Source organism: Haliotis rufescens, unplaced genomic scaffold, assembly GCF_023055435.1.
Source record: "Haliotis rufescens isolate VD_foot unplaced genomic scaffold, xgHalRufe1.0.p SCAF_1, whole genome shotgun sequence".
Classification (NCBI taxonomy): Eukaryota; Metazoa; Mollusca; class Gastropoda; order Lepetellida; family Haliotidae; genus Haliotis; species Haliotis rufescens.
This window is the reverse complement of record NW_025963779.1, coordinates 82,561,106-82,771,083: the sequence shown is the minus strand read 5'-3', so window position 1 is coordinate 82,771,083 and position 209,978 is coordinate 82,561,106. Positions and strand designations below refer to the sequence as shown.

The window sequence follows — 209,978 nt, the reverse complement described above, 5'->3', positions numbered from 1 at the left end:
AATGGTTTCGAAGTAACGTAGTTCAGATATCTTTAAATTTCATTCACAACAGAACGAAAGTGTGAGTTTAGAATTTGAAACGTTTACATATCGAATCCAGTGATACAGGGGGTTTGCCGCGTAAGATATGTGTGCTGGTCGTTATAGGCTACTGATGGATCGGGTGGTCAAGCTCGGTGATTTGGTTGATTCCGTGTCATCGTACCCCGACGGCGTCGGAATATGCTCACAATATCAAATTTTGGTTTGTCTCGAATATTTACAGACCGCTATCATAAAGCTAGAATACTGCTTAGTGTGGCGTTAAACCACAAATACAAATAACATTCTACCATTCAAAAATGACAAATTGGCGTGTGCGATGTGGTATCGGTCGAGACTGATATATTTAGTCCGTTGAATGGACGAATTTAGATATCAGTGAAGTTCGTTTGTATCTGCATACATGTTTATGTTTTCAAACTCAAACAACTTCGAAAAGATACAATACAATCATCAAGCGTAGATATTAAGTACACAATTATAAACGGTCTACGCAAAAGACAATGAAACGATCCTTGGAATGATTAGTTCTAGAGGATATGCCACTATTATGACTTAATGTTTTTAGAGGGAAGGTAAAGTGAAAAATAGTATTATCAATTTTCGAATTTAGTAAATTTCCGAGAGAGAAACAAATCATAATATTCGTAGAGAGTATTTAAATGTCCAATTGAAGTGCTGAAATCACACGCATCGTAATCGGTTTCCAAAACAAACTAAATGATTTGCTATGAAGGGGCGTGGTTGTAGTGGTGGGGTGGGGAGCTTTCAATATTGGATACTTGTGATGAACTTCTTTAGTAACTAACGGGACTGGGTGCTCAGGCTCGCTGACTTGGCTGGTACATGTCATCGTATCTCAATTGCGTAGATCGATGCTCATGATGTCAATCACTGGTCCAGACACGATTATTTACAGACAGCCGTCATATAGCTGGAATATAGTGTTAAACAACAAACTACATCTATACGCAGGCTAGTAATGGGCACCAGGCCATAGTGCATCCACACTCCCTCTTTTACATTCCATTCATGAACACCATGTCTGAAAAGTCTCAAGTAGGCACCAATCAACACCCGACTCTTTACCCTTTCTTCCTATCCATCACCGCTATTTAAGGCCTATGGCATACAAATGACACATTAAGCAAAGACCACCAGTGCCATAAAGAAAATAAATATTTGAACTTTGCTTATACGATATCCTCATTTGCATCGACCTGTCTGATATGTTCTTGGACATCCTTTGGACAGTTCTGGTGTATAGTGAAAAAGAAGTCGATGCAGATAGGATTTCCTTTGAATCAAGAATATTATGGAAATAAAATGTGTGACAATGGGTTCTTCTAACTCCTATCACTATTCCCGTCCTTCCCTTTTCAATATTGTGGAATTAAATCTCATAGATAAATCTCTTTACCTCAGGACGAGATACTTCTAATCAGCCCTTGGTAATAAAACGGGACATAGACAAAATGATGCAACTATTGTGCTGTTGTCATTGACGTACCTGTGTGAATTGCATACATGAGGGATTGTCTGTACGTTTAGAAATCAAGAAAGTTGTAAGAAATTCTTCTTAAATGAAACATTGCAGCCTTTTCAACATATAAGGGGTAAACAATATAAACTGGTGGTTAACTGAGTATAAGGATTAATTATGATACCCAAAGCTACAAAAGTACTACAACCCTTTACAAACTCCAGTTACGTTGTCTGGACCAGACAATCCAGTGTGTGTGTGGGGGGGGGGGGGGGGGGGGGGAATAATATGAACGACATTGAGCCTGACAAACCGAACAAGGTTGGCCGCCTCTAACGACAAGAATTTAAAACTCAATGATTTTCCAGTCTCGATTATGCGCCGAAACAGATTCTATAGGGCGTAGACCCTGGCGTGGTGATCTGCCTTCAGTTGTTGGTGATCTACAGCCTGTTTTTATGTTGTGTTGTAAAATGTTAATAATTTTTTACATGCTCTCTGACTAGTTTTATGTGAATCTGTGATATTCTAGTTATTATACTGCCCTTCGTCGGCAGAATTGTATGCAGTTTAAAATATATTGTTCATGTCAACTTTTGTTTCGTCACGATATGGCTGAAATATTGCCGATGTGACGTTAAACTTTAACTCACTCACTCACTCACAGTCTTTAATCGTAGTATATATGTTATTTTAATATGGCTACATATGTTAATAATCGCCAACACCTGAAGGGATGATGTAAATCCGGCTTGGGTCCATGCAGGTAGCAAAAGTACTGTAAGTCCCCATGGACCCTAGCATGGTGATCTACCTTCAGCTGCTGGCGAACTATAGCCTTTTTTATATTGTACCGTAATTTATAGTGTTATCTTTTTTATAGTTGTATGCTAGTTTTAAATAATAAACTGTGATATTCCAGTAATTTTACTGTCCATCGATGACAGGTTTTAATTAAGTTAAAACTGTATGTATTAACATTTTTCGTCACGATATGGCTGAAATATTGCCGATGTGACGTAAAGCATTAACTCACTCACTCACTCACTATAGGGCGTAAAAGGCAAAATAGCTGTACCGGTAGCTTCCGACACAATTTGCATTAAAAAACTAAGTGCTTGACAATTGTCTGGCGCCGATCATAAGTGCTCCTGTCATGGGGCGACGCCTGTAAATAAACAAGACAATCAAGTGATGGACCAGAACATCCATAGACACAAATAGTACATTTATTGATTTTGTTGAAACCAAAAACGATATGTTAATTTTGAAAATTACATCTGCTGCGTACAAGTGCCGAGAATCTCTTTTATCTTTGAATGCCCATCCAGTCGTTTAAACATAAAAATATCATAACATAAGGCCCTTTGGAGCAAGGCGAGAAGCGTTCATTGGATTCAACTGATTGATAACTATCGCCTCACTAGTAGGCAAACTATGAACTTCAAGTACTAGTATGCATATCCAAATAGCACCACATAATGGCAATACAAATATACTTCTCATGTTCAAACAATCAGCTCGGCGACATTGTACTTGACAATGTTTGTTCGTTTAACAACTGACTAAGCGGCCTGTACACAGTCCAGTCTGGATCAGACCATCCTAGAGCATCGATCAAATCAGTCGGAATACGAAGGAGCGCAAAAGTAACCAAACGTAATCATTACCCGATCGATTAAATAGACTTGTGCAAAAAGCAAAATTTCCTGGGGACCTTTATGCAAACCCGGCATTCCTGTATGGACTATCTGACAATGTACCACAAATCTACATTGGTAACTAAGATGAATATTTTTTTATCTACATGCCTTTGTACATGATGGTCGATGCGATTCCATACTGAAGCTTACACGTCCTTACCCATCATGGCCGCCTCAGTGGTCTAGTGGTAGAGCGTCCGCCCGGAGAGCGGAAGGTACGGGGTTCGTTAAAGATGGTACTTGTTGTTACCCTGTCTTGCGCTCGGCATTAAGGAACTAAAACAAGGACTGGTCGGCTCGGAGTCAGTATACTGTGTCTGAGTGTGGTATTCATGTTAAACTGCGGCATGGTATCTCAGTGAGCTAGCACTAAAATCGACATCAGTACAAGCAGCCACACAAACACGTGCATGCACGTCGCTATATGAGTGCAAAAATCTTGGACGCGACGTAAAACCCCATTTCACCTCACCTCACCACACCTTACGCATTAGCATTTGTTTTTAATGAAAATTGTGTGCGTAGCGGGAGCTAAATGTTGAACCGGACATGCTTACCCTTTTTGCGAACACTTGGTGATACTCTTATCAATAAATATAAATTCCATTATTGTTTTGCCTATTACGCCCTATGGAATCTGACTGTAGATATTTGAGACTGATTATTCTCTTACGTTGACGCTTTGAAATTGCTTTCACTAATGTGTACGTCTTCGCTTTTTTTTGGATTGAAAATTATAACCTCTCTGTTAGCGTCGCAACCTTGGGAGTGTGTCTTGTAAGAGAAATGTGAGCATATGCTGACCCTTGAGATGCACATATATAACGTGATCTAAAACTATTATATTACGCCCCAGAAAAACTACGTGACACAAACTATCTTGACCCTTCTACTGAAATCTAAACTTGGAATTTGTAATCCTATTCCCGAGCAGGCAAATATGTTCTACTGTGGCGTTTATTTTCATCATTTCGACTTGTTCTCATTACTTCAACAAAAGATACATTAAACATGACCGCATTTTGAATAAAACATGATCGAGAAACCAGACAATGAAACTTAGACGTATCTGCGCCTGAAATGCTGCATTGGTGACTCTGGTACGCTACTTTCAAACAAGGAGACCCGATAGTCTATTCCTGACACTACTGGTACTAAATTGCTTTTAGTCTTGTCGTCTACGTTTCAAGGCAGTTATAGGCTTTATTACTGTGTTGACTAAAGTCTGTAAACGAAGAGCCGGTGTGATAGATCAGGTAGTTATAATGTTTCACTAAATTCATGTTCACATGTACACTATAAGTTGCAGCAGGATCACGAGGGGTACATGGGGTTTTATGCGTCGAGCCGGACGCATAAAACCCCATGTATCCCTAGTGATCCTGCTACAACGAATTTATCTTACCGCCATGTTTCAATGTGATGTTGTAAAAGAATTAACACAAATTCAAAATTGATAGAAAACAGCTGTTCGATTGAGCGGAGGTTAATGTGTGCTATGTCACGTGACTTGACTCGAAAAAACGTGCGGCCTTTTGCTTTGAAGCGGGGTATGAGGGATGTATTTTTCCTCACAGAAATCCTAGCGCAGCCTGTATGCTCGTGGCGGGGTATAAAACATTTATTCCCCCGCTTAGAATTTTTTTACCCACCAGTATTTTATCAAGATCACGTGGGCCAATCAGATATCATCATTCTGACATGGAGGTATGATAATGGAGGATATGGTTCATCATTCTCCGTTGATATTAAAGTGAATTAGGGCCCTCCTTTGACGTCATCTATTGTTTCGGAGAGATTCGTATTATATTCGTCTTATGACCACTGATAATCTTTATTACCTGGTCAATCTATGCTCGATGACGGAATGAAGTCCACGTCACCTCCGACAAACTTTATAAAAACCTTTACCTCTTCTGAAGTAGGATTGTATTAACTATATAATTACATATACACCCGACCCGTGAAGATCCGGGGTAGAATAGATCTTCAGCAACCCATGCTTGCCGTAAAAGGCGACTATGCTTGTCGTAAAAGGCGACTAATGGGATCGGGTGGTCGGGCTCGCTGACTTGGTTGATACATGTCATCGATCCCAATTGCGTGGATCGATGCTCATGATATTAATCACTGGATTGTCTGGTCCAGACTCGATTATTTACAGACCGCCGTCATATAGCTGGAACATTGCTGAGTGCGGCGTTAAACAACAAACCAACCAAACCAACCAAACCAACCAACATATACATCCACTGAAACAGTTCTTTTATAAGGACTTCGTACAGTAGGTTCAGTTTTAAGTAGATATTTCTTTTGATAATGAAAGGGTTTTGTCGTTTATTTACAGACAATGTAATTATCTGTTCCTTATCGGTTTAGTCTTAATGCATTTATCCTTCAATGCACTGTAAACTAGATCTCGATTCTTAGAACACGTATACGGCATCTCTTTTTGTTATTGATTCCCAGCTCGCCACCGATTCGGTCACTGAGGCCTTACACATACATGTCAAAGTCATGCTTTAAAAACATAATTTATTTCTTGGAATGTGTCAACTTCTGTAGAAGGGACATGTAGTTTTCCTTTCTCGGGAACAATGTAGGTTAAAAAATCTATGTAGGAGACAAAATCTATGTAGGTGACAAAATCTATGTAGGTGACAAAATCTATGTAGGAGACAAAATCTATGTAGGTGACAAAATCTATGTAGGAGACAAAATCTATGTAGGTGACAAAATCTATGTAGGAGACAAAATCTATGTAGGTGACAAAATCTGAACACCCTTAACCCAGGTGTAAGTAGGAAGGGCTCGTGTGTACACATCCAGTAGACATTAGACAGGTCGACGTGTGTGTGTGTGTCTGCTTGTACTATACTAGTTCGAACTAATACCGGTTTTATGGGGCTATCCCAATTACCATGCCACAGCTTAACATTTGATAGATACCCAACCCAGACGCAAACTGACTACGAGCCGACAAATGTTTGTTTTATCCCTTTAATGCCGAGTACCAGGCAGGGTAACATCAAGTACCATATTTTTCCGTCTTTTAGTATGACTTGGCAGTGAATCCAACCACCGACCTTCTGCTCTCAGGGCAGACGCTCTTTTCACTAGACCACGGAGCCGGTCAAAATGGAGAGCAGGCAAGCATTAACATAGAAGCAATGACTGTCTTCAGCGTAACACGCGGCAACACCTTGAATAAATAAAATATTACCCGATGCAAGAGATAAGAACACGTAAAATGCTCCTTCAAATTGTAGCTGACATAAAACATGATACGAACCGACTGCGCCAATTGGGAAAAGGTCTAAACATCTGAAATTCTTGCAAGTTGTAAAACACCCGTATGTGCATAAAAATGCTTTCATATTGGTTTGAGTCAAACTCGAGAAACCAATGCATGTTCTAATGAAAATATCATTTTTCATTTTAGACATATATGCTAATCTCGAGGGTTCAAAACAAGTATCAGAGTTTACAACCAACGACGGAGGACCCCATGACAACATCGTTCCTTGAAGAATGCCTCGACGAAACAGAAACAGAGCCCATAATAACCAATTTCGTAAATATATATCTCCCACAGGCAACTTTACCTATTGCTGAGAAAAGAAAATTGGTATCACCTTTAATGAAGAACTCCGAACCTGCCTTATGTCTTATATCATACTGGAGATAATTGTAGCATTACAGCTCACTGATCACCTCGCGAAAGGTAGATATGCTGGGTGGTACTGACATCGTCACATCAGGGAGACTGCTTCGTGTGCAAAATGATCATTTGCACGCATTTGGCTAAGATGGAGCGGCCATTTTGGTATTACGCGACCTGTAGCATACGAAACCATTGATCCCCCCCCCCCCTCCCTCCCCCTAACCCCCCCCCCCCCCCCCCCCCCCCGCCTCCCCCCTTACCTCCTCCCTCTTCCCTGGAACATCAAATGATGGATCCCCTTAATAGTATTTGACTTATCCCTCGGTGTCTGACATCAACAAAGTAAGCAAAACGGCATATCATGAAACCATAAAACCAGGAACATCAACCAAATACGAAGGTTTGTCAGCATCACTCCTGTGTTTTATCACACCTTGATTATTGTAATGCTGTAATCGTTGGTCTACTGCCGAAGACCTGATTGACAAACTACAGCGGTGCCAGAATACAACTGTCAGACTCCTCACAAAAGATAGAAACTGTCAGCAGATGTTCTAAAAAATCTTCACTGGCTTCAGTTCTCTGCCAGAATAAAATACGATATTCTTGTATTGGTTTTCAAGGCGATCAGGAACCAATCCAGAAGTACGAGGTATAATGAGTCTAAGATCAACACCAACTGTGTGTTCCTGCATTGCGGATGACAAGTTTAGGAGATCGTTGTTTTGCTAAATCAACTCTTGATTACTCTGCCACTCCACATCAGAAGCATCCAAGAACAGACTATTTTCCGATCAAAACTTACGATTCACTTTTTCACTGAGGCATATATTATGTAAACTAGTAAAGTGCTTTCTTTCAATTAATATATCTAATGTAAAGCAGGTTCCAACAACGCTTTCGATCAGTTAACTTTAACTTGATTCTAGCTTTATAGAATACAGTTGTTGGTACAATGTATGATACCTAATCGGTCCGTGGGGTAAACGGTCACACGATACATGATGTATAGTTTCAGGACAAAAGTAACTATATTATTTACCTGCTCCAAATACAATTAGCAGACATTGCACATGCAAATATAGGAACCACTTGACAGCCAGGGACAAGGTAACACAGTCATGAGACTGATGTATGGACTAAAAGTGTCAACACATATTGACTAATGTGCAACAAATTCAGTTAGTAAAGACATCGCCAGTAATGGCACGTAATAAGTCTTTCCATACTCAGCCAGCGACGTCTATATCAACGGAGGGCAAAAGTGACATGACGTCTACTGGAACCGCTCTGAAACCTTGATCCAAAAGAAACTTTAAACAGATAATCGCTAAATTGAAACAAATTCACTTCGTAGACACAGGTCAAGTTCGACAAACCCAATTCATTTGTGTTGAGGATGAAAATTGCAAACAGGCCAAATGTGAACACAGATCACGTTCAATAACATTCCAAAAGCCTAATGACAAAACCGAGCTTGATTCAGATTGTGAACACTACCCTAAAGCTACAGACAGAGACTCATGTGTTTGAACCAAATTCAATTTGGAATCATGCTATATTTATACGCATGTGAAGTTTTACAGCAAAACCAACCGATCAGCGTGAGAAAGATCAGACGTCACGTGAGGCTGTAATTGCTGTGAGACTTTGTCTCAGATTACTTTGACAAAATATTGATAGGTTTAGACACAATTCAGTTGGTCCCAAGTAATCTACTACTAATATGAATAGAGAGTTCAGACTCCGATTGATTGCGTGTCATCGAACCTCGATCGCATGGAACATTGCTGATGTAATAAAGCCCTGCTTTGTCCTGACAGGCCCCCATGATGTAGCTTTTATATCGCCGACTCTGACTTAAAACAATCAACAATCAAAATATACACGAAAAGTATAATATTATGACACACACACACACACACACACACACACACACACACACACACACACACACACAGAGAGAGAGAGAGAGAGAGAGAGAGAACGACGTAGCAGTCACACATGGCAATTCGACATCATCCATATAAAATGGCCAAATACCCTTTTCCTCAAATATATATCATCAGTACGGTAAGTCCTGCATTTCACATACTGATTCTCAGTAAACATCAGATGACATTTGCTTTCATTTTTTACAAATTGTCCTCAACCTATAAAGAAAGAGATGTAACTATTTCTGTTGAAATCACGTTTTGTGATAAATGCACCATTGACCAAGTTAGTGATGTGAGATAGTGGTGTACAAAGCTGAAAAAGTAAATGTTTTGACAGAACTGAACTTCATTCTGCAAAACTTCAAGGACATCATTTGAAGTTTTTGAAATTCTACATGGTATGAATTTCACTTGTCTCAAATACTTACCACGAATAGAAAGAAAGTCCTTCCTTGTTTGTATTAAGGATTATGGTAAATCTTTGAGGCGGGGATTTGGAGGTAAAATTGTTGGACCCAGCAATATATGTCAATAATTTGTAAAGATTTGTATGGAGCAGTGAAATCTGGTACAAAAATGTCTTCAAGTTTTTGATTCAAATCAAAAGTTATACTTCAGCTAAGATACTTGCCTAATAAAATGGAATTATATGATATGTCACTTATACCATTGCAAATAATTAATGTAATGAATCCTGCAAATAATGGTTATGTTCTTTGTGGCCTTGTCAGTGAAATAACTACAAACTATTCATGTACGACAGGCACGCAGCAGGCTGAGACAGAATGGGTTTATCACAATTTTGTTTCCTTTTTTTCAGTTTTTGCTTTCTTACCAGAGACAACATCACGGACTGACTAAACTCACCCTGAAAGACATTCAACAGGCTCGTTTTCTCTTTTGGCCTATTCGTCAGAATCCATAATGATTTTATTTTTGTGATCTTCATTGGCAGCAGGTTGCCCTCGACGAAAAGTTGTTTTTTGTCAACAATAGAGAAGTCATCTGTAATCATATGTCCAGCAGGTTGGTAGCAGTATGATCTGATCAGTCTTGGCAGCCACAAGTAGTGGGATTTACATCATGAGCTACCAACTCCACATTCTGCACATATATTTCCCTATAATTGATTGAGTGAGTGAATTGGGTTCAACGCCGCTATGAACAGTATTCCCGTTATATCGTGGCGTGTCATCTTAATCTTGGAAGAAAGCCCGAGGTGAGGTTTGCCGCTTTGGTGAAAGCCACGATGACGGGCATGGTGCTGACAAACCAAGAAACATAATCGGAACGAACCGGGATTCGAACCCACGATCATATGTTTCTGGCGTGCTTGAGGAAAACACATTCCTATGTAAGTACCGGCGGACTTAACTCAGTAACCTTCAGGCCATACAACTGTGGAACATATTTCTTCAGTCATAAATATAGTTCATGCTACACAGCTATTCCGATATGTGTCAATGATGAAGGAAACCTTTAAAACTGCTCTTCACGGTAAGCAGGATGTTTTGTAGTATTGCCTAGACGTATAGCCGGCGTGGGAAGCAGAGAACATATATCACACAGTAAGTAATGACAATTTATCATACAATGTAGGATTCTTTGAAGTCTTATATTGAGTTCTGTATAAGTACATCTGGAGGCTACCTCTGGTGAAATGACCTTGACATGTTGGAACATTTCAGTTTTGGAATAAAAGGATACACCCTCAGAGAAAAATTGACCTTGTTGTTGGAGTTAACATTAAGTCCTAAATATACATGATATGATCTGAAATGTCACATCCTATGTGTTCCATATAATCGATAATTTCTTCCCATGCTGGTGAAATGTTAGAAATTACTATTGGTTGTATTTTAAAATGTCTTTTTAACTCGTCAGGAACTGGCATGAACAATAACATCACAATTAATTTAAAGAACTGAATTTAAATTACTTATTGGCATCAGTGGTGTTGAAATATATAGCTCCGAGTTCGATGTTGGGATGAGAAACTTGTGCTTCAAGTGCTCATAATCTGAGGAATCATCAGAAATACCTGAATACTTAGGACCATAGCTCACTCTTAGCTCACTCTTATCTCACTCTTAGCTCACTCTTAGCTCGCCTTTAGCCCACCCCGGAATAATTTCCACTTAATAGCAAAACCTGTTTACAACTGGATCTTGAAAAAAAAATGCATGCCGAAAAGATGTGGGCTGAAGATATGTAAATATACAAACCTTCGCCAGTGCAATACGTAATCATGGACATACATGAATCGTACGCATCTGTTACTTTTTATTCAAAATTGTTCACAAACATATGACACTCACTCGCGTTCTAAATGTACTTAAACTTCATTTGCAGAAATATTTTGATCCACACTAACTTTTGTGTTGAGGGCCACGCCTGCAATTCACTGTTTGGAGTTGCCTTCCAATCCAATGATGGACGGATCGAAACGGCGCTTTCGTACATTTTCTTTAAAATGTTACCTAGGTTGGGACGTAAAACTCATTGTGTTCAATACTGGAGATATATAGACACTAATGCACGGCTAGTTCATTGATGCTAGTCGCCGTTTCATTAAGCATCACATTTCCTATAACCATGCGGTAAATGATACCTCTGAACAGTCGGATATACCATCATTGTTTCTTTTTAAAGCCGGCTTTGATAGAGAAATACACACAGCGGCTTTGTAGGAACACCATCTAACCGAACCCTTTTGTAGTGCGTAAGGTTAAACTATGGCAGCAAGTAATGAGGAATCCATGGGCTAAGAGGTAATGCAGGGTGGTATTTTTATACACCCATGGTGATGAATGGTATCGTTTTCAAAAGCAGTATTTTATTGCTATCATTGTCAAATGATGCTTTCCTGCATGCTGCAGACTAATGGAGAAATGTTGTTTCACATTTTGTTGTATCAGTCTTAAATCTTGGCCAAATAGATGCCATGATTCTGATAAACAAACAGTTGCTCCTCATGCATTTTGATGTTGTTCTTTTATCATAATATCACATCATACTTGTATCACAAACTTGTGTACATTTGCTTTTATTTTAAATCTTATAGACATCTTATCCGTTGAAGGCAGAGTGAGTGAGTGAGTGAGTTGGGTTTTACGCCGCTTTTAACAGTATTCCAGTTATATCGCGGCGTGTCAGCTTAATGTGGGAGGAAAGCCCGGAGTGATGCAAGTCTCAGACGTTTACCACTTCGGTGAAACCCACGAGCACGGGTATAGTACTGACAAACCTAGAAACATAATCGGGGCGAACCGGGATTCGAACCCACAATCATAGGTTTCTGGCGTGCCCAAGGGACGCAACTCTGCACAGTGAATCGCGGCGCCTTAGACGACTGGGCCACCCGTGCCCCCCGTTGAAGGCAGAAGAGAATACAACAGATTATCTCGGTGGAAGTTATGAAACAAATATACATAGATTTTAAACCAGTTCTCATTTGCATGCAAAATGCATAATTGTAATGCACACTGAATAAATATAACCGACAAAACCCTTTCTATATTCATAAGAAATATCTGTGGATTGTACGATTCCGACTATATCATGAGCATGACGTTATTGATCATTATCAAATAGTGATGATACCAGGTGTTTGCGAATAGGCGAGCGTATCCTGCCCCACCGGTGACACCCGACACAAATACATGACAAGGCAAGTCAAGTGTCAGTTGAAACAACAAAATAGGGAATTGCTTCGGACATTATTTGTGTCACTGATGCGTCAAATTTGAAAATATCCTTCACATGTCTACCATAAAACCTTTTGAAAGCTTTATTGAGGCCTTGAATATTGTAACCTTGCTCAAACAACTTCTGAACAAGAGCTGTATGACGGTCTTTGAAATTTTGGTAGAAAGAGCATGCTCAATTGCGGACTGGGCAAGCGGTCAGAAGCGCCAGGTGCTGAGATTGTATCTCGCAAGTGACCGGGTTGTTGTTTAGCCTTCACACCAACATGTTTGCATGTTCTTACAGTGTTGTCACTACCTATACTGTTCAGTACATACACCCTGTGTACATAAACGAACCTACTCGTCAGATGGTAGATGACCAGATGGTTTAAACACGAATACGTACATACACCCGAAACATAAGTGTCAAAATGTGTGGTGTCACCCTCGGTAAGTGACTTTGTTCAAATGGGTTCCAGATATGTGAGGTGGATGTAAATGCCTTCTAGCGTCCGTAGGCAGCTTGGGTTGTATACTCCCCTGGGAGTTGAGAATGATAACTGGAATGCAAAAGCATCCACTGGTCGGGGAAATAAAACCGCATTTGAGTTTATACTAGTGTCTGGATATTTCCGGTATATAAATGTATACTATAAACATGATAACCCCAGACGTTGTTAAATGTAGACACCAAGGGCTGGAGCTGCAGGAACTATTGCTCGACGTAAAGGTTAAGTTGACTATTGGAAAGTTTTTGAGAGATAATAACTTGTACGATACGTTATGATACCCAAACAAATTATAATGAGGATGTCATACTGTTATGATTTCATAACAACACTCAATGTAATTATGGGGTTTAACGTCGCGTCCAAGATTATTGCACTTATATAGCGACGTGCATGCACGTGTATGTATGTGTGAGGCTGCTTGTACTAGTCCGGACTAATGCCGATTTATAGTGCTAGCTCACTGAGATACCATGCCGCAGTTTAACATGAATACCCCACTCAGACACAGTATACTGACTCCGAGCCGACCAGTCCTTGTTTAAGCCCCTTAATGCCGAGCGCCAGACAGGGTAACAACAAGTACCAACGTGAATGTCATCCCCTGGCCGGTTCGCTCCCCTGATCTCTCACCAATCGAGCACATGTGGAATGAGATGGATCGGCGCCTTCGACGTCAATCACGTGTTCGACAGACACTCCAGGAACTTCGAAACATGCTCCAGCAGATATGGACAGATATCCCACAGGACTTTGTGCGTCGCCTGGTCCATTCCATGAGACGAAGATGTGTTGCTTGCATCGCAACCAGAGGTGGACACACACGCTATTGATTTGTAAATTGACATTTTGGCATGTTCATGGTTTTTTTTATGAAATCTGAAGTCATTATGGCAAATTAAACCATTTGAACACTTACAGGAGTCTTTTATCTGTTGCACACCGAAATTGTTTCAGATTTGGTAAAAAACATAACTTTGCATAAAGTCTTATTCAATGTCACAGGAATTTTTGTTGTTCAGTATATATGTTGTTATGGTTATCACATTCAAAGGAAACTTCAGTTCCAAGGTTTAATTCAACTCTAAAATCCATCTTCACTGAAAACTATCGATATTAATCGCAATAGTTGATTGCAATATCAATAGTTATCGCAGTAGTGATTTCCAAACCAAAAGTCGCCCCTAATAAAAACCCGATGGGAAGTGCTTTATCAAACTTAGAAACCGAAGAAAGAAACATTAAAAAAATGTTTAGCAACGTTTTTATCTTTCACACATGTTTTCCATGAACCTAGGGAAACGGGCGTAAAATAGCTGTTGCTGGCGTAGGGTACTTGAAAAAGACATTCTTAAAAGCATTACGAATTATTAGGTCCTCTGTAGCCTAGTGGTGCACTCACTGAGCTACAGATGAGAAGGTTGCCTGTTCGATCCTTGGGAATATGAAGGAAACGTTTCTCATTGACTTTTACATTTCATTACATTACATTGTGTTCTAAAGCAAAATAGATTTCTCGCGAAAAACATTCAGGTTACAATGTAAACGGAAGTTTGGTGATAAAAACCCTGGGATATTATATAAAATCCCAGACATAATATATAGCAAATAATCTCTGCATATTTTATAAAATCCCAGACATGTCATAACATCCGTGTTTGTGAGATTTAATCCTACTGGTCAACAATAGGATGACGTCACTGGAGGTTTAGAATTACAGTAAGAGAAGACATCTTGGTTGGCTGTCCTTTGAATTGGGAATGAAGAGGTAATAAAGAAGAGAATGTTAAGGGGTCAGTCTCACCCTTGTAACTATTCACGTCGTCCTCCTTTCATCTCGTGGAAAATAATTCTCAAAGACACTGTTTATTACATGAACAGGGCAGCACTAATTAACCAGTGGTAATAAAACGGCATAAAACCAAAGATAATGCAACTTCTGTATGCAACACTGGCTAAGCCGTCTCTGACACCTCGAACAGAATGCGATCATGTGCCACGAGGTGTAACAGGGGCAACTCAATACTGAATACTCGAGAATATTATCCTCGATTTGTTTAACTTCTTGAACAGATGGTAATGAGGTTATAGTGGTGCGGACTGCAAGGTGTATGGAATGTGTGTCAGTCGGCAAAAACAGGGCTATTATTTAATTCAAACAAGTGTTTGTTAGATATATATTAAACATTTATAGCTTTGCATGTTTTAACATTGTACCTATAGTTAATCATATTTATAATGCTGATAGAAAGCCCATTTCATATTAAAAATTTAGTTATTTTGTGCGTTTGGGATCCTTACATTTCACACACTGATGCGTTTGTAATTCATTCACTCTTAAAATGCAAGGCCAGAAAGATATCAGCTTCCAAAATAATGCACTCTTTACGCAGCCGGGAGAAGTACTACTTTTTTTTTACTATGCCCCGTGGTGTTCAGCAGTTGTTACACACAACTGATGTAGTGTGCGTGCTTGGAGTGAGGAATTACATTTGTCTTTGAACTTCAAAGAGGCGATAAATTGCAAGACATACCAGTTAGAACCTGAACCTGTTTTCTGAAGAAAGTAGAAATTATTTCTGTTATTAACTTCAACAAAGTCAGATTGTAGTTTTCACTGTAGAGTGTCATTTGAAATTTAATAAGTGTAATTGATACCCGTTCTTGTTGTGTAAATTATTCTTTACAGCTAATTGGGGAAGCATACTTGAAAACTTCATCTAAATGAGAGGAAAGCTTTACATTTTAACCGCATCCGTGGTCTAGTGGTAGAGGGCCCGCCCGGAGATCGGAAGGTCTGGGGTTCGACCCCCCTCCACGTCATACCGACATATATTAAAAGATGGTACTTGAACTTACCCTTTCTGGCGATCAGCATTAAGGACTGCTTGGAGTAAGTATACTGAATTTGAGTTGGGTATTCGTGTTAAACTGCGGCAAGGTTTTTCAGTGGGCGAGCAGTAAACAATCGACATGAGTCCGGAGCGTACAAGCACACACACACACACACGCACACGCACACGCACACGCACACGCGCACGCACGCACGCACACACACACACACACACACACACACGCACACCGCGCACACGCACACGCGCACGCGCACACACACACACACACACACACACACACACACACACACACACACACACCGCACACAGAGACGCTATGTAAGTGCAATAATCTTGAACGCGACGTTAAACCCCCTTTCACCTCACCTCATCCTTACTTTAAAAAAACCAAACTGTACACTGTTACACTATTTCAAGTCTTGTTCACACACTGTCCAGCTTTCTGGTTCACCGCCTCAATGGCACGCGTACATGCATCTCTACTTAGGACAAAGCTACACTTAAAGGGCGTCACGATATAAGGAATAAAAACCTATGTATTCGTAAAGCAACAGCCAGTCAAAACAACAGAAATTAAAGTGTACGCTCCAGATTGTCTAGTAGATTGATAAGACTATATGACACGTCAACGCCAGAGAATTTAGTCTGCTGAAACAAATTCTAAAACGCCAAACAGTGGTCAAAATTATATGAATGGGCCTCTAAAAACGAGTTATGACACAAAGTGTTCGCGAAAAGGGTAAGCATGTCCTGCCCAACCGGAAGCACCCGCCACACACACAGTTGTCTTGGCAGACAATACGGGGCGGTGGGGTAGCCTTGTGGTTAAAGCGTTCGCTCGTCACGCCGAAGACCCGGGTTCAATGTGTGAAGCCCATTTCTGGTGTCCCCCGCCGTGATATTGCTGGAATATTGCTAAAAGTGGCGTAAAACCATACTCACTCACTAACTTGGCAGACAATACATGTGCGTCATATCCAAGAGTTAGGTTTATTGCTTCTGATAATGTATACTAGTATACAGTGATTTTGAAAACATTGTTATGATTTTTTAAGCTTTTTATGAAATCAGTTTTAAGGATGTGAGGCAAATATTAGATTTGGTACAATAAGTGTTAAAAGGTGAAACAAAATATCTTAATTTGTAATTAAACAGCAATTGACATGTGGAAAATAAATTATGGTATCATCACTATTTGATAGTAATTCATAAACGCATACTTATGATAGTCGGGATCGTACAATGGACTCCGCTTTTCGTGCAAAGTGTGTGAATGGCGAGTGCTACAGGCAGGGCAGTAAATGCTTACCTTCTCCGAGAACACCTGGTGTCACCATTGATTTTCAGTGATCCAGTTTCACTGCTATTTTGACTTTAACGCCCAGTGGAATCAGTTTCGTGGGATAATCGAGACTGATTATTCTCGTTTTATGTTTAAATGATGGAGTTATGTTGCTTTTTGTGACTGAACAAAATTCAGCGTATTTTGAGAAAAGGTACCTAATATTCATGTTTGTGGAATGAATAAATCATGTCTTCTGTTTATGCGTTTACATTTAACCTTTATTATTCCTTGATGATTACACATAGTTGTGTACACCATGCACTTACCTAACCATACTTTAATATGATTAATAGAGTATCGAGATTTATGATACATTAAACATCAAACGAAAAGGGTGATTACTGAGATTATAAACACACAATCAATCTTTGCGTAATGAATATCCATAACAAAAAACAGTATTCAGTATTCTGTAATGGGTGCCGAATACAGATTATGTAGAGTCAATGTGTTTTCAAAGACAATAACAGATAGTTGAATGATTTACTTTGACTATGACACTTCATTGAATATGTTATATTGTGCAAGCTCATCACTCCAGATAGTAATGTTCCCAGTAACGATTCTCCAAAAATGGGCCCTGCAACCTATACTGGTGGTAAGAGGAGACTCAATGGATCTGGTGGCCAGGCTCGCTCAGTCCCTCCCTCGCTCAGTCCCTCCCCCACTCACTCATTCGCTCAGTCCCCCCCCCCCCCCCCCCCCCCCCCCCCCACTCCACACACACACACACATACACACTCCCACTCACTCACCCATTGTCCTTTTAAAGGCATGTATTATCCAAATAAATTCTGTCCAGACTGAAGAGGAGGTGTCACATTTTTGGTCAATACACAGTTTTCGTAATGGTCTGTATTCGCCTGATATGAAGACTATTTTATGTATCAATATTTCTCTTAGACTTCATCACGGTGTTTAACTGGATCAGTTTGTCCTTGCCACGTGAGTTGAGACATGCTGCAGTAGTAAATTATATCAGAAAGGTATACACGTTTTCATCTTATAAAAGAACAATAAAAGCAAAATAGCGTATCCAGCTCCAAAGTCTGTTATAAACATTATCCGATTTACCTGGAGATGAAGTCCGGCTGCTAAGATTATATACATCTACGTCAGTTGAAACACAGCTGAAAGCTGGATTTACAATAACCGACGGTCATGTACTGGTGAGCTCCTAATAAGTTTGGAACGTAATAAGATCAGAAAATCGTGCATCCTTTACATAACGTGATCTAATCTCATCGCCCTGATTCCATGTTATGGCTGCAACCACCAATTAGGCATATGTATTAAATATTGATCGAAAGGGTATGGATAGACACCTGTCCTACCATTCGCTATAGATTTCGTTCCACATGTTTTCGAAATATCTACTTTATAATTACGTCGTCATAATGGACGACGTGATTGTAAAGTATGATATTTCGAAAACGACGTGTACGACGTCAGAGGCGACTAACGGGATCGGGTAGTCACGCTTGCTCATATCATCGTGTTGCGTAGATCGAAGCTCATGATGTCAATAACTGCATTGTCTGATCAAAACTATTTACAGACGGTCATCATATGGTTGGAATATTCCTGAGTACGGCGTTAAACAACAAACAATGTACGAATGACCCTTTTTGTTGAAAAGCAAATATTCCCATGTCCACATACAATTCGTATCAGTATTTAAATGATGTATACATTTGTACAGTTTATCTTTGGACAGCACCCTCAGATTACCATGTGAGTGGGTGGTGTCAATCACATTAGGACTGTTATATGGTATACTACATTTCAGGGGTATCTGTTTATGAGCTTTATCTGCCCCATCTATCGTACAAGTATTTGAGTAGGGAAACAATTACACCAGTCCGACTTCTGCCGAGTTCTGTTATTGTTGTCGTAAATCAAGACGCTTGATCACAACAGGATAATTTAATAACGACACCAGTGTCTTGTCTATCGTACGTAATCCATTTCATACGATACAGGGGCTTTTATTATAAAATTAACAGGATATACATTTCGGTTTGGATTTTGAGTATAATGTAGCCTTATATATGACAACAAACACGGCTTATTGGAATGTAAAGGTTTGCAATCTTGTGTCTCAGGTGCATAAAATATATGTTTCTATATTTCACGTATCTCTAAAATACATGGGTTTCATTCTATGGGTTACTGTTCTGGAACCGAAACCAGCCCACTTTTGTTAAAATAATATTACCTTTTATCTGCGGGATCGGGTGGTCAGGCTCGCTGACTAGGTCCATGCATGTCATCGATCCCAATTGCGTGGATCGATGTTCATGATGTCAATCACTGGATTTTCTGGTCCAGACTCGATTATTTCAGACCGCCGTCCTATAGCTGGACTATTGCTGAGTGCGGCGTTAATCAACAAACAAACAAACCTTTTATCTGTAACATTGACCTCTCCACTTCAACGTCAACCGACAACGCACATTGGAAAGGTTGGTTTCCTTAAACGATGTGTGTCTACGAACTGAATGTGTTTCAACTCCATCGATTTTAGTTTGAAATCACCCTTAAACCATTTTCATATCATTTGCAGCAGACGTTTCTGACTTCCGTGAAATTAATTACCTCGTTAATACTGACTGGTCTAGTATCGGACTACAGATGTAATGACATTTGATGTGTCTACAAATTAAATTCGGTTAAGCGTTCATCAAATACAAGTCGAGAATATGGGCACCGATAACCCATCGAAACGATTTGTCAAGTCAGGAAACTATTGATCAAGTTGTGATCGTTTAGGTCTATGATGTACTTACTATTGCCCATTTGACTGATTATCTATTTTTTTCTTTTCAAAAGGAGCTATCCAAAACTAATTTATGTTGTTTTGGATTTTTTGGGGGGGTTGTGTATTTTGTTTGGGGTGGTGGTCAATGGTCTCATCCAATCAATAGTATTTTTAATTCAATATTTTATCCCCAGTAAATAAAACCATTTTCACAAAACTGCAAAAATGATATACTTTTCGTCCTTAATAAAAGCGACAAAATCCTTTCCATACTCATAACCGCTGTTAAATAAAGCTATTCTAAAAGTAAGGACGTTCTATCGCTTGTCAGGGTTGTGATTATGTCATGAAGTTTACCAACATGTCTACGCCATTAACAGTTTTGGGGAAGTGTTATTTTCCTGGTCGTGTTATGGCAATAAAATATCACTCAGAAACCACAGTCATTAATTACAAGAACAAGCATTATTTACGGAAGATGAGGTATAGATTTACGCCCAGTTGCCACTACACAATGGATTTGCTCCTACTCAGTCTGGGAAAGGGGAAACAGGAAAGACTAATGTTACCTTTCTATCAAAGATGTCTGTGTTTGGTTTCAAGTCAATTAAATTATATGGATAGTTTTAGCACTAACCATTCTAAAAATATAACGCAGTATAACAAACGACTGTAATTGACGGACGCGCAGAGCAAGGGGGTCATTTGGCTGCACAAAATGTGTTTCTCTGGTGTTAATGACTCGTTGGGGTGGTGTCTTCTTGATTTGTAATGGTGTACAGGGAGAACTGTCTTGTTCTTCATGTTTGCGTACTTCTCTTGTTCACAATACAACTTAAATCGAAAAGTGAGAGAGGTGTAACGTCGTTGTGAACAGTATTTCAGTTATATCATGGTGTTAAAGCTTTAGGTGAGGTGAAATTGGGTTTAACGTCGCGTCCAAGATTATTGCACTTATATAGCGACGTGCATGCACGTGTGTGTCTGTGGCTGCTTGTACTAGTCCGGACTGATGCCGATTTATAGTGCTAGCTCACTGAGATACCATGCCGCAGTTTAACATGAATACCACACTCAGACACAGTATACTGACTCCGAGCCGACCAGTCCTTGTTTTAGCCCCTTAACGTCGAGCGCCAGACAGGGTAACAAGTACCATCTTTTAACCTCTTTTTGTATGACGCGGCCGGGGATCGAAGCCCGGACCTTCCGCTCTCCGGGCGGACGCTCTACCACTAGACCACCGAGGCGGCTAAAGCTTTAGGGGAAAGCCCGGGTGATGCAGATCTTGGACGTTTACCACTTTGGTGAAACCCACGAGCGTGATAGAGCAAGAAACATAATACGGGCAAATCTGAGATTCGAACTCTTGATCGTAGGTTTCTGGGGCCCCCAAGGCACGCACCTATGCACAGCGCCACACTCGGGGCACGAAGATCTGTGAAATCTAGACAGTATCTTGATTCCACGACAAGTACTGGAGCCAATGCCTGGTCTGTCCAATTGACCTGATCTTCAACCTAATCCAAACCTGCCTGCCTGTGATGTCGGGTACGTGGGGTGGGAACGCATGTTTCCGCGACCGGCGACCAGCCTCACGGAAACGCACTGTCTGTCAGTAGAAACGTTAACGCCACTGGCGTTCCGCAGGTCATTTCTGAGAGTTCTGTCAGTTGCGAAGTGATTACGTCTTGCTACATGTATAATCAGGAAAAGCCTTCTTCCCGCTGTGTGATTGAACGCTGTCGACCACCTACATGTCGCTGGGTAGCTGATCCAAACGTCTGGTATCGATTCCATGCCCTGCTGATCACACTTTTGCTGACACCGAAGACGTTTGGAAAATGACGTTGTGTTGACCCAGTTTTAAGCATGCTTATGCATCTGCCCAATTCTTCGGTCGTCAAGCGACGACTTTGACGTAGAGGGGACATAAGAGCATTCAGTTGTTCAATCCTCAGTAGCAAATGTTGTTGTGCTGTCTGATAACGATGTGCAACGATTCGGTCACGATACATCCAAACACAGGTTTTCATGACTGTATGCCTCTGTCCGTTCATCATGAAACTTGCATATCTCATGATCAATCTTTATTCGTTGGTTGAATTTTTTATTTCATCACAATTTGATCCTTAACAAACTCTGACAAGTGTATAACATGAGGTACCTTTCAGGATTGTTTACAATATTGAAATCGACACAAATCAATAATTTTAAAACTTAAAGTACACGTTAATCCCTCGCGACCTGTGTACGTGTATCACATACAGACAACTACATCGTTGCCAGCACTATATGCTAAATATATTGCTTTAGTTGGTCTATATTGCGTTTTATTACCAAGGGTTGATTAGAGGTATCCCGTCATGTAATAAAGAGATTTATCTGTGAGATTTATTCCACCAGCGATGAAAAGATAAGGACATGAATAGTGATTGGGGTTAGAGGGAACCCTTTACACCATCGGCTTTATCACCACAACATTTCCAAATCACAGAAAATCCTATCTTCATTTTCTTCTTTCATACTTCAGGCCAGAATGCTTCAAACGGATGACCAACGAATTTGTCACACAGATCGACCGAAATGTGAATATCGTATTAGCTAATTAAAAATATTTGTTTGCTTTCCTGCATTAACTGAAATCAATAAAGATGACATTTATATGTTTAACTGCAATACATAAAATGTAACATATCTATCGCTGATAGTGATGAAAGGTTAAGAATCGGATGAAGGATTGATTGCTCGTAGTTGAGACTATCTTAGTTCCTTCAGACAAAGGGATGGGGAATGAGATTTAACGAGGTACTACGTATACTCAACTGCCTCTTGACCATTTCCAGTCCGTATATGGCGTTCAACACACTTCCAAGCACGTGTCTGAGACATTGCTGCTTTCGAATCAGAGTAAACATGAACCGTTGGATTGCTACTAGGAATTAGAGTTAGCAGACATACAAAGTGTTATTTGTTCGACTTGGACCTCGTTAACGCGCCCATTATCGCTATTTAATACGTGTAGCCATGTGTTTGGTGCATTGTTGATAACATGAAACAAATGCATTAATTCTATAAAATCCAACAGCTGAGCAAAATTATGTTCATTACGTGAGGAATAGCCTAATAGAGTTTGACTTTTGTCTTTACTATTATTTTATTTCTGAATACATAGCCGGATATACTATGGTTATCGGTGGGTCGCATCTCCATTTTGACAAATCGCTTTGCGCACCTGAACTGTAACATAATCTCCTGATCCTGACACTTTCATGAGGAACGTAAAAGAAACACGAATCTCAAGTGGCAGGACGCGAGACTGTAAGTTGTAAATGAGTTCCTGTCGTGTTTGTATAAAATTGGTTAAAATAGTTCAAATATATCGAGTCCCACATGGCACCACTTCAGTCGACCTCCGTGAGCCCCGCATAAAAATATTTAGTCCAGTGATGGCCATCAAACATTGAAAAACATTAAAAAATAATTTCTATTCTATTCAATAAAATAATCTGTGGTGAAGTAGTTGAAAGGAAAAGATACGCAGAAGCCTTCATTGTAGCAGATAGGATGAATATACCTTCATACTTCAATTAGTGTTATCTTAGCTGTTATATAATCAAATCTAATTTAATTTAATCACACTTTAACATGATTCGGGGGTAAAATAGATCTCTTGTACCTAATTCTTGCCGTCAGAGCCGACTTATCTGAATCAGATGGTTACAAGTAACCTCGCTGTTTGTGTGTCATCGTGTCGATGGCGTGGATTGTACGCTGTCAACCACTGGTGTGCCTAGCTAAATCTCGATAATACTAATATGTATGAATAGTTTGATAGGCATTTATTAGAAGTTGACGGATGGCAATGAAGGATATGGATAATATATATGGATATTTATGGATAACAACTTCTTTATTTTACTGTAAAGACGACGTTTCGGTATAGATCCTTTGGATAGGTGAAAACTGCCTCGGGTTGTTTTACACTGTCTTCAGCAATTTCATTTATTTTTTACTATCAGGTCAAAGCAAAACTACAATCTGGCGCCCATGTTTAGCCTAGGTCCAGATGTTGTAATTACTGCGGTGTGTGAAATGGAGGCACAGTTCCCTTTCATAAAAAAATAAATAACACATATTTAAGTTCAAGTCAAAGAGGGTTTATGAATACAGATGTTTCTAAGAAGTAAAAAGTAAGCATTGTATTGCGTGTATATATTTCAGTTCGCCTTCAATAGCTTTATGCTAGACAGGTGGAGGATATTTCCAAATTTGACGCATCATGATCATTGAAAAATATTTATGTCCGATGCAATTCCCTATTGTGACTATTTTAGACAGTACGTTTCAATTATATTAGAAGCACATTATGATCAATTAATTCATGTGCCAACAATCTTGTCTTCTGGACACACAGCCTGAAAATTTAATGAAAATAACCGTCAAGGGATGAATTGAAAAACAATATTGTTACTCCATGTTCAGCAAGGAAGACAATTGTTACAAGCTAGGCTTGTGTTCAAAGTCAATAAGTTCTCATTAATCTTTTTTTTAAACGAGTCGTAGTTATTTCCCCAATGGCAGAAGAAAACGTTTGTATGATTTGATAGTTCTTTTTTTCTTTCGTAGAAGAACAAACAGCCATCAGCCTTCACATAAACCTTTGGCGGGCGTCCATCAATGTAACCCGTGCTTTGAATAATTAACATCAGTAGAATATTACTAAACACATGGTGTTTGTTCAGAAAATACACTTGTGATGAAGGTACATTGCCTCAAGTCTCCAGTTTGGCCGATTCGTTTGGTGCAAGTTTGCTCTTCACTCTGAAGCTTGTCCACGATTCGGTAAGTAGGTAAAATATAAACACGTTAAATCAACCGGGAGTGTTCATGGTATCCACACAAAGATGTTTATTCACTACCACAGTTTATCATGGAAACACAAAGCTAATAAGATTTGAAGAGAGTATTCTCCCAATTGCGTGGATCGATGCTACGAGGGGTGTTCATTAAAGATTTCCACTGACCCACTTCCGATGGATCTAGTGGAATGAAACTTGGCATAGGTATTAGTTTTTCTCCACATAGGAACCACCAAGAGTTACACACTTCTCCCATCGTTTTATGCAACTATTGAGACCTCGCTTGTAAAAGCCCTCATTTTGCGTCTCAAACCAGGACTTGACTTCAGAAATCAGTGTTTCATCATCTGTGAAACGTTTTCCCTTCAAAAATGTCTTCATGGTTGGAAAGAGGTGGAAGTCAGATGGTGCAAGGTCAGGAGAGTAAGGAGGATGTGGAAGGATTTCATAGCCACAGGAACGCGCTTCTGTCTGGGCAACATGAGAGTTGTGTACTGGAGCATTGTATTGCAGGAGACGGACACTTAAGCTTGATAGCGTCCCGCAATTTCCGCAGCAGTGAAGCAAAATAAGCTCCTGTAATTGTGGTACCCTTTGCCAAGAAATCCATCATCACTACTCCGTGCTGGTCCCAAAACACCGTGAGCATGACCTTGCCTGCAGAGGGTTGGACACGTGCCTTCTTTGGGGTGGTGACTCCACATGCTTCCATTGCATCGACTGAACTTTAGTCTCAGGATCATAGTGATGGACCCATGTTTCATCCTGTGTGATAAGTCTGTTAAAAAAGTTTCCCTGTTTTTTTTGGCACATGTCCAAAAGATCCTTTGAGCAATTGACTCGTTCCTGCTTTTGCAACCTGGGAATCCATCGTGCAGACACCTTATGCATGTTCAAATTGTCATGGATGATTTTTTCCACAGACCCTACACTGATCATGACATCTTGTGCTAACTGGCGAACAGTTATACGTCGGTCTGCCAAAATGGCGGTCTCCACTTGATGGATAGTGTCCTCATCAATGGCTGAATGGGGGCGACCAGGAATGGCAGCTGTTTCCACAGATGTCCGACCACACTTGAACTGGCGATGCCAGTGTTTAACAACGTCATATGATGGGGCATCTGCCCCATAAGTTGCTTTTATTTCATCGAAAGTTTCTTTTGGTGTGCTACCTTTCAAATATAAAAACCTAATCACTGCTCGGTATTCTACTGGCTTCATTGTTACACCCTACTCGATCATAACACCTGTAAAAGTGGTAAGATTAATAGTTCGGTGCTGCAAATTCAGACATAACCCATAGATACATGTATCATTACACATGTGAAATTTCAACCAAATATGATAACCCTAAGTGGTTTAGGGGAAATCTTTAATGAACACCCCTCGTATATGATGTTAATCACTGGATTCTATGGTCCAGACTCGATAATTTACATACCCCCGTCATATTTCTGGAATATTTTTGAGTGCGGCGTTAAACAACAAAGAACAGAAAGAAAGAGTATCCCTCACTGAAAACGGCCAGCAATATATCCCACCACACACATACCGTTTTTACAATCAATAGTACTATCGTCTATTTGGTTTTGTAAATATTGGTGTTCTTCAGACAAGTACTTAACACATTCTACATTATTCTTACCATTAAAATCTTCAGACAAATACAAAATATATAGAACTTTATATCTTTACCTAGAATTTCTTCAGACTAGAACTAAACAGCTTCTGCTTTGAACTGACTTGTATCAAGACTGAATTAGTACTTCAAACTATTTAAGCCATGTTTTAATTGTTCTGTGCATAACCCATTGCCTGAATAATTAAATGCAGATACGTTTTCTTCAAGAACCTTTCAGAGCAAAGCAAAGAACCTTGCTCTGAGAAATCCCCATTAAACAGACGTTAAAAGAGAAATTCATCATTTTTTTTAATCCCTTCAAAAAGGAAAAAACCATGTGCGAGTTTGGTTTTTGACATATTTGGAGTATAAATACAGGTGATCACATTTACACAATTCTCTGTTCAACAAAAACACACAAAAAATGAATTAAATCTGAAAATAGAAGCATGAAATTCAAATACATCTCAAGATGATATCATTGTGAAAGGCTGACAGCAGGTTCTCGTAATGTCACAGGCATTAAACCATCCGGAATACGATCGCGAGTGTTGTTTACATACTGTTTTATGCAGTGACATTAGCTCGGTCATATGAGATGGCTGCATGCAGTTACATTTCTTGAAAAATGCATCAACTACACATTTCTTAGGTTTGATCAATATTGTCAAGTGGACACACAGTGAATACAAAAAGGGAAAGATTAATAAGAAAATTAAAAATCAATTTCCAATTATCTTATTGACAGATGTGTCCATGCAGCACAATGAAGCAACATACGCTTACCCTTTTATGCAAATTGTGTTAGGGGCGGGTGCTACCGGTATGGTAATACAAAATGTCATGCTTACCATTTTACCCTGGTGTCATCACTGATTATGCGTTCATTTAATTTTCACCATTACTTTGCCTTTTATGCCCAGGGAAATATGTTTCGTGGGATAATCAAGACTGGTATTCTCTGGCGTGGACGGTTTATATCATACTGGGACTCAAGGTACTGGCGATGACACGTGTGTAACACATTCACCAGAAAGTAGAGTTTTTAGGGTGTTAAAATGAACATAGCGTTCATAATAAGTGAGTAAGTGAGTGAGTATGGTTTTACGCCGCTTTTAGCAATATTCCAGCAATATCACGGCGGGGGACACCAGAAATGGGCTTCACACATTGTACCCATGTCGGGAATCGAACCCGGGTCTTCGGCGTGACGAGCGAACGCTGTAACCACAAGGCTACCCTACCGCCCTCATCATAAGTAGCGATGTAGACCCGTAAAGGCCATTGCACGATTTCGACTATATGATGAACTAGTGATGACACCAGGAGTTTGTGAAAAGGTAAGCTTATTCCGCCCCATCTGTTCCACCCGTCATAAACACATGCAAAAGCAAACCAATTGTTCACCTGAAAATAACACCTGCCCATTACGCTTTTCTTGAATGTCCTTGAATGTTGTAACTCTGATCAAACAGAGACAAGAGACATATGACGTTCTTTAAAATCAGAAAGATTGGAGCTGCTGGAATATTGTTCGACGTAATGTCCAACTTGAAGACTTAGTCATTCCTCTTGTAATACAGTTTTGTGGATAGTCACTCTAAATTTGTATGAATAGATCTATATATGAACAGATGATGCTAGTTAACTGGGTGTCGTTGTACAAAACAACCTTAGCACTACGACAGTCGTAAGTCTATGTTAAGCTATGGGAGTTACGATCACCTTAGCGCTAAGATCGCTTTGTACAACGGCATCCAGGTCTCTTTTATTCCTGTGTGGGGTGGGTAAATCAGTGAAAGGGAATGGGCCATTTGAATCACAAAGGCTAATTCATATACCCGAAGAATGACTCGTATGCATACAGTAACAGGTCATTAGGGAGACAAGCAAAGTTAATGTCCATGGGGATGCCTTCTTCCTGCCGAAATGTCACCATCACAACTATTGGCTCCAGTATGGTTTCTAGGAAGTACTGTCCAGTGACCCTTCCATAGACAATATGCATTGGTGTTCTGGCAATCATACTGATACCGCATCACATCATTACAGACCCACCAGCACATGTCTGGTTGCCTTATGTGGATGTTCCATGCCTATCTAGAAAGTCCAGGTTAAAAACAATACGCGAGACCTTCAGCGATTCCCCCAGTTTCTACACTCCAAATACCATTGGCGTCTGGCTGGAATGTGTCGATTTGTTGACGGTGGTACAACACGTGGTCGTCGAGCATGTACACTTAGCTGTATTTCTTAAGCCTGGTTTCTGATAACTCAACCATTGGCGTTCTTTGTTGGGGTCGATCATTAACATTTTGTTTCTGCAGGCACCTGTTCCAAAGTCTGCAAAGCCCAGAGTGCAAATAACATTCCAAGTCTGATCACAAATACTGCATTAAAGAGTAGACAGCTTAAGTGTTTCTATGAGTAATGAAAATCAACAAGACTAATTGCTTAGAGCGATTGGCGACCTACCACTGTAATGTCAAAATCAAGAATGACCTATTACTCACGTGCACGGAAGAATTGCATGGTGCACGTGCAATGTTTCGGGTGGGTTTTGGTTTTGGGTCCGGAACCGTTCTCTATTTGGCTGTCATTGTTCAAAGCTGTTCCTTCTTCTGAAGACCAATCATAACGTTTATATTTCATGATTCTCTACTTTTTTGGAAAGTTCATATCTGTGCTCACCACGTATAGTGATAAAACAATTCAAACGTTTAGTGCCCAATGGATCAAGGAACGAAGTTTTCCTCAAAATTTGTCATATAGTGGTGTACAAGTGAAAAATCAAATGTTTTGATAGGACTGAACTTGATTCATTTCTGAGATTGCAAGAATTCAGGAAACCCTTTGAGCTTTTCAGCACCCACGTGGTATGAATTCGATTGAATGAAAGACATTCAACAGGTTCATCTCTATTGGCCCATGTTTGAGCACATGCTTCGACAGCATCCATAATGATTTTGAAGTTGTGATCCCAATTGATCGCAGGCTATTCACAATATTTATGAAACCGACGAAGGTTGTTATTGTCAACAATAAAGAAATAACCTGTGACTATATGAGCAACAGGTTGGTTCCATAAAGACTCTTGGCAGTCACAATTAGCGGAATTTCAATCATTAGCTGTCAAGTCCACTCTCTGCAACGGTGCAATTCGTCCAAGCAACAACAAAAAGATTGTGGTTAGATACATGAAATACTTCACCATCTTTTTATATTTTCAACGTAAAAGCGAGCAGGGGGTATGCTATTCATAGCATTACCTACTAGGTCATGACTCTTGCTCAAAAGCGTTTGATCAAGGCCTAAGTAAAGCGTTCAAGACATTGATGGTAACCATATTACAGTGTTTGTTCAGGTGAACACTTAATGTTCACCTATTCGTGAACACCTGGTGTTATCACTATTTAATGGTGATTCATAAACACATGCTCACAACATAGTCGGAATCGTACAATGTATTGTAATGTGATGGCTTTTATTCACAAGTTATTCCTGTTGAGAAATGTCGTGTGTAATTCTCTTTCAACGCCTGCTTCGAGATCCAAGACAAAGTTCCGATCTACAATTTACCGCATGATAGATAATAGGATACGATGATAGAGTATAGGGACAGATGATACGTCATTCATCAAACGAAAGAGGTGATTACTGAGATGTCGACTCATTAATGGAACACTGGTTGTAAATCATCACTGTATAAGTTGCGTATGTATTGCCTCGACATCTGCTATTATGAATACATTAATGTAAGTTACAATTGTTAAATTATGTCGTTTAAGATGCATATTGTCATAACGCCCAAAAACGCTGCGGACCATTTACGGTCAAAAACATTTACCAACATCAAACAACTTTTAACAATTGAGTGTTTTCCATACCAGTTGTAAAATTGAAAATGCTTCTAGACATCGCCAACACCGTGTATCATCACTTTTTGATAGTGATAAGAATGTGAAATTGTCGGATTCGAACAATGGACTGTTTTTATTTCCTTTCATTATAGAAAGGGTTTTGTCGCTTTTATGTATTTCAATTGAATAGGGGAATTTGGGTAAAAATGAGAGTCGTGAAACGGGGTCCTCTAACCCGTATAATTATTCACGTCGCCCTCTTTTCATCTCATTCTCATGGGCATACATCTAAATGCCATTCAGTATATCACGTGAAGAGGGTACCTCAAAATCGGCGGTACCCCGTGATGGCTAGACTCGGCTAAATAAAAAGTTACACTGAAAGTGAGTCAAGTCTCATGAACAACTCTTTCTTGATCAGCTGGTTCACATTATAAGGTGTGAAAATTGTCTTCAGACAGTGGAGCATAGTCCCTATTATATTATTGGAAATTTAACAGAAGACATGAAAGCGATGCAGAGATGACCAAAACGTCCTTGACAAGGTGGAAAAACTCAGCATAGAAAATTGTCGATAACGTTGCCCAAACACTTTAACGTAATGGCTTAAACAGCTACCAATAAGGTTACGAGTTGAGTGATACGTGTGTGACATGATTGGACTCAACAACAAAAGTTCCCGTGACACCAATATTTAGTGTATTTTTCAAACAAGTAAAGTTTGGTTTTCAATATTTTAGTACATGCATGGAATCAAGTCACACTGAGTCAACGTGATGTTGCAAGACAATTTAACGTCCACAGAAACACCATTTGGTGTTTATGACATCCCTGGCCTTCGACGAATATCTTCACAAACCGTACGTCGCCGCCTCAGATGTGCAGGGGTTGTCACCAGAAGACCCGGCAGACGTCCCATTTTGACAGGAAATCACCGTCAAGCACGTCTACAGTGGTGCAGACAGCGCCTACGCTGGCCATGCAGTGTGGACAAGTTCTATTCACTGACGAGTCTCGTTTTTACCTCACCAACAGCGATGGACGGATTCGAGTGTACCGACGTCGAGGTGAACGTTACGTCAATCATTGTGTCATGGAAGAGGATAGGTTCGGGGGCGGCAGCGTTATGGTATGGGGTGAGATTACAGCAAGACAGATGACCCGTTTGATAGTGGTAGAGGGAAATCTCAATGGACAGCGCTACCGCGACGCGATCATCGGCCCTGTTGTTCTACCGTTTTTGCCTCGTCATGGCCCAGGCATTACCTTTCAACATGACAACGTCCGGCCTCATATTGCTCGTCTTCTTCAGGATTCCCTTCAACAAAACAACGTGAATGTCATCCCCTGGCCGGCTCGCTACACTGATCTCTCACCAATCAATCGCATGTGGGATGAGATGGATCGGCGCCTTCGACGTCAACCCCGTGTTCCACAGACACTCCAGGAATTTCGAAACATGCTCCAGCAGATATGGACAGATATCCCACAGGACTTTGTGCGACGCCTGGTCCATTCCATGAGACGAAGATGTGTTGCTTGCATTGCAACCAGAGGTGGACACACACGCTATTGATTTGTAAATTGACATTTTGGCATGTTCATGTTTTTTTTATGAAGTCACGCATTTTCTGAAGTCAGTATGGCAAATTAAACCATTTGAACACTTACAGGAGTCTTTTATCTGTTGCAAACCGAAATTGTTTCAGATTTGGTAAAAAACATAACTTTGCATTAAATCTTATTCAATGTCACAGTAACTTTTGTTGTTCAGTATATTTTACTGGGGCAAGTGTTTTTTTGTTGGATATACAGGAATGAAACATTCATATTCAGCAAATGCCTTTTGGAATTGTCATTTAAGGACACCAGGACTTGCTCTTGCCCAAGGCAACTGTAGCCCTTGCCCAAAACTAATGTACGCCTGTGTTGGAGTGTGGGAGTTATAGTGGTCTTAGCGCTAAGACCACTTTGCGCAAATGGGCCCTGCAGAAAATACATCAGACAAATAGGTTATTAAGATCACTTACCCTAAATCATATACAATGTACTGTATGTCAGTGACGTAACCTTTATTTTACATTAAAACATAGCAGAGGACGTCCATCATAAGCAAGGTCACTAGACAGCTGTAGCTAAATTGCTATAATGGTTTTAGTAGAGAATCAATTATGATACAGCAGTTTCGTAATAATCCATCACATATTGCCCAATTCAAAGTTATATTCAATAATCCGAGCGATAAACATGTCATACTGCACTCATCTCCATGTAACTGTCAAGGTTTGATGACGCACATATGTACTCACCGACAATACCATACATGTTGGTTATAATATGAAGAATTACTCAAGAGACATTAGATGGGTTCGATGTAAAAACGAACATACTGGGTTTTTTTTGTGTGAACCGACGCTCATTAACACGTCACATGTGACGTCATAGATCCATGACTGGAGTTGCACCATTTGTCTCGTGCAGGATTAGCGTGTAAAGTTTGGAAATCACGTGCAGCATATCGTGATAAGAATAAAGACACTCTGTGTTGACACTTGACTGACCGTTAGTTTTGTCATTAAGTGGTACACATTGGAAACATGTCTTCTTGACGTACACACTTCGCCATATGTCTCTGTGGTTCGAGTTTCCTTTGGCGGGGAGCATAAATATTGTATGAGTTTGCGCAGTATAATGATATCACCAATCATATTTCTTACTAAGTCGCCTCTGTGGTCTGGTGGATAGAGCGTCTTCATTAGGGGATGAAACAAGAACTGGTCGGCTTGGAGTTGGTATACTGTGTCTAAGTGGGGTATTCGTGTTAAACTTGGGGCATGGTACTACTGGTCAGGAGTAGTAAATTTGATCAATGTACGGTCCTCATTTTTTTCAATTTTCAAAAGATCACAGACCCCTACTTATTTCACTGACTTGCTGCAAATAGTTTGCTCAATTGACTCAAGATTGTGTGTGGTAATGCTTCTTTGTTCAAACAAAATACTTAACTATTACACTATTCCTTCTATGTGAGGGTAAGAACTGATCCATCAACTCTTGCATTAAACAAACCCGATATATGTAGCAACATAATATACACCACTGATGGTTTTATATGGATTTCATTAATTTGGACATGAAAACACTGACTGTAGATTAGCTTTTAGATAAACCAGTTTAATCAAAGCCGTTTTTTGTTGGCAAACTAAGTCAATCAATATACGAAGAGTTACTCTGTTGGTTCCATTACTGGAAACAATAACTCACATTGTAGATTGATAACTGATTGCTGACAATTTTAGTCTTACATTGTGTTGTTGTCTTTTGTGTATTTTGTCAGTAGAGCGTTACTAAGCCATCAATGTAATAGCGCTGATGTTTTCATGTTGGCCAGTCATTTAAAATGTTAACTATGAAACTAGTTTTACCTTTCTGGTCCTCTTCGCGTGTATGATAAATATAAATTCCTGCAACAAAACTATTTCAATAATTGCAAGAAATCTATGCTAAAAGCATTAGCATGTCTTTCTGAATTACTATCAAAATGATGATACCGGATATTTGCGAAAGGTTAGCGGGTCCTGTACAACCGATGCCACAAGTCACTTGAATAAAGTTGTGTTAAGTGCATGAATCCCACTCGCAATGTACATCTTTTCTAATTGGGCGTAAAACGATCTCTTTATTGGCGTCATTGATCTCTTTGGAATCGTACAATGGACACAAATTCTTCTTGAATTATCAATATCAAAAAAATCACATCAAAGGAAATATGACACAGATGTTCAAGTGAATGTTATTTTTATTAATCATATAATATATATATACTTCTTTCTTCTTGATAATAATGTATAGGGAAGTGATGTAAGAACATGGCTTTATATTTGCAAATAGCACATACTAATGTTTGAGAAATGAGCAACACTAACTGTAGGTAGAACAAGTCATGATGTTAGCTGATTGAGCCTTGATCTCACCCTTCAATTCTGTTTAACACCGCTATACTTACGCACTGCTTAAACTCAGTCACTTGCTATTCCTGCGGAGGAATGTCGTGTTTATTTCTCTTTCAAAGCCGGCTTTCAAAAGGTTGCAGTAATACATTGTTCGCCATCGAAGACAAAGTTCAGAGCTACCATTTACCGTATGATAAATTATAGGATACAATGATGGAGTATCAGGGCAGATGATACGTTATCCATCACATTAAAGAGATGATTACTGAGATGTCGACTCATTAATGGAACAATGGTTGTATAATCATCTCTGTCCAGGTTGCGTATCTATTGTCTTCATGTCTGCAATAATGAATACCATTAAGGCCAGTTGAACCACGACAGTCGCTGTTATAACACAAGAGGACCACCAAAAGGACATAAATGACTGGGTGTGGTCAGGGTGTCCTTCACATCTCTCCATGAGGCTGTAGTTATTAAAAAAACACCATTTCATGTAATAATTATAACACGTCGACGCCAGAGTATTAATGAGTCTTTATTATCTGCCGAAACAGATTCCATTGGGCATAAACGGCAAGACGGTGCCAGAAATTATATGAATGAGTCAATGAAAATTAGTCATGACATCATGTCTTCGCGAAATGGGTGGCATCTTTTGCTCTACCGGTAGCACCCGCCTCTCACACATGTTGCATAAAAAGGTAAGTGTTTGTGTGTTGCCTAACGCCAATGCCTAAAACACCGACGGATAATGTAGGGTCCAAAATGTTGGTATTCTATGAGGAGTGTCCAGCGCTGACTGCATAAGGTAATTTTTCCAACTATTGTCCTGCATCGTTACTTTCCCTGATGAAATAGTTCGTGCAAATCATCAAATTGCCAGGTTAACGGAAATTGGATTTCATTGAAATTAAGAAATGCCCTCCGTATATACATGTAGCATGTAGCAATCACCGAAAAGGCGGTGGTATCATTGTGTATGTGTGTATACGCTGGGGTTATCTTAGAGGAATACTTTTCATTCGTTCGCTGAATCAAGGCATACAAAATAATTATCTGTTAAAAGGAGACAAAACATAAAGGGGTCAATGAACAGAATGTTTGTATTGTATTTATTTTGATACACATGCCCTCTTGTAATATATGTATACACAATGATATTAGGATAATGAGTTTCTTATCAAAATATTGTTTCGGTAGATAGTCGAGACTGATTATTCAGTGGCGTTGACGCTTTGAATTTATGTATTAATTGAAAAAGAAAAGAACAAGAGCAGCTTTTTTGCAAAATCACTTGCTTTTTGATGATTTGGGAAGCGCAATCTCTTCTGGGGATATGCTGCAACAAAACATAAAGTTTGTGGCTAAATATTTGAAATGTCATATACAAATACGAAACACTCAGACGCATCGCATAACAAATCTAGCAGACAGTACCTGCCAAGGCATTTTAAGAAAGCCCACTTTGTACAGACACATAAATACCTTGCAAAGGAAGTCAGTGCAGTAGGCTGTTATTCGGAGTTTTATTTTCGGCATGATGAGTGCTAAAACTGTCGTCTCGAGTCCACGTAATTTAATTGACTGGAAAACAAGCCCTGATTGTTTGACATCTTTGACACAATGATACAATTAGTCTTTCCTGCTTCCTTTTTCCCAGACAGAGTATGTGCAACATCACTGTCTGGTTGCAATCGGCCATAAATCAATATACCATCACCCGTACTCCGGAAATCTGTTTTGAAATATCCGAGTGATACTTTTTTAATTCCATAGTGCTTTTAATGATATGAAAGTTTTGGTAAGTGAAATGAAAAAGGTTGTTTTGTTTTGTTGTTGTTGTTTTGTTTTGGTTTGTTGTTTGTTTGTTGTTGTTGTTTGTTTTGGGTTGTTGTTTGTTTTGTTGTTGTTTTTTCGGGGGGGGGGGGGGGGGTTTGATTTAACAAACTTGAAACAATTCAATTCATGTAGTTTAAGTTTGTTTTCTGCAACAACACATTAATACGTAACTGTATCATAAAAATGCTTTGAAAAAGTAAACTTTGGCACATGTATAAGCATTGTTATGTGTTGTACTTCAGGCCTTCTAGACTCGCTGTAACAACTAAATAGTCAAACACATAATGTTGGATTGGGGATTGGGTTGAGAATCTCTGCGGATGAGATTTAACTGTTCTTGTCATGAACATCGCTGTATAAAGAAAGGGAATTGTTGTCAAATGACTTTAGTTATCATGTGAGTCAGTCCGTGAAAAGTTCAATTATATCAAGTTGTTATTTTCTGCAGAGTGCATGGACACACAACCGTGGTAATAAATTCTGTATTAAAGGACAGGGTGAAATATTGCCAATATCATCCTTATTATATACATTTCACGAACTGACTTTTAATTAGATCTCTATTATAACCTGTTATGGTTCTAAGTCTTGTGTTTGCTCCACAAGTACATAATGACGAACCACTTGTAGGTCTACAGATAGAACCGACAACAACCCAAACATTTGTTTTGAAACTTGCCAAGTACAGAGATATCTCTACCAGCTTATATTGATAACATGGTCATTTTACTGTGCATGCTGGGCGTAAACGAGTATGCTTAATGTTATTTTTAACACGTACGTGAAACACATTCTGGACACTCCCTAACCAATACTATACTCCTACAGAAATAAACATAACATAATAACATAAAGGGTAATAAAATACAGTTTATATTATTGCTTGTAACACAGACAGTGCGGACCCATAAGTCCGGAAACCCAGCCTTCCGAGCAAAACTGTTTTGAATGTACAAAGCCCATAATTTTTTTAATTTTTTTTTTTTTTATTTATTTTTTTGGGGGGGTGGGGGGGCGGGTTAACTGGAACATTAGCGTACGGGTTTGGGTGTCTCTCTGTTTTCAGAAACACTGAACGTATTTAGCATTATTCATAATATAACAAACTGTTATATTACATAGCATAACTATAATTGTATATGACATAAATTAATAAAGCCCGCCTTCCAGATGAATACTGATGTGCAAAGGGTATTTGTCCATACTATTGATTCGTTAATCCCGAAATCAGCGTTAAATCAACGTGAAGCGTTGTGGTGTAACCATCGAATTGTTTTTCTGATGAAATTACTTTACAACGTCAGCTCTAGGACGCAATATGACATACCAAAACCATTGCCAACTGAGAAACCTAAGGGGCAAAGGGCAACTAATGAGTAAATATAAGATATATGGTCGAACAACTTCTTTTTTTTCAATTAGGAATTTGTTTTGCAATTAGTTATATATGACAGTGAGTGTAACTGTGTTACATTGTTTCTGTTGAGATTCGGTTGACGTCAGGAATTTAATACATTTAGATGCTAGTGTGGTGTGTAAACTTCCGGTTCGGTATACCGAGGACGGTGATAGTATATTATGAAAATTTCTTTAATGTTCTGGTACCGATGGATTGGTGAGGGCACTGTCTGGAACTTTCCAGTGACTGGGTAGGTTGTATATAAGAAGACACGCTTTTCGTCGCTTCGGAACCAGCTTTCATTTGAGGATCGCTGATCACCCCTGATTCCCTGCCTCGCCCATCTTGGAAGCTTGACAACTTCGCCGCTGGGTTAATACATATTATTATCACTGACTTTTTTTATCAACGCTGAAATTTTGTATTTGATACTGACCAGTGCCATCAAATTATATATTGTCATTGAATATTGTACTACCACTCTATTGTGTACTGCCATTGTCATTGCTATGCAGTAATTTGTAATGATTTGCAAACTAAGTTAATTTTTTTATTGCCACTTGTTGGATGTTTGTTGTTTCACACTAGGTTCTTTTACGAACATATTGTTTCAATTTGGGAATCGACACGTAACATTAGGAAGACGTTCCTCGTCCATATCTCTTATCCTTACTTACAGTGAGTGAGAGAGTATGGTTTTACGCCGCTTTTAGCAATATTCCAGCAATATCACGGCGGGGGACACCAGAAATAGGCTTCACACATTGTACCCATGTCGGGAATCGAACCTGGGTCTTCGGCGTGACGAGCGGACGCTTTAACCACTAGGCTATCCGACCGCCCCCCCCCCCCCCCCCCCCCCCCCTTACTTAGAACTCCCACTTCTAAATGCCTCTAACTACAAGAAATTAATGCCTGTATAAATATATTCAAACATTTCTTCCCAACTGTAGTTCTTTGCGCTATAATTGTGACTGTCATGGTGTATTCCTTAAAGCAGATATTTAGACAATAAATGCTCAGCTTGTACACTGATGATGGTCAGTGTCCCATTACTGACATTACTGAGTGAGTGAGTATGTTTTTACACCGCTTTTAGCAATATTCCAGCAATATCACGGCGGGGGACACAAGAACTGGGCTTCACACATTTTACCCATGTCGGGAATCGAACCCGGGTCGTCAGCGTGACGAGCGAACGCTTTAACCACTAGGCTACCTGACCGCCCCACTGACATTACTGACTGGGTAGCTATTATCTCAGTCATCATCTTTCGTTTGATGTTCAATGCCATCTGTCGCACACCCTACTACAGCATATAACCACATGGTGAATGATTGGTTGGAACTGTATCTTTGCCCTTGGACATAGTTTCTGAAGACGGCATTCAAAGATAAAACACAACACAAGCATCCATGGGAACAGCACACGATCCTTTAAATGTGGTGCATAAATCTCAGCGGATTGTATAGTCACTGTTCAGACGTTCGATTTAGCTGAAAAACGTGAATGTTTGGTATCGGCCCTCCAAATTGACGAAGTCGTTCATTGCATATTTACAATGGTAGACAAAATATATTTCAAACGTCAAGTCAGTGATAAATAATTTGTTTTTATATCTTCATTACTTTGCTATATCCACAAAAGCGACCAATAAAGATCTATTAATGCCGGTGTTCTACTACGAAGAAAGCTATCAAAATATCGCATCTCTCTGTTGACACATGATAAATATTTCTAAACGATAATGTTTTTCCGTATACTGAATTCATGCAGCAATTTCTTTTGCGTAAAGGTATTGTCACAAGGACCGATTACTACTTTGAAGAGAAATATATAATGCACCACACTTGTTTTCATTTCTTAACTACGAAGATGTGAACGAGCGTCATACAAATCTTTCTCAAAAGTTGTTTGGCAAGCGTTAGCACATTCAGGCATTAGTAAAGCTTTCACAGTGTTTTACGGTTAAAAAGTGGGGGACATTGCCAAATTTGACGCAACAATGATAAAACTTATGTCCGATGCAAGTGCTTATTTTGATTTGTACCTGTGTTTTCCGGTGAATAATTGACTTGACTTTGCATGTGTGATAAAGATGGTTGGTTCGTTGTTTAACGCCGCACTCAGCAATATTACAGCTATATGGCGGCGGTCTCTAAATAACCAGGACCAGACAATCCAGTGATTGATGTCATGAGCATCGACCCACGCAATTGGGATACGAAGACATGCATCAACCACGTCAGCGAGCCTGACCAACTAGTCCCTTCAGTCGCCTCTTACGACAAGCATAGTCGCATCTTACGGCAAGCATGGGTTGCTGAAAACCTATTCTACCCCGGATCTTCACGGGGCGTTTGATAAAGACTTATTAGTGAATAATCAGTCGCGATTATGTGAGGAAACAGATTCCACTGGGCGTCAAAGACAAAATCGGGATGATAATTATATGAATGGATCGCTGAATGTTTCCGAAGCAATGTTAGAATTCCCATTACTTCGCAAACCGTTGACTATACACAGACCAGAGAGGTTTACTTAGTTTTTTTCTCATCGTTTCGGTTTCAGAAATTCAATGCTGGGAAAAACCGACAAAGCGATTTCAGCTTTCAGGTTAAATTCACTTAAGGATAACAGTGCAAATGTGCAAAAGTTCTTTTGACATTTAACTATGTTGAGATATATCATCAAAGGACGTGATGACCATACGTGTTAAAAGGGGTCACAAAAAGGGCTATACTTTGACATAAGCCGGTATTTTTCTATTTTTCAAGTGTGAAACTTTCACGAAGAACTAATATGTTTTATTCCAAATGAATGTCCGTGAACAGCGCAGTCCAGAAATACAAGCCTTACAATCTCCGGTAAAATTAAATCCTCTCCCGATTAACAACGCAAACTGATGACAAAAACTCGGCGAGGGGATATTTTCTCAAAGGACTTTTGTGAAGTCATGTCTGTTTTGTAATTTCACATCCCTTTGAAGTGCTAATATCAAGACCATACCAATGGTCTCTGCTGGGCCTCGCACATATTGCGATAGTGACGTGAAAAACCATGGCGAAGCGTAATGTTCATTAGAAGAACACCAGCAAGTCCTTTGGGAACAAATAGATCCCTTAATTGCAGAGATGCCTAAGAAGTCATATGTTTGCAGAATTGCAACATGAACAATTGCAGACCTCCGAGATCAAGTTATCGGGACCATCTCAGTTATGAACATTATTGTTGGAATGTTGACAAACAGGTGTTTTATACTGAACACATTTATTCTGATACCCTGGTGTAGCACGTCTAAGAAATGCGTTGAAAGGTCGAAACGGTTCAAGCTGAATACAAAAACAAAGCAACCTTACGATAGTTTTCCCTCAACCCATCTCAATCTGCCGTAATCAATGATACATTCACAGACAGATCATTGAACATTAATGTCGGCACAGTACTAACGTACTACTGTATATGTCTATATATCTCGAAAACCATTGTTCGCTCTAAGTTGTACAGGGTAATGTTATCTACTCTAGAATCTGTTAGCAGCTCTCAAATTTGGTGGCGATTGATGGGTGGCATATAACAGGCATGTCTCCATTTGTGTGAATGGTTTTGGTTTGGTCTGTTGTTTTACGCCGCACTTAGCAATATTACAGCTATATGACGGCGGTCTGTAAATAATCGAATCTGGACCAGACAATCCAGTGATTGACATCATGAGCATCGATCCACGCAATAGGGATTGATGACATGCATCAACCAAGTCAGCGAGCCTGACCCCCCGATCCCGTTAGTCGCCTCTTACCACAAGCATAGTCGCCTTTTACGGCAAGCATGGGTTGCTGAAGACCTATTCTACCACGGATCTTCACGGGTCGATCAGTAATGACCAACACTTGTAATCGCCACAGGTTCATCAACAACTTCGGAAATCTCTCCCGTCACGTTGATCGTGTCGGCCATTTTGACGTCTTGATGTAAATGTATTACGACGCGCTGTCATTGTGACTGACTTACTAGGTAGTTCTTAACAGACCTTTTTCATCTAATGCTATTATTTGAATATATTTGTTACAAACAAACTACATAAGATGTCTATGTAGAATAATGTGAGCATACATACGCTAATGTCACCTCTCTTTTTCAGAAACGACTTCATTTCGAGGTTCAGTTGTCTGTTGTTTGGCTGTCGTGTAAGCATAAAGCCACACGTACTTAATAAAATTGTGTTTAGAATTACATCATTCGAGGTGAAAAATAGTGACAGTAAAAAGTGTAAGATATTGACTATGATACAATCTGACCCTCCCTCTAGGACTGTTCATACTCCAATAAATTCACACAAAGTGAAGGTCAATTCTTAAATAATTACACAGAGGCAATGCCTCAGTTTAACACATCGCATCGTTTCCTTTACCAACTAAGTACACAATAAAACAAACATAGCTGTTGTGAAATGTAAGTGACTTTAAATTAACGTCACATCGGCAATATTTCAGCCACATCATGACGAGTGTTAAATGTGCAAGATGGACAGGACTTATGAAGAGGAGTGAGTGAGTTTGGTTCAACGTATCTTTATGTGGCGTTTAAAATTTTGGTGAAACCAGCATGGATATGGTGCTGACAAACCAGGAAAAATAATCTTAATGAATCTGGGATTCGACCCCAACAATTATAGGTTTCTGGTGAGCCAAGGCGCTGTTACCCTCAACAGCGAACTGCGGAGACTTATACGACTCAGCCCTGCATCCTGAACTACAGAAGGCAGATCAATGTGCTAAGGAACACTATTTGACAAAGAGTCTGCTTGATGACAAACACCTTATTAACAAAATTAATGCTGAAGCCCTTACCTGGTGTCCCCCAGCCCTGATGTGACGCAAAGTCGTGCCAACCAATTACCAGGGATGTGAGCAGGTTTTCCCGAAAAAAGAGGAAAAGTCTAGTGGGGTCTGGGGGCATGCTCCCCCCGAAATTTTTAAACATTTGATTGCATTTTAAGCAATTTCGTGCAGTTTGGACAACATTCACACCAAGAAATGTAATAAGTCAATGGCAAAAGCCAATAAGTCAAATAAACAAGATGGCAGATTGAGTTACGCGATTTCAAAAGAAGAACATTTCTTTCTTGTTTAAGTTTTTCGTGTAGCTTCATGAAAGCGACATCTACTTTATTCAGCGGTATAGATGACTGTTGCTGTCGCTGTCATGAAGTCACGCGTACTACACTACATCAATCGATGTAAAACATAGGTGAAAAAGGAATAAATTATAAGAATTGACTTGTGTGAGTTCATTTGAGTATGATCCTTCATAGAGTGAGGGCCAAACATCGGATGAACGTCGTCGCAAGCAACATCCGAAGAGTATGATCGGTAGTGGTCGCACAACGCTGTCGTTTCCCTGCAGACAAAATGAGAGAATGTACTCTACGTTATTAGTAGTTCATTTAAAACAAACAAGAGTAATAGACCAACTTGAATATTGGTTTTTCGAAGTGTCTCATTGTATGTTCCTCTTATCCCTGGTTTATTAGCCCTGCATGTAATCACGGCATGTAATGAAGCCAGATTCAATCTCATCAACCACATACACATTCATATCGTGAAGAACCCTTATGGTCAGAGACAGTCTGTACATCATCTGTATTATTAACTAATTACATCAAAGGAAGTCTACCACAATCTTCTGTTACATCGTACACAGGCCTGTCACCACGGATTGTCAGTTTAAATGTCAAACATGATCATGTATGAGACTACGTCAAATAACAAGCTACAGTTAACGAATCCCCTTAGTCTGTCCTTGCGTCGTTGGTCGTAAACAATATCAATAAAGTGCATTCAGGAATATATCCTATATCAAAGAGTCGTCCAGTAGGAAAGACTGATCATATAACACACATCTTAAGTCACAACTGGGACCACAGAAGGATTGTGCAGTGGCTATATTCCGTTTTAATGGTTATTCTCCTGCGTTGATATTTCATATCTACTGGAACAGGGTCGATGTTCTGCTGGTTGACTGAAGTCCCTAAGTTTTACCATAAGCTCAGTAGCATATATTCCGTTTTAATGGTTATTCTCCTGCGTTGATGTTTCATATCTACTGGAACAGGGTCGATGTTTCTGCTGGTTGACTGAAGTCCCTAAGTTTTACCATAAGCTCAGTAGCATATATTCCGTTTTAATGGTTATTCTCCTGCGTTGATGTTTCATATCTACTGGAACAGGGTCGATGTTTCTGCTGGTTGACTGAAGTCCCTAAGTTTTACCATAAGCTCAGTAGCATATATCCATGCTGAGACAACTACAAAAGAAATGTTTGGCCCGAGACATCAAAACTGCACCCTACTTAGTTGCAAATCTAGCACATTTCTTAAACGTTTTTCTTTACTCATGAACATCAGAATCTCAGTTCACAGCAGATGTAATTCAAAATATACATGAATTGCGGCCATAAATGCGACACATACGGGCAATTTCTCTCACCGGTGTCGGTTGCACACATGCCACACACAACACAACGAGCCACAACGGTGAACGTATTTATGAAACGTATTACCACAATTCATACCATGACCAAGCCACGAGAATTTACTGCCTGGGTGCACTGTCTGGGTTGTCTGGTCCAGACTCGATTATTTACAGACCGACGTCATATAGCTGGAATATTGTTGAGTGCGGCGTTACACAACAAACAACCAAACGACAACACCCAGATTTCAATGAACGATCCCCCTATATTTGATTCACGGCCCGATAAAAGTAACTAGTTCACTTGCAACAGAACACACGAAGGTTTTGAAATAAAGAATCCAATCATGTATTATCAATCAAAGAAAGCGTTGTTGATGTTTTGATAGAAGTGCAATTATGTCTCCTTTTTTTAATATAAATAGGCCATAAAAACTAAGATTGGCTGAGTCCCCTGGGAAGAATTAAGGTCTTTCAATAATACACCCTTTTTTTCACTTTTACACTTGATAGACGATATGTTGTAAACATGGCACTGTGTGAGAAAAACAGGCCTACACTGTTCCTTGTTGGAAGATTTACAGGTATGAGCAAATGTATTTGTATTCCCTTGTTATATTGACATTCATCATTCTAAATTGTTAACGTGCTCAGGTTGTCAATGACAAACGGTGAAATTTTAAATAAATGATCCGAAAGGCGTTTCTACTGAGACATTTCCAAGCCTGTGACCCAGTATAATATACTGGATACATGAGATTGAATCAACCTTTCAATCAACACAATAGAGCTGTACACTATATAAGTATTGTTTGTTTGTTTGTTTGTTTGTTTGTTTGAAGGAGCACTTCAGCTATGTGATTGTAGCCTGTATGCACAATGTGATTGTAGCCTGTGTGTTCTAGTAATCGAATCTGTACCATATAAAGCAGTTATTTATATTATGAGCAACAATGCCGTCGGGGAATGATTACTGGCAATCAACCGAGCTACCGAGCTGAACTTAATACAGATATATTCAAAAAAAACATTGGTCTGTGTCGCAACGACGGTCATTTTCAACGGTCTACAAATATACAAGAGTTCTGCATGATATACCCTACTAAGTGCTGGAGAATATTCAAAATGTATTTTCGAAAAAGAAATTAAGATGACCTGTAAGAAGGTGCGGAAGTTGTTTAAAACTCCACATGCCCGTTTCCTGCAAGTTCTTGTGGGCGTGTTTCTCAACAGATAAAACAGGAATAAGTAATTTGAACACAACACTGCAATTTCCTGTCGTGGACTAATTGTTAGTATCGGAAAAGCAATTTCACGTAGCGTTATTTCAACCAGAATAGTTTGTATTATTATGCAACCATTAAGCTGTTGGAAAAGAAAATCAATCCAAATGTTCTCTAGTGCAGGCATGCTGTGCCACTTTTCCTAACTATGTACGAGGCAGATAAATTGTGATTTAAATGTATTTACAATATTTAGAGGACATTTGATACGATTGCTGAAGAAATTTTAGTAATTGTTATTGTATTTTTCATAATGACCAAATTCAATATTCCATGTTAAGTATCAAAGGTGTTATTTTTCTTCCCTTAACAACACTATACATCACTTCGACTTAGAGAGAACGTGCCATTTCGACATTTTAATGACGGGTAATTTGAGCATGGCATCAACACTGTCGTAATTATACTGACCCACTTTGAAACCTTTCAAATAATATATTTCTAAATATATGTACAGTTTTCATCGAGCTATTGTTAGAGTCGAAATAAAGATGAAAATGTTCATCAACTGCCTAGTACTTCCAGAAGTATCGGATGGCTATTGATACATGTCATGCGTGAGTTTGCACAATGAGCATGTGTATCTTACAAAAGTCCTTTAGGATCATATTGGCATTTTGCTTTTTGTCTTTTAAAAGTCGTAATTACGAGAACATAATCGTAATTACGACTTTTCAAAACTCGTAATTACGAGAATATAGTCGTAATTACGACTTTTCAAAACTCGTAATAACGAGAATAAAGTCGTTATTATGAAAACAAAAGTCGTGATTACGACTTTATTCTCGTAATTACGACTTTTAAAAGAGAGAAAAACAAAATACCAATATGGTCCTAATGGGCTTTCGTAGTATCTCAAAGGCAAGGCGGGACAACTTTTAAATGAACCGCAGTCCGAACTTGACCATACAGAAGGGATACAGCCACAAGATCTAACTTCATATCTTTGGATGAGATGAAATTATCTGCTTTTTGTCCCAATATGTATTCATGGCCACACATTCATGTCCAACAAATTCACTTCTGCAGAAAATGCTCACAGAATCCTTTTTTACTGCAGATATTTCTGGCAGAATATATATTCCCTTGCAGAAATATCTAGCAGAATTAAATGTTTTTTACAAAAATAACTTCCTTTATTTGGTTCTCTTTAGATATCACTCAGCTGTCATTTTGTTTAAACAAATATGTATTTGTGTTGTAACGTTAGGCTCTGTGGTAAATCAATCAATTTAACAGTGAGGGAAAATACTGAAAGATGAGGGAATTATGTAAAGATGGCCAACAAATCATTTCATACACTCACATGGTTTGAAAGCCCTTATTAGCTACAACCGACAAACAATTAATTGATTTTTCACACGTGTATTATAGATGGTATGATTCAGTACAATTTTTTGACACTATAGTTCACGAAAGCACCTTCACAAGTACGATACTGCGACTAACTAGTCCCCAGCATAAACTACAGTCGTAGTATCCTGGAACTCAAAGCAGATGTTAGGATGGCATCCCATTCTGCATTAGTGGATGGTACGCAATTATTCAGGTCACAACTGAGATTTATTCCAGCCGGTGCCCAATCCAAGTAGTTGTCTTCCACAGCGTGTTCAAGTCTTGGTGGATCAAATGATGATTGATACTGAGTGAAAAGACACTTAGTGACATGTTGTAGGAAATATCATGTGACATTCAGCCCACATACACATGTAAGAGTGACCAATCTGACGACCTATCAAACTTTTATAACCTATTAGTCAAAGATTATCCCCAATTATTCAGTGACTAGATGTCATTCAACATTTATTGTATTCTTTAATTAAATAAAGATGCAATAAGGAAGAGAATTTATGGATGTCAACTTCATTATTATGAGGAACACGTTTTTGAGTCTATACTTACTCCTTCATCAGGTGAAAAAATGCTAAAGTAATAAGATAACAAAGGTGGAAACTTAACAAGGGGAGCCAAAAGGTAGTTGGCGCTGATAGGTGATTAGCAATCGACAAAGGGAAGCCAACTTATCACTGCTTAGTAACAGGCAATAGGCAATGGGCAATAGGGAATTAGCACTGGTAGATAATAGAATGGAAATAGCAATGGACAAATGGAAGCCAGCTAGATAATAAGCACCTACAGAGATCAAAGCAATAAATCTCACGCTCTGGGCAGATAGGGTCCCTTGTCACGGTTCATGACTGGCTGGTGTCTTCTGATGTCCATGGCTTCTTGTAGTTTTTGTCGCCAGTTGTTGGTAGACAGGACTCTAGTGGCCTCCCACATGATGTTATGGTCTTGTTTCTCGAGCATGTGTTCGGAAATAGGGGATTTCAGGTTATTACTCTTGTTGTTCTTACAGGTACATATATATGTTATCTGCCTCATAGCATTTATTCAACTTATGAGCGAGTAAGCATATACCCCGAAACGTTGTGTTCCTCATAATAAAGAAGTTGACTTCCATAAATTCTCTTCCTTATGTATATCACTTCTAAATGCCTTTCAAAGACGTAATGGTAAACAGATAAAACGTTAATGGATAATGTACTGTCTTCAACATTAAACGGCGTCGGCATTACATGCAGAAACAGAACTAGCCCCATCATCACCTTTTCCTGAATATGCAAAAACGTTACCACCGGAAGCATGCCTCATAAACCATGTTGAGGTCATCAAAGCAAGTGACAGCTGACCTCATCAATATTTATGTATATTCATCTCGAATCCCTCATGTTGCCAAATACATGACACCATAGTCCTGTGCCTCTAGCTACCCAAAGATAAGCATTTTGGTTTCATGACATCACTTCCGTTATGGGAAAACATAAGCCTAATGCATAACAACTTAAAAGCAAAATTCAATGCCTGCAGGTACATTTAATAAGAAAGTTGTTGGCACTTCTTTTTTAATGATATAATTCCCGGTTTGCAAAAACACACTTCTAATGCATGGCAGCTTCAAAATAGAGGGTCCATGTCTCTAGCTACCGTATGAAACAGTGATATGCACTTGACCGTGTAATGACCTTGACCTCCATACTTACTTACTTACTTACTTACTTACTTACTTTTACACACATGCCATACAAACACAGGGTTTGGTTCAGTACTCGAAGAAGCAGAAGTGCCTTAAGAAAGATCATTCCAATGGCCTTGGCATTCAATGCAGGTCACTCAAAACCTTACCACTTCAATGCGCCATCCTCAGGATGGTGTGTTCGATGTCATCCTACTACACACTGGTGATGGGAATTGGTTGTAAAATCATGTAACATCATCGGAATCATCGTAATCAATGGGTTTGTGTCATTTAGATTACACCCAACATCCCTGCCAAATACTCACATTTCAACAATTTCATCATAGCTAGGTGATCTGAGTTGTTGAGTGATATACGCTGAGCATCAGTAGATGAACCGAGACGTTTATTGCATAATTTCAAAAGCGATAAAACCCTTTCAATATTCATAAATATTTCCTCACACGACAAATGGATGATTCTGACTATATCATGAGCATGTATGAATCACTATCAAATAGTGTTGCAAACACTTGCCAAGGCAAGTCAATTACTCACCTGAAAAAAATTAGGGACACATGGCAGAGGTTTAAATATGGTATCGGATCGGACATTATTTTCTTGTCACTGATGCGTCAAATTAAAAATGTCCTCCACATGTCTACCATAAACCTTTTGAAGTTTTGTTGAGGTTTTAAGCAAAAGTCGCATGACTTGAGATCTTGGTAGAAAGAACATGCTCGATTGCACCTGAAAATCATGAAATGTAGCCACTGAAGGCTCGATCTGCTGGAATATTGCTCAACATAAAGGGTAAGTTGACGTCAACCCTATTGTCATGCAGTCTCTGGTGTCGTCGAGAACATGATTTTATAATTACAATCACAAACTACTCCTTATGTATCCTCGTGCAGATGTTGTTTGTCCCGTTTGTCGCTGAACCCTTTGCTCTAAACTTTCCCACAAAAACCGAGGAGCAAAACAAAGAAGTGGTGTTAAATTTGATTTTGTCCATCTAACCGTCATTCATTCCTGCAACAGTAGATTTTCATAATAAGATGTCTAAGTTACACATCCGCAGTTGTGTATTAAGCGAAATATTATTTTTGATTTTAAAAAATTTAAATCAAATTACATTTTAAAAAATAAATTCATGTAAAAGTATTCTTTGAGTGCTGACTAAACGCGAGTGCAGTTCATTTTGTTATTTGATATTGCTAACCCGGGTTTAATTTAGTCAGGACCAGTACAAGCACATGTACTCACACTCACACACACACACGTACACGCATGCACTCACGAACTCACGAACTCACGCACGCGCACGCACTCACACGTCTCGATGTAAGTGCAGTAATATTGAACACGGCGTTAAACCCCATTTTCCCTCACCAACTGAACGTATGTTGCTGCATTTTGCATATAAGAAAGCATAGCAAAACAACATTTCATCAGAGACCCCAGGATGACAGAGGCCATCTGGTTGACAAATAAATCCAAATTTCGCTGTCAATGTTACAGAGTGGATGTATCATGAGGCCACTCATAATCCAATTGTGGTACGGTTATGCATAGATATGTCAAGATGTTGGGAACATGGGCATGTACACCTTTGGTTTTAGACGAAGATCCAATGACAAAATTAAACATGACAGTAATTTAAAAGTCACCAGTTAATCAGATTTATTTTAACAATGTGTGATACATCGATCTAATAATACGTGCTCTTGTCCTTTCCACCAACCCATTTTTTAAATTTTCTCAAGGAAATCAATAAGTTGATTGACCTCTTGTACTGAGACCGAGCCGTTCTCATTTCAAAATGAATATATACTATAATTGTATAATGGTAGGAGTATTGCTTGGGGCGAGTAGAACACAATGTGTACTTAACACTGAGCGCCGGAAACCAAGGGATATCTTTAATTAAAAAAACAATTAACTTAACAGAATTAGAAAGATCTAAACATGTAATCAACTAAAACAGATAGTGTCGAACTCCATAACTAAATTGTCAAAAAGAATCTAAATAAAACATGAAACTCTCTTAATTACATACCGTCGGAATTATTAAACACGCATATCATGCAACTTCTGATTATAGTAGCTCTGTACTTTATTATTATTATTTACAGAATAAAATATAAAGGCAGCAATGAGGGTTTGGGTGATCCTGGAACAGTCAGGCTTGTTAGGCTCATCATCAGCTCCGGGCCCTTGGCCCCTCTACATGCAACCCAGACAGCAAATGGGACTTCTCCCAGGAAGCGCTGCCTAGTCAAACCCACCCAGTTCTTTACGGAGAATGTGAAGACTCCCCAACACTGCAGTCTTCTTTATTACCCAGATTGTCAGAAGGGCTGTATTCCTTGTTGCGAACCCGGGTACTCTTCCAATGTCAGTCAACAGATTGGGAGGTACCAAAAGTGTTCAAAAGTGCACACTACAATTCTATCATGAAGAGCCTCCACGTTCATCAAACCACGACACTCCATTATAATTGGTAAATATAAGCGATTGAGGGAAGAACGAGGGTGGTGGGGCCTGTTGTCTGACATGATTCTTCGTGTGAGGGTGTCAATACCCTGAATTTCTTGTTTCGTCCAACCAACAACACCAAAAGAATACGAAAGGGCGGGTACAGCATAAGTAGTTGTGGCTTTGACTATATTGCGAGCGTTCAGATCTGAACTCCAGATTTTCTTAAGCCTCCCTTTCTACCCTGTCCGAAGATTTTCCTTGATATGGGCATTCTGGACTTTGTCCCTAACCTGCATCTCTAAGTACGTATAAGCCTGACCTTCCTCGAGATGGTCAATAACTCCTCCCCGAAGTATGCTGACTGATCCTCCCTCTTCTACCGTCCCACGTTTCAGATGAACAATGTTGCATTTGTCGAGTCGAAAAGACATGCCGATATCATTAGAAACGGACTCGACAAGGAGAATTTGTTTCCTTAGTGTGGATCCTCCATTGGCAATAAGTTCCAGGCCATCCATATAAAGGGGGTAGGTAATGGGTGTTTATTGCTGTAGATTAGAAATGCTCTGGAGTTTTTTCGTAAAATGAATATATCGGTTCAGTTTCAACTTTGTTTCCGGTATGTGGCACAGCTAAGACAGGAACTTCCTTCCGCTTTTTACAGTTTACAGCACGTCGACTGTCGAGAAAGATTACCCACCTGATGCTAATAAATATATGACAAACAGTTTTGTTTCGTGACGATATACGTCGGGTACAACACCGCATGTATGGTGAGCAATACCTGTAAAAGATTAAAGACTTGCACTAACTGTATAACACTTAATGTCAGAATCCCACAGCAGAGGGTCGATGGCTCCGTGAAAACAACAAGGAGAGATTATTTATAAACATAGTGGATACTGGAGACCAACATGCACCTTGGCTGTAAATCAAATAATCGAGTTTGGTTTATCGCGAGTGATAATGGTTTTACGCCGCTTTTAGCAACATTCCAGCAGTATCACGGCGGGTGAGACCAGAATTATGCTTCACACATTGTACCCATGTGGGAAGGGGGATTCGAACCAGGGTCTTCGGCGTAATGTGCGAACGCTTTAACCACATGGCTACCCCGCCACCCGCTTGTTAGTTTAACATCAGTATGACTCGTATGCGACTTTTGCGAAACCAAGAGCTTTGGGGGCTTGCAAACCAAAAATCACGGCAAATTTGGGATTTGAACCCACTGTTATAGGTTCCTGGCACGTCTAAAGGAACGCGACTCTAAAAAAACGAATCCCGGAGCATTTGACGATTGGGCACATGTAACGAAGACAGGGACTATACTGTAAATAAACTGATATTTTTTCAACTCAAAGATTGTGCCATGCAGTGATTTTTATACAAGTTCAACTTCGCAAACAAAGCACAAAACGCTTCCAGGTTGACCACATGGATGACGGTAAATACATCTCGTTTTCGTATGTTTCTCCGTTTGACCTATGACCGTTACAAAAAAGGTAAAACATCTCAGACAGCAACCAAATATTGTCTAATCTGGCGGGAGGCCACACGCTGCACACAGATGACAGCGAGCGGGTGTTTAGAGTAACAGCAATCAGTCAGTCGTACGGATTCTAGCCATTCGTTTAGTGCTGTTAAGATGGTGAAGGATCATGTCGGAAGGAAGTGCTCTTGGTTGTGACAGCCTAGTAGTGTGTTACGTCGCTGGCCATGTTGTCCTACTGTGACAGCCTAGTAGTTTGTTACGTCGCTGGCCATGTTGTCCTACTGTGACAGCCTAGTAGTTTGTTACGTCGCTGGCCATGTTGTCCTACTGTGACAGCCTAGTAGTTTGTTACGTCGCTGGCCATGTTGTCCTACTGTGACAGCCTAGTAGTTTGTTACGTCGCTGGCCATGTTGTCCTACTGTGACAGCCTGGTAGTTTGTTACGTCGCTGGCCATGTTGTCCTAGTGTGACAGCCTAGTAGTTTGTTACGTCGCTGGACATGTTGTCCTACTGTGACAGCCTGGTAGTTTGTTACGTCGCTGGCCATGTTGTCCTACTGTGACAGCCTGGTAGTTTGTTACGTCGCTGGCCATGTTGTCCTAGTGTGACAGCCTAGTAGTTTGTTACGTCGCTGGCCATGTTGTCCTACTGTGACAGCCTAGTAGTGTGTTACGTCGCTGGCCATGTTGTCCCACTGTGACAGCCTAGTAGTTTGTTACGTCGCTGGCCATGTTGTCCTACTGTCACAGCCTAGTAGTTTGTTACGTCGATGGCCATGTTGTCCTACTGTGACAGCCTAGTAGTGTGTTACGTCGCTGGCCATTTTGTCCTACTGTGACAGCCTAGTAGTTTGTTACGTCGCTGGCCATTTTGTCCTACTGTGACAGCCTAGTAGTTTGTTACGTCGCTGGCCATGTTGTCCTACTGTCACAGCCTAGTAGTTTGTTACGTCGCTGGCCATTTTGCCCTACTGTGACAGCCTAGTAGTTTGTTACGTCGCTGGCCATTTTGTCCTACTGTGACAGCCTAGTAGTTTGTTACGTTGCTGGCCATGTTGTCCTACTGTCACAGCCTAGTAGTTTGTTACGTTGCTGGCCATGTTGTCCTACTGTGACAGCCTAGTAGTTTGTTACGTCGATGGCCATGTTGTCCTACTGTGACAGCCTGGTAGTTTGTTACGTCGCTGGCCATGTTGTCCTACTGTGACAGCCTGGTAGTGTGTTACGTCGGTGGCCATGTTGTCCTACTGTGACAGACTGTTCTAGGTATGTATGATCGGCTCAGGTACAAAATGGTTTTTTTCTCGCGAAGTGGGGTTTGTCGATGTGTATTCGTAAGTCTAAAAGACTATTGTGTCTCATTTCGGTGTCAGTCAACAAACAAACACTTACCTTTTATGCAAATGTGTGTGAGTGGCGGGTGCTACCGGTAGAGCAGGTCATGCTTACCTTTTTCGGGAACACCTGATGTCATTACAGATTTTCAGTGGTCCATCCAAATACTTTTCACCGCCATTTCGCATTTTGCGACCAATGGATTCTGTGTCGGCAAATCATCATGACTGATTATTCTCTGACGTTTTATATTTTATTTGGTCGGAGAAAGTCGATGCTGTGACGTGGCAAAAACAATTCACAAGTTAATTACATAGATTGGGTATAAATGTATACAAAACATAAATGTCAACATATACAAAAGATGGACTACAAAGAAGATTGGCGACATCCTCCCAGCACTCCCAGCAGTTAAGTTTTACTCCCTGGGGGATTGGACGTCAGCTCACTTTTGTCCTCGACCACAGTCTGTACCTTGTAGAACACAATCAACTTCTGTGTTCTGCTATTTCACCGTGGCGTTTGAGCTGTACAATACGAACATTCGTCCAGCCTCAGTCGACGACTTATCATTATGCGTCCAGTATTCGTGTCTTTTTGGGTCATGGGTGATATTTCTGAAGAATCTTTTTTATTCGACCAGAAATGATCATGTTTCTGGTTTGTTTGTTTGTTATTTAACGCCGTACGACCTCGGCTGACTCGGACAAGTCACAGAATATCGCCGGTATTTCACACTAAACACTGTACCATCATTAATAACTAGATGTAATTGTTTACAATTCTTAAAACATGATCTGCATGTTGTGATTTCTTAAAATCCGGACTGTCAGTTCGTGTGTAGATCAATTTTCAGCACTAAAAAATGCATTTAACCACTCATCAAGCATTTCTCTCTTTGATGTTAACGCTACACATTTCTACGTGTTCCTAACTCTATCAATGATTGTCCGTATATGTATTACTTTGTTGATGTATAATTTCAGATACAGACCGCTACAGAGCAAAGTATTGTGGTTCCTAGGACTGGGAAGACACACTGACAATATACACATCAAACGTCAACGCCAGAGAATTACCAGTGTCGGTAAATGCCCACCGGAACCGATTCCATTGGGGGCAAAACGCAGAATAGCGGTGAAGATTTTATCAGTGGAGGATTGTGAGCCTAGTACTGGACCCTACTGATCCCATATTTGATATAAATATGATACAGTGCTGCCATAAATATGAATAACCTTATTGCAACATTGCCCCCTGAAGATCCGGGTCAGAATTGGTCTTCATCAACCCAAGCTTGTTTTTCCCTGTGAAGGATCTGGGTTAGAAATTGTTCTTCAGCAGCCTGTGCTTGTCCCAAGAAGCGACTGATGGAAATCGGCGGTCAGTCTCGCTGACTAGGTTGATGCATTTCATCGTATCCCGATTGTTTAGATCGATGCTCGTGATGTCAGTTGCCCGATTGTTTGAACCAGATTCGATTATTTACAGACCACCGTCATATAACTAGAATATTGTTGAGTGTGGCGTAAAACAACAAACAAACACAACTTGTTCTTCTTATTTTCAGATATATTGCAAGGTAGAGATATGTTTGCCGCTGTGGATGAGAGTCGTCACATTTAATTAATACATGAACAAAGTATTTACTGGTTTTTTCCTGGGTCTTTTGGGGGGCTAACCTTTGAAGAAGATGGAGAAGGATATTAAAGCTGACGTCATTTTCCATACCAGCTTAAAATACGGGTGGTTGAAATGGATCACTATGATTTTTTAAGCTTTAGACGGACACAGTCAAGGTCTTTGTTTTCCTTATGAAGGAGTCACAATACCTCAATATACCCCGAGAAAGCAGCACCTATAATTATATGTACTTCACCCACTGTCTACTTTTGATTGACAATGAAATATCATGTCAGCCACGCAGGGCCACAGTCAATCAGCATCTGCTAACGTTTGTGTCGTGATTCAGATCTCATTGAGGTCGTAGATTGAGATGAACAGGAAATGAAATTGAGAGTCACTTCGGTAACAAGAGACAGTTTAATCATTGAAATCTTGACCTGTCAGCCCAGGTACTCAACGTATACTGATTGTTCTACATCATGTCTAATGGGGATCTGTGTTTTGACGGGTTGGTTTACATTGTACTTTGATGCTGTGGAAACACGTGGAGACAATGCGAATATAAATCGCTGTAAGTCAAGACTGGGGTGAACACGGATTGTCCCTGCAATAAAAAACACTCGTTAACAGGGAATCGCTGTGCGAGGGTAATTACAATTCAGGATTCCAAATGCCAAATATCTGTTAGGGAACGGACCTCAAATTTAATTTCCTCAGTACCTCAGTCTTGTCTCCACTGTGGTGATTCCAGGCGAGGACGGGTCCCCAGTACCTCACTCTTGTCTCCACTGTGGGGATTCCGGGTGAGGACGGGTCCTCAGTACCTCACTCTTGTCTCCAGTGAGGGGATTCCGGGCGAGGACGGGTCCCCAGTACCTCATGCTTGTCTCCACTGTGGGGATTCCAGGCGAGGACGGGTCCCCAGTACCTCATGCTTGTCTGCACTGTGGGAATTAAGGGTCAGGAGAGGTCCCCAGTACCTCACTCCTGTCTCCACTGTGGGGATTCCAGGCGAGGACGGGTCCACAGTACATCATGCTTGTCTGCACTGTGGGAATTTAAGGTCAGAACGGGTACACATTACCTCATTCTTGAGTTAGTTAGTCTTCAGCAACCGATACGTGTCGTAACGGGATGGGGTGGTCAGGCTCGCTGACATAGCCGATGCATGTCATCGTATTCCAATGACGATCCACGCTTCGATGCTCATGAAGTCAATCACGTGATTGTATGGTCCAGAATCTATTATACACAGACCGCCGTCACATAGCTGGAATATTGCTGAGAGTGGCGTTAAACACCAGCTATATGACAGTGGTCTGAAAATAATCGAGTCTGGCCCAGAAAATCCAATGATTGACATCATGAGCATCGATCCACGCAATTGGGATACGATGACATGCGTATGTGTATGTTATTAGTCCATATAACGCAAGATGCCGTCGTTAACAGATTGTCAAGGATGACGGCCGATTTTGAAATTAGCTCTTGCTGTGGTTAAAGAATAGTAAGTATACAATTTATTATCATTCATTTGAATGCCGCCACGTTGTGGTCTGCAATATAATATGTAAGTCATCAACGCCAAAGATAAATCAGTAAAGATTAAATAATGATGAAAAATGGATTACTGAAAATCACTGATGACACCAGATGTAAGCATGTCCACTTCTACTGGTAGCAGTCTCCACTCACACAAACGACTCCACTCACACTCCTGCCATGCGACGGCAGCCTGCAAACAATCGAGTCTGTATCAAGACAATCAAGTGATAGTGAGTGTGGGCCAGACAATCCAGTGACACGATAGCGCGTGTTAAAACTAAAAACGATATGTCAATTTTGAATTACTTCAGCTTCTTACAAGCAAAAGTGAGTGAGTATGGTTTTACGCCGCTTTCAGCAATATCACGGTGGGGAACACCAGTGCTTCACAGAAATGGGTTGACAAAACACTCATGGATTTCCTGTGCCTGTACTTTTGGCAAGTCGGATGCCAAGACCTTGTAAATGGCATTCCGGATGCCGCCGTGCAGATGCCATTAAATGTTTCCGGGTTGAAATCAGAGTTTTTATTCTCCATTCTCCATTACGCCAAACAACGTCTTTATGACTGATGGTTATCGCACACCACCCATAAACTCTCACTACAACTAGGCTGCAATTCAAGCAGAACCATTTCTACATCAAATAGGCTGAATGGACAGGCTGGGGCACAGTTACAAGCAGATGATTCTGAAGTGAGGAAACAGAAAACATGCTTTCCAAAGAAGACAACTGTTCGATATTACTGACGAATTGTCTTGAGACAAAAAAGGGAAATAGGTCCTCAGCTTCTTTCCGCAATTGGCAATGTTACAGGCGCAGAAACTTCGAAACAATCATTTCTCTTCATCAGTCTACCTAGTCTTGGTTATAGGTAGGTTGTTAAAAGGGAGGGAAACGTGCTTGAAACGTACTGAACGATCCACGGATCGAATCTTAAGAAGTCTCTACTGAAAACGAAGTCCACTGTACAATTCCTACTATATCATAAGCATGAGTTTAAGAATCACCCGAGAGGGCGGAATCACTCTCCAAATACGGAATTAAAACCCCACTTTTTTCAAAAATCATGATCACATCCTTCACCCAATTAGAAACCCTTACACCGGCACCATTGATGACGTCAGCGTTCCAAATGGCGATAAAGTCCATCCATATTACGCCATAATGGTCACACGACACTGGGGATGTGCTCACACAATGTTACGTGTTGCTCACCGATAGCTGTTAAATGACAATAGGCATACTGCAGGATCAGGCAGATGTTTCAGAGAACGAATGGAATTTGATTGTAAGTTTTCCTGGGCATTGTCAAAGTGTTATTCTTGCCTACACGAACTCAGGTATTCAGTAATTGCTTAAAAGGCGTCGCCTCAATGGATTTATATAACAGAACAGGCTCACATTGCCACCATTTATCATTCTACCTTTGCATTCACTATGGTACTGTTAATTCAGGAAAGTAGATTTTGATAGAGTATAGAATAATGGGTTCGGTTTGCCAATGGATCATATTTGCCAAATATACAGAATAGGTATTAAATATAGATGTAACATAAGGTTTTACTGTAAACATGGATAACAGCGTTAGTGTACCCTTAACTAATTATTTTCTAATGGTCCGAGACAAGTTTTTATTACCTTTTACGTACGAACCTGTTCTAACTATATCTGTGTTAGGAAAAGATCTAAATAATGTGTAAATATATTATTCAGAAACTTTACTTTCCACCCTTAAGATCAATTTGCGGAAACCAACAAGACACCTGAAAAAATGACATCCTGAAATCGTAACCTTTTTTTGCGTTAGTAACTCTTGATTGACTTCGAGTGAATTCTGACCTTTTTGTCAACTCCTACATCGTGACGTTTGACCTTACAATTGATAAAACTGGAATTAATAACACAACATGCTTTATATAGACAAATCTATTTTCTAAATCCATACGGGAAACTACCAAGCCTGAAATACACGCAGAATTGCGTGCTGCAGCAATCATGACTTTCTTCACAGAACCCGTAGGTGGGGAGATAATTCAAGCTGGTATATTTCCAGTGTACATAATGGCACAAGAGTATTTTGCCTGTATCTGGAGATTACTTCCCGCGCTGGTAATAACTGAGTGTAGTAGGACGCGGACCTCATGACGCTGCATCAGAACGATGAGTTAAGAACTTTGGACAGCAAATTACCAGCTGATGGAAAATTGTACATTTGTTTTACTTGCTATTCTAGACACAGGGTAGTGGTTTGCTTAGCCTTCGATGCCACACTCTTAAGTTATGTCTTCTTTAGCGTGATTGATTGACTGATACCGTATTTCCTCCAATACCGAAGATTACAACTTTACAATACCGAAGAATGACAACTCAGAAACAGATTTTGTTACTTGTCGATTCACAATCTGTGAACCCAGAAATCTGTACGTAAGAGAACTTAGTGCGAAACAAAGAAGCGGTATACAATCGAGAAAGGTATTACAAGAGTTAACTACGTTTACAAATCAAAACAAATTTCTACAAAGCAATAACAATGGCAGTACACAATAGAGTGGTAATACAAAATTCAACAGCAATGAAAAATATGATGGCAGTTGTCAATATCAAGTACAAAATATAGTGGTGATAGTAAAAGTCAGTTTTAATCATATATATTCACCTAGCGCGACAGCGGTCAAGCTTCCGAGATGGACTAGGCAGGGAATCAGGGATGATGAGTGATCCTCACATGAAAGCTGGTTTCTAAGCGTACTGATTCAATTCATCACACAGCTCAAATTTATGTACAAGTCTCAACATATTAAAATGAGGAGAATTAAAACATCGTTTATCCAAGGTTGTATCACATTTTTATTGTCAGGGTCGGTGGAATAATATATGTTTATATATGACTTACATCATGATCTTCCTAGCTTTCCAAACATTAGAAGGGATTGCTTATCAATATAACACTCAACACTGACAAGATTGAGACAGTCAAGGACAACAGGGTTGCCTGCTTGTTTTGGAAGTCCTTGGACCTTTCTACAAAGATAACGTTGTATTGCTCCAAACATCTTATATTCCCCGACCACAAGTTAGTTGACCACAAACATTACAGACAGAAAAATTCCCTTTCCGAGACACGAGCAGTTGATATAGGGTTCAATCCTATATCCATGATTGATATTGATTTCATCTTTTTCAACTTTTCACATGCAGCTTGTGACCTTTCATAAGATGACACGCACTCACGCACACACGCACACACACGCACACACGCACACACACGAACACAGGCACACACACACACGCACACACACGCACACACACACACACGCACACCATATATGACATGATTTTTGTGGGGTAGTTCATCTTTTCCACAGAAAACACGTGGATACAGTGTTCTGTTTTCCTGATATGAGATTTGAAGAAAGACAAGTTCTATGGATGAACAAATTCTTTATTACAATTAGTGCGACGTTTCGGTGTAGATCCAAACAGCTTTATCAAGCATGTGATCTACACCGTGTTAGGATCAACCCCGAAACGTCGCACTAATTGTAATAAAGAAGTTGTTCATCCATAGAACTTGTCTTTCTTCATCACACCAACTTCTAAATTCCACTGAAAGAAGTGATATGAGATATGGTCAATAGTAAGGCACTTTTACTAAAGTTGTATACGAGTTGCCATTTTTTATGTATCTGTTTTTTAATGAACTTTAAGTAGTTGTCATTATCATTTGATAGGGTTTCAAATTCCAAATGTCAAACTATCATGCTATATTTTTCGATACAAGATTTATGAGATGAGTACTGATTTCTAAAGCTGTTTCTGTCCATCCCTCATAGAGAGACTGATTATCGGTTACTCTGACATGAAGCTTTTGTACTTTTCCTCAGGCACTGCCTTCAATGTCATGCTCTGAAATTTTAACATGGCAGTGTCCATTAGCGCCGGCCTCTGAGATGCAATACTTTACATTATATACTCAAGGCTTAAGTGCTTCTTGTAAAGTAAGGCTGATCTGTCAGTGTGCAGATTAAACATGGAAGGTTGGACACATTCTCATGATAAACAATGATGCAGTGGCTGCCATTTGGATGCTCAGGCTCAGGAGGGGAATCGTGAATGAAATTCGGTCGGCGAGCTCTGTGTCATGTTGACATGAGTTGAGTTGTTTTTGTCTACGCTGTACAGAGAGTGAGCGAATGTCTTTACCTCATAGTCAGCAATAGGAGAGCTATACTAGAGTGGAGTGTCATGGAGTAATGGAGTCTGGGAGAGAAACAGTCCTGCTTGTTAGTGCAGGAAACAAACAACCAACCAACAAACAACCCATGCTGCCGGGCCCATTCTTGATTATCAAGTGCATCATATCTTCCATATGTTATGATATACTCGTACATCTTTACTAAAGAATGGAGAATTAATACACTTAATAGTGAATGTGTCGAACCAAGGCAATATGCATTCAGCAATGGCATAAGTGCTAGTTCATCGTACCCTGTAATCGCCAGACCAAGTACCATTCATACTCAACTGAAATTGTGACGACTCATCGGGGATCTAATCGATGCTAATGTCCAAATAAACGTGTTCTGTTGAAGGGCCAGACAAGATAAATTTTATCAGAGGTAATATTAGTGGGGGTAGCCTCGTCGCAATGACGACCCGGGATTGATTGTCCACATCCAATGTTTCAAGCTCATTCTTGATCAATAATGGTTTTCTTTTCAAGACATTGTTTACATATCGTCGTCATATAGCTTGTATAGTGTCGAGTGCGGTGTTAAACTACAATTAAAGAAAACATTCTCTCACTTATGCAACGACATATTGTAGCCACGTTTCGTGGACGGTCATTTGATGGATCGCATCCCTACCCGTCAAAGATCAAATGGTCCGCCCTTTATGTGAACTAGAAGACATCGGCGTAACATCGTATACAACGGCGTTACACAGTCGATCCATATACTGTAACATTACAGACTATTATGAGAACACCCCCTCATTTTGCAAGTATTCAACGTTTGATCGCCATGCATTATGCAAACTGCATCCATGGCCTTTTCGATGTGATATTTCAAGAAATAAATCGTTGCGATCCCACTCTGTTGAAGCGTGTGACAATTGATTTGACATACATGTAAGTCCCCGAGCGATACCGCAAATGCACTTTACTTCTCAGAGAGTCCAGATGATAATCAACACTTCTTTTTTTGCTCAAATATCCATTTATCATTGAGACTTTTTTTCTCAACTACAACCTTTCTGGATGCCATTTCAGTAACAGAACGTTTCTTTTTATTCATAACGTTTACAGATCACCTAGATTCTGCATACAGAGTAGCTTACAGTGTAATCAGTACGTGCATCACAAATATATACATATATCATTATCGCGTGGCATGAATGTCAAGTATTGTGCTTACAGATTATTCCAGCATTGACAATGGAAGAAAAACGAATCCTGTGTGATGCAGTGCTTTATCAAACCATCACAAACGCCTTAGTTAATGGATTAAATGTAACTGCGTTGTTAAACACAATAGTACAGTTCCAACACACAGCACAAATACTGTGCCGTTGCTTAAATGGAAAGGCAATTCATTAAGACTCTTTTAGTATTTTTTAACATTGAAAATGGATGAAAACCCAGCTCAATCTCATTCTGTCCAATTTTAACCATTAAATATTACTTGGAGCATTTAACAAATACCTTTGAGACCGGTACACGTGTGCCTTCTAGGTGCTACAGTGCTCTGTATCACATATTAAGAATCCACGTAATGGTAATGATGCTGGCTTTGTACATCAAATAATCAGGCCTCAATAATACACTAGAAAAAGTGTGATGACATTGACATGTATGTTTTTGACAGCCCTAACATTATGGATGAATTTCCCTTTGAACATTATAACATTACATTATCAAAATGGATAAGGGGGCTATAAACGAGGGCGTGTTGTCAGTGTAAATGTATTTTGACGCGAACCCCAATGTTGGGTGAGTGAGTGAGTATATTTGTACGCCGTTTTAATCAATATTCCAGCAATATCACGGCGGGCCAATGGTGACTAAGACAACGTACATGAGTCAGACTAATACACAAGAAAAGTTTTGCTCGTATTGAGTCAGTGAGTATGGTTTTACGCCGCTTTTAGCAATATTCCAGCAATATCACGGCGGGAGGACAGCAGAAATGGGCTTCACACATTGTACCCATGTCGGGAATCGAACCTGGGTCTTCAGCGTGACGAGCGAACGCTTTAACCACTAGGCTACCCGACCGCCCTTGCTTGTATTGACATAAGAAGAAGTTTACTATCTTTCCATGTGGGATATGGCATTATGTGTTTGGGCAGCCAAGGCAAGAAGGTTAAAATTCCATTTTTTCAATATATGTCACCTTACAAAGAAGATTTAGAAAACAAAAGCCCTGTTCCCATAGAGTGAAAATGAAGTAACACAGAATGGCATTAACTAAATTTAAATTTTAAAAAGTAATTTTCAGATTCCGATAAATTAATACTTGACTACCTAAACGCATTTCCCCTAAACATGTTGTAGAAGCGCAAATTACTAACATATAATAAGAATTGATGAGATATAATACAATTTAATCGGTAAATAATCTTGTCTAGTGATGTTTTATCTCAAATTTCAAATTTGTATTGACCAAGTTTAATTGTTATGATCTGTTCGTTTCCCTGAATTCGCTGAAGGGAAAAAATGTATTTTTTTCTGCGGAAGAAAAACACGTTTTTATTGCAAATGTAGGGATTGTGTAGACTACATTGCCTCTTATTCAGATGAAATCGGGACTGTAAAGATTCTAATATACTTCCTGATGAATCTGTTTGTTGTTTAACATCGCTCTCAGCACTATTGTAGCTGTATGACCTACAAATACCCGAGTCTGGATCAGACAATCAAATGATATACGTATAATTAGGACGAGCAACGTTGGTTGGTTTGTTGTTTAACGTCGCACACAGCAATATTCCAGCTATATGATGGAGTCTGGACGAGATAATCCAGTGATTTATATCATGAGCATCGATCCTCGCAAGTGGGATCGATGACATGCATGAACCAAGTCAGCGAGCCTGAGCATCCGATCCCGTTAGTCGCCTCCAACGACAAGCATAGCCGCTTTCCACGGCAAGCATGGGTTGGTGAAGACCTATTCTACCCCGGATCTTCACGGGCCAGGACGAGCAACGATCCATGCATTCGGGGGACGATGACACGCAATCCACCAAGTCAGCGAGCTTGACCACCCGATCCCGCTTTTCACGGCAAGCATGGGTTGGTTAAGACCTATTACACCCCAGATCTTCCCGGGCCAGGACGAGCACCTATCCATGCATTCGGGGGACGATGACACTCAATCCACCAAGTCAGCGAGCCTGACCACCCGATCCCGCTTTTCACGGCAAGCATAGGTTGGTTAAGACCTATTACACCAAGGATCTTCCCGGGCCAGGACGAGCACCTATCCATGCATTCGGGGGACGATGACACTCAATCCACCAAGTCAGCGAGCTTGATCACCCGATTCATTACGTCGCCTCTTACGACCAACAGAGGCTGATGGGGACAAATCCTTACCAGAAATCCCCAAGGAAGAGTACACGTTTTACTTCTAGAACCTTCGCCAAGGCAATAACAACCCTACGTTTATGAGCCGCATGCAGAGGTACGGTTGCACTGACCTTTCTATTCATCACCATGATTGCTGAATTTATCGATGCAAAATGTTGTCTTGGCTCCAAAAATAACATATTCCTGGTATAAAACGTTGATAAAGAACAAACATTTCTACATCTAAATCGTAGCGGTCGGAAGAAAATATGCCTTTTTTCATTCGTCTCACTTAAATTAGAAATCAACTTCGCAGAACGAATATCATACATGATTGTGTTCATTTTGTTCAGAAAAGATTGCACTGTCCCAGGTGACATTATTAAGGTGTTCTTTTAATATTTAATCTGAGAAAGTGTGAGCTTTATGTTTTGATTAATAATAGGCTCAAACATGAAATAGCGGAAGTTGCTTTTGTTCAGGTTTACTACTGTCCGAACACAAACATCTGTCGACTGAAGCGGCGTATTAAGGATTACATTGTAAAAATAGCTGAGATTGTGTCATAAGGGAAGCCCGGTGTATGCAGTTTGAAACGATTACTTTGACTTCAGTAGTCAGACCAAACATCTACTCATTGAACATGTATTCTCATGTTAACTGGAAATCTAATATAACAATGCAGAAGAGATTGATAATTGGGCAAATGTACATACTGAATGAATGACGTAATCAATTTGTTTGACATTCTGTGAGCAGCATCACCACATTGCATACTGGTTTTCAGCATTATAAAACAAGATCAGGTGTCGATTACACAGCTTATTTACTTACATAGTACCATGGAGGTCGCGGGATAATTGGGCTGAACATTAAAATACGTCGACGATTAACATAGCACGTCCATACACCACAAATTAAAAAAATAAACGTTAATTATTATTTTAATTTAGTTTTGTGAGGTGGACATCTCATGGTAAATTCGAACATTTGTTTTAATTTCTGTTCTAGACACAGGTTAGTGGTTTGACTTAAGTGCATAACTTTTATTTGGGTCCAATACCTGAAGACAAATTAGAAAACATTTTTATATCATGAATAGATATTATAGTGCCTACATTTAAAGGGCATGTAAAATCAATATAGCAAAAAATACCGATTTAAATACTTTAGGCCATACTTAATAACAAATGCTTGACCAAAATGAAATTTGAAATCGTCCCCACAACCGAAAAATTCCTCCAGTAAGGGGATTGCCCTCAGTGGGGTTGAAACTGGTTCCCAATGTTTGACGCGCTGCGCAATTTCAACAATAACTAGGATATGCTTCTACCTCGGATTCTTTAAGACATTGTCTTTTTTCTGTATGCTCATCCATTTGATTACCGTATGCACAACTTATGTCACCTTAGTAACAACACTAAAGTTGCCTTCAGTTGTTTACTCAGGGGATTAATCCATGACAGGCATTTAATGTGGAGAATAGGGCCGAGGGCAGCTGGTGTTTTATTACCCAAACAGGATGTTAGTAATAAAACGCAAGTTACCGATTGTTAGTTTGTTCTTTTAATTATTCAAAATGTCAAGATCAAAGGTCGTTTCACACATTCAACAATTTATACAATGTTATTATATTTGTAGGATTAACAGAAATAGCAGAAACAGTATATGTAAAACGGCTGAGAATCACGAGATAAACGCGAGAAAACCAATGAAAACAGTTGTCATCGCTGCGGCGGTAACTTTAGGCCACGCCCCCTAATAGGTTTGTTTGGGTTGGTTTCGTGTTTTACGCCGCACTCAGCAATATTCCAGCTATATGATGGCGGTCTGTTGATAATCGAGTCTGGACCAGACAATCCAGTGATTGACATCATAGACGATCCACGCAAGTGGGATCGATGACATGCATCAACCAAGTCAGCTATCCTGACCACCCGATCCCGTTAGTCGCCTTTTACGACAAGCATAGTCACCTTTTACGACAAGCATAGTCACCTTTTACGACAAGCATAGTCGCCTTTTACGACAAGCATAGTCACCTTTTACGGCAAGCATAGTCGCCTTTTACGACAAGCATAGTCGCCTTTTACGACAAGCATAGTCGCCTTTTACGAGGTTTGTTTTGGAAGCTGATAACGGAGCGTGTAATTTCAGCACTTTCACTTGGACATTTAAATACGTTCTATGTTTTTTTCACCCTCGGTAATTGACTAAATGTATTTAGGAAAATTGATATTCGCAAAAAAATTCGCAATCATTTTTTTTTCACTTTACCTGCCCTTTTAAGTTCATTTAATACGCTCCATATGAATTCCAGTAGGAACTGACTCCGTAGCCTAATATAGCATATTCCTCGTAAGAGCAGAACAAAATGGTTTGAGTGGCCAGGCATTTACATAATACGTTAGACTCATTTCATAGATATTGTAAAAACTGGAGGATTAATATTCATATTTCCAAGACTAAAGCTATTATTTTTTGCGGATCTAAAATTTGATTAGAAAAACAGTTTCAGTGTAGGTGAATACACTTCAGGAAATGTGGAATCCTATAAATACCTTGGTGCTATCGTTCAAAAAAAAATCGTAAATTTACTGGCACGAAACAATAGCTATCAGAACAAGCCACTAATAGGCCAGGAGAAATAGTTTGACCATAAACAAATTGACCCAGAAATAAATCAAGCTGTTTTGTACTCAGACAACATTGGCGAACACTATACTAAAAAGTCTTAGTGAATCCATCGAGGGGAAAATATTTTAATTTGACTCCAACTAAATAAGTAATCAATATACACTTTGAAAAATATGAAAATATATTTATTGAGATGTATTCAGCTTGTGACATAAGACAGTATCATTTATTACATAAGTAAGTTCATAAATTAATTTATTCTTAATTAATTTACTTTTTAATTGATTTTGATCAATTGTTATAATTACAACAGAAATGTACCGAGAACATATTTATAACTACTCTATGGAAAGCTGATATTAGTCACTCTGTGATTATTGATATACTTCTTGCATAATGACATGCCTTTAACAATATTTATGAGACAAGAAACTCATCATCTAAGTATTTCCAGATGCAATTGATCAGATCAAACAATTGCAAATATGCCATTGTTGTGTATGTCTGATAATTTCAGGTTATCTCTCGCTGTCCTTGTTTACATGTGAAAACCAGACCATTCATGTATGTCGTATTGACGGATGGTGTGGCTGAATCCGACAGTGAATCGGATGACATTGCGTTATCAGACTTGCGGGATGTATGGGCCGAATTAAAGAAGGTCACAAACATTCCATCAAAAGTGACACTCCAAGAATTCATAGACGCCGACAGAGATATTCTTGTTGCCGAACGGCCGAGCGATGACGACATTATCCAGTCAATTGTTGACAAGCGAAATGGCACTAGTCGAATGGATTCCGACGATGAAGACCTGCAAGATGGGATTGACTGCGTGGAATCAGCCCCGCCCTCCTTTGCCGATGCAAATAAGGCGTTTGAAACTCTAAAGCTCTTCTTGAACACACAAAAATCAAAAGACATGACATCATTTGACAGTTTGGCTGATCTGAACGATGCCGTTTCACGAATGCATTCAGCAAAACGAGGCCAAAGCAAAATCACCAACTACACATCTCGTATGTAAATCGTAAAATGATAAATATGTTTACATTTTGTACATGTATTTGATAACAATCTTGGGAAAATGTTATGAATTTAATGTTATTAAATGAATGTTATAAATTGTTATCAATTGAATAATCACTGCTAATACAAATCAATGCTGCAATTACGTGTATTGTGTTTAGTCTTATCCAAGATGGCGGACGCTTCTGAGCGAAAACGTGTATAACAAACAACGGATATATCGAAATGATTTCTCTGGTCCCTTGTAGTTCGTTATATCCGTGTTCTACTGTATGTACAAAATACCTCAAGCATTAGACACACTATTAAAGGTTTATTCAACTGTTCAGTTCTTGAGACACTTGATCGTGTCTAAAAAAGTTTTAATACGGTGAATAATTCCGCAATTGTTACAATGGTACTCTAACACGATTTCACTGAAGCCACTCACCAACTTGATCATGCATTTGAATTTTTTAACTAATGTGCAGATGTTTTAATCTTCATGTTTCCGATCAGCTGCACTGGAATTGGCAAATCTGACACCCATACACTTGCCACAAGCAGTTGAACAGTCATGACCATGCTTCCTACAAGAACATCTCATGGATTGTTTGTTTGTTGTTTTACGCCGCACTCAGCACATCTCATGGACGTACACTCAGTTTTACAGTTACAACTGATCACCGTAAGGAGTGACTGTGGAGCCGCTGGCATATGTCTGGTTAGGTATTTCCCAACCCCACTCTGCAGGGTTCATATCACCTGATCTGTCTGCCCATTCTTAAATCAGGTAGAACACCCTGTAGCTGTGAACGCGAGCAGCATTTTGTGCTGGGGGAAATGACTGGGGCTGGACACACGTAAAGCTGGTTTACACCTTGTCACAAAATGTGCTCTCTTTTTTTTGTCAGTTTCATGTCCTTACGAAAGTTGATTACTGGTGACATGTTGCCATTGGTACGTCTTTGGTGTGCAACATATTTTGTTGTCATGTCTTCTCCATAACCATCGAACACAATTATCGCCATGTTGTACTTCTTGACAAGGTCAGAATCTCCTCATACGTCAAACCATAAGACCATGGAAGTCGGTGTAGGAGAGAACCACCATCCTGCACATAGTGGACATCACCAGGAGGAGAACTTTGAGATGAAGGCAACAGTGACCACATGGCGTCTGCAAGAATTAATTTGTTAGCTTGTTGTAGCAGAGAATGAGAATCAAACAGGGCTGATGGATGGCTACACATTTCATATCTGAGCACATTTGTTAATTTCTCATGTGAAAAGTTTGCTGCAGTAAGAAAGCATTGAAATAACAGCTGTGGATCCGCTTTAACTGTTTCGCCATCAATCTTCACTGATGACTGCGAAGTGTGACACTGTTCCCTGTCATTTTCTTCAATGTGCCACCCAACTCCCCTTGCCTTGTCAACATGCACTGCAGTCTCTGATGTCATGCCAGTGGCAATGCTCCTTAGAGTTGAATCTTCAAAGAAAGGGTTTCGGTCTTCTAGATACTGCAATACTTGCAGAATATCTTGTGAAACTCTTGCTTGTCTGTTATTTGTACCCTTGTGGTGGTCATCAGTATCAGATGATACATTTGTGAGTTCTTGCATTAAGTTGCTTCCTTCTGCACATGCTGGCATTGAGAGAAGCCAGAGAGAACGCTGCATTTCATTCATTCCTCTTCCTCTTGTCAAACCATCTCTTGACTTCAAGCTTCCAATTAAGACTTATTCTATTACAAGATCGGTTGTAAGTCCTGCCCAACTCTGTCACATGGTAGTCATTCATGAAGTGAATGATGTCGAAGTGGTGATGCCAGAGGAGAATTCATCCGATATTGAGTTGTTCTTTTAGAAGGGTGATCAGTTTTGGAATCAAACACGCGTACATTTCACTTTTTATCATTTCTGTTGAATCCGGTGGTTTTAAAGAAATTTTTCTGCATTGCCACCCGTTCAACCTCAATGAAAGATTTGTTGTTCTAAAACACTGACTATGAAATTCTCGCAATTCAGAAATATGGATAATTTTTATGTTGAATGTTTTATAATGGATACAATATTAGCCAAATATTCAAATCGGTAGGAAACATATTGTTGCCTCCAACCTTTTGCTATTTTGATCATACAATTGGTAAAACAAGATTTTAGTCACCGACATGTTTGTCATTTTAAGACATGAATTACTTTGTCAAATCCACAGGTGGAGATACTTAGACTGAACTACACGAAGAATTGGATGCCTGTAATCAAGGCTTTGTTCACAGAACCTGTATTTGGGGAGATAATTCTTCCTGGTATATTTCCTGTGTACATTATGGCGGACTATAATGGCTCACACGGATTTGGCCTGGATTCATATCTGGAGATTACTTCCCGCGCTGGTAAAAACTGAGTGTAGTGGTACTAGGGCTGTATGACGCTCATGTTAATTTGTGCATTCTTTAGAGGTTTGATTTAAGTACATAAACATTTTATATTTATTATCCATGTCCCACAACTGAAGAAAATTTCAAACTTATTTTAGGAGTGAGTGAGTGGGTATGGTTTTACGCCGCTTTTAGCAATATTCCAGCAATATCACGGCGGGGGACAGCAGAAAGGGGTCCACACATTGTACCCATGTCGGGAATCGAACCCGGGTCTTCGGCATGACGAGCTAACGCTTTAACCACTAGGCTACCCGACCGCCCCTTATTTTAGGGTCATAAATATAATAGTGCCAACATTTAAGTACATTTATTTAGCCCTATTGGGTCTCCACATGAGAATTAGTAGCCCGGCCATGCCGGCCCCGTATCCTTTGCTTGTCGCAAGAGAGCAGGCTAAACTGTATTGGGTGGCCAGGCACTGTGACAGGGCTGACTGCGTGCAATCATGCTTCAATGGTGTTGATCATTCCTCGTGCTTTCACAACGTTTTGTCTGGTCAAGACTGGGTTAAAGGTAAGGCTGTTGTGATATAGCTGGAATCTGCAGATTACAGTGGTAAGCAACATTTACTCACTCATCTATTCATCACATTAATTCCAATGTCAACTATCATGCCATATTTTTCAATACAAGATTTTTTAGATGAGAACGGATTCAAAAAGCTAGTTCAAAGCGAAAAAGGGCATTCGTGAAAGGAATTTGGTCGGAGAGCTGTGTGTCATGTTGACATGAGCTGGGTTTGTTTTTGTCTATTCTTTACAGTCAGTGAGTGAGCTGATGTCTTTACCTCATAGGCAGCAGCAGGACAGCTATACCACTGTGGTGGAGTCTGGGACAGAAATCAGTGCAGGAAGCAACCAACAAACAACCCACAGTCCATCCTCCAATATCCAGTGTATCGTGTCTTCCATATGTTAAGGGGGCGGTCGGGTAGCCTAGTGGTTAAAGCGTTAACTCGTCACCCTGAAGACCCGGGTTCGGTTCCCGACATGGGTACAATGTGTGAAACCCATTTCTGGTGTCCCCCGCCGTGATATTGCTGGAATATTGCTAAAAGCGGCGTAAAACCATACTCACTCACTCACTCCATATGTTAAGATATAAGCGTAGATCTGTATCAACTGATTGAGATTTAATACTTTAATACGTGAATGTGTCTAACCAAGACAACATGCATTTAGTAATGGTGTATGTACAAGTTGATCGTACTCTGTAATCGCCAGGCCCAGTACCATATAGACTCAACTGGAATTTTTACTATTCATTAGATTTTACACGATGCTTAGGTCAAATAAACCTGTACTGTAGAAGGGCTCGAAAAGATAGTCTCATCAGAGGTAATATTAGTCGGGGTAGCCTCATGGTTCACATGCTTGTCCACCCTGATTCAATGTTGTTGTTGGTTTGTTGTTTAACGCCGCACTCAGCATTATTCTAGCTATATGACGGCGGTCTCTAAATAATCGAGTCTGGACCAGACAACCCAGTGATTGATATCATGAGCATCGATCCACGCTATTGGGATCGATGACATGCATCAACCAAGTCAGCGAGCCTGACCACCCAATCCCGTTAGTCGCCTTTTACGACAAGCATAGTCACTTTTTTACGGCAAGCATGGATTGCTGAAGACCTATTCTACCCCGGAATCTTCACGGGTCCCCTGATTCAATGTGTTCAGCTCATTCTTGATAAATCACTGATTTGTCTGGTGCAGACACGATTGTTTACAGGTCGTCGTCATATAGCTTGTTCAGTGCTGTGTGGGTGGACTGTCACTTGGTGGATAACATCTCTTGAAGACCTTACGTGAACAGGAACTCTAGTGTAACATGGTATGCGATGGCGTCAAGCAGTCGCTCCACACACTGTAACATTGAAGGCTATAGTCTGAACACCTCACTGACACTTTACAAGTACTCCGCGAGGGAGGGCTCGTTAATAGAGACAAGCATGAAACAACTGCGGGTCTATGGCGAAATAATGTTGTGCTCGCCACAAAATTCGCCTGACCCAAGAGTCACACTGCATGGACATTTCAAAGCAATCAGAATCAAGGATTCTCATGCATTATGCAAACTGCAATCATTAAATTTTCGAAGTGATATTTCAAGAAATAATCTTTACTGCGATCCTACTCTGTTGGAACATATTGGAATTTATTTGACATAAATAAATACATGTCCTCGAACTTATCCACAACATGCAATTACTTCTCAGAGAGGCCAATTTCATAAACAACACTTCCTTGTTTGCTCAAATATCCTTTGATCATTGATGCTTGTTTTTATCAACTAAAGCCTTTATGGTTGCCATTTCAGAACGTTTCCTTTTATTGAATGCGTTTACAGATCACATACAGAGAAGCTTACAGTGTAATCAGTACGTGCATCACAAATAAATCCATTTAATATTATGGAGTGGCGTATGTAAAGTATTGTTTGTACAGGTTAATGTAGCAATGGAATCAAACGAGTCCTGTGTGAGTCACACCATCAGAAAACCCTTCGTAACAATTTGACATAAACACACACATGTCCCCGAACTTATTGTTTGTACAGAATATTCTTGCAATGGAACAATAACGAGTCCTGTGTGATGCAGTGTTTTTTCAAACCATCACAAAACCCTTACTAACTACATTGTTAGAACCCAATGGTACAGTCCCAACACACAACACAAACACAGTGCTGCTGTTAAATTAGAAAGACAATTAATGGAAACTCTTTCAATATGTTTTAACATTGAAAGTGCATTAAAACCTAGCTCAATCAGATCTTGTCATATTTTAAACCATTAAGGATTTCTTGGTGCATTTGACAAATATACGTGTATCTTTAAGGCTACAAATTTGGAGTGCTGTATCATATGTAAGGGTTCCTCATAATGATCATGATTTTGCCATTGCTTCCTATATATATCAGCTAATTGGGCCATTAAAATATACATGAGAAAAATCGTGATGACATTGACATGTATGTTTTGACAGTCCCAATGAATCAACATGTGGATAAGAGGGTGATAAATGAGAATGTTCGGTCAGTGTAAATGTATTTTGAAGCGAACCTCATCGTTGACAAAGATGATAACGATGTCTCGGATCTCTCCGCAGACAACGTTAATGACTATTACACAAGGAAGATTGTGCTAATATTGACATTAGAAGTTGTTTACTATCTCAACATGTCGGATATGGCATAATGAATAGATGAAGTCTTGAATGGATTTTTGCTGCCAATGAAAGGAGGTTGAAATTCCAATTTTCAATATTATTGACCTTACAAAGAAGATTTAGAAAACAAACTCCCAATATTGTCTGATCGCAAGTAGTAAAAACGACACAGACGAACATTACCTGAATAAGTTGAGTGAAAGGATACACGCTCGTTGCAAATCAATGCATCTTTGTGTACACAGTTTGAGTATATACAACTTTTGAGTCTATCATTATATAAAGTAATTTTCATGGAGATAAAGAGATAGTGATATCTAATAAGATTATGACATTACATACGGTTATTATTAGTTAGTAATATCTGTCTATCCTCAGAACTATGTGTGGGGGCACGGGTGGCCGAGTCATCTAAGGCGCCGCGATTCGCTGTGCAGAGTTGCGACCCTTGGGCACGCCAGAAACCTATGATTGTGGTTTCGAATCCTGGTTCGACCCAATTCTGTTTCTAGGTTTGTCAGCACCATACCCGTGCTCGTGGGTTTCACCGAAGTGGTAAACGTCTGTGACCTGCATCACTTCGGGCTTTCCTCCCACATTAAGCTGACACGCCATGATATAACTGGAATACTGTTAAAAGCGGCGTTAAACCAAACTCACTCACTCACTCAAAACTATGTGTGATGTCATTTAAACATATAGGATCTGCATGCAGATGCGTGGTAAATGCGGATTGGACAGAGGATTATACATAGGAACTGGCGTCAATTATAGGAAAACGTAAATGTAAATCAATCGTGTATAGTGTCACTCACTGAAACAATATGGTCATCGGTACTGTTCCTTGGGGAGTGAAGATCTATGAATCGTCGTTGTCGAGGTGTTCAGACAATGACTGTATTCTCTCTAAAGAACCGACCATTGATATTCAGAGAGGGGGTGAATTGGGATTTTATCAAGAAAATATAATTGTCCCAGAAAATCCTTGGAAGAAATAATCATGTGTCAGACTGTTGAAACAAAAGGAAATTCTGCCACAAAAATAGCATTGTTGCTTGGTGTTTGTCTTTAAAAATTAATCAGGCTCATTGTTTATTTTTTAAACATAATTAGTTTTGCAACTGCAGCTGGAAATACATCTAATCTTCAGACAAGCACCAAGCGCTGCAAAGATTCGTATACACTTTCTGATGGATTTGTTTGTTGTAAACTCGGAAGTCAGCACTATTACACCTATATGAACAATAAATAATCGAGTCTGGGTCAGACAATCCAGTGATTGATCTTAGGCGCCACGATCCACGCATTTGGGGGACGATGACACGTAATCCTCAGCGAGGTGGATCACCTGATCTATAACTGCTGGGGCCCAATACCCAAGGCAGAATACATTTTCTATTTCCAAGGCCTGCGCCATGGCAATAATAAACCTACGTTTGTGAGCCACACACTGCTATACACTTGCTTTGTCTCCAAGAATATTCATAATGGAACACAATGAAAAAAAGCAAACATATCTCCATTTATATCGTCGCTGTATGGCTGAAATAATGCCAATGCGAGGTTAAAATTTAACTCTCAAGTTGTCAGGGGACAATATACCTTCATTCATTCGTCTTACTTAAACTACCAATCATCGTCGCAGAACGAATATACATGACTTTATACATTTTAATAAAAAAAAATCACTGTCCCAGATGACACTATGCCGCTCACAGGTGTGTTCTTTTAATATTTAATCTGAGCAAGTGTTGGCTTTGCAAACCAGACCACATGCATATGTTTTAAATTAATAATAGTCTCGAACATGGAACAGAGGAAGCCGCTTTTTTTATTACTACTGTGCTAACACAAACAATTGTCGACTACATCGGCATATTAAGGATGTATACATAACTGAGGTAGTGTCAGAAATGTGTTCGATTGTATGCGGCTTAAAATGATTACTTTGCGTTAACAAAGGTCGTAGTTAGAACAAATATCTGCTCATTGAACATGTACTCTCATATTACCTGGAAACCCAGCCTCACAATGATACACGTAGAAGAGATTGATATTCGGTCAAATACACATACTGAATGACGTAATCAATTAGTTAGGAATTTCGTGAGCAATACTTATTGATCACTTTGCATTCAGGTTTTCAGCATTACAGACCAAGATCAGATGTCGAATATACAGCTTAGATACTCACATAGTACATGGAGGTCGAAGAATAATTGGTCTCAACATTAAAATACTTCGACACAAAACATAGCACGTCCACACACTCCACATTCAACAACCCGTGAAGATCCGGGGTAGAATAGGTCTTCAGCAACCCATGCTTGCCGTAAAAGGTGACTATGCTTGTCGTAAAAGGCGACTAACGGGATCGGGTGGTCAGGCTCGCTGACTTGGTTGATACATGTCATCGATCCCAATTGCGTGGATCGATGCTCATGATATCAATCACTGGATTATCTGGCCCAGACTCGATTATTTACAGACCGCCGTCATATAGCTGGAATATTGCTGAGTGCGGCGTTAAACAACAAACCCACCACCACCACATTCAACAAATATACATGGAAAACACATTCTTGAGTCCTGTGAGATCTTTTAGAGACACCACTGCTGGGATCCTCCCCACAACCTGAAGCATCACTCCATGATGTGAACTCGGGTCAATTTTCAGTTCGGGAGAGCCACATTTCACATCTTCAAAATTTGCAAGACACATTGATTTAGGGTTCAATTTATGGATCCATTCTATCACAAATTGTAGTTCTGGCACCAAAATATTCCTCTCTTAACACACACTGCCATAGTTCCAGATGGAGTTCATTGCGGCCAGGAATTATGTCTTTCCTTCAATTACAACAGTTTCTGATCAGTGAGAACGCATGTTTCTTTGTATATTGTGATGAAATCCTTCACCAAATTGTTAAACTTTATACCTGTTCGATTGATGACGACTCTTCTTTCCAACGGAGGATAATGTTCGATCTCATTAGGCCAGCATCCCATGGAGTACCCTCAGAATGAAACATTTGGCAGGTGAACACCCCGACATTGAGTCCCATCGAGCGTGCTGGGGAATGTTCTCAAGACAACGCTTTGCTCATACACTGGCTGCTCCAAACATGTCGTTTAAAGACAAGCATTCCTGGTCGTTGTCGAAGTGTGAGTGATGCCAGTGGACAACTCATCCGATATTGAGTTGTTCTTTCAGAAGGGTGATCAGTTTTGTAATCAAACATGCAAACATGCTCACATTTTTATCATGTTTGTTGAGTCGGGCGGATTCAAATTTAGTGAAAGGGATTATCACCTATTAAACCCCAATGAGAGATGTATTGTTCTAAAACATTGACTACGTTTTAGGTTGATTATATAAAATGGGTTAAAACAGAATATTAGCTAAATATTCAAAATCGGTAAGAAAAGTATATTTGTTGCCTCCAACATCGTGCCATTCTGACCATACAATGCTTTAAGCAAGATTTAAGTCACAGACAATTTTTTTAGGTTAATAGATTAGTGTATTTTGCCAAATCCATTCGGGAAGCTTCCAAGCCAGAAATGCCAATCCTTGCCAATTCATCTGCAGAGTATTACTTGTAAATGAATACGTTTACAGATCGCCTAGACTCTGCATACAGAGTAGCTTACAGTGTAGTCAGTACGTGCATCACAAATAAATCCATATAATATTATGGAGTGGCACGCATGTCAAGTATTTTTTTTGCAGATTATTCGAACATTGACAATGGAATAAAACGAGCCGTGTGTGATGCAGTGCTTTTTCAAACCATCACACAACCGTTAGTTAATGGATTAAATGTAACTGCATGGTGAGAACACAATGGTATAGTTCCAACACACAACACGATTGGCGTGTCGTTGTTTAATTAGAAAGGCAATTCATTGAGACTCTTTCGGTATGTTTTAACATTGAAAATGGATGAAAGTCTAGTTGAATCTGATCTAGTCCTATGTTAAACCATTAACGATTACTTTGGGCATTTAACGTGATGGCAGCGGAGAACTCATCCGAGCTTCAGTTGTTCTTTTAGAAGGGTTATCAGTTTAGGAATCAAACATGTGATCATTTCCACGTTTTATCATTTCTGTTGAATCTGGTGTATTCAAACCTATTGAAAGGAATTGGCCTGTATCTGGAGATTACTTCCCGCGCTGGAAATAATTGAGTGAACTATGGACATCTCATGGTAAACGCTTTTGTTTTACATGTACTTTCTGTTCTAGACACGGGTTGTTAGTTTGATTTAAGGGCAGATATATGTTAATTATCGATGTCCAATACCTAAGGACATTCTTTTTTTTTAAATTCGTATCATGAATAAATATATATAGTGCCTACATTAAAAGTTCATATAATAAGCCCCGTGTGCATTGTGACAACTCAAGGCTGACTGTATGCAATCACTGCCGCCATGGTCTAGTGGTAGAGCGTCCGTCCGGAGAGTGAAAGGTCCGGGGTTCGATCCCCTGCCGCGTCATACCAAAAGACGTTAAAAGTTGGTACTTGTTGCTACCCTGCCTGTCGCTCGGCATTAAGGGACTAAAACAATGACGGGTCGTCTCGGAGTCTGTTTACTGTGTCAGAGTGGGGTATTCATGTTAAACTGTGGCATGGGATCTCAGTGGACTAGCACTATGAAATTGGCATTAGACATGACTACTACAAGCATACACACTCGTCACTATATAAGCCCAATAATCTTGGACGCGACGTTAAACCCCATTTCACCTCACCCCACTTGTTTTCGATCCTGCTCCGATGGTGTCATCTCATACTCCACATGCTTTCGTCACTTTTCTGTCTCGTCCAGAAACATTATTCATCCCGCCGTGATATAGCTGGAATTTGCAGATTGCCGCGCTAAGCAACATTTACTCACTCGTTTACAGATCACATAAAGTGTTTCACGTTTCATGTCTTCTACGTTTCACTGAACTTTAAGTAATGTCCCAAATCAGTCATTATCATTTGATAGGTTTTAAAATTCCCAAATAAAAACTGTCGTGCTATATTTTTCAATACAAAATTTACGAGATGAGTGCTGATTCCTAAAGCGTAGTTCCCTTTCTCCCCATCCCTCATAGAGAGACTGATTATCGGTTACTCTGACATGAAACCATTGTACTTTTGCTGAGACACTGCCTTCAATGTCATGATCGTAAGTTATAACATGACAGTGTCCATTAGCGCCGGTCTCTAAGATGCAACAATTTACATAATATGCTATTTAAATCAAGATTACTAAAGGCTTAAGTGCTTCTTGTAAAGCAAGGTTGATCTGTCAGTGTGCAGATTAAACATGGAAAGTTTGACATATTCTCATAATAAACAAGGATGCAATAGGTGCCATTTAGAGATTCAGGGCCAGGGGGGGATTCGTGAATGGACTTCGGTCGGCGAGCTCTGTGTCATGTTGACATGAGTTGGGTTGTTTTTGTCTACTCTGTACAGTGAGTGAGCGAATGGTTTTACCTCACAAACAGCAACAGCTATACTACCGTGGTGGTTCATGAAGAAATCGAGTCAAGGACAGAAACAGTTCTGGCTGATGGTGCAACAAACAACCAACAGAAAACCTACGCTGTCGGACCCATCCTCGATTATCCACTAAATAAAATTTTCCATATGTTATGATTGGTTGGTTGGTTGTTTTACGCCGCACTCAGCAATATTCCAGCTATATGACGGCGGTCTGTAAATAATCGAGTCTGGACCAGACAATCCAGGGATTGACATCATGAACATCGACCCACGCAATTGGGGCCTTTTACGACAAGCATTGTCGCCTTTTACGGCAAGCATGGGTTGCTGAAGACCTATTCTACCCCGGATCTTCACGGGTCCCATATGTTATGATATACTCGTAGATCTTTATTAAAAGAATGGAGATGAAATACACTTAATTGTGAATGTGTCGAACCAAGACAACATGTATTCAGCAGTGTGAAAGGTGCTAGATGATCTTACCCTGTAATCGCCAGACTAAGTACCCTGGAATGGTGGCTACTCATCAGTTATTTACAGATGTATAGGGCAATTAGACTTGTATTGTAGAAGGGCCAGACAGAAATCAGAGGTAATAAATGTGATGGTAGCCTCGTGGTTAAGCCATTTCCTCCCCACAATGTCAAACGACTACGGATTGGATTGGCCACATTTATGCAATGTGTTAAGTTCATTGTTTATCAATCACTAGTTTGTCTGGTCCAAACACGACTGTTTACAGGTATAAGTTGTATTGTCCTCTCACTTAAGCAACAACATACTGTAGCCAGATTTCGCGGAAAGCCAATTGATGGATGACAGACTTTGACTACAGTCGTTGACGAGATAGAGCCACGATATTGGTCACGAGATGGCCTACGGCCAGCAACAGTCCAACCTATAATAGTGGCAGTCGGTTCAGGCACCAGCAGTTCCGACGACGAGATCTATGGCATGAGCGAGTCAGATTGCGACTGAAATTATCATGAGACGGCCCCTCTAACGCTCTGTCATTTCCCCTACCACAGAACGTGCAGTGCATGCGTGCATGCTGTTCCTTCCACGGTTTGTCCCCCTACGTGTCATGTACACATTTCTATACAAAATTACATGATAGTTTCTTAAAGAACTTCATCCGTCATGGGTCTTAAATTAAACAATATTCAGATTTTGTTGGGTACAGGGTATTCATGGTCAAGTACCGTATTGATGTTTCATACACTTTTCTGGGTTTCGAGTTATTTGGCAATTCATCGTTCTCATTTGGAGTCAAACGGACTGTACCTTATGTAAACTGGAAGACCTAGTGTAACATCTATACGATGGCGTTAAGCAATAGTTCCATACACTACAACATTGTAGGCTATGATGTAAACACCCCCTCGCTTACACTCAGCAACTATTCAGCGTTGGAGGCTCATTATAAAAGCAGGCCCGTGGCGTTCCGGGTTAGAATAGGTCTAGAATAGGTGACAAGTCAGTCCGCGTCATTCATTTCATATTCAGAGCTATATATAAAGATTCAGAGTGAGAAAAGTTATACACAAGACTGTATGGCAAGATGGATGGCTTTCCTTTTTTCGAGCATTTTCCCAGCAGCTGAAGCGTTTTGTGTAAATTTCACATCTTTTGAGGTACAATCGACCATGCTCTTTCCACGAAGATGTCAAAAAGCGTCATACGACGCTTGCTCAAACGTTGCTTGATAAGGGTTACTACATTCAAGGTAAAGCCTTCAAAACGGTTTAACGTAGACATGTGAAGGACATTTGCAAGTTTGATGCATGTGATCAAAATTATGTCAGATGCAATTTGTACCATATGTTCCCATGCGTTTTCAGGCGAACAGTTGACTTGCCTTTGCATGTGCTTTGACGGAAGCCACCATTGGGGTCGAGTACGCTCACCTTTTCTCCAACACCTGGTATACCACTATTTGACAGTGATTCAAAAACACATGCTCATGATACAGTCAGAATCGTACATTCTGGTGTTTCTGAGATTTATTCTGCTTATCCAAAGGCTTTCGTTGCTTTTGTACAGACACGTCATTTCCGATGGCTATTTAACGTGGCAGAAATTCTGAATATTTTACAATGAAAGCACTGCGATTTAGCAAGAACATGGGAAACAACTTCACAAAATTCAAAACAAAATGTCAAACAATGTGGGTGCCTACGCCGGCTATGAGAATATGCTTTTGATATGAAAAAGAAATATCAATTCTTTTGACATGCATACATGTTCTCGAGCTAAGCCTGTCCAATTTAATAACAGTTCCTCGTTTACTGAAATATCAAGTTATCATTTTTCTATACGGTTACCAATTTAACCGTAAAACGTTTAAAGGAGTCGAATGAGACCGCCTCATCTGTTTCGTATTTAGATCTGGACGTGAAGATTCAGAGTGACAAAATGACACCAGAGCTTTCAAAAGATTTTATGGTAGGCAAGCGGAGGACATATCCACAGTTGACGCATCAGTGACAAAAATGATGTTCGATGCAATTCCCTATTTTGACATGTACCATAATGTTCCTGTGGTGTTTTTTTCAGGTGTACCATTGACTGACGGGTGCCACAGGTATGGTAGGGTACGCTTACCTTTTCGCGATCCCCTGGTATCATCACTATTTGATAGTGATTCATAAACACATTACTCATTGCCTAGATTCCACACAGAGGAGCGTGCAGAGTACATGTAATCAGTAGGTGCATGCGACCTACATGGTTATTTCTCTAAGGAGTGGCAAGAATGTGAGGTATTATTTGGCCAATCCATTACTTCTCCACGTCAAATTTTATGACCGATTATCCCAGCAATGACGATGGATTAAAATCGAGCTCTATGTGACCATCATAAAACTTTAGTTAGTGGCTTAAATGTAACTGCGCGCTTAAAACACAATGGTACAGTTCCATCCCACAGCAAAAATACCGTGCCCTTGTTTAATTAGAAAGGCAATTCAGTGAGAATATTGAACATGGAGACATCAACTAGACTTGTATCTAAAACTAATTGTACGTGTTGACAGACCATAAACCGTGCACAATGTTATCAAGTAAAGTCCGTTTCTAAGATTAATACACCTGAGACGGTTAGGTAGTAAGGGAGACGTCTATTTCCATAAAGTTTCATACGTATGAGAGAGTGATAAATGAAAGTGCTTTTTGACTGAAAAATGGTTTTTTTTGTGTAACGTGTTTCATATTAGGCTCCTTATATAACTCGTGTGTTTGGGGAAATATTTCATGTCTCTACAAGAGTGTACGGGTCACGCCATCACATCATGAATCTCAGGGATCACTGCGGTGGAATATTGAACCTTCTATTCTGTCTCTGATTCAACAAAAGACATCCATTTAACGCGACGCTGAGCAAGATAAGCGACAACTCTCCTTTGTCATTCTAGGTATCATTTTCTATCGGAAAACATTGAGCATCTCTAACCGGAAAATGCGTACACCTCCGATATGATGAGGGGTCAATCTAACATTGTGTCAATACGCGAACCTCACTGAAGACAACCTCAAGGAACATTGACATTGGAAGTAGTTCACTGCATGTGGGGATGTGACATATTGTACTGATGGTTTCTTTAGTGGCTTTTTTGTAGCCATAGACAATATCGATTTATATGTTATTGATCTCTAAAATAAAATTCAGAAAACAACAGCCCTATACTGTCCGAGTTGGCATGTAGTGAAAATAATGTAACAGAATGACATTACACTTTTCCTCAAATCGAAGCATCTTCGCTAACAATTTATTAGACTAAATTTTTAAAGTAATAGTTTGGATCGGGTAGGATTACAAAAAATTGATACTTGATAACCATTTTTCGCGTTTCATTGTTCAAAAATAATTGGTGGTGTCATTTAGATAACATGTGCTCTGTATTCATTGCGCCGTATATAGCCTGTATTTAAATGCGTGTTTAATTCAGAGTCTGGACCAGACATCCAGTCGTCTCAGGCGCCGCGATTCGCTGTGCAGAGTTGCGTCCCTTGGGCACGCCAGAAACCTATGATCGTGGGTTCGAATCCCGGTTCGCCCCGATTATGTTTCTAGGTTTGTCAGCACCATACCCGTGCTCGTGGGTTTCACCGAAGTGGTAAACGTCTGAGACCTGCATCACTTCGGGCTTTCCTCCCACATTAAGCTGACACGCCGCGATATAACTGGAATACTGTTAAAAGCGGCGATAAACCCAGCTCACTCACTCACTGACCACCCGATTGCGTTAGTCGCCTCTTACGACAAGCATAGTCGCCTTTGACGGCAAGTATGGGTTGCTGAAGGCCTTTTCTACCCCGGATCTTCAAGGGCAAAGCCGTCGGGAGATGATGACACGCAATCCAACAGGTCACCTGACCACCTGATTTTCAGCAACCAATGCTTGTCATTAGAGGCGACTAACGGGATCGGGTGGTCAGATAGTGTGACATATCATCGTATCCCAATTGCGAAGATCAATGCTCATGATGCCAATCAATGGATTGTCTGGCACAGACCGCCGTCATATAGTTGTGATATTGCCGGGTGCGGCGTTAAACAACAAACCTTTCGTGACAACCCATGAGCACGGTATTGTCGGGACAAAGAATCCATACACCAGGGCCCACTTGCACAAAGCGATCTTAGCGCTAAGATGATCGTAACTCCCATACTTTAACATGGACTTACGATAGTCTTAGCGCTAAGATCGCTTTGTGCAAGGGGGGCCAGGTTGAAAGTGGTATTGGAACAGACTGTCAGATGCCGACAGGACGAAGTAAACCAACAGTGCATAAGTCCGGACAAGCCAAATCAATGTTTGATTGCAAAAATTAAAGTTTTTGATGGGCAATTAGAAGTTGGAAGAACATGAAGACGTGATATTTTTATGGAAAGTTGCGGCGATAAACAAACAAACAAACAAACCCCGACCGCCTGCTCTATCGATCTGATTGCGGCCATCATTGGTTGCTGGGGGCCTATCATAAACCGGAATACCGATTCTCTCTTTGACTATAGTGTTGCATGTGACAACCTTTCTATAAATCACCGGGGTGGTCGGGTAGCCTGGTGGTTAAAGCGTTTGCTCGTCACGCCGAAGACCCGGGTTCGATTCCCGATATGGTTACAATGTGTGAAGCCCATTTCTGGTGTCCCCCGCCGTGATATAGCTGGAATATTGCTAAAAGCGGCGTATAACCGTATACACTCACTCTATAAATCACCGATGCTGAAATATCCACACGAAATTCTTTCTGTTCCAAGAATGACATATTCCTGGTGTAGCACATGACAATAAACATATCTCCATTTACAATATGCCTTCATTCATTCGTCCTACTTCAATTAGTCATCGCAAAATGAACTGCAAACATGTTTGTAACTATGCACTATAACATGTGGCATTATGCGACTAACGGGTGTTTTTTTACTTAATCTGGGCAAGTGTGAGTTCTGTAAATCAGACCACATGCATATTTTATCTTTTGATTGATATTGGTCTCAAGCATAAAACAGCCCCAGATAGTTTTATCCAGATTTGCAACTGTGCTCAATTAAACAATTGTCCATTCTAGCACCATGACAGTATACATGGCTGAAGTGGCTTCAGAAAGGTTGTCGACTGTATGCAGTTTAAAAAGATTTTTTTTTATTTTTTGGGGGGGGGGGGTCATTTTTGGCAAAGACCAAAGCTAGACCGAACATCTAAATACTCATTGATCACGTCCTCTCATATCAACTGACCAATCTCACAATAATACACGCCGAAAAGACTGACCATTGTAAGGCAAACGTACATTTTGAATATATACACTAGAAATCTCATTCAACTTACATGCACTCAAACCCCGCAAACTGGCTAACATTATGAATTTGGCGCCCAAATTAAAATATCAGATCTGAATTTTGTTTGCACTTTTAGAGACAAAGTTTTTAGGGTCTTCCGTGCATGAGCTTGCCGTCATCCCATGACGTGTTCCGATATTCACATCTTATGCATCAATATGCAAGAGACATTGATTCAGGTTCCAATTCATGGATCCATATAATCACAAATTTGTCATATTTGCAGCATCTAGGAGCATGGTCAGAGTAGTCCCTGAGTGTCTTCAGAATGAAATAATTAACCAGTGTAAACTCCGGATTTGAATCGGATCGAACTTGCTGAGGATGTCCTCAAGACAATGTTTCTGATAAGTGAGAACACGCGTGTTGGATTAATGCTCGTCTGTTGAACAAGTTTGGGCACCATGCATCATGTTGTCAGCGGTCAGGAATAATACCGCTTTATTACAATGGCTGGTAAATAATCGAGCTTGGACCAGACAAACATGACCAACGTCGACAATGACACCCAATCAACCAAGTCACTGAGCCTCATCACCCGATCCATTTAGTAGCTCATTATTGACTGCTTAACCCTTTATCTAATGATTTTCAGCTTAAGCTTCCTCATGCAGGCAATGTATGGCGGAACTTGTTTACAGAGTCAGATATGCCCTTTGGGATAATAATTAAAGGGCATGCCAAAAAACAAGGTCAAAATTCAAAATGTTGAAAAACGGAACATATGTGTTGAACTAAACAATTCAGATTCGAGCCTCTTAAACAAATTCAGGTGTCATCATTGGTGCATACTAGCATGTGAAGTTTCAGCTTAATTTGGTTCGCAAGTTTCAGATGAGATGGTGTTTACATTGAGAGGAATGAATTTTGGGAGAATTTAGGACCATGGTCAAAATGCAAGGTCAAATAAAGGTCAAAATCTAAAATAGCATGAAATAACGGAACATGTGTTGAGCCCTATCATTTACTACAAATATGCCAAATTTTATTACATCTTGAAATACGATGTTTCATTCAAGTCCATAAGAAGTTTCAGCTTTCAGTATGGTTGAAGTGTGAAGGTCAAATCAAGGTCAAAATTCGAAATATCACAAAACACGGAACATATATCTTGAGCCCCACTTATAACTACCAAATTTCAAGACATTTGTAACAAAAATTCGGATTCAAACCTCAAACAAAAATGCATATTTTTAGTGAGGACAAGCATGTGGAATTTCATCTTCACTTGTCTAGTGCTTTTTTAAGGAGATGGTGTTTATGCTTGGCCACGACATAAGCTCATTTGACTTTCAGACCTTTAACACACCATTGGGGGGCACGGGTGGCCCAGTCGTCTAAGGCGCCGTGATTCGCTGTGCAGAGTTGTGTCCCCTGGACACGCCAGAAACCTTTGATTGTGGGTTCGAATCCCGATTCACCCCGATTATGTTTCTAGGTTTGTTAGCACCATACCCGTGCTCGTGGGTTTCACCGAAGTGGTTAACGTCTGAGACCTGCATCACTTCGGGCTTTCCTCCCACATTAAACTGACACGCCGTGATATAACTGGAATAATGTTAAAAGCGGCGTTAAACCCAACTCACTCACTCACTTACACACCACTGACACATGTAACTATGTTCTTCTTGTATGTTGCTCCTATACAATGATGTGAAATACTTCAAATGACTTCAGTTAGCAAACATAGGCTAATAGGTACCTATTCCGAGCCAGAATCTTCATGAGGACATCATAGACTATTTCTATTTGCCTTATAAATGCTTATTTACCACCTTATTGTCTGTTTCAATCTCTTGAGAGCCGCTACACACATTCCAGTTCTCTAAGCCTGGCATTGTGGAACATCTTTCAATAGTTAATGCTCCTTGGGTTCTTTCATTGATACAATCGGGAAATTCCCTGACTGATTTGTCTGTTAAACACATAACTTTGATTGACTATTAAAAACAATATTTTATGTCAATAGTAACAAAGAAGACCAGAATAGCCACTGTGTCAATATTGGAATAGATTCCATATCCATGTTCAGCAACACATGAGATTTTCACTGATTATGATACTATTGCCATGACAATTATGCATGTTATTGTGAAGTCGGTTTGTCATCCCTCCATTCACCTGAAAAAGATTTGGCTTTTTTCTCTGCCCTATCCTCAATAGTATTTGCATACATACAAGTTCCTATAATAAACAATTTCTACTCTCCATCGGATTTCTTTACATCCATGATGCACTGCTTTTGGCAGAGATTTTTTTTATGATTATGGAAAGGGCTTTGACGCCTGTAACATTGAGAAGATGTTTTGATGGTGACTGATTCTATTTTCTCTCAATTGCACACACTGACCCACTTTGAAACGCCTCCGAAAAACACCAGTGAACGCAAAGTTGCAGGGTTTGGATGATAAATGCTGGGAATGTACTTTGCCTGTAAACTACATTATGGGGTACTTAATAGGCTCTTTGGCATGGTAACTGATGAATTCTGACAAGACTCAGATTCGTAAACATCTAGTGATAACATTAACAAGCCAAGTGGCTGATATAGCACCATGTAAATGGCAAACCACAATTACGATTTGGTTTTACTACCCTTCCCCAATAGGATGTGTTCCACCTCATGGCTAGGATAACTAATAGCCAGTGCCCATTCAGGAGGCAATGATTCCAACACACTGCATATTTAAATAGCACCTGGAGACATTGAATTGTTCGCAACTCCCATAATCATATCAACATCACTTTGGGATCACTTCATCAAAGGTTTCACAGTTCCTATACTTTAACATTAAAAACAGAATCCCATCACAAAACGTAGCATTCACTCAGGATAACTTTGGATAGTTAAAACGGAAAAAAAGCTACCCAAAGCTTTCTAAAAGATACGGCTCCGAAAGTGTTTTGTTCAATCCAGTGTACCTTGGTATTGTCAGGATTTTGTTAAATGACAAGAGAATGGAAATCTTATCACACAAAGTGCCATTAATAGTAAACAGCATTCCGAATACCATTCTCACCACACACAAAGTCCATTTATTTTGCTCAAATGTGACACACAAACTTCATGATCGCCCAGTCAGGTTTGCTGGCTCTTTTTCCAACACACATATCCAAGTTGGTCCTCAAGCATAAACAACAAGTTCTTGAGTGATAATTCCTTAAATTTAGTTTATTATTGTTATTATTATCATAAGTACATACATACATGTTTATTTACAAACATTTGGCAGTTTTAACTGCACAGCACTGTACAGACAAATGACCATAGAGGCAAAATGAACATAGTATTTTGGCAGAGACATGACTTGCATGTTACTAGCAGCATACAGTGTAATTTATATAGACTACATCACAGAGAGGTAATATACAGACTCAATCAATGAGTTTTGAATGTCGACTTGAATAAATACATCCAGATGAGTATTAGCTAATCAATACGGATACAAGTAATTACAATGTTGCTGTTCGTCCAGCAGCAATGATTATAGGCTTTGTCACCCACTGGCCCAGTTCTGTCACATCTCATGATTATCCCTTTCTTATTGCTTTTGTAATGTGATGACAGGCTGCATATTGCATAAATATTATAATTTCACCCTCATTAATTCTGATTTGTGTCAGTGTTGTAGAAAGGTATATTCTTAAAGCAACATTTATCTCTCTTGAGCATAAAAAACCCACAAATGCTTTATCTTCATTAAATTGTTACACAGTAAGGGATGAAGGATAAGAATTATTGTGCTTGAGGTCATTTTTTGTTAGGAACCTCAGATACTCAAAGGTATCTAATTACAGAATAGAACAATCATCAAAGCAAATATAAACACAATGTTGACAGAAACATTATTTGAACATAAAATGAATGATATGATTAAAAAGTTATCCATAGAGAATATCTTTTTTATTTTGTTATGTTAGGCAATAACTGCAGGCTCAATATGTAATATCTTAATACCTCAAATAAAAATGTTAAAATAAATACGAAAATATCAACCCTAATGTAAAACAAAAAAAAATTAACATACATACATTCAGCTAATAATCAATAAAGGTTTGGAAGAAATTGTCTCAAAACGTTGTTTCCACAATGTAAACTTTGGGTAAAACAAAACTGTATCAAAACGATATAATCATGAAGAAAGTCTCAGGCCCATCTGCCCAAAATTAGTCAGTTCTGAATGGCAGCAGATTGGAACAGAAAACTATACCACCCATTTTACAAATACTATCAGTCAAACCAACACCTCATGAGGTTCTGACAAACAATATAAATGTCCTCTTACCAGCAACTTTTCACAATTATGCCTTGTTTAGTACTCGGTAAAGAAAGTATCATAAATATGACTTGTGAATCACAAACTCACACAGATTATTACAGCTGTTCATCACCATTACAATTCTTTTATTTCTTTAACGTTCCCAATCTAAAAAATTCAGTAAATTAAAGGCCAAAAAATGAAATTAAAAATAAGAGCTACAAAACTGAGAAATTGATCTGATACATCAACACTGCTGTCACAACAATGTCCTTGCATATTTGACACTGGTAATACACACTCCAGACACATGGCAAATTGAAGCAGACACACCTGACTCACTAGCTGCACAATAACAATATTGCTTTTTGATACGAGATAATGACTGATATCAACAAAACAGTCATTTCTGCATAAAGAGAAAAATGTGACCATGACACTTAACTTGCACAAACCATGCCTTGAACATCAGTAATACACAAAATGAAATATATCTCATAAGAATAGAGGAAGCAGTTATGATTTTTTTTTTTAACATGATCACAGGAGTTGTTTGATTCTTTTCAGCATCTGGAGGATTCAGGCAGTTTTTGATATCCATACTTAAAGAGGTGCTTAACTCTCTTGTAAACGTATATGGTAAAAACATACACATAAATCAGATTGAGTAAAGCCGTGTGAACCTTTTCAAATTAAGGTTTTTCATCTGATAAAACAGTACGCAAAAATTGGAATTTGTTTTCCAGTTCCAGAAATATTTGGTGCATATCAAGCAAAACAGACCTATGGGCCTAATTGCCCCCTGAACATTCCTAAATCAAAGATGGACATGGTATAGCTCTATGACAAAAATGTACTTTGGAGACCAAGAAGAAAACTACTCTTTCTAAAAAGTGCTGGAGGAATACAACATGAAATACAATTGAGTGGGGTATGGTTAACCTAAGTGACATCAAGAATGGCATAGATTGTAGTTGTAAAAAAATGTTTTTGATACAAATGTGAATTTACCTTAGATTCATTGTGAATCAAAATCATCCTTTTTGCACATTTTCTTCTTAAAGTGATGAGAAAACAAGAATTTTTTTCTGTGGCCTAAGACTTATTGCACATGACCTAGAGCTTGATACTGAATGTAGCAAGTTGCTTGTCAGAAGTTGTCCTGCAACTTGGACAAGTTATGTTCAAGATTTGTTTGTTTGTTGTTCAACGCTGCACTCAGCAGTATTCCAGCTATATTACGGCGATCTGTAAATAATTGAGTCTGGACCAGACAATCCAGTGATTGACATCATGAGCATCAATCCATGCAATTGGGATACAATAACATTTATCAACCAAGTCAGCGAGCCTGACCACCCGATCCCATTAGTCGCCTCTTACGACAAGCAGGGGTTGCTGAAGACCAAGTAATGTTCAAGAAATGAAGGAACTTCAAAACCAAACTCCACAGCAAAAGCAAACGATCACATCAGCTTATTGATTGCCAAAAAAATTGATAACAATATCAATGATATGAACTATATGTCCTTATAAACTGGTAAATATTCTAGCTGTAAACAAGCTTCCAGTATGTTTATGGACAGACCTGGCTCGCCTGATGCTGTTTTAGTAAGTACGAGGCTCCCGTTCAAACTACTCAGCTTTTACCAATGTTAACAGAGAATGAAAATAACCAGATAACACAATACACCTTGAGAGAATACAGACAGCAGAAGTTTAGTCTAAAAATCTGAAATTGTCTTAAGTTTACTTTCACAAACGCACAAATCTGTAGAAAGTCTATCAGTCCATCTTCAACATTATCAAGCACCAGTACAAATTATATTTCAAAGAAATAGATGGTAGTTGTGTGTTTGGTGCTTCAACGTCAATACAGCATGACAACTAATAACGTAAGGACATACTTTTTCCTTTGAGAATAGATACCTTTTCAGGAATCTGAAGAGTCCCTCACTTCTCAATAACACAACACACAGGCTGCAGTACTGAGACAGGGGATCATGTTGAAGCAGATGATAAACTTGTAGGATCTGTGTACCATCATCAACTAACCCACGTGATCCAACAAGACAGCAATCTGCATACACCAGTATGAAGTTGGACAGTATTGAAGTACAGAAGGGTCTCACTAAACAGGAATGAGTGTTGTATGATTATCATGAGAGGGGTCCGTCAGAATGAGCCACAATATGAACACAGCTCTATGGACAACAGTGGAACATGCACTCATGGACCTAGCTGTGTCCACTAACAGGCAATGGTACAGATGCTTGTATTTACATATGTACATATACTGGCTGCTGGCTCCAACTGTGCATCAGGAGAGTCGGTGAGTTACACATGGAAGTCTGCACATCAGCTACTTGTCAGATGATAAGTATCAAAATGTTTCTGTCCAGTGACATCAGATAATAATAGTCCATTTATCATCACCAAAATCTACCGAAAATGAAAAAGACAAGTTGAGGCAATTAGATTCACAAGTTTTTGGCATGGACTGGCTCTTGTTTCAAGGATAATAATCCCATGAATACTTGAAACAAATGTCATTTGAAGATGGCATATTGTGCCTGAAATATGTTTGATTAAAACCACTCAATTTAAAATTATGAGGTGTTCGTATCTGTATCTGATTTGCTAGCTTTTGGTTTGGGGCAGTGTCCCTGTAAAGGTATCCTAACCCAAGTGTTTATTCCTGAGAATGAAAACGTACACCTTGTTGTGCCCAGTTTACATCCTACCAACAGGTTGAATCCAACAAGGTACACGCCAATAGATGCTCACTACTTGTGTTACCCCAGAACTTGGAACATATTTGCACAAACATGGATACCTCTGTTGCCTGAAGATGAATATCATAATTGAGGAGTTTATGTATTTTCCAGAGATTATAAACCACAACTTTATTTAACATTCTCGGATATGGAATCCATGATAGGAATGTGGGCATGAGCATTAACAACAGTGATATCACACGAACATGAAATCACCTGCAGTTTACAACCAGATCAAGATCTAGTTGTATCACACTGGAACATAATCTTACTTCCTTTGCCTTCAGTAAATATTCAACACACCTTACTGCATATAGCCAATATTATGGTATTTTGATAAAACAGTTTTAAGTTATTTGGAATACTGGAGATTTACAATTGTAAGTGTCCATATGATGTTGTATACCAGTACTGATGATGTACAAAATAGGGACTCACATGAATGTGTTAAACCTACAGACCCCAGCAGCACTGGCAGAATGGAACATCTTCTTACCTGTTTTCAGTATCCATATTTTGACTATAATTTAACCATATTTTATAACAAAGAAAAAGTATAAAGTCGCTGATATGATGAAAGATAAAGAAAAAATAACCTCTAAAGACTGAGCTACATAGGCAAACGTTTGAGCTACTCTCCATAATATGATTGGTCACCAACAAAGAAATACAAATATATATGGTGGGGGGTTCATATTCAAAGGATCTTTAGTATTTTATTGAAATGGAAAATAAATTATGTGCCTATAGCAAAAAACAAAGTCATAAATGAAGGGGCTTACAAATGGAATGAAATGTGGTGAGAAAAAAAAGGATATTATTCTTTGGAGGTAGTACTCAATGCAAAATGTCAGTCATGGCAACCTGATTCTTAAATAATGGAACAAGCAGTAATGTATACAATGATGCTGCTAAGCAGTGTTAGTATGATTGGTGACCAAACATAAAGCTGAGCTAACCAACAACTTTAACACAACAAGAAACTTGTAACAAATATACTCATAGCAATGATAAAAATTAACTCAACATTCACATTAAATTGACTTGTATTATATCCATGTTTGAGTCCTCAGTCAATGTAACAGTGCATGAGATTGAAAAGCCTCTAAAAGACAGACCAACAAAGTTAAAATGCTGTGCTGTATCACATAAGATTTAAAACTTGGCACATAATTGAGCAATTCTAGAGGAAAGCAAACATAGCAAAGGAGCATGTAACAACAAATGGAAATAGCAAGAGATCCTCACAGCTGAATTGTGTGAGGGCACAGTACAGAGTTGGTGTTAGCTATGTCGGGCCATCCCAACAGGTTTTCAGGAACATATTGCTCGTATTTTGAAGTTCAATGTCTTATTTTAAAATACTCCGACATGTTGTCGCATCATGTGACCATATTTCACCAGGTGACAAATATGAGTGTTCTTGAGTGTCACTCCCCCGCCTCCCCCCTCCCCCCCCCCCCAAATAATGTCATGTGGTTATGGCTATCTTCCTTGGCCACACCCTTAGCACCTCAGAGACACAAGGCAATCGTCGGTCAACACCCAGTCGTCACTCTCAACACGCAGCATGGATCCATATTATGTCCACAGAAAACACACTCCACACCCTCAGATATTCACAGATCATGAACTGGAGATATTTTAATCCAACACACAGACAAGAGAGTTCCAGAAGTTCTTTCAAATGCAAGGGTTCCATTCTTTTTGATTCAATCTCCTTAGACAAACACTTCTCCACATCTTCATCAGACACAAATCATTGTCCACAGTTCCAAAACACTAGCAGACATCCCACAGGTTCTCACTGTCGTACACACATTCATCACTTTGTTGGATGATTTTCCATTTGAAATCTCAGTTTTGAGTTCAAAGGCCTACAGTGTATATAAATATGTGTGTCGATTATGTTTCTAAATGGATGTATAAATAACATGAGTTGTGTCTAGACCTGCAGTCTAACAGGAACATGAAGTACTTCAGTCTATCACTGTCACAAGTAGTCTTCCTGGACCTTGCTATAGTTCTTCTTTCAATCACAGACTTTGAATCTCATGGGGGAAGTTTTGTCTCCATCACAACTGAATCCAACATGTCTTCAACACACTGTCATTGACCATCAAAGGGAAGTAATCCTCCTTTTTCATTCGCACAAGTTCATGGCAGAGATACCAAGAAAAAACAACTTATGAGTAAAAGCCTTTGGGAAATAAATGATCTATGTTATCAACCTCCGATTGTTTTTGGCCAATCCAAACATGAAAGACTTTTTTCGCCTGTTGGCATAATTGAACCAATCACAGTTTGGCTTCACACAGCATCACACCATAATCTCATCTTCCTCAGCAATGTTCTTAAAGTCTGGTATTGATACGAAGCTGGACTCAATGACCATGTGGTCAACAAACGATCCTGACACGTCAGTCCTCTGTACAGTGATTGTTGGCACAGGCACATCGTCAAGTTCATCATCAGGAAGACTCCCACACGACTGATACCGTAATCGCGCCTTCTTGATAGCAACAGAGTACCTTGATGGTGGTTTCTTAAACGGTTGAATCGTTCTTCTCTTTGTCAGATGTAGAAGAGAGGGGGGACTGACTGAAATAGATAAAATTAAATAAGTAAATCAAAAAAGTTTGTTTTTTACTTAAGAAAAAACTTCTAAACAGTGACCTATAAGTCCTTAAAAGTTCAAAATGTGTTATCCACTGTAATGTTTAAAAAATGACTGTATGACTAAAGAAATACAATCGTAAAGGTGGATGAGTTATATAATGTTGAAAGCAAATGCAATGTCCTACTTAAGTAGATATAACAAGTACTGACAGGTTACTTGATCCTACATTCTGAAACATATCTGAAATTGCACATGTGATCTAAAAGTGATAACCTTCACCTTTAAGGTTAACTATGTTACGGTATTATACACATTCTCTACCTCTCCCAGGATGCCTTAGAATGGTAATGATGTTAATTTGAAAAAGCTGCATTCGACTGCTCATGAGAGATCTAGTCTTTGATAGGCATTTAGAAGACCATGTATACATAACACTTTTTTTATGGATAAAAATTTCTTTTATTCCCTTTAGAGCCACTTCTTGCCCCCCTTCATCAGGTGAATACTCTGATGAAGGAGCAAGAAGTAGCTCTGAAACATCATTAAAAAGAACAAAAGAAGTTTCATCCATAGAATGTCCATAGATGTTATGTCAGTTCAAAATTAAGTATGAAAATAACCAGATTCTTATGGCTCAACTTATTTTGACTCTGCAATGACTTTTTATTTATACAGATGCATATTGGTAAGGTTCAATACTTGCGAAAGAGGCAATAGTTTGGTTGTTGGGGAATTGGGAAGCAACAACTTGCTTTATCAGAGCAGCTTGTGTGTAACACACCGTGCAGTTAATCCTACATAGTTCAACAAGTAAGCTTTGAAAAAGAGATTATCCGGTATTAGCTGAGCATGTGTCCCTAGCAAAAATATCTTATATTAGGAATACAAATTGTACAACATAGTTTTTATTCCTAATATTTGATATTTCTGCTATGGAAATACACGAGGTTAATAATCTCCATACCAAATAATCAAAGTCTTAGACGTTATTTATTCAATCAAGTTACAATAAATATAACTACAATGTTTGAGTGAACTGACCCATTTATCATACAGATTAAAACCCAAACATCAGGAAAGTCCTATCTAACCTCATTGGGAACAATATAAGCAAGTTTATTAACCAAGCAGACATTGCATCTATGTTAGGAACTTAAAAGAAGTTCCTCCTAGATAAGCATATTTGCATTATGATACCCAGTTTGTCGCAACAATAACACTATCCTTTATATAATAAATATGTTGAACAGTAAAAGTTGAGTTTTATCACGTTGCTGAAATTAACAAACATGGATATAATACCGACAAACCAGACCCATGAATTTTGGCTTTCAATACACAATGCACAGAGCACAACCACAGAAACACAATCAAAAGTACACATAATGTATTTTAATGAAGTATTTTGACATTGGAGATATTTGATCGTTTTCATTGCAAACCCTATGACTAGAACAATACCATTGAGAGGTGAAGGTTCTTGTATCTACCCACAACACTTGTGTGTCCCCACCCTGCCCTTCCCATGACCAGGGTCAGGGGGTTCTCAAGCTACACTGAGATGATATACTGTGGGTGTGGGAGGGAGCTTTATGCGGCTTTTAGCAATATCACAGCAGAGGACACACATTGTAACCATGTGGATAACTGAACCAGGGACTTCGGCATCACAATCAACAGGCTTTAAACACTAGGCTACCCTAGCCCCCCCGACTGTTTAGGGAATAGGCTGGCAATTTATCCTCAATCATTAATATTGATCCAAATGATTAATCACTGACACAATCTTTTGGGACATCATGCCCTGTCATTCATCAATCATAATCAGTTGTTGTTTTTTCTACAATAACAATAATAATAATAGAGAACAAAAGTCTTTCTTTCTCCACAATTGATGGTGGACACTTACAGTCTATCACTGCTGGAGTACCTTGCAAGTAATCAGTCATTAATCATAATTGATCAGAATGCATGAGTAAGAAAGAGTTTCCTTGAAAGACAAGGAAGACGTCTACAAGACTATCACAGCGAACATGTCAGTCACAGAAAGGAGGATGAAGACAGATCTCTGCAATGCATCTTTACTCTCATTCACTAGAAACTACAAGAAGTAATAATATTTGCTCTACTTTTCTGCATTTGAATTAGTGAAATCTACACATGTCAAATTTCCTACTTGGATCTCAATAAAGCACCATACTCCTCTATGACAAGTTCTTATGTGTTCTCAAACAGGCATTTGGCCTTAGTCCACATGCAACATTGACAATAGTCTTAGCTTCAGCCCTCACACTCTATCATGGTCCCATGCCATACATCACACATCCTTCTCTTCTGGACAAAAATCTCATGTAAGGGAGAGACCTGTGAGTTTGGTTTAAAATGGCTTTGAACAGTAGTTCAGTTACATCACAGAGTGTCAGCTTGATGTAGAAGGAAAGCCCAAGTGATGCAGGCCTAGTGGTGATACACCAAGAAACACAATGACGGCAAGTCAGGAATCGAACCTATCATCACAGATTTCTGACAGACTACTCTGCACTACAAATTGCGATACCTTTGAAGACTGGGCCAACAATGCTCCTTATGGAAAAGACAACTTGATACTTCACTGGAAAGGATGGTCAATAGTAACACAACTATGTTGAACAACAATTTAAATTTTTATGTTACAACTTTTGAAATCCCATAAGCTGAGGCCATTAAACTGACTGCTCTTACCTGACTAAGAAACACAAACAAATAGCCTGACTCTTACATATCCTGTCTTTTATTCAATGCTGAATAAACATTTGCACACCTGCTAAACACAGTTATAGCTTTAAGAGTGGGTAACTAAAGAAGTCAATAAATGTAACCAATTAAAAGGGGCCTACTCATTCCCATTACACATCAGTAGGGCATGGTTTATATAAAGACAGCATAATGTCCTACAGTGAACTCTTGTAAGTGAAGCTTGTATGTAAGTTAGGTCTCTGTGCACCCATGAAAAGTGTGATAAAGGAATGATGTTGATGAAATATATGAACCCCCTCCACATTGATAAACAATAAGATTAGGACTGTGCAAGTGATTTTTTTATTTTACTTATTTATATATACGGTGCAAGTGATTTTTATTATATATATATATTAATGAATGAACATTTACAACAGAGCAGCCAAGTCCTTTTGGACCAGCCAAGTCCTTAATGACCAGCCTAAGCCATCCGACCAGCCAAAGCCTTCTGACCAGCCAAGTCCTTATGGACCAACCACGTCTATCAGACCATCCAAGTCCTTATATACCAACCAACCATGTCCATCAGACCATCCAAGTCCTTATACACCAACCAACCATGTCCATCAGACTATGCAAATCCTTATAGACCAACCAACCAAGTTCATCAGACCATTTATACACCAAACAAGGCCATCATACCTCCCAAGACCATTGGTCCAGCCAGGTCAAACATGGTCCATCAGACCTGCCAAGTCTATGAGACCTACCAAGGCCTACAGACCAGCCAAGTCCATGCAACCAGCCAAGCCTGTCAGATCTACCTAGAGCTGGCGATGAACATCAGGTCTGCCACTGATCTATTCCAGGAAGCTATGACCATCTCTCTGCTTACTCAATGACACAATGAGGGCTGAAGTTAACACTAGACACCAGCATCCAAGTTTTTCTTCCTACAGGTTAGTGATCCCATTCCAAGTAGGCGTGTACACAAGGGCAGGGGATATCTACATAGTTAATTCCAATACATACAAAGCTCATAAACTGAAGACTTTTTACCTGTCACCATTTGTTTTAGCTAAAACAAAACAAAGGAGTTGCAAATGATATCTGCATGCAGAAGGAAGGAGAAGCACAGCAACAGAAAGCACACATTTCTCCATGTGCCATCCAACAGCTACAAATACTCATGACCTGAAAATCTAGTCCCGTCATTATTAGCTTCATTGATAACTTTCTATAAACGAGTGAAAATCATCTGATGATAATTTGGTGATTGATATATACTACTCAAAAGTAGTTAAGGATCACCCGATTCTTTCATATTACTGTTGTCATTCTGTCATGCCGTGTATAGTAATTTACATAGTAATATGAAAGTAATATCAGGTGTTCCTATACCTTTAATGAGCAGTATGTTTTAATACAAGGAAACAAATGCACATATTTTTCTTAATTTTTAATGCAAATCAGAAATGCCTCCCCAGGTTGATTAATACTACAAATAGAGAACCTAGCGGCACATAGAGATTTTGGCACATGGAGAAAACAACAGAGCGGATGAACAACACAACAGACAAATAGTTACAGACATGAAGAATAACTATATCTATTCACACAATCATTATAAGTATACACTCTCATAAGTCTGATATACAGCTTAATAGTTCAGTTATCTTACAGAGCAAGCTTTGTCTTTATACAGTAGTAGTATCATTAGATAAGTGTATACTTGAATACAACATCACATTATCATTCAAACATGTCATGCATTTGATATATTCTGGGCTATATAACACAGGGTTCGCTCAGAATTCCGGTCAAAAAGCTTAAAAATATAAAAGAATTGGTTCTCAGGAGGGGTAGGTGCGGGTAGGAGGGCGGTCTTTTGTTTTTTGTTGTTGTTGAAACTAGTATGTAACCAATTAACAATTGTGTACAATCAACCCTGGAAAGGGCCTCCCTACATAAATGTATTCCTTGATGAGTAAAATACTGAAATACAGTATTTGACTACCGATGGTATACCAGTGTGTGCATAATACGCGCGTACAATGAGCTTTGATTTTATTTCACAATACAAAGATGGTACTGTAAGCACACAACACTGGAAGAAGCATGTCAACAAAACTGTACTGAAGTACGCAAGTTAGTCCTGTTATTACACTATCTGGCTATGAGTGTTCATTGTGTACCTGGACTTACATTTGTAATCCATTTTACTACTTGAATCGAAGATTTCATTCAATATTGTTTACATTAATTTCAGCAAAATCGTATACGAACTGATCGGCAAATCACAACTCACCATGAACTTGCCTTGAAACAAAGCACACAAACTCTGCCGCCATGACCATAACACAAGATGTGCAGTAAAGCAGTGTGCATGTAAAGGGAAGTAACTGCACGCTATATTGGATCACATTGTTTTTAAGTATTGTAGCATTTCACTGCCAGGGTCGTGCGTTCGATTTGGAATTTTTAAGGATCTTTTTTCTTTAGAAAATGAAAATATAAACAAAATGTGCGGCAGACTTAATGATTATGTTGGCGGCACCTGAGAACCAAGACTATTATTTTTTAGCCCCAAATTCAAGGCCTTTTCAAAGCAGTCTCCCAAGGCCATGCAAATTTAACATTCAAACACATGTACATTATACTATCCAAAGCTCTTGATAGGTTCACTGTCCAGTTAACACTCTCATCCATTGATGGCAGCAGGGGGGAAGCAGTCCTTCATTGGAAAGCTGCTCTATGGCTACCAACAATAAATAGTTCTCTTTTTGACAAACTGTTTCCTCCAAAACATATTTCAAAAGTGTTTTGGTCTCATTGTGAAAATTTCTTTTCAGATTAGTAACTTGAGTTTATCCATTTTCAAGGCTTTTTCAAAGCAGTATATATTCAAGGACTTTTTAGGACAGATTTAAAACTTTAAGGCCTTTTCAAATCTGTGCGAACCCTGTTCTTCATCAAGAAAAGGAGCATGATATAAACCAATGTCCCCAAGCCATAACACATGGCCTCTATGGACATATACTGTTTTACATCCACAGATGACCCGGAATTCCAGACCTACCTGGCAGATCAAACGTTGAGGCATACTCTTCATTGTCCTCCAAGTCATCCATGGGGTCGAAGGAACTCTCGAACTCATCGCCCGTCAACATGTCCTCATCAGAGCTTGCCTGGCGGGGCTCCAGCACTGGTAGTCTCGTGGTCAGGTTATCCCTGGAGGAGGAGAGAGAGAGTTTTACCTTAGCAAACTCAACTGATCTTTGGCTTCACTTTCAGTAAATCTGAGTCTTAACATATTGACTATTATGATGGCCTGGGCTTATTACACAGGAAGATACTTTGCTAAGCTTGCTTCTCAGACCAGTGGTGCAAGACTCTTCAAGACAAAATGTGGGTTGTATATTGAGTGATGGAATTCATTAAACAACCTGTATGTGGGAGCAACTTACAGTACAAGAAAGTGGAAGATTCAAATTTGTTTATATAACATGAGAATTAGTTGGCAGGGTGTTGTGTGAACTCAACAGGAGTCGATTTTGTCAAATCTATCTCCTAAAGTCTGTTGATAGTTACACACAGAATTAAAAACCTGAAGCTTGTATACAGATGGAAATGAATATGGAGACACTTAGTTTTAGACACAGTAAAATGATATGCTATCATGGGTTCCCAACCTTGTCCACCAGAACGCGTTGGAAACAATGTACACAAACACATCTCAACATTTGATTCTGACATGTGTTGAATTTGTACGGGCGCTACATTTGAAAATGTACTGACAGTAAAGCTTGCATCCCTATCCTTTTCATTGTTACCTCGTTTGCAACATTATATATTCAGAAATTTGTCAGTATATTTTCAAACTGGTTTCAAGTGTTTGCTGTGAGACAGAACTGACATACTTTTCTTTGTGTATGGAGGCTATATGAGCAGAGAGAACACGTGCTTCCTCTATCAGCAGCGTTTCTTCCTCCTCTTCCTCTTCTTTGACCGGTATGGGAGATATTGGCTTGTGGATTGACACAGGTCTTGACTGGAGACACAAAATGTCACAACATGAAACGGAAGGTCATGTGATAAAATGTACATTACAAGAACCCTGCAAAAGAGTTTGGGTCAAATTAACTCAGCACTCAGCGTTACACCATGACGACAGCCTGCATGTAGTCAAGTCTGGACCAGACAAGCCGGTAATGATAAGAGAAGGAACTTTCCACACCTTCGGGATAAAATGACAAGCAAAACACAGTTTGACCATCCAATCGTTATAATTGCCTTGTATGATTGGTTGGTTGCTGTGTTGTTTAACGCCTCACTTTCAGCTATATGACGGCGGTCTGTAAATAATCGAGTCTGGACCAGACAATCCAGTGATTGACATCATGAACATCAATCCACGCAATGGAGATCGATGACATGCATGAACCTAGTAAGTGAGCCTGACCACCAGATCCCGTAGATAAAAGGTAATATTATTTTAACAAAAGTGGGCTGGTTTCGGTTCCAGAACAGTAATCCATAGAATGAAACCTAGCAATGAATATATTATTTTCCTGGTAGCCAAAGCAATATTTTAGAAAATAACACAAGTTTACATGACAAATAGAAATAAAACAAAGAATGAACATCATACTGGTAAAACGGGGTTGATATGTGATACATATTAGTGATGAGAGGTTCCACATGAGGCAGCCATGAGGTGACCTTGATGACTGATCCCAAACATCGGCATGAACCCTGTCTGTTGAGACAACACACATCAATCAGAAGATGTAAATGTATCGTACATGGTTTGTCAGCATGGTACAAGGCATTAGGGGATCTTACCTTAGGGGCCCTGATACTGGCTCGGACAAAGGACAAGCGGTCAGAAGCAGATCTCTCTGCTGACTCTAACGTGTGGATGTCCTCTAGAGTGGCGTTCACCTTCATCAGCTGCTCTCCCAAAATAAATTCTATACACCTGCAAAACAAAATACCGTGAGTGAGTGATTTCAGTTATGCCACTTTGAGCGTAACTCCAGCCATATAATGGCAGGGCAAGCTTGGGCTTCACATAGTACCCATGCAAGGAATGGAACCCAGGCTACTTGGGAATGAGCAAACACTTACCCCTATAACCCAGTACCTATCATATATGGGAGTTAAGGAGTTAGTGAGCTGTTTTAATTTAGGTCATATCCTGGCATGTCAGTTGGATGCTGGAGGTAAACCCACGAAAAATTACTCTTGAAATATGGAGCATTTGTGTATTCAAACTGACTTATCTTAAACCAAACCAAGTATGCATGTTTAGCTGATTTGGTGGTAACTGTGTGAATACTTAGACTAATCCTGCGACCACTCACAGTGTCTGTCGGGGGACCTGATTGAGACTCTCCTGAGCTTGCATCACCTTATTGCTTCTTAACAGACAGGGTGCAAATATGATGGCCAGGCCATTGCACGACATCTTGTTGCTGCCTTCATGCATTGCAACTCTGCAACAGAGAAAACAGTCCATGCACACCACATGTTTCAAACTAACACAACTATAAGTGTCAAATTCTCGTGTTTTTGACTGACAAATATTCTCTGCATCATTTACATGTATGAAACACCAGACAGTTGTGTTCATGAGTATCATGTTGTCCTATTTATAAACAAAACTTGCGTTCAGTTCAGTGAAGCATCTCGAGTGAGTGAGTGAGTATGGTTTTACACCGCTTTTAGCAATATTCCAGCAATATCACGGCGGGGGACACCAGAAATGGGCTTCACACATTGTACCCATGTCGGGAATCGAACCCGGGTCTTCGGCATGACGAGCAAACGCTTTAACCACTAGGCTACCCGACCGCCCCTAGAAGCATCTCGAAATCTTGGGGACCATCAAACATAAATATGGCACATCATTCCAAGTTCAAAACATTATTATCCATAGTTCCGATACAGATTCTCTTGTGATCGCAAAGTCATCTTAAGAATATACATACACTGAGTTAAAAAAGTTTGACTTAACAAAGATTCACTTGAGTTGAAAAAGTGGTACTCTACATCATACTAACAATAAACACAGGAAAGTTACAGACTCCTTACTGGCGAGGAGCATTATTCACATTCATATGTAACAACATAAATAATAAAATAATGAACAATAACAAACAAAATATTATTAGGAGATTTTCTAATGCTGAAGCCTGTTACTCCTACCTGGCTAGATGGAACATGAGCCTCTCACAGAGGTCGTAATTGGCCTTGGGGAGTCTCTCTATCACAGTAAATAATGATTGGATTTTTTCTTTCTCGTCTTTGATCTCTGGTGAAAGGAAAACATTATTAGATAAGAATAACTTCTGGTGCTATGTATACATATATCAAAACGAGAAACACAGGATCTATTTAACCATAAACAGCAAATAGAATTCCATAAAATGAATGAATGAATTTTTATCATATTCAATGTTAAATATTTACTCAAAACATAACCAAGAAGATTTTGTCAAACAAGATAAATAGAATAGAATTTGTATTACATGCAAAAACTTTGGCAGGCCACTTGGAACAAGTGCCAACAGAAAGAAATGTGATGCGACCTGTAAATAATCTGGACCAGACAATCCAGTAATTGATATCATGAGCACAGATCTGTGCTGGCAGGGTATGATGACATGTTGCCAACCATGTCACTAAGTCTGACCATCCATTCCATGATGTCGCCTCTTACAGCCAGCATATTATAAGTTGTAGCAGGATCACGAGGGCTACATGGGGTTTTATGCCCACCGCGTAAGGTTTTATACCACAAGCCGCAAATTGATAGAAAACAGCTGCTTGATTGAGGTTAGCTTGCGCAATGTCACATGACATCCATTGCCTCAGAAAAAGCGTGAGGTATTTGAAGCGGGGTATAAAGGATTTATTCCGTCTCTCAGAAATGATATGCAGCTAGTGCTCGTGGCGGGGTATAAGAGATTTATTCTCCCACTGAGAAATTTATTTTATCAAGATCACATGGACCAATCAGATCACATCATTCTGACATGGAGGTATGATAATCTAACCTATCCTAACCTGGAATCCATGACATATATATATGGACAGTATGTGTATTCTAAGAAGCTACTCATATTACTCTCCATACTAGTAGACCAGTTGTACATACCTGCAGCTCGGATAAAGTCTTCGTAGAGGTCGAAGGTGAGGAGAGGTTCTGGCAGCTCACGGAAAAAGCACTTGAGTGTGGAGGTGAGGACATGGACAGGATACTCCTCAAAGTCTACAGCATCTATATCTGTGGACATCAAGATCAGAGTGGAAACATTCAACAGAGACACTGTATCAGCTGGGGGTCCAATGAGGCCACCTATTCAGGTACTGCACACACACTTCTTGTGGCCACCCAATTCCCGTTGGTAATTTTTATCCAGTCAGCAACATTCCAGCTATGTGACAGAAGCCTGTATATAATCAAGTCTACACCAGACAATCCAGTGATTGATATTGTGAACAACGATCCACGCTTTTAGGGTAGATGACACGCCATCAACAACCCAATCCATCTGGTCACCTCTTACGACCAGCATAAATTGTTGGGGACAATTCTCCCCGGAATACCATTTCTCAAACCCCGACCACTGACAAGAATGGTGTACTCCTGCAGAAACCCCACTTGGGATGAAAGAGAGCATAACTTTAACAACAATAACTTCATAAAGTGGTCTTAGTAAACATACATAAATACAAACATGCTTAAATGTAATCTCTATAAGAATTATCGGTTTGATGACATTTAATTAAATGAAACAAAAGGGTTACTTCCCAAGTTATTCTGAAAGTGACAAAAGACATAAGGATGCTTTCATTCTTCAACTTTTGAAAGAACATTCTTCTTTATCACTACCAAATTTGAAAAACATTCTTCAGGACCCTTTGAATGATATTCACCACACACCATTCCGAGAAAATGAACCGATCAAAAACTCTGCTTCCTCCCTATTCTAACCTACTTGGAGGTTATTTTTTCAATTATTGATAATTGATAACAGACATAACAAGATGAAGAAGAGATGGTTCTTAAATTTCTACTTCAATCCACACTTGTGGAAGCATTGGTCTAAATAAACGCGTCCACTGACCTGCTTCAATAATCTGACGTAGGTGTCGGACTTTAGGCGCTGCTCCGGACTTCCTGTACAAGCCCTCCGTGAACATCCCATGCAGCTCTATCGTCTGTATCAGTCTCTCCGCCACCTTTGGCACCTTCAGACCGTCTGACACCAGCGACTCTAATCCAGCACCAAATGTCTGTGAGGTCACCCTTCCCTGCAACAAGAAAGACAGTGGTAAGAAGATGATTGTCTCCAGCCATGTGCAATATTCCAGCCATATGACGTCTGCCTGTCTATAATTGAGTCTGGACCAGACAATCAAGTGATTGATATATTATGATGCCATGGCACGCCAGATTAACTTTAGCAATTTGAGAGAATCTGGTATTCTTTAACTTCTTTTGAGCAGGATATATTCATCTGTTCAAAACATTCATTTTATGGTCATATTTTTAAAGGCAGAAATAAGCAACAACATCCAAATCACAGCAGCCTGTAAATACTCAAGACTGGATGATTTGTTCTTTGTTGTTTAATTAACACCTCTGTCGGCAACGCTACAGACAATTAGCGGGGAGGTATTATGGTGCAGGTACTAGTGGGCAGGTATTAAGGGGCAGGTACTAGGGGGCAGGTATTAAGGGGCAGGTACTAGGGGCAGGTATTAGGAAACAGGTAGTAAGGGGCAGGTATTAGGGGGCAGATATAGGGGGCAGGTATTAAGGGGCAGGTACTAGGGTGCAGGTACTAAGGGGCAGGTATTAGGAAACAGGTATTAGGGTGCGGGGATTTGGGGGCAGGTATTAGGAAACAGGTTCTGAGGGGCAGGTTTAGGGGGCAGGTATTAAGGGGCAGGTACTAGGGTGCAGGTACTAAGGGGCAGGTATTAGGAAACAGGTACTGAGGGGCAGGTTTAGGGGGCAGGTACTAGGGGGCAGGTACTAAGGGGCAGGTATAAGGAAACAGGTATTAGAGTGCAGGGATTATGGGGCAGGTATTAGGGGGCGGATATTACAGGGCATATGAAGCATGTGTGCTCTCACCTGAGTATCTAGAGCTCCCCGACAGGTCGGCATCGTCTTGGTGCTGCACTTTTTATGACATGTATATTTACACACTGAAAACAAGAAAATTGACAATAAATACAACTACAAGTGCTAATGCAACATTAAATCTAACCCAACGTTCATTGTATTAACATTAATCCATAGATATCTATGATGCTGAGAGTTTCATAAACTTCACTGAAACATGAAATATCACTGGTTCACTAATTCTTTGGTAAATGTTAAATCAGTCATATATGAAAGTGGTAAAAACAGTGATTTGCATTTTTTGCAGGACTGTATTATTTTATCACAGGTTTCACAAAGTGAGTGAGTGAGTCAATTGTGTTTTACCTAGTAGGTTGCCTGTTGGGACAAAAACCCAGACAAACAAGTGGCTGATAGCATGAATTCACACCATCACAGAAAATATGAACACAATCAGTCAGATCACAGCTGAGAGTTTTTCATGCATGTCAAAATTCTTTTGTAGCCACCCAATCCCAAATTCAACAAGCATGGGTTACTGGGGACCTGTGCTGGTCCTAAATCAGATATATATATACAGGGTACTGGAACCTGCCCAAGAATATCTGAGGTGAGTCCTTCCATCCCTCCCTCACTCCCTTCCTCCGTCCGTCCAACCCTCCCTCCCTCCATCCATCAGGGTACCAGGGTACTTGAAATCCACTCTGCCCTAGAAACTACTTAAGGAGAGACAAGTATGTTTTGAGTACAGGGAACCTGTACTGCCCCTGAATCTACACAATGTGGCAGCAAAGGAGTGCAGTGTTCTAGGTACCTTGACAGACTTGTCCCTTCTCCATGATCCAGATGAGGGAGGAACACAGTTCACAGAATGTGGGAATGTTAAACTGAACCTGCAGAAACTTGTGACCGAGATGCTCCTGAAACATACATTCAAAATACTCAAGATCCCTTCATCACTGTTCTACTGTGGGCATGGTGTTACTGGAATTCTTCATACAGCTCAGAAAATTTGTTTGTGTATTTGTTTGTTTGTTTGTTTGTTTGTTTGTTGTTTAACGCCACACTCAGCAATACTCCAGCTATATGACTGCAGTCTGTAAATATTCAAGCCAGACAATCTAGTGATCGACATCATGAGCATCGAACCCCACAACTGGGAAACGATGACATGCATCAACCAAATCAGCGAACCTGATCACACGATCGTGTTAGTCGCCTCTTACGACAAGTATGAGTTGCTGAAGACCTATTCTACCCCGGAAGAAACTGCTGGTGCAGCAGTTAAACCACTCATAAGATGACAATTACGCTGTTTCATATGGATGTCTCTGGTTATGGGTGACTTTAGGGGCTACTTTCACTATAGCCCAATAGTAGTGCACACTACTGCAAAAGTATTGTGACTTGATAATTATTTTATTCAATGTAATAGAAATGAATTAAGTATTGCTGACAATCTCAAAGTTGGCAATTTTCCTCCCTGTCATAACTCAACTCAAAGTAACTCTAATCTGAGCTAGTCCTAATCCTTGATAATCAACAGACAGGAAGGTTTGAAATTCACATAATTTATGTTTTATTTATAACTAACTGCAACTGTTGAAACTTTTAGTAATACTATTGGTATTTCAAAATTTCAATGAATACAGTACTATCAGAGGGCAAACAATTGCAACAGTTTGATAGTTCAAGATATCGTTACACTCCTGGTGTGGTTCTCCACAACTCAACAGTCTCACAATGGGGATGCTGTAACAACATATAGAAGTGAATCTATTCACCAGGGCAGCAGAGAACCACAGACTATTGGTCAAACTGTCCAAGATAATACATCATAAAATTTTAATAACCAAGTTTTCTGAAGACCTGAACTAAACTAGCTATGACTGCTCACTGGCCAAAGTCAAGTCCCTGTTTAACAGCACAACAGCACAACAGCACAACAGTACTCACAACAGCATCCTTCCTCTGTTTATCTTTTTTGGCATTCTTGTTTTCTACTTTCTTCTCCTCCTTCTTCTTCTCTTCTCTCTTCTTCCCTGCATGATTTTTTATGAACTCGTCGAGAAATCCCCGAAATGCATTGATACCCATAGTGACAGGGAATGTGGCGTTAGTCCGCTCATGCTTGACTTCCGCGCTGAGGCTCTGCTCGAAGTTAGACAGCAGGTCACGATACCGTACAGACACAGTATCTTTCTGTAACCATAATCCAATGTATCCTTGTTAGCAATGCACATTTAGAAACTACAAATCATCATTCCTTCTTAAAGAGTAACTAATAGTGTGTAAAAACAAGTTTATTAGTTTGACTTCTTCTTTTCTTTATATTTTCAAGGGGCAATGGGGTAGTCTTGTGGTTAAAGCATTCGCCAGAAATGCCAAAGGCCCCGAGTTTGATTCCCCACATGATTACAATGTGTGAAGCCCATATGTGATCCTCATCATGATACTGCTGGAATATTGCTAAAGTGTGTAAAACCCAACTCACTCATAATTTTAAATAGACATTGTGCAGAATGAGCTTTACTAAAAACCCATACAAGCATACATGTTACAGTGCTTAAGTATTGGGTTATGTGCCAAGTCAATTGATAGCAGCAAAGTTTACCTGGCTTTCTGTTCCAACAATAGCCTTTAAATTTTTTCGGAATTCTTCTATAGCTCCCTGAAATATTTTATCAAAGATTGTCGCCCGCTTGCCCTCATTCTTGAACACTTCTTCATGCTGAAATCAAACATAAAAATCATAACGACCACAATAAGAACAATAAGACATACACATTTTCAGACACAGCATTCAAGTTGATAAAATGTGCACCAATCTTTTTTACTTAGTGTAAAGTTGAAATAATACAAAAATCCATCAATATTTGAATTAACGACTTGCAAAGAAAGAAAATATGAATATAAATATTGTTGGATAAACTGTCCCTACCTTCTTTCCAATGAACTCATCCAGAAACATGAGTTCTTGTAAGTCTGTGATGACGAGCTCCGCTGGGTACTGCCACTGGGACGTCCCCTCCACCTTCCAGTTGCCGCGAGACTGCACCTGTCCTTGCTGACGTCGCTTCTTCTTCCTCTTCTCTCGCTGCCAGCCATGCTGCGACACAATCTGGAAGTCTCTCTCATTGCGCTCCTTCATGGGGGACCTCGGTGACATGGGCGCTGGTGTCGGGTGAGGGGGCAACACTGACACGCCCACTGAAGTACAACATACACAGACATCAGGGAGAAGCATGGCAATATCAACTAAAATGTCCACGAAAATTAGGATACCCAACACTTACAAATATCACTTTCACAGCCCGAACCAGAATACTCAAAACACTTTCGTGGTCGCCGCCAATACGAGGATAGTCATGTTCAAAATACACTCACGAAACTTCTGATTTGTTTGTACTACTACAGCATAAATCCCTGAACCTTGTCGCAATGCAGATTTCCTGTTCTTATTCAACAACATGTCAACACTAAACAGTACTTGAAACCAATGCTAACATCTGAAATTTAGGGGGTTCTCCGATTAAAATACTGTAGCAGCAAACCAAAGGGTACAATGACCCCTATAAATTTCATGTCTAACATGTCTGCCATTTCCTCAGTTGAGTAAACTGCTAGGGATTTGTTAGAAAGCTACATCTTCTTATTGTTTGTTTGTTCGTTTGTAGTTTAAGCCCACAAGCAATTCTCTAATTCTTACATCATTGAAATTCCCTATGTACAAAAAACATTTCCCAATGCTGACAGACCAACAACTGTAAAAATAGACAAATCACAATCAATGCCTATAATCAACTAATCTGCAAATTATGGCTTGAAACTAAACTCAATATGGAACTTATTGGCAATGGTCATCCACAAATTGATTACATCCATTTCAAAATCTAGATCTTGTCTTAAATTTGACAATTATCGGCAACACTTTTTGTTCAAATTGCAACAGTGAAAACTGAAAACATTAAAATTGTACAAAATAACAGTACCAGTAAATATTATTTACCAGACATATTACCGGTATCAACAGTGAGACAACTTAGTTACAGTGGTGCTAACTTGTAATAACTACATTCAATTCTTACCTTTACCATTTGGTGAAAATACTCTATCAAAGACCGATCTGACATAAAGATGGCACATGCTTCAAGCTACGTGTTTGGGTAACAACAGACACTGACCATGAGCTTTCCTGAAGTACACTATGTGTGAATACGATTATCATAATTATGTTGCTGTCCACATGGGGGAAATCACTCATGGATTAACGTCATTAATGGAGTTTCCTACACACTAATCCAATCAGAAACACATCTCTCCTTATATGCTCATCTTCACCAAATCTACTTACGCGAGGGTCCCAACAGTTACAATGTAAACATGTTAGGGATCTCTGCAAATCTACCCATGTCATAAACCCACATTCAGAAACAAAAAATCGTTCCATTCTTTTTTAAAACATAACTCAAAATGTGAAATAATGAACAATAATTTTGTAATTGTTTTCTAGGCTGTGTTCATTCTCTAACTGAGACTACAGGTCCTTATTAAGATTGGTGGTACAACAAGCCCACACATGTAGAACCTCAATCATCTCTTACACACCTAAGACCCATGTTTCTTTAGAACTGGCTGTAAAAAGATATTCAGAAATATCAACCTTAAGAAAAAAACCAGGAAGTGAGGAGGGTAATCTTGAACTTAAACAAAAATAACAATTTCAATGCCAGTGCAATCAGTCATTTAGTCTCATAGGAAGTATGCAAAATAGCATAAGTATGTATCAATGTGCATAAAAAACATATCTACCAAAGGCTGAAATTATATACCTTACACTCTTCAATGCCAAGAATAACTGCCTAGCCATAAATCCCTATAACGGTTGCTGCCTTCTATTACTTATTTTACTGGAATATTGATATAAATGTAGATATGTACTGCCTCCAAATACTAAACTAAATGCACTTCAGCAAAGTTGTCCTCCAGAAACCTAGGAAGATGACAATTACACATTTAACATAAATATTGTACCAATGACTACAAGTTTAGTTTAATGACTGTATTTTCTAAATAATATTTGACAAAACCTACTCCGTGCTGAAAACATGATGAAAGAACAACATGTCTGTTGATATGAACATGAGTCATGCTTCTTATCATGCATATACGTGATGCCAGTTCATGGTCATGTAATTAGCCCTGAATTAACCCTGCGGAGAGTGCTGCTGCTGCTGCTGCCGCCGCTGCTGTTTCTCTGGACCAGGCAGTTGATGGTCCTGCCACGTGATGATATGTTACAAGGACGATTGTTGTTAGTGTTTACAGTGTAAGTAACATGCGTCTACTGCTGACGTTTGGGAGCACAACATGGAGGAAACATGCGTAATTGTTTATGTCACACATATTGTTTAGTATGTATTTTTAGAGGTGTTATTCTCAGTAGTGTTGACCGTCTCATAATGGGTTTGACTAAAGAATTGCTGAACTTGGGCTTCAGGCTAGAGGTCATAAGACCAGTCTTTTGTGTTGATGTTGATGAAGTCATGCATTCAACTCTTGATATGAAAGTGGGACTGAGGGACATATTTATGAAATCACAAACTACTGTTTCCCTTACTTCTTTGAGGCATTTAGAAAGATAAGATATATGGATGAACAATTTCTTTATTACATTTAGGAGCGATGTTTTGGTGCAGGTTCTAATGCCGTTATCAAGCAAGTCAATATTGATGTATCCTTATCATAACTTGCTTCTTGAAGCGGCCATATCAATGAACACTGATGGGATCAGGTTCTCTTTCCACTCTTCCAATGCCCCGTTTTGGAAGCTATCACATGCTATGAAGTGGGGTCCGCATGTCATATTGAAAAAAACAAAAAACTTGAAATCCATGTTAAGTCTGATTTCATTGACCCAGGGTTAGAAATTCAATTTATTTTCACTATTCTGCAAATATGATCTGCAACAAAGCAGCCATCTACCTAATGGTAAAATGTTGTAGTCCACAAGGAAATGTCAATGGCCCTACTTGAATTTTACTAGGACCAGACTAGCAGACTTCTGTTAATTTCGAATCATGACTGATATATCCCCCTACTAGACGTTACTGCTCAATATTCTTTGTGATCAACTCCTACAAGTAACTGTGACTCCAACCAGATTGACTAGTGCATCGCTGAATCGTTTCAGACACACTTGGCATTACAAAATCGAGTCATAACTGTTTGAATTATTTCAACTGATTTGTCTCTTATTTTTTGCGATTTTTCAATAATTATAATGTCTAAATGCGGGCAGGTAACTTTGAAGATGGGCAGGCAAACACTTATTGGTCACCTGCCCAACTGTCTTTTTTGGTTATAAAATTATTTCAAACACTGCACATATGGCATATCAAACCCTTCTGTGTGACAAGCTAACACTTCAACCACTGGCCCCATCAAGCTAACAAAGAAATTGTCCAGGCACTAATCGCTGAGCCCAAGTGTGATCACTTACGATCTTGTGGGCGTTTACTGGGTGAAGTTTTACTGCTGGGTGAGCCGACTTCCTCGGGTTCTTCGTCGCTGTCTGTGTGTCCTCTTTCCTTCTTCTTACCTGGAATACAACGCCAGCATCTTCTACACTCCCACTCACTTGCAAACATTGCTTGACATAGATCATACTTAGACATGTAACTGTCCCCTCCTACCTACTGGTATAGGCCACTACCTGACTAGCTATTGATTCATTTATGAATACTAGAAAATTAACTGTGGCTTTCATGTTTCCATCACAATGAAAATAAAAAGTACTACTTGTCAGACCATGAGTTTTAAATCAGTGTCATCCTTTTCAAATTATTTCTCAAATTATGGCAAACTTGTTGGATCAAGAATTTACTATATATAATAGAATTATGAAAGAAGAAAATGGCAAAAGAATGATATCTGGAATTATCTTATCATTTTTCATTTCAGTGAAATTAATTACGAGATTTCTGATCAACTGATTTTCTGATGTACTAATGAGAAAATGTTAACGTGGCTATGAAATTCAAACATTTGTGCATCTAACAAGTTAATTATTAAGTTATGCATAGTGGTACAGTACTCAGAAAGACAAAACACAATATTCATTTCAAGCCTCATACATATTTAGACAGGAAACCGGTACGCTGTTCGAAGATAGGAGCATACCATTAGCAGTAAGATCTCATTCTCAGATGGAAATTACAACAGAGAGGGTTGCTTGAGGGAATAAATGGGAACGTTCACAGAAAAGAAACCTGAACTATTGATAATTCACATACTTAAGCAAGATACTGTATAGATTAACATAACCATTCTGTATTTGAACAGCAGTTATCCATAGCTTCAGCACCAGAGGTTGGAACATTTGAGACAATCGCTGCAGCCAAGAGTCGGATGAGAGTGGAACACTGTGCATGCCATGTCGAGAGTGTCAGGGTTAGTGAGCATGTGCAGCAAAGTATCACTACTGGACGAGGCCAGACACACGCTTATAACTCACTCTTGTCGCGAAATAGAGTTCGGAACGAATTCCTTGTGTGGCGCATGATAAGGGTAGAGGGACCACAACCTTTGGCGTCTATAAAATCTAGAGATCAACATATTGGCTTACACTGCACACATTAACAATCATGTGAAAAAATGAAGGAGGAACAAGGGTACAAAGAAACATGCTGTAAGTTGTGATCAGCTAAAACATGTCCAAACATCAGTTAGCAAGACGTAATGCTCAACTCAATATCAATCTATCATAAAGTAATCAGACGCACCTGATCTTAACTGAAATTACCTGACCACTTATCCCTCATTTAGACATCAAAAGTAAAAAACGACCTAATTCATCTACAGCTTTTACTACAAAACATGCACTAACATACAGAGGGCAAGATTCACACACAAAACTCGGGATCCAAACACACATCATCCATGCCCAATACACAGCTTAGTTTGTTTAACTGTGAAATGCAGAGAGAAGCACCTACAGACAGTGACAGACAAGATCAACAGGTCGACTCACCTCCCATCATGTTCTTGAATCCTTTCTTTACCCTATGGAATGGGCTGAGATGAGGAGGTCCACCTGCCACATCAGGCTGCAGCCGGTCTCCCTCCGCCTGCTGATGGTCGTGTCTGTCCTTGTGTTTGGACACCACATGTTCGATGGCCTGTATCTTGTCCGGAGACAAGGGGAATGCTGTGGTCAACGTGTCCGAGGGCTGCGTAGGGGACAGTTCCTGATTGGTCAAAAGAAACTTTCAGCAATTCATGTCATTCTTAAATTTCACTATTGATCTGGTATTCTTCCATATATGATACTGTAATAGTATGATCTTTCATTGTTCATTCTTTAATAACGATTACTCTACACCTGAGTGGCGCTGTATCCAATAAAATAGTATACCACTGGTCCACAACAAGAAAATTAACAAAATAATCCAGTGAATCTCCTTGCCTGCTTCTGGTTGCTTACAAAGAAAACTACATCAGAGCTCAACACATGAAATCTGCCAGTGTTAAGCAATTAGTGAATTAGATATATTAGTAGACCAGGGCCCACTTGCACTAAACGATCTTAGCGCTAAGATGATTGTAATTTCCATACTTTAACATAGGCTTATGATAGTCTTAGAGCTGAGATCGCTTTGTGCAAGTAGCCTGGAGTTTATCTGTTAGCACCTAAAACTATGACCTGTCCACAGAGAGGTTCTCTGCTTGTGACCAGTCAACACATAAACAAGACACACAATGTGACCCCGCGGATGATCATATGCCGAATATGTTCCATCAAATTCCCAAAGCAAAACTGTAGCATGTGGCAATAGTATTTCGAAACAGGCATTCCAAATCCTTCCTTCAAAGCTCATATAATGAGACAAATTGGTTTTACCACAACCCAATTGAAAAACAAAATTCCATAAATCCATGCAGATTGCAAATCATTTCATTCAACATGGGAGTATTTGAACATTTTACAAAACTGGAGAAAAGTATTTTTATTGAAATGACTGAAACACAGTATCAGCGTGGATCATGTCTTTTCGCAGGAAACAAAAGCTGTACAAAGGAGACAATTCATTATAGCAAGTTAGTGCTTCAGCTCATGAAGTTGGAAGATTATGGGCAGTTATGTGTATGTCAAGGAATCAAAACTGTTGCTGACACGATGATCAAACTTCATATTCGGTATTCACTGTTTTATATCAGTGAACCGCCTAGTTACGGCATATCACACAAAACCAAATACAATGGACTCCTGTTGTCGGGGACCAAAGCAACCAGAAAATAACTTGTGTCAAACTGATACGTGATAGTGTCGATGACCACATAATGATATAAGTTTATCAAAACTGAAACTGTACACCTATGCTGTATCCATGTTGGTTAACACTTCCTTAAAAACAACACACTGCTAGTGCTAAATGAAGATGAAACATCACATGCAAACTGTACTTGGATATTACCTATCAATACCTGACCTCAGTCAGAGCAATTTCTTTATCTTGCTTTAGAGGAGAAAGACAGCTTGATATTTTGTTCTAGGAGAGGATTCAGTTGAAAAATCACTTACTGCAAACCTCCTATTGCTAGTATTCTAAGTTTTAACATTTACTTCCATACCTGTTTTTGTTTAAAAGAAACAAAAAAATGTTTGGGTCCTTTTTTCCCCAAGAAAACGTTTTTGTGTCCAAATGTTTTCAATGAGCAAAGAAAAAATGATGAAAGTGTGTAGAAGCATGACAAACAGTTGCAGAAGCGAGTGAACGACTGAAAACACAGATGTCACGAGGAACTGTAAACACAGTCAATCATTACACAAATGGTTTGCGATGGTAATTTGGAGAATAATGAAGAAACATGTTTTATGAAGCAGCGTCAGCCTGAAAGAAATTGAAGATTTTTTATAGAAAAGCTGACATAAGGTCATGTAAGGCTTGTGAAATTGAGAAAAAAGCGCATATTCCTCTTGCCGTGCTTTACATTAGAATTTTTACATCCAAATACAACTTTTTACATTTTCAAAACAATAACTTAAAATGGCTTTTTGCACATTTGTTCCACTGATGCATGCATGCACATTAGTTTCACTATGGTGAGTAATAAGTTTAAAGATAACCAATCAGTCTAGTTCACTTCTATCAAAAGTTTAAACCAATACAATCTGTCATCCAAGGTTGCACCACAGTTTTGTATTCCATGACAATACGTGACACAAGCAAAGTGATGTGCCAATAAAAGGGACGGACAGACAGATTTGTTGACAGACAGACAGATTTGTTGACAGACAGACAGACTGACAGGCAGACAGACAGATTGACAGGCAGGCAGAGATGACAAGGTTTGGAAAAAGACCAATGAATGAGGTTTTCTTATCTGGAGAAACATATGAACCCTCTGTCAGTTATGTCCATTATTTACAAGTCAAAGAAACTTTTGATATTTGTAAATCACTTTTGTTTGGTGTCCAAATTTTAAAGATCACAAAGAATAAACATTAAATAATTCTTTAGTCTAATACTGTTTCTACTGTGCTATGAGATAATGCAGAAAATGCGAGCAAACGTAAAACATTTACAGTTAGCCAACTATTTTCGTGAATTTTACTACAAATACAGCATGACTCTTTGTCATAACTGGAAAAAATAAATAATATCATCTGTACAAAGTTAGTAAGAAATTGACATGTCAAGAAATTAAACATTAAAGTCGCTGTCAATACTATACTCTACATACAGGGTCTTCCCAGAAAGAGTAACTCTGCTTATTTGATGCAATCAATTTTAAAGGACTCCCCAAGTAGAACTCTCTGCATAATATGTTGTTACGAAATTGTTCATAACAGCCAAGTACACAGTTACCAGCAACCTTGGATAGAAACCCACAAAATGAACTAACAACTATAACTGTACAATTCCCATTTAGATTTCCAAATGTTCATGCAAGAAACAAAAACATTTCACTCCTGAAGATAGTAGGAATGATTTCCTTCTAACCATGGTAGTCATGGCTGGGAAAACCCTGTGCTAGTCCAGGTAATATACACATTGTCAGTGGTTGTACAGGCATGCCGTTATAAGAATGTTCTCCAGATAAGACCTGTAGTGAAGTGTCCTGCACGAATGCACTATGACTGTCAAACAGGGACACAAAGCTAGCCAGCAGCGGCAACAAACGGGGACGATGCCTCACCATATCGGAGAAAGACTCCTGTTTAGCTAGAGGGGCTGGGCTCTGCTCTTTGGGTTTCCATCTTTGAGATCCTCGGCGGATAAAATACTTCCTGCCGTCATTCTGATTGGCGCAATAAAGGAGTTGCATGGTCAAACAAGAACCCAGTCTCAATGGCTTCAAGTGCAAGTTGTGCTTATCCATGTTACAACATGCATTCCGTTAACAGCTTACTGTGTTCTAAATGCGCTGGACAATCAACTTTGCAAAACGACATTAACATGATCAATTTGGTGTTTACTGCAGAATCATTTCCCATTTACCTTCTTCCTTGCATATGAAAACCGTGTGATGTAAATATCTTGGAAAGGTGAACATCCTGACCAAAATGATCATCTGGATGTCACATACAAAACTGTTGATCTTAAACATTCTCAGTAGTAAACAGCTACAGTTCATAATGTAACAGACTACAAAGATAAGAAATACAGACATTTTGAGAGAAAGTTGTGCAACCACTTTGTGTGTCTGTGTGCTGAGTTACCAGTGCTGTCACGTCATGCAACCCTACATGCTCCATATAATACCACCAGAATAAGGGAGCGCAGAGATGTGTGTGTAGACTCAGGAGTGATTGCACACCAAGAGAAACACGTAGTGCAGCTTGCTGCTTCTGCAGGTGCCACTAAGTTAAGTTCATGCCATACCCTTTTAAAAATAACTTATTTATTTATTTGTTTACCGCACTACAAGTGACTAGCCATTGTGATCACAAGAAAGCAAACAAAATAGAAATAAAGGTTTGTAAATAATTTTCTTTAATTATGATAATTATTTGATATTTTTAAACAAAATCTTATGGAAAACTTACAACTGATTAACCAAACTCAGAAAACATTTGTCAAAATAAGATCATAATATGGGACCTGTTTCAACTGAATGCTGAATCAACACTTATGAATTAATTCTTGATAAACATTTATGGTGGGGGAAAAATAACATACTGACCACATGCGACACAACCCAGAACTACTATACATGGGAGGTTACTCTGGTTCAACTTGGACAAGGGAAGTTACTCTGCTTTCACAATTACAGCATTTAAAACTATATATGTGTATATGTGCTCACAAATAATACAAAAGAAGCAGAGCTTTAAAGTGTTAGCAACAATGACCCCTGCTCACCAAAATCTTACATGTTAAAATGTAATCGAGCCAAAGCAACGTTTTAATTGTTTCTATCCTCAATAACAATCTGAACTTGATTATGTTAGACAGATATTACACCAGTCATCAATAGAATTGGTTTCTCATTGTAGATAGTATTCACAGTAAGATCTTTCCTGATACTTTCCCGCCCACTGTATCCCCGTGCCTATGCCATCTACCAGTGTTTTACTGTTTATGAATTTTAAGTGCAATGGCTTAGCCAACACCAAGACTTACCTCATCTTTACTGGGCGTAGATGGCTGAGACTGGAAGGCCTTAGCCAATTCTTGCACTCTGAAACATACAATATTGTTTAAAAATATTATATATGTTAATACGTTCCATCTTGATGAACTATGACATGCCTGCAAGTGTATCATTTCTGGAACAATAAATGGGAATTTTCACATTACAAATCTTCTCAATGCACTCTCTCAAGATCTTACTGAACTTCGAGCTGCATGGGTCCAGAGTAATGGACCACTCTAGGCTTTTGAGATCTCCAGTATCACAGCCACTACTTCAGTTCCCTAATGAGGTCTCCTGTGCCTCCACCTCTCCTACATTCCAACTGAGGTCTCCTGTGCCTCTACCTCTCCTACAGTCCTACTGAGGTCTCCTGTACCTCCACCTCTCCTACAGTCCTACTGAGGTCTCCTGTGCCTCCACCTCTCCTACAGTCCTACTGAGGTCTCCTGTACCTCCACCTCTCCTACAGTCCAACTGAGGTCTCCTGTGCCTCCACCTCTTCTACAGTCCTACTGAGGTCTCCTGTACCTCCACCTCTCCTACAGTCCTACTGAGGTCTCCTGTACCTCCACCTCTCCTACAGTCCAACTGAGGTCTCCTGTGCCTCCACCTCTCCTACAGTCCTACTGAGGTCTCCTGTACCTCCACCTCACCTACAGTCCAACTGAGGTCTCCTGTACCTCCACCTCTCCTACAGTCCTACTGAGGTCTCCTGTACCTCCACCTCTCCTACAGTCCTACTGAGGTCTCCTGTACCTCCACCTTTCCTACAGTCCTACAGAGATCTCCTGTACCACAACCTCCATTTCAGTCTCCCTACTACAGTCCTACTGAGATCTCCTGTACCACAACCTCCATTTCAGTCTCTGTTGCGCTTACAACATTAATGCACACGTATTTAGTTTGTATGGGCTTCTGAGTTGATGCTGTGTTGATTTTCATGTACTTAAGGAAGTACTTTCTTATGTTAGAGATGTTGAATATTTTGATGTTTTGATGTTTGTTATGTAAAACATGTGGAAAAAAAGGGAAAAAGAAAAGTATGTTTAGGTTGCGTTGTATGGGTGCGACTCGAACCAGTGTTGCGTGCATGTTGACATTCACAACGTCATTAATTAACAGTCAATTAGAGTTATGGTTCTTTGTGAGCAAGCGCGATAACCCTACTTGGCGTGGTGGGCATAAGGCCGGTTTTCTTTGCTGATGAAGGGGAAAATTTGTAAGTTACAGCTGATGTAAATCATTATTGTTGATGACTCATTACAGTTAGCGTTTATTCATACATGTATGTAGCAGATAAGTACGCCTTATTCGGCGCTGTATGGACAGGACGTTAATTTATCATGCTTGTGTCTTCACTGCTTCAGACTTGAATAAACAAGAACCATTTCAAGACCCCTTCGATTTGTTCCTTTACCTCGCCACAATTCAAGTAAATTCCTCGATCTGCAGTCAACCATTGAGGAAAAGGAACAGCTTGAGAGGGCGAGAAGAAACCGGAAAGGAAAACTGACGCTGGCCATGAAAGAACTGATCGACGAGGTGCGACAGGAAGAGACAGACGTGGCTGAACTGCGAAGACTGATGTTAAAGGTTGATCAAAGGATGGAATCTGTGGAAGAGGCTCACGATAGACTGTCTGATGTAATCGAGTCTGACGAGGAATATGCCAAAGAGCAGGGATGGATGGAAAGGGTGACCAGTGACTACAGGGAAACTGTAAGACGGGCAAGAATGTTGTTGAAAGAGACTGATGATTAAAGTTCAAGAAAGCCCAAACGTAATGTTCAAGATCAGAATATAAATGCTGAAAATGATAATGTAATTGTTCACAGTGATGATGAAAGTTGTAATATTGATAATCAAAGTGTATCGGACATTGATGAACAAAATGTAAAAGAAAAGATTGACAATGTTCCCACAGATGTTTGTAGTAATGCAACGAATCCAATGGTTGGAATGATGCAGGCCATGGCTTTGCCTAGGGCACAGGCAAAAAGGTTTGATGGTGATCCTTTGCATTATCATGCATTTGTTGCATCTTATGAAAAAAGTGTAAAATATATCTATGATGATGGTGTAAAACTCAATTTGCTGAGATCATTGTGTGTAGGTAGAGCCCTTGACTGTACAGATCATTGCTTGTTGAAACCCTCAGATGAAGGTTTGCGATCAGCATTGCTCACTCTGAAGGAGAGATTTGGTACAAATGGAGTGGTTGTCCAGGCCTGGGTGAGAAAAGTAACAGTCCGCCGTGCAAGAGTTGAAGTGGGCAAACTGGAAGAATATGCAGATGATTTGGACAATTGTCATCAAGCCCTGAAAGCACTCGGGTATCTGAATGAGATGAACAATCAAGCAACATTGAAGAGTATTGTTGAGAAATTACCAAGATTTCTACAACAGAGGTGGGCTAGAGAGGTTTACAAACTGAGGATGAATGGAAACATGCCAGCCTTGCAGGACTTGACAAGATTTGTCAGAGCAGCTGCTATAGAAGTGAATGATCCTGTATTCGGGATGGTTGATCGTCAACAGACACTGACTCAGACAAGGGAAAACCCTGGTTACCGCAGCAGAGTTCTAATGTTGAGAGGGACATCAAGAAACAAGTGTTGGAACTGTCCTGATGATCATTGGCCTGATGAATGTCCTGTTTTCCAAAATCTAACACCATCTGAGAGGCTTAAGAGAGCAACTGAAAAACGTGTGTGTTTTTCTTGTTTGAAGATAGCTGGTAAAGGTCACAAAGCAACAACATGTACTTGGCGTCAGCAATGCCCAAATTGTGATGCTGTGCATCATAGACTTCTGCATGTTCAGTCAGGACCACATACGCAGCAAGCCTTAGTCTGCAGTGAAAATGAAAATGGAATGTTGCCAGTCATCAGTGTTGAAATTGTGAGGAGGACATGTAACGCCGTATTTGATTCAGGAGCTAGCATCACTCTTATCAGAGAGGAGGTTGCCAAGGATTGCGAATTTGAGAGTCACCCAGTACAAGTGGAGATAGGAACTGTTGGTGGAGAGGTCCATATGCATAACACCAGAGCATACAAAGTTAAATTGAAATCAGAAAACCAGCAGATATTTTCTGTCATTGCAGTAGGGGTTCCAGAGATAACTGAAGTACCAGAAATGAGTTTGAGCCTGAAACAGAAGTTTGAAAAATATCTTGGAGAACCTATACACAGAAGAGGAGGACCTATAGATCTGCTGATTGGTGTGAACAATGCTCGCATGCATGTTGGAGAGATCAGAGAAGCTGATGGATTTGTTGCTCGCAAATCGCCACTCGGTTGGGTTGTTTTTGGATCAAGTGAAGGAGGTGCATCCAACAGTCAAGTTCTCGTTGCACAGCTAGCGAAACCAGTTGACTTGAGTCAGTTCTGGAGTACTGAAGAAATGGGAGTAAGATGCATGGCAATAGAAGAGAGTTCACAAGCTCATGAAATGTGGGATTCATGTCAAAGAGTTGATAATCATTGGGAGGTTACATATCCATGGATAAAGTCACCAGACCAGTTACCTGACAATCGGAATCAGTGCTTCTCTCAGATGAAAGCAGCTGAGTCAAGGTTGAAGAAGAGTGCAGATTCAGCCAAAGTGTACAATGATGCAATACAAGAGTTGGTTGACAGACAATTTGCAAGAAGATTGAATGAAGAAGAGATCCGTGAATACAAGGGTCCAGTGTATTATCTGCCTCATCATGCAGTCATTAGAAAGGAGAGTAAGAGTACACCGATCAGAATAGTCTTCAACTCATCAAGTAAGTACCAAGGAGGCTGCATCAACGACTATTGGGACAAAGGACCAGATTTGCTTCAGAGTCTCGTAGGTGTTACTCTAAGATTTAGACAGTATCAGACAGCCATCGCTGGAGACATCAGTAAGATGTACTATCAAGTGAGGATATCAGAGCGCGATCAACACGTACACAGGTTTCTCTGGCGGAACTTTGAAAGGAGACCTCCTGATACATATGTTCTTCAAGTGGTAACCCCAGGAGACAAGCCTGCACCGGCTTTGGCAATAACTGCTTTGATGAAGACAGCTAAGGAAGCAGAATCAGAACATCCAAAAGCAGCACAAACCTTACTTAAAGATACATACATGGACGACATATGTTCATCAGTACCAACTGATGTGAATGAGAAGGAGTTGAGTGAGGATATTGATGCAGTCCTGGCATCTGGCGGATTCAAGGTTAAAAGTTGGACTTCAAACGGAGGCAAGTTCAAGAATAGCGAGTACAAAGAGAATATCATGTGGACAGAGGAACAGAAGATCCTGGGAGTGGTATGGGATCCAAAGGATGATGTGTTGAAATACAAGGTCAAACAACCTGACTTAAAGGGATCAAACCTGACCAAGAGAATTGTTCTCAGTGAGTTGTCAAAGGTGTATGATCCGATCGGATTTGCTGGAGCATATCTCATCAAAGGAAAGGTTATGATGCAGCAAATATGGTCACGTGGAGTTTCCTGGGATGAGGAACTTGGTGAAAGGGAGACAGTCAGTTGGATCAACTTTTTTTCTGAGCTTAAAGAGCTTCAGGGAGTCAGCTTTGACAGATGTCTCATCCCGGAGCCAACTGCAGAGACACGTCAGTTAGTGACATTTTGTGACGCTTCTGAGAAGGCGTTTGGTGCTGTTTGTTATACCAGATGGATAACGGTTGATGGAACTGTTGGTGTAAGATTTGTTGCAGCAAAGGCAAGAGTTGCGCCTTTGAAAGCCTTGACACTGCCAAGACTTGAGTTACAAGCAGCTGTGTTAGCATCTCGACTCGCGACAACTGTAAAGCAGGAAATGACAGTATCCTTTGATCAAGTGTTTTTCTTGTCTGACAGCGTTATTGTCTTGAGCTGGATAAGAGGTCAGTCACGTCAGTGGAAGTCATTTGTCGCCAACAGAGTTGCTGAAATTCAGAGCCAAAGTGATCCTACTGATTGGTTTCACATTCCAGGTGAATACAATGTAGCAGACAAAGTGTCACGGGGTGTGCCAATTGGTGATTTGACAGGGGATTGGAGAGATGGCCCGATATTCCTACAGATGCCCCAAGAGCAATGGCCAAAGTCAAATCCCAAAGCTGATTGCGATGAAGTTGGAAAAGAATGTAAGAGAGAGAAAACAGTATTGATAGTTTCAGAGACTGAACGAGTGTTTGATGCAAGAAAGTTCTCAAAGTGGAGAAGACTGATTAGAGTTACATCTTATTTGCAGAGATTCATCAACAACTGCAGAAGAAAGGAGCCAGCCATTACCGGTCCACTTACAGTTGAGGAACTATCTGCATCTGAGAAATATTGGATCCTCCAAGCTCAAACGGAGCTCAAGTCACTTGACACTTACAAAACTCTAAGTCCTTTTGTTGAAGATCAGATTGTTTATGTTGGTGGAAGGACCAACAATCAGAGGCTGTCATATGATACAGCTTACCCAGCACTCTTGCCACAAAGTCATCATATTTCATACCTGATTGCAAAACATGTTCACGAGACAGGTCATTATGGTGTTGCCTCGACAGCAGCCAGGGTGAGGAGGTGATACTGGATCATTGGAGTAACAAAGTTGGTGAAGAAAATCAAGCATAGATGTGCAAGATGCAGAGCCTTTGAACATAAACTTGAGCAACAATGGATGAGTGATTTGCCCATGGAAAGAGTGAAACCCTTTTCACCACCTTTCTTTTACACTGCAGTGGATTATTTTGGACCGATTGATGTTAAAGTTGGCCGAAACAAGACAACAAAACACTATGGCGTCATCTTCACTTGTTTAAACACAAGAGCGGTGCATTTGGAACTGGCAGTTGACTGTTCTACTCAGGAGTTTCTGCAAGTGTTGAGAAGGTTCTTTGCAGTCAGAGGCTATCCATGTCAAATACAAAGTGACAACGGTACACAGTTTGTTGGTACTCAGAGACAGCTAAGACAGATGATTCAAGGTTGGGGCAAGGACGAGCTGAAGGAATACTGTGCTGAGAAACAGGTACACTGGAAGTTTGTAACACCATTAGCACCTCATCAGAATGGATGTGCAGAAGCTTTAGTGAAGAGCTGCAAACAAGGCCTGAAGAAGGCTGTAGGATCTCAGCTTCTAACACCATTTGAGTTGTACACGTGTTTGCAGGAGGTGGCTAATCTTGTCAACCAAAGACCTATTGGAAGAATTCCCAATGACCCAGATGACGGATCATATGTATGTCCAAATGATCTTCTTTTAGGACGTGCTACAAGTAGAGTTCCACAAGGTCCCTTTCAAGAAACAAGGAATCCACACCACAGGTTTGAGTTTGTTCAGAGAATGGCTGATGTTTTCTGGAAGAGATGGATCAGGGATGTCTTTCCAACGCTTGTTCCAAGGAAGAAGTGGAATGTACACAGAAGAAATGTGAGCGTCAATGACGTTGTAGTTATGGCTGATCCTAATGCAGTTCGTGGACAGTGGAAGTTGGGAAGGATTGTGGAAGTGTACCCAGGGGCAGATGGACGAGTCCGAAATGTCAAAGTTAGGACAGTCAAAGGAGAGTTCCAAAGACCAGTCACAAAGATTGCCGTGTTGTATCCATCTGAGGGTTTTGACGAGGAATGATTAATGTGCATTTTGATGCGAATCCTTCGCATGGTTGGGAGAGTGTTGCGCTTACAACATTAATGCACACGTATTTAGTTTGTATGGGCTTCTGAGTTGATGCTGTGTTGATTTTCATGTACTTAAGGAAGTACTTTCTTATGTTAGAGATGTTGAATATTTTGATGTTTGTTATGCATGTAAAACATGTGGAAAAAAAGGGAAAAAGAAAAGTATGTTTAGGTTGCGTTGTATGGGTGCGACTCGAACCAGTGTTGCGTGCATGTTGACATTCACAACGTCATTAATTAACAGTCAATTAGAGTTATGGTTCTTTGTGAGCAAGCGCGATAACCCTACTTGGCGTGGTGGGCATAAGGCCGGTTTTCTTTGCTGATGAAGGGGAAAATTTGTAAGTTACAGCTGATGTAAATCATTATTGTTGATGACTCATTACAGTTAGCGTTTATTCATACATGTATGTAGCAGATAAGTACGCCTTATTCGGCGCTGTATGGACAGGACGTTAATTTATCATGCTTGTGTCTTCACTGCTTCAGACTTGAATAAACAAGAACCATTTCAAGACCCCTTCGATTTGTTCCTTTACCTCGCCAGTCTCCCTACTACAGTCCTACTGAGATCTCCTGTACCACAACCTCCCCAATAGTCCTACTGAGATCTCCTGTACCACAACCTCCCCAACAGTCCTACTGAGATCTCCTGTACCACAACCTCCCCAACAGTCCTACTGAGATCTCCAGTACCACAACCTCCATTTCGGTCTCCCTACCTCCCAGGGCTCCTGGTATGTTCCCAGCTATCATCTTTATTTTCTCCCAAGTCGCGAGTTATAAACACTGACCCTGACCCAGAACTGGTAGGGGTGATAGGAGGTGATGTCCCTGACACGACTCGGCTCTTGGGCTCAGATGTCGTCTCGGACTCCGAGTCTTCCAGGATACCACTGCTCCTGGTAACACACAAAACATGCACTTGACAAAAGGGAATACAGTAAATCGTGAAATTAATGCGTCTTCAAAAGAATGCGACCGCTGGCCCCTAGCCAAAAATGCTGCTCAATATGAATGCGACATCCCCCTCCTCTCAAGCATCAGTGGATTTAATTCTAAAGAAAATGTCAGGTTTACAGGAGAACCTTACATTAATCCAATCACACACCAAATAGCACCGCTTATTAGCGCTAAGTAGAGTACTTCCGCTAAAACAATACATGCACGCTGGCTCGTGTTGGCCTTTGACGCTGTCGCAAAGAACAAAGACACCGTTTTGCGTGGGTGGCATCTGTCTGGACTTGCAGGTGTGATCAGTGATGACATAAATGTGTAGAACTCTTGTCTTGATCCCAACAGTGACAATACACAGGATGTAAATAGTGTTTGACTGACTTTGTTTATATACTTCTCACAAGTGCTGCTCAATAAACAGTGATGTGGAATACATAGTTGTTTGTTTTCAGCGTATGTCTAAGTTGGTATTTCTGCTATCCAAAATGTCTTATTGTTGATATAAATGCGATATTTAATATGCAAGCAAAGACCACTTGCATTTTTCGCATTTAATTCAAGCTTGAGTTAATTTCAAGATTTACAGTGATCAACAAATTCTCATAAGAAACATCTGTGTTTATCACAGTCATTTGCAAACAAACTCTTTAACAATCACTAATCAGTACCAAATATATCAGTACCAAATAGACAAAGTCAAATCTTTTTTTCAACACAAATGAAGAGGTATCTTACAAAACAAATGATTTCTATCGTTGTTTTCACACCAACCCAAAAAGGTATGTGTCTTACACCAGCCAGCAATATTACATCTATATCACTGTCAGTAAATGATTCGGGACCAGTGGTTGATAGCATGATCAATAAAACATGTCCATGATACCACATGATTAGCAAAGTTAAAACATTGTGATCATTCGCTCCTCACTTTATTCAGTTCATATTTCAAAAGTCTAAACAGTGATCTTATTACGGAGTGACTCTTGGAGGTCAAGGTCAATGTCAGTGAATGGAAGTTACGATCATCTTAGAGCTTTGACTGTCATAAGTCAATGCTAACATTTTGCTTGTTTGTTGTTTGTTTGCTGTTTAACGCCGCTCTAAGCAATAATCAAGTGATATTATGCGGTCTGATGATAATCGACATCACAAGCATCAATGACATGCATCAACCAAGTCAATGCTAAAGTATAGGGGTAACAATTGTCATAGCACTAAGATAGCTCTGAGGAATGAGGCCCTGGACTTTAATCCAACTAATAGAACTGAACAACCAACAGTGGAGTATGTACTCACTCCTCTGAGTCTCTCCTGTGTAAAGCTTCACATTCCCGTTCCAACAACTCCTCTGCACTGGAGCCTTTCAGCAGCACGCCTTCATCGCTGGTGGACGACTGCAAGTCCTCCAGTTTCTGCCGCACTTGCTCTTCTTCTGCCTTCCGTTTGATGTCACGGTTGACCAACATTTGGTGATGTCTGCAGGCAAAACGTAACTACTAGTTAACAAAGTAATAAATCATGGAATAGTTCCGGTAAAATAATTCTTTACTACAAAACACATGGGGGGTAGAACAAACTTTATTTCTTAAATATATCATGGATAATTGCTCCTTAACAAAAATGTATCATGAATAATTGCTTGTTAGCAAAGTAACATATCAGTGTTCTGCCGAGGGTCAGACAGACAGACATACATACATGTGATCTTTCAACCCAGTGTGATCCCGCAAAGCAATTTTACCTTTTACGAGCTAGGAAGCCTCGGACTGATGTTTGTATACAAATCACGTTTTTCCGATATTCCTGGTACCACCTTCTGACATGGTTACCCCGGTACCATCTTTGAATAGCTATAGCAGCATCATACTCCAAACGGAGACTAGAGAGAGTTCTCTGGGCAATCCATCGTCTTGTACATTTCTGAAAACAGTATCCAGTATGTTATTATGTACTGTCCTGAGGGAAACATTATGTGCAGTAAAGCAAATACTTCCTTTTCATCAGTGCATCTGTTCAGCAGAAGTTAAGGTTATCATATTGGTACTGATCGGTCCTGATGAGGCTAGAGAAGGCCTGTAGTGTGGTCAGGTGAAATCAGTGAGTGAGTGAGTTGGGTTTAACGCCGCTTTTAACAGCATTCCAGTTATATCGCGGCGTGTCAGCTTAAAGTGGGAGGAAAGCCCGAAGTGATGCAGGTCTCAGACGTTTACCACTTTGGTGAAACCCACGAGCACGGGTATGGTGCTAACAAACCTAGAAACATAATCGGGGTGAACTGGGATTCGAACCCACAATCATAGGTTTCTGGCGTGCCCAAGGGATGCAACTCTGCACAGCGTATCGCAGCGCCTTAGACGACTGGGCCACCCGTGCCCCCTAAGTTTTATAGTGTTAGCCCACTGAGATACCATGCAGCAGGCTCTTTTTATCCCCTTAATACCAAGAATCAGGCAGGGTAACAACAATTACAATCTGCCAACATCTTTTAGGATGACATAGCCAGGGATAGCTCACCTGGCAGATACTAGACTAGACAACGAGGTGGTTCAAGTTCAAAAGAAGGGAGCCAAAGGATGCAATTGTTTTACCTGTGCCAGGACCACTGCTGTTCGTAACTTGGTGTAGTTTTGTCTCTCCAAGATGGTCTTTGCCCACCGCTGGATCTTGATGACACGCTCCATGATGGCACGATGAAGTGCTTCATCCAACATCAGCTTCTCACTCTCACGTAAAAACACCTGGAGGATAATATTCGAGCATGTAAAATTCAAAAGGTTGAAACCAAGAGCAACAATCCATGCTGTAAAGGTGTGATGGCACACAACCAGCCATGTCACACCCAATCTTCACTTAATCACCTCTTCCAACAGTAACACAACACTGCAACACTTTAAACACTATACATAGCTGCACAACTCAACTATTTAGCTTTAAAGGAGGACTAGGCTCAGGCAAAATGACAGTCCCAACAAATTGGACACAAATCGTTCCAACACCAGTTTGACTGATAACTTATATTTTATTATATAAATCAAACTATCTGTTATTGATTAGCCTAATTGCATACAGACATCTCCATTGATGTCTCACAGGCATGAGTTAAAATGCCTGGACATGACTGAAACTAGACAACACTGCGGAACACAGTCCCTCATGTACCTTTGTCTTGCCAATCTGGTAGTTGTCCCTGTTGAGATCCATGGATTCCAGGAATATCTTGACATCCTCCTGGGAGCTGAGGAGTCCTTTAGGCAGCAGGATCTTGTACAGATGGATGAACTCCTACAACCATAAGGTGTCGCACCATTTTATCTCAGCTTGTTATGACATACAGGGCTACAGATAAGCAGCATATTTGGGTAAAATATCCCTGAAAAATTACCCAATTACTATCAGAAACTTGCATACAGAAATGCATATACTAAATGAAAAACCTAATTGTTTAAAAACATCACGCATAATTGCACAATGAAGCTTTTTCAGCATGCATACAACAGAGCTAATTTCTAAAACACAATTACGAGCTAATTTACTTTCCGAGTCAAGCCTATATATTTAGAACAGTTATATACTAAAAAAATAAGTTTTAGTTATGGTCATGGCGGCAATAGGAGTTAGTGTGCTTGTTTATGTAGGGTGGTCCTTTCTCAGGTTGAAGGCGCACAACTGTTTATTTGGTTACATACTAGTTTGAACAAGCAAAAAACTTCTAAATGCCGACAAAGGCTCTCATTTACTGTTAACATAAGATAATGTGATATGCTCTGTTGTTTACTTGTGCGCAGTAGTAAATTGTTGTAGCATACCTCAAATGTGAGCCTGTAGTTGTAGCCGGACTGCCGTATCTTCACCGTGGCCAGCATACCGGTATACCGCAACTGTCTCAGTACTATTTCATCATCAAATACACATGGAGCCTGGGAAAATGATAATTCATTATTACATTAAACAACCACATGGTCATATCAAGCTGCTAGGCAACTACTGAATGAATACACAAATGTAATAAGTTTGTTTTCCGTTAACTGCACACTCATCAATATTCCAGCAACATAACAACAGTGTCTAAGTAATCAAATTTGGACCATACAATCCAGTGATTGACATTATGAACAAAGATCCGAGGTACAATGATATGCAATCAACATAAGCATCATTCACCGCACCTGACAACCCGAGCCACTGTGTGACCTCTTACGACCAACATAGGTTGTTGAGGACATATGTCTGACACAGAATCATCACAAGCACAAGAGTAATAAATAACCTTGAATACTCATAATATAGACCAAAACTGTTCAAATGATTATTATTAAATATCTCAGTTAGATATTATACATAGAAACACTACTAAATCTGATCTGTCAGGCCCATAGGGCACACAAAAAGTAGGCCCACCCTGACAGACTTGGAATACACCTTACTAGAGCTACGTCTCTCTTGATAAAACACATTAAACATTCTTATTTAAAAACAAATTGAGTGGGATTATCAGAGCAGGGTACCACTGGTCAAATCCAACAGTCCACAGCTTATTTCAGACTACTGATCTATGTAAAATAACTAGATGTTGGTAGAAAACATTTTCACTAATCTCAGACCAACAGACTAGTGTCCGTGTCTATCATCAGTGGTATGTCTAATACTGGTGCATAGTTTACCTTGTCAGCATTGGACTTGATGCAGCGGATGAAGAAAGGGTTTGCCTTGTTGAGAGTATGCATCAGTCTGGACAGGGACCACTGGAAGGAAGCAGGATATCATGCAGGCTCACATATAGTCAAAGCATCAGCCGAGCAACATTCTGTCTGCTCAAGCAGGCTCAGCTAATAATTGTCCTTCTAATGTAAAGTATGCTAGGACCCAAGTTCGTTCCAGTAGGGTGAAAACTTTTCGGTAGCCACTGTTATGGTCAACAGTGAACTTTCAATCACTACATGAAGATACGAGCATTTCTATAAAGCCACGATAATTCTCAATTCAATATGACTTTTGTGGTGAGGAGGCACTTACCTGGAACTGGGCGCCAACTGTGGGCGGCTGTTTCTTGGAGCCTACACGGCTGCCACCGAAGGAAATCATTGTTCTGCTGGCTATGGCTTTCAATGTCTTGATATCACGGAAACTCTGAAATATGACAAAATATGACTGCCGGTGGAATGATAAAGAAAAGGATACTACAATATCAGATGACAAAGGGATATCAAAAGTTTCTAAGCCTCTAATACAAAAATCATCATTTTAACTAAACTTACCAGAGAGGGTCTTGGTTTAGGTTTGAATGATCTGCTTTTCCTGAAATTAGCACAAGTCGTGTCATGTTCACTTTATCAATATACTAAAAATGCAATATTCAAAAAGTTGTTTTGTGTAGACAGGTGGCTTGAAGACAAGGCCAAGATCTATACAATAATACAAAGCACATTTTCACTTTTAGTGCATCTATACATTTATCACATCTACAAAAAATCTTTAGCTTCTACATGTGCATGAACATTTGGTAAATCAAAGGTAATTACAAATAAAATCAAAACAAAAAGGTACGAGGCAGATTTTAGAGATTCACTGATAGCACACATGACAAAAATAAAAACATGTTAGATTGCAATGCTATTTGCTTGAAAACTGCCTTGAGTGTAATCTACCCTCAGTCATATCTGATACAAAAGACCAACATACATAATGATTTTTGTAGCTTTACGGATGACGCGAGTGTCTGCAGCGGACATATGGGACGCCAATATTTTCTCCTCGTGCATAAAGTCACCATGCTGCCTGATAAACACACTGTCATCGTCGCTAAAACACTCGTCAACAGTGGATGGGCATGCATTCGACTGGCTATCATGCGGACTAGATTGTGAGCGTTGTTCATCCGGCGGATGACTAGATAAACAAAACAGCAAAATAAAAAAGTAAGCACAAAAAATAATGGGCACAATCTGTACAGAAGCTAGTAACAAAACTGGTTCCATTGAATACATTCTACACTGAGGCATGCATGTTCCGAGTTTTGCAGCCAGTCTGGGGACATATTTTTTGGTATGGGCATAAAGTAATTATAGTATACATTATGTTGTAAACAGTTCAAATTATTTTTAATCGCTATCAGCAGAAACCAGTTTTATTGGGCACATTGACTCTTACTTCTCGATACCCCTTGGTAATATTAGCATAAGCTTTTCAAGGGCGGATCCAGCATTTTTAAAAGGGAGGGGTCCAAAATATCAAAATCCTTCCTCAGTTGATTTTACTGCCTACAACATTCATTTGGTTTTCAGAAGGGGAATCCAGACCCCCTGGACTCCCTCTGGATCCGCCTATGTTTGTGACTGTAAGGGTTATGGAGAGAGTAAGGTCAATAGAGCTGCAGCAACTACAGTGTCAAAATGTCACAAAACAAGCAAACACATGAGCACATCGAGGAGTATTCTCTGTCCTGGTGAGTTGGACAAACATGGGAGTTCCAGGTTCATTCTGTCATTTCAACATCTACTCAACGACGACATGTGTATAATGCACTGCGGTATCACTGAATTTTCTTGCTAAACTTAAAGCGCATCAGACTAGTTTGAGTCAACTGATGGAGGGGTGATTGAATGATGTTTAACACCGCAGTCGGCAACATTCAGTTACATCTGAGCCACATTCAGAGTGTGACTATGCCCAGAACAGTAGACTGGTCAACAGAGTGATCCACACCATAGGGAAACACAAGTGGAAAGTTGGTCATCACTGGTTGTCTCTGGTCACTTGATTCTCAGCAGGTAAGCCTGGCAAGTAAGCCTCATTTTAGCATCCAGGGCTCGATTAAGGCACTTGATTTAACTTGCACCTGGTGCATGTTGACATGAAAACGTAGTTCCACCAGACGACTAGTTGCACCTGGTCCTATAAATGTACCCAAGATACAAAGTCGCATAAACTAGTCTAAACAAGTACAATCCCCGATCCCTGATGACTGTGTCACGGGTCATGAACTACACATAACACAGATATTAGTGATGCAGTATGATAACCAAGGCAAAAAGTGAGCATACCCCTAACCTCAACATATTTCTTAGTTCAAAAGCAATATTTTCTCAGAAAATAGACTTATCGAAATCAAACTTAGCACTGCACCTCTCCTTTTAGTATAGAAACTGTACCTCCAATTGGAAAAGAATCCATGACGTAGTTTTCATATTTTAGGTCATACAAATGTTGAATAAAAAAAAAAGAATTTTAATTTCAAAACATGTAAAACTTCATATTTTCTCAGAAAAATATAAGGTTGCATTTTCCAATAATAGGTTGTACTGGTGCATGTTTTATATAGCTAAATTGAGCCCTGTCATCCTATTACAACATCCTGTTCTATTGTATTTCCAGGAACATCAAGAAGATAACTGATTCTGGGTTAGAAACAATTTTATATTTGCACTCGTCCACAAAAATGATCTGCCACAGAGTTGCCATCTGTCTAATGGTAAGGAAGCCCACAAGGAAACTGGTCCTTTCTTAATTGTACTCGTCTGGGACTCACAGACTTTTGCTAAATTGAAACCCTGTGAATGGTGCTAGACATCTAAAGTGACCTGGTATTGATATTTGTGGTGTTTTCAGGTCAAGTGGTTACCACACAGCCATAGTGTTGTGAGTGAACAGACATGCACACATGATCATTAGCTGTTTTTGCTACATCATTGTCAGTGAAACTACATCATGGTGCTCTGTCAATGTCAAGTTGTGGTACTCATGTTTCAATCTACCATTAATTTTAATAGACCGTAAGAATTTCACAAGACAAAATAAAAAGGTTCAAGAATCATTAGTACAAAATGACTCAAAGGCTAAGTAAATTTCCTGAAATGTCTACCATGAACCAAACTGGCAATTTGTTAATGATTTTACATCCACTTAACAAATTCATACCAAACATTACAATACTCTACTATTGCGAAAACAATGAAGACTTTGTTAATCAAACAATATGTGTCGCAATCTCTTCTCAATGTCCAAATGACATTGCATAAACGCTAAAATTAAAAACCATCACCTTTTATCATTTACCCTTACATTGACTGTCATGCACAAAAATAAATCGAATTACACTTATCACTTGGTTTAGTAAGAAAACTTCATGCAAACTCAACCCTGACTTAACTTAGAATTGATTAAAATGCCACACATTTGGCCTGATTATCATGCGAGTAAGTGGAACGCCTACATGAATTAGTAACCAACTGTCACACAGCTCCAGAACACACTGCCGACAGCTGGGCAGGAACTTGTCAGAGTTCAATCACAGCAATACCAGTTCATGTCTCCCCTTCTTTTTTTTATCTTGAACATTGTTGGAAGTTACCCTCATTTGGGCAACTTAAGTTTGTACTTATCAAGAAAATCAAAGTATACCCCCCTCCCCTTTCTACAACAGAGCTCCTTGCCTTTCTTTGTCAACAGAGATCCCTCCCCTTTCTACAACAGAGCTCCTTGCCTTTCTTTGTCAACAGAGATCCCTCCCCTTTCTACAACAGAGCTCCTTGCCTTTCTTTGTCAACAGAGATCCCTCCCCTTTCTACAACAGAGCTCCTGCCCTTTCTGTGACAACAGAGATCCCTCCCCTTTCTACAACAGAGCTCCTTGCCTTTCTTTGTCAACAGAGATCCCTCCCCTTTCTACAACAGAGCTCCTTGCCTTTCTTTGTCAACAGAGATCCCTCCCCTTTCTACAACAGAGCTCCTTGCCTTTCTTTGTCAACAGAGATCCCTCCCCTTTCTACAACAGAGCTCCCTGTCCTTTCTGTGACAAGAGGAATACCTTTCCCTTTCTGTGATAACAGGGACCACGCCCCGTTCTGTGGTATAACAGCTCCTTTCCCTTTCTGTAGCAACATGAGATTTGCCCCTCCCACTTCTGTGACTATGAAATCCCCAATCCCCTGTCTGTGCATACTTGAAATCTCCACCCCCTCCTGTGACATGAGATCTCCCTCCCCTCTTGTGACATGAGATCTCCACCCCCTCCTGTGACATGGGATCTCCACCCCTCCTGTGACAACATGAGATCCCCACCCCCTCCTGTCACAACATGAGATCTCCACCCCCTCCTGTGACGACATGAGATCTCCACCCCCTCCTGTGACGACATGAGATCTCCAACCCCTCCTGTGACGACATGAGATCCTCCTCCCCCGGTCCATGACATGAGATCCCCACCCCCTCCTGTGACGACATGAGATCCCCACCCCCTCTTGTGACGACATGAGATCTCCACCCCCTCCTGTGACGACATGAGATCTCCACCCCCTCCTGTGACGACATGAGATCTCCACCCCCTCCTGTGACGACATGAGATCTCCACCCCCTCCTGTGACGACATGAGATCTCCACCCCCTCCTGTGACGACATGAGATCCCCACCCCCTCCTGTGACGACATGAGATCCCCACCCCCTCCTGTGACGACATGAGATCCTCCTCCCCCTCCTGTGACGACATGAGATCCTCCTCCCCCGGTCCATGACATGAGACCTCCTCCCCCTCCTGTGACGACATGAGATCCCCACCCCCTCCTGTGACGACATGAGATCTCCACCCCCTCCTGTGACGACATGAGATCTCCACCCCCTCCTGTGACGACATGAGATCCCCACCCCCTCTTGTGACGACATGAGATCCCCACACCCTGTTGTGACGACATGAGATCCTCCTCCCCCGGTCCATGACATGAGATCCCCTATCCCGTCTCTGACAAGATCCCCCTGTGACTCAGCTTGGCAGTGCGTTCCTCCCAGCCAGGACTTACTGTATCTTATGTAGCACTCGCATAGTGTGAGCCACATGGTAAAATCTTTAAGCAAATAGAAAGAAACAGTAGAAGGTCATAAATTATTCTTAGCTTCTGTCAAACAGTATTTGCTATTAAAATATCAAATGACAAAACTATTACTTTCTAGGACTGTCTTGAATGTTTTAGACTCAACATATTGACTATATTATTCTTTATTACATTTTTTTCTTGTTTGAAACAATTGTACAAAAACAAACCTGTAACGGAAATACTCTATTAATGTTTAGCGAATGAAAATATGATGGGTTGCAAGATGTTAACACTAATTTCGATGAGCATGACAATGAGTAATTGATGATGGCTATTCTACAAGATGTCAGCTAATCCTACCCCTCTTCCCCTTTTTTCTTAACAATGGATCCTTCCATCAGCTCATTCCGGGAGAGTCCACATAATCTAAGGGACGAGAGCATGAAATGGACATGTAAAAGATGTCTACAGACAGAATAGTCTCATGCAAAGCTAGCGGAGGCTACACTACTTCAAGTGAGATATTTCAAGTGTGGTGTATATCACTGGCTCACGAAGAACGACAGCAGTGCGCCTGCCACTCATCCCAACACATATGATAATACATCAGACTTCACATACACTGTATATAATGTCGTCACCCACACAGTTACGGGGACAGCTAACTGATGCTGTCAATCATATATGTGAACAAAGAGAATGTAAACAGAAAGACTACATTCTGTGTCAGAGATCCAATTCTTGCAAGCATGGTAAGCATTGCCCAAAACATTCCTATGAATAGAAGTAAATGTAAACTGCTGGCAGACTGTTTGAATGAAATAGGTGAAATATTTCTGCACATAAGCAGTGTTCGAAATACCTGCCTGCCCGTCCGTCCGAGACGGGTTGATTTCAACTCGGGCTGCCAGATTTTCAAATCCCCCTGCCCGACGGTCGGGTTATATTTCATATGTAAAAATATTCTAAATATTTCTGGATGATAAGCATTATTTACATGATGTATTCTAGGATATTAAATACAAATCTAACCTAAAAAGTGTTTGCTATTTCTTTTCTTGCATTACTTCATGTTCAATGAATTCGATTTAAAGTTTTAATTAAATTATCCTGAGAAACATATGATTATATTGGGCAGGCAGGTTTTGGTCAGGGCTGGCAAGTATTTCAGCTAGCCAGTCCTGTGGTCTGGCTGAAATTTTTTGGAGTTTCATACCCTGACATAAGGTGTTTGAGCCATGCTATTATTTTACATTCTTTAAAATGAACCTCAAGAAGAACTAGTGATCATGAATAAATTCATGCTCCAAGATACAATACATCAATATTTAAATATTTTAATTATTTTTTGGTAAAAAGTACAACCATTACCTTCTAAAACACCAAAACATTTTTTTCTTTCTCATTTACATTTCTTGTTGCTTAGGAACTAATAAACTTTGCAGCATACATATGCATATTTCAAAGATATATTCCTGTGTTATATATAACAGAAACAACTAGTGACTACATAGACATGTAAACATGACACATACAAGAGAGTAGACTGGTGTCTTGGGTTTGCGTGTCAATACATCAGGACTATTGGATGTGAGATGACAAGAATGTGAACTGTCTAGTAATACACAATGCATCAACATCGTTGTATTAACACCCTTTAACCTTACCTTAACAGGTTCTCACCAATACTGGTTTCAAGTTGAGAGTCAGATAATCTCTTCTTCAATTTTTTCTTTTCAGGTCCTGGGAATAAAAAACATCTTCCTTCTAAGAAAACAAATGCACTCATTAGACCATGTTCCATTACTGTATCATATCATATGTGTATAAATTAATAATGATGTCATTATCAGGATTTTAACTTCCAGGATGGCAATAATTTTCTAAAACCTTTTGTTGTTTACTGCAGCACTCAGCAATTAAGCAATATTTTGAGTGAGTGAGTGAGTACAAGCATTATTCAGAGATACATGTATAAATACATGATCATCTTCCCTAGGCAAGGCAGTCTACAGTTTCCACCCTTGCTGAACTAGGCTGGAATTTCTGGGTTCAATTATAGCGCCACCAGTGGCTATTACGAGTTATTCACTTCTTTGTCCCTCCTATTGACCAATCAGATTCCACCTCTGATATCACTTGTATTTGCTTCCAACAAAATGGTGACGCCCCGTCAAGACGATCTGATCAATAACCAAAATCTATATTGTAATTAAAATGGTCTTACTTCATCAAATCATGTGACTACCTTGATAAAAAAACATAAAAAGATTTGGACTTGCAAATCCTGCAATCGACCGAAATCTGCACAGCAGTTTATGAACCGGATGTCGATTTCATTACAGGATTTTGATTGGACTATGCATCGACTCGTTAGTCCAGGGTAAATATAACTCCATAATTCCAGCCAAGTTCGGCAAGGGTGGAAACTGGACTTTTAAAGTCAGTTAACTCCCTTGCCTCAGGAAGATGTTACATGATACACATCAAAGGCAACTCACCTCCATTTTTCCTGTACCTTTCTCCCGCACGGAAGAAAGCATGGTAGCATCGGAAGAAAGCCCGTACTATCGACCATCGCAACACAGCCACTGGGTCAATACCTAAGGTAGAGACAAACAGATTATAAAAGCTTTTAACACCATTCAGTCTATCTGAATACCTATTCATTGGGTATGTCAGGCACGGTGGCCATCTTGTTATTTCAAATTTGTTTTGCCAGCCTTTTTCAATGCTGTGACACAAGCAAACTTCATGGCGGCCATCTTGGAACACAAAATGGCTGCTTTTTACAACCATTAAAAATGCCATATCTCAAAAGGTTTTGACATTAATCAAATAGGAAAAGTGTCTTTTACTCATTTATGCATGAACTACAAGTAGCGATATGAACTTTAATAAAATAATCGATGTACAATATTAGCCTGACCTCCCTACACATACAATTAAACAGGTTGAATATCTGTAATAGTACACTCAAAAACCTGTTTGTTCAAGTCAACAATATTCAACCTAGTGGTTAATATTACAAGCAACGGCCCACAACGTCATTGTTAGGTGATACACAATCAACCAACTGGACAAGTCCACCAGGTTTTTTAGTTGACTCTCACGAAAAACATAAGTTACTAGGGACCATTTCTAACCCAGAATTCCCCCAGTGGTCTTACATGAAACACAAACTTGTTCACGTCACCTACCTACAAGTTCCCTGACAAAGGACTGACTACTCTTCTTCAGAACACCAACTATATCTGTTCTAATAAGATCAGCATTCTTTTCTCGGAAATCCTGCAAACAGATTCCATGGAGAGCTCAGGGCACATTCAGGAAGAAATCATATGGAACTACAAATCTATCAATAGAAATATATCAATATACATGATCAATGCAGACTCATCCATACAACTGCACATAGTCATCTAAAACAATTCACATTATCAAAATATATCAGTCTTAAATAATTATGAAATATAATAGCAGTGAAACTGAGCTGGAATTCAACAAAATGGATATATGGTTCAAGAGGATCGTATTTTCTGGTCCTGCAATGTTTGTTACAATATTTTTAAAAAACCCATTTCATCATAAATTGCATTTCAAAATTAATGAAACAGACCGCCCAAATCACTGACCTTGATACTGTATTTGACCTTTCCAGCATAGTGCACAATGACAAAGGCCCTCTCTTTGAGTTGCGGGACTTGGTAGTAGGGATTGTTGGTGTGTTGGTGGGTGAACTTGGACAGCATCGTGTCATTGGTTGCACCAGGAAAACTGACAAGGAAGACAAGGGGAAGGCAATTATTTCATTGGGATGTGGTCATACCACATTTCTTACATGAAAAGTCTCAGTGTGATTGAAAAGCAGTCCAGGAAATAAACTCAATGTTATAAACTTGACACCTATAAAAAACGTAACCTGTAGTGTGGTCAAGTGCAAATGTGTGAAATCATATAACAAATTTACTTCCTGAAATGTGACTTGTTTGTTTGTTGTTTAGCACCGCACTCAGCAATACTTCAGCTATATGATGGCGGTCTGCATATAATCAAGTCTGTACCAAACAATCCAGTGATTGACATCATGAACATCTATCTATGCAATTGGGATACAATAACATTTGACTTTAGTGTATCTTAGTTTTGTATGTATATCTAATGAAGAAGTTAATATATCATAAATACATGTGAACTTGAGACTGAAACTGAGACTGAAGGAGTCAGTGTCAAGTAAAGATAATCTTAGCCTCCAGTATGCTGCAATGTGTGTAAACCATTTCATGTATTCGCTACTCACACATAACAATCTCAGCGCTAAGATGTTAGAAACTCCTGCACTTGAACATGCCAACATCGACAAACAATATTTAAAATGGTTTGTAAACATGATCTCAGAGTGTTTATCAGAACATCAAAAGTCTCTCTACTTGTCATGGTGGGCGACATCATTATATATTGCAAGGACGTGTAGTGTCTCATCAGGTCAAGCGTGTCACATTATATTTCTGACTAATGTAATATTCTACTTGGTGTCTTCTTTGCTCTGTAGTCCTTGTAGATTGGATTTCTAAATACAGACTTCCACAGTGAACTAATTATTCCTGTAAATCTTGATTACCCTACAGCTGTATTGAGTGACTGGTGACACAAACTAAGTAACCTTACTTGCACTCTTCATCCATGAGACAGAAGAGACCCTTAGGCCTTTTGCTGAACAGTTCTAGACAGGCTGTGTTGTCGATGAACTCGATGTTCTTCCACTGGATGCCTTCACGCTGATACTCCTCCTGTGAAACAAAACAGGAAACAATCACTGGGAGGTTGACTTGAACGCCAATCGGATGCGTACCAGCATCAGCTGGTCATAGAACAGGTATTCGTGTATTCCAGCCTTCATACTGTCTTTTATGCTGCAGTTAGCAATATTCCAGCTGTCTGATGGCTGCAGAGCTCCAGATAACCTGCGTATCTGCATAAAATACGCATCAGAAATGCAGAAATACGCAGTAAAATAAAATCCAAGCATATCAAATACGCAACGAACATTACAGATACGCTACAAAAATAAAACTTGTGCGTATCACAAAATATTGTGAAGTAAGCCTGCGTATTCGATAAGCAAATCAGCAACTTATTTTGAAATTATAAACGGGCATTCCGTCAACCTTGCTAAACTCCCCGATGACAGTTACATATTGATCATTTGCCATCAAACTTTCTTGTGGAAGTATCGTGGTATTTTTTAATCCTATAAAGCTCTCAAACCCACACGACACCAGTTTGCAGGGACTAGATGAATAGTGTTTTAAAATATTTAACTTAAATACCCACATGTGTAAAAACTAGTGGGTAACAGAAATTTGAAAACCCAGATAGAATTACTGATACCCAATGATTTTAAAATGCATGGGTAAAATACCCGCAACACCTAAAGCTTATCTGGAGCTCTGTGGCTGCCTTCAAAATTTGAGAGTAGACCATCCAAACCAGTGACTGAAGCGTGAACAAAGATGCACACCATCAAGGAACAATGGCAGGCAATCAGCCAAGTCAGAGTATGACCACTCTGTCAACTCAACGCCATGCATAGGTTACTGGCAACCCACAATAATTTGAAATCCCCATGCATAGTTCAGCATTCAGTTTTTTCTTCAATCCTGTGTCCTATACAAAATCAAATTTGTTTTTTAGCACTATTTCTTGTACTGGATCTCCAGTGATTGATTATTAAGAAAGGGAAAGATGTGTCCTTTCAAAACACAAACATGCATTTGATTAATTATGCTTGTATTATAATAAATGTGTATATTACCTGTTCAAACTTGAAGATGTGTTGGTTGAAGTAGTACTGAAGGTGTTCATTGGCAAAGTTGATACAGAACTGCTCAAAACTGTTCTTGCCAAAGTCTTCAAAGCCAAAGATGTCAAGAACGCCTATGGAGTTTCCCTATAACCAACCACAGCATATGAGCACCCATTCTTTTCTATACAATGTAGGAACACCTTGGAGAGAAAGACTGAATATCATCATGGTTATCATAACTGGTATTGTTGAAAATGGCAAACAAAATTTCAAAATATCAAGCCGGATGAGAAGATTTCAATCATATTTTAACAGCTACAACAACGAACCCACAATCATCATATCCTGGTGCAACTAAGGGATGCAACTCTGCACAGCTAACTGCAGAGTTTAGACTCATGAGCCACCCATGTTTCCCCAAGAGGCAAGAAACACAACACAATAAGTCAGGGTTGCTTTACTTAGTGCTGACTACTTCACAAAATGAAGAGAGCATGATTTTCTTCTTTTACATGCAAAGACTAAAGACAGGATAATTATTGAATTTTGCACAATTATTTGCAGAAAAACGTCTTTTTATAAAAGGGACATGAGTTAATAGTTGTAAGTTGTGGAAAAGGAGCACTAAGTCATAGATTTCATTACATTATATGAAAAAAGGGAATGCAATGGTTGGAGGTAAAATCAAGTAGGGTTGGTTTGGTAAAAACATGCATCAAGCACTTGTTACAAAATCATTCAAAATCCTAACACATTTCAGGTATCAAATAGGTTATTTTTAAATATAACAAACATGACATCACCATAAAATCAGCTGTGGTCAAGTTATGTCCCACACAATGACGCCTAGTCCAACATTCAATCATAACAACAATATTTCCAATTTTCGATCCCTGCAACCATAAATTCCTTGCAACACCTTGTTCCAGTGTAAATTTACTGCTTGTATCATTCCACTGTAACAAACCCAGGTGGCAGCTGAAATGAAGAACTGCATGAAACCAATTCCACATGCATGGATCAGTTTGAGTGCCAACATGTACATGTGAATCAACAACACCCGTGGCTCTCTCACTTCAATCTTAACACAGTATGCGTAACAAACTTTGGAGTCTACAGTCCTGAACTTGGCTCTTTGCATTATTTTAAGTCCATTTCAGAGTAATGATATGGACTATTATTAGCTGAGTTTATTATATATTTAACAAACAAAAACAAAACTACTTTCGCAAAAAAGAGTTTTGAAAAGGCCAATTCAGGTAATTATTATGTTAAGGCATTAAGTCAGAAATTTAAATTTAGTAATATAATCCACTCTGCTAAACAGTTTAAGAAACTTTCTCAGTGAGCATTGCTGTTTTGCTGTTGATGAATTCCCAGGATTTGTGACAGCCACAATGTATCATTGATTTACATCAACATTTGAAAGCCAAGCTCTGACCGACTCGTTGATGACAAGTACTTACCATGTTGATAAACTAAGCTACTCTTACCTAACGACAATGACAAATGATTAACAACCATGACAACAGAAAATGAGATGAAGACAACAAGTTGTCCATATCCCCCGCCATACCTATGGTATCATCAATGTATGAACACTAGACTGATTTCAGCAGATAGCAACATGAATAGTGTTTTGTTTGTTTGTTGTTTAACGCTGCACTCAGCAACAATCCAGCTATATGACAGCATGCTATAAATAATCAAGTCTGGACCAGACAATCCAGTGACTGATATTGTAAGAAACGATCCACGCCATCAACCAAATCTCCGAGTCTGACCACCCAATCCATGTAGTCCCCTCTTACGACCAGCATATCCTGAGGGGGAACAATTCTAACCCAGAATCACCAAAGGGGAAAGCAGCATAACAGTGTGTGGACCACATCAGCACCACATTCTGTCTTGTGTCCTACTTCGCCTACTCCTTTCAGTCAGACAACATGCAACTGTCCAACTTCAATTCCACACCAGATTGCATACTTTTCAGCACAGATTTGTAAAATTGTAGAATTCGTGATGAGTTTTCTTAAGTGGCCTTGAATCTAAAGGTCAGATCATCAAATCTCCAAAATATTTACTTATTGGGACATATACCATGTGTCATGTATGAATTCCTTATGACAATTCAATTACTCCATGAACCATCTTGCTAATCTTTCGCTGTGCGAATGACTTTGGCATGACCTTGACCTTCAACATGTGCGAAAAGTGACCGCTGGTAACAAAGCTATATACCAAATAGAACATTGCCATACTCATTTTGTCTGAAACGTCTCATTTTTAAGAATGTCTTTTGAAGTTAAATTTCCAGAAACAAACTTTGCAAGACACCCTGTTATTAGAAGTTCAATACATCATGAATAGTTTCTGCTTCGATCCAGACGTGAAATGAGGAGACAGGCACATCAAAGGATGAAGAGACGAAACATGTTTATTTAACACCTTCCATCGTGTTGAGGCAGGAGATAAGAAGGAATACTATACACATTAATACCCATGCTCATTCCTAATATAACCAAACCAGGAAATCAGTGTGGAAGGAACTTGAAACATAACAGTAGAGAAGGAACTATGGACCACAGACCTCATTAGTACATAAGTGGATGTTACTCATGTGCAGGGCATGGGGCAATGAGGGGCAGCTATACAGGAGGAGAGTTGTCTCACCATATCACACACTCAAGGATTCACAACTGATGACTTTCTTGTGAACAATTATACAATGATTTGACAATGATGAGTGAGATTTAACTCTATTTTTAACAGCATTTCAGTTTTATGTCAATGTAATGTGGGAGGAAAGCCCAAAGTGATTCAGGTCATGGACATTTGTGAGCACAGTAATGGTGCTGTCAAACCAAGAATCACATTCTGAGTCACCACTGGACCCAGCATCATCAGATCCAGGCACAATCAAGGGACGCAACCCTGCACGGTGAACGACGGCACCCTATACAACTGTGCCACCTCTGACAAGAACAGAGCCTGAACAGCCATGCCCTTGAGTAAATATTACACTGATGTGAAATACCCTACCCTGTGAAAATGAAGGGTCTGGGACACAAATCCCCCACCCACCCACCCTCAATACAGAGGAAAGCACTTGTTTTTTCAGGGGTCAATGAAAATGACTCATGGCCATATGAAGCACTGGTTCCATTACCCTAAATACATCTCTGTTATTGGAATTTGATCCTATTCTATTCTATCTGTGCAGGTGAACTTTGACTACCTTTCCCATCTCAATGTTTACAGTGTGAAAAAAAGCAAATATTAACACAGGGGCAAAAATGTGGCTGTTTCAGCTGAAGCAGTTAAAATCTGTGACTAATTGTGAAAGCAAGCATTAACTGAAACACTAGTCAAAAAACACTTGTTTGCAATAAACAGTGTTTGCTTGAGATAGGCCATGGTTACATATATCCTTAAGTAGGAGCCTGATGACCTTAGACTGGTGTGTTCATCATAACAAAATGATAAACCATGTAATAGCATAACCTAAGCTAGTACAAATAAAACATTGACATATTGACACAAGACATGGAAAAAGTTGAGATCATTAAAACAAAAAGTGTGAAAACAAAATTAATTATAAAAAAACAAAAAACAAAAAAAACAAAAAAATCTCTGGTTTATCATTTCCACACAATTATGCATGGAAAGATAATATGCTGACCAAAACAAGTTAGTATCATGAATATTTTGACGATGTTGTTTTGTAGTGAAGATTGAGTACACAATCTTATAAAAATATCACCGAAAATATTCATGATCCCTAACTTTTTTTGTTCAGGATACAAAGTCTGACAACACGTCCCCAGTACACTTTTCAACTAATATGATACACGTCTATCCTCCAACCCCCAATCAACGACCCCATGTTAGAAGGGAAGCAGGCAGTGTAAGCTATGTGAACAGAGTTCCCGTCCACAGTTTGATGATAGGAAAACAAACGAGAAGAACCACAGAAAGGAAATCCAAAACTGCATGCGGTAACAGGAGGATGGAGAGGAAACGAGGGAAATGGTTGCAGAATTCAGCTGCACAAAATCGTACCAAAGCCAAAGGATCGCTTTCCAAATCAAGCTGACCCTGAAGAGGGCCATTAGACTCTGGGCTGGAATCAGATGTGCTTAATACCACCTCCTTCGGCACCTGAAACGCGGACACGGCACATGATATCAATCCATAATTGCACCTTCAGTGTTCTGAATTTACTGTTAGAAAGTTGGGCTTAATGCCGATCTAAGCAATATTGCAGCCATATTACGACGAGCCACCCAAAATGAGCTTCTGTACCCATCTGTGGAATCAAACTGGGTGTTGTGCAAGAAGAGCAAACACTGGAACCACTGGGCTAGCTAGCCTATATACTGATGTGAAGGTGCTCGAGAGAGAATAGGAACAGCAACAAAAGATGATGAAGGGGGAACTGAAATGTAAATTGTATACAAAGTGTACATGTAACATATCTTAAAACTTGAAACGCTCCAATTTGGAAGAAAAATTAACATGCATCAATCTTAAAAAGCTGCAGATAAGAAAAAATATTATTAGAGATACAATTCAGAGATTCATCTCACATGATGATTCTGATGGTGTTAGTAGGAATAGGAAGGACCTTGCAGCTTCATATTGCAAGCATTTGAAAAATGTTCGAAAACAAAATAATTCTGATCATGTACCTGAACCAAACAAGGTCTGTTTAAGATCAGTTATATCAAGAGATCACGTTACCGTCTGTCTGCTCACAATAATCTAACTAGGCATCATTAGTGGGAGTACCTGATGTTCGCTGTTGTGTTTCTTGGCTAGCAAAGCCTGGTTCACTTTGAGGACAATCCAGTCAAACAGAGATCCATATAAACACTTTGCCATGGCATCTCGCGTAGCAATGGCCTGAAAGTGGAGAGGAATGCATGTACAATCCAGTGGACAGTGAAATATATGTACCGGTACCTTGGACTATAAGTGCCGCTTGGTGTTCTTCAATCAGAGGATGCTTAAATATGTAGTGATGCTCTTTCGAGAACAAAACATTTATTTCTTTTTCAAATCAAAGCATAATTATTTTTAACCCACTTCATGCAAAACATTCGTAATTATTAGAACGGTTTAGCAGTCCAGTCATAACTTACTGGACTCCAGGGATAGACACAGCCACTGGTCTGTCATCTTCCAAGGACCAGAGAGTCAACTGATTATAAAAGTCTAGTTTCCACCCTTGCCGAACTAGGCTGGTACGATTATGGAGTTACATTTTGGCTGGACTAATAAGTCTATGCATAGTCCAATCAAAATCGCGCAGGGAAATCAAAATCGGAATCGTAAACTGTCGTGCAGATTTCGATCGATTGCAAGATTTGCAAAGCATGTGCACCGCCAACTCGTTGTCAGCAGATATTTTCCAAATCTTTTCATGTTTATAATCATGGTGCTCAAGTATTTTGATGCATTTCGCAATGTAAGACCCCTTTTATCACAATACTGGTCTTGATTATCAATCAGATCATTCTGACTGGGCGCCACCATTTTGTGTGAAGCAAACACAAGTGATACGAGAGGTGGAATCTGATTGGTCCATAGGAGAGGCTTAGAAGGGACATAACTGGTTTAAATAGCCACTGGTGGCGCTACGATCGAGCCCAGTAATTCCAGCCTAGTTCGGCAAGGATGGAAGCTTGACTTTTAAAGTCAGTTAACTCTCTTGCCTCGGGAAGATGCTGGTCTGTTAGTCCGAGACTAATGAAAATCCTTTGGGACAAGTTGGTTTTTTTATGTAGATGTAAATGTAGTTATATTGCATAAGCCACGAGACCGAAATAAGCTGCAGACTAGTTGGAAATGAGGTGACAACTTCTGGACTCATGCATTGGAGTCCTGGTATCAAACTGGGAATGGCAGGAGTGAGAGCGATGGTCTGAACAGGGATCTTACATCCTCCATCTTGTAGTTGATGACGACCGTTTCATCCCCCGCCACGGTCTTCTTGGTGGTGAGAGCTTCCAGCACAGTCTTCTCCTTTACCTGGAATAAACAGGAGGGCACAAGTCAACACACTGCAGTTTTCAACAGTCAAAATATTCACAAGGGGAGGCTACTCTGATGTTCAGCAAGTTCTCACAATTCACTGACAAAGCTCTTAAGATGAATAGCACTAATTTCTTGTTTTTATCCCCAATATCGACTGGGATCCCAGTCTAGTGGTTATTTTCATGCCACAATAAGTGGATGGAAAATAAAGACAATGAATTCTGTGCAATAAATGTAATCATATACTGCATGTGCTACAAATCTTAAATAGGTTGACATCATAAAATGTGAGTTAGCAGTAAAGTGGTGATTGAATGCCTTGAATCAAACTTGCTAGGATAAGCCAAATTAGTTAAAGTTCAGTCACTGTTAGAAATTCGTGAAATTGAGACACCGTTTCCTTGTAATAAATGTTATTGATTAAATGTCCATAGATCGATAGATCTAGATCACCAAGCAGTAGGCAGGCAAAGTGTTGTTTCAATGACCAGATTCAAAAGTGCTCAGCCTGCAAATGATCCATTGTTTGGTATTTGTTTCCTGTTTCTCTCTACCACATTATCTGTCTGTGCCAACAATCGTTGAGAATACTAGCCAGAATTTGTCTCTTGGCATTATTTCCAGTACATTTTGGTGCTAATTTCTGGACTAATTATCAGCTGTTATTTCCATGTCAAACTAATATATTCTGGTATCAGGCTTTATGCTAGTGAATAGTGTGTTAAACATATACACAGACTATTTCAAACACACACAGATAGCCATACAGAGAGTACATACTTTGAGTAGACTGCAGATGATCTGCACAGTGGCTTCATTCTTCACGGACACGGACTCGTCATGGTGCTGATCCCCTTTCTACAACACGAGTTCACATCAATATGATACAACCATTAGGCCACAATATACTCATCATATCCTCATGTCCTTGGTCAAATCAAAAGCAAATGACAACAAATTTATTCTACATTTCTTCAACATGTCAATAAATGTTTCATTAAAAAGTGTTTCCTTTTTGTGAGACATAAAAGAACATCTACCATTTCTTTTGCCAGCCATTCTAAGCAAGGGAAGTAATTTAGTTGCTGGTCATATCAACCGACATCTGTGATATAAATCACTAACAAAAAATTATTCTTTCCCATTTTAAAAGGGTGTGTTTGGTTTACATATTCCAGGCAAAAAACACAGGAACACCAAGAACAGGCTTCTATAATGTACCTAGGGGATGGAACCTGAGACTTCAGCATAATGAGAAGATGCTTCAGCCGCAAGTCTACACCAACATCTCTCTAAAGAGATGGTTATTTTGGAGATAGGGTAATTAAAGTGTTCAAGCCTTATCAAATTCAGTGAAAGACGTGCATAAGATTATATACCGTATTCGACGTAATAAGCGCCCCGCTCTTATAAGCACCCACGGCGATATTTTCTAATATATTAACAAGTGAGCAATCCCAATTAGCATCCCTTCCGATTGATCAATGTACACAAGACTTATTTATTCGCGTATATACGCACTCGTGTGTCATATTCACCCTTAATAATGGACACTTAAATTCTGGAATAATATATCTGTCTTATATAAACATTTCAGGCTGTCAGCATAAACAACGAAATTTATCTTTCAACTCTGTATTTTTCACCCAAAAAATATTCTAACAAGAGCCCCGTTTTCTAATTTTGAGAGTGCCCTGGGCGCTTATTACGTCGAATATGGTATTCATTGAAAGAAATCAAAATTTAATGATACAGGTTTCATGTCATGCTAACGTTCCATGTAAAAATAATATCATGTTTTTAGGGGCAAGGACAAGAAAATGCGAACTCAATTTGATCTAAAACACTGCACACAGTTTTATTAACTAAATGAAGTCAAAGGGCCATGATTCAGGAGATACTGATATCATAAACTTTTATTTCCTTAGATATCACAAACATACATTCTAGATAATGGGATATATTCACAAAACAAATTCCATGTATATAGTTGATTGGAAGTATGATTCAGTATCTGTCAATAGTATAAACACTTTCCTTGTTGAATTATCAGTGAATGCTGACAATAAATGCAGCTTCATGCAGGCTTTTCCTTATTGATACACTTGTATGTCGACAGTCACCTACATACCTTTCTAAACTCTATGTTGCCCAGGTGCAACACTGCTGACAGTACTGCAAATATCCTGTCAACAAACAAGGAATGAAATTGGAGGCAAACAAAGATATCCCACATGGACATGGCAACCTATGTACATAACGTTACATTATTAGATCAATGTTTATGAACTTCCTTATGCTTGTTTGTTTGTTGTTTAATGACGCACTCAGTACTTTTCAAGCTATATGATGGCTGGTTGTAAATGTGGAGACTGGGCTCCTCAAGCCAATGATTGATATGAGAAAACCCCGCCATCAAGGTACGATGACACAGTCAACCAAGTGACCGAGCCTGACCACCTGTTCCATAGAAGCCCCTTACAACAGGACTTATCAAAGTAAATGACAAATCCCCGGTCCCCATGATAGCTCAAGACTTTACTTTAGCCACTGGTTAACACATATACTAAGTTTGAATGAAATATCTGTCATGGTTTTCAAGTATCTGGAAACAAAATACAAACAGACAGACGGACGGACAGACAGACAGCCAGCCAGACCAGATGATTACTATACCCCCCCACGTTATATATGCCGGGGGACAACAAGTATGGCTTGGTGGGACCATATTACCCCAGGGGACCCATGGAGAATTGTCTCCCTTTGTACATCTCCGCAAGACATGGATCACTGAGGGGCAGATGCTCCTACTTGTAGCATATTTCCTGTCTCTGTTAGCAATGGGATTGTATGTTTCTGTCACAGATTAGACATCTGACACAATCCTGGATCCAACATGTCAACAAACTGCTCTTCTTTCCTCTCATTAAGCATACAGATCCTTGTCAGATGGTAAAATACCAAACAGGTAGATACCAGTTTCATTGAACTTTTCAATTCATTTTGTTCTTGCATTTTCACATCTTTCAGAATCAGAAACAGCTGTGTCAGCAATTACAGGTCCAATAATTCTTTATCTTTGCACATTTGGTCTTCAAAATTTAGATAAACATAAGGGGTGCTTGCAATAAATTTAATGTAAAAAAATACATTTCAATACTATATAACAATAAACCTCAAGTACCACATGGGACCCTTTTAGTTTCTAACACTGCATATTTATCAGTTTATTTGATTACCAAACTTTCTACCTTTCAATGACAGCAGGAACAAGACTGAGTCAGTACATTTTACTACTATACATAAATACACCTGTGCACATTCATATTTGTTATTCAGGGGAGATTTCCTCATGGTCATATCACCGACCTCTTCTGCGTCTCATGTGAGAAGCCGACCATCTCCATGGACTGTTTAAGTCTGGCAAATTCATCTTCTTCATCCACCCCTTCAACACTGTAGCAGTCACTCTGAAATCAAAATCATTTTTCATAAATCTGCTAACACCTAAAAACACATAAAAATTCATACTGGAAAGCCCGAAAAGACCACATGGGTTAAATATTCAATATTTTTAAAATATTAAATTCCCCTGAGTGGCAGCTCTTGAACAGCAATGTCTCCCTGACATGGAGCTGCATCTAATGAGAAGCCTACCACACAGACTCTCGGCGACACGCACGGAGAGTCGGACAGGATGGGAAGTACTGTAAGGTTTCACAGCACTGTCCACCAGAAGCAGAACATACCAACAGACAAAATTAAGGAGCCTTCACAGCATATATTAGCAGCGTATAAAAAATAAATGTAAACATTGAAAGTCGAGACACACTCATGTGCAAAATCTGCTAATGAAAACATCTTCAGATATATATACACTGGTGGAAATATGGCATGCATATGGAGTAGTACTGTGTGCTGCTGCTGTCATGATTAGATGAATTATGATACACATCAGTATTAGCAAAGCATCGGTTACCAAGGTTTCATATCCTCTAAGAGACACACTGTCCAATTCCTATAAAGTATATCAGCAAAAAAGAAAATAAATGTATCAGCAAATATTGAGCAATAAACCTGAAACTGAAAGCTTAATAGAAAAGAACAACCAAAAAAACAAATTCAATTTAGAGTAAGCTTTCATCGTGGCCACCTGATCCCCAATTCTGTTCACTCTTACAAAGTGAAGGATTTGTCGAGGATTCAATCTGCCTAGAATCCCCTATAAGGGATATACAGAATGACACATAGTTGAAGATCGTCTAAACTTTAATTAATACAGTGACCATCACACCCCCTGTCAAGACCCTCCACCAGCTTGTGCAGCATTTCCACAAAACACCAGGGCATCATGCTTTAAAAACATGTGTAAATAGGATTTTGAGTTAAACATTCTTGGGAAATCGTACAAAATGCAAAGGAGGTATGCCAAAAATAATTAAGTTTAGTTACGAATGTAATGCGCAGTGTGACTGGCTGGCACAGAAGCAGCAGCCAGAGCTGAGTGCAGTAGCTATGAAGTAACCACAGCAGCGACTGTTCAGATAGGCCATGGTTGTCATATGATTTCAAATGCATGCACTGTTAAGATGGACAATGGTTGTCACATGTCACATGCATGCACTGTTCAGATGGGCCATGGTTGTCATGTAATATCACTGTTCAGGTGGACCATGGTTGTCACGTGATGTCACATGCATGCACTGTTCAGATGGACCATGGTTGTCACATGTCACATGCATGCACTGTTCAGATGGACCATTGTTGTCATGTAATATCACTGTTCGGGTGGACCATGGTTGTCACATGTCACATGCATGCACTGTTCAGATGGAACATGGTTGTCACATGTCACATGCATGCACTGTTCAGATGGACCATTGTTGTCATGTAATATCACTGTTCGGGTGGACCATGGTTGTCACATGTCACATGCATGCACTGTTCGGGTGGACCATGGTTGTCACATGTCACATGCATGCACTGTTCAGATGGAACATGGTTGTCACATGTCACATGCATGCACTGTTCAGATGGACCATTGTTGTCATGTAATATCACTGTTCGGGTGGAACATGGTTGTCCCATGATTTCACATGCATGCACTGTTCAAATGCAGGTGTCTTAACACCTACACCAAGTGCAACCAAGTGAATCAATCAGGTTGCACACCAAAATATTGACTGCACCATTTTAACATAAATTGAAATACTGTATTTTGCAGTTATTTTGAATATTAAATAAATTCAAAGAGAAAATAAACTTGAGAATGTCCTCCGGTATTTTATTTTGGGGGGAAAAAATGTGGCTTTTCACATCTTGATATCAAGTAAACAACCTTCAACAGAAGTTTTAAAGTGTCTTTTGTTGTGATTGTAACCTCATGAGTGACTGTTCTAGTAGTAATTGTGAAGAATTAGTTCTGCAAGTTCACTCAATTCCGACCAGCGTATTTCACTATTTTCTTGAACTTTTTTTTTTCCTGGATTCTAAAAGATTTGCAGCCATTTCTAAAAGAATTAACTTTCTCACTTTTAACAAAAATGCTACCGTGCAATTGTATGGAAATGTTACCTGCACTTGGTGCATCCTGGCAATAAAAGTTACCTGTTTTACCTCTGGTGCAGCTTGGATACAGCGGAATCAAACCCTGTATTAGCTGTATCCTCTTAAAACATAGTTCACTATTTGTCATTATCACTGTATGAATCTCAAACTTCAATTATTTGGATCGGACCAAAATGATGTTCACAAGCACCATTAGCCAATAGCCATCATCAGCAGCCTCAACAACCTCCATCATCGATGAGTGTACCACCACCAGCAGCCTCCATTAGTGGCCATAACAGCTGTGCAGCTACCCCTGCAATAATCTTCCCGAGATCCCTGAGTAGTCTGGTGTGACCCACTGGCCCAGCACTGCCCCGAAACAGTCTCCCTCCCACATCAGTGGAGATGAGGTGGACCCACTTGATAACACAAGCAGTTGCCCGATTAAACATAACTGATTCAAACTGGACATAAATCATTACTGCCAGTAGCTGGGCCCTGGCACAGGGAAAACAGGAATAACAGCAGGTGTCCGCCTACCCCTCACTATTGAACATATTAGTCTCTTCCGGATTTTATTTCATTATTCACACTAAACATCATCACAATACTTGTGCTACAAAAACAGCCCTACACAGAGGAGTCCGTTAGTCTCAGATTAGTGAAAATATAGCTTAGGGGCTAGCTGTTTTCTCCCCCAAAAAAGGTTTCACAAAAACAACTAATCCGAAAAGAGCAGTGGACAAAGTGGATATGACCCATGGTGTATACCCCCGCTAAAAAGTAACATGCAATAAATATTTGTTAGTTCAAAGTACTAGGGAACATTTAAATTGTTATTAGTTTCAATTCAAACAATCGAAGTGCCCATATAAGACCATGGTGCTGATAAGGATTATGCTGGGACTATAACATTACATCATCTTACATTGATATAATAAAGTCTGAATTACTGCTTCACTATATCAGGAATGAAAGTCCATGGTACCCTGTCATAAACCCAGTGCTAAAGTTCAAGATTTAGGACCTTGATTCAAATGAAAAGGACCCCCAGCCACTCCTTAACTTCAAACAATGTATTCTTTTATTAATTCCAAATAATTCCTGTCCAATGACTTCAAAACTTTTGGAAGCAGGTCAAAGATTCTAAAAAGTACTGGGTAGATGGAAACTGGTGGACACAACAGCATAAATATCAAACTATCATGTGATTTATTCATTACTGTAATCACTGAATCACTTATTATAAAATCAGCATGTGTCACATTTTTAGCCACATGCATCACACAGCCTTTGAAGCCACATGCATCACACAGCCTTTGAAGCCACATGCATCACACAGTCTTTGAAGCTGTCTCGAAGTCCCTGAACCACATCGTCTTCCCTTCCTCCCATCCCTTACTGTAATGCCACAGCCCTCAGAAGCAATCTAGACTTTCCACAGATTCAGGTTCTGAATCCCCCATCACACTTGGGCTCCTTTTCAATTTAAGTTGCTTGTCCTATCAAATCATGTGTTCAGAGACAAATGTTTGTCTACTGAAACAACTGCATACAAAATAACCCTCTGTGTTACCACCCTTACCACCAAATCCACCTTCACGAAACTAAGCTGTTACTATAAGATCATTCAAATTGTATTAACCTGTTACAGGAACACGAACTGCGACTCATTGTTGACAAGGACACACATGCTATATGTATTGCCTCATTATAGGTGGGTGTGGTTGCTACATTGTATCAAGGGTTACAGCTTAGTTGCTCATTATTGCATAACTTGTATTGTTCATTACTCCTACCTCCAACACAAAACGGTGTAGATAAAAACACACTACTAATCGTACTTCAGGACAATCAGCCGATAAGTCCCAAATATTAACTTGATTACATATATATATCATGACTGTGCATGACCAAACTAACTCAAGCTCTGAGGCTGATATTAGATCTACAGCAAATTTCAGAAGTTACAAGCAAACATTTCCCAATTCAAGTTATTACAAAACTGATGCACCTGTGTGAATAAATTCCACAACTAGACAGAATGTATGACTTAATCCCTAGGTTTCCTTAGATTCATTAAACATGCCACATCATTGTAGATTTCAATCACATTGTTCCTAACTTTCAGCTAAATTCACATTTGTTCCATATCCAACTTGAGAAAACAAAAACAAGCAAAATAAACAAAAGACAATTTCAACAAAACATAAAAAATGATCCTTGGTGATATCATTTTCCTACACATAAGGACAGTCACACTTTTTGACAAATACATATGAAATAGGAAGGACATCATCATTCAGTTGCCTGGCAACACATTGATGTTCAGCTATGAGGTCCGAGGATAAGGCCATCTGACAAATGACATGTCAGAAATCCTTGGTATATGTGCTACTGATGTCACGGCTAGCTGATATACACCTGTTTGATATTATACCAGCTATAACAGTACCGCCAGACTCACATTTCCCTAAATCACCAAAGCAAATTAACGTTTTTAACAGTGGGAAGAATGAAAGTATGTGTTGTTTTTACATTAATATCTCCATAAACGCTAAAAAAAAAAACTGAAGTCAATTCTTAATTAACTTTAACATTTGACATCAAAAATTGATTTTGCATAAAAAGAAAATCCTCATTTCCTCAGTGATATTAAAATTTTATCACATTCACGATACGTTACTTTATCAAGGATATAGTGCCTCACAAACAACGTATTGCAATACAATATCTAATCCGGCTCCCAGACCCAAGAGAATAAACTAAAAAAAGAATCCAACTCAGGTCTAGAATGATTTGGCAAGTCTAAATTTCCTCAGCTCCTGAAATTAAGGAATGTTCCATTTGGATATTCTTATTCTATTTTGTAGATATATATTTTAAATAAGATAACATATTTCTGAGGACTAAATGTCAGTCTATACAATATCATGACTTCAATGTTCCATTTCAGCTGATGACTATATTCCTGCTGGAGGGGCTTACAGCACAATCAAATGATAACATGTCCAATCCCCTATTTCCAAATGCACAACAGTGATTACTATTTCGGGGTTATTTGTGAGTTAATTCTGTAAGTTGTGTAGCCTCTCACTACAGTACAGCATCCGGGGTGGAGATGCTTGAGATGTGCGTGGACAAAGGGCCACACAGATACTGATAACAGTGATGCATGTCCTTTTGGAACCACACTGGCACAGCTATGTAGACTCCTCTCTCACGAAACAAAGGAATGTCATGATAAGCTGCTTGATCTTGTCCCCTGACCATACAACATACCATGGATCTCTTTTGATAAAGGTACCAAAGTTCCTCAAATACATACCTAGGTATCTATTTCAGTGTTTGAAATGATGCATGAAAGTCAATTTGAGGGCCTTGTCATACCCCTAATGTTGAATGTTGAAATTGAGAGGGTGTGCAGACTCAGGTACTACAGCAGTAAACCTCAAGGTGGCAAGGACCCCCTTAATTTCAAACACTGTACCTTCATCTGCATCTATTCCGACACAAGGTGAAGATTTTAGGAATTTTGAGTTGTGGTTAAATCTTGTCACACAATAGCAGTAATAGAAGTTAACATGAAGACACTTCAATGAAATGCTGTCCAATACAATAAGATGAAGCTCTAAGTTTGAATTGATAATGACAAAAATAAATAATCAGACATATCCTATTTACCATAATGCAAATGTTCTTCAAAAAAAATAATTACATTAGAAAATTTAATTATTTACATAATGACTTTTTATGCCATCAAATTCCCTAATGTAGCCAGCATATTTAAAGAACTGCAACTTATTTTTGTTCCCTAGTAATTTATGAAAGTAAAGATTAATAGCAACTACATATGCACATGCTCACATCATCTTTCTAAAGATATTTTCAGGCCTCTTAATAAATTAACCCCAACAGTTAGAAACATTCAAAAGCCAACAGCCTCAAGATCAATAAACAGCAAATGCAGGGATGGTGATCAACATTCCAATTTTCACCGAGACCTTTTAACCAGTATATCATTATTCATCCACTCAAAGCTGTTTCCTCATCAAGAGATATATATCACATGCCTAGGTAATACCATCCATATTGATCAAGTGTCAATCACGCCATATTCATTATCGATTGGTCAGTCTTTGCTCCACCTTTGACCCTGTGTTAATGTCAAAGTTTGCCTCAGGGTAGTTAGACTTGAGACCAAATAACACCAGTCCTCTGGGATCCCGGTGTGGTCAGATATGTAAATACAGATTACAGCTTGCCACCGGTGTGGTCACTGCTGACAACTTGGAAGCCCTCTGTCCAGGAGGTTACATAAACATCCCTGCTGCAGTATCATCATAGGGTCGTAATTACTCAACACAATGATGATACTGATGATGTATGTATGTTATATTTGAATTATTCAACATTTACATTAATAGATCCCAAAGCGTCTGTGTGTTGTAAAGGTACTGTCATTAGTATCTGTGTTGTTTTGACAAGCCTGATAACAGCCGTATAGACATTAATACATCAGCTCCAAACAGTACGGTAACAGCACAGAGACACTGAGTACTGTCATAAGTGAGACAATGAGTTGAGTTTAATGCCACTTTTAACAGTATTCTAGTAATGTCATAGCAGGTCTGCCTAAGTGGGAGAAAAGAGCAAAGTGACGCAGGTCTTAAATGTTACCACTTTGGTGAAACCCATGAGCACGGGTATAGGACTGACAAACCTAGAAACATAATCAAGACTAACTGGGATTCGAACCCATAATCACAGATCCCAAGGGACACAACTCTGCACAGGGACTTGCAGCACCTTAGATGACTGTGCCCCGTGGCCCCAGATGTTTGCTGGTTTGTTTGTTTGTTTGTTTATTTGTTTGACACCACACTCAGCAATATTCCAGTTATATGACGGCGGTCTGTAAATAATCAAGTCTGAACCTGACAATCCAGTGATTGACAACATGTGCATCTACGATGGGATACGATGACATGCATTAACCAAGTCAGCAAGCCTGACCACCCGATCATGTTAGTCGCCTCTTACAACAAGCATAGTTACCTTTGACAGTAAGAGCTGAAGTGAAGACCTATTCTTACCCGGATCTTTACGGGTGGCCCCAGATAAATAAAGTAATAAAGAAGACAGTTTTGATGATTCTGTTTTGATGACTCTAGCAATACACAGGACCCAGCACATAATTTGAAAATAGGGCTTGTGTTAAAATGCTGCAAATATTTCAAGTGAAACACAAATTCAATTTACAGACGGGTGATCTGGAAAGATGCTTGCAGTTATTTTGGCTGCTGTAAGCTGTAAACCTACTGCTGTCCAGCTGGCTAATTATCACAACTTCATTACAAGAGTCTCTAGAGGCATCTAGAAGATGGATATACGAGGAATATTATGGATGCGGATCAGCTTCAATCACCTGGTGAAGGGCAAGAAGTAGCCCTGGATCACTGTGTTGATACAATAAAGAAATTACTCCTTGTTATACTTTCATCATACAAATCAAGACAGACATTTTCCAGTCCGGTTTAATAACATCCATAATGCCAGCGAAAATCTGAAAGTTCTCAAAAGTAAGTGTAGTCAATTAACGCAGTAATGTACAGAGAGCTGGAGCGGTGACAGGAGCCAAGGTAACAACTGTGTAGCAGGTAGCAGTGAATAACACTGAACAGAACCACTGGTGATAACATCATTACTGGCAGCCTCTACCCCCCATCTCCCTCCCCCCTACACCCCCAGCAAGTGGCTCTGATTCCCAATCTACAGGGGGCTGGGAAGCCTGCTTTGGATCAAGGCAATATCACAGTACCCAGATCATAAGACCTATCTAGATCTATCTCTCTTGTTTGTTTTGGATAGCTAATAGTTTTTGATCCATTCATGTCATGGGGAGCTCTTGGTGTTATAAAGGAGGGCCGAGTCAATATTTCATTACACCAGCATGAGTGTTCACTAATCTCAGAATATTTCAAATATTGTATTTTGAAATACAGCAGAAATCAACTAGTACCAATCCAGAATAATTAAGCTTATACTCCATATTTAATATCCATTAATGCATTTCTACCAATCCGATGGACAGGATACTATTTCAAAACTTGACCCTTTGTGGTGAGAACACATATTAGATGTCTGTTGAATATTTCAATAAAACAACCAAGTATTTCCTGTCTTTGAAAGGCAGTTAGACATGCACACAAGGAAGAGCATTTATGGATGTCAACTATTTTATTATGAGGAACACAATGTTTTGGAGTACATGAAGTAAGCATATACTCCAAAACATTGTGTTCCTCATAATAAAAAAGTTGACATCCATAAATTCTCATCCTCAAGTATTCCCTTCTGTCATTTGCATCCAGGAACTAAGCCTTGACTCATGACAAGACTAATGACATGAACAAAGATTCCAACATAAAAGTGTCACTTAACTATTCTTTTAAATTAAACAAGAAATATAGAAATAATATTCCGCTCTTCGACCAAACTCATGCCAAATCTGTGGGTGGGAAGGTCTGTCACATACAAGGCAATTACATAATCCCATGTTTACAGTATACAGACTTTGATACCCCATGTCTATCTAGTCAGCTGTGTCAATAGAATTAATTACATTTACCACTGATGTAATAACAGTGTAGATTACATCAACACTCAGTCATCAATCAACAGAATGACAGACAATTATGCCACAGATTGCCCTGGACGAGTATCAAGACATCATAAAATAATCAGTTTTATTACTCTCTGAAAGGTTCTGCCAATATAATATGAGCATATACCAAGGGATTTACCTAGGATTCCAAGCTAAGCACCCTTGGCTGGTTAATTGGGCAAAATTCGCTATTTTGTTGTAAATTGGAATTGTTTAAAGTTCTTATGTTCCTAAATTCAGAGGTATTCTGATAATTTATTTTAACATAGCATTCAAACCAATAATCCTTGATCAACAATGCATTAACATGATATAAAATTGATTCAAATGTAAATCATAATGAAATAAACATGTTTCAAATACATATCACACTCAAGTGTTGTTATAGTATGTATGTCTAGGGCTAATGTAAGTTCAGAGGTGATTTAACTGTGGCCCATTGGCCCGTGGCCAGTCAAATTGACAAAAGGCTTGTTGAAATTTCACCCCTCCTCTGTGTATGTTTAATTTTTGCAATTTGACATTGCTCATGAATTATGTAATTTTGATGAGAAAATATTTAGGGGGGGGATAAGGTCGTGTGACCTCATCCCCCCTAAATATCAAGGGAGGATGAGGTCAAGGGGGGATGAACCTCGAAGAAAAATATTTCCCGATCATCTAGGCAGAATGACACAAACGGCAGCCATTCTGTAATGTTGTGTACAACAACATCCATATTTGCTCCTAAATCACCACAAAATGAGGCAAATGGAAGCCAAGATTTAATCTCAAAGGTGTTCCAAAATCTTCAGGGTCCTCCTATGTAGCATAGTCGCTGTGTTTAGTTGTAGGCCAGTTAGTTTGGAGAAGGGCCAGGAACTTTTGAAAGCAGCAAGCCTGCTGCCTATATACAAATTTGTTGTTAAACCTACACCTGACGTTGTCTTTACAACTGAGTAAATCACTCACCTGAGAAAGATAGTAATACTCTTCTGGTTCAGACAAGTACAGTGACTCCCTCTCATTCTTGTCTGCCCCCGCAAGCAAATAGTAAAACACGTGGTAGTTTCTGTAATAAACAAAACATGGATGAAACATTGTCAGTGTCCAAACTCGTGACCAATTCACACCAAAGAATAGAAATGATACATACAAATGTTCGATTAGGAATAGTTTGACCATAGCCCTGGCAAAATGTCTTTAGATACTCGTATAAAACGATTTGGTCATGCATACACTGAAGTTGACTGAAGTTTTATCTCTATTCAAATTTATAAAGTCAGAGAGAAATGAGAACATTTTTTGTCACTAAACAATATATCATGTGACTAACCACGGGTCTGGGTAGTCCTGTCGATATCCGGGTCCTACTTGGGAACCACCCGACCCAAGTACCCGAGTTACCCGTCCAAACCCTTACACACAGCTTTTATTTGCATGCTTACTTCAAACCATGGCTCAGCTGAACCATTGTCACTACTGTTTTGAAATGTCCAACCGTTTTCAAAACATAAACATCGCACAGGCATGTTCTTGATAGTTTACCAGCTCAAATTCAAATGATGAAAACGACTTCTGGTTCTATGAAGAGCTTAATCAAAAATTGGCTTCTATGGACAGGGTAAAATGAGTGAGTGAATAATGTTTTATGTTGCAGTCAAGCAGTATAACAGCACCTGCAAATAACTAATATTGTGAACAACTGGTTGACAGCTTGAACAATTGCACCATTACCCAGAGATAATGTAAAACACAATTATTCTTTTTACTGGCCCTCCCCGTGAAGATCCAGGTTAGAATAGGTCTTTAACAACCCATGTTAGCAGTAAGAGGCGAGTAACTATGCTTGTCGTAAGAGGCGACTAAAGGGATAGGGTGGTCAGGCTCGCTCACTTGGTAGATGCATGTCATCATATCCCAATTACGCGGATCGATGCTCATGATATCAATCACTGGATTGTCTGGTCCAGACTCGATTACTTACAGACCGCTGTCACATAGCTGGAATATTTCTGAGTTTGGCGTTAAACAACAAACAAATATTATTGGCCCATGTTATTAAAATTTGAGTGAGTGGTTAGAAAAGGTATTTATTTTCACTACAACTGGGAAGTTCTGCATTTGACACACATTTATGGCTGCACTACTGTCCTGAATTCATGATCAGTGTTGCAGTGAGTAACTGAAATCTGAAATCACTTCTCTACAACTGGCAGTGTCTGACACAAGCAAAATATATGGATCAAGGAGAAAAATGTTCACTTATTTCTCTGCATGATTCATCTGAATCTCTTCCCATAGATTCCCTGTCCCAATTTCAATGGAATGTTCAAGCAAGACATAATCAATATCATATGACTGGCCAACACAGACAATCAATATTCAAACTTAAAGCAAAGAATTTATTCCACATGTTCTATTGACTCTTTTCACTCGTGAGAAAATTCTTAACACTTCTATTCAAAAGAAAAACCTAGCACCAGTATTGTGCTGGTCAATAACTTAGTAAGAGCATGATCCAAGCAAATCCAATTCTAAAATCTGTCCCGAAACAGCTTGCTGGCAAATAACACACAACATGCTGCACTAGGCTACCCGTGTATGGTAGTAGTGTCTCAACCAACATTAGCTACAGTAGCCTTGCTCCAAGGCGGTACTGAAAGACAAGTCCATGGATGTGTAGTTATTCTATTCTCCTAATAGGCAAGTCTAGATATGTGGACTCCAATCTCTTATAGGGACAACTTGTTCTTATTATGTACATAATCTAGAAATTATGATTTAAACTAACATTATTGCATTAGAGACTTGTGCAAGTCTACATCAGCTGGGGTAGTACTGCAACCACGTACATGCTGCACTCACACATCTCAGCCTATCTCAGTCTAGGGCAGCTATTTCCTCGTCATCATAATCAGGTTGAAAAAGCAAGTTGTGTATGAAGGGCTACTGTTAGCCTTGCTCCAAGGCTGTACTGAATGATAAGTCCATGGGTGTATAATAATTCTATCATTATCATAGGCAAGTCTTAGACAGTCTAAGAATGCCAGTCTTTTCTTATTATTTTTATAATCTTGAAATTATGATTTAAACTATTATACATTGCCTTAGAGACTTGTGCAAGTCTATGCCCCTGTCAAAAGTGTACTACTCTTCGCAGGGTCTACACACTGACTACAGATTCTGTGCCCGGACTTCCCAGTGTGGAGTTGTTCAGAAGTACAAGTCCATGTCATGAGATCCAAGGGTGGAGTTTCCTTTTTCTTTGTAAACTGAAGAAAAACTTCTAAAACTCCACCAGTGTTTCTTGTACCAGGCTGTACCAAGGCTGTAGAGTGTCTTCTACATGTTGCATTATGTTCCAAACACATTTACTGGGAATCAGATTGGCTTCAACAACTGTTGACCGTGTACATGGGTATACGTTACAAGTATTGTCAGGGATACCTTGTCAGGCCATACATTTACAACATGCATTAATTTTATTTCCCAACTAATCTCTTCACATAGTTGTGAACAGCCTGGCATAAATTAAAGACATGCTGGATAATGAGGGAGGTCGTCATACTAACACAAAGGCTGAAGAAAGATACTGTAAAACATTGCATCTCTAGTCAGGTTGAGGATAAGGACCATTTCCTCCTACACTGTCACTTAGAAAGAAAGACAAATTATTTTCCCCCTTATCAATGGCCATAAAAATTACATACAAAATCTGAAGATCCTAATAAACCCTCGTGCAAGCTCTTCATATGTAATTTCCAAAACTGTATGTCAAATGTTTCTAAAGACATGCCTCTCCTCTCTGTTAAATTCATAACAATATTTTGCATACTACATGTTGCTCTGTTTACATATCTCTGTGTCATACGCTATTGCTTGTGGATAGCAGTTCGTAGACATTTTGAGGTTATTTGTGCATAAAAATTATCTATCAACCAATGACTATAACATGATCATCTGAGATGCTGTCAGTTTTAATACATACTAATGTTTCTGAATGTGCAAATGTCAATGAGCAGAGAAGAAAAATGGATTTTATTATTATTATTATTTATTTCAATTAAAACTCATTTTCTTCAAACCACAGATGAACAATTTACAAATTCAAAACATTCTCAAACCATATTAATTTCAAATATTTGCTAACTACAAATTCTTCCGTCAAGTTCAAATCTCAGCAGCACACAAGTGAACTTTGGCATGTAAAGGGCAGGAAAAAATCTCCTCCTGATGCATAAACAAACTTTTGGTGTTTTCATAACATAACTTCCTCCCCAGCTAAACTGAAGGAGGTGGCCATTGTTTACATGTCTGATCTGATGAACCCTCATAAGGGTTTCTTTGTGCTGCCTGTTCTCACAAGACCTATATGTGAGTTGTGTGAACTATCCACTATGTCCTGTACACTGCTGGAGCGTAGGATGGATGTGAGGGAGACTCCAATATGACCCATTGAAGCCTTGGGCGTAGAGAAGGACAACATTGGTATCTGGCTAAACACACAATTTGAGTGAGGTAGTTGGTGCTTTCAACAGTATATTGAGAAGTGTTTCAGTCATATTCTTTGTTGTTTACGGCTGTACTCAGCAATATTCAGCTGCATGATAGCGGCCTGTAAATAATCAAGTCTGGGCCCTACAAGCCATGCAGAGACTCCATGTTGAGTTAGTCACCAAGTCACCAAGTCACCAAGTCACCAAGTCACATCCATTAAGTCACCTCTCATGACCGAAATAGGTTGCTGGGGATCATTCTAAGCTGGAATCCCGACTGGGCATTTCAGTTTGAAATAACAGATTTTAGATTTGAAGCAATGACCATCCAATCTAAACATGGCAAAGAGACAGAGCTGTTTCTGGGATTTTTCTAGACCTACTCAGAGACCGATATTCGGCCCCAAGTCTGCAGCAAATGACAGAAAAAAATGTCCCAATATCTCAGAATTTATGAAAATAAGAACAGAAAAATGTTCCAATTTTGAACAGTATCACACTTTTTTTCCAAATTTGCCTGCTAATGGGACTTAGTTTATAATTCTAGATAAATCCCTGTGTTTACAACAATACATTTGTAGCTATGTACATCAATATTCCTGAAATGGACAAACTCTTCAACTACTTGTAATGGCCAATAAAACGAGAAACATACCACCATTTGTTTTCAACTAAAATATAGGTCAGTATCATGCATGTATATGTGGATCATATTGTGGACATACAATTGGTAAAATGTATGTGTAAGAGTTACTATTTAAGGTAATAATAATGAACAGTATCTAGACCTGCTAGAATGTTTCCCAACCTCACATCAATAAAGCAAAGACAAGCAAACATGTGCCCAATCCAAAACAGCATCTTCTCCCCGACCTACAAACATTCCCATCAACACATTACCAGGTCAAATTGTAACCCACTTAACACCATGGACATACACTTATTGTTGTTTCCAACACAACACAAACAAAGTGAATTCTTTCCTGCAGGAATTATTTTCCACCTTAATCTTCAACAGATAACCTTTGCTATGACAGAAACATCATATTTTCTTTGTAACCACTTGAAGAGTATCACAATGGTATGACGAGAAGAGAAGGAACCTGATCCTTTCAACCCACCCCCACCCACTCAGACTCCCACTTCCACCCAAAACCTAGACTTGCACAAGTCTTGAAGGCAAAAATTATTAGTTACAATCATAATTTCTTGATCATATAAATAATAAGAACAAGTTGTCATTCTAAGAGATTGTACTGTTCCCTTATCTAGACTTTCCTATCATAAGGATAGAATTACTATACACTCATGGACTTATCATTCAGTACAGTCATGGATCAAGGCTATCCAAAACCAACTGAGAAGTGAGAATAGCAGCACTTTGTAGCCTTGCTCCAAGGTTCTACTGATAAGTCCATGTATGTGTAGTAATTCTATCTTCATGATAGGCAAGTCTAGATATGTTGACAGTACATGGAATCCAGTCTCTTATTGGGACAACTTAAACTAATAATTATTGCCTTAGAGACTTGTGCAAGTCTACAGCACTTGTAGTGACATACATCCACTCTCCAGCCAGTGCTATGGCATCTTGGCTTTACTGACAACAAAACTAATAGAGACGATACAATCTTGTAAACATCCAGAGTATGGGCAACCAGTATGGAATGCTCCAATGTAACCACAATTTGTTTCCTTCTGTGTGTTCTCCTCTTCCTCCTCATCTCCACTGATACATGGGGAAAGTCACACCACTGGGGGTAACAGGGTCACCACCTTAGGTAGATGGCTCCCCAGATTAGCTCGCCACCATGCACAGGAAAGGAGGCCAGAGTTGAAACAGTCAGGGAAATGATACCCACTGAGACATGTAGACGTGTTTATTTCCTTCGCTAGCTCAATTGTCATTTCTTTCCTGGTGCTTATCTACAAAGCTCAGCACAGAAGGTTGACAGACTAAAACATTTTGAAACCAAAACACATGGAAATGGATACCTCTTTATCAACATTTCACCACATGCTCCATGATCATTTGTTATAACTCTGGAAATGACTAACATTACATAATGTTTAACCCTTTAAAGAGTGTAAAAAAAGAGGGTGTAAGATGCTCTGGGTGCAACTTGATAATAATGCCACCATGATGATGCTATTGCTCACAATAAATAAACCTGTCGCTTATATATGAACACATTACTGAAGCTGAAAGGGTCTCACAGGTACTACAGATATGTACCCAGGTATTTTTCTGTATACAGAAATGTACCCTAGCCAAATCAGAATACAGAAAGGTGACCGAGGATGTGTCCATTCTGCAAGAGGCCATATTGTGCCATGCACTGAACCAAATCCTTGAACGCTTACGTGTATGACACGTCCTGGATGCCAAACCGCTGTAAAATTCAACATGGCAGGATGCATTGAATATTTTTATTTTGTGCTTTCCTTACTATAAATGGATCGGAACTGTCATACTGTTGTATGTGTTGCATGTGTATTCTGTAAATCCTACATGGATGTGTATTCTGTCAATCAGAGCCACTATGGTTTCAGTCAGTCAACATGTGAGGCATCACTCAGTGAGAGCAGACCCGGTGAATTATTAATAATAAGATCAGATTGTGCCCTGTTATCAGGGTTTGATGACACACCAAGCAAGCCATGCAAAGAGCCAATCATCTCTTGTGAACCTATCTGCTCCAACTCTGCCCTTGTTATCAGATCCCCATCAATCCCAGATTAACTACAAGTTTAAAGGTCTTACAGCTGGACTGTAATAACATACTAGATGATAGAAAATTCCATGACCCCAAATGATATCTTTTTTATCGGTCTTGGTCTGGCAGGCCAGTATTAACTTCTATCCTTGTTTCAGTAGTCTCTAATGACAAACATTTGGAACTTGAGGCCAATACCATCCCTGCATCCCCACTGGGGCAGTTTCCCAGTAAAAATATCTCCTTCCTTTGGGCTGCTATGAATGTTGGTTTGACTCAACCAAACATCCAGGGTCCGTCTGACAACACTGCGGGTTACGCCCAACAATAAAAACCTGGGGTTCCACTCACACTCGCCCACACACATCTGCCATTGCTATAATAGGTTCAAGTTCAGCTGTGAAAAACAACTAATATAATTTCACACAAACCAAATTGACAAAGGACCAACGATATAGTGGAGCACTCCTGGGTGCTATAATCCTTCATGAAGAGCAATGATCAAATAACAGTAGAATTGAATAAAACCTAGACTTGACGAAAACATGCTTTTTCCAAATAAGGACAAGCATCTGTATCAATCTGCCTAACCAGGGACTGACTGAATCCCAACAATACTTCCTTATTGGAGTTTGATCTGCCTACATGTCTGAGAGTTGGCAGATAGTCAGGCCTTGTGCAAAGACAGTGTGACCTGACCTGCCTCCAGGGCGACGTAGGTCTGACAAGGCAGGGCATTCATATCACTGGAATCCTACACTGATTCCAATGTCCCTTACATGAAATTCATGTATGGTTTCATACTTGTGACCATCATGGATTAATAACAGTTAATGCAGGTTGGAATTGTATCAGCTCTTGCACCACTGTGGTTATTAGAAATCTACAGAATTTTAATTTCAGAATCTTTAATTGTACTATGTGAAATAAAAGCAATCTGTCACTTAATCCTGTATGCACAAAAACTTATATTAAATTGTTTGTATTTGGGGTTCATACTGAATCAAATCCGTCTGTGTGCAAGAAGTTCATTCATATCACTGAATAATTGATTGTTTGTTGTTTAACACCACACTCAGCAATATTGCAGCTGTATGACAGCGGTCTGTAAACAATCATGTCTGGAACAGACAATCCAGTGATTGACATCATGAGCAATGATCTACACAAATGGAATACAATGACATGCATCAACAAAGTCAGCGAGCCTGACCACCCAATCCCGTTAGTCGCCTCTTACGACAAGCATACAGGTAGTCACCTTTTACAGCAACCATGGGTTGCTGAAGACCAGTTCTGTGCCCGGATCTTCACAGGTCAATCATCAACATGAAGTCTTTAAAATGAAGTGAGTGACTAAATGTTAGTCTACACATGGACAGTCATGATGAGATAGTCAACACCCCTTTTACGGAAGCAAGGAGTAGTTATTAATACTTTGTCTGATTAATACTCATGCCAGTAGCAATCTCTACATAAAAACATAGTAATATTATATGTCTCTATCTCCAGGCTGCATGCATCTATTCAACGAGTCCATATTCAGGGCTGATTATTTATAACTTGGTTAACTAATAAATAACTTTATGACTTTGTCTTCATTCAGCATAGACAGAAGATGACAAGAAACTTTTAAAAAAAAGACTGTGTCGTAACCACTGAGCCTCTACTCCAACATCTGTCACTGACATGATCCGAAGACATCATCAAAAAGAGTTTTATCTGCAATCGATGTAGTCATAGATTATGATATTTTAGCTTTCTTTATTATCTTGGAATAAGCCGATGGTGGTACAACTCTCACGTTGTCATGAGAGTTCAAGGTCGTTCACCATTGTTCAAGGTGGCCATTTGGGTATAAAGATGGACACGGAAAACAGGCTGAACACATCTAGTTATGTGAGTGATTACATGTCATTGAAGTCATATACATGATTCGTTATCAGGTAAGCCTAATCACTTCTCATGGCTTGTCTTATCACACAGGAGTTAAAGATGTAGTTCAAAGATCGTTGTTGTGTGGAAAAGTAAGGGTCAGACACAAATTTGAATGTTTTAAACACATAGAAATAAATATTAGGTTGCTCTTTTCAATAATAGGTTGCACTGGTGCATGTTATATATAGCAAAATCGAGCCATGATAACTGCAGAAAGTTTGACCAAAAATCTCATTCCTGGATACCAAATAATAGTTTGTTCCGTAACGTTGCACTCTGTAATATTCAATATATATGATGGTCACCTGTACATAATTGAGTCTGGATCAGGAAATCCAATGATTGATATCATAAACACAATCCATGCAAACGAAGACACCCATTCACCAAGCCTGACCACCCATTCCATGAAGTGGCCTCATACAACCAACACAGGTTGCTTGGGTTCCACTCTAACCCAGAAACCCCCTGGCGTGATACATGAGGAGAAAATATTACAAATAAGCATTTCAAGTGTTCATAAAACTGACAGAACTAAAATGATATTAACAGTGGTAATGGTTAGTTAATAGGTCAAACAGGCACTATATTGTCAAAATTGGCACTAGTCCTAGAGTCCTTGCCAAACTGCCCAATAGTTAACATGTTAAGGTATCATAAGGACTAGTAGAAATCTGCCATTTTTAAGGGTTTTGCTATATGTTATCATTATAAGGATTAGTGGACTAAACATCACTGCAAATTATCAGTTTTTGAGCAGTTCTAGAACTCTATACCCTGTAGGCATATATTTAACATTAGGCATACAGCCTCTAGCTAGCACTTACATCACTCATTGACATCATTAACTAATCTCTTTAAACTATCACAGGTTCATGGGTTTACTTCAACAGTCAAACAGAACCAGAGTAGAAAAGGACATGCCCCACTGTCGGCAAGTTACTTTGAACATATCAAGGTGCCTGCCACCCCATGCATTGGATATGAAATTATAAGCCTCCAACATTACAAGATGTCAAACTGACATCGCCAACATATCAATTAGCAATGAATAGACGTCAGCAAGTCATGTACAAGGAGGCCACAACTGAGGAATGTACATCACTATCATATGGTCCAGTGAATTTGGCTGGCAAATAACTCCATCACACTGTACCTTGATTTACATAGCGTTTACATAGCATTCACTCATAATAGAAGGATAACAAACTGCGACACTGTGTTCAAGAGTAGCGATATATACTACTCAAAAGAAGTTAAAGAACCCCCAGTATATATGAGCAGAAACTGTATAACATAAGACTAACAATATCAAAATATAATATGCCCTCGATTTGACACAAGATTGGTGAAATGCTACAAAACTGGTCCTTTGATACAAACTTGGCAAACCAAACAAGAATAGTGGTACACTGCAATGAAAAGGGCATTGCGAACGTACTGAAACAAAAGAGGTGTTACCTCTGTCAAACACATAATGCACCAAATATATCCAACTAACATTACAGTAGAGATTACACTATACAACGCTGTGAGACACGTGTAATGTAGGGCTTGGACGAGTTCAAATTTACTACCCGGGTACCCACACCCCTATTACCCGACCCTACCTGGGTACCCGCTGTTGATGTCAAGAGACAGGTACAAAATGTCCGATTGGGAATAGTTTGACAGTAGCCCTGGCAGAATGTATCTAGATACACATAGAAAACAATGTATACACTGAAGTTTACTGAAGTTTTAGCTTTGTTCAAACATATATCTATAAGTCAGAAGAAACGTGTTCATAGTCATAAAGAAATGTGAACAATAGAGACTTAAAACTGTTGTGTAACCCTGTAATTATACAGTGAATTTTTTGTCATGAAACAATATATCACGTGACTAACCCCGGGTCCGCGTAGTCCTGTGGGTACACGGGTCCTTCTCAGTAGCAACCCGACCTGAGTACCCGAGTTACCCATCCCAGCCCTTGTGTACTGGAAAGGCCATGGGAAACCAATGTACTATCAGTGTTGCAAATAGGATTCCGCCCACCAGTCTCAGTCTGGTTAGGTTTCAAAATAACTGGATATTTTTTTAAATTATGACAGTCTTTTTTTAAAATTCATTGCAGTCTGATAACATTTTCTGCTGAGTTTCCAAAACTGACACATATCAGTCTCTGATTATTGTCACCAATATATCTTTACACCTGTTTGTATGGTCACCAGAAGAACACACAACTTGAGTCTTAATGAGGCACAGAGGAGATAATGCAGATTCACAGATGAAACAAATGTACTTACCTTTCATTTTTTGCTTGAGAAACTATCCGAGACTTCTCCAGTAAGTATTTTTCTACAATAGCTCTGCAAAGACAGGGAAAAATATCATGTAATGGCTTATAATGTTGTGGTTCATAATGATATCTGCTGATTCAATTCAATTACTAGATACAGACTATTACACACTGTCAAATTGTACACTTGAAGCATTGCCATCAACTGGAAATCATTTGATGTCAGTCACGATCAAAGCAATCATGTTTCAGATCAGTTATTACAGAGATTCATGTATGATGAAACACATTATCTTCTTGTCAATTTTGTTTGGCAACATTAGTTTTAAATCACAGGCTAAAACACAAATAACTAAATTCTTGATACAATCAGAAATTAAATCACCAGTATTCAGAGATCCAGATAAGCTGCGTATCTGCGTAAAAAAACGCATCAGAAATGCAGAAATACGCAGTAAAATAATATCCAAGCGTATCAAATACGCAACGAACATTGCAGATACGCTACAAAAATAAAACTTGTGCGTATATTCAAAATATTGTGAAGTAACCCTGCGTATTCGATTGGCAAATCAGCAACTTATTTTGAAACAAGTATTTGTCACAGAGTGACGAAATATCCCCCGCCTGTACACCATAGTACCAAATATGAAGACAATCCAGCGATTAGTTCTTGAGATATTGTGGCAACACCGTTTTCCAACTCCAAAAACAGATTTGCCTGCTGTGACCTTGAAAATGGGGTCAAGGTCACCAAATCTGACAGGTGTATGCGGTGTCTGTATATACACTATAGTTCCAAATATGAAGACAATCCAGCGATTAGTTCTTGAGATATCGCGGCAACACCGTTTTCCAACTCCAAAAGCAGATTTGTCTGCTGTGACCTTGACAATGGGGTCAAGGTCACCAAAACCGACTGGTGTCTGCGGTGTCTGTATATACACCATAGTTCCAAATATGAAGACAATCCAGTGTTTAGTTCTTGAGATATCGCGGCAACACTGTTTTCCAACTCCAAAAGCAGATTTGCCTGCTGTGACCTTTAAAATGGGATCAAGGTCACCAAAACCGACTGGTGTCTGCGGAGTCTGTATATACACCATAGTTCCAAATATGAAGACAATCCAGTGTTAAGTTCTTGAGATATCGCGGCAACACCGTTTTCCAACTCTAAAAGCAGATTTGTCTGCTGTGACCTTGAAAATGGGATCAAGGTCACCAAAACCGACTGGTGTCTGCGGAGTCTGTATATACACCATAGTTCCAAATATGAAGACAATCCAGTGTTTAGTTCTTGAGATATCGCGGCAACACCGTTTTCCAACTCTAAAAGCAGATTTGTCTGCTGTGACCTTGAAAATGGGATCAAGGTCACCAAAATCGACTGGTGTCTGCGGAGTCTGTATATACACCATAGTTCCAAATATGAAGACAATCCAGTGTTTAGTTCTTGAGATATCGCGGCAACAAACAGGTGGGACGTACGGACGGACGGACGTACGGACGTACGTACGGACGGTCGTGAATACTATATCCCCCGCTTCGCGCTTTCGCGCGGCGGGGGATAATTATAAACAGGCATTCCGTCAACCTTGCCAAACTCCATGATGACAGTTACATCATGATCATTTGCCATCACACTTGTGGAAGTATCGTGGTATTTTTGAGTCCTATAAAGCTCTCGAACCCACACAACACCAGTTTGCAGGGACTAGATGAATAGTGTTTTTAAATATTTAACTTAAATACCCACATGTGTAAAAACTAGTGGGTAACAGAAATTTGAATACCCAGATAGAATTACTGATACACAGTGATTTTAAAATGCATGGGTAAAATACCCACAACACCAAAAGCTTATCTGGAGCTCTGAGTATTGTACTGAATGGGAAAATAATGTTTGTAAAACATTTCAGAGCTGCTTGCTGAACAACTGCTATTGTTACATAAATATAGACATGGAACTGGCCTGGGAAATAAAACAGTAAATAACAACTGCACAGCATACATTGTATTGTACACTGAGATGTGTATGTTGAGAGACTCTCAATATCAATTACTTCTCAAGACAACAAACAAGGCCATTAACTGGACTAGTTGAAATAACAGAAGAATTTTATTGCCAAAATCACGCCAGTACTTGTCTTACAGCAAGTTTACAACTGGTTGATATGGAGCACCAAATTGCAGAGGCTGGTTTATTCAATGAAGTACCTCTTGGGATTCCGAGGCAGAATAGGTCCCTAGTATGCCATGTTTGTCTCCCCTTGGGAATTCCAATATACAATAGGTCCCCCATATTTCATGCTTATCCCCAGCCCAATGATTCAATGGCAGATCAGTTCCCCAGAACCTCAATCTTGTTTCCTAATGGGAATCCAAGTACATCTGTCACCCCATGGACATCGCTGACATGACAGATCCCTAGTGACCCCATGCCTGTCACAACTGCCAACTTAAATGAGGATTGGTTGGTAAAGAAAGTCTGTGACCTGACTGATTATATAGCATTGTACCTTGATTACATGGATCATTGCTTATGGTATAAACCACTGGTTTACATGCCAAGACTTGAACGTTGCTGACTGCACCACACAACAACAGGACTCCCTCCCAGCACAGTTCTCTCCACCTACAACCATGTTGCATCCTACGTCCTAGCAGTGAGTCAGACACTCCCGTGTCTAGTGACAGGAAGCCTATTGCTGGCTGTGTGTCAACCTCCATGCAGATAACAATCACACACCTACAAGCCCCCTTTATCCACACCCACAAAACTTCACAAATATTTCCTTCGTTTCTTTTTGGCAGATGCAATAATAGCTTTAAATGATAATGATTATGTCTTATGGCAATTAAGGGTTAGACTTAGCTGCTGATACTCAAAGAGATATCTAACATGGTATGGTCCATGAAAATAGCTTCTTAATGAAAACATGCAATGGAACAATTTTCAGAATAGAGCTGAAAAGTTCATAATAACCTGCAACGTTTCTTCTTGATAAGAACAGCTCAGACACTTTGTACCAAATCCTTATTAACAGAATCTAAATACAAACTTGAATAGATTTATTTGAAGTGTAATTCAAAGTGACGGAATTTTTTTTATATAACATGTTTACAGACATGATTTCCTTTCACGTTTATAACTTTTGAAAAATAAAATTGAAAAGCAATTTAACATAAAAAAAATCCCTCTCTGACATAACTCCTGTGCTGTTGCATTTTAAAGCTTTCTGCCATCATTAATTCTCCATCTAACTCAACAGACAAGTCCTTATTCTTTTCCATAAAAAAAAAATCATAAAACACATGCCGTAATATCTGTCTCCTTACCACAGCTATGTTGACAAGGTCATGGGTAAATACCTCACCTAACTCAATCTACCCACCAACATCAAACAAAGGCAGAGGACCCAAACACATCCTCACTGTTATATCTCTCCCCTCTCCATGCTTTCACTAATCTAATAATCTGATGCATTGCCAGAACCTGGATGGCGTAATCTCATTACTGGTGATTACAGGATGAATGGGCTGGGGTGATGGCTGTGGAGGTTCAGGCCAGGCAGCTCTCATACCTTGTCACTGCCTCTCATATTAGTCTGGCTCAACTGGCTCGGCTGGGGATGAGGCTTCAGCTAGCCATACATGATCTACATCAAAGATCACTTCTAGGATAGCACAGCTTACTGCTCCTTTATCCTGGGAGTCTGCTGACCTCCTGGGCCTGATATAACCAGAGTCTCCTCTTTGGGGGGGGGGGGGGATTTTTGGTTAGTGTGTGAGTGAGTTTGTTTTAATGCAGCATTGAACAGTAATTCAGCTTGATGTGAGAAGAATGCCTAAAGTTTTTTTGTTTTTTTGGTTATTTAACACTGCCCTCAGAAATATTCCAGCTACATGACAGCAGTCTGTAAATTATCAACTCTGGACAAGACAATCCAGTGATTGAATCATGAGCATTGATCTACACATTTGGGATACAATGACATGCATCAAACAAGTCAGCGAGCCTGACCACCCGATCCAATTAGTCGCCTCTTACGACAAGCATAATTGCATCTTACAGCAAGCATAGGTTGCTGAAGACCTATTCTCTACCCGGATCTTCATGGGGAAGAAAGCCTTAGACATTTACCACTTAAGTGAAACCACTCAGCATGGAGGACCCAATACTAGCAGCCTGACACAGCTAAGACTTTAGACCACAGGGCCACATGTGCTCCCAATATGTAGATAGACAGGCTGCATTATGTATTTTAAAACTTTATCTGATGAACACTTACCCATGGACCATGCCATTCTCCTTGTAGTTGACTTGAATGAACTTCCCAAATCTACTGGAGTTGTTATTGTGGACTGTTTTCGCATTTCCAAATGCCTGAAACATAAAACATGACATATAAATCAAAGTCAACTTATCAATTTGTTTTCATGACAAACCAAGACCATTTAATAACGGCACATGTAGTGGGCTTAGAACCCCTACTTTACTCATATCAAACATTGATCCCAAAGGCGTATTGATGAAACTATTTTCCATACAACTCAGCATAATAGCCGTCTCACACCAAAGCCATGACACTGCAAGCATGCATACAGCATATATCTGTTTGACATGTCATGTTTCACTGACATCAAAGGCAAGATACAAAATGCTTGATCTCAACAAACATTTCTTAAATGCGGTGTAAACTCGTGCACAACTGACCCACCAAATTGTATCAGACTCAAATATTTTTATGACCCTGTTCTTAACCAAATTGTTTCCTTTCTAAATTGACAAGACTGATGCATTTTGACAAGGAGGAAGAGTATGGGCAAACCGTTATCTTAAAAAGAACATCATAAGAGATCTGCTTAGAGACATAGAACTATCAGAAGACTTCCAGGATGCAATCACTGAGGTAATCATAACTCTCTATGTTTTCTGTTAATGGTTCTTTGTTTGCTGTCTAATGCCAAACTCAACAACATTCCAGCTATATGACGATGACCTGTAAATGTTCTGGACCAGACAATCCAGTGGTCGATATTGTGAACAACGATCAAGACTGTCAGGGTACGATGACATGCAATCAACCGAGTCACCGACCACCCAATCCATTAGGCCGCTTCTTACGACCAGCAAGGTTGCTGGGGAGCAATTGTAACCTGGCACCTCCACAGGGTCTTCTTCTGATGATTACAACAGCTTAGTTCAGATATGGCTGGCGCTATGGGGAGCAGGATCTCCAATTATTCCGTTCTTACAGACAGTAATATGTAATGGACAACCAGGTCCTTGTAGGGCTGGGACTAATGGACGAAGTATTGATGTGGATACATCAATGAATGATGCTTGCTTCAGAGATTGTATTTAAAATAGGACACAATAAACATGATAAATGAATGAGTCATTGAAAGGAATAATCATGGAAATATATTATCTATTATCAAATCATGGTAGGTCTTTACAAACACTTTCTATTATTTTCCTTGTTGACAAAATATCAGTTTGTTGAATGCACATATTTTTCAAAGTGTAATAATCATATTTCTATCAACACTTTCTATTATTTTCCTTGTTGACAAAATATCAGTTTGTTGAATGCACATATTTTTCAAAGTGTAATAATCATATTTCTATCAACACTTTCTATTATTTTCCTTGTTGACAAAATATCAGTTTGTTGAATGCACATATTTTTCAAAGTGTAATAATCATATTTCTATCAACAATATAGCAGTCCTATTTCTTAGTGAACTCTTTGATGAGATGTACTGATAAGCCCTGCTTTAACCTCTGTGTGATGTCCTAGTGAGTCAAACTAGCATGGTCTTTCTGCTACATCATAAATTATGCTTTAAAAAAGTGGGCCTACTGAAAGAACTGAAGTGGTCAATCAAGTTGGCAGATCTGTCTGTGCAGTCTAGATCAGTCAGTTTTCACTGGTGGTCCACAGTTTCAACCCCTCCCCATCCCTGCCCTTACATCCCCAAACAAACATACACCACTCATACTAATTTCATTAATGAGGAGACAGGAGTATTGTAGTAACTGTACACTGAATCCCTATTGGGTTCTTGTATTTCATTCTATAATTGACCATCATGCATGTAACATATGCTGATGCCAAGTAATAAATAATACCAGATTACTTCAGCTTTCAAATCCTGTAACCATGAGAACTAAAGGAGGCATCATACATGCATCAAGCTGTAATGTTTTAAATGAAGGTGTCTCCTGGTCCCATTCCACAAAGTGACCTTAGTGTTACGACCATCGTAAGCCAATGTTAAAGTGTGGTAGTTAAAATCACCTTAGCGCTAAGATCACTTTGTGAAACGGGGCCCTGGTGCCCATGAGGTTTGCTGTTGCAGCACTTGATTCTAGGATCCACTTCAATGTGTAACTTGTAACACTGGAGTTATGACAAGAACACCTTTACTTTCAGGGGTATTTCGAACACTGATACATGTGTGTATCAGTCGGGATCTCAACCTTATCATATACTACTCAAAAGGAATTAAGGATCACCCGATTCTTTCATATTGGTAATGTTAATCTGTCATGGCATGAGAGATTAACTATTGTAATATGAAAGAATCAGGTGATCCTTAACTTCTTTTTAGTATATATGAACTATAGGTACTTGTAAATCATCATGTACCAAAGAATAAAATCTCTTATTCTTTTAACATTACTGTTTTTATTTAGTTTTAATTCTTTTTTTTATGAACATTGGCACTGCTGCTTATCGAATCACAAAAATAACCATAGACACTTGAACCTATGGTTCTGTAACTGCAGTACTTGAACAGTCCACATATCATAACATCTATTAACACTATTTTAATTCTGTTTTGTAATGCACATTGGCACTACTCCTTGAACAGGTCTTCGCTGTAAACCACAAGGGGCGAAAATAGCATCAGAACAATCCCTGCAGAACAGATCAATCTTTGAGAGATGGGAGAACTCAACGACTGAGACAGCAGTACTGGCTTTAAAGACAACCTTCTATTGGGAAAAAAAGCAGAAACCATAAAGACAGAGTTCCCCTAAGATGGGCAACTCATCAAATTATCACTCCGCCTCCGCTCCTCATTTCCAGATTCTATGGCCACCAGCACAGGAGAAACTGGGGATTCCATGACGCAGATTGTATGTTTAGTTAGAGAAACAAATTGCCCACAGCAAGGATCAACTGATTGCAAGGTTGACTGTACTCTCACCAGGTCAGAAGCAGGTCATTCTTCGGAACAGATTCCTTATATCATTCAAAACACAAAATCCCAAGTAACAAACACTTCACACAAAGCCAAATGAGTATTTTCAAGGGTCCTCGTCTATTGTTAATGATACATTTCTTGAGCTAACAAGGTTAAGGCTGTAACCAAGATTCCTTGTATGTGGATACAAGTGTTGTATCATGAAGCCAATTTTTACAAACGATACCTGGATTTTTACATGCTGTAGCTCATTTCAGACTAGTGGTTTATGTAAAATATTTAGATTTCGGGGGAAAACATATGTCCCTGTAGAAACTCACCAGTCTCTGAGTTAACTTGTGGCCTTGTCCAACCCTGCAGACATGTTCCTCATGATCTCAAACTCTTTGTCATTAATCACAAATGATGACAAAGACAAGAATCAATCATCCCCTATTATCCAGCTTATTATATCCCCAGTTTATTACGATAAATACCTTGACCCATTCTTTTCCATGGTGTTGCATTGAGCCTGATGCAAAATTGCATGCTAAAATAGCCCTCCAATCAGAGACCATATTCTGTGCTAAGGAATTCTGCGGTAAGGTGGAGATGGGAGCTATGGAGGTTGTGACATCACTTCCCAAATGAAGCTATGGCGACAAATGGGTCCAGAGTTTGTTTGTTTGTTTTGTTTTGTTTTGTTTTGTTTTGTTTTGTTTTGTTTTGTTTTGTTTTGTTTTGTTTTGTTTTGTTTTGTTTTGTTTTGTTTGTAGTTTAATGTCACACTGAGGTACATTCCAACTGTATGAAGGCGGTCTGCAAATAACTGAGTCTGGATCAAACAATATAGTGATTGACATCATGAGCAATAGATGCAGTCAGGATACAATGACATGCATCAACCAAGTCAGCGAGTCTGACCACCCGATCCCGTTAGTTGCCTCTTACGACAAGCATAGTGTCCAAAGATGGGTTGCTATTTATCAAAACAGATGTAGATGTAATACACAGAATTATGGAAGATGACAATCATTTGATATGACAGCTTCAACAGTGTAATAGTCGCCAATGACTTTAAACAGAAGGCAATGAATTGTAATAATTAATATTTCTAATCAGCAAATGTTCCCCCTGTCATATCTCAACACTAAAATGTCTTTTAATTAGAACCCTTTGTCAGTAAACAAACCACTTCAAATTTGTCCACATTATCATATCACTCAGATGAAAGGTTTTCAATATATAAATTCAACAATCCCTAAACCATTATTGACAATGGCCTACTGAAGATCCCAGGGCTACAGACACCCTTTCCCTCCCCAGACACAAATCCCTCCCCCCAGCCAGGTACATCAAAGGTACAAGGTCCTTCCCTTTGGTGGTGACACAGGGCACAACTTGTACAGCCTGCAGCTGACACATAAATCACTGGTCACAGCTCACTGACCTCCCCTCCCTGTCACACACACAAATACCTAACCGTTAAATCACTGGTCACGCTTGACTTATAATCTCACGCTAGATTCCTTCAGTGAGTGGCCAATTACCCACAGATTACTTTCAGTGAATGTATTAACCTGTTCACACCTTCGTCATCAAGGTGTTTATTACTTCAGCCTTTTCCTGACTGGACTTCCTTGTTGATCTACGTTTTGAAACTTTTACATCGAGGTTGAACTTACAATACAGGTGCAGAGATAAAAGTGGCTGCACTTACCAGTCATTTCAATATCTGCATTTTGTGCTGAACAAACCACTCACTAAACTTTCCATGAGGAAAAACAGAAAAGTTTGAATAACTTTACGCCACCATCAAAGCACTGAATAATTTAATATACACCACTGAAATGTAAAACTGAATTTGAGTGAAATGATACGGAACATGCTACTGGTTCAGTTCTGATGATTTAAAAAACACTTGTTTCACATCAAAAGTCCCTCAATAGAAACTTTCATATTAGGATCCTAAAATGAGCTGACATTTATTTTGAAGTTGTGTACCAACTTCATGGGCGGATGGTGACCGCTGTGATTTATCAACCTTGTTTGTAAACGGTTTAACATCAGGATAAGTACTGTTTGGCACACAGTTCCAGGAACATGTGTCATAAAACTAATGATAAGACCATTGTTTGCATAGCAAACTGTGGGAGTTTTTGACAGTCTAAGGATAAGAACACGATGTAGAAGAATAGCAGGAGATCAGGTTTCCCCATGTACCAAATGGCATCAACTACATTGGCCAAATTGTCCCAAGCTAAGGCAGAGCAGTTACTGGGGATTAGTTCCACCAGCTGAATCTACATTAGTCAAAAATACCTTATGCAGTCTGTGACTTTAGCATGTTTAGCCACTAGTCCAAAGCCTGAGTCTAGCAAAATTTAGTTCAGTCTAGTAAGCTCAGCTAATCAGAGGTATTTACCATTGGTCATATCCAACTAGTCCACAGATCATTTTGGACTAGTGGTTATGTAAAATAAAGTCTAGATTTGGGGACAAAACAACCAGTCAGTCTGGATTGTTACTAGTCAGACTAATGGACTAGTGGCCATGTCTATCCATGCTAATAATAGTCTATATGAAAACACTAAAAGCTGCTGAAAAGCCAAGTTCCAGCTCATAAAGGCAATAGCTTTTGCACAGACTGTAAATGTAGGCCAAAACTATCCACTGACAAGCAGATGGTGTTGGAACTAGCCTTACTTGAACTTGTCAAGCAATAGTATGTGATGTTTGGCCAACTTGTTGCAGTGCAAGAGTGAAGCTGTCCCAACAATGACCCTGTCTGGACCAGTGGTGGAAAGCTGGTGATATCTGATAACCATATGATGTACATCATGCATCAAAGTCCACCTTCCCCCTCTGAGACCAGACACTGATAGCTGTATCTCAGCGGCAGCAACAAGACTACGATGTCAGTCTAAATGTAGCAGTCGGCTGTTGAAGCCATATTATGCAACAAACAGGCACCAGGTTCACAAATCGACTGTTACACTATGTCCTAATTCCATGGGAGTTGAGTCAGTTCTATGATTGACATAGGCATTAAATAAAGAAACGCACATTGACACTGACTCGTGAACTCCAGGTTTGACTCGTGAACTCCAGGTTAATATTGGCCTTCACCAACTCATGCTTGTTGTAAGAGGCAACTAAGGGTAATGGTGGTCATATTCACTGACTTGGTTGATGCCTGTAATCGTATCCCAATTGCATAGATCAATGCTCATGATGTCAATCACTGGACTGTATGGTCCAAACTCATTATATACAGACCGTCTTCATATAACTGGACTACTGCTGAGTGTGGTGTTAAACAACAAACAACAAACACATTGACAATGTTTCTGGAACCATGAAAATTCTTTTGGTTTCATTTGAGTTGATATCTTGCTTGTAAATGAGTGAATATGCTATGTAACTGTCCACATAAGAGGTGGGAAACAATGGCAGCGCAGTCTCGGCCACACAAGCCACTATTCAAAAGCCTAGGTCTGGTAATTTGTATCATGATGTATTTCAGTCCCAGAATTTACTGGATACATCTCTAGAACATATATCTTTGAACTAGTAGATTCAAAATGTATTTCAGAGTTGCTCTGCTGAGGTGAGTGAATTTGCATTGGTCTAGACAGCCTACTTGGTGTTGTGTGTGGACTCAGGAGGCTTTCATCCATTAATGAAGGTAACCAGTTATTTCTACATCATCAAATTTGTGAAAGCAGTCAAGCCATGTGTTGTACTGATAGTCTAAGTCATTTCAGCCATTCTGACCTGAACTCCTGAGACACTACCATCGTAAACTTTGGAAGTCCACAGTCTTCATCTCTGTATCATGTATATATATCAACACAAAAAGATTATTATTAACATGATTAAGTTTATGCAAATAACTTGTGCAAAAAGTCCCTCAGGATCACAAAAAGTATGGCAGTTTGAAATATTGAAACAAATTCAATCATAGCCAAGATTTCAAAACAAAAAGTATTAATATCCATGTTCAACGTCACTCAATCAAAAGGCCATGCTCATGTTGGATAACACTGTCAATGTGTGGTCGACCTCTCTAACTCCCTCCACTTACTTCGACCTGGATCTTATTACTGCAGACTTCCATACAGTTAAATTTAATTGGCCACATACAGCCAGTGCACCAATAAGCACAACCACTGGCCTATTTCTCCACGCACCAACAGAGGTAACGAGTATTTGTATGTCGAGTCTTTGTATGTCGAGTCTTCTTATGTCGGAAATCACTGGGGCTGTACACAGAGATCAAAACTTGTAGTGAATTAACAGTGAGAAAGTTTACCTTTTGCTGCTTTAAAAGATTTTGTAAATTTCAATAAATCATGTTAATGTCTTTTTTGTTATTGTTTCTCCCTGACAAAAACAAGTCCAAAATAAACAACTGGTATGGTAAGAACTCGTCATCCTCATCATAATATTTAATCATACAGATTAAAACAAATAAATGCGGCAAAGATGGTTTGGGTGATCCTGGCACAGTCACAGACAGCGAATGGGACTTCTCCCAGTAAGCGCTGCTTGAGTCAAAACCACCCAACTTTTCAGAGAATGTGAAGACTCCCCAACACTGCAGCCTTCTGCATTAGCCAGCTTGTCAGAAGGGCTGTAGTCCTGGCAGCAAACCTGGGTACTCTCCCAATGTAAGTCAGCAGATTGGGAGGTACCAACCCTAAGGCACTGAAAACAATGGTGAGTTGGACAACTTCGCCCTTTGAATGTAAGCGTGACATTTGGTAAGGGAGGCCCGCATATTTGGCATGTTTTTCCTGAATCTTGTCAATCACATTAGTGTCAAAAGGGACAGACAATTCAATAATTTCTTATTTCTTTGGATTTATCAAAAAGGACAAGATCAGGTTTATTGGCCTGGATAGGTCTGAGGCTGTATACGCGCCTATTCCAAAGAATGTTTTATTTATCATTTTCCATGACCCTCTACATATTCTGGGTCGTAAATGGATGGACCTCTGTTGCAGTTGTTGTTATAAAATAATAATGTTTAATAAATAATAAATTGATTCATTTGCAGTAATTCAAAATCACACCTACCAACATTGATCTGAGACAACACAAGTCAGTAATATTGTGTACAAGCAGATCAACAGCTCAGCCCTCTACTCAACCCTTGAACAAAAGTGCAACTACTCAAGTTGGATTAGGAATATTTCCAGTTTCAACAAGCTTTCAACTACATGTAGTATGTCGAGGATAAAACTTGAGTAGAATCACATGAAAAACAAACCTCGACAGGTGACGATGATGACCTCTCATATTCCCATAACACCATAAACAAACATGACTTGTATTGGCAGTGTCGTAGATAGTTGACAGTGATGTGACAGGGACCCACATGTGAATGGAAACATGTTACAAGGGTCTCTGTATACTACATCACAATTCCACACAAAACTGTCATTTTTCTCTCTTTTAAATGCCAGAGACACAGCAAGGTTTGAAATCAACAAATAAAGTCTGTTAGTCAGAGACTTGTAGTATAGAATGGGTTTTTTACGCCGCTTTTAGCAATATTCCAGCAATATCACAGCAGGGAACACCAGAAATGGGCTTCACACATTGTACCCACGTCGGGAATTGAACCCGGGTCTTCGGCGTGACGAGCGAACGCTTTAACCACTAGGCTACCCGACCGCCCCTAAGGACTAATGGAGTAAAGATGTTAGTTTCTACCACTGATAGTTAAAGTGTTAACGCTACCTGACCGCCCAGTAAGATTCAGGAAGGAAGGGTGACTTATTCCTGTTGCCCACTACTTTTACCATCAGTTAGGTGGTAGCTGATCATTTTAACAAACAAGTCATATTAATAATTTATTAATTCATTCATAACCCTGCTAACAGGATATGTGTCATAAAGGAATTAGTCCGGGGAATCGCTTTAACCAGTCATCTGTGAATAAAAACCATAAATAATTCATAAATTAGCACCTTAACATATTTGTATTTCCTCCTAATCACAGTTTAATGAGATTGAAACAAAAGAGAATAATAACCTGACTGACTGGAACATCATGATCAGTTTCCCCCTTGCATACAACAATACAGAGTAAACAATGGTTACACTAACATATCTTTTAGAAGTGCTCGGGGCCATCTTCCCGACACATGCTTTGGAAATCATGTAGTCGACTGAAATCTGCACCGGGTGTCTTGTTCGTCACGCGATTTTGATTGGACTATGCATAGACTTGTTAGTCCAGCCAAAATGTAACTCCATAATTACAGCCTAGTTCGGCAAGGATGTAGTCTGTCTTACAGACCCTGATACAAATATATCAACAACAGCCCATGCAAGTCTATAATGTTTGGCAAGTCTAGATTACTGCAGTATCTGAAAATGAAGAGAATCACTGGGCTCCCTTTTTATTATATTTTTATTAAGATAACTGAACAACTGTTTTTTCTGTACGATATGTTCATTTCAGAGACTATATGTTAGTCTAGCAAGGATGGAAACTGGACTTTTACAGTCAGTTAACTCCCTTGACTCAGGAAGATGTGCTTGGGCAAACCTGTTTGCATTCTATTGCAATGGCATGTTTCTCTGCTTGGTTGTTTGCTGCTTGAACACAATTATTTCAATTAAACGGTGCACATATCACGTACTGAAACATTATTTCCTGTTGTGTTTCTCATTTCAAAAGAAAAGTAGGTTAGTTGGCAATGTCTTTCCAAAATTTTCTTATCAAGGTTTAAGTATACATCTGTGTACATATGCATAGCAAAGAAACTGTTTGTACAGTGTGAAAAACTGGCCTATTTGAAAACTAGGTAATGGGCCTTTGTCTTGGAAGATGTCCCAGCCCCATCCAATATGTCATTTAGAAGCATTTGCTTACAGTAACAGTTGGCTCAGGATCATAACAGCCTCAGATATTCATATTTTTAGTCCAGTCCAGAGGAATTGTGGAAATGTTATTTCACTAGTTTCCAAGTTTGTAGCTAGTCAGTCCAATCGGAACAAGACAAAAAATGTTTACTATGGTATCATTTTGTCAGATTTATTCAGTTCACATTTGCAGTAAAACTTAAGCACTGAGAACAGGTTTAGAATTATTGACCTCAAATGCTACTAGTCTATGAGGACTACCATCAGTGTTTTACTTGTCCTCAGCACAATTGAGGAGTCGCGAGCTGGCAAACTAGCGTGAATTTCGAGGGCTTCCTAACCTGCCCCCACACAACTCACATTCTTATCTCCTAATACCCTGCCCAGTTACACATAAAACCATTGGCCATCCTACAAATCTAATCTGTTTTGGATCTTAAATTAGAACTGGATTGGTTTGTAGACTTTTAATGGACATTTCAAACATGTGCACAACCTTGGAAAACATGACAGAGTTTTAGATTATCATATTACAGTTTGTCATCAATTAACTTTCTGTAATCATAGAACATTTGGCTGTCCAAACACCATTCATCCAGTTTTTATTTGTTTGCTGTTTAACTCTGTACGATGCAACATTTGACAGCTGCCTGTGCAAAAGGTCTTGACCAGGCAATCAAGTGATTGATATAATGAGCAACGACCCATGCCATCAGGATACAACATGAAATCAATCAAGACACTGATTCTAACCACCTGACCCTTTAAATTGCTTCTAAGACCAGCATAGGTTGCTAATTCCACCCTGTAATCTAATTGGGTTACTTATGAAGTAAACAAATACACAATCTTCACAAAAAAAAAAAAAAAAAAAATTAAATTAACATACATCATATACTTCAACATGTTCAAGCATTGCATTATCTGATTAATAAAGCCACACACACAAACACATTTGCTTACTACATGACAGGAATCACTTCAAACAATTGTTCACATAAAAACAATATCCATGTTCAACGCATTTGAATCCAAATCTGACTCACTCATTATCTAATGTTTTCAAAAATATTTAAATATAACAAATGATATTGTCATTATGACTGGCAAATACTGTACAAATATATTCTGATGACTTGCTATTTGAAAACTATTATAAATATAATCTTTAAGCAGGTAATTCATTCAGCCCACTGTGTTTGACACTTGTCTTGTAGTCCTGTACAACATACACTATACCCATTCTGTTATTGTAGCAGCTCGGAGTACCCTGATAACAAACGCAGCATCACTATGTAAATACTAGCTATCAGCTACACGAGGTAAGAGTGGGGGGCATTGGGTACATTTTCTCACAAAACATTTGGGGCCAAATAAAATATCTGTATTTGTTTTTACAGGCAATTTATCAAGTGGATGGCAATGTCCAGAACATGTTTCACATCTTCCCATTGCATCAGCGAACCATGTTACAAATATTCAGTTACTAATCTCTCTGAAACTGCAGCGATACAGAAAGATGTTCACTTACAGAGCTTGATGATAAAGTTATTCAGTGCTGTAAATGCGGCTCCTAATTGTGAAAGGATGACAGTACATATAGTCTGTGACCTCAGCCTCTAGTTGAAGCCTGAGTGTACTAGTACAGATGTGTTTGGTCTAGTATTAAGTAAGCTCAGCTACCAATAGTACATATAACAAAACTAAATTCTACTAAACATTACGCTAAAAGCCAGGTCCGGGCTAGTAGTTTCAAAAGTGTTTGCAGACTGTACATATAGGGCTATATATATTGAGATCAGGTTCATGGAGAGGGTTACAAAACAATGAGTTACAAAACATTGATGCACAATATGCACATTAAACCGCAAGATCGCCTTGGTCTCTCTACAAACCAATACATGCATAAATGCATGATAGAAGGTGGCCATGCTTGTATGGTAGAGAAATAAGAATATCATTTGCACAAGGTTATGTGTCTGTAAAGGAAATATGTCTGTGTCACTGCAGTTCTATTAGTGGAATAAAAACTTTCAATTCCATAACCGAAACATAAACTAAAGTAGTCTGTGAATAACTCTAGCCTTTATTAGTCACCTTTATCAATAGCAAAAATAAATTGAATGAGCTTATTTCTTCACGAAAGGTCAACATGGAAATTCAGATTCATACAGGCAAATCAGAATAGTATTGAATACGTTTTTACCCAAATTAAGTTCATCCTAGTACATGTAGGAAGCTCAGCTAATAATCATCTATAGAATAACACTTAAATCTTCTGAAAATGATGCTAAGACCAATTTTCCGTCTAGTAGTCTCAAAAGGACTTTAGCACATACAGATACCGCATGTCTAAATTCAAATGATGTACAGGTGGCTGATTCAGTTGCTTTAGAGATTCTCAAACATGACAAAACATCCAAACAATGTTAACATTAAAGTATGTTTGCCCCATTACCTATGGATCTATTGGTTGGTTGGTTGGTTTGTTGTTTAACGCCGCACTCAGCAATATTCCAGCTATATGATGGAAGTCTGTAAATAATCGAGTCTGGACCAGACAATCCAGTGATTAATATTATGAGCATCGATCCACGCAATTGGGATCGATGACATGCATCAACCAAGTCAGCGAGCCTGACCACCCGATCCCGTTAGTCGCCTTTTACGACAAGCATAGTCGCCTTTTACGGCAAGCATGGGTTGCTGAAGACCTATTCTACCCCGGAATATGGATCTATTGATTTTGTGGAAGTATTTAGAATGATTAGGGCGAGTGACAGCAGATTTGATAGATTCATGAGTTTCAAGTTGTTTTGAAATGAATCCTTAATGTGATAAGTTATTCATAAGAAAAACTCATGTTCGGCTTTATGTCCTGATAAGGTGTTTGTAAAAAGTGTGACAAGGAAACCACATCACTTAACAGAATTTACAGCCCATGAATAATGTCTCAATTAAATGTCAAACCATGTAACTATTTACTCATCCAAACCTCGAGTTATAAACACCAAAATGACACGACCCATGCAGATGTTAAACAGTGCAGCTTGCTACATCTGACATCAAGCCAGATGTTGTTTCTTCAATTGTAGGTCACGGTGACCTAAGCTTGACAGGATCTCCTCAGCCCCACCCACACAATCTTCTTCTAACCCCACACAAGGAAGACAGTAACAACCAACTGCAAATCTCACACACTCGGCTGCTGTAAACTGTAGATGTCGCTCTATTCCTGAACTTGGCTATTGAAGGTTCGGGAAGTCTTGTCAGCAGATAAGTTATCAATGGGGGTTCTACATGTTCTATGCAAACATTGATTTCTATGAAGACATTCTCTTTGAAAAAAACTTTGTTTGAGCAATGTTGTCGCTTAGCATTATCAAGGGTTCCATCTCAAAATAATCATGCATGATCACAACGATGATGCAATTTTAAAAGATTGAAACGAATAGAGACGGGTAACAGTGACTTTTCTCGCTGGGTAGACATGGTAGAGACAAAAGACAATTGGACATTTTCATAATTTCATTAAATTTTGACATGACATTCCAAATACCAAATGAGAAAAAAAATTCGAGCATATTGGATAATGATCAATCAGGCCATTAATCGCCACTAGCATACATAATAATATGGAAAATTATATGAAAAATAATAGTAAAATATTCTTTCTCAGACAAAAGTTCTCAAGGAATGTTTATCAAAAGAAATAAAAAGATGAAGAAAATGTTCTAACAGATAATACAGAGACATTTGTTTGATTTACTGATCAATAAAGCAAGCTTAGTCCATGTAGTTCTTCAAACTCTCTTAGTAACAGTACAGACAAATAGTAGAAGTTACAACAGTTTCACATTTACCGCCATGATCATTGCCAAGTTTTGAAGCACTACATCGTAATATATCTTGTCATACATCTGCTAAATGGTAAGTTTCTTTAGAAAAAAATTGTTTGACAATATCTGTCTTGTGCATGAGCATGTTAAGCCATACAACCTAGGAATCATCACACCTGTAATCACCGTTTTCCTTACCTATGCTAATGTTTATCCTTAGTATGCCTCGTGACCCGTACAACAATCACTATCACCCGGCAGCCATGTAACATGCCTGTTGTAATGTCTTAAAAAAATTCTGTTTTTCAAATGTAAACTGTCATGTCTCATTTATCCTCCCCCGTATCATCATGATCATAGCAAGCGAACATCTCTTCTTCAAACCACAAGCCATTCTTCCCAAACCTGGACATAAGTTCTCTTCAACACAGAGATAATCAAACACGGCCATAGAATCACCAGAAACACATACATTGAAGTAAGTTTAGTCTTCAGTAAAAAAATACTTAATTTAGTTCTCTTTATGATGATTATATTTCCTATGCAACCACATACTTAACACCATCTCTTCACAGGTAATTGATTTCACGTTTAAGCAATATCAGATGAAAGAAAACATTTTTAACTTTCACACTTAAGAGTGCACTAGGCTCGTCATGCTATCGACCAAGGAGTGTTCCGAGGCCCAAAGTCTCAAAATATTACCGACTGAAACAAGATGTAAGACCAATCAATAACAGAGGCTGAAGTCTACACACTGCGGTCCGACTGAAATATCTCGGCTAAATTTGGTGGGGGAGGTGAAAGGCAAGTCACACACTGAACGATATTGTGAAAATGACCAGTCTGCAGTCAGTAAGATGAATTCCCAGTGTACATTTACTGTGAGGTTCAACACAGACATGTTTCAAGGGGGAGGTGGAAAGAATCACAACCGGTCAGAGAGGTGACTTCCCTGCAAGGATCCACATGGACCTGTATCTAGAGGTTTCCAGGGGGAGGTGCAAGGAATCACAGACTGAACTATATTGTGGAAACAAGCGGTCAACGAGATGACTTCCCTGCATGGATCTACTTGGACCTGCATCCAGGGAGAGGTGCAAGGAATCACACACTGAACTTTATTGTGGAAACAAGCGGTCAGCGAGATGACTTCCCTGCAAGGATCTACTTGGACCTGCATCCAGGGAGAGGTGCAAGGAATCACACACTGAACTTTATTGTGGAAACAAGCGGTCAGCGAGATGACTTCCCTGAATGGATCTACTTGGACCTGCATCCAGGGAGAGGTGCAAGGAATCACACACTGAACTAGATTTTGGAAACAAGCGGTCAGCGAGACGACTTCCCTGAGTGACTTCCCTGCAAGGACCTACACAGACCTGCACCCAGCTGTGACACCAGTCAGGGGGAAGGTATGCCTGCATACCGCCTACTGTGGTATATCCCCAGCTGCTGACAGTGGCTAACCACCTGGACATGATGCAGCCAACACCAGGAAACACACAGCCTGCATACATCCAGGATACACATGGGCTCCCTGATAAGCTTCATGGTGATGTTAGCCGGAGAATACATCTCAATACACTTTAGTCCCTGTTGCTAATTTGCTTAACTGATCAACCTTTTCACTCTTAATCAGAGTATGTAAAGTTTTACGCCAAAGTACCTGACAAGGAGCATGGATCATATACATGTACTGTAATAGCAACGTTTTGGTATAGATCCTTATACACTGGTCAAGCAAGGCTGACAGCTTGTTGCTATTACATCATAATCAAGAAGTTCATTCACAGGGTTAGAAAGTAACAGTTTTTGTCCACTAGTCCTTATAATGATAACATAGAGCAAAACCCCCAAAATGGAGCGATTTCTACTAGTCCTTAGGATACCTTTACTATTGGGCAGTTTGGTAAGGACTACAGGACTAGTGCCAATTTCTAACACTGATTCATAAGGTTTTTGTCTACTTTGCAGTACTAAACACCATTAGTCAAAACCCTCTAGTCCACAGCTTCGAGTAAGATAATTAAGATTTTCAGAGAAAACAACTGGCCCCCTATATTTTCATTAGTCTCAGACAAACGGGCCTGTGATGTCTGTCGCTGATCAACTGGACAGAAGTGCTCAGCCTGGTAAAAGGGAATCACAGAAGATTTGTTTGTTGTTTAACGCCACACTCAGCAATATTCCAGCTATATGATGGTGGTCTGTAAATAATCAAGTCTCGATCAGACAATCTAGTGATTGATATCACGAGCATAGATCTACGCAATTGGGATATGATGATCTGCATCAACCAAGTCTGCGAGCCTGAACACCTGATCCCATTAGTCGCCTCTTACGACAAGCATGGGTTGCTGAAGACCTATTCTAACTCAGATCTTCACAGGTTGAATCACAGAAGAGGTGAACATGCTACAACCTCATTCACCACTACACCCTGTTACTACACACTGAGGCAGCACTTACAGTAGACTCACATTAAGGTCAATTTCAAGAGTTTCCCAGAATAAAAACTAGAACCCACTTTGCAATATGAGACGGAATAGTGTTTGAAATCCGTCTGAAATATTTCACACACCTCCTACATAGCAGCTTAATTTGAGCTACCCCCAACACAATGCACCGATAATTGGTTGACATATTCCATCATGAATATTTCACCTACTTACATGACACAAGACTAACACATTTTCACATAATGACATCAGTGGCTTGTGAGACAATAGAAATACATGCCATCCATCACCACACTGAAGCCGCTTAGAGGCAGGGGCTGTGGAAGGTTGTCAGTTCTTCATATACACATGGCACCTCGATTCAACAACTGCCGGGTACACAACACAGTTGCATACACATCACCATAGAAAATATGAAGTACATCATGTTGTCGGATGCAGCCAATATAATGCTCATCTGGTGCAAAAGAGAATAGTTGTCTGTTCATTATTGTATGGAATAGTATTCAATACCCATTGATCTTATCAAATATCATTGTTTTCTATTGATTGGCTCTGCAGGTTCTGTATCTGTGATTGTTCCTAACACAGCTTCATGGAACACAATTCTAAAAACATCACTCAACCATATATACTATGAATATTATATTATATAATATTGTGTGTGTGTGTATGTGTGTGTGTCAACAACAGGGATACAAGGCTTAATTTGAGAATCATTTTACACCAGGTTGTTCACTTGAAGCTGATTTATCCCTTGTCCTTCATAATTTAACTCCCTAAGTCATCCGAGAGGAGCCAATATTTCAAATACTTAAAGAGTTAAGTGAGTGAGTGAGTATTGTTTTACGCCGCTTTTAGCAATATTCCAGCAATATCTCAGCGAGGGACACCAGAAATGGGCTTCACACATTGTACCCATGTCAGGAATCGAACCCGGGTCTTCGGCGTGACGAGCGAACGCTTTAACCACCAGGCTACCCGACCGCCCCTAAAGAGTAAAGAAATCAAAGGTACTTAAAGATTGAGGCTGCTGTAATCCTCGACCAACACCATACCCCTCCGACATCTGACTTTGGCAGAAAAGTGTTATTAACCCAAAACAAAAATATATTGGCCCTAAGCACTTTTGGCCCTGACGACTGCATGTCTGTATTCAGCTGTCCTGTGTGCTCCAGGAGAACACATGGTTTCACATGATAGACTGTGGACATGAATCATCACACCTAGTAGGCTAGGTGTTTGTAGCACTGTTAATGAGACAGCCGGGATCAACACGGACATTCCTGGACACAAACAAACACTCAGGCTCCAGTAGGTACACTTACATTAATTCCTCAACAAACTCTGACCACAGATTAACTGATGGGAAACAACCGGTGCCAGAATCACTACTGTTCCTGGGCTCAAGGACACATCTGGTCAAAGACTGATAGATTGGTGAAAATGGGCAACATCACGTGTGTGATATTTCTGGTGTTTACTGCAGGTACACTCGCAGCAAGTCGTCAACACTGACCAAAGGGTCAACAATTAATGAAACAGAAGTGTTGCTACTGTTTGGCATCGGTAGGGTTCTCACACATGGCAATGATGAAGTCAAAGACTCACAAATCTATCAAACAGAGGTTGGGGGTCTGAATCAGGTTTAAATGGGGATGTATTCGGTTATCACTCTTTTCATGTGCATAGAACTCTCATTCAAATATTGAGGGGGACCTGTGTGTCATGCTTCATTTGATGTCAAGGAATTGTATAAATGATATATCAAATTATTCCACATGCTAAATAACCATATAGCCTATTAGAGGCGACGATATTAATGTCAAACTGAAGAATATAAACCACTGAATATTGTATTTCTTACCCGAATACAACTGTCGGCCATATGTAATATGCAATTCATAGTTTTTATATATATTGTTATTCAAACAGCTATCCATTTTGACATACCACAATACTCACAGGATCCGTAATGCAAATTGTTTGGTCAATTTATGTTGAATCCGGTAAAACCTTGATTTAAGAACAGTGGAAATGACTTAAACTGAGTTGGAACTAGTACTAACAACAGATATAACGAATTCAAAGGGACCACTAATTTTAGTTTGTTATAACTAAAGTTTGTTATAAGCATAAATACAGTATGTATACAGCAAACGGACAGGACCAAAAACAGTTTGATTTATCCTTCAGTTCGTTTTATACATAGTTTACTGTATCTTATCATAATCTCTACACAGACAAGCACTGATGACAGCAGAACACACTATGTCGAGCTTCCCACATGAGGATGGTTTGGTGCTTGCTAGGAGTGTCCTAGATATAGCAAGATGTTTCCAGCAAGAAATGTAGCAGATTTAATGACAATCAAAAATTCCACATTACTGAGCAGTCAGCAGTCTTCGCCATATTAACGGGTGTTAAACGTAGGAGCAGATGAAGGATTGGTGTGGACAAAACGGGAAATGATGCCAAATTGTATTTTAAAACTTGTGCGTGCATTGTATCCAAATCCACTGAACAAAAAAACATTCGACATATGCAGGTCTAATGATCAAACTCAGTTTTGGGTGTGAAAATTATGTGAATGAAAAGAAAATCCGAAACTAAAACTGTCTTGGAATACGTGTATTGGATTTTTCGTTTATCTAAGTATAATATGTCACATATATCAACATATATAACAATGAACATAACCAACTGATAAATAAGTAACGAAACCAAACTAGATGTTTTGACCTACATCAGGCCTATCTAGGTAATATTGTTGTCAAGGTAAGAAACATTGGCACAACTTCTGGTGTTAAATTTACCCAAACTGTTGTGCTTCTGTTCTCCCGTAAATATACACACCACAATACAATTTGACCACAATGCATCGAATGTGTCTCATGTACACATGACCATGTGCGTTGCTGTTTGAGTGAGTGAGTGAGTGAGTGAGTGAGTGAGTGAGTGAGTGAGTGAGTGAGTGAGTGAGTGAGTGAGTGAGTGAGTGAGTGAGTGAGTGAGTGAGTGAGTGAGTGAGTGAGTATGGTTTAACACCGCATTTAGCAATATTCTAGCAATGTCACGACGGGGGACTCCAGAAATGGGCTCTACACTTTGTACCCATGTAGGGAATCGAACCCGGGCCTTCAGCATGACGTGCAAATGCTTTTACCACTAGGCTACCCCACCCCTAAATAAGCTCTGCCCACGGGGATTGATGCAGACGTTCTAAGACGATCGTTTCGATTTCTTCAAGTCTAATGATAAAACTACAAATAATGTATTGACTTAGCCTTAAATCTTGATATTGAGCCACTTGTGGTATCCAAGGTTTGTCATTCAAGTTGATACCAAGCTTGATGGTCTTGGGTGATCTTGTTTATGCACGGTTATCAAAAAGCTTCTCTTGATACCCAGTTTTGTTTACATTGTCAGTCAGTGTTCGAAACTGTAACACGGCCACCTTGCAGGCTATTTATAATCAGGGTAGGGCTTTTAAGTCTGTAATTCTTAACATTAGACATGTATGGGTTATGACAAGGACCTCTTGATTTTACAAATGTTACATAATTACCAAAATCTACTAAAATAATGAAACATGATGTCAAATGAATGGTGGACAGGCTATAAATGTTTTACACACACTGTGGCACCTCTCAATGTTAAGTACCCACCTCCAGTACTGGCCCTGCCCCAAGGATGGTCTGCTCCACCCCACTTCCATGTAGCCCCTTGTGGCTGAGGGCTGTCAGGTGATGAAGCAACAGGTTGGTACTCTCCGTCTTCCCTGAACCCGACTCTCCAGATATCACTATACACTGGTTCTGCTTAGTCCTCAACATGGTGGAATATGCTGCATCTGCTATTGCAAAAATGTGTGGCGGTAATTCCCCTAGCCACTTATTCTGATACATTTTCACATATTTGGGATTATATATAGGGAAGAACTTGAAAGGATTCACAGCTATAAGGATTGATCCTACATAGGTATAGATGTTGGCATTCTCAAATCGAGCTTTTATATTTTCCAATAATGTTTTCTCGTTCAGATCTGGCAGATTGCACAAATCTGTGTATTCCTTATTGCTTGTTGGCTGTTTCAGAAAGGAACTCAAGAATGAGTCTACTACACTGGCATCTTTGCACTCAACCCATCCGGAAACCTTTTGGGTTTCGGGATCTGCCTTTCTGATGTAGAATCGGTATCCTGTGTAAAGACCTTGACCTCTATCAATTTCAGCATTGATGACCTTCGGCCAAAGAAGCTGTACTCGAACCGGGTTATCCATTGGGTCCAGTCTTCTTTCCTTACACAACTGACCTCCAGATGAAAACACTTCAGCAAGTTCGTAATTGTGGGGGTTGTTCCCCAACTTCAACTTGCGAACGGCAACTTTGACAACATCACACGCAGGAGTGCCTTTTTCCGCTTCTACACTGACAAACTCGGTCTCTTGGCTCAGAGAACCTGTGTAAATTCTGACCATAAAAGTTTCCATGCTACTAAGCTGGCGCAGAATTTGAACCCTTGAAGGACAGATGTCATAGTTGGTGGCCATCGTTACTTCACGGAGCTGAACATGCTGTAATACACTGCTGGCAATGGCCCACACACACAGCCCTCTATATAGGGTAAGGTCATGATACACCCCTTGCTACATCTTAGTTACATCTGAAACAGAAAAAGACACATTACATAAACAAATATAAAAGAAATGACTTAAGCTAAATCAGTAACTACATGAAATTTTATGTTTTGTTTGTTTGCTTTTTAATGGCAAACTGCAATTATTCCAGCTACTTGAAAAGTCTTTAAATCATCAAGTCTTGACCAGACAATCCTGTGACTGACATGATGAGCATCGATCTACGGAATTGGAACACTGAATGCATGAACTATGTCAGCAAGCCTGACCACCCGATCGTGTTAGTCGCCTTACGACAAGCAGGGTTGAAGTTTTCCCAGGTGGCCATGCTAATAAACAGTTTGTATTGTAATTTTGGCTGCTACAATACGTATTAATACTATTGTGCAATCAGATTACCATTTCATTTCATGATAGGTGGTAAATATATAATGTCAATGCAAGAGAATAACCAGTCTACATTATACACCAAATAGTTTCCAATAAGCGTTACGGGCAAAATAGCTGTGAAAATTACATAGACTACTGAAAATCAGTGACACCAGGTGTTAGCGAAAAGGGTAAGCATGTCCTGCCCTATCGATATCACCTACCATTCCCCAATTGCAGAGAAAAGTAATTATTTATGTAAGGTAATGCTAGACAGAGTATTTTAAATTATATTGAGGGAAACAAAGAAGGGAACACATGAAAATACAAGTGCTCCTTTATTGTTTTCCAGGTTTTGTTCCCAAGCTATGGATGTCACTATGGGTAAAAATCTGGGGAAAAATAAAGGGACACTCCAATGAAATGGTGTTCCCTTATTTGTTTCCCTCAGTATATATTGGTTTGGTATGGTTTCATTACAAACTAACATATTTATCACTTTTTGAAAATCGATAAGATGTGAAAATATGAATCAATTCATGGGCAGGCATATAGTGCACTGTATCGTCAGGATAAATATTCAACATATCAATGAATCTTGACATCCCTCTCAACACACCTACTCCATGACCACCTACCTAAAACCTGTGGACTTTCAGTTTTCTCCCTTCAAAGACATACAGTAACATTTCCAGTAATTGTACGAAAAACACTGGGCCAAAATCAGTTGTAAAAAGTGGGATTGACAAATGATGTTAAAGCCAGTCATCTGAATGGGTAATTCGTAGATACTAACAATCACCCTTCTACAAAATATGAATCATGTGTTAATGTTGAGACATCTAGGTCACCTGTAACTAAACGTTATCCTGGGTACTGAACATAAACAGAATTATTTTCCAGAAAGGAATTAACTTCCTAGATGAAGCATATATATCATCCTGCTTATCTGTCAGGATGCCACCACCCAACAAGGAAGTTAATTCACAGCAGAATCACTTCTGTACTGTTACAGAAACTGGGACATTTACACATTGCAACGCAGAACACAAACAGTAAAGAAACTACAATAAACACAACCTACCAGTAGTAACTATTGTCTGGAAATATACAGTTCTGTTAAACTGATTATTGATTAAATAAAATTACAAGACAATTGATGATAGAGCTAAAGATTGATCGAAATGTCTACATAATACATTGCAATGGCTCGATGAAAATATACTACTCGAAAGAAGTTAAAATACCACCAGTTATTTCACACAACTAGACTTAATCTGTCACGTCATAACAGATTACTAAATAGTCATATGAAAAAATTGGATGTTCTTTAACTTCTTTTGAGCAGTATACATGCATAGGAAGTAAAACTATCAACATTGAAACCATGTTTGGATATTGATAGCTCCTCCAGTTCTTATCAATGAAATGAAAAAATACTATTTTTTTTTGGCTTTTTATATAAAATAAACCTTGTCTGAAGAGACCTGTCCGTGTCAGTATCCATTTCACATCATCCTACATCACAAACAGTTCAACAGTCGGTTAACTCTCCAACACCCAGGACTAAGCAATACAATCTCCAACTGCTGTAATTGTTGAACTGCTTGTCCTCACCTCACACAGTTATCAGCAACACTGATAACATAAGGAAGTATGTTATCAATGAATATCATGTTCATAGATAAGTCATACAACAGGCCTTCTATCTCTGTCAGTGTATACATACCAACACTACTTGGTAGAGATACAACGCACACTGCCTCCCAAGACAACAAAATGTGTCCTGCTTGTTTTACGGTCTGTAAATAATAAGTCTTGACCAGACAATCCAGTGATTGACATGCATGAACCAAATTGGTGAGTCCGTTGCGGACCATGCGATCCCATTAGTCGTCTCTTATGACAAGCATAGTCGCCTTGTACGGCAAACATGGGTTGCTCAAGACCTATTCTACCGCAGATCTTCACGGGTCTCAATATAAGACAGAGCACAAGATAAAGTGAGGTGAAATTTGGTTTAACATCACGTCCAAGATTATTGCACTTATATAGCGATGTGCATGCACGTATTTGTGTGGCAGCTTGTACTAGTCCGGACTGATGCCGATGCTAGCTCACTGAGATACCATGCCAGTTTGACATGAATACCCCATTCAGACACAGTATACTCCGAGCCGACCAGTCCTTGTTTTCACCCCTTAATGCCAAGCGCCAGACAAAGTAACAACAAGTACTATCTTTTAACGTCTTTTGGTATGACGCGGCCGGGGATCGAACCCCGGACCTCCTGCTTTCCGGGCGGACGCTCTACCACTAGGCCACGGGGGTGGTTCACAGAGAACAAGAACTGTTAGGCACTTGTATATTGTTTGTTTGAAGCAACGTCTTAAGTATCCTTCTTGTACCCATCATGTCCATACTTTGATATCATGCCTGTACATAGTCAGGCAAGTAATAAAAAAATATTGTTTTTTAGCATAGAAACCGATCCAGGGATTTGCCTTTCTATTTCTATCACAAGGTTAATTTCTTTTCCATACTACACCCAAACTAGTTGGAAACTAGGACTCTCACTAACAACCACCTCACTTCACACACCTCCCCTCCAAGCTCAAGCCTTGGTAAGTCCCCAGCTGTTGTGATGATAGCACACATACACAAAGTACATCATGTTCGTGTTAAAACAACCATCACTGACCTCTACCCTGGCCTTTTAACCCTGACATCAATTAGTCACAATCTGTGTAATACCCCCATCCAACCCAACAACCCATGTACTACATCCTCGATCCACTAATTAAATCATACACAAAGTTCAAAGGCATCTACTACTTCAATAGGCTTGGTGCGGAGGAGGAAACTGTCTCCTTTAACACTTCACTAAACAGGGTAATTGGGCTGCATATTGTGTCTTGATGTTTATTTCTCCAACTTTTATTTCAGACTTCCAAAACACATGCTACCCGTCAGTTTTGTTTAAATCATATCTGGGATCATACAATAGATGTGCAGGTTTACACAGGTCGTATTGAGGGAATAGTCAAGCAGCGTTACAAATTGGCACTAGTCCTGTAGTCCTTGCCAAACTGCCCAGTAGTAAAGGTTTCATAAAGAGCAGTAACAATTTGCTAGTTTTAAGGGCTTTGCTACATGTTATCATTATAAGGACTAATGGACTAAAGATGTTAGTTTCTACCACTGATAGTGAAGTGTTAAACAACAAACAACACCAACAGTAGTCCATGTATTAAGTGGCCTGTTATTATGCATAACTCCCAAGTTCTCGCATGTACCGTAGATCAGACTTTTTGAAAACTTGGTATACAAATCCAACAACTCGAAAAAATTGAAACATGAAATATGAGAAAATAAAAAAATAAAATGGTTTTTTTATTCAGTCAATCAGAAATAAGTAAAATGTTAAATAAAAACGTATTCACTGTCGCTACCAATACAGATAAATGATATAAATCACCATAATTCAAACTTGTTATACATGTATCTTAAAAACTTCATAACAAAAAATAACAAATTTCTATTCCTCCCACCCCATCTCTTACTCGTGTTGAAGTTGTTTGGGTTGGCAAGTTCACTGGAACTGTCTAAAGCAGTATTTGACATTTACATTTATTGGTGGTTCCAACTGCAGGGGAACTGTTCTCTTCATAAGAGGTTTGCAGTGGTCAGAGATTGCACACAAAACATGTGATCAATTATTATTTTAAAAATAAAAGTTCCCTTCATTTTGCATGATGTTTTTAGAATATTTTTTTAATTTCCTGAACAATTATCACGATCAAACATGTCAAGCATGGAACAATAAGGCAAACAACCGAAATATTCACAAAATAATTATTTTTATTGTATTTTCTCATAATGAATACGGACTGGGGTCTGTCAAATCCGTAAATCCAAGACCCGTGAAGATTCCGGGGTAGAATAGGTCTTCAGCAACCCATGCTTGCCGTAAAAGGTGACTATGCTTGTCATAAAAGGCGACTAACGGGATCGGGTGGTCAGGCTCGCTGACTTGGTTGATGCATGTCATCGATCCCAAATGCGTGGATTGATGCTCATGACATCCATCACTGGATTTTCTGGTCCAGACTCGATTATTTACAGACCGCCATCATATAGCTGGAATATTGCTGAGTGCGGCGTTAAACAACAAACAAACCAAAATCCATAAATCCAAAAGGTATCCCCATACATTCAATCTGTATTCCTGGCAAAACCTGTGTCAGTAATAGCCTACGTTCTCAGCAATAGCACAGAGCCTCAAGAATGTTTTAGTTCAATACAGACAAGGAGACACTCCTAGTCCCTTGCTCTTCCTTGCCAACACAAAATATCCTACTGTCATGATCACTGCAAGGTCACAATGCAACCAGTATTGAACGTACTGGAAGGAGTTAAAAAGATCAAATCAGAACCAGGCAAGTTTGATCACAAAAAAAACAAAAACTGACAGTCATGGTTCTTGTTCATGCGGTAACATATTTGCTTCCAGCCCTACATATGTAATTGTGCCACACAGTATAAACACACATGAGGTTAATTATCCTAATTAACCACACCTTTAACCAACATTAACCAAATCTAACCTTTGAAAAAATCATGAAACAAATCAAAAGTTTTTCACACCTCTGCACAAACCACAAACTTTACCGCCCTAAAATGAATCAAAACATTAATTATTTATATTCAGTGTCATCTGAATCATTGCTCAACATGCTTTACAGGAAAAGAACTTTTTTTCTTAAGTTTCTCAACGTGATGTAAGAGTCAGTAGGTCACCAAGTTCTAAAACGTTGAGACTGTTTGATGTTGAATAATATTATCTGTACAAATAGGAAATTGTAGTGCATACTGTTTTGTTTTTGTTTAACTCACCAATATAGTCTGGACCAGACAATCCAGTGATTGACATTGTGAACAACGATCCATGTTGCCATTAATCAATCGAGAAAGAGAGAGACACACACAAACAGAATGCAGAGAGACAAGCAAAGGTTAATTGTAAAATTACAGTCAGATATTCAAAGTTAATCAATCATCAATATACCTCCTAACTTTGACCTTTGGGGCAGACATCATTAATTCTTAAATGCAACACTTTTACTGTTTATACAGGGACTATACATGAGGTACGAAAACACTATATTTAAGAGGACACACCTTCAAGAGGACAGCATGCATATACTATATGTTTGTTTATACAGTATACGATCCAGACAGCAGTGAGTCAGCGAGAACACGAACCACCATCCCAGATTACCAGCTAAATCAGAATGGGGTGTAGTTATTAATCTCTCCTTGCTAACACCCCAAGAAACAAGCTCCAGTAATATACATGGGCAGGCCAATAATTAAATCAGAGCAGTCACAGTTCTTGTCTTACAAGCCAAAATGCCAAGATGCAGAAGGCCTTGACTACAGCTTTTCAAAGAAGCATTGATGTTGGAAAAATCCAAACAGGTGACACACATCATGAGGATAGGTTTTTAATAAATCACTCAACTTATGATAGGGGTAGGGAGTATCCAGGTGGTGTCTGATAGCTCAGATGTTGTCATACGAATAGTATTTGATATTGCCATGGAACAGAAGCATGTGACAAATTCTTTTCAAATTGATTAAACATAAAAACACACTTTTATATAATAATAAGTTGTTGTAATCATTTTCCATCACAGTATGAAATTTCTCAGTACCCCTAACAAATATTGAGTAGAGTAAACTAAATTTATAACGAACACGCTTATAACGAACTGACGGATATAACAAACTTCTTGGTCCCGTCCATTTGCTGTATACATGCTGTACTTATGCTTATAACGAACAACGTATATAACGAATTACAATTAGTAGTCCCCTTGAGTTTGTTACAACAGTAATTTACTGTAATGTAAATTCTATTCATATTCTACTTCTGTAAAAGTGGGGACAAGTTCATCTGTTAAATAAGGAAGAATTTCAGCCTCATGTTACATTGTAGTCTGTGACTTCTGCCCGAAGACAAAATTCTGTTCAGTCTAGTAAGCTCAGCAAATAATAGTCCATATTATAATACTTAAATCTACTGAAAATAATGCTCAGAGCCAAGTTCGGGCTTGTAGACTCAATAGTTATTAGCACAGACTGAGATTGTACATATGCATTATACAGGGAAGTAGTATTTCATGATGACATGAATGACTGGAAACAGGACATAATTCATAGAAATTACAATGTAGTCAACACACACCTGTGTATTTCACTGTCATTCAAGAATGTTATCTTGCCACTTTTATTACAGTCAAACTAAAACTGAAACCTCAAAAATCAATATTTGACAACTGTAAGAAGGAAGATTTAATACCACATCATATAAAATAAAACACAATTTATTTAACTTAGGTAACATGTTTGTTAAACATAAATTAAGATCATAGAAGTAAATTTCAAAAGCATTCACTGAAACTAAGCATGATAAGTCAGTAGTGTTATCCTTTTTTCAAGATTTAGTATGAAATCCATGGATATAAGAACGTCAAAATATGGAAAACCATAACATTTTACACACAACTTTTAATCCTTGATCATGAACGTGATGAAAAAGGTAATAATTACAATTTCATGAGAATTGGAAATCTACATTGATAATGTAGAGGAAAAAGAATCTTACTGCATATTTTGATAGTGTGTAATCAATGAATGTTATGTGAGGTATATACATGAGTAAACCCTAATTATCATGCCCCAGGCTTACGACCAGGCACGGAAGAAGGAATCAACGAAAACGTCACAGACAGGTACTAATCACCACTGCTATGTGGCTGAACCTTTGACCTTACCTACAGAGTGAGTGAGTGAGTGAGCGAATGGGCTGTTTTTTTACATCAAGGTTATCAATATCTCATATCATTCAGGACACCAATAGGCAGGGTTGGAAATTATTTTATATATTCGCTAGTCGTGTAAACTAATCTTCCTCAGGTTGCTGTCTGCTTGATTGTAAAAGTGGCAGTCAAAAAGGAAAAGTCACTTTCCCTTCCTGAATTTCACAACTATTGGAAACAAGTAGTCAGTTACACCTTCACTTGTCACCTAACACCTCCCTTAGACCCCCTTCACACCCCATGAACAAAACTGTAAGTCAAACAATTAATGAAGTGCAAAAGAACATGATTTCCATTATACAGTAAACTACATTTATAACGAACACGCTTATAGCGAACTGACGGATATAACATACTGTTTTTTGGTCCAAGGCATTTGCTGTAAATATGCTTAGAAGGAACTATGGTTATAACGAACTAAAATTAGTGGTCCCTTTTAATTCATTATAACCGTAGTTTACTGTATAAAGATAGAGACTGCTGAAGTACATTCTAATCTCTTGTAACAACTCAAACATAAAAAGGAGTTTATCAGTCCAATTCTCCCAGAACAAATACCTCATAAACATGATAAAGAATTCTCCTGTCATACTGTCTAATTAACAGCAAGTACTAAAATCACACATAGCATTATTTAGTAGCTAGACCATCTCTCCTGGCCAAGCAGATGAGACAACACTCATTTGCGTTGAGGGGTAAATGTATAGCTCACACCAACATTTAACACCTTCACACCTTTCAGTGATAACATACCTTACAAATAAGCATTGATAGCAAAGCAGGTGTTCTTGGTTAATATTCATCATGTTCATGTGGTATTTTACGAAACGTTGACATAACACCATATATGATTATCACATATTATCATTGATCATAAAATTACCCATGAACCTACGATACATAGGATTCAGGAAATACCTTTCCCAAACCCAACCTAGAAAGGTTTGGCAGATGTGTTGTAAGATGCCTAAATTGTGTAAACAAAATGTTTAAAAAAGAACACGCGATTCAACGAATGATTTCTGATGTAAATTAACGAGCATTCGCTTCGTCGTATTAAGAATACATCCCTGTATTAGCGTCATATGATCCGGTTACAACTATTAGTGATATAACGCGGGGATTTATTCAGTAACACAAATCTTACAGTCTGACAAAGAGTTGAATTGGGGCGCCGCTACTCATGCGGAAGCGAAGAGGGTGTAACAGAAATACGTTGGAGCTTCATGTCACAGCGAGCAGGGTCACTAAATCACACCAAGTTGAATGTGGGACACTAGATTTCAACCAGCATTGCTCCGGTTGAGAAATCAAATACATGACTGCATTAATTGACTCGACTCAAGTCCATGACAGTAAACAAGCAAGTGGTTGATCGGAAATGAGTACTCACGATCCCTGGATATTCCAAGACCCCGCTGCTTCAATTCTGCCGATACTGCCAAACATCCTGCCGTCCACAAATGGGTCTAGATGGCAAGATCTTACATCCTCCTTACTTACTCAGTCGGGTACAGATATACATGGTTCCTACTAGGTCAACTGGTCTCTAAACGTGTGTCTGTAAGCTCCACACGTCTAGCAAACACAAATTACTCATTGCGGGCTCTGTAAATTAGAAGCCCGCAGAGAATGCGACACTTGGCTCTGATTGGTCAAAATTCGACAGGTCTTTCCGACTGAAGCGTCACTTTTCGTGTGTGTATGTGCCGAGTGTTACGTAACTAAATACACACACTGACAACTTCCCAATGCGTCCGTTGATTATTATTTGGAGATATGTCGGTTATTTACTGTGTAGTTTATTCACACACCAATTTCACGCCCGGCAGCGGATCTTTTTCTAATTTAATTTTGCCTAACATATTACAATGAACGATTATTGTATTTTAATTAAAATATTGATTGCTTATGTGATCAAGTTGATAAAAAACACACGAAACAACTGAGAATAATTTGTAGCATATTATCATATATATATACAATAATAAACGCATAAATGATCATAATTTTTATTTGACAATTTGAACTTATTTACCTATGTTACCTGTCCAGTGCGGACACAGGTATGTCCTATCCTGACCGATTAACCTAAAGCATAAATATTAACCTAAAATTAACCTAAAAATAAATATTCACGTATTAGAAATGGTCTGTGAGTGAGCTAGATATTAACTGGAATTTTTTATTTAATTCAGTCAACGTTCTGTTTATTATAAAGTACAATGTGTGAAGCCGTGATATTGCTGCAATATTGCTAAAAGCGGCGTAAAACAATACCCACTCACTCACTCTGTTTATTATCTAATGTTTATGGGGGAGGGTCTTTACCTTTCACCACATCATCCCAATTCACTACGTAGACATGCATACACTCATTACGACAGCCAGTCATATAAAGCTATCTTTTTTAATAATATATTATTACACAATAAAAAGTAAAATCCAAATGGAGCCAAAAACAATGCCACATCATTCTAGACGAGAGTTGGATTATGTTTAAATATTGTTTCAAAGGTGTGGGAGACAGATTAGATAAAGCCATAATAAATATATTATTAGATCTTCTTCCCCGCCCCTCATTACGAAACGCTTCACATCATGTCAGTGTTCCCGAGTACCTATGTACAGTCAATATGAAGAACCTTGCTGCATCGTCTCTATATGATGAAATACACCATTTGTAGTCCTACCAAACGTTTACGCTTCATGTGAACTACACCCACCAACAGATGAATGGAACAGCGTGTTAACAATATATGTAAAATATCACTCCCCTCATATTTAAAAAAAACAAACCGGAAGAAAAGCTAATAATTAAGTTATTATAACCTAATCTTGTTTCGCATGTAAAACGAGTTATTTTTAACAACACGTCTCTAACTTTTAACGTTTCATAAATAGAAGCGAATTAAAATACACACACACACTCACACACACACACACACACACACACACACACACACACACGTATATGCATACATGCTTAAATCAAAGACATATTGTATATATACGTCCGTGCTTAAATGTATATAACTGTCTCATATATCACGGTATAGCAGGGGTGTATGTAACACCTCGATCAGTTCGTCATCCCGACTGGGAGATAAGCACTCCAAACGGAAGAGACAATCACCCCGGAAGTAAGTCTAGCTGAGCGAGTAACAGTGGGCGAGGTTAATAGTGCTCACTTAGGCTTGCCCCGGGATACTGGTATTGTGGTCTTGAAAAGCGCTAATCTCCCGAGAATAATCATTATAGATAACCATCATAAAGGCGTGTGATAAGAAAGAGTTATATATATACCGTGCGTTATAATGAGGATGCAGTCTGTGGGAAATTTTGCCCGTTTTAACTTAGTGTTTTCTCGAGTTAAATTTAGATACGAAAATACAGGATATTTCATAATGCTCACCGAATCAAATGTGCAGTCAACCTTTTTCAATTTTAACAAGCGAAACCAGAGAAAAAGTTATCAATATTCTCGATAAATTATACTATGTTCAACATGCAACTAGATGTTTTCCCTTTTCATCGTGAATGGTCACATGCTAGACTTTTATTAGACCCAGAAAGAGTGTTATCTTATTTAAAAATATATATCTACAATTAAAATCCAAATGAAGCCCAGAAAATGCTTAATTTCAGAGCTGGGGCTGAGACTCTCCAAATGATTCCAGGCTTGAGCATGGGTCATCTTTTACTGTATCTTGGGTCTGTGAGACAGACCTGCAGTTACATGCAGTGTGGGGTACATGTCGTGACTCCCACACTGAACAGATGAGGTTGTGATGATACCGCGCTGAGACGAGGAGTCAACGATAGCGCCCGCTGAGCTCACGAATAAATGACACCATTTAGCTGCGTAGTCAGGTTTCATTTCCCTGTTAGACCGTCGGTATCTATATCACCATCTGTTTTACCCATTCAGAAACAGTTCAACATGCTACTGCAGGCGAAATCACTGCATTACTATTACACGCCTCGTGCGTACGTACAAGCGTACATGCATGTGTATATATATGTGCACACGTGTGTGATAGGGATATGTGAGGGGGTGGGGGTTGGGTGGTGTGTGTGTGTGTGTGGGGGGGGGGGGGGTTAGCCAGAAAGATGTGGAGATTGTTGGATACAGCAACAGATGGATGGATACAGTGGTAAACGTGTGAATGACAACATGATCCCAGGGAGACAGAGGTGGTGAATGAAGGATGGATTGATAAACAGTTTTGTAAGGAGATCACCAGATAGATAAAACATGGATACTGGATAAATATATGACTCATGATATAAAGTGTTAAAAATGTTGACAGTTTTAGCAATGATAGAACTCAACGCAACGATCTCTTCACAATAGTGTTTAATTGGCACTGCGTTTTCAGACGACATTGGTTACAGTAAAGATGTCTACTGGTGGATTGATTCAGACATACATGTGTCCGTTGATGCATTAGAAGTAAACTAGTAGCGTGCATGTATTGATATGTGTTTGGTGGACAGATACTAGATGCACTGGTGGACGCTAGGTTGGTAAAAAAAATGTACTAGATTGATGTATAAATGAAAAGGTGTATACTAGATTTGTGTATAAATGAACAGGTGGATACTACAATGATGTATAAATGAACTGGTGGATACTAGATTGATGTATAAATGAACAGGTGTATACTAGATTGATGTATAAATGAACAGGTGTATACTTGATTGGTGTATAAATGAACTAGTGGATACTAGATTGATGTTTAAATGAACAGGTGGTTACTTAATTTGTGTATAAATGAACTGGTGGATACTAGATTGATGTATACATGAACAGGTGGTTACTTAATTTGTGTATAAATGAACTGGTGGATACTAGATTGATGTATAAATGAACAGGTGGTTACTTAATTTGTGTATAAATGAACTGGTGGATACTAGATTGATGTATAAATGAACAGGTGGATACTAGATTGATGTATAAATGAACTAGTGGATACTATATTGGTGTATAAATGAACTAGTGGATACTAGATTGATGTTTAAATGAACAGGTGTATACTAGATTTGGTAGGTTGGTAAAAAAATGTACTTGATTGATGTATAAATGAAAAGGTGTATACTAGATTTGTGTATAAGTGAACAGGTGGATACTACAATGATGTATAAATGAACTGGTGGATACTAGATTGATGTATAAATGAACAGGTGGATACTTGATTGGTGTATAAATGAACAGGTGTATACTAGATTGATGTTTAAATGAACAGGTGTATACTAGATTTGGTAGGTTGGTAAAAAAATGTACTAGATTGATGTATAAATGAAAAGGTGTATACTAGATTTGTGTATAAGTGAACAGGTGGATACTACAATGATGTATAAATGAATTGGTGGATACTAGATTGATGTATAAATGAACAGGTGGATACTTGATTGGTGTATAAATGAACTGGTGGATACTAGATTGATGTATAAATGAACACGTGGATACTAGATTGACGAATAAATGAACACGTGGATACTAGATTGATGTATAAATGAACTAGTGGATACTAGATTGGTGTATAAATGAACTAGTGGATACTAGATTGATGTCTAAATGAGCAGGTGGATACAAGATTGATGTATATAATTAAACAGGTGGATACTAGATTGATGTATACATGTACTGGTTGATACTAGATTGATGTCATCAGTAC

The 209,978-nt window shown here is 39.4% G+C and overlaps 1 protein-coding gene across 14 annotated transcripts; it reads right to left on the bottom strand.

The window, feature by feature from the left end:
* Window positions 1-88,129: 88,129 nt before the first annotated feature.
* LOC124136909 (unconventional myosin-IXAa-like) lies at window positions 88,130-205,930 on the bottom strand. Of its 14 annotated transcripts, XM_046502965.2 has the most exons (47): window positions 205,691-205,930; window positions 196,073-197,070; window positions 176,317-176,411; window positions 172,032-172,094; window positions 161,562-161,661; window positions 151,763-151,863; window positions 150,525-150,579; window positions 149,174-149,251; window positions 148,298-148,387; window positions 147,146-147,259; window positions 146,417-146,515; window positions 142,364-142,498; window positions 141,217-141,338; window positions 140,184-140,325; window positions 139,749-139,839; window positions 139,050-139,151; window positions 138,216-138,291; window positions 136,909-136,974; window positions 132,426-132,632; window positions 132,002-132,041; window positions 131,760-131,873; window positions 131,408-131,488; window positions 130,553-130,663; window positions 129,906-130,028; window positions 129,335-129,484; window positions 128,488-128,666; window positions 128,043-128,222; window positions 126,512-126,691; window positions 119,124-119,181; window positions 117,697-117,798; window positions 114,527-114,743; window positions 114,011-114,097; window positions 112,997-113,095; window positions 109,436-109,704; window positions 109,109-109,225; window positions 108,451-108,696; window positions 107,309-107,414; window positions 106,504-106,577; window positions 105,488-105,674; window positions 104,515-104,643; window positions 103,563-103,668; window positions 102,719-102,850; window positions 102,198-102,333; window positions 101,273-101,403; window positions 100,432-100,583; window positions 98,412-98,430; window positions 94,298-94,615 (listed from the first exon to the last, which is right to left on the bottom strand). In XM_046502965.2, exons 2-47 carry the CDS (start codon window positions 196,955-196,957, stop codon window positions 94,561-94,563), a joined length of 6,201 nt encoding a protein of 2,066 aa, XP_046358921.1. In that variant the 5' UTR covers window positions 196,958-197,070; window positions 205,691-205,930; the 3' UTR covers window positions 94,298-94,560. The 14 variants fall into 14 exon arrangements, with proteins under 14 accessions (XP_046358917.1, XP_046358909.1, XP_046358910.1 ...); XM_046502961.2 differs by lacking the exons at window positions 98,412-98,430; window positions 132,426-132,632 and adding an exon at window positions 136,534-136,578 and having other exon boundaries at window positions 88,130-94,615; XM_046502953.2 differs by lacking the exon at window positions 98,412-98,430 and having other exon boundaries at window positions 88,130-94,615.
* Window positions 205,931-209,978: the final 4,048 nt, after the last annotated feature.

What these genes read in the sequence shown, in the direction of transcription:
- LOC124136909 (XM_046502953.2), bottom strand. Translation starts at nt 196,957, where the DNA reads ATGGCCACCAACTATGACATCTGTCCTTCAAGGGTTCAAATTCTGCGC. An exon ending in ACCAGATTGGCAAGACAAAG is followed by an intron (nt 129,485 to 129,905) that starts GTACATGAGGGA and finishes ATTATCCTCCAG; the next exon opens with GTGTTTTTACGTGAGAGTGA. An exon ending in CTACGCCCAGTAAAGATGAG is followed by an intron (nt 117,799 to 119,123) that starts GTAAGTCTTGGT and finishes TGCGCCAATCAG; the next exon opens with AATGACGGCAGGAAGTATTT.